Below are 238,901 nucleotides of genomic sequence, written 5' to 3'. Positions count from 1 at the left end.
AGAGCAAATTTGCCAGGAGATTGTAGGCAGTTGCAGGACTAATAAGATTGTTGTGGTAGGGGATTAAATGTTTCCCATATTGACTGGGAATGGTTTAGATAGGGCAGAATTTGTCAAGATTGTTCAGGAAAGTTTCCTCAGGCAAGGCTGCCAACTCTCACGCATTGAGCGTGAGAATCATGCATTTTGCCAAATTCTCACGCTCTCATGCTGATCACAAATTTCTGACCCTCTGAGGTGAGAAATTATGTTATCAATGAAAATCTCAAAACTCATATCAACTGCATGGGGCGCGGGTGTTGGAGAGCCGGGGTGGAGGGATGGATGCAGATGCAGAAGCAGTGGCGGGGGCATATGCGGACGGGCAGCCGAGGCTGGCAAGTGTTTGCCGGGCTGGCGAGTCGCTCACTGCAGCTCCGGCCATGGAGCAGCCTCAGTGCAAGAGTCCCAGGCCGTCGGAGGTGTCGGAAGCATTGCGCCGCTGCCGTGAGAGTCTCAGTGCCGAATTCGCCCAGGTGACCGGCATGGGTCAGGCTGTGGCTCGGTGCATACGGGAGGACAAACAGTGGCTGCTGGAAGTAAGTACCAAGCACTGGGTAGAAACGGTGGAAGATAGTGGCCTTCAAATGGGGGTGGTTGGAGAAAGTATCCTGCCTGCCTGTTAGATTTTCACTTACTGTAACTGCAGGAAAAAAATTCCCGATGTTGGGGGAGTTCAGAACCAGGGGTCACAGTTTAAGAATAAAGGGTAGGCCAGTTAGGACTGAGATGAGGACAAACTTTCTTCACCCAGAGAGTTGTGAATCTGTGGAATTCCCTGCCACAGAAGGCAGTGCAGGCCAATTTACTGGATGCTTTCAAGAGAGATATATTTAGCTCTTGGGGCTAACGAAATCAAGGGATATGGGGAAAACACTGAAAAGAGGTATTGATTTTAGATGAACAGCCATGATCATATTGAATGACAGTGTTGGCTCGAAGGGCCAAATGGCCCATTCCTCCACCTAGTTTCTATGCTTGAGTATATGGCAATAAAACTCGACCACTTGATTTTGAAGCATTCATGCATGGTGGAGGTATAATGTAGTCATGGAGTGATACAGTGTGAAAACAAGCCCTTCGGCGCAACTTGCCCACACCCACCAACATGTCCCAGCTACACTACCTGCTTTTGGTCCATATCCCTCCAAACCTGTCCTATCCATATATCAATCTAACTGTTTCTTAAATGTTGGAATGCCTCAACTATCTCCTCTGGCAGCTTGCTCCATACACCCACCACCCTTTGTGTGGAAAAAGTTACCCCTTAAAAAGTTACCTCTTAAAAATACTTCAAACAAAAAACTTTGAAATCATACTTCTACAATGCACTAAAACATGATTTTAATACATCAAATTTTTTAAAGTCCCTACCGTGGGAGAGGGACACCCCCTCCCACATCCTCCCCCCACTCAGTTGCTCCACTCCCTCGCTGGGTACCCACAAGGCCAGTGATTGCTCAGCTTCCCCACTTTCAAAAACGCTCCGGGGCCCCTGGTTCAGACAGAGAGCACTGCCAGATGTGAGCGGGGAACTGAGGCCAGTTGTCCATGATGGCTGGATCCCAATGCTCAGTGTTTCGGAAATGGCTAATGTTATTGATTTGTAATTAGCCTGAGTCGTAATTAGTTGACAAAACCTTAATTTATTAATCCGGAATATCCAGGGGGATGGGATAAGTGTAACATTAAAATGACATGCAATGTGTCAGGCTGTCTGTCACAACATACAGCTCCGATAACCCATTATTTCCTTCAATTAAATATTGGGAAGGTAGCACTATTGTCATTTGCCACTCAACTATTATGTTTGTTTACCTCATTGACAATTTCTAAACATCTCCCCCCCCCCCCCCCCCACAATTCCTTTGACAGGTTGAATAGAAATGTCCCCAATCTCGTCGTTTTATTAATTGAACATGTAGATGAACATCCTCAAGATGTGTAAACACATGGAAACTGATTCAGATGCGATGTTTAAGAGCTTGTTCAAAGAAGGGGCATATTTTAAAGAAGTGACAGAGATACTTGCAGGGGAATGTGTGAGGAGGTTATTATTTGTCTTTAGTTTTAGCTTGAACCAGGACATCTTAAGATTCAAAGTTTAATATAGTAATTGTGCTGATACTGACTCCAACCAACCACGTAATGAATATCATCCATTCCGGAGGTTTTATTTTTCTGTTGCCATTTAAACTTCACTTGGATTTCAATCATTTAAATGTAAAAGTAATTGCGAATGGGGAGCATTGGAAGAAAAATCTGCCCTCGGTACATATTGACTGTAATATAATAATGTATCCTGTTTATAGGTGCAATCAAAACAAAGATCTTTTTATCATTGTTGCATTATTAATACCACAGAAAATATTATGTACTCTCAAGATCACATTTAATAGAATAATATTGCTTAAATATATAGTTATTGGACTTTGCATTTCGGAAATGTTCCAGCTGAGAGGAAGACAGCATAATACTGAAAATATTGGGGGTGAAAATTACTTCAGGGCAGTTTGTTAGGAAAATTAAGGAAATGGTAATAGATAACTTACACAGCTGAGTGAGTATAATTTTATGGATGAGAAATTGGGTTCAACCAATTGATGACTTCTTTGACAAAGTAACTAGCATGTTAGATAACAAGGAAGCCAATGGATATAGCAAATTCTGTTATACAAAATTTTGTTATACAAAATTTGGTCTGTGAAGTGCCCCATAAAAGATTACCGCATTAGATAAGCACCTGTGGACTTGAACGTCCAGGGGGTCAGATATGGGGCTTTATGTGTGGGCCAGATATATTGTCAGTACAGAGGGGCTAGGAGCAAGGCCAAGTGTGCATCCAGAGTCAAGGTCTGGAATAGTACTAGGTGTGCAGTCAAAGCTGGGACGACCGGGAGTGTTCAGCACTGGGAACCTAAGCAGGTAAACAACTATGATCAGGGTACAATAGGGGGCCAGGTGTAAGGCTGGACTCAGGGTCAGGAATGAGTGAAGGTATGCAACTGGAGTCAGGGTCAGGAGTAGTACCAGGTGTGCAGTGAAACCCTGGGTGGTCAACATGGGCCAAGTGTTTGATTATAATCTGATTTCCATACATAGAAACATAGAAAATAGGTGCAGGAGTAGGCCATTCGGCCCTTCGAGCCTGCACCGCCATTCAATATGATCATGGCTGATCATCCTGCTTTCCTGTGCCTGTACCTGCTTTCCTGTGCCTGTATCCTGTACCTGCCTTCTCTCCATACCCCCTGATCCCTCTTAAATATAGCCAATGAACTGGCCTCAACTACATTCTGTGGCAGAGAATTCCAGAGATTCACCACTCTGTGTAAAAAATGTTTTTCTCATCTCAGTCCTAAAAGATTTCTCCTTTATCCTTAAACTGTGACCTCTTGTTCTGGACTTCCCCTACATCAGGAACAATCTTCCTGCATCTAGCCCGTCCAATCCCTTAAGAATTTTGTAAGTTTCTATAAGATCCCCCCTCAATCTTCTAAATTCTAGCGAGTACAAGCCGAGTCTATCCAGTCTTTCTTCATATGAAAGTCCTGACATCCCAGGAATCAGTCTGGCGAAACTTCTCTGTACTCCCTCTATGGCAAGAATGTCCTTCCTCAGATTAGGAGACCAAAACTGTACGCAATACTCCAAGTGTGGTCTCACCAAGACCCTGTACAACTGCAGTAGAACCTCCCTGCTCCTATACTCAAATCCTTTTGCTATGAATGCTAACATACCATTCGCCTTCTTCACTGCCTGCTGCACCTGCATGCCTACTTTCAATAATGGATGGGATTTATATAGCGCCTTTCTAATACTCGAGGCGCTTAAATGACTGGTGTACCATGACACCCAGGTCTCGTTGTATCTCCCCTTTTCCTAATCGGCCACCATTCGGATAATAGTCTACTTTCCTGTTTTTGCCACCAAAGTGGATAACCTCACATTTATCCACATTATACTGCATCTGCCATGCATTTGCCCACTCACCAAGTCTATCCAAGTCATCTTGCAGCCTCCTAGCATCCTCCTCACAGCTAACACTGCCCCCCAGCTTCGTGTAATCCGCAAACTTGGAGATGTTGCATTCAATTCCCTCGTCCAAATCATTATTCATTGTAAATAGCTGGGGTCCCAGCACTGAGCCTTGCGGTACCCCACTAGTCACTGCCTGCCATTCTGAAAAGGACCCGTTAACTCCTACTCTTTGCTTCCTGTCTACCAGCCAGTTCTCTATCCACATCAATATTGAACCCCCAATACCGTGTTCTTTACGTTTGTATACTAATATCATATGTGGGACCTTGTCGAAAGCCTTCTGAAAGTCCAGATATAACACATCCACTGGTTCTCCCTTATCCACTCTACTAGTTACATCCTCGAAACATTCTATAAGATTCGTCAGACATGATTTACCTTTCATAAATCCATGCTGACTTTGTCCAATGATTTCACCACTTTCCAAATGTGCTGCTATCTCATCTTTAATAACTGATTCTAGCAGTTTCCCCACTACCGATGTTAGACTAACTGGTCTGTAATTCCCTGTTTTCTCTCTCCCTCCCTTTTTTTTAAAGTGGGGTTACATTAGCTATCCTCCAATCCTCAGGAACTACTCCAGAATCTAAAGAGTTTTGAAAAATTATCACTAATGCATCCACTATTTCTAGGGCTACTTCCTTAAGTACTCTGGGATGCAGCCTATCTGGCTGGGGATTTATCGGCCATTAATCTATTCAATTTATCTAACACCACTTCCGACTAACCTGGATTTCACTCAGTTCCTCCATCTCATTTGACTCATAGACATGAATATACTAAGATTATTCATGTGCTGCACCTATTGATCAGAGCCTGGCTCTACTGTGGAATGTAATTAGGAATGTAATTTAGCCTAACCTTATTCAAAGCAAATCCAATTTAAAGCATAAATATTGCATTCAAGTGTAAGTTAAAAGACTCGCTATAGTATGCACCAGATTGCACAATTTCAAGCTGAAAAATGCAAAAGCTCCATCCCAATGGACACCCCCCTCCCACATCGGAAAGTTTCAAGAGAATATTCTGAGGGATAAGATATAAATGTATTTAGATGGACAAGGGCTGATTAGGGATAGTCAGCATGGTTTTGTACGTGGGAAATTGTGTCTCACGATTCTTATGAGTTTTTGAAGATGTAACCTAAAAGGTTGATGAGGGCAGAGCTGTGGACATCCATATGGATTTCTGCAAGGCACTTGACAAGGTTCCGTATGGTAGGCTGCTCTGGAAGGTTAGATCGCATGGGATCCAAGGAGAAATAGCTGACTGGATAGAAAATTGGCTTCCGGAAGGCAGTAGAGGGTGATGGTGTAAGGTTGTTTTTCGGACTGGAGGACTGTGACTAGTGGTGTGCCGTAGGGCTTGGTGCTGAGCCCATTGCTGTTTGTCATCTACATCAATGATTTGGATAAGAACGTGCAAGGCATGATTAGCCAGTTTGCAGTTGACACTAAAGTGGGTGATATTGTAGATAAAGATGGTTGTCAAAAATTGCAACAAGATCTTGATTGGTTGGGCAGATGGGCTGAGGAATGGTTGATGTAATTTAATACCGAGAAGTGCGAAGCATTAAATTTTTGGAAGTCTAACCAGGGCAATACTTACATAGTAAATGGTAGGTCTCTGGGGATTGTTGTATAGCAGAGTGACCTGCTTGGAGTACAAGTACATAGTTTATTGAAAGTGGCATCGCAGGTAGATAGGATGGTCAAGAAGGCTTTCGGCACATTGGCCTTCATCAGTCAGAGCATTGAGTAGAGAAGTTGGGATATTATGTTACAGTTGTAAAAGACATTGGTGAGATCACAATTGGAGTACTGCGTTGAGTTTAGGTCACCCTGTTATAGGAAAGATGGTGTTGAATTGGAAAGGATGCAGAGATTTACGAGGATGTTGCCAAAACTGGAGGACCTGAGCTATAGGCAGAGGTTGAGTAGGCTAGGACTTTATTCCTCAGAGCGCAGGAGGATGAGGGGTAACCTTATAGAGGTGTATAAGATCATGAGAGGAATAGATAAGGTAAATGCAAAGAGTCCAAAGTAGGGGAATTGAGAAACTGAAGTCATAGGTTTAAGGTGAGGGGGGATTTAATAGGAACCTGAGGATTAACTTTTTCACACAAAGGGTGGTGGGTGTATGGAACGAGCTGCCGGAGGAGGTATTCGAGGCAGGTACTATTACAAGTTTAAAAAACGTTTGGACAGGTACGTGGATAGGATAGGTTTAGAGTGATATGGCCCAAACGCAGGTAGGTGGGACTAGTGTAGATGGGGTACGATGGTCAGCGTGGGCAAGTTGGGCCTGTTTCCAAATTGTATGACTCCATGCATCTAGGTCAGATAAATTACCTAGATTAAAGACTTTATGTTTTTGTTTTAAATGTTTGTTTAAATTTTTTTCGAACAGAATAAAAGAATAAAAAGCAAGTGTGAAACAGCATACAAAAAACAAAACAAGAATATTTATAAAGTGTCATAAACAATATCTATAAATAAATGAAATCGTATGTGTCCGAAAAGGAGCAGGAAGAAGCCAAAGCTTATTTATTCCCATCCCTTATTCAACTGCTTGTAATTATCTTATACAAATTTAGCAGCTATATGTACACCATATGTACACCAGCAGCTATATGTACACCAAATGATTTACATTTATACACTAATCAAATATTTACATCCATAAAAAAAGAAAAAAGAAAAGAAAAAACCCTCATATACTATACAGTATCTTAGTCATATATACAACCCATCACCCTATAATCACCCTTCCCAATACAATCAGTATAACAAATATCCCACTCACAATCATCTATCCTCATCCCAATATCCTTTTAAACAAGTGTTTTTGTACATCTTTTTAAACTGAATTATACGTGCTAAGTTTTATCTCCTGTTCCAGACCATTCCACAAATTCACACCACAGATTGCTATGCACATACTTTTAAGAGTTGTTCTGACATTGAGTTTTTTTAAATTACGTTCCCCTCTCAAATTATACCCACCCTGTCTTTCCATATTTCTTGGAAGTAAATTATTTCTTGCTTTGTACATGATTTGCGCAGTCTTTAGAATTGGTTGGTCAAAAGGAACAGGAGGACTGGCTATGTTAAGCATTTTGGGGGATCCAGAAGGTGGTGTTGCGGCCTCACCTATTGATGCTCTTGCAGCCAGTGAGTGGATGAATGCATAGATTGTAGGGTGAATGAGCAGACAGAAAACTGCAGATGCTGGAATCTTGAGCAAAGCACAAAGTGCTGGAGGAACTCAAACGGTCAGGCAGGTAGGTGGAATGGCCAAACGATGCTTGGGGTCAGGATCCTTCTTCAGACATGGTGAATATACCAAACTGACCACTGCTTTATGGTACAAAGGACCATTCAAATTGGGTGAATGAATAGGAATGTAATGGTAATACATTGTTAATTAGGAATATACATACTGTATAGCACAAGTCCTAAAGGCTGTGTACATATGCCAGGGTTAATGACATCTACCATCTGCTATAGGAAGGGATGTTTAGAAGTGGCATAAACACCAGGTTCAGGAACAGATACTTTTCTACAACTATCAAGTTCTTAAACCAATCTTCACAAACCTGCATCTATCTTGACCGCAGAACATTATGGACCACCTCTTGCACTTGTTTTCATTTTAATTTTGGTTTGTATTAATGTTTTGTATTTTGCAGTTTTTTTTTCTTTTTACTGTCTTGTAGAATGTGTAATTTATGTATAATTTATGCTTTTACGAGTTTGTCTGGGTCTATGTACCTGCGATGCTGCAGCAAACAAGATTTTAATTGTACTGCACCTCACTGTACTTGTGCATGCAACAATAAACTTGATTTGATATCATCTGAAAGGAAAAGAGTCAACTTGGAGTGGAAGGGAAAGATCCAGTTTCCATTGTCCTTGCTGTTACAAATAACATAAGGAGGTAGCATGTAAATATACAAGGAATAAAAGGATATGGGCAAATGGAATGTGGGCAAATGGAATTGATATAGATGGGGAAAAAAGGTTGGCATAGTCCTGGTGGGCTCCTTGAGATTACAGGCTGACTGCCACCTCAACCCAGCATTCCCATCTATCCTCAATATGCGTTCACCCACTTGTTTATCAATAAATGATATACCCCTGCCAGAAAAATATTCAATACGCTTTGAAGAAATGCTCAATGACTCAAACCCTAATCTTAGTCTTAATTTGCCAACACCTATTTTCTTAAATAGTGGACCCTACTTCTGGGGTTTTCCACTAGGGGAATAACCTTAGAATATAAAACAGTACAGCACAGGACATGTTGACCCTTCATCCCCTAATGTCCGTGCTGAACATAATACCAATTTAAACTAAACTCCTCTACCTGCATGTGTTCCATATGCCTCCATTCCCTGCATATCCATGTGCCCATCTAAAATCTTCTAAAATGTCACAATCATATCTGCCTCTACCACCTGTGTACAAACAATGCCCCACACATATCCTTTTAACTTTATCCCCTCTCACTTTAAAGCTATGCCCACGACTTTGAAATGTATACCCTGAGAAAAGGCGTTGTCTACCAAAACTAGGCCTCTCATAATGTCAGTTGATAATCCAAAGAATCTTTCCTTGCTTGTGTTTCACCTGATTTCATAAGAAACAAATCATAGTCACTGTCCTTTTATGGTGATTGTCTTGATGATGGAAAAAATATCTGTAGTCTAAACAATGGCTGTAAGGATTGATGTTTTGACCTGATACAGCAATTCCAATGCATGGAAAGGCAAGAGGCTGCAGAGAATGGTGGACTCGGCCTGGTCCTTTACTGGCACGGCCCTCTGCACCATCAAAAACATCCATATGAAATGCCACCTCAAGAAGGCAGCATCTATCATCAAGAATCCCAACTATCCGAGCAATGCCCTCTTCTTGGTGGTACCATCTGGCAGGAGATTCAGAGGCCTTGTTCCACACCGCCTGATTGAGGAGCAGCTACTTTCCGACAATTAGCAGGTTCTTGAATTGACTTGCATAACCGTAATCTTACCACGGCAACCTCTTGCACTGCCATGGACCAGTTTATTGTGTATTTTTGCACTAATATCTTGTTTTTAATGCATGTCTTTCTTTTCACTGCCTTGTATAAATTATACATTAATCACACATAAATTATGTTTTAGTCTGTTGCTGAGTCTGTGTGCCTATGATGCTGCTGCAAGCAAGAATTTCATTGTTTCTGCACCTCACTGGACTTATGCATATGATAATAAACTTGACTTTAGTTTGCATGTCTCAGCAACTGCTTGGCTGGGCTATGGAACAACTCCCCCAATTTATTTGTGAAGAATGGCAGGGCTGAATGCACCCTTGTCATGTCCAGATCCATTATCCAGGTAGATAATAAATGGTCCATCTGATTTTACTGTGTTTTGTCATAGTAGTTTATTTCAATGGAGTGGCTTGCTCAGCCATTTCAAAGAACAGTTAAGAATCATATCTGACTAGAATCACAAATAGGCTATAAAAATAAGGAAAGCAGATTCTTTGAAGGACATAAGTGAAGCAGGGGTTATTACAACAATTTGGTAATTTCATGATCACCAATGGCGATACTACTTTCATTACAGGTGTTTTAATCAATTAATTTTAAATTGCTCAGCTGCTGCAGTCAGATTTGAACATGTTTTGTCTCATCAGTCCAATATCTGAATTACAAGGCCAGCAGCCTAACCATTGTACTATCATTCCCTACAGGAATATGCTGTTGAAATTATAACAAATAAAAGTGCGATCAATGGTCCTGGATGAATATAGGTATTATGGAATAAAAAATGGCTTTCACAGACACATAAATAATAAAAGGAAAATTACAATCAGGATAGAGTCACTAAGGAATAATATGTTAAAATTACAAATGTTACTAAAAAGACTGATATATTTGTAAATAATTACTTTGCCACTACTTTTATCAGGGAATCCACATTGTGAACAGGGTATAATAAAGGATGGAAATATCTATAAGGATATACAAAATTGAAAAAAGTTAATAATTGATAAATTAATCATATTTATAAAGGACAAAACCTCTGATCTGGCTGGATAGTTTGCATGTTAAAAGAGATTAGATTGTGTAACAGGGTAATTGCCCCTCAATTATTTGTCACTCACATAATCCAAGATTACACAGTCACAAATGCTTTTGGATTGGAGGTCAGTGACTCTTTGAGAAAGACCAAGTTCATGTAATGATAGATTAAGTTTAGTTTAATGGTAAAATGAAAATGAAATCCTCAAGAATGTCATAGATATTCATGTAGAGACAAAAAATACAGTAGGATGTAATCAACATGGATTTCAAAAGGGAAGGTTATGCTTGAACCAATTTTACTAAATGATTTAAAGTAACAGTAAAGGGAGCTGTTGGTAGGAAGGTAGATAGATTTCTAGAAAGCCTCTGAAAAGTCACTGCAGGATTAACTCAGTCAAAGTCAGTCAATTTTATTCGTCACAAAATCAAAAAGAAATGGAATGTGAGAACAAGTAAATAAATGTGTAAAAACCACAAAAAATAGAATGCTTGGAATAGATGCTGGAATAGGTTATTTAGCCCTTTGAGGCAGCTTCACTGATCTTATACATGTCTACTTTCTCCTAAAACTCATATCCCTTGATTCTGTATCTAAAATCTAGTCTCTTTAATCCCAATTTGTGTAAAGTTACATCAAATTCATAGGCTTATGTAATGTATCGGGGTCTTGTACTTGGGGAAATTGGCATAGAATTCATCTATAGAACAAACTGAATAAATGCAAAAAAGGAAATAAACCCCGGATTAAGCCAATCAGTCTACTGAAAAATAATGTGTGAGAGTTTAGAGCTGATGATAAAGTAGCACTGGATCACAGCCACACGTACTGTATATGTTCATGTAGCTATCTATTCATACACTTATTGAGCTGCATGTGGCTAAGTAACAGAAGTAAAGGTACCCAGCTGGAAGTGTAAAGGAGGGACAGCAAACCCATGATACACTCACACAAAGTGAGCTATATGTCCACATGCTTAATTATGGGCTACACATCAAATAAACCAGAGAAAAGGTATTAAAGAACAAAAATATGGAAAAGCGCAGCAAATATTCCCTTCTAAACATGGTTAAAAATGAAAGATCAAGATTATAGTACTAAATGGACAATCCATAAGTTTAAAATTTAAATCCCAGCACGTAAAATTTTTAAATTGTATTTGGATTAAGTCCCTTCACAGTTGTGCTGTGAAGAAAAAAATAATGGTAACATAAGGGCCTATTAGTGGCTAGTTATTTCTGTGCTGGACTCTCGGTGACTTCAGTGTTGTGTTATGGGAACGAGGAGCTTTGTGATGTTCAGAATAATTTACGAACAATTTGATTGATCATACGATACAGTGGACACTGATAGCCTTCAAGGAAGTACTCCATCTCTATGTGGCCTTCAACTCCAAATCCATTCTTCACTCCGAATCCTCTTCAGGTTTTACAAGGGCATGGGAGGTAGGAGGGGTTGCAAAATGTAAGCTAGTATTACAATAGTGATTCATAAGTCCATTATTGCAGTAATCAGGAAGAATATACTCAAAAGCTCTTCTAGTGAAGCAGGACTGGTAGAGCTTAGAAACCAATAGAGAGCAATCACTTTGCTGGGAATGTTCCTCAGATATTCTAACATTTAAGCAAAAGACAGAGGAGCTGATTTATAGACAAATCACATAGAGTTACAAGAATAATAGTATTTTAGCATTATGGGATCTCAACTTCCTTAATATTAATGGTGATCACCTTAGTGTAAAATAATTAGAGGAGATGGAATTTTTAATAAGCATCAAGAGAATGTTTTAAGCCAGTGCAGATAGTACTACAGAGAAGGTATTAGTACTGGATCTAATCTTAGTCAATGGAGCTGGTCGATAGGCTATAGTGTCTTTGAGAAAGCACTTTGGATATAGTGACCATTAGTAAGTTTCTAAGCAGTTATGGAAAAAGATAAAGAAAGACCAAAAAATAAGGTATTGAATTGGGAAAATATTGTAAGATAGGATTTGGTGAAGGTAGACGGGAAGCAGTAATTTGCAGATAAGTCTACATCGAATAAGTGGAAGTTATCAAAATGAAATAAAGTTCAATACCGAAGTGTTCCAGTAAGGGTGAAAAGTAAGGGCAGCATCCAAGAACGCTGAAGATCAAGTGAGATTGAAGGTTGAATAAAGAAATAAAAGCATATGACAGATATAGAGAACAGAAAATGGGGCAGCCCGTAAGAGTATGCACAGTATAAGTTGGGTAATTAAACAAAATCAGGGGAGCGGAGTAAGCACAAAATATAATTGGTGGCTAAGATTAAGGTAAATCCCAAGCATTTTACAACTGTATTAAGGGTAAGATGATAACCAAGAGTAAGGCCAATTAGGAATCAAAAGCGCAATATGTGCATGGAGCCAGAGAACTGAATTCGCTTCTATCCATTTAAGGAGAAAGACGTTGTAATTGGACAATTCTAGGGAGAGGGAAAGTGCAATTCTGATATTCTAAATTCTATTCTAAAAGGATGGATTAGCTTTCTTAAGAGACTAAGGTAAATCTGTGACATCCTTGACCCTGGCATTAGGAGCTAGCACACCATCCTGAATTCTCATCAAATCCAGATTTTTATTTCTATTGTCCTATCAAATCTTCTATCGCAATTGCCCTCGGACACTTACTCCTCCCCACTTGGGCACCTGAGCCATGACCTTTGCTCTGGCTGGACTCTGCAGAGATACACTTCGTCCCTTTTTGCAACATAGAGAAATGGTTTCAGTGGGATGCACATTGCGGTTTCCCTACCTATCTCCCTTGCCTACCGGGACAATACCGAGACAAACTTGAGCATGTATAATCATTCGGTCACCTGCAAAATGTGGCAAGATCTGAATACTATAACTGGCTGCAAAGTGAAGTCAGGCAACTTAAGATATTCTACATTCGCATTGAGCAGAAGGCCAATGGGACGATGACATTCGTCCCATCAGACTCCAGTGTGTGCCTCTTCCCAGGGTCAATGTTGCAGAAGTCAGATCATTCTTCCTGTGGGTGAACCCACAAAAAGCAACTGGCCCGGACGGAGTCCCTGCCTGTGTCTTTAGAAGTGCGGGAATAAATTATGGGAGTATTCATGGACATCTTTAATCACTCCTTACTCTGTTCTGAGGTACCCACCTGCTTCAAGAAGACCACTATCATCTGGTGCCAAAGAAAAGGAAGATCTCATGTATCAATGACTACCATCCAGTGGCCTTGACATGCACCATCACTGCATGGTTTAGGAACAGCTCCATTCAAGACCGCAAAAAATTGCAGAGAATTGTGGACACAGCCCAGACCATCACACAAGCCAACCTCCCTTTCATTGACTCCGTCTGCACCTTCATGTCGCCGCGGCAAGGACACCAGCATAATCAAGGATGAGTCTCATCCCGATAACTCCCTTTTCTCCCCTCTCCCATCAGGCAAGAGGTGCAGAGTTATGAAAACACATACCTCCAGATTTAGGTACAGTTTCTTCCCAGCTGTTATCAGGCAACTGGAGCATCTTATCAACAACTAGAGAATGGTCCTGAGCTGCTATCTACCTCACCGGAGACCCTTGGACTATCTTTAATCGGATTTACTGGACTTTATCTTGCACTATTCCCTATATCATGTATCTGTACACTGTGGATGATTCAATTGTAATTGTGTATAGTCTTTCCTCTGACTCGTTAGCACGCAACAAAAAAGTTTTTCACTGTACCCTCAGTACATGTGACACTAAATTACCCTGCCTGATGGGCATTCATCCCTTCTTTGACCATCTTTCCTTAGCTATGCACTGAACACTGCTTATAAGTGTGTTGTCCTTATAACTGTCTCATGGACACACTGCGTCATTGTATGAGAAACTATTGAAGAGACAATGCCTTTACTATCTGGTTTTCAGTGATTTCTTTGAAACATACATCTGAAAAGGCTTGACAGACTGAATGCTGCGATGGCTTGCTCTGGTGGGGGAGTTTAGAATTGAAGGCCAGAGTCTCAGGTTTAGAAGTCAGCCATTAAAGGGAGGATGAGGTGGATGAGGGGGGATCTTATAGAAACTTACAAAATTCTTAAAGGGTTGGACAGGCTAGATGCAGGAAGATTATTCCCGATGTTGGGGAAGTCCAGAACAAGGGGACACAGTTTAAGGAAAAGAGGGAAGTCTTTTAGGACCGAGATGAGAAAATCATTTTTTACACAGAGAGTGGTGAAGCTGCGGAATTCTCTGCCACAGAAGGTAGTTGAGGCCAGTTCATTGCCTGGATTTAAGAGGGAGTTAGATGTGGCCCTTGTGGCCCAGGGGGTATGGAGAGAAGGCAGGTATGGGATATTGATTTGGATGATCAGCCATGATCATATTGAATGGCGGTACAGGCTCGAAGGGCCGAATGGCCTACTCCTGCACCTATTTTCTATGTTTCTAAGAATTTAGTATGTTCAAAGCTGCACCCGGCAGAAACTCGAAAAAAAAAAAGGCCATTTTTTTGTATAAGGTTCTCAACAAAGGTTGACCAGAATACTGCAAGACCAAATTATCAGGCATGTTTCCATGACAAGTGGCAGGTAACATTCTTGCCACAGGCCTTCCAAGTGATGAACTTCTGTGACAAGAATCCCCAACCACCTTCTCTGGACTATCAGCATTGCCATCTTTGCTGAGCTCTGCCATTAAAAGCTTGTGGTGAGGAGTTGGGGTGGAGCCTACCAATAACCAGAAGCTCACTTGAAGCAAGCATATTAACGACGTGGATTCAGGTTTTGATGGTGGATTGCCTTAAATGATTCGCTCACCTCCTCACCCCAACAAGGATTTTTGTAATCTACAAATCTTGAAGCTGAAGTGCTGTCATTCCTTTATCGGTATTTACATTGGAACTAAAAGTTATACTTGGCCTTCACTTGGTATCTCACCTGCGGTACTGTGGAGATCACATTGCAATACCAAATTGGTGCCGTGAAAAGTAAGACATTGAGTCATGCTGTCCTTTGCATATTTAAAAACAACTTCCATTTATAAAAATAAATTCAATAAAGGCATATTGAAAAGTATTTCACACACAAACTGACAGACTTGCTAATCAGTGAAATTAAGAAAGTAAACGCAGTGAAAATCAGTGAGATAAAAGCAATGTAGCCTTTCTAGTGAATATTCTAATACACTCTTGACTTGAGGCCAATAGATACTGCAGGGCATTCAGTGGGATCCAGAATTCAGCTACACATGTATTTTCTTGAACTGATTATAAACCCATTCAAAACAGGGTTTACCTGACATCCCTTTCAAAATACTTCCATACGATTTGAAAATGTTTCTTAATTAAATATATAGTACAGCAGAAACTTTGTACAAATTTTAAAAAATAGGACATTTCTATGTTTAGATTCAAACTAAAAGTGGGTCCTTGTAAGAGCAGTACGGGTTATATGTTAGCTGACATTTACTGTACTGGGTTACAATTACAGAGCAAAAAGTCATAGAGCAAAGGAATCACCAGTAGGTTAAAGATAGCCTTTGAAGACTTCTTGCTGCCAACATGTCTCAGGCAATTAAGGCATACTTTAAAATAACCTACACTAAGTCTGTTATAGTTCTATGTATAACATAATGTGTTCATCTGTTAAATGACAAGACCTTAAACGAGGTGGACAAAGGTCACTTGTTTTAAATCTAAAAGCAAGAAATTTGTTTGAAATCTCGACAATCTTTAAAAGAGAATTCAGATTCTTGATTTCCCTCCAACTATTTCAAAATGTATTAACAATCTTCCCTGATGTCTCAGTCAGTAAATGTATCATGTGGTGCGGTGTGGCGGTGAGCCATATAAAGCAGATTCCATTTCTGATCCCTGTTTTGTGCTGAATCAGCTGGTCCCTCCTGAGGTGCTAGGTACTCAAACTGATCTCATTGCCCCCATACTAGGTAAGGGGGAAAATTTGATCTTGTTGTTAACATACATAAATACGAATCAATGGTAATTCTCAGTCGCCAGATGCATAACTCTAGAGTTAAATAATATGCTGACACTCCATAAAATGTCATCTAGCGCCAGAGACCCAGGTTTGATCCTGACTATGGGTGCTGTCTGTACAGTTTTACGTTATCCCTGTGACCACATGGGTTTTCTCCAGGTGCTCCTGATCCTCCCACGCTCCAAAGACGTACAGGTTTGTAGGTTAATTTGGCTTTGTAAAATAAAGTGGAAATTGTCCCTAGTGTGTAGGATAGTGCTAGTGTAGGGAGATCTCTGGTCAGCGCAGACTCGATGGGTCGAAGGGCCTGTTTCCACGCTGTATCTCTAAACTTAAAATACTGAAAGGGAGCTTGGAATTGAAAGCAGAGGGCCTCTTCAACAACAGGATTGGAACCCCCAATCAGTATCAGAAGGTGAGATTAGAATCAAATTAAGATCAAACATTGTAACAACTGAGTATTGCACAGTGAATTTACTACTTACACATTTAGGCAGAGAGCCTCCTGTTCTTTACGTTCTTTAAATGAAGTGTACTTTCTTCAAATGTGTATGTAGTTCCAGCACATGCTTGACAAAATGCACAGTAATCCAACAGTTAATTCTGTGTAGCTTCTAGAAAAGTAAAGCTGTCATTTAAGTGTCAGTAGAACTGAGATATTTAAAGATGGCCTTTTGTTGATAATCATACCTTGTATTGATTGTGAAAACGGGTTGGTATTGTAGAATTTTGTGTTATTCAGATTCCAAGTGATGGAACGAATGCAACAAAAACTCAAGATCTTGCAGACACGGATAGTTGGCTTTCGGCCAGCAAGTACACACGAGCTAAACGTTTCCACAAGCCATCCATCACCACCTCACATACCAGCTCTTGCAAAAGCGCTTCCATTGTCCAGATCATAATTCCTCTCTCTCAACACATGAACATTCTAAGTTCCCTCTGTTTCCGGCTGGCTACCGCTCCTTCCCGTATAATTGCTTCCTTCACCCATTTTCTGCCACTGCCAACCCTCCTCAACACTTTCTCCTATCCCCGTCACACACCGGCTTCCCAGGCTTTCTCCAACCTACACATAATGTGCCGGCGGGCTCCTCCTCCTCCTCCCCTTTTCCTTCTTTCTTTCCCCACCCCCCATCAGTCTGAAGAAGGGTTTCGGCCCGAAACGTCGCCTATTTCCTTCGCTCCATAGATGCTGCTGCACCCGCTGAGTTTCCCCAGCAATTTTGTGTACCTACACATAATATAATGCTGGCTCCAAACCTGCTGCCTACCATGGAAATAAAAAAGACAAATGAAAGTTAAGTCAAACATTAAAAATAAATACTTAATCACCAGATTAGGAGATGTCGAGGGAAGAATTAGTTTTGAGGTGAAAAACAAATCAAGAGCGAGATTAACAACTAGGGATTAACAGATACAAACATCACAATAAGCAACACCCCAGAGCCATAACACAAATTAAAGAGAAAACATAAAGACAAATGTATCATCAAAATGAAATCAACATTCAAAAGAATCGTAATTCCTTATTATAATAGAGAATCAGATTACTTTACAAATATTATTTTCTATTGAATTTATGTTCTGTTTTTAACTTACTATTGTGCAAAAAATGTGATGAATTATATGAAAGGAAGCCCTTGAAATGCACTCATAACATTCTGATTGGTAGTAATGGAATCCAGCAATGACAGGCCCACCGTGCTTGATGACAGAGCAAAACCACATAGCTGCAGTCACAGAGGAGGTAATTTGTGACTATGGCAAGGATTGATCCAGTGTTTCAAGGCAGTATAAAGGGATTGCATAAGGATGTTCTGGGAGTGATGATGACACCATGAAAGCATTTTAAAAGGAACTGGAGGTTGGGATGAAGGTGGTAGATGAAAAAGACAACAGCAGCTATATGTTTAGGAATGTGCATATGTTGCTCAATATCTAATTATATTATACTATAGTATCACTGATGGTGTAACAATAGCACCCTCTTGTGATCTGAACCTATTATGTCCCCCAGAAAACCTTTGCACTTTTCTAGGGTGAAATAAAACCAGATTAGCCACAAATCATTAAAAGTGTCATCTCACAGGAAACATTACATTTCAGAGTAATATGTAATCAGTTCTCACCTTGATACACATAATTTGGCATGAATAATAAAACTCATTGCTAGAATGTTTAATACTGTACTACCGAATCAGGCTTTTCTTACCGATTTTTAGTCTATAGTAGTTTTTCTTGTTTTGCCAATTTCTGGTTTCAATAGTTAACTGTTTCGGTCTTCTCTGTAGATAGGAGACTCGTCTCTCAGGTTTCTTCCACATTCACTGCAGCTTTTCAAGAAAGATGGCTACATTTCATATCATTGGGAATGTGGAATGAAATAACTTGTGGCTTATTATTTGTGATAATAGGGGCTAAATTAATGTAGCAGGTCTTCAGTGAAACAAAGAAATCGCATCTCAGTTTGTGAGTTGTAAGTTCATAATCTTAAGCATTTAGATTTGATATTCATATTTAATATCTAATACATTAGTAACAAAATGTCCTTGTGTTTTCATCCTGTGGTTTTCAATGCCAACAAACCTTATTTTGAGTCTGAAGAAGGGTCTCGACCCAAAACGCACCTATTCCTTTTCTTCAAAGATGCTGTCTGACCAGCTGAGTTACTCCAGCTTTTTTGTGTCTATCTTTGGTTGAAACCAGCATCTGCAGTTCCTTCCTATACAAACCTTTATTTTCCCCAACAGAAGACATACAAACCTCATATAAATCTCCAATGGTTGGGATTCCTGGAGTCCAAGGTTCACTGTTTCAAAATGACGGAGCACAGAGTAGTGAATCTTCGGAATTCTCAGAGAACTCTAGAGATACACAGCTCGAGAGATTTTTAAGTATTAGTGTAATTGAGTGCTGTAAGATTAGTGCAGGAAAGTGGCATTGAGGTATAAGTTTTTATATCTTGCTGAGTGCAGAACAGATACAGTGGCAGACCGGCCTTCCTCTATTTCTTATGTTCATATGTTATATTCACAAATCCTTACTAAAATCTCAAATAATGATTACAAAAATGCAAAGTGGTCAGAGATTGAAACTTGAGATGCAGCGATGGCTGCCAAGATAATGAATTTTAGCAAGGAAACAGATGGAAGAGTTTATAGTAAGGGTGATTTTTGAGGGAAACAGTGGGCTGTCTGCTGAAGTCAAAGGACATGGGGAGCTGAGGTTCAGAATAAAATCACCCAGAATGCAGAGACTGGGGAATATGTTATGATGGAACCTCTCGGTAATAAAGTAGACCTAGAGCATAATTGGGTTAATATGTTTTAAGACTTTAAAAGATTGCTGTAAGTAATGGATTACTCAAACTGGGGAAGGTGCCAGAGAAATAGAGCGAGTAGGATTTTGTGTAACGCGATCGTTTGGAACGTTGCGTTTGCGGTGAATTTAAACCCCATATCGGCAGGAAAAATACTGCCGGTTCGTATGGGTCCTAAGTCACCTTTTCGCAACGTAAAAAATTGATTAAAGGCATCCTAAGAAGCACGTTTATATGTAAAATAAACGGCTTTCCTTTACCTGTCCCGTACGTGAAATCCGTTCCCGTTGTCGGTGTTGACAGCTTTAGAAGTTGATTTTTAAATTATTCCTGCTATTAAAATATCCAGTGCAGTTTAAAAAAAACGTAATAAAACTGATGTCGGAGCGATTATTCTTCAGCAACTAAACAACCTGACAAAAATCGATTTCAACAGGCTGGGAAAAAATGGCATTTTAAACCCGCCCCCCTCTCAAAGACGCTAAAGTTGCGCACACGGGCAGTGACAGAACTGCAGCACGGCTGAAGGTAAGTTTTGTAACATACCTACATCCTGCTCTTGTAAATAAAATGCTTCCAAGACAGCACAACCACAATGGCGTAAAATGGTAAAAAATGTAAACTCTGATAATCCGGCTCCATCGGGACTTTGGTGGCGTTGGCACATTAAAGAAAAGGTGGCAACCAAGGCCACAGTAAGTTTAAAAGGAGTATGGAGACAGTGCAGGGAATACAGTAACCGGAGCTTTGATGTGCACAAGGGAATGCAGGAATTGGTTTATACTGCCTGAAAGACAATGACATAACAGTTTTTCGTACTGCATACATGAATTACTTTATTTTATTATGCCACATTGAAAACCACATCAGTTTGTTTGTAAAGATTATGAACCAGAATTCTATGACATTATTTTAAGTTAATAATTAAAGATGATGCTGATCTTATCACAAACATATTTTAACTTTATATTCAATATGTTTAATCTCTAAACAACATTATTCAGTATGTCTTTAATGTCTAACATTCATTATATATCTGCTCGCTCCCCCAGTTCTCTTGCCCCATCCCCCCCACCACCACATTAAAAACACAATGCTAAAATGTAACTTGCTTCCTTGGCTACGTGTAATAGTCATAGAAAGGTACTGCATTGAAACAGGCCTCTCAGCCAGAGTCTGTGCCAACCATCAACCATTTTTTAGACTTTTAGACTTTAGAGGTACTGCGTGGAAACAGGCCCTTTGGCCCACCAAGTCTGCGCCGACCAGCAATCTCCCTGTACACAATCCTACACACACTAGGTACAATTTTACAACTTACTTGCCAATTAACGTACAAATCTGTAATCTTTATAATGTGTGAGGAAACCGGTGCACCCGGAGAAAACCTACGCGGTCACAGGGAGAACGTATTCAAATTCTGTACAGACAGAACCCATAGTCAAGATTGAACCCATGTCTCTGGCACTGAGGCAGCAACGCTACTGTTGTGCCACCCATTCATTTACATGAATTCTACATTAACCCCATTTTATTCACCCCACATTCTCCATCAACTTCACCCAGACTCTACCTCTCACCTGCACATTGAGGGAAATTTACCTATCAACCCACGTATCTTTGGAAGGTGGAAGGAAATCAGAGAACTAGAGGATCCACACAGAGACAAGATTGAACTTGGGCCGTTTTATATCAGGCTGCCATGATTACATAGAGTTATATAGCTGGGGAAAAAGGCCCAACTCTTCCTTGCCAACCAAGATGCCTCATCTAAGCTAGTCCATTTGCCTGTGTTTGGCCCATATCTCTCCAAAACCTTTTTTATTCATGACACCTCTAAACCTTTCATATTCATGTACCTGTCCAAATGTTTCTTTTTAAATATGGCACTGCCTCATCCATTTGCACCTTAGAAGAAGGCATGTTGTGTGACATAATGGAATATTAGTTTCAGTTTTGGTATGACAAGTGCTTTGCAAACACGAGATACTGCATCTGGTGGCCTGGACACAATCCCGATAAAATATATTTTAGCAGTAGCAGATGGGCTGGATTGATGGACGGCTGGGAGACCATCTGGTTGCGAGTTATGCTCCAATGTCGCTCTCCAATGCCTATGCTTTTCGGCTACTTAGTTCTAATTCATTTTTGTAGGTCTTGTGCTTCTGTAATTAAGATAGCTCTCACAAACACACATAATGAAAACACTATATCATATGCAGTGATTTCTCATAGCTTCCCTAAAAAAAGTATTTCTTGCACAGCATGATTTCACAAATCAACATCATTAATTCCCCTTCACTTATAAATGGATATTCCATAGAACTAGATTATAAAAAACATTTAGCCAGCAAATAAATTAGATCAATTAAAAATGCATTAAAAGGCACAAAATAGCGACAATTTGACTTGAACACTTTGCATAAAAGAACATTGGCACACAGATGCGTTCTAATGCAGCTCTATAATGCAGCTCTTTTCCTGCACATTGTTTCAGGTCACAATGCTTTCTGTGCAGCTGTAAATCCACTCTAGCCTTTCATCAATGGGCATCACATGTTGACAAACCTACATATAACAGAAATACTAAAATTAATAATCCCATTTTATTCTGTTATGGTGATATAGGGGTGGACACAAAAAATACTGTTAATAATGTCTCCACAATCCTTCCAATGTTAATCTTTCTACGCTCCATTGCATATTGGCTGATCCCAGCCAACATATCATTTAAAACATTGGAATTGCTCTCTTCATTCTATCTGTGTAAGAGAGAGGAAAACTAACCCAGTTATTATATTGATCAATATGCAATAATCAGAGTTTGAAATGTTCAATTAGAGATATTGATGTGAGCAAAGTTTGAAATCACAATGATAAAGGAATTGATATTTATACATATAACACTTTACAGAACCTTGGGTTGGGGATTCTTTGTTGTAAAAGGTAGTTTTAATGGGGCAAGACTACACTAACCACAAAAAAAAATCCTGCTGTGTCTTCTACACTATTAAAAAAAATTAAAAGTATTAATATATAGTGACTGTAAGCCTCTCCTATCAATTGAATGGGTTGCTCAAAACCACTGCAGCTAAAAGGTTTAAATCTTCCCAATTGATAAATAGAAAGCAAAACACTCCTCTGTTTATTGAAGATGAATCGTTACTTTCCAGCGTGATTCACATCACATATTCTCAATTTTGTAACCACCGAGTAAACTGTGAGAGTTAGTGGATGGTCTTATATTAAACTAGTTATCTGAATATAATCATAATTTTGTCATTTGGACACCTAAGATATAGCAATATACCACTTGCCACATAGGCTAGTTTTAGTAACCTGTTTATCACAACAGCTGTGAGTTTGATTGAAATAACACAATTATTAGTTTTCCCAGCCATCTGTACAGCATTTTGTAAATACAAAAACTGACATAGATATTCAGTTAAAATTATATTATGCAATTATCATCACAAATGATTTTGAGAGAAAATTAACTATTTGAATTATGTGATTTATGAATGCATAATGTAGGGCTGGAAAATTAATCCACGTTATATGCATTCTTACTTATGCAAGATCAGAAGTGAAGAATATATCACTTGAAAAGTGGAATACTGTAAAAAGGATAAACAACCCACAGAAATCGAGATACCAAAACAAGATAGGATTACTTCTCCTCAGAATTGAGATAGTTGAGACACAATTATTTAGAAGTACTGATATTGCAAAGAGCATTGCTATGCTAAATAAAGCAACTTTGTTGGGCAGATGGGTTAGTCAGAGTGATGTTAAGGTGAATTTTAAAACAGGCGAAATGGCGACTAACTATCAGTAAGCACATCAATGCCACGTGAATGTAAATGTGCATTTGCCAAAATGTTCCTTCCAAAGGGTTACATTCGATTCCTATACATGCTCTCTCTGTCTATCTCTCGCTATAGCTCCCACCATCTTCATCATCCAGAAACCATTGCCTTTGTTGCCCTACTTTTCCCCTTGTAGGAATGTACGTGAATTTTTGTTTAAAAACACCCATTTTTTCAATTACCCTTGTGTTTGCCAATCTTTGGTTCGAATTTCACTCTGCTTGCAATTATTTTTTCGAGAACTTTATGCAGTTCATTGTGATTTACCATAGCTATTGATATCAAGATCAGTATTTCCTAAATATTCCACAGTAATACTTATTCCACTTGACTCAGCTCAATTCCTAGACCAAAAACCAATCACATTGAACTGATCAAGAATGTTCTTAAGAACACATTTAATAAATTCTTCTTCCTATTTAGTCCTTTAAATGATCACAATTTAGTCTATAAAAGGAGACTTGCAGTCCTCCATTATCACATCTTCACACTCCTTGCTCCTCTCTTTAATTTCCCAACAAATGTACTCTTCCAGTTGTTAACAGCCTATAAAGTATATATAGTATTATAATGGCACGTATTCTTTGTTTGTTCCCACCATGTAGATTTGGCACTTTGTTATTTAGTGTATAATGTAATATTAATATCACAATAAGTGCATGATTAACTGATTCTTTTGAATAAATTACCAGTGTGAGAGACAAAAATTAGATTACTAAAATGACTCAGGATAGTTTGAAATAGTTTGCTTCAAATAAATAATTTTCAAGAGCAATCAATATCATTGCATAGACAATATACCAACAACTTCCATAAATATTGAAATGAAATGATCAATCATCTGTTTGTTTGTCCAGGAAGAATTTGTCAGCACAAAGGTGGGACTATATTGTAGGATCCATACAAAGGAAATATTACATCAAATTGCATGATTATAGACAATAGACAATAGGTGCAGGAGTAGGCCATTCGGCCCTTCGAGCCAGCACCGCCATTCAATGTGATCATGGCTGATCATCCCCAATGTACCCCATTCCTGCCTTCTCCCCATATCACCTGACCGGAATCCGCTATCTTTAAGAGCCCTATCTAGCTCTCTTTTGTAAGTATCCCGAGAACCGGCCTCCACCACCCTCTGAGGCAGAGAATTCCACAGACTCACAACTCTCTGTGAGAAAAAGTGTTTCCTCATCTCCCTTCTAAATGGCTTACCCCTTATTCTTGAACTGTAGCCCCTGGTTCTGGACTCCCCCAACATTGGGAACATGTTTCCTGCCTCTAGCGTGTCCAAACTCTTAACATTCTTATATGTTTCAATAAGATTTCCTCTCATCCTTCTAAACTCCAGAGTGTACAAGCCCAGCCGCTCCATTCTCTCAGCATATGACAGTCCCGCCGCTCCATTCTCTCAGCATATGACAGTCCCGCCATCCTGGGAATTAACCTTGTAAACCTACGCTGCACTCCATCAATAGCAAGAATGTCCTTCCTCAAATTAGGGGACCAAAACTGCACACAATATTTCAGGTGTGGTCTCACTAGGGCTCTGTACAACTGCAGAAGGACCTCTTTGCTCCTATACGCGACTCCTCTTGTTATAAAGGCCAACATGCCATTCGCTTTCTTCACTGCATGCTTACTTTCATAGACTGATGAACAAGAACCCCCTGGTCCCATTGTACTTCCCCTTTTCCCAACTTGACTCCAGTTAGATAGTAATCTGCCTTCCTGTTTTTAATACCAAAGTGGATAACCTCACATTTATCCACATTAAACTTAATCTGCCATGCATCTGTCCACTCCCTCAACCTGTCCAAGTCACCCTGCATTCTCATAGCATCCTCCTCACAGTTCACACTGCCACCAAGTTTTGTGTCATCTGCAAATTTGCTAATGTTACTTTGAATCCTTTCATCCAAATCATTGATGTATATTGTAAATAGCTGCGGTCTCAGCACCGAGCCTTGCGGTACCCCACTAGTCACTGCCTGCCATTCTGAAAGGGACACGTTAATCCCTACTCTTTGTTTCCTGTCTGACAACCAATTTTCTATCTATGTCAGCACTTAACCCCAATACCATGTGCCCTAATTTTGCCCACTAATCTCCTATGTGGGACCTTATCGAATGCTTTCTGAATGTCCAGGTACACTACATCCACTGACTCTCCCGTGTCCATTTTCCTAGTTACATCCTCAAAAAATTCCAGAAGATTAGTCAAGCATGATTTCCCCTTCGTAAATCCATGCTGACTCGGACTGATCCTGTTACTGCTATCCAAATGTGCGGCTATTTCATCTTTTATAATTGACTCCAGCAACTTCCCCACCACCGATGTCAGGCTAACTGGTCTATAATTCCGTTTTCTCTCTCCCGCCTTTCTTAAAAAGTGGGATAACATTAGCTACCCTCCAATCCACCGGAACTGATCCCGAGTCTATAGAACATTGGAAAATTATCACCAATGCATCCACGATTTCTAGAGCCACTTCCTTAAGTACCCTGGGATGCAGACCATCAGGCCCTGGGGATTTATCAGGCGTCAGTCCCATCAGTCTGCCCAACGCCATTTCCTGCCTAATGTGGATTTCCTTCAGTTCCTCCGTCACCCCAGATCCTCTGGCCACTACTATATCAGGAAGATTGTTTGTCCTCCTTAGTGAAGACAGATCCAAAGTACCTGTTCAATTAATATCAGCCTTATCCCTGGTTCTTAACCCTGTAATTTTTAATATCTATATTACTGAAAGTCTGATCTTGACCGCTTTTGGCCCACTGTGCTGCGATTTCCGAGAGAACGCCTCCACCTACGGCCGTCATTTTTGGCCACCTCGCTCAGAGCTCACGCCTGCCTTCCTGGACCGGAGGATTTTTCCCATCGATGAAATTTAAAAATAAAAAATCATCATTCTCTCTGCTGCCCCTGCTGGAGGGAGGGGGAGGGACTATAAAACCAGGAAGTGGTGTGCCTCATTCAGTCTATGCAAGATGGAGGTCACGTCTGTCTGAGCTCTGAATAACACTGAACACAGGTCTACTCAACTGTGAGTGACCTTAATGTGGTTTGAAAATGAAAATATGGTTGGTTTGATGTAAAAAGGCACTGCCTGCAAATGGTTGTTTGTGAGGTTTGGGTTGAAGTAAAAAGGCACTCTCTCTCTCTCCCCTCCTCTCTCGTCCCACCTCTCCCCCCCTCTCTCTCTTGCCCCCCTCTCTCTCTCTCTCCCCTCTTTTTCTCCTCCACCTCCCCTCCCCCACCCTCCCCTAAACCCCCCTCCCCTCCCCTCCACGCCCCCTACCCCCTTCCCTCCACCCTCCCCCCACCACCTCTCAGCACCCCCTCTCTCCCCCTCATCAGCACCCCCCCTCTCTCCCCCCCCTCTCTTCTCCCCTCCCTCTCTCCCGCACCTTTCCCCCCTCACCCACCCTCCCTCTTCTCCTCCCCTCCACCCCCTATCCCTCTTGCCCCTCTCTCTCGGTCTCTGCCTCTCTATCTGTCTCTGCCCCTTCTCTCTCTACCCCCGCCCCCCCTCTCTAGATGTGACTGCAAGTTGGGGGCTATGCGTCAGTAGATAGGGTGCTTATGGGGTTAAAGGAGCAAATTAATAATATTAATATAATATCAAGGGGGGTAATTAGCGTGTGGGGGGGGGGGGGGTAGTTACTGTGTGTGACGGTGCATGCCGCCTCCCTCCCCACAACCGCACGTTGGGGGAACGGACCCAACGGGTCTGCAATTGGTCTAGTTATTTATACAGCTCTCTCTATGTATGGGAAGTATGTTACCTATCTCATTGGTGCCAGGAACAGAGGAATTACAGACAGTTTGATTTGATGGTATGTTACAGAACTACAAACTCTATGAGTACGCTCTGATTCTAATTGTGCACATTCAACTGACCATAGTTGTCCTTGGTGATACTTCCATTGCAAAAGTACGAAGTCCCCGACTACTGACACAGTTCTTACTATTCTCATTATTGATATGAATGATGACTTTGTTTTCAGACTGTAAAAAAAAGTACAAAAGGACTAAGTGTTATCAAAATTGAACAAAATGAAATAAATTAATGGATTTATGATATAAATAGGGAAAATGCTGAAATTTTTTGGCAATTCAAGTTAATGAATTTAGACTTTAGAGATACAGTGTGGAAACAGGCCCTCCGTCTGACAAGCGATCACCCCATACAATAGTTCAATCATACACACCAGGGATATTTTACAATTATACCAAAGCCATTTAAACTACAAACCTGTACGTCTTTGGTGTGCGGGAGAAAACCAACACGGTCACAGGGAGAACGTACAAACTCCGTACAGACAACACCTGTAGTCAAGATCGAACCCGCGTCTCTGGCGCAACAGCTTTACCGTTGTGTCACGGTGTTGCCTCTTAATGATTGACGGCTAATCAGAGGGGGGTGGGGGGGGGGGTGGGATGGGGTAAATTAATCAGTCCAGCTTGCAGGTATTGGAGTCGCCTTGGTAGGGAAGCTTGCAAGAGTTGAAATCTTCTAGCTTTTGAATGGGGAAATTGGCCATGTCCTTGGCGGTAATGGTAATTGTGTGCTTCACAATCTCAATTTGCATGTGTGTCAAAATTTCAGAAATTGAATTTGTTATCCTTCTCTCCAGCGAACTTCAACACCCCCCCCCCCCCCCCCCCTTTCCTCTCCTCCGAGTCCCAATTCAAACTCCCCTGAACCGTGACAATCGTCCTCTTGTTGTACCAATAACATCATTGGTACATCTGTACTCAAGCAGCTTAGCCAAAGCACAGCTAATTATGGAGCATGCCATGCCTTTACTGTATTCAATGCCCACAGCTGTTTTGTGATACTAAGAAGAGTAAATCAGCTTGGCAGCTTTGCAGGTGGGGTCTTCAACCAATAAATTGGGGCATTCGCTACCTACCTAAGCAAGCTGTAAGTAATGGTGCGCTGTGATTTGGAATATAGGAGGACACAGTATTTTACCTTAACCAAACAGGATTTGGGATTGCATTCTTCAAAATAAACATGGACCTAAAAGTTTCTATAATTTCAATTTGAATTAAACACAGTCAAAATGTATAGATGCTATAAATTAACAGAAATGGTTTAAATTATTTAAAAAATATTCATACCTTATTTTCAATAACTGAAGTGATCAGTGTTTCAGTCTTGTAAGTGTAAATCACTAAAGGGTTGTAACCTTTAATAGCTTTTGGTTCACCTTTTCTCATGACAGTTTTGCAAATAACTGAATCGAGGAGACTTCCAGTCGATTCCAGACCGATTGGTGTCAGCTTAAGTTTGCAATCCTCTGCATAGATATCAACAATAAATGGGCAAACCTATACAGACAAAATTACATATTTTAATGAGAAATAAGATATATGACACCAATATACTGAAGTAGATAAACCATTTATATAATGCTTTAATATTAGAAAACATCCAAAGGTCTCTTAACAGAAGCTTAATTATATAAATTGAAACTGACCCACAGGAGGAGATATTAAAAAGGGAGGCCAAAAGCTTGGCTGGATCTAGATTTTAAGAAAGAAGGAGAAAATAAAGTGTTGATGAAGAGAATCACAGAGCAACGACATAATTGGATGAAAGCACAGGCACAAACAGGTGTGGAACTGGAGACAAAACATAATTTGAAGATTGGGTTCATTTGTGGATGAGTTTCTATGAAGGGGGGAAGATGATATTAGTTACAAGCTATGATCATGAAAATATACGTATTGGAAATCTGAATAAACAACTGATAGGACAATTAGACAATATGCTTTTTTAGTTGCAGTTGAGGCTGGAAGCTCAGCATAAATATGCCTGTATTTGTTAGGGGCACTTAGTTGAAAGTGTGAATTAAGAAAAGACATCAGCACATTACCAAACAACAAAATACAAGAAGTACTCAGCAGAACAGGTAGCATCCAAGGGCACAGGGGAAGATTCTCTGGAAAATCGGAGGTTGAGGGGAGACTTGATAGAAGTATATAAAATTATAAGAGGCATAGATAGGGTAGATAGTCAGAACCTTTTTCCCAGTGTGGAAATGTCCCATACTAGAGAGCCGAGTTATACGGTGAGAAGGGGAAACTTTAATAGAGATGTGTAGGGCAAGTGTTTTTTTCCACACAGAGAGGAGTGGGAGCTTGGAACACATTGCTAGGAGAGACAGATACGATAATGGTTTTTTAAGAGATTTTTAGATGGAAGTGCAGGGAATAGAGGGATATGGATCATGGACAGGTAGATGAGATCAGTTTAACTTGGCATCATGGATGGCACAAACATTCCCATTGCCGTACTGTCTTGCTCTATGTTTAACATTTTAGGCCAATAACCCTTCCGCAGTACAAGTACATCATAACCTGAAATACATTTTCTAAAAAAAAGATTTCTTCTTACATAAACCTAGCAACAACTGATTCCAGAATCAGTATATACCTAACGTATTTGAGGTAAAATATATATACCTCAAATGTTCTACATTTATAATTTTCTAGTTGTTAGGAACTTCTGTAATTAATTAAAATGAACATCTATACCTCTTGCATTTCCAATGCTCTATTGTAACCCATTGATTCAAGTGTTACCCAGAGATCTGCTGGATCACCTTCCTGATCATTAGCTTCCATCAAGTTCAATTCCATGAAACCCTGGCGGGTTAGTTGGTTCTTCTTCGTGTCAAAGTTTTCTGTGCAGAATATGTAGGTACGAAGTGAATGAATATTTAATCATACCCTTTGAGGATTTTTAAAGAACATTCATTCCAAACAGCATTAATGCAACAACTTACAGCAATTCAAAAAGGCATTGCCAAAAGTGTCAGGAACATAAGGGCAACTCATACTTTTAACCAAATTTAACCCAGTCACTTGTGTGTAATTTGAAGAGGAGTGGTAGTAATAGTGGAATAATTCATTTTCATTGATAATCATGAAATAAAATGATGAAATAAAATCTACATTAAAAATGCTCTTCGCTTTCCCTGTCCCATGAAAATAAGTGAGTTCGGTATTCTGACTGCGCATGCTCAGGTCATAGGTCACAAGCGAAAAACACTATCGGCAGCCGTGCCACGGCATGCACACAGACCTGCGCCTCATCCGCAGCCAGTACCGAATCCGGGTCTCCTGCGCCGCAATCACTCCGGCGGCCAGAGACGTCGGAAATCAGATGGGAGCGGTGCCCACAGGCCCACAGCCAGCGCTGAGAAGCAGCTCTAAATCCAGCTCAACTCTGCCTTCCTCGCCGGGTTAACCTACCAGCCCTGCCTGGACTTACAGGAACAACGGCACAGGCTTACGGCCAGCGCAGAGAAGCAGCGCTAAATCCAGCTCAACTCTGCCTGTCCCGCCGGGTTAACCTACAGCCCTGCCTGGACTTACGGGAACGACAGCCCAGGCTTACAACCAACGAGGAGAAGCAGTGCTAACTTCACGGTTCCGGGCTGGTGCCCCGTCAGTCCAGGCAGGGCTGTAGGTTAACCCGGCGAGACAAGCAGAGTTGAGCTGGATTTAGTGCTGCTTCTCCGCGCTGGCTGTGAGCCTGGGGGCGCCGCTCCCGTCTGACACCCGACATCTCTGGCCGCCCCCGGACAAGGGGGAGGGGGGGGGGGGCACTCGGGAGGGGACGGGGATGGTCCTGTGGCAGTTCGGCAGCGGTTGCGGGGCCAGAGACCCGTGTTCGGTCCCGGCTGCAGATGAGGCGCTGGTCTGTGTACATGCATGCAAATGATTCCTTGCGTTTTTTGGAATACCAAACTCGCTTATTGTCCTTGCATTTCAATTCTCTCATCAAAACCAATTTATCTTTGTGGTTTCCTCATGAATCTGTGAACCCTTTATGTATGCTTATTATGTAATTATTCTCTGGTCTAAGCAACACCCATTTAGTCACCTTTTTGCTCAGCATGTTCTCATCTGCTTCAAGGAAACCTCAAACATTCCAGTCTCCACAAAATATAATGTAACCGATCTCAATGCCTTTTGCCCAGTAGCTCTAACATAACCATCATGAAGAGCTTTGATATATTAGTAATTGACCACATCTTGCCAGTCTTCTGGGCAATTTAGACTCCTTGGAATTTGCATGCAGGAAAATCAGGTCCACAAAGGATTCCATCTCCCTAGAGTACATTCAGCTCTGAATCACCTTGACAGTAAGAAAACCTCCTGACCGGTGGATCTCAGTCAGTTAAAGTTGGCCATAACATTTCCTCCACGCTGACCTTCAACACTGGTGTTTCTCAGGATTGAGTGCTCATTCCCTTGCTCTATTTCCCATATGCCCACGACTGCATGACCAAGTACAACACCTGCTTTATCTTTAAATTCGCCGATGATACCATTGTTGTCAGCCAGATCACTAACAATTTTGAGATGAAGTACAGGAAAGAAATCAAGAACCTTGCGTCACAGCATCAGAACAACAAGCTAGCCCCTAATGTCAACATGTTGAAAGAGTTGGCATTGACTTAAGGAAGCCAGAGAGTGAACCCGGTCATCATAATTTCAGGTTCCGAGGCATCCACATCACCAACAGCCAAACGTGGTCCCTTCGCATTGATGTGGTGATCAAGAAATTGCATCGTCATATTCACTTTTTTGGGCATCCGAGAAGATTCAGCTTGTCCACAAGTATTCTCTCAACCTTTTCCAGGTGCACGATAGAAGGTATCTTGATGAGTGCACCCCAGCCTGGTATGGCAACTGCTTTACTCTTGGCCACCTGAACCTGCGGAGAGTGGCGAACACATCCCAGTCCAAATCATTACTTCCTTCCATACAGACGATCTTCATGGTGTAATGTATCAGAAGGTTGTAAATAACACCAAGGATGCCTAGCACCCTAGCCATTCCCGTATCTCTCCTCTAGCTTCTGTGAGAAGTGGCAGAAGTTTGAAAGACTGCATGGCCAGACTTAGGAACAATTTCTTACCTACTACTATCAGATTTCTGAACAAATCACCTCTTTTGCATTTACTTTCGGAAGATGCTGCCCCAATCTCTTATTCTCAATGCGACCTCATTCCATTACTGTACCTTAATTTTTTTTTTGCACTACTTGGATTGCACTACAATCTTGCATCATTCTGCTGTTTTGCACTCATTGTATTTATTGTCATGTTTATCCTGACTGTTTTTAATCTATTTTCCCTGAACTTCATATGAAAAAGGAATTTCACTGCACCTTGGTGTATATGACAATAAACTAATCCGATTTGATCCGAATCGGATATGTTTAACCATTATCATGACTATAACAGATTAGTTGGGAATTTAGATTTGGACTCAGAGATACATTGCTCAATTTTACTTGCATGATAAAATTCACTTCAAAATTATGTCCCTCTGGATCTTCTTTTTAACCAAACATACTGTATTTCACATAATCATTGAACTGTACTTATTCTTCTGCATCACTTAATAGCCATTTTATTTTCCACCTAATCTCTACAAGATTGAATTTTGTAACCTATGATTATTGGTTCTGATCAATCTTGTGCATCCATAACTAAACTTTAATTATCTTTTCAAATTAATGCTGGTGATATCACTAATGGCTGCACAATCCAGTTATTTTCATGATTCTACAGATTCTCCATTGAAAGATTTACCTGGTTTAACAGATTAGAGCTCGTAGTTTTGAAGGTTTAATATAGTGCAAATGCAAATATTATTTGTACTGAATCACTTCTCACACTCGGAGACACTGTAATTGAAAAAAGAGTAATCTTTGAAATACTTTGAAACTTTTGTATGCTTGTTTTCTCTGCTACTTCCACAGGCATGAAATTTCGTTCAGACAGTAAGGTCTGAATGACAATAAAGGTATTCAATTCAATTCAATTCAATCAATTCAATTTCTTGCTGATGTTAAGTATTGTGCAATATTCTTCTGAAAATCCAGAGCTCTAATTGTCTCTTGATGCAGTACAAGTTGGAGGGAACATCTATTCTCAAAATCACTTTATTTTACATCAATAGACAAATATGATTAAAACAGAATTCAAGGTTTAGTCAATTTTTGCCAGTTTACATTGATTCAATGGCCAAATGTTTCCCTCTGTGCTATAATGATTCCATAAAACACGATTGGTTAAAATGACAAAATAAATGAATATACTAAGTGCATTTTGCTGCTTCTCATTGACTTCTATGTATAATTTTGAATTCAGGAACTCTTGCTGAAAGTGCTTAGACCACTCAAGGACAAAGGAGGGAATTTATGCGTGAGGACAGAGAAAGAGGGCAAGGTACTAAACAAGTACCTTTCATCAGTATTCACCGAATAGAAGGATTTGAGAATAGCAAAATCAGGGCGGGGTATACTAATATCCTAGGGAATTTTGTTATCAACAACGAGATGTTGGTATCTTACAGAACATTAAAGTGGACGAGGAACCCCCCCCCCCCCCCCACCCCCTCCGGGTCTGATGGATCCATCCCAAATTTTTGAAGAGACAAGAAAACAGATTGCTGTGGTCTTGACAGAGATCTTTCTATCTAATTTAGCCAGAGGCAAGATCCCAGAGGACAAGAAAATAACCAGTGTTGTGCCTCTATTTAAGAAGGACAATATAGATAAACCCGGAAATTATAAACTGATGTGTCTGGTAGGAATATTACTGGAAAATAATATTAGGATAGGATTGACCCTGGAAAATCAAAGAGGCCTATTAGGGATAGTCAGCATGGCTTTGCATGGGGGAAGGTCATGCTTTACAACATTGATTACGTTATTTTGAGGTGACAAAGATGACTGATGTAAGTATGGCAGTGGATGTTGTATTCATATACTTTAGCAAAGATTTTGCCAGTCTCCCAGGGTAAACTAATCCAGAAGATTGGGGCACATGGTGACTTGGCAGATTGGATTGAAAATTGGCCCTTCCATTGAAGACAGAAGGTAGTTATGGAGTGCGTTATTTTGATTAGAGGTCCGTGATCAAAGGTGTTCCACGAGGATCATCTTTGGACGAAAATGTTTGTGTGCCGATTAGAAATTCTGCAGATAACATAAAAAATGAAGTTGTAGCTAGTGAGAAAGGTTGTCGAAGGATTCAGCAGGGTATAGATCAGCTAGAAACATGGGCAGGGAAATGACAGATGGAGTTTAATGCAGACATAGAAGGTATGAGGTGTTGCACGTTTGGAGTTCAAATAAGAAAAGTATACAATAAATGGCAGGACCTAAGGTGCAATGAGGTTCAAAGTGATCTTGTGATGCAATTTCATAGCTCGCTGAAAGCAGCAACATAAGTAGAAAGGGTAGTAAAGGCGGCATACTTGCCATATTCTGTTGGGGTGTTGAGTATAAACATCAATGTCGTCTTGCAGCAGTATAAAATATAGTTCAGCTAGATTTGGAGTACTATATGCAATTCTGGACTCTGCATACAGGAATGATGTGAAGGCATTGGAGAAGCTGCACTAAAGGTTTGCAGGGACATTGCCTGGATTAGAGAGCATTAGAAATAAGGATAGGATAAACAAGCATTAGTAATAAGGTAGGATAAAACACTTTCTCTGGAGGCTGAAAGAAATATGAAAAATTATGGGAGGCAAAGACAGAGAGATAGTTAGAGTCTACAAGAGGCCATTGCTTTAAAACAAGAGGAGAAAGTTTGAAGGAGATTTATGGTAATTTACGGTATACAGACAGTGGTAGGTACCTAGAGCATGTTGCCAGTTAGGTGGTGAAAGCAGATAGGAAAGCAACATTTCAACTGGCACATGAGGAGGCAGGGGATATAGACTGCATGTGGGCAGATGTGCTGGCATCTTGGCCGGCACAAATATCATGGGCCAAAGCGACTATTCCCTTCTATGTTCTATATAAGTGAGCCGTGAGAAAATGCCACACAAAATGGCAAATTTTCTGGGTACATCACTATTCCAATCATTGCAGAAAATTTTGGGCCAATGTAATATCTCTTCATGCCTTTTGATGCTTGTATACAAAAACAGGGATGTAATGCTGAGGCTCTATAAGGCACTGGTAAGGCCGTATTTGGAATATTGTGAGAAATTTTGGGCACCATATGTGTTGACTCTGGAGAGGGTCCAGAGGAGGTTTACGAGAATGATCCCAGGAATGAGTAGGTTAACATATGATGAGCGTTTGTCGGCACTGGACCTGTACTCGATGGAGTTTGAGAAGAATGAGGGGGGAGCTCACTGAAACATACAGAATAGTGAAAGGCTTGGATAGAGTGGATGTTGGGTTCCATCAGTGGGAGAATCTAGGACTAGAGGTTATAGCCTTAGAATTAAAGGACATTGTTTTAGGAAGGAGATAAAGATAAATTTCTTTAGTCAGAGGGTAGTGAATCTGTGGATTTTTTTTTGCCACAAAAGGCCGTAGAGGTCAAGCCAGTGGATATTTTTAAGGCAGAGATAGATTTTTGATTAGAACAGTTGTCAGAGGTTATGGGGAGAAGGCAGAAGAATGGGGTTAGGAGGAAGAGATAGATCAGCCATGATTGAATGGCGGAGTAGATGATGGGCCAAATGGCCTAATTCTACTATCAAATGACCTTTTAATTCTTCCAATTTTCACTGTTTTCTGCATTCACATACATATACAACTATAAACCACATTTTTGGAGCAATATCTATATTACTTAAAGTCTGATCTTGACCACTTCCTGTTGTTCTGTATATTGATTTTAGAAAAATCGCTGCCACTTACGACTGTGATTTTTGGCCATCTTACTCAGAGTCCCGCTCCGCTGCGCAGCACAAGAGGATTTTTCCCATCGATGAAAAATAAAAGAGTTATTAGTGTTTAAAAAATGTTGAGATTCTCTCTCTCCTGAATGCCACACCTCTTCCGGAGGGACTATAAAACCCAGAAGTGTTGAGTGCCTCAGTCAGTCTCTGCAACATGGGGGAGCGAGAGGGTTATGTCTCTCAGTCTGAGCTGTGAATAACTCTAAACACGTCTACTAAACTGTGAGTGGTTTTATTGACCTGTCAGTGCCCTTAATGTGGTTTGAAAATATAGTTTGGAAATGCTAAAGCTGCGTTGCCTTTGGTTTGGAAATGCTAAAGCTGTGTCGCCTTTGGTTTGGAAATGCTAAAGCTGTGTTGCCTTTGGTTTGGAAATGCTAAAGCTGTGTTGCCTATGGTTTGGAAATGCTCAAGCTGTGTTGCCTAATTAAAAGTTGCCTTGCCTAATTAAAGTTGCCTTGCCTAATTAAAAGTTGCCTTGCCTAATTAAAAGTTGCCTTGCCTAATTAAAGTTGCCTTGCCTAATTAAAGTTGCCTTGCATTCTATATAATTAAAAGTCTAATCTTGACCACTTCTTGTTTGCGCTTTATATTGATTTTTGAAAAAACGCTACCACGTACGGCTTTGATTTTTGGTCATCTTACTCAGTCCCCCTCCGCTCACCAGGTGCCGAGGATTTTTCCCATCAATGTAAAATAAAAGTTATTAGTGTTTAAAAAATGTTGAGATTCTCTCTCCTGTCAATCACGCCATGAAGGCCATGCCCCTTCTCGTAGTAGGGGGAAGGACTATAAAACCCAGAAGTGTGGGCATGGCTCAGTCTCTGCAAGATGGAGGAGGGATAGGTCACGACTCGCTGTCTTTAATGGCCTTGCACCCTGCTTGAAATGGTATGAAACTGCACTTGAATTTGGTGGCCTTGCACCCGGCTTGAAATGGAATTTCAAGGAATAGCCATGAGTGAGTGAGCTGCCAGCACACCAGGCTTGAGTGACTGAGCTGCCAGCCCAAGAATCCATTCGGCCTACAATGTCCATGCTAGCCCTCTGGAAACCAGTCCCTTCAGCCCACAACACCTATACTAGAGCTCCAGAAAGCGCACCCCCCCAACCCCACCCCCACCAGCCACCAATATTGGAATTGGTGGAGAGGTGGAATATTGCGTTGGGGGACCAGCCCTCCCGTGTGATGCTTGATGCTGGGAACCAACTTAGTCTAGTTATTTATAAATTTCCTTTATTTTGCCAGAAATGTTTTTGACATTTTTATCGTCATCTACAATATTTTAGGGGGGGGGGGGTAAAGTTAAGTTTAGGTGAGGTACAGGTACAATGAAAAAAATGGAATATAGAAATATGATTACAATTGGTTTCTTCTTCTTAGAAAACATTCCAATGTAAGTGTTCGTACACATCAATCTGGCTCATGAAAACATAATTTCAAACCAGATTTGATAATATGTATTATAATGATTTCATGACATAATGAGTATGAAAGCCCAATATTTCAATTTTCAAATATCTAATTAGAAATATGCTTTTTAAAATAAAGATATTAAAACATGAGGTTAAAAAACATTGCCTGAGAAATAGGAAATTTAAGGTCCAAGGATAGGGAAAACAGAAAGATTCAAACAGAGCAAATTTACAATATAAATAGTAAAATACTAAAGTCATCCAAGAAAAGCTGTGAAAACAAAGTGTACAGTGTTCCTTCCCTCTGAAGAAGGGTATCGACCCGAAACATCACCTATTCCTACGCTCCATGGATGCTGCCTCACCCACTGAGTTTCTCCAGCATTTTTATCTCCCTTCGAGATGTAATAAAGCTCACACGTTGAACTTCACTTCTGAAATTTGGTTCCAGTGACTTCAATGGAAGTAAATCTCAGAAGCAGCGTTCAATAACATTTAGTGCATACTGTACAACAGTGGAGGAATTTCTTCCCCTATATCTTTTTTAGAAATAATTAGCTATTGAAATACAGGTCTTTCCAGAAGAATGATTGAAGACCGTTTAAACTACCTTTCTCATCATAATTATCTTGAGAATATTGATCACTTGATTCCGAGTTTAATGCTGTTTTTTTGATTTGATCTTTGCTTTTCAATTGCTGTCACTGATTTAATCTAGTTAAAAACATTGCTGTTGTTTTCTCCAGTCTCTCTTTTTTTTTTAGAGATACAGCGCAGAAACAAGCCCTTCGGCCCACCGAGTCTGCACCGACCGCCGATCCCCACACATTAACGCTATCCTACACAAACTAGGGACAATTTATACTTAAACCGAGCCAATTTACCTACATACCTGTATGTCTTTGGAATGTGGGAGGAAACCGAAGATCTCGGAGAAGACCCACGCGGTGACAGGGAGAACATAAACTACATATAGACAACATCTGTAGTTGGGATCAAACCCAGATCTCCGGCGTTGCAAGCTCTGTAAGGCAGCAACTCTACTGCTGCACCACCGTGCTGCCCCAAAATACAACAGAGGAGGAATTTTGTCCCCTCTTTTTTTTAGAAATAATTAGCTGTTGAAATACTAGACGGGGCAACATTCATTCAACAATATCTTGCAGCAATACGCTATGATAATTGATTTGTTACTATAAGATACTTGTATATTCACTGTATCCAAGATTTTTTTTAAACGCAAAGTACTTGGCTATCAAATCACTCAGCCAACAGCCACTCGTCAATGTAGGTATAAAAATCTGCCATGATTTGTAGATGGATACTGTGCCACATTAAATCACTTGCCCTACATGCAGGCTATAGCATTTACTTATGAGACAAAATCTCTTTTACCATTTGCTATTCATCATGGATCTGTCTTCAAAATCATTTGTAGACATTTACTTCTTTACAAGGTTGGATTAAACAAAATGATATTCATCAAAACCACCCAGAGCCCTTATTAAATATTCAAAGTAGAAAAATAAGTAATGATTACAAATATTTGCAAACTTTTAGCATCTAACTGGGAGATTACTTTAGTACTCATTCAACAAGGCGAATAGAAAATTAGGAAGACGTACAAGACAATATATTTAAATGTAAAATATGCAGAATGTTTACTATTGTATCCTTAGAAGATTATACATTTCCATGCAGAATTTAAACACGGGTAAAGTAATGGCAAACAATGTTTAGGCCAGTTAATTAGAGTCTGCATCAATACAAAATGAGTAATATGCATGTTTAATATAACTCAAGAATGTCAATCAAATTTTGGCAGGTATGGATCACTTCAAGATTTCTGTACATTGTTCCTTCTTGATGCTCAATTTATAATTATAACTAGAGCCAGGATGTTTAGGCGCTAAAAATCTCTGAAATAGGCATGCAAAAAGGCATAATAAAATTACAAAAAAGGCACGAAAAAGGCATTGATTTAAAAAAGGCATAAAAGGCATTTATTTCCACCACCAAAATATGGTTAAAAATGATAATTATACAGGTATACTACATTAAATTACCAAAGTTGCCTGGTTGCACATAACTACCAGCATTTTTTCAAATTATCTGCTGTTAAACTATGCCGTCTGTCAGACAGAATATGCCACAGTTGTGAAAAACGTCTTTCTACCACAGCTGAGGTCACTGGCACATACCTGAAACAAGCTACAAACTATACATTCATGTCGATATCTTGTGCATTACAACTACCTTTGAGAACTTTAGCTTTATTTTGTATTTCTTCAAGATCTTTGTTAGCTAAAATCACTCTCTCATATTTTCCTTGTCCGTCTTTACCTACATCACCAGGAACTTTAGGTACAAAGTACAGCAAGTGAAGATGTAAACAACTGAGCAATAGTTGAGCTCTTTGACTTCTCCAATACTTCCGATGTCAAGAAATACTCCTTTAATGGTTGACCTGCATCCAGTGTCCCAATGACCACATTGGCAACATATCTCCCTCTTCGATTCAAAGTAACATTAGCAAATTTGAAGATGACACAAAGCTGGGTGGCAGTGTGGACTGTAAGGAAGATCCTATGAGGATGCAGGGTGACTTGGACAGGTTGGGTGAGTAGCAGATGCATGGCAGATGCAGTTTAATGTGGATAAATGTGAGGTTATCCACTTTGGTGGCAAAAAAAGGAAGGCAAATTACTATTAAAGGGTGCAGACTTTCAAATTCCTAGGAGCCCTCATATCCGAGGACCTCTCCTGGTCGGCCAACACCACTGCAACCGTCCAGAGAGCACAACAGAGACTTCAGAGAGTGCTCAGGAGGCACAACACCAAGAAGCTGCTGCTGGTGGCCTTCTACCGACCGGGTGACCATTGAGAGTCTACTGACATATTGCATGTCAGTGTGGTATGCTGGCTGCTCTGCTGCAGGTAAAGTGCTCCAGAGAGTGGTGAAAACAGCAGAGAGAATCACCGGCTGCCCACTGCTCTCTCGGGAGGATATTGCCACGTCACGCTACCTCAGCAGTCCCACTAAAATCATCAAAGACTCCACACACCCCGGTCACCACCTTTTTGAACTGTTGCCCTCTGACAGGCGTTACAGGTCAGCCAAAACACGCACCTCGAGACTCAGAGACAGTTTCTTCCCCAAAGTAATCTTCACACTCAACATGAAAAAACACTGAGTATTATCTGAGTATTATTCATGTTGCACTTTTCCATGCTACTACCCACCTTGAACCTTTACTATCACCATGTACAGTACTGATTACTTACTTATTTTAATACCTAGTTTTTAACATTGTTTTTAAATTGTGTCCTGTGTTTTTATGTTTGTATATTATGCACCAATGGAGTGGCAGCAACAATTTTGTTGTATGCAGTGCTTTACAAAGACAAATAAAGGCATTTCATTTCATTCATTTCATCTGAATGGTGTCATGTTGGGAAATGGGGAAGTACAAAGAGACCTGGGGGTCCTTGTTCATCAGTCACCGAAATTAAGCATGCAATTGCAGCAGGCAGTGAAAAAAGCTAATGGCATGTTGGCCTACATAACAAGAGGAGTTGAGTATAGGAGCAAAGAGGTCTTTCTACAGTTGTACAGGACCCCAGTGAGGCCACATCTGGAGCACATGCGGACAGGACGTAGAAGGACGAGAAGCCGAAGCGAAGAAGTGGAAGCCAAGATGCCGAACGAACATCACGCCGAACAGCCAAGATACCGAATGGACACCACGCCGAAAGGTTACGAACCCAAATGGACACCACGCCGAAAGACTCTATCGCAGCAGCTTGGAGTCACTGCCACCATTTTACAAATGCAAGCTCAAGCTCCTCCCCACCCTCCCGCCCCCCTCCCCAAGGATAACCGACCGGTTAATGTTAAATGTCCACCGAGCTTCACAGCCGTGTATCTCTGGCTTCTTAAATGTTATCTGGCTTCTTAACAGTTGTCTCCACTCCTCCTCCCCCCCCCCCCCCTCCCTCTTTTACAGGACTTACTGTACACTGTGCTTAGCCGTCTTAATTACAGCGCCAACCTTCCTGTTCGTCGCGCTGTGTGTCTGTATCACCTTGGCTTTGCACCGTGTGAATTTGAGACAGCGCTCCCCCCCCCGCTTGCCCTGGCCCCCGCCTTTGCGGGTGTGTGTGTGTCTGCGTCTCTGTGCGTGTGCGTGTGTTCCATTCTGACAGTCGCCGTTTCAGTTGCCGGTTTTTCAGGCAACTGCGGACAACTTGACAGTCGCCGGCCTGAAAAACCGCCTAAGTGGGACAGGCCCATTAGATAGAGCTCTTAAAGATAGCGGAGTCGGGGGATATGGTGAGAAGGCAGGAACGGGGTAATGAATGTGGATGATCGGCCATGATCACAGGAAATGGTGGTGCTGGCTCAAAGGGCCGAATGGCCTACTCCTGCACCTATTGTTTATTGTCTAAACGTTAATAAAACTTTCCAAAGGTGAAGGAAAGACTGGAGGAAAGACTAGGTACTGATAGCTCTTTTATACCTGCTTTAAGAAGGCATTTAAATACACCTGAGCAATTACAAACTCCTGTGAAGCCATGTGTCCCAAACATTATGGTGCCCTGAAATGAGAGGACTATGTATAAACACAGCTGTAATTTCTACATGGTGAAACTAAAATGTATAAAAATACTCTTTAATAAAATCTGACAATGTGCACTTCAACCACATGTGATTTAATTCTATTACAAATCTCAAATTGTGGAGTACAGTGGCAAATAAATAAATGATGGGTCTTTGTCCTAAACATTATGGAGGACACTGTATATCCATTTTTCAGCAATGATATAATAATGATATAATACCGAAAGATCCATTTGTTCTAAAAATATTTGATATGGCCTACACTTTTACTTAACCTGCCTGTAGTTCTCCGGTTCATTCCTTGTTTTTTGGATAAATACATTTTGCAGTTTATTTAAATGCAGCAATATTCAAATGCCATAACTACTACATATAATTAAATTCATCCTTCAAATGCTCATAGATGAATACAGAAAAATAATCTACCTCCCCCAACCCATGTAAAAATGAAGAAATCTCATGTACTGGATCTAATAAATGGGAGATATCTGCTTATTCATTTATATTTCGAAGCCACTGAAAATATGCAGCTCACTTTGGTACACAGCCATTCTTATTGTCTCATTTCATTTTCCTAGTCTACTCGGCCCATCCATATGGTCTTCTTTCAATGTGGCCCTGAAACTACCCCTTATTCAGTACAGACTTCTTGTTTTAACTCTTCATAATGCCTTTTCCATTAAAAAATATTGTGATTCAGTATATAAACATAACACCAATGAAAAACATGCACAAATAAAATGACTCTTATTTAAAACAGAGTACACAGGAATTATTAATCTACAAATGAAACTGTTCACCTCACCTCGGCACATAGCCCAGGCCTCACTGTCACATTTCTCTCCACTGGTTCTCAACTCAAAGAAGTTGTACTCTTCAAAGCTCAAAAGGCCATTGCCATCTAAATCAATGACTTCAAAGATGTCTGACAGAGCAGCCCTGATCAAAGGAAAGTCAAAATTGAGAGTTTGCATCGTCAATATACAGAGAAACACAATAGATTTTACCCTGTAAGTGCCTAATCATATATGGTTTTCTAAGCCTCGTTACCAAATCCCTAAAAGGTAGAAACTGTCAAAATACAGGCACTCCCCGACTTATGTAATAGGCAAATTATATAAACTCAGACATGCAAACAATTCACAATAGGTGGTCCTGTTTCCTGTGTTGTCGCTCCGGGAGGATGGCGAGAGCTTCTCACGCGCTTCATAGATATAAAAGTGTCGCCAAGGTTTGCTGCTCTTCCAGTTTCGGCCACTGACAGTGCAACACTGGGAAGGCAAGCAAGAACAAGAGGGGAGATGGAAGCCAATCCCCAGCTGAGTCTCCGATATCTTCCACAAAGTACACCAGAGAGCCCTTCTTCACCAGCTGTCACACTGTCCAGTTGACGCATCTGTTGTTGCAGCTCGTGTTGTAGGCCCTGGCCGACATCATGCTCTTCAGGCCACCACTGCTGCCGCCTCTTCTTTCCCCCACAGACATCTTGTCGGCGACTCTGGGGGAGAAGGAGGCGGCGGTTGTATTGGGGGACGGGGCGGTAGCTGGTGAGATGGGAGGGAGCCCCACGGTGACTGAGCATGTCCTGTTGGTGGCCTGAAGAAAACGCTGTTGGCCAGGAGCTACAACTTGAGCCGCAACAAACAGCCGCGTCAACTGGCAGCTGGTGAAGAAGATCTTATTGGTGCAGACCAGCATCATTGTCACCTAGTTTTAAGGTGAAAGGTCACATGGTGTTGGAGCAACTCAGCGGGTCAGGCAGCATCTCTGGAGAATATGGATAGGTGATATTTCAGGTCAGAACCTTCCTCAGAATGATTGCCGAGTTACTCCAGCACTTTGTGTCCTTTTGTGTATTAACAAGCATCTGCAGTTCTTTATTCCGACCTAATTTTAAAGTGGTTCTGACTTGCGTAAAAACGGACTTACATCAGGGTTTACAGAATGTAAGTTGGGGAGAGTCTGCGCAATGAATGCAGAAAATACTGAACAAATGTGCACTCGGATAATATACAAGGAAACATTTTTTTCCACTTGACCACTGGATTCTCAGAGGAAGCATACATCTAATTATTGTTTGCAACTGCTCAAAAGATTTACAGCACCAACTGTGCAATAGTAAATATTACCAAAGAATATTACACCATTATCTAATAATTTGAATGTATAGACATAACCAGAGGTAGACAAAAATGCTGGAGAAACTCAGCGGGTGAGGCAGCATCTATGGAGCGAAAGAATAGGTGACGTTTCGGATCGAGACCCTTCGTCAGAACTAGACATCAGTTTATCAGATATTTATATTTGAACTTCTGCCATTCTAAGTAATATAACTTGGCCAATTCAGCATAAGTGCGGTATGCTGACCAAGAAGGGCTAAACCTATTTGTTACCACTTTCTCTTTCATAAACTGAGTGACCTGCTCTGTATATCCAACAGTTTCAATGTTCTTGATTTCTAACACTGGTTATTTTTCTATATTTTGCAAAAGACACAATTATAAAATGACATATTTTAAGGTTCACTTTCATTTAAATTCTCACCTGAATTCCTTGGTGAGCATTAAGTCACCATTTTCCCTGTAGACCAGCTTGGCCTCTCGAATCATTGATTTATTCCTCTTCTTTAATCTGCAGCCAGTAGTGAATGGGATGAGATGATAAACTCCTGAACGAAGCTCTCCCTTCCATCCAAATCTCTGTTGTATGGTATTAAAAGATAAATCAAATACCTTGTTTCATTTTGTTAAACAGCTTTTTTTTATACTACTAAAATTTAGTCCTGGGTGTTAGCACAAAACTTTCTTACTTACATCCAGGGGTTCCCAATGCAAATCTAAACTAGTTGATAGGTTCTTTAAATCTGGTATTAAGCTTCAACATAAAATAATCAAATCTGGTTCCAGTTTTGAATCCAAATCAAGAAAATTGCAAAGTGTAACACTCCTGGACACCTTAATTGGAAAGAGTTGTCGGAATTTTGCATTGGTCAATGTGGGAGAAGGAAAATTGTTCGAACAGCACAAAGTAAGCCACCAAATGCTTAATCTAGGGCTTCATATATAAGGAAATATGAATCTCATTTATTTTCACACAACTAGGTATGTGTGGATCAGTCATTCCTCACTAAAACAATTTTCCCTGACACTTTAGATCTGTCTCACAGCGGCAACCTGGATCTTGCACAGAATATCTACTGCAGGTCATGTTGTAGACAGCATAATTGTGAACAGCAGCAGGTTGTGGCAAACATGAAGTGAGTCTGAAGAAGGGTTTCGGCCCGAAACGTCGCCTATTTCCTTCGCTCCATAGATGCTGCTGCACCCGCTGAGTTTCCCCAGCAATTTTGTGTACCTTCGATATTCCAGCATCTGCAGTTCCCTTTTGAACACATGAAGTGGTACTGAATGGGTTGTCCACACCAAGGGCCATTAACCGCACCCAACAAGGTTACCAACCTGCACATTTTTGGAAACTGGGAAGAAACCAGAGGATCCGGAGGAAACCCATTCAAGTTGCTAACCCAGCAGCATTTTAGTCAAAAAGGTATTGGATTCTAAGCGTTTACTATACTTTAAAAAATGAAAAAATATGAAACTGCAAAGCACAACTACATTGATGGTAAGGAAAATTGTTAAATTTAATATTAACTCCTGAGGGCTGTAGCATGTCCAGATAAAATACGGCATACTGTTCTATGAGCTTACATTGGTCTGCAGTGAAGCAGTGAAGGAAACAGAGGACAGATAGTTGAGAATAGGACAGTCGTTCATATCGGGAACATGCTCCAACAGGTGATGGTGGAATCAGATACAATAACTACATACAAGAGGCAATTAGACAAACACAAACAGGCAGAGCCTAGAAGGAAACAGTTCTCACATAGACAACTAAGATTAGTTAGGTGGGGAAAAAGGTTGGATTAACACAGTGGGCTGAAAGGCCCATTTCAGTCCTATGACAATGACAGAAAATTAAAGTGACAGGAGACTGGATTGAGTAGTGCACAAAGATGTCGCCAAATCAGCATGCATTCCTTTTGGCCCTCTATGGCTTTAGTTAAATAACAATTTCTCTAGGTTTGCCACTTATTTTGGCTTTGGCCTAGAGAGATTTCTGAAATGTTTTCACTTCAGAAAGGCAGTTACTCTCTCACTTGAACATTAAGCTACTTGGTTCTTTTAGGTTAGTTTAGTTTAGAGATACAGCGCAGGATCAGGCTCTTTAGTTCACCGAGTCTGCACCGAACAGCAATCCCCATACACTAGCACTATCCCACACACTCAGGACAATTTTACCGGTCAATTAACCTACAAACCTCCACATTTTTGGAGTGTTGGAGGAAACCGGTGCTCCCGGAGAAAACCCAAGCGGTCACAGGGAGAATGTACAAACTCCGTACAGAGAGCACCCATGGTCAGGATCGAACCCGGGTCTTTGGCACTGTAAGGCAGCAATTCTACCGCTGTGCCTGGTTCTGTGGGCAGATTTTTTTCCAAAGATAAGTTTAATAATTAAAAATAACTTATTTATGTTTTACTAAATAACGGTTACAGGTGAAAGTACAAATTCCAATTCATGCCTCAGCTCGTAAATCCATTGACTGATCCAGGAACCTTACACTTGTGCAATGTATGGTTCATACAAAGATGGATTACATTTGTATTATCCTGCTGGGTGGAAGGGGAGAAATTCAACCAGGGTTGCTATTTCACATGCTTAAGTAGGTGCCCAAGATTTCAAAAGAAGATAAGACTATACTTGGCTTTTCTGGGACACCTCCCAGCCATGACCATATGAAATGCCACTTACCACAATTAGACACTATTGGATACCTAGATAAATAAAACCCAGTAAGAACAAAAATGGTGCAAGGAAAAGGCAAAATGTACCCAGGTGAAGAGCAATTCCCTTGATAACTTTGCTTTTGTGCATTTAATGTTGCTGCCATACACATGTCAAATATATAGAGACCACATGCACACAACAACCCTTTACCTCTCTATGCAACAATTCATTATTCTTTATTTGTTAATAATTCGTACCTCCTTTTCCCGTAATTCTGTGACACACACAACTTCCACAGCTTCAGGATCACCAACGTTCCTCACAACATATAGTGCAGTATCCACATTCATCCAGGGTGATAATTTTTCTGAGCAGTAGGAACAAATGTAGTTACTGAGACTTAAAGGCTGCAACTAAAAAGGTATAGTGTATAAAAAGTATTTTTTCTTCTGCTGAAATTTATATTGGAAGTATGTCATTTTACAGTTACTAAATGAATAAAGATATATTGTGTTGGAGAGAAGTTGTTTAGAATTCAAATAATCAAGGGTTACAGCATGTTGAATAAAACATTTAAAAATCAATGCGGTGTTCAAAATGGTTGGGGAATCATTTAAACATACTTTACATGGGAATTATGAGCCAAAATTAGTCTGCTTCCATTTCACATCATAAATAGTCCTGTCTGAAATTCTGCAACCATACCAGGCTAAATTCATAAAAACCTGATGAAACTACAGAACACACATTTCTCATATTGTGAATGATTGAACTAGATGATTGATGGGCTGCCATTACAATGATTTGTGAGGCTGCACCTGTCAAACAGGAGGGAACTTCCTTAGGATTAGTAAAATATGTATTAAAAACTACATTTTTAAAGGTAACAAAATGTATTGCTCTGCACTATTTTATGCTATTAAATAATACATTCACATTCATTTCATGCATTTTCCAGCTAGAACAGTAAAACGAAAAAAAGATAAAATACATATTAGACAGTGCAACATTATGTAGCTACTAAACTTGCAGTTACAAACTTTTTTAAAATAGTTACAGGTTGATAATTTGATTTCCTCTCAGCTAGATATCAGCACCCTTGTTCTACCTCACTTAAATGATCATTCTTCAAGTATGAGACCAGGACACAAATATTAACAATCGTTTGACTATTTGTGATGCCATAACCCAGTGTGATAATTTGTGTGAAAAGGCATGATTTGTTTGAAATCTAATGTATAAGAAAATCTTACGTAATTTTATAATTTTAAGCATACGGTTCATAATACGGATATTTCTATCTTTGTTCTCACATAAGTATTTCTGGCTTTAGAAGAATGGATATTAATCAGAAACATCAATCAAGCTGATATTTTCCCTCCTTGAAGTCAGAGTGATGTGTTAAAAGAAAGTGGCGATTACCAAGAAGGAAGAAAATGGCTTTTCTAAATTATGAACACAGATGTAACATACGAGGTGAGCTGCACAGACCAAAAGGACTCATCTCATTCTTACATTATGTTCTTTAGAAGGAAGAAACACAACAGGGAGTAAAGGAGATGATAAAAGGTTGATGGTGAAATGAGATGTACATTTCCTTGTTTCTGTTTCAAAATTTACATCTTGTTGCAAATAGGGAAACAGAAACACAGTAACTACACAGTAGCAAGGAAATTACATGTAGTAAAAGTCATTCAGCCTATATGTATTCATCCATCCATAAAAATCAGAGATTTTGCTTCCATTACTCCGAACCATCTTTTTTACTCATTTGAAGCAGTTTCTTTAACTTTGATTCCTTTGATTAAATACAGGGAGAAAATATTGTCCATCTATGAATATTTAGTGTACATGCCAGACCAGGTAATTTTTGATAAAATTTATGATTGCATATAGGAAATATATGAAACATGCAGTAGGTCAGGTCGCATCAACAGAATTTGTAATATTTCTGATCAATGATGTGAGTTCATTAACTCCAAAATTGTAACTCTGCTTCTCTCTCTCTCTCTCTCTCTGAGACACAAGAGACCATAGATGTTGGAATTTGGAGCAACAATCTGCTGGAGAAACTCACCCTTTGTGTTCCTTCTTATCACCTTCTAGCAGCAGCTGTCTCCACCTTCACCTCCCCTCACCTCACTACTTCTGATGCAAACTAGAGAAACAAAATCTCATATTTCACCCGAGTATTCCACAACCCATTGGAATAAACACTGAATTTTCCAATTTTAGGTAACCCTACTGTCCAATTTGTTTCTCCCTCTCCTCTCTCTCTTCCTCACCCAGTACTCCCATTTTTGTCCCCTTTCCCCTAGTTCTCCCCTCCCCCCATCTTTTCTGTCTACCTACATCCATTATTTACCCACCACTGCCTCATAACTCCACCTCGCCCCTCTCTAAACCCAGCCTCTTTATCCATATCAGCTTGTCTTAACACTCCTCCTCTCCTCCTTATATTAGCTATATTCGCTCTTTATTCTGTGTCAGACCTTCCATCCACAGATGCTACTCGACCCGCTGAGTTCCTCCAGCAGATTGTTTGTTGCTCTTGCTCCATTGTGTTGCCAAATCAGCTAAGCATTTCTAACACTCATGATAGTTTGTTTTTACTCGAAATATCATAATCATAAAGATAGCATACTGCACATGATTTCTCTTGTGAATAGTTGAGAAAATAGCTAAACAGAATATTTAATATTTTATGCCTGTTTGCAGTTTCAAGCTGGTGGTTTTTACCTCGTGTCTAAATGCACCCTTATTATTGCAATACTTAAGGGTGTTTTTAGTTATTCCGAGAATACTGCAATGCTATTTTCCTCTTTCAATTTCCATCTGAACTCTCCATTTACTTACATTGATCCAGTCGTTTATCATTTGCTTCCTCTTTGCATTTCCTGATTATCTTACTGCTAATGGCTGGATTTTTGCAGCAACATATAGAATTGACACCATTTTCCTGCATGTGCTAGCTGGTATGAAATTTCCACGTACGAGTATGTGAATATTCAAATCCCAAAAGACTGGCAACTGGACATCACTGATTTCCAGACTTTACCCCTTGCAGCAAGTTTTCAATTGAAGATGATTAAAAAAGTGTGATTTGTTTTCATAGATGAGCAGAAGGCTGGGTAGCTCATTACTGAAGGACCATTTGCAATGAATTGAATTTTGCTCCTTAAGAATCATTGATGAAATAGCCTTTCCATATTTCACTTAAGATGATACAGTTAAAGATATATATCCACTTCTTGGTTCCTGGCTATATAAAATTCCTGGATGATTTTTAATGTTATCCTTTTGTGATTACTGTGCTACAAGTGGGTTCCCTGGGCCATTTACAAATATCTGATCAAGGTACAGTTTACTACTACCCCCCCCCCCCCCCCCCCGACCTCCATTATAAAGGGTTTGCCTGAAAACCCATCTGTATCACGATTTTCCATAACCTTTTTTTATTGAATCCCATGTTGGTAGTGGAGATGCAATCTTCTGGGAAGTTATTCACTCAATAGCAAAGTCTCCGCGGGTGAGCGCTCCGTAGGTAAGGGATTTCTGACTGCATTGTCAGAAGAGAAAGAGTTGTCATTTTAATTAACTAGAAGTTTGACTTGATGAAGTATCATTGTACAAATATCAATGGAAGAGATTGACTTTCCAGTTTCCAAACTGCACCCATTGTGCTTGGCAAACTAATTCAGTACTCTATATATATATTGCATTTACTTATTTTTTCAAATAATTTAGACAGGAGCGAGTTTGTATTCCATATCGCGATTTTTTTGGTAATGATTCTGAAAGTGCATTTCTGATACCTGAACTTCTGTAATCATTGTCTTCTTTTACAAGAAATAGTCATACATTATGACTTTGTTTCTAAACCTCTTACATTGACTGAATATGTCATTACAATATCTTTCCTTATATTACTTACATGTTTTAAATTGTCCTCCTCCTCAAACAAGCCAACTGGGAGGGCAGATTTTTATTGTTAGTTTAAATAAATTGTTTTCAATGTTAAATATATCAACCCACAGTAATTACGTTGTTGCAGAACATTTGATATATTATACCTTCAGTTTGGCTGAGGTTTAATGGTGTGATGGTAAGAAAAATATTAGTTGTTTGCTGCAATTCCAGTCTATACCGATGAGCAACAATTCCACCGTCATCTTCCAGGAAAAAGCATCCTTTTGACCATACATGTTGCCAGTTCTAAAATGAAAGGGCATAAATATGAAGCAGAGACCACTTGAAGAGAAAGCACAATTAGATTTTCTGCTAACGATCATCGATTAACATAGATGTACACTAAATAATCATTTTAATTTGAAAATAATGAAATATATTGAGTGTGTAATCTTTCAATTGTTTAGTTATTAGGATCAGGAATTTGATTCACTTTAAAATCATGCAAATTATAGAAGCATAGAAAAATAGGTGCACGAGTAGGCCATTTGGCCCTTCGAGCAATTCAATATGATCATGGCTGATCAGCTAAAATCAGTAGCCCATTCTTGCTTTTTCCCCATATCTTTTGATTCATGCTTTTTCCCCATATGGCTTGAAAATGCTAAGGAAAGAATTGAGACGTGCTACTGTGAAGATTTGAGCTAATTTCTAAGCAGGTGGAAATGATTATTTAACACCTCATGGATACAACAAATCTATTGCCCTATCATTCAAAACATGTAAACTTGCATGTAATTTACACGTAAAAATTCTTTAAATTAGTTATTAACGCAGGTTGATCTTGAGACATTACATTTTCTGAGGAGATTAACCGATTTCATTTTTAATAAGTATACATGCATATTTTGAAATATCCACTCAAATGTTTATCGAGCAATACTCAACAGCTTCGAGGAAGCCTGACTGAAATTGGGAGATATAGAGATACGAATGCAACGTGCTAGGGCCAATTTTTCAATTGGACAACTGGACTGCATCACAATGTTTCAGTGTCTCCTGCATTTTGTGGAGCCTTTTTAGAAAATTGCCCATATCATGATTTTCCATAACGCAGAGCTGCATCATCTGCATTAAGGGGACATGACTTGAGAATTAAGGGACTGAAGTTTAGGGGTAACATGAGGGGGAACTTCTTTACTCAGAGAGTGGTAGCTGTGTGGAATGAGCTTCCAGTGAAGGTGGTGGAGGCAGGTTCGTTTTTATCATTTAAAAATAAATTGGATAGTTATATGGATGGGAAAGGAATGGAGGGTTATGGTCTGAGCGCAGGTATATGGGACTAGGGGAGATTATGTGTTCGGCACGGACTAGAGGGGTCGAGATGGCCTGTTTCCGTGCTGTAATTGTTATATGGTTATATGGTTATATGTGTTGAGAAATGCGAGTTGAAAAAGAATGTAGTTATTTATTTACCTTTTTTACCCCCTCATAAATTTAGAGAGTGACTTTTATTCTGTGTCTAAGATTTTTTGGGTGGTAAGTTGTGAACACTGTCAGGGTGAATTTATATAACCCGGACGGATGCAATGCAGGGGTTTCCCTGTAAATTTACAAAGCTTTCCACTGGCAATGCACTTCTGATCATGCACCAGATGGCGCTCCAGACCTAGATTTCCACTCAGAAATTCATGTGACTGGAATCAGTAGCCTGCAGATATTTAAACCCAAGGTACACAAAATTGCTGGGGGAACTCAGCGGGTGCAGCAGCATCTATGGAGCGAAGGAAATAGGCGACGTTTCGGGCCGAAACCCTTCTTCAGTCTTCAAGATATTTAAACCCAAGTCTCCAAGTCCTACACAAATGCAACTGAATAAGTAAATCCAAGACATCCTACCCACATTCCAGTGACTAAACTTAGCTTTGCTGGGGATCACTCCCCTCAAATCATATGCAAAATCTGGTGCAAGACTGGAGTCCACATTTATTCAAATTGGGATTTGCAGCCAAATAATTTGGAGGTAAAAGTTATTTGCATTTATACACATATTTATTTATGTTTTAATGAATTTTATTTATTTCAATTAAAAAAAAAATTTCTGAAAACATTTAAATTGCAGTTCTGGTTTTGAGAAGAAGTAAATGTCTGTTAATCAATCCATGGTGTTCCAGGGATGGGTGCTCAGAATTACACTTCTGAAACTTAATTGCCTGAATTTGTTGCCCGGCCCTCAGATGCAGAGTGTTGGTGAAGTCAGCCTACAACTGGAACCAGCCAGCACAGGTGGGCGGAGAACTTGATTTAAGTTACATGAAAAGCAGCACTGCATTCTTTCCACTGAAAAATGTTTTTAATGCAGTGGATAACAGAAGCTGTTCTATGTCCTATAGGTCTCACGAGTTGTTTTTAAAAGTAAACAATGCGCTATCTGGGGTAGTAGTGCAAGCAGATTCAATCGTACCATTCAAAAGAATCTGCAAGGAAAGTTTGATAGAAGGTGCAAGGGGAGGTAGGGGAGTGAGACCAGGTGGATTGCTCTTACCAAGGGATTGATGGACTAAAGATTGCCTTTAATGCTGTAGCCATTCTATAATTTTCTGAACAATGCACTCCTGTGCAGAAAATTATGGAAACAAAAATTAGATGCTCTCTTTTTGGGTATGTGCCTATATTCCCGATTTACCCAGATATTGCAGAAGGATGCTCAGAATCTTTCCACCATTATTCCTCAAAGATTGCAACTGAGATTCACCAGTTACCTTTGATGCCATCTTTTTTTTGAGAAAAGCATTTATTCTTCTACTCCTATCCTTCAAGTAATAGCAAATCTGACAAAAACTCAGCTTAACAGAGGCACAATCCAATCCAACATGTCAAGATCCAAACATATCGGTTTTACAACATACTTCTTTAAACAGAACCCTTCATGGTGATAGTCATTGGTGCAACAAATCTACCAATTTTGTTGTAGATTTTATTCTTACTGTTTGACTTATTAACCACATCCTTCGAACTCTTGCCTTCATATAAATGCATCAAATTGGTGTTCGAACACACAAACCTGTCAGTCAATAGCTGTTCCAGGACAGTAATACTTCTTGATTTTGAATATTTCATCTTAATACTTCTAACAATTAAATTTTTTTTTTTTTTTAATTGGTCTCTTTGGAATTTGTACTCCACCAATGGTGAACAGGTTTCCAGATATACTTCTATTAAAGCTATTAAATGTCAATAGTTGTGAGTAAGTTAACTAATACTGTGGTGAAACAAATACATTCTTAAAACTCTTTTTCTTTCATATCACGTGACATTTTCATGACTGTAATGATACATCCCTGAAACCTTTTCTTTGAAATAAATTTTCAAATCAAATGATAATGTGTATCTATACCTCAGATACCATGTACATGTAATGTGCCAACCAAAGTAGAGAACATTACCAGCTTGCTCAAAGATGGAACACTTTACCGCCCAGGTGAAATATATTCCTACCCAGTATATGAGGACTCACCTTCCAGCAGGGGTCACTGGATAACCAATATGGGCATAGATTCCAGAAGATGTTTTTATTTCTCTAGCCCCAAAACTGCAGAGACCAATTACCTCAGTATTAAATGGAATTGACTCCATGGTCTGCAGGTCTAATTGGCCAAGAACTACATTAGCCCTTGTCCTATTTAGTAACCAAATTAATTTGAGGGAAACCACTTGGAATAACAATCTAACCAAGTCATGGAAACATCTGATTAGTATCAGGATGTTCAAGTCAATATTCTCCCTAGTGATCAAGACATTTTCCGTAATCTCACTTGTGTAAGAATTGCTGCAACAGTGCATCAGCCATGTGATATTCTCCACACAGTTAACAGCAATGAGGTGTGATTGATGAAGTCAGTTCGCCACTTTCATCATAATTTACAAGTAAAATGTAATCTGTTTTAACTCTGCTGAACAGATAATATCTTGTAAGATCGATACATTATGAATGTCTGTTTTATTTTTTAAATTTCAGCATCAGAGACAAAAGATTAAAAACAAGACAGACCTACTGATCACAAAGAGCAGAGTGAGGCAGGGCTGTAACAGATTATGACATCACCATGCCCCAGGCATAATATACAGTTCGGTTAGCAAATGAGTAAAGGGGTGCACAGATTTTAAATGTGGTTGCAGCTGTTTTCTTTAAAAACTTAATTTGGCTATTGTACTAAGATGTTCATTTTTAAAGGAATTTTTCATCCCCAGTGATAAACACCAATTAATGCTGTGTTATTTTAACCAAGCTTTGCTTAACAGAGTTAATGGGAATAGGTTTGCATATACTCAAGAAAGGAATACTTCTTCCTGTGTACCCATAACTATTTGTGTTCTTCCCAAAAATGTTTAACCAGCCAGGTAATAACTCGTATTTCATATGAAATTAAAATGTAATTCTTTAACAAGCTCAACTATATTCTGCAATAAATTTACTACATTCTGCCATATTGTTTAAATAAAACAAGGTTTCAAAATAAAACAACATCAGGGTCTTTCTTGCATCAGATGTCGTTTTTTGGTAGAAGCTATTAATGGGGTAGAATTATCTTCAAAAGAGCCTAAAGGGCATAATTACTTGTAAAGAGAATGTGAAATACGGTCCCATTGAGACCCTGCATTCAGACATTTAATATAGAAAGGCATGACATCTTTTCTGTTTCATCATATATTTATGCTGCCTTTGTGTTTTGGAGTTGAAAGGTATGGGGGGAAAAGGTGTCAAGTGAGATGTGGCTCTGTTATTTCTCTACTCTACAGCATAAAAATCATCAATGTACAATTTTTACAGTAGGTCTCCAGGCTCCCATTCACAACCAGAGCAGTAGCGTTTTCCAATTTTCTCTCCAAGCATTTACAACTGTTATTGTATTGAACGTCGAAACGAAAATATAACCAAAGTTAAGAGATGAAAGGAAGAAAGAAAATGGAAAAAAAATCAACATTAACACTACACAAATATTGACTTTACAAAGTCAATATCATGTTATCTTTACCCCTTAGGAACTAAAATTGAAAGAGCTGCTTCGAGTTTTGTAACAACCAACTAGTATGTGCAAACAGTCAATATTTCTTTTCTGGAATATTTCATTTTGATCATATAGATCAAAAATGAAAAGAAATAGCACAAAATTCTCTGATATGCAAAAAGGAGAGTGAATACAATTAATTTATCTGCAGAATTCCCAACAACTTATAAAATTACTTTCATCTACCCTCATTGTGTGGCCTATGATTTCACTTTTCTATTATATCATACAGTATATCCACTGGTAAATATATAATACTTAATTGCCTGAAACAGATTTATTTTTTCACTTTCATTATGTTTTTTTGGTTTTTAATTTTTGCCCAAAAGGTGTTAAAATATCACGCAGCTTTGTGTATACCAACAGGACCATTATTACAATGTTTCCTGGTGTAATCAGTGAACAGATGAGAATAAATATATTTAATAACTATTCTCACTGTGAAAGAACATAAAAATGTTACACCTTCTTAATGGGTATTAATGTGTGGCAAGCCTTTGCTACTTCACTTCTCTGACCCCTCAATAATACAATACGTACTTTGTCATTCCCTCTGATAATCATCTCAAAATAAAAATTAACTAAATGTATTCTTAAGTTTATAATTGAGCTTTCTACCAGCCAAGACCACCAGGGGCGCCGGGGAGATGGCCAGCCCTGCCGGCAGTCTGTTCGTTTTTTTCACCTTTTTGTTATTTTTAGCGTCTGTTAAAAGTGTGTTTTTATGTTCTTCGGTTTGTTTTATGTGGGGGGGGGGGGGGGTAGTGGGGGGTAGTGGGGGGGGATCGGGGAAAACTTTTTTTCAAGTTCTTACCTTCCCGGAGATGTGATCAATTTTCGGATCACATTCTCCAGGCTCTGCAGCCCACCATCGCTGGAGCTGGGAGCCGCCTCGGACTGTCGTGAGACCCATCGCGGGGCATGGAGTTAACATTGGAGCGGATCCCTTGCCTGGGATCGCCCCCACCGTGGCCTGCGGACTTACCATCAAGGCCGAGTCGGGAGCTCCAACGCCGCAGAAGGTACGTCCAGCCCCGACGCGAGGTACGATAGCCCGGCGCGGGGGAGCTGACATCCCCCGATGCGGGAGCTGATCGCCTCAACGTGGAGGGCCCGAACGCCGCCGGCTACGGGAGTCAAGACCATCCCGTCAACAGAGGGCTCGAGGCCCCCGACTGAGGAAGAACAAAAGGAAGAGACTGAACTTTATTTCGCCTTCCATCACAGTGAGGAATGTGTTGGAGCCACTGTGGTGGATGTTCATGTTAAAATGTGTTTTTGAGTCTGTTGCTTTTAATTGTATGATTGACCTGGCCAGTGAAATTTCTCATATGTTGCAAAACATACTTGGCGAATAAAATCTGATTCTATCTTAATATCCCACGTCTTAGTTACAATTTAGCATTTTTTTCCTTTTTTTTGTCTCATGTCTTTTTGTCATAACTGGTCTTCCTGATTGATAACATCAATGTTGCTAGACAATAGATATCTCACAAGAACACAAGAAAATACCTTTCATAACACCATGTTGACCAAGTATAATTATGTTTCTTAATGGCTTTCTTAAATGGTTAGTACTTTTCTCTTTGTTTATTGACTCTGGCATCTCATCAAAAAAGTTGTTACATTAACTGGCCTATAGTTTCCCGGTTTTTTGAAGAAGGGAGTTACATTGCTGTTTTCAAATCTGCTGGAGCTTCCCTAAAATGCAGCAAGTTTTGAAATTTTTCAACTAATAGATCCACTGTCACCACAGCCACCTCATTTGAAACCTTGGATGCAGGCCATCAGATCAGAGTTATTTTTCTGCCTTTTGCCTGGGGACTTTCTCCAATATTTTAGCCCTTATGATTGGAATTTTTGCAGTGTCCTCCATGGTGTGGCTGATAACAAAATATAGCTTTAACATAGCTGCCATTTCTTTGTTACCTTTTGTTAATTCATTAGCTTGGCTCTCTGGATATTCTACAATTATATTACCACATTCCATCTATTAAATATTTACTTTTTTGATATTACACTCAGATTTTCTCTCAAAACCATTTTAATCTGCTCCCACTAATGTCTGACAATTGGCATTGAGAAAAGAAAAAAAAATTCTGCTGGAAATTTTTGGATAGCTCTCTTTCCTCTCTCCTTAGATAGAACTACAAACATGGCACAGGTCAGGTGCGGAAATTAGGTCTACAAGGCCAGACTAGCTCAGAACCACGTCACATGAAGCAACAGAGTTCCTGTATCTTTCTGCAACTGATTCCTCAATTATTTAAGAACTCTATAATTCATGCACTACCTAGTTTCACTTGGCTTTGTGGCAAATTAATATTTTTGCAATTGACTACTTGACAAAAGATTTTTTTCCATGTTTAGATGTTAAAAGCGCCAAGACTGCAGTACACCAAAATGATCACCAGGATAAATCTTGAGTATATTATGAAGTGAATCAAGATGCTCAGGAGCATTCTCAAATATATAAATTCTTACACATAAATACAGCATTTTTACAATATTTTATCACCTTTGTGATTTTGTTAAATGGAGGTGCTATATTAATTATTTCTGTACTGACACTAACAGTTTCACACCAGCGTACAGCAATTCATGACATTGAAAATTTAGCTGCAGAGAATTAGGATCAGCGACACCACCTGTTAAAGTCAGTCAAAATAGCGTGTTACCACATACTATCTGGACTTAATTTAAAGAATGGACACTTCGGTATGGTACCCAAGGTCAGCCAGCACCATTACATTATGTGGGCTTGATACATTGAGACAAAAAGTAGGGTAATATTATCAAATTAATATCACTTGCTGACTGCCTCAGTACTGCCATTTGTCTTTTTGTTTCAGATTTTCAGCATTTGCAGATTTATTGCTTTTTTTAAAAATTGATACATTTCATTGATCTTATAACCTTTTTTGGAAAGTATTTTCAAAATTCATAGAATATGTACTACAATAAGAAAATAATGCCTATTCGATTTTAATACAAATATTGCATGTTAAAGTTACCAGTAATCAATAATATCACTACAACAGCTTGAGATGTACTGCAAACAATGTCCGAAGGGACATTTTGCTGTTCCTATGCTTCTTTTAATAGAGCCAATGGATCCAAATAACATTTCATTCATTATGTGGCTATTATTTTTAGTATCGACTCACAAATCTGTCGCTAGATAACATTTTTTCACTCAGACTATTTATTTGAAGGATACATCATGCAATGAAACAGCGTCTTCGGATTAAAAACAGTTTCAATGAAATAATGAATAATTTCATTCCATTTATTTCAATACCATTTTATTTGGAGGAATCTTTCCAAAGCTCCATTACTACCTTTACTACTTGGCAAAAGATAACACAAACAACGCTGAATTTTGATTTTGAACTGAACAGACAACCTGAATGTGTATTTCTGCCACCTAAATTTTATTTATGCACAATTACCTGACTTTTTTTTTAAATTCTAACTATATGAAAGGATGTGCTTCATAGATCCAAAATCAGAAACTTTGAAAATTACCTTTATCGCTTTGGGTTCTGACAATTTAAGATTCTTTGTAATGGTAGCTCCCATATTAATGACTGAAGAAACAGAGGTCCTATGACTTCGAGGAGTTGAAGGTTTTGATGAAAATCTGGAATCACCTGGAATAAAATTAGGAATGCAGTGAGAATCTGCATGAATAAAAATTTAATAAAAATGTCAGAATCTTAAACTTGAATATTAACATAATCGCATCATAGATATTTCAGTCTGAAAAAGGGTCACAACCCGAAACGTCACCTATTTCTTCGCTCCATAGATGTTGCCTCACCCGCTGAGTTTCTCCAGCATTTTTGTCTACCATAGATATTTTGGAAGTTACATATTGAATGCATAATTAAGGTACAAACTGCTGTTTCAAAACAGAAAGATTACCTGATTAAGTTTACTTAAAATATTTCCCTGACATGTTATTGAATATTTTCAAGAGATAACAGTAAATTACAATTGAATTTATATTTAATAAATGTGTGTACTGGCTATTGCTGTAATTCCAAAGGTTACACTGTCTAACATAGATTTTTATTGGAATTTGTAATTTAAACTCATTGAAATCTTCAAAATGAAAGTACTGATTTTTTTTTGTAGTATGTAACAGATGATACAAAGAAATATTGTGGCTGTGTTTACCTTTTCTGGGAATTGTTTCAGTCTCTGGATTTTGAGAATATTCCACCAGTGATTTTGTTGAAGGCAAGGATAAACATTCAAGTGAAGTCAAACTTCCAAACTGTTGTTGTTTCATCTTGGCATCAGCATCTAATCTTGCGACTGCGTTCTTCTGACTTTTTTCAATTGTCATCAGAAATAACCTACAAAACTGAAGTGTAACATAGTGTTCCTTGCCAAATCAGTGTAATGAACAAGTTCCAGAAAACTTAAAATGGAAAGTAATATCTACTCCTCCATACCCTTGCAGAAAATAATTACCCTTGTATTTTCTATTAAAATTAAAATGTGCTAGTTGGGATTCACATGACACGTTCAAATTCCACTTGTAAATGCAAATTGCTCGATTTTATAAAAATTGGTCGTTCCAAAGAAGAAAATAATACCAAGATTTAAAAAAACAGGTTGGAGAAAAGGAAAAATAAGTGTAGTGAGCTAAGTTACTGCAATCGTGCATTTTAGAAGTATATAGATAGTCGCACAAAATGAATAAGATTATAGTTTTAATAAACTGGAAGGAGAATGAGAATGTATTATTTCAGTCAATCAGTCAATCAATCAATCAGTTTTATTCGTCACATTGCACATAAAGTGCAAGTGAAATGAATTTGTCAGATGGATATCAATAAGGACTTGAAGGTGTCTATGCTTGTACAAAAGATGTCATTCCCATGTAGGACCAAAAATGGCAGACCATGCCCAAAACGTGCCTTCATAGAAACATAGAAAATAGGTGCAGGAGTAGGCTATTCGGCCCTTCGAGCCTGCACCGCCATTCAATATGATCATGGCTGATCATCCAACTCAGTATCCCGTACCTGCCTTCTCTCCATACGCCCTGATCCCTGTAGCCTCAAGGGCCACATCTAACTCCCTCTTAAATATAGCCAATGAACTGGCCTCAACTACCTTCTGTGGCAGAGAGTTCCAGAGATTCACCACTCTCTGCATCTCTGCACTCGATCCCTTTTAAATAATATACAAAGTTGCAAAGTTATTGCTAAGATGATTCACCCCAATTGCAAAATTTTGATCACTTGGCATTTGAGTTTCAACAAATGTTTTTACAATTTGCAATTCTATGCCACATATAATGCAAAATGTCTGAAGTCACTTGACAAGAGCCATATAAAATGTTATTTGTCAGATGGTGAAAAGTTCAGTGGTGGATTTTAGGGTTAGGGTTCCAGCAGTGATTTTGTTGAAGGCAAGGATAAACATTTAAGGAGTGTCTTAAAGAAGGGAAGAGGGGTAGAGAGGTCAAGAGGTTCTAGCAGTGAATTCCAGAGCTTAGGGCCATGGCAGCTGAAGGCACAGCTGCCAAAGTCAAGTGATTAAATTTGGGGATGAACAAGAGGCCGGAATTAAAGGAGCACAGATAGCTTGAAGGGTTACAAGCCTGGATGAAATTACAGATATAGAGAAGGATGAGACCATTGAGGGATTTGAAAATGAATGAGAATGGTAAAATTGTGGCTTTGTTTAACCAAGAGTTAAAAATGATCAACAAGCAAGGAAGTGAGGTGTAATTAACCCCCGATAAACAGCAATCACTGCAAATAAAATCTGTTTTGGGCTGCTAGATCTAATTAGTGCCACTATTGAACTTCAGTGTCATCTGCTTTTAGTTCATGTTACTTACATAGCTGAATGAAGAGGAATTTAAAAAAAACAGGAACATGGCAGATATTTTAGAATGGGGCTGAATACCAATCTGAACTAATTGGCCAAAATGATGGTCTCTCTGCTATAAGTTCAACTTAGTTTATTGCTACAGTGCTGAGATTTTGATTCCCCCTAATGTGCAGTTAAAAATTACATTGAGAAGTGCAGGCGAGCAGGCCATTTGTTCTCTCTTTTGCACAAGAAAGAGAAAATATAGTCAAGATGTTAAATGGCCTATATTAAAATAGAGCCAAAACCTCCTGGGTTAAATTGATCGATTTGGAAGCCACGTCATCACTAAATTCATTTCAATACAAATGGACATCAGTATTTGAATATAATGCTCCAGATGTTGCAGTTAAAGACAAATGTGATGAGCTTCTTGTCCACACTTTCCAGTGGTGTCTGCAGGGAGACACAAGAGACTGCAGATGTTGGAATTTTGAGCAAAAAAACAAAGTACTGGAATAGCTCAGCTGGAGGGAAATGAACAAAAAATGTTGCGGGCTGGGTCCCTTTCATAAATGGAAGCTGCCTGGCCTGCTGCATATCTGCAAAGGATTTTGGCTCTTTGCTACAAAGTACAGAATGATATTTCTGCATAACCAATCAGAACACAGAATTAATATGATATAAACAGTATGAACTGAGTGTTAGTGAATTCAATACCAAATCATGTCAGAAAGCAAAATAAGAGGGGAAATAGATGATAAGGAGCAACAGAAATGGGCAAGTAAAAATATCTTAATTTTTATAAAATCGGCACCAATAATTAAAACCTGAACAATTGAGATCCTATTGATCATAATCATAAAATCTATGAAAATACATTTGAATGAAATAAAAGTCCCAACTTCTCTGGCATGTTTAATGGGTAACCAAGTACTGCCACCTCGTGACACACAATGTAGTTGAATGATAGATCGACCAGCAAAGTAAGGAATTGGAAGACAGACAACAACTTCCCGATTTCCACTTTTATCTTTATATGTGCAGTCACAGGGAATTATTTCTGCTTTAATAATGGTGAACACAAAGAGCTAAACTATTATTTTAAAATCACAAAACCCAGTTCAATGCTGATGTCTCATTATTTCACAATATAGCTTCAGGTAGTAGTAATTCTTTAATATGCTGCACTGTACATATTACGCTGCACATACAGAATAGTGGATTCCACAGCATCAGTAACTGCACAATTCTAATTCATTTCTGGTCACTATGGAGAAATCATTCAGCTGCCTTTTAGAGACATAGTTAAATGAATCGCCCAAAGCTATTATTTACAGCACTGGTGTCTCTAGAGAAACATCACCTTGATGTGTTTCTTCCTTGACCAGGAGAAATTCCATCATATTTATATTACACCAATCGTGCTGCTATTTTCTATACTAAATTAAAGGGAGGATAATCTTGTACTCTCATTTAGAGGGATAATGTTCTGATTTTGAATTCCTGGCAGGTATCTCTGCTTGCTGGAAAAAAATCAGGAATTCAAATTATTCTTATTATTTTTAATTATTACATTCTAATTATTTTAATATATTCTCTGTATTTGCAAAATGCATATCCTATATTTAATGTCTATATTTCAAGTAATGTCACAAACATTAAAAAAAACTAATATTTAACCATTAGAGCTAGAAATTTCTAATTTGTAGAATATCGGAAAAAATAATCCCGCATGCACTTCAGGTAACAAAAAAACCCATTTACAACCTGTTTACTAATTTTCCACACAAAACACTGAATAAGATTCATGTTCTTCCAGTCGGTGTTCAGCTTGCATTCTTTTTTTAATTTTAGGTTTTGCTGCGAAATGCGCTTTTTTTGTTCATTTGGCAAATTAGAACATTCTTCATTCAGAAAAACCTCAAACAAATGCATTTGTTTTATAAATATTTCTATCATTAATTGCAGGTAAATTGGTAATTATATTAGATAATGCCTGCACATTCAAAGCAATCCATTGATACTTATTTACTAACCTAGGTTTATCTCACTACCTTAAGGTATGAGTCACTTCACTGATGAGGGTGCACAATACTATTCATCAGTGGCATACCTGCATCTCAGAAGCTGCAATCTTCTTACTAACCTAGGTTTATCTCACTACCTTAAGGTATGAGTCACTTCACTGATGAGGGTGCACAATACTATTCATCAGTGGCATACCTGCATCTCAGAAGCTGCAATCTTCAGGCAAAATGCATGGCTGGCGTAATAAAAACATGTTTTCAACAAAGTGTTTTACTGATGTGTAAATAAAAAATGCAACAGTTCCATCGTTTTTTTAATTAGAATGGATGAAAAAAAATCAATTGAAGCTCTAAGTTTCAGTAAACATCTTTTTTGGCAGTCCCCGAGGATCGCAAAGCCTTGCTTCCACCAGTTCTGAGAGCAGAAAATGCCTGTGTTTAATTTATTTTAACATAGAATGGCTGATGCACACTAGTACCATATGGACTCAACAGAGTACGGTCTTGTGCAAATGGTAAGGAGGTCCAAAATGATTCAAGACCAGACTCTATTAACATGGACTTATTAATGAATATATGTGCAAACACATAATTTTTCCCTTTTTTTTTTCTCTTTATTAATCCCGTTCACTGAACTATCTAAATTGTGTCCTCCAACCCTCAGTTTCCCTTCTTCCGTCTCCTAAATACTTTGCTTGTCTTCCCCATCCAACCACAATTGTGATAACATGCTTTGTGGGCTCCTGCAAAATCTCTTTATACAAAATAGAACTACAAAATCCCTCAAACAAAATAAATATTAGTTGGCCAATTGATAATTCATGTCTGTTAAACAATTCAAGAGACATCAGTGGTCCAATGGTACTTTATATTGTCACAGGTACAGTGACACTTTTTTTTGCATACAGTTCAGTAAAAGTATTGCTGTACATATACATATCTTAGGTTCAGTACAAGTGTATAAGGTTAGGGCACTGAGATAGTACAAAGCAGCGCCAGATTGTGGCACCATCTTCAGGTCTCAGTTGATGTAAATGCAGAGTTTTTAACCTGGCCACGTACGACAACTATCCTGGCATTGCAGGGCCAGCCTGGCCAAACATAGCTACGTATCCTCCACTGCTGCTCCACCGCTCCATGCAGCTGTCGCATCTTGTCTGCGTGCTTGGTCTCTTAGAGCTGCATCTGGTCCAGCCGCACCCTAGGCTGCTGTAGACCTTCCTGTGTCCCATTCCTCCACCGTAGAAGTGCACTGCACTGCCACCCACAGCTAGTTCATCTACTGGCCCTTTGTTCCCTGCGTCCGCCACTGCCGCCATTTTGGATCTCTTTACCCTCCTCTCTGGGCTTCGGTGACGAGCAGGGCAGGGCTGGGTGTTTTGCCCCTTGAGGACAGTGGGTGAGCCAGGCCCGTGGCCAGAGGATATGCGCAACACCACAGTCTGCCGTGTGGCACCGTGGTCATATCTGACCTTGTACCTTCGCAGCACATTATTTTTCTATTTGAAGCAATGTGATGTGAGATGGATGAGAGGATACCCATGAATATGGTTGAAAGGTTGACACGGAAGCAAATGTCCAAAAAGGCTGGATAGCAGAGAAATTAGATGAGAATGGAGAAGCTGAATTTAAAGGGAGACATAAGAAAACAAATTGAGGATTTGGTTAATTCAAAGGTTGTAAAATGAAATGTGGAAAGATATAATCACAATAGGCAAATGAAGATGGGTCATTTGAGAGAGAATTTAAAGAGATAAGTATGGTGAAATAATTTCAGAAGCTAGGAGACAATACCAGAGAAGAGGGGGATCAAGGCGTATTTCACATAGACCAGGACACTATAGTCTTGATCAAGAGGATTTTGTTGCTGTGAAGCAACATTGAAATATTCAGCAAATGAGTCCAGCTGCAATAACCTCAATATACTATAGGAGGCAAGATAAATGCAAGAACTACCCTATGTGAAAACTATGTTACATTTCCATACCTCATTATAGTCCAATTTTCCATCATTATTACTATCAGCTTCATCCATAATCATTTTCACTTCTTCACGTGTCATTCTCTCACCTTTCTGCAAATAAAACACCAGCACAATTGATCATGCGGCACCAGGATGTTATGTAAAAAAAAAATCACTGACTTTTCAAAAGTACTTTTCAACTAAAAAGAGATACAACGTAACATTAAATACTGAGAACTCATTGAGTTTTTACAAGATTATCTGGAAAAATTGCAAATCTGCTCCAGTCAAATTGTTATTTTTCCATGAAGGACTCAGGTGTCAGGAAATACAAAATTCACACTCTGGAAGTTAGGAGTACAGAAGGATGTCAAGGGCTACTTTTCCGAAGCAAAATATTAATCAAAATGAATTCAATCACTACGAAAACAAATGTAATTAATCCTATAGAACAAAAGGAGTTTTTTTTTAAATTCCAAGATGGTAGTATGGTGGTACTGGAATCTACGTAAAATAATTTGGCATGTTAAGCCTAATGTTCCTTTCCTGATCTTAAAATCACTGCTCCTTTAATGCAAACAAGTCAGGAAAGTTTCATGAAGGAAAAATTTAGGTACCTTCAAATCAATATATAGTCTTGAACTCGATAAAATAATAAAGCTCATATACTCTTTAATGAGTATAGAAAAGCAGCTTAAAGATTTTACATTGAGCAAATGAACTGCTTCCATGCCTTGCTCAAAGAAAATGAATATTAATTACAATAACATGGCATCTTACAGAACATCCAACAGTAGTTTCTGCTATTTGGTAATTAATATAACAGCCAATGTGCCTACAGCATGGCCCCTTAAATAGCAATGTAATAATGACCCATCATTCAGACATAAATACTGCCAGAACACTGGGAACAAAGTTCTCCTTGCAATAAACCATGGGAAGATTCATCTGAGAGGGAGGACAGAACATATTTTCTGAAATACCATGCTTTATCAGCAATACAATGGGTTGTCAGTTTTAATTCTATGATTAAGTCTCAGCAAGATAGCAATCATTTAGCTCTCACGCAATTTTGACCTAGAATTTTAAATCCACAATCAGTACAATGTGGAGTGGCATCCTGGTGGTTTACACAACTTCCCACTATGCAAACTTCAAGCCCCTGCATTTTAGCATTTATAGTCTTTTGTGTCTCTCTTGTATTTCTCCACCTTCCCTTCCTCTAATATGCTATTAACATGAGAGAGAAAAATGAAAACTTCAAAAAAACTGTATGCAATGTGCAGAAACAGTGCGGAACAGTGCTGACGTAGAGTTGCTGCCTTACAGCACCAGAGACCCGGGTTCAATCCTGTGCTGGCTGTATGGAGTTTGTACGTTCTCCCTGTATCCATGTGGGTTTTCTCTGGGTGCTCTGGTTTCCTCCCGCACTCCAAAATCATACAGGTTTGTCAGTTAATTGACTACTGTAAATTGTAAGTTGTTCTTAGTGTGCACAATAATGCCAATGTATAGGGTGATGTGGGCTTGTTGGGTTAAATGGCCTGCTTCCACAGTGTATCTTTAAAGTCTAATGTCTTAAAGTCTAAAATCAACACATAGTGTGTGTACAGGGATTCAAGTTAGAACCATAATGATTTCAACACCATAATCCCAACCAAACTCAACTCTAAATTTCTAGACTAGTCAGTAGCCCATTCAGCTCCTGGATCCTCTGCTTCCTGATCCATAGACCATAATCAGTGAGGATAGGCAACAAAACATCTTCCACAATAGTTCTCGCCGCAGTGCCCCTTAAGGATGCCTTCTCAGCCTTTTACTCCATTCCATTTACACTCACGACAGCAAGACGAGGGAGTTAGTTATTGACGTCATGAAGTCAATGGTGCTGAAGTGGAGATGGTCAAGATGGTCCAGTATTTTATCTTTTGTTAAACCCGGTCCTAAATTTTTTCTTTTGTTAATCAGAATCAAATACACAGGACAAGATGTTAAGAAGTCCCTTGTGCCAATAGGTGGGGAGCATTTCACGACATTCGTTGATTGTTGAGAGTGGTAGACGCTCAACATCGGTGGGGGGCGGGGGCGGGGGGATACGTATATCTTGGCCTGGGTAACCTTCAGGACAGTTGGGCACAGGACACATCATCAGTAGTGTACCCTTGCATCACTGGGTGTTTCGGCCTTTTAACACTATACACCCTCCACAAGGGCGGCCCGCTGCAGGATGATCAGCCCTATAGTTAATATGAGAGTCCATTGTCTTATTTAACATGCTCCCAGGCCTAAAACAATCTCTGAATTAGAACAAAGGTACACAAAAATGATGGAGAAACTCGGCGGGTGCAGCAACATCTATGGAGCGAAGGAAATAGGCAACGTTTTCGGGCCGAAACCCTTCTTCAGAGCATTAGAACATTTTGGGTTGGGCAACAGGATATGGGCAGAATGTTTTCTATATTCTAGGATGGACTAGTGACTCAGATGGACTTGGACTATTGGCAAATATATTAGCAAAAGTGATATTTCCATGGCTTTGCGATACCTCATTGAAAGAAAAGAATCTGCCAGCAGCCAAAAAGGGCTGATAGACAGAAGTCAAGCATAATGAAAGTGTGCCCCAGATACGTTGGATCAAGTTAACAGCATTACAAATGGCATATGCAGATTTCAACAAATTAGTTTAGTTTAGAAATACAGCATGGAAGCTGACAGTTGATCACCCATTCACACTAACTCCATGTTATTCCACTTTCTCATCCATTTCCTAAACACTAGGGGCAATTTACAGAGTAATTGCCCTGTAATTCCACACATTTTTGGAATGTGGGAGGAAACCGGAACACCTGGAGGAAATCCACGTGGTCACATGGGGAACGAGCAAACTCCACACGAACAGTACCCGTGGTCTTGATTAAACTTTGGTCTTTAAGGTTGTGAGGTAGAAGCAACACCAATTGCACCACTGTGCTGCCCAATGTAAAAGAAAAATGAGGACATGCAAAAGCAAGTGGCTGCTGTTGCCATGTCTGAAGAACAAACTATAATACAAGCAATGTAGACCAAATAAGATTAATTAAGGTACTGAAAGACTGCCAGTCCTTGTGAAATTGTACCACTCCCCGAGAGTTGGCATCTACATGAAAGGAAGAGTGGAACATTAAAAAAAACCTATAACATTTGAGAAAAAGAAAGGAGACCTTCCTTGGTATATTGGACCACGACTGCAGTAATTTTGGTGATTGATACAGAGGTCCCTCATGTGAATGAATGAATGAATAAGTTTATTAGCCTAGTATGGATACATACAAGGAATTTGCCTTGGTGCTCCGCTCGCAAGTAACAACACGACATACAGTAACAATTAGAGAATGACACATAAAACATTAATAATAAAACATTACAGTTTAAACGTGTGGATGAAATAAAATACCAGAGCAAAATTAAGCTACAGACTTTTAGTTATTGAGCAGAACTACTACTCGTGGAAAAAAGCTGTTTTTATGTCTGGTTGACAGTCCGGAGTCGCCTTCCAGAGGGAAGTGATTCAAAGAGTTTGTGGCCAGGGTGAGAGGGGTTAGAGATGATCTTACCTGCTCGCTTCCTGGCCCTTGCAGTGTACAGTTTGTCAATGGGGGGGGGGGGGGGGGGGGGGGGGGGGGAGGGGGGGGTTGCAGCCAACGACTTTCTCAGCTGATCGGACGATTCGCTGCAGCCTCCGGATGTCATGCTTGGTGGCTGAGCGAAACCAGACCATGATGCAGAAGGTGAGGAGACTCTACTATGGCCATGTAGAATTGGACCATCATTGCCTGTGGCAGATTGTGCTTCCTCCGCTGCCGCAGGAAGTGCATCTTCTGTTGGGCCTTTTTGACTGTGAAGTCGATGGTGGCCCCCCTTAGAGATGATGGTTCCAAGGAACTTAAAAGACTCCACAGATGCGACTGTGGTGTTGGTGATGGTGAGTGGGGGGAGGGGAGGGGGAGCTCTCCTAAAGTCCATTATCAATTCCACTATCTTAAGAGCATTGAGCTTTAGGTTGTTACGAAGGCACCAGGACGCCAGTTCTGTCAATACCATCCGCTATTCGAAGCATGTCCACAAATCAACCCAACTATGTCAAAATTATGTGGAATAGTGGGACAAGTACCGAGTTAAAATAATGTTGGAATATCGATATCATACTTTGTGACCTTGCATTCTCACATATTGCACTGGTTCATCGGTTCTTGAAGACATTGCTGAAAAGTTCAATTTCTAACTTGGGTTCATTTTGGCATAAACAATGTTTGTTTTAAACAAAGGAAGAAGAAAATACTTACAGTGGTGAGTACTTTGTAAAGTTCTTCCTGTGTAATGAAGCCATCATTATTTAAATCCATTTTCCTGAAGGCTTTCATCAATTCATTTTTGTCTATGGGTTTCTCTTTTTTCAGGATCTCACAAAAGTCATCAAAATTTAACTTCTTGGTATGCTGAGTCCAGTATTTTCCAAGTGTCCTTTTGGTAGGATTCCTTCCAGCTTGCTGGAGAGCTATAATGTAAGCATATCAGCAAATAATAAAAAAAAAGAAAGATAGAGAGATGGGCAGACTAAATAATCTTTTGCAACCTCAAGTCATCCCAAAGCACCAGAAATCTAATTACGGGAAGTGCTTTTGGGATAATCATTTTTAAGTTAAAAACCTTGCATCCAATTTGCACATAGCAAGCTTCCTCAAAAATCCAATATTAAATGTGGAAAATAGAAAAGAAAATTATATTCTTACCCAAGTGCATAATCTCACTTTCCCCATATTAAATTCTACCTGCCATTTGTCTCTTCGTAATACCTGACAACATTCATCTGTATTGCAGAGCTAAAGTAGTATTTAATTGTTAGAGACGTGGGCCGAGCATCGAAAATGTGTCTAAAATGTAACTTTCGTGACCCATGTCTGGGAACTATTTGAAATTTTGCACAGATTTAGATAATATATAATTGAGAAGGAAGTCATAACTCGTCAGTGCCAAAAGTTGCACATTAATTAATTAAGCTAATTAGAAAATGAGATCGAAAAAGTAAGTGCCATCTAGTGTTCAATGCTCATATTACTCCATGGGGAGCCTTCTTCCTCTTTTTGCGTTTGAGGCAGCAATTCCGTGCTGCTGTCTATTTAAACCATATATTATTATACCATATATATATATATATATATATATATATATACACACACACACACACATATATATATATATATATATATATACACATATATACATACATATATACATATATATACACATATATATATACATATATATATATATATACACATATATATATATACATATATACATATATATATATATACACATATATATATATATATACATATATACTTATGACGTGAATATGACTGTAATTACATATAATTATATATAATTATATTATATACAAATAATATAATGAATATAATTGCGTGTATTTTGAATGAGACTGCCACACAAGTCCGGCTCCTGAACCCGCCTAATTAATGGGCGAGGGCTTTTTCTGTGGGTTCCCCCGTTTACTGAACCTCACTGACTGCCAGTGTGCAGAGTGGGGGTCACGGCAGTAGTGGGACTGGGGCAGTGCCAGGCTGGGGGAAGGCTAAGGTATCTTCCACTGAGAGGAAAATGCCTAACCCCAACTCGCACCCCTTCCAGAGCTGCCCACGGCTGGAGCTGGAGCCACTTTAAGACCGGCTGCGGGCTCCATAAGTGTGGTCACTCAGCGCGTCCACCTCGGCCAGATGGTGATGATGGTGGGGAGCAGCACTGCCCTGCATGCCGCCCGGGCCTCCTTCAGCACCCCCATAGTGCCAGCTCCGTCAGTCCACCCACTCGCTCGCTGCAACACCGGCCGTCCGACAACCCGACTGACCCCTTGCAGCACCCACCGGCGACCTGACCAGCCACTCGCAGTACCCACCGATGGTCCGACAGCCCGACCGACCACTCGCAGCACCCACCGGCGACCCGACAGCCCGATCGACCCTTCACAGCATCCACCAGCCAGCCCGACAGCCTGAACGACCATTCACAGCATCCACCGGCCTACTGACAGCCCGACCGACAGACTGATTGACTGACGGACCGACTGACCGACTGACTTCTGACTGACCGACCCTAATCCTAATCCTAATCCTAACCCTAACTCTACATTTGTTATTTATCATTTTTATTTAACAGTTCACATCATAACTTACAAAGATAAATCAATTGTAAAACAAAATTATCAGCTAGGTTAGCATTACCTTTATTTCTTCGAAACCTTGCTATTGTTTTGATGTAATTAGAAGGCAGCCATGATCCCAGAATGCTCGCTGCCTAGCTGTTAATCCTGGCCAAATTGGAGAGGCTAGGACTTTAAAATGGGGTAAAAGCTTCAGGACTGCTGAGAGATTTGGTCAATTTGGAATTGCTCTCTGCAGAACTGCGGAGTGATGGCAGTGTGTCAAGAGCCTAGATACAAGCTGCAGGAAAAGAATAAGAACATTTGCAGACCCTGTCAATTAGGTGCAAAATGCATATAATGGATTGGATGACTGCAAACCAGACATACACCTTGTAAATAATTGTAAATAATGTTGCAGAGTTCTACTTTGCCGAGTGTTGATTGAATGAGGTATTGAGCCTTGTCTGGGTTTCTTGCAGATCAGGGTAAATGTTGCTAAGTTGGCTTCCTTGAGAAGTCCTGTTTGAATACAATGTATTAGCTGCTGTATTATTTGGTTAGGGAAATGTCTGTTATGTATGGGGTTAATCGATATCTGTAATTGGATTGTTCAGAGACCAACCCCATGTGGTTCGACCCCTCAAGGACCTGGGACCTGTAAAAGTCCGCTGCCACGAGGTCCAGCGTCGATCTTCTGGGAGAGCGCTTGGGACTGCGTGGCCTTCTGGAGTGTCTCTGTTTGAGTGAGGCCTAGAGGGCTTGATCAGGCAGAAACGAGGATCAAACCCGCGGTAATTGTGTTTTGTTAAAATATAGATTAGTTGTTCAAGTGCTTGATTCAGTGATTTTTGACTGAAACTAAACTGGGGGAAGCTTAGAATGAGCAATTCACATAGCTACCATGAAACAAGGTGCACGATTGGTCAATTGCCGTCTGACGCAATGTCAAACGAGCATTGATTGGACAATTACTACTCGGAAAATATTTTTTAAATATGTGCAGGTTTTGTTCTTGACGAGTTTCAGGTGTGATTTCTATAATATTTTTACACAATATGTTAAAAATTCAGGTAGTTACGTGATTTGGGTCACGAACTTAACCAAAAAAGCACCACAGCCCAATAACAAATTAACTCATGTGTACTGTTCTGATGAAAGATCATTGTTGGACACATCCAGTTAAATTTCAACAGGTCTGATTCATCCCAAAATTTCAAAGAATTGCTATTATTACAAATTTTCCACATTCATCTTTGCTCTGGTACTATCAGAAATTCATAATGAAGGCCTTGGCCATTTAGCTTACCAATCATATATTTCACTCACAAACAATCCATGCAATTTCTATATTGGTCAAAGAAATAAAGCAACAACAGTTATCGCCCTTTCATTCATCTAATATCCTTCCCACAAGGCAATGCTGTTTATATATTTTGCCTCTTTGACAGTCAAGCACCAATGTAAAAGCAAAATATATAACCTTAATTAACTAATATTTACCCAGGCAGAGTTGATCTTTGGAAGTGATACTCTCCAAACTGGTACCAAATACAGCCAGGTAAGCTGCTCTACAGTTTCTGTAAAAAGTCTCTTCTTCATTATACTGAGATCTGCTAGCTTCAGATTGTGCTGATTTTCTTGTATTAGGTGTGTTCCGTCCTTGCCAATTAGACATTCTGGAAAATTCACAAAGAATGTTGTAATTTTTTTATTTTCAGTCGGTAAGTGTTAAGTCAAACAAGGAATTGCAGATGCTGGTTTACAAAAAAAAGGTAGTACTGGAGCAACTCAGTGGAGAACATGGATAAATAACAAAAGCTGGAAGAGAGGAGGTGCAGGACAAAGCCTGGGAAATTATAGGTGGATACAAAGGAGGGGGGATTTTGATATGCAGATGGTTGGACAAAGGCCAGAGATGAAAGGGCAAAAGGTGTGACATAAGGAAAGAAGAGTTGCAAATTTTGAAGACAGTGGAAGGAACGTAGGTGGAAGAGAACGGTTACGGTTGTAATAAAATACAGACTAGTGAACCAAGCCAATTGGATATTGTGAAGATACCAGTTTAAATAGGTTAACTAATGATTCAACAAAACGTAACCAGATAGCAGCAGGGATACAATAGCTTTTATTAACAGATAAAGGGGACACGTTTTACCAGTTGCACAAGGACCCTCTGGGAAGGCAAACAAATGTCCATTGACAAACATGATTTAGAGCCTGGATGGATTGCTCACTGTGATTGAACAACTTCACCAAACTTGATGCATGCAGGAGACATGATCTTGGAAATATAAAGACATTGGGATTGTTTTCATCCTTGTCTATTTATTGATAGTTCAGAAATAACAGTTACTTAGCAAGTCTGAAGAAGGGTTTCGGCCCGAAACGTTTCCCTATTTCCTTCGTTCTACAGATGCTACTGCACCCGCTGAGTTTCTCCAGCATTTTTGTGTACCTTCAGTTACTCAGCAAGAACTTAATACGATATTTTGGCGAGTTGTAAATTAACAGATTTGTGTTAAAGGATATGAAGCTCACAATACGGTTTCCCTCGCATGGAACTCTACTTATTATCTGTGAAATACATCTCACTCGTGGCATTTCCACTGCCCCTAATATTTATCCAATGTTCCTCAAAATTTGGAAAGGTCTCTATTTCACTATTGTCGTAATGAAAACCACTCAAAAATCCAAGCCCAAAATAATTCCAAACTTTTGAGCGGGTTAAAAGCGATTTCGCAGGTTTTCATATTCACGTTTCCAAAACGATTAAGATTGTTTTATATAAATCTGCTAAACTTCCTCCTGCTACGCCAGACCGCGACTTGAAACTCCACTCGTAACTTCTGTTGCTCCCGCTTATTTAATAGCTAAACAAAACAGATGGGCTCTAGTATGCTGTTAAACTACCTCTATTTTCATCAAAGCTTAGGGCTATGTGTTTTTTCGTTTATGAACATATATGTTTATGAAAATATAACGTTGACTGGGCGTTGCTGCCCTCTTACCCGACTGCTGGCGGCCTAGGCCCACTCTGCAACCATGGCGACCACGACACCCAGCACAAGCTCACGGTGCCACCGCGGAAAGGGCTCGGCCCCGACAATGGTTCCGCTTATTCTCCACTCTGCTGTAGGTGATCAATCTTTACTACTTCAGTCACAGCAAAACACAAATTATACATTCAATGTATTATTCATCATACTGATATGTAGTTTATACTTGACGATATATTGTCCGATTTAGATTTCGAGCCCGCGACTGTTTTCATGTTTTCGCCTTTTGATCACTCGCGAATACAAATTATATGCATTAGTTCAAACGTTGTTTAAATTTGGGACTACAAATCAATATTCACCTTAAATCCACGATACGAGAGACCCTCCCTTTGAGCGGATGGGAAATAGCTGAGGCGAAGTGCGACCGGAACGCCAACTGTACTGATGTCAAATTATCTCCTCGATAACTTTAAAATGTGAAATGAACGTAGATAACGTGAATTAACACCCGGTTCGCCAAAAGTATGTGGTCTGAAGAAGGGTCTGGACACGTCGCCAGAGATGCTGCCTGTCCCGCTGAGTTACTCCAGCTTTTTGTGTCTATCTTCGCCAAAAGTATGGACAGTTGTTGTGCGCTGACTCTAAACAGTGCTGTTTTCCCCCCGGGCTCACAAAAGTGCAACACGAAGCGGCAAATCCAAGGATGGAGCAGAAACGCCAGTGAGTAGAGGGGGCAAGAGTGAGGGAGTGTGGAGGGAAGAGGGTGCGAGGGGACAGGGAGGGGACAAGCATGCAGGGGAGGAGAGGGTTGGCAGGCAGGGAGGGCATGCCGAGAAGAAGGGGAAGAGAGGGCATGTGCAGGGATGGAGGGAGGGTATGGGAGAAATAATGCGAACTTCTGAATTCACTGGGATGGAACCCTCTCCAAGACAGACGTGAAGCTCACCGTTTGACCTGTTTTCACAAAATGTTAAATGGTCAGCTCGACATAGATTACAAAATTTACCAAACCAATTAGGAGCAGACGAGGGCATTCGATCCAATTTGAGATTCCAGCTACCAAGACAGATGTATACAGCAATTCGTTCTTCTTCTGCACAATTAAAGCTTGGAATAATCTTCACCCTACCATAGTTACCCAACCAGATGCAACTAAATTTAAGGTAGCTCTTTCTTCCCAAAAACCCTTTCTGGCTTAAGTCCTCCCTCCACCACCTCCAGTTTAAATTCAATTTGGAATATTTTGGAGGACTAAGAAACCAAGAACCAAGAGGGGAGGGGTGGGGTATGTAGGGAACGAGGGGGAAGGCTGTGTGCAGAGGAGAGATCTGAAGGGGAGGAGGGAGTGTGCTGGAGGGGAAGAGAGGTGATATTCACGGAAGGGGGGAGAAGTGGGTGTGCAGGGAATGAAGGGGTTATGTAGGGAGAGATGGGGTGTGTGCTGATATGGTGGGGATCACTGTAGAGGGGAGGGCGTATGTAAGGAAGGAGGTCGGAGGGGAGGGGGTATGTTAGGAGGGGAGGAGAATGATGTGTGTGTGCCGGGGAGTAGTGGAGTTACAGAGGAGGAGGGCAGGTGTGGAAGAGGAGATGGTATGTAGGGGAGGAAGGGATGGGAGGGAGTTCGGGGAGGGAGATTTAGTTTAGTTTATATAGTTTAGATATACACCACGGAAACAGGTACTTCCGCCCACCGAGTCCACACCAACCAATGATCCCTGCACATTAACAATATCCTACACTAAGGACAATGTTTACATATATACCAAGCTAAGTCCAAACCTGTTCAAGAAGGAACTGCAGATGCTGGAAAATCAAAGGTACACAAAAATGCTGGAGAAACTCAGCGGGTGCAGCAGCATCTATGGAGCGAAGGAAACAGGTAAACGTTACCTATTTCCTTCGCTCCATAGATGCTGCTGCACCCGCTGAGTTTCTCCAGCATTTTTGTGTACCTAAGTACAAACCTGTATGTCTTTCGAGTGCGGGAGGAAACCAAAGTTCTTGGAGAAAATCCACGCGGTCATGGGGAAATCTCCATTGCTATTTCCCCGCCCATTTCTGCATCTGATCTATATCCCGCTGTATCTTCTGACAGCCTTCCTCATCTTTAAATGTACCGATTTATGTGTTGCCAGCAAACTTACCGCTAGAAGTAGATTGATAGTGACATGTAAAGATGCTTGAGTCTCATTCTTGGGTGAGCTGTGGCCTTCATCAATAATTTTCTCATTCTCAGTGTTTTCCCAACTCTCTCCCAACAATATTGAACATTCTTTGCTCACAGAGCTCCAGCACAGTAACCTACATTCCTCAAATTAGTCTCTCATTCATGTGTGTCAATTCCTCTAGCTTTGACCATTCTTATTTGTAATATTGTAATGCTAAACCTATAAGCACCATTCACTTGCCTGCCTTTTTCTATCTCTTACCTGCCACTAACATACATGGCTTCAGCCAAATGATTTGGAATTCAGCTGTCTTCCCAACTCCATTTAACGGATAATGCACTGCTTAAAACCCACCTCACTGATCAGGCTATTTAAGCTAGCCTTTGTCTAGATTTGACTTTACCTTGCAATATTGTGGATTATCTAGGAAAGTCAATCTTTGTTAAAGGTGTCAACGGAAACATGAACACACACAGGAGAATAAATTAAGAGCAAGAGTAAGCCACTCGGTCCCTCAAGCCTTCTCTGCCACTTAATAAGATCAAATCTAATCTAATTGTAGTATTGATTCTGCATTTCCAAAGACCTGCAATAAACAATCCAAGGAAAAAAATTGTTTTGTTATTGCAATAATGTTGCTGATGTGAAGTGAAACAGGGTCATTAAATGACGAGGCCAGATTTGATGCCAATGGATCAATGAGAGGTCAATTAATTAATTTTAAACATAAGAAAAAATCTTAAATGAATCAGCTGGAATTGATTGTTCATCAGAGTCCTAATAGATCACTTAACCAATAATTTAACTCAATTATTCATGTGTCAAACCAGCCTCATCGTTCTGCACGTGGAAGTATTCATTTACTGTTAATTATTAATTTTTGCGAGGAACCAAAGTTGATTTGCAATGGTGTTCCTTGAGCTACCGAGAAGGGGACATTAGTCAGCGTGCTTGCTTTGTATACATTAATGAACATTCGAAGAAAACAGGTGATTTATCTACAAACCCCAGCGCTCAGATGGAGTGTTGATACATTGTTTGGTTTTGTGCATGAACTATATTTATTTGGGGAAAGTTTCAGAATATTTTAATGTTTTCTCAGTGGATATTGGATGAATTTACTCAAGATGTAAAGTGTGGAATGGATTTTAAAAGGTATCCAAGAAAAAGCACCCAATGCAGCAGAATCTTTAGAAAGTGGAAAATGGGAAGTGAAATTAGTATCTGTTGCTTAGTGGGGGGTTGTTAATCCTTTTTTTAAATGTTTCAGAGTTAAACGATCACTCCAATTAGAAAAAGCGGTAAGTGTTACAGAAGTGAAGGTCTGAAAATAATTGTATTATTGAAACAAAAATGAATGCTGTGTCTAAAGGATATTTTATTTTCTATTTCTGTAGGAAGTAGAGGTAACACCACGTAAGAAGAAATCCAAAGTCTCCAAGGAGAAATTTTCTCCAGTTACTGGAACACAATGTCTTAGCCCTTTTACTCCCAAGGACGATCATTTTAGGGCAAACTCCGGTACACTAATAACAATGTATTTTTTAATTTATTTTGCTTTATGTATTATCTAGTGACGGTGACAAGTTTACTGTTTACTCAATTTTGCAACTTTCTATTAGGTACAATTGGGGTAGTTTTGCAGTTTCATTTCTATACAAACAAAATTGCTTTACAAATATAGCAGCAAAATATTTTGTCCATGATCATTTCAGAAATATTCATGGTGGGAAATGCTCAAAGTTACAGTAACTTAATGGTATCAATAAATGTAAGGAATGTTGCAAGAGTAAGTGCTGTCAAAAGCAAGCTCATTTGGGAAGTTATGTTGTATAAGACGTCGGTGAGGACGCATTTAGAGTATTATGTTCAGTTCTGGGCACGACGTTATAGGAAATATGTTGTCAAGTTTGTACGGGTGCAGAGAAAATTCACAAGGATATTGCCAACACTCGTGGGTCTGAGCTATAGGGAGAGGTTGAGCAGGCTGGGACTCTATTCCTTGGAGCGCAGGGGGATGAGGGGTGACTTTATAGAGGTGTATAAAATTATGAGAGGAATAGATCGGGTAGACACACAGTCTCTTGCCCAGAGTAGGAGAATCAAGAACTAGAGGGCATAGGTTTAAGGTGAAGGGGGAAAGATTTTATAGGAATCTTGAGAGGTAACTTTTTCACAGAAAGGGTGGTGGGTGTATGGAACAAGCTGCCGGAGGAGGTAGTTGAGCCAGGGACTATTGCAACATTTAAGAAGCAATTCGACAGGTACATCGATAGGACAGGTTTAGAGGGATATGGACCAAATGCAGGCAAGTGGGACTGGAGTAGATAGGACATGTTGGTCGATGTGGGCAAGTTGGTCCGAAGGGCCTCTTTCCACACAATATTACTCTGAAACATGATCAAGTGTATCCTTGGACACTGTAGGAAGCTGAGAAAGAAATTACAAGACACTTAGCAAAGTGAGTTGCGAGAAGATTTAAAAGGGACCTGAATGGCAAATGTTTCACAAAGGAGGATGGTGCTTGTATGGAACAAGCAGAGAAAGTGGTACAATTATGACAATTAAGACACTGTAACGGGGACATGGATAAGAAAATTTGAAAGCATATGGACCAGGTGCAGGCAAATGAGACTAGCTACGTTAAGCAACTTGGCTGGCATGGATGTTGGGCCAAAAGGTCTGTTTGTGTGCTGTGCCGATTATAATTTTTAAGTGTTTAACAAAGAGTTTCTTAACAGGATTGTTTGTTTACCCAATCTTCCTATCGCAGTGTATGTGTCAATCAAACAGGAAGAACATTTAAGAGATATTTCAAATTAAAATTAAATGTTGCCTTTCTCTGTTATCTTTCAGAGTTAAATGCAGAAAAGAGAATGGTGACCACAAGAGGGCAGCTGAATTCAGACCAAATAGAGTGAGTCATGGAATTGCCAGGAAGCATTGCGTTTCATGGAACAGAGGCGATGCTTAACAATCCAACACTGAAAAATAATTAATATACTACTTAAATATACTTTTAAAATGACACGTATTAATAATTTGTGGTATTCATAGCATAAAAGAATACGCTGATGAGGATAGCCAAAATGTGAGTGAAAGTGATCATTACGTAAATGTAGATGTGCACGATTTCAAATATGCTATTTATAAAAATTACAAAGAATTCAACTTTTTAAGGAAATTATGTCAGGTTATAACTAGACTCGAGTACGTTTTCTATCCTTCCCTATATCTTAATATACAATACAATACAATTTATTTGTCATTTGAACCCCATTGAGGTTCAAACGAAATGTTGTTTCTGCAGTCATACACACAAGAAAGAACCAAGACACAACACAATTTACACAAACATCCATCACAGCGCATCTCTTCCTCGCTGTGATGGAAGGCAAAGACTTATCTCTCCCCTGCACTTCACATTCCCCTCCCGATGTCAGAGTCAAAGTCAAAGCCCCCGGCGGGCGATGGCAATTGTCCCGCGGCCATTAAAGCCACGCCGGGTGATGCAAGGCCCTGCTCCGGGTCTTGTTGTTGGAGCCCCCGGCAGGCGCTAGCAAAGTCCCGCAGCCATTCCAAGCCGCGCCGGGCAGTGATGTAAGGCCCCGCTACAGGTACTCTTCAACCCCACAACTCGGGCGGGTGAAGTCGCCGTTGCGGAAGCCCCGAAAAGTGGTCTCCCAGCAGGGACCCGCGGGCTCCCGGTGTTCCTGTCTGCCAGACCTGCGGTTGGAGCCTCCGAATCCCCGGGGTCGGGTCGCAGCAGCGCACCACCACCGCTCCACCCGCTCCGGACTCGGCCAGCTCCGCGATGGTGAGTAGGTCCGCAGGCTCCGCGACTGGAGCCCCAGGTCGTTCCTGCTGGAGGCCGCTCCACGTTGCAGCCCCAACGACAACGGAGACCCGACAGAGAAAAGGTCGGGTTCTCCATGCAGGGGATAGATTTTTAAAGTTTCCCCCACCCCCCGCCCCTCACACACATACCCACACACATACACAAAAAAAAAATTAATAAAAACTACATTCAAACGAGACAAAAAATAATAAAAAGACAGACGGACTGCAGAGGCCGCTGCGACGTGAGTCGCGCTGCCCACCGATATATTCTTCCTTTTCAAAAATCATCCTTTTTTTCACATGAAATATAAATATAAAATATAAATATACTCAAGTTGCTTTGAATGAAGTTTTATACATGTTCTAATTGGAATCCTTTTATTTCAAATAGATTAGATATATTAAGGTCAAAGGTGGAAAAGTCTGTCTTGGTTATCCAGTCTATCAGAGAGAAGCTGAGTGCTTTGAAGGTCAGTGTGGATTACGTGATTAAAAATAATGGTATTTCAGAATAGCTAGTTCAAAATGCTGCCTTATTTCACCAAATGTTTCTTCCCAATTGATCTTAGAGTGGCAATGATAATCATTCACGACCAAGTTAGATTTTCTGCAAAACACAGTTTCTTAGACTAAATGTTACTACCCCGTTTCCTATTTACTAAATTTCCAATTTTTTTCATAGAGTAGAGGTGATGCAATCTATGTGTTCACAACATGGCATCTATTAGCCAATTACTTATACAAGACTCAATTCAAGTACCACTACTTTTATCTTTTAGAGAGCCTCATGTATCTGTCTGACATTAAGTTTATCAAAGTCTTATTCAAATGCTGATTTTTTTTTTTGAACAATAAACACTATGCGATCTCAATTTCTAGCCCAGTTCTTGCAGAACTACACAATCCATCTATTATGTACATGCAAATATCTTTGGACTGATTCTTAGTTCAACTTTGACGAGCAATCTATTATCTTTATAGGAGTTATTCAGTAAAACAACAGAAGCTAAGAATAATTGTGTGATTTCTGAAATGGATCTTTTGCTGAATTTGAAAATGCTTATCGTTGCTAGAAGTATGTAGTTTAATTCCCAAGTCAAATTTCTGCCTCCTGAGAGTTTGGTTTTAGGAGGTAAACATCCTTACCTTCTGGATATAACAGTTGCTGTCTTATATGCTACATTGGGATGGCACAGTGGCGAGTGGTAGTGTTGCTGCCTTAAAGCCCTGTCCCACTGTACGAGTTCATTCAAAGAGTTCTCCCGAGTTTGCCCTGATTCAAACTCGGAGATTTACGGTAATGGCCGCTCGTCGGTACTCGGGGCTCTCGTGGACATTTTTCAACATGTTGAAAAATCTTCACGAGTCTTCCCGAATTTACCTGCCGTTAGCGAGTCTTTTCGAGTACCTGCCGTTAGCGTTACGAGCCGCTAAGAGACGTCCCTGAGCTCCAACGTACCCACTACGTTCATTCTCCGTGCTTACCACGAGTTTGATTTTGTTTTTAACCTTGGGAGAGCTCTTGAATGAACTCGCATCGTGGGACAGGGCCATTACAGCGCCGCAGACCCGGGTTCAATCCTGACCTAGGGTGCTGTCTGTATGGAGTTTGTATGTTCTCCCCGAGACCTGCGGACATACAGGTTTGTAGGTTAATTGGCTTAGTATAATTTTAAATTGTCCTTAGTGTGTGTAGGATTGTGTTAGTGTGCAGGAATCACCGGTCGGTGTGGACTCGGTGGGCCAAAGGGCCTGTTTCCACACTGTAATTCTAAACTAAACTAAAAATGGCCTGACAGGGGCTAAGAACCTGCTAACTTCTTACAGAATTGGTCATTCTTTCTGTCCAAGATCGAATTGGTGAAATTTGGCATCTGACTATGCCTTATTCTGCACCTCAACAATGAAAATCTAGATCAACCATTGTGTGCCATATAAATAAAGTCAGAACATTGCACTTCCTTATGGTCTGAGGTCAGTATATACATAGACCTGGCCAGAAGAGTCTGCAGAAGAGCGACAAATCTCTATGCCAACCAGTGTAGATTATAAACCAAGCAAGAACAATAATAGGCATCATTATACGAGATATTATTTTCTTTAAAAAATTCCACGTTATTTATAGGTTTTGTTGGTTATATAACAAGCGTATCACTTGCTATTATTTCAGGCCTTGGAGAGCAATAAAGAGCTTGGATATTTCATTGGTGCCTGGAACAATTCAGGGGACCTGGCCACTGAGCTCCAAAGAAACAGAGAACTCAGTAAGTATCGGAATTTTCTTTTCAAAATTTCAAAATCCTATGTTAATTGTCGGAAAGCTTGTGCAACTTGCATCCGACTTGCTGATAAATGTCTAATTCCTGAGAGTAAGAATGATTTATTGTTCAAATGAATTGGGAAGGTATAGTTAAAAAGTCAAGTGGGCTTTTTGTGCATAAGTTGCATTATATGCAAGGTGATGCATTTCATGTCTCAATGTTTTTTGATTATTTTTGAAAAATAAGTTGCTTATTACACAAGGTGTTGTAATAGTGGTAAATATGAGCATAATTTCATGCAGTGGGCACAGGATTGACCCGTCTTACACCTAATGTTATAATCTTGATTTCAGTAACATTAGTGGTTAAAGTTCAAACCAGAATGCAAGGTGTTATAGTGGAAGTAAAGGAGGGGAGGTATCCTCAGTACTATTTTCATAAAGAGTGTGAACAATTGATTAGAGTAACATTCATCGGACTTGAGCATATGATATGGTGCTGATCCATAAATTAGAGTGGTATGGATGGAAAGTATAAAAACATGCATTTCCCCAAATGGCTCAACGAAATCTACATTTGTTCCAAATGTTTGGGCACTCCCCAACTTATGTTCTGTGAACCCTTGCATAAGTTGTATTTTACATGTTGGAATCACCATCCTCTGTCTGAAGAATATCTCGATCCAAAATATGACCAGTCCATGTTCACCCAAGATGCTGCCTGGTCTGCTGAGTTACTCCCGCACTTTGTTCCTTCACTGAGAGTATTAACTGTCTCAGCCGTTGCAGTTGTGCAAAACGTTGTTGAGGCCACATTTAGAGCGTTGTCTTCAGTTTTGGGCACCATGTTATAGGAAAGATGTTGTCAAGCTGGAAAAGGTGCAGAGAAGGTTTACGAGGATGTGGCCAGACTTGAAGGCCTGAACTATAGAGAGAGGTTGAGCAGGCTAGGACTCTATTCCTTGGAGCACAGGAGGGTCAGGGGTGATCTTATCGAGGTGTACAAAATCATGAGAGGAATAGATTGGGTAGACGCACAGAGTCTCTTGCCCAGAGCAGGGGAATCAAGAACCAGAGGACATGAGTTTGTGATTGGGGAAAGATTTAAAAGGAACCTGAGGGGTAACATTTTCATGCAAAGGGTGACGGGTGTTTGGATGAGCTGGTGGAGGAGGTAGTTGGGGCAGGTACTAATGCATCATTAAATAAACATTTAGACAGGTACATTGATAGGGCAGGTTTGGAGGGATATGAGCCAAATGCAGGCATATGGGACTAGTGTAAATGGGCTATGTGGCTGGTATGGACAAGTTGGGCCGAAGGGCCTGTTTGCATGCTGTATGACTCCAAGACTCTGAGCTGTGCCTGGAGCACTTTCTGCGGCGTTGCCTTCTGGGTAAGCACTGCTGCCATTGCTGGCTTGTTTTCGATGCAAACTTGAATAATCGTACAGTGTTGTGAAAATGTATGCATTCAGTCCCAAGATTGCACTTGGGACTGAGTACAGAATTGTTTGTGTAGTGCAAGTTCACGCAAGTCGACTATTATATAAGTCAGGGAATGTCTGTATTGATCTTGGAGTGCAGCATGGTTAAACCTCTATACGTTTGGAAATTCTTTATTAAGGAAAACAAATCAGCTACATCTGATCTTGTGATCTGAAAAGACTATCCATAAAAGTGAAGATGAAATTGGGATCAGTACCATTGGGCGTCCATAGATTGGTTTCCTGCACTTGCCATAGTTGAAACATCTGGAGATCCTTTGGGCATTTGAAGCATGATTTCACAGACAGCAAAAAAATCATCCATGTAATCAGTGCTGCTTTCATGGGAAAATTAGAATTTCCTGTCCAAATTATAATTGTGCATTATTGTTTTTGTTGCAGTGGCACAAGTTGAAAGAAACAGCAAAACTGGTAAAGTTCAGGAGAACTGAAGGTGTTACTCTTTGAATATATTTTCACTGGTCATTCATGGCTACATAACTGTTCTTAGTCATGTACTATTAGTCTTTTCTTCAAGTGTAATTTGTTCAAATGTTTATAATAATATGAATTTCAACTATACTGGCTCCAAAGATATAATCCTTAAAGAACTTTGATTAATAACTAAATGAAACTATGGATTAAATATTAACTAAATGTGCAACTAAATGTTGTCAGTTATGGGACAACATTTGCTACATCTTGTTTAATTAGCATTCAGATTTATTCCAAAAAAAAAGTCAGAAAACATTGGAAATACGCAGAGAATCAGGCATCTGTGGAGAGAGAAACAGTTCAAAATTGACAAGGGGTTTTTCAACCTGAAATTGTAAATGCTTCTCATTCCACGGATGTGGCCAGACCCATGTGAATCGTTTTTTTTCCTAATGATCTTGCATACATTGTTTGCTGTTAATGCAATTATTATGGTTCACTTCCGTGTTATAAGATAAAGCTGTTTTACTCTGAGGTGAGCTACAACCAAGTATCTCTGCCCTTGATAATATGCAGCTGTACTTCTCAGTGGTATTTATTCCACAGGCATCAATAATAGGATTGCTTAATTTTATTTCCTCTCCACAAGTCCAATAATTGCAGCAGTTTGTTATTACCTGGCTGATCAGGCGTCTTATTATTTTAACATAGTTTACCATAACTATATTAATCCACAAATGCAAGTGTTTACTATAATTATATATTTTTTGGGGGCACAGAACAAGACCATTTGGCTCATACCAATGCAGGCCAAACATGAACTCTAGGTTAATCTATAGCCATGCCCATGTCATCATGGCTTTTTATGTTCATTCATGCATCAAATATAAGTGTGGAGAGGTTAGTTAGGCCATAGCTAGAACATCATGCACAACTCTGTTTATCGAGTTGCAGGAAAACTGCGATAGCACTAAAGAAGGTGCAGCAAAAATGTATGCATTCATTGCCAGGGCTAGAGAGGGTTTCTGCTTCCATCACCTCTTTGGCTATGAGTTCCAGTCTCCCCAAATTCATTGAGTGATATAATTTTTCTCAACTCCCTACCAATTCTTAATCAATTGCTTCTCAGTTCCTGAGTTACTGAATCCTCTGATGCTTGGAAATGCATTGTTCAGTTCATCTTATCTAGGTTCTTCAATGTTATGCTTCTTTATTAATCTCCCATTCACACTCCTTTGTTCCAAACCAAACAACCTCAGTCTCTCATTACTATAATTTTCTACTGCTGGCAAAATCTGAGTAAGTTTCATGTACACCCACTCTTGTGCTATATTTGCTTATCATTTACATTCTCCCTCAGTCAAAGTCTGAATTTTCACCTTATGAAGTATGCAGTGTGTTCATTAGCATTTTACGCATTTTCTTCATCTATACTTGGACTGCCAAAAGGATCTAATCTTTCCTTTTCAAACCTCTCTTTTCATGTATGTATAGAACATATCAATGTTTTCCTTGACATTTATCTACCAATATTACTTTCATATACCTCTATGCTTTTGTAACTTTGATTTCACCTCTGGATTTTCTATAAATCAAATGTTCTGTAGTGCTGTGTTCGTTGTCTACCTTATTTTGCATTACCCCATCCCTCACCATCCAGGAGGATCTAGAACTATAAACTCCCTTTATAATTATTACGTTTGTTCTGAGTACCAACTACTTTCTGCTTGATTTCCGACTGGCCTGACAATTACTTACTTCAAGCAGCTTTCAGTATATTTTTGCCATATCAGTCTAGTAAAATTGGCTCAGACCAACTTAGACATTTTACTGCTGATCTATCTTTGTCCTTTTCCATAATTCTACTAAATGTAATTGAATTGTTATCACTGCTACTCACTGCTATGTTTTTCACGCCCAGATTCAGTCCTTTTTTTTCATTTTTGTTCTTTAGTTCAAATTATGACCCCATTTTGCTGATAATTGCCCTTCTTTTTGCTTCGGAAGACATGAGCAAAAATAGGATTTCGACCCTGAATCCTTTGTACATTCACGATTTAAAAAGGTCAACTAGTTTATTGTTCGTCAGGGATGCTGCCTGACCCGCTGAGTTACTCCAGTACTTTCTGGTTTATTTTAGTTTATTGGTAAAATTGCTTCTTTTGTTTGGTAGAGCCATATGGATTTAAATCTTGTATAGGAAAGAACTGCAGATGCTGGTTTGAATCAAAGGTAGATACAAAATGCTGGAGTAACTCAGCGGGTCAGGCAGCATCTCTGGAGAGAAGGAATGGGTGATGTTTCGGGTCGAGACCCTTCTTGATGCAACATTTGTCAGATTAAAAAAACGATTTCAGATATTAACAGTTGTCTGTTGTAACCGAGTGGCTGAGAGTAAGTCATTATTTCCATAGCTTCTTATGATATTAATGTCATAATTTGTTTGCCTGATAGCATCCAAAAAATTGTTTGGAGTTCAATACTGAGAAATTTGAGTTTTCTTTGAATTTTTCAGGCAGCTTCAGTATTCTATTGATCACAGTATATACAGTAGCACTTCATAAACAGTGCTTATTTGTTGACGGTACACAAAATTGCTGGGGAAACTCAGCGGGTGCAGCAGCATCTATGGAGCGAAGGAAATAGGCGACGTTTCGGGCCGAAACCCTTCTTCAGACTGATGGGGGGTGGGGGGGGGGAGAAGGAAGGAAAAGGGGGGGAGGAGGAGGAGCCCGAGGGCGGGCGGATGGGAGGGTGGGAGGAGACAGCTAGAGGGTTAAGGAAGGGGAGGAGACAGCAAGGGCTAGCAAAATTGGGAGAATTCAATGTTAATGCCATCCGGACGCAAGGTCCCCAGACGGAATATGAGGTGCTGTTCCTCCAATTTCCGCTGTTGCTCACTCTGGCAATGGAGGAGACCCAGGACAGAGAGGTCGGATTGGGAATGGGAGGGGGAGTTGAAGTGCTGAGCCACTGGGAGTTCAGGTAGGTTATTGCGGACTGAGCGGAGGTGTTCGGCGAAACGATCGCCCAACCTACGCTTAGTCTCCCCGATGTAAATCAGCTGACATCTAGAGCAGCGGATGCAGTAGATGAGGTTGGAGGAGATACAGGTGAACCTTTGTCGCACCTGGAACGACTGCTTGGGTCCTTGAATGGAGTCGAGGGGGGAGGTGAAGGGACAGGTGTTGCATTTCTTGCGGTTGCAACGGAAAGTGCCCGGGGAGGGGGTGGTGCGGGAGGGAAGGGAAGAATTGACGAGGGAGTTGCGGAGGGAGCGGTCTTTGCGGAAGGCAGACATGGGGGGAGATGGGAAGATGTGGCGAGTGGTGGGGTCACGTTGGAGATGGCGGAGGATTATGTGTTGTATTTGCCGGCTGGTGGGGTGAAAGGTGAGGACCAGAGGGACTCTGCCCTTGTTGCGAGTGCGGGGATGGGGAGAGAGAGCAGTGTTACGGGGTATGGATGAGACCCTGGTGTGAGCCTCATCTATGGTGGCGGAGGGGAATCCCCGTTCCCTGAAGAACGAGGACAATTTTGTTATTTGTTGACCATTAGTGATGGACAAAACTAAGTTGGTTTGATTTACTGCATCATGAAACTTAGTTTTGTCTCACTTGGATTGAAGAATGCCAACTTACATTTTCAAACCTTTTTCCAACATTGCAGAATTACATAAACTGCAATTATAATGGGCATTTATAATTTGTCTTTGGTTAATTTTTGAGAGACACAATACTAGGAGAATCTTCTGTTCTTGCAATAACCTAGAGAGCAACTAATATCCTGTTAAAACACCAGAACAGGAACACCCAGTTTTAATTTTAAGATCCACAGAAATACAACACTTTGCGTTGCACTGAAATAGCAGCCTAGATTTATGAAAGTGTAAAATCTGTTCAATCTATCAAATCCAACCTTTCCATGGACCATTTAATCTCCTAACAACTTGGTGTTAGTGTCCCAAAGGCTATCAAGTGGTTCTCAAAGTATTTCTTCGTCACTTCATAACTCAACCCGGATATGCTACTTTCTAAGCTACTTTATCAATGGAACTATGAGATCTTACATTCGAACAGCTTCACTGGGAGAGAAATATTTTGTTACAAGATCCATCAAAATAAAATTACAAATCTTTTACATATTTTACTCCTGGTAAGTTATCAATGGAAAGCTGCCTTTAAGAAAGCAACTAACTATAGTTGAAATGATTTGTTCAACATCTTGTCATGCATCTTTTTTCTTTTTTTTTAAGTTAACTACTATAGTGTAATTGAATCTCTCACTGAGCAGCTTACTATTTCTGTGCGATGCATTAATTACATATGGCTACATTGCATATAATAAACATTAGGACTTAATGCTTTATCTCTAGGGGCTATCATTGAATTTGGTGCAATATTTTATGTACTTCAATTTGTTAAATATGGATTTTTTTTTTGCAGTAGTGAATGCACTTTTTGAATTTAGTATCTATAAACCAACCTTTATTCACTTTCCATCATAACCATTTTACTCAATTCAATTTCCAAGACATTCACAGGGCCATGCACAATTTGTGGTATTAATAAAATACAATAGTAGGATGCTTTGCTACTATTTTAACTGAAATGAACAAGACAAACCTTTAACTGGCAATGTCTAATTCCATGAATGAATAATTTAAAGATAATATTCCTAACTTTGTTCAGGATTCAAGTAATCCAAACATGCCAAATATGTGAAGATTTCTACTTGCCTTGTAAGAAATCAGTTTTTTAAGTAAAATTAGGGGGGAAATCATTCAAAGTAAATTTGAAACTAAAGTATGAAACAGCGCTGACAAAAGAACTGGATATGTTGTACGCATACATAAGGTATAAGCATTAGAAAAATCTTGCCCATTTTCCCCCTCTACTCGAGGATATCCAAACAAAATAATTGAAACAAATCTGGCTAAATCCCCGAAAAAATGAACTTGACATAAATTAGTTTGTTTAATTGATCCTATCATTATTTCTTTTTTTCACATTTTTACTTGCTGCAATCCATTAATTTAAATTTGAAAATAATTGTGAATATAGAATTATAATTTTTTTTGATAAGCAAGGGGGTCAAAGATTAGTGGGAAAAATTAGAGCATATGGTATTGGGGGTAGGATATGGACATGGATGGAGAATTGGTTGGCAGACAGGAAACAAAGAGTAGGAATAAACGGGTCCCTGTCAGAATGGCAGGCAAGGCTCGGTGCTGGGGCCGTAACTATTTACAATATATATTAGTGATTTAGATGATGGGATCAAAAGTAACACTATCAAATTTGCAGATGACACAAAGCTGGGTGGCAGTGTGAACTCCGAAGAGGATGCTGGGAGGTTGCAGGCTGACTTGGACAGGTTGAGTGAGTGGGCAGATGTATGGCAGATGCAGTATAATGCAGATAAATGTGAGGTTTTTCACTTTGGCAGCAAGAACAAGGAGGCAGATTATTATCAAATTGTGTCAGATTAGGAAAAAGGGAACTGCAACGAGACCTGGGTGTCCTTGTACACCAGTCACTGAAAGTAAACATGCCGGTGCAGCAGGCAGTGAAGAAAGCTAATGGCATGTTGGCCTTCATAACGAGAGGATTGGAGTATAGGAGTAAAGAGGTCCTTCTGCAGTTGTACAGGACTCTGATAAGACCACATCTAGAGTATTGTTTGCAATTTTGATCTCCTAATTTGAGGAAGGACATCCTTGCTATTGAGGGAATGCAGGGTAGGTTCACGAGGTTAATCCCCTGAATGGCGAGACTCATTTGACGAAAGATTGGAAAGACTGGGCTTGTATTCACTGGAATTTAGAAGGATGAAAGGATATCTTATAGAAACATATAAAATTATAGAAGGACTAGACAAGCTAGATGCAGGAAAATTGTTCCCAATGTTTGGGGAAGTCCAGAACCCGGGGCCACAGTCTAAGAATAAAGGGGAGGCCACTTAAAACTGAGATGAGAAAAAACATTTTCACCCAGAGAGTTGTGAATTTGTGGAATTCTCTCCCACAGATGGCAGTGGAGACCAATTCACTAGATGAATGTTAAAGAGAGTTCGATAGAGCTTTTGGGGTTAGCGGAATCAAGGGGAGAAGGCAGGCACGGGTTACTGATTGTGGATGATCAGCCATGATCACAATGAATGGCGGTGCTGGCTCGAAGGGCCGAATGGCTTCCGCCTGCACCTATTTTCTATGTTTGCTACATGGCACTGGCAAAATTACAGTTCATTATTACCTCAGCTTTCATAGAAATCCTGTAGAATACAGCTATTGGGGAAATTAAAACCTCCCTTCAATTGGTATGTAGTGGGACTTGGAAAGCTTCCCCATCTAAGTGACCCAATTTAATCTATGGGGAAACCTCCTAACACATAAAAATCAGCCCAGCTACATGATGGACAAATTTAAACAAAATACAACTTGCATTTATATATTGGTTGCTTAGAAATTTAATTTTGAACTGAGACTTTCTGTAAAAAATTAACAATACTTGGGGAACACACAAGGAAACCTCCTGCATCTTAACTCTCAGTCTTTTCTCTCAGTAGCATTACCAAAATGTATATGGAGGGTGGTGCAATGATTAGTAGAGAGGTAATAATGAACCAAGGCCAAGCTTAAAGAGGTGACAGGGACCAGTAAGCAGTATCTGATGCTGAGTTTGACTAGTTGCATTCCGCAAACATCAGGATAGAGATGTACGTACAAGGCTTCTCTTTAATCTGTGCTGTTAATTGATCTTAGTCAGTGGAGCATTACATTACATAGATAGATAGCATACCATGATTAGTACTTTCAAGTTAGTGCAAGGAATTAAAAACACAACCAAAGCTTCTACTCCTAATTGCTACCCAATGAGGTGCTGTAAAGCACACTTGAGGACAGGTGAACACAGCATTTAGTTGTGTTGGTATTGGGTAGGATTAAATATTAACTAACTATAGCTAAACTGCAGTTTCTAATAATAATGTATGATGTTATCATGCTTCTGTAGTTGCAAATCATCCTTAATTGGGTAAGCTAGAGTTTTCAATGTACTCTGTCCTGTTACAATGCTGTGAATGTAACTTGGCAAAACCTGCTGGGATATTTCATCAAAGAAAGGCTCTAAGGGATGTCTAATGACACATTAGATCTGCACTGGCTGTTCAAGACATACCTGCCAGCATTTGGCAGATTGTTAATTGCTATGATACCTTTGAATTAAGGAGATTCTGGGCTGGGAAGAACAGTACTGCGACAGAAAGAGGGGAAGGCAGCAGCTTCCATCCATATCGAAGCGGAAATGATGCAAGAGACTGTGGGATCTAGGCCATGTGTCAACACTCCAACAATGGCACACATTCACAGTGTTGCCGTAGGGCAGCCTCTCAGCACCAAGCCATGGAACAATTAATTGCCGCAAGATCATAAATTGAATTGTATTGTTGTATTGTATTGTATCAGCAACAGAGAGCAGGGATTCAAACTGAGCAGTTTTGTGCCCCATATCCGAGGAAGGATGTGCTGGCATTGGAGAGGGTCAAGAGGGGGTTTACGAGAATGATCCTGGGGAATATTGGGTGAAGCTATGATGAGCGTCTGTACTCGTTGTTGGAAGTTTGGAAGGATGTGAGGGGGTCCTCATTGAAACTTACTGAATATTGAAAGGCCTGGATTGAGTGTATGTGGAGATGATGTTTCCACTGGTGAGAGAATCCCGGATCAGAGGGCACAGCCTCAGAATAAAAGGACGGACCTTTGGAAAGGAGATAAAGGAGTGGTTTTAGTTAGAGGGTGGCGAATCTGTGGAGTTCATTGCCACAGACAGCTGAGGAGGCCAAGTCATTAGGTATTTTTAAAGCAGACATTGACAATTCTTGATTAGTTAGGGTGTCAAAGGTTATGGTGAGAAGGCAGGAGAATGGGGTTGAGAGGGAAAGGTAGATCAGCCACGATTGAAAGGCGGAGTAAGCTCGATGAACCAAATGGACTAATTCTGCTCCTATAACTTATGAATATAAGAACATCAGGTACCCTGTACACCAACGAGCAGGGCAGTGTTTGTGCTAGTTCCTCTTGCAGCAACATTCAAAGTAAGCAGGAGTCTTTCTTCAAGACCAGACAATAGAAACTTGTAAGTGGTGGACTTGAGGACTAGGAACCCTGGAAGAAATCAATGCTCTGCAGGATAGTACTAACCAGGTGCCAGTAGTCATGCCAGTCTACATTTAAAACACTCCAAGTGATAATCGATCCATAACAAGCTATGGTTGCATTTCCTATCACATTTCAAAAGATAGCTAATATTCAGACATGCAAATATTCCTTTTGATAAATTATGAGGGGGGAACCTAACACCTGTGCATAATGTTAGAAAAAAATCAATACAGTGAAGAAAGGTGGGAGAATAATTGTGGAAAATGTAAATATTATACCATACCCACTAACTAAATGTTCAAACCAGCCAGAGCACAGTCAGACCCATTGTGTTAAAAGTTATCATTCAGACATGAAAGTACACATATTAATACATAGGAATGGATATAAGGAGGCTTTGTGTAGATTAAGTGAATTGTGTGAATATTTCCCAACCTACAAGCCAAAATGCAGCTAAAGTGAATTCTGGATAATGCCCAAGTTCTCAGTATTTAATGGTTTGAAAATGCTCCTTTGTGCAATTTCATACCATCAATAAACATTTTTGTTTGCCTATTATAGACCAGCCTTCAGCACAGTGTTGTTTCTTTTCACCCCAAGTAATAAGAAAGAGTGTTTATGATGCTAGAATAATACAACCATTGAGTGAGGCAGGCAATGTGTGTTGTTCTTTAAGTAAAGGTTATTTTTCTCAAGTACATGTTTTACAGCTTGGACCATGTGATGACAATGTGACTCCTCATCTGAGAGGCAGCACAGACCAGTCATAGTCCAATTCAGATCAACCACTATGCTTCAATATTTAAAAGGATGACCATAACTGAAATACTGAGAAAATGTACCACAATACTTAAATCATCATACTGATTCAGTGAATAGCTTGTTTGCACAGTGAAGGGATTATGTGATTGAATCACAAGAGCATAATGGCAGTGTTTGTACAGCAGTTCATAATTTCAGAAGAGCTGTAATGCAAACAGACATTAAAAAATAATGCTTTTTTTAAATCCTTTTACTGGAAATGTAAGCATTTACTACATGTAAAGAACAATTTCCCACAAAAAGATTACTTCAATGCTGATATGGATTTTAAAAAACTTATGCGTATACATTTTCTGAGAATTTATACTTTATTTCCTCTTGTTTCCCTTCTCTGAAATCCATCCCAATTATCTATTTCCTTTATCTTAAGCAGAATTTCATAACTAGTACTTTGCCAAATGATGTTTCTGCATGGCGATGTCTAGGAGGTGACTGGTGGCATTTTATAAGATTAATGAAGTTATTGAAGCTGAGGTCAATCATATACAGCATCGTGGTTCCCAACATGGAATTTGGGATGTGATTAAGGAGCAGAAACTCTGACAGCTCCATCACCCAAACAATGGCTGGTGACATCTATTGTGTTGTCCCAACCATGATACTGGCTAAGAATTGAGATCAACTAACTAATTTTAGGTCAAAGATTCAATTTTAAATTTTACTAGTCTGTATAGTTGATTGCATTCATCCACACAACTTTAATGTGAGTTTTTTGCCTCCTTCAAACCATTAAGAAAGATCATAGGTCTTATCTCCTGTCTACTGATTTTTAACAATACATGTTAAGTAGTACAGACTCTTGAATGTTTGGGTCAAAAAATATTATCCCACCTCACTTTGAGCTACCAATTCTATTACAAAGCAAATATATTTAATTTACACATCACTATCAAATAACTTATCAAATCTAATTATCTTGGCACATTCATGAAGAATAGCCACATGGATGTGCAACAACTGAACAAGCATTGGTCTAAATATCAGCTTGAGTTAAGTCTCTGGCTGTAATTGACTGTTAAACTTTATGGGCTAAATGTTCCTTCTCATTGAGTTGTGATAGTGCCAGGACTGAACTTTCATAGCTCCTAGTGATGCTATTATGAATCCATCAAGATTTCCTCGATTAAATCTTTTAAACAATTTGGAAACCTTCCTAATAGTTTCTTCATTCCCTTCTAATTGGTAGATAACCTCTGGATGTGAATCATGTCCAATGAAGTCACAGCAAAAGAAGAGAGAGAAATGTTGACCTACATTTTTCCAGCTCCAGCCTCAGGAAAGAAGGCTCCAAAGTTTAGACAGTCAAAGGTCAAGGTATTATTTTTGTGAGAGAGGAAGCTGAAAACTCCTTTGACACACAGAATAGAAAACCGGGTCCATAACACAGGGACTATGGCAGGATGACTTTCCCTTATTCATTTGTTGGCAATGAACTTTGCTGACAAGGGCAAAATTGTCCATCACCAGTTGGGCCTTGGTAGGAATGTGGTGAGCATATTCCAGTACTGTTGCAGTCCAACAGCTGAAACTACTCCTGTAATATTGCTGGATAATGAACTGCAGTATGTAGAGCCAGCAATAATAAACAAACAGCAATCGAGATGCAAGTTATGAGTGTGTAAAACTTGAATAGGGACTAGGGCTTTGTTCCCATGTACCTGCTGCTGTTGCCCGAGGTAGAACCGGTTGGGTGGTTTGGATGTGTCGTTGAAGACATCAGAATCCTGCACACGTCAAATGAATGTCAGAAATTTTAATGACTTCAACTCAATCACAAATTCCAACATTCGTCATATTCTATTTTTGCGTATTGCATAAAAATTAGCAACATTCATCTCCCAAGATTCCGTATCATATTCCTGGGATATTATTTCTTATCCTCTCTCATTATATTTAAATGTCACTTAACTTCCTTCCTGCAGATGAAAATAACGTGGAAATTTCAAAAATAGAACTGTCAATAGTAAGTCAGTCTAGCGATATAGAATACAATTACCCAACATAGCTTGAAAATAATTTGTATTATGAATCTACAGTTTGCCACAGTCATTTTAACTGGCATACTTGATGCTATGGGAAAGTAGGCAGCACAGTGGCACAGCTTGTGCAGCATAGTGGTGCAGCTGGTAGAGCTGCTGCCTCACAGTGCCAGAGAGCCAGGTTTGATCCTGACCTTGGGTGCTGTGTATGTGGGGTATGCACATTCTCCCTGTGACTGCGTGGATTTCCTCCTGCTGTTTGGGTTTCTTCCCACATCCCAAAGACGTGCAGATTTGTAAGTTAATTGGCCTCTGTAAATTGCCTGTGTATCGAATGGGATAACATAGAAGTCGTGTGAACGGGTGATCAATGGTCAGGTTGGACGCGGTGGACTGAAAGGCCTGTTTCCATGCTGTATCTCTTAACTAAGCTAAACTCTATGTTCTGCACAACCCTTAAGAAAATGTAGCCTTAATGCATGACATGTTGACAGTTTATGAATGAGTGCATTGACATTATTTCATGAAGCAATAGATATTTGCAGAATACCATTCTGTATGACTGTTTCTTTAAAACAAATGTATTATTCTGGATTTGCTGCACATTCTTATCAACCTCTTCCATTTCAAAACAAATGCATACTGGAGTTTTTAGGGAGAGGGGTCACGTTACTGGCGCAATGATCTGTGGAAAAACCTAGCACAACCGACAATTCTGTCGCCCCCAAGACCGAGTCCAACAACCTTTGACGCCAAGAATTTTCAGATTAACTGTTTAAATTAATCAAACATCAATTTAAACTCATCACTGAGTGGAATGTTTTTGTTACTGCCTCTATCGGTGAGGAATTACTATTTTTGTGTTAGATTTTGCTAGTAGTAACTCAATGTGCAAGGCAGGAAATTAAGTTTATTACGCCAAGTTTTAATGCTGAGGGCTAGCTTTGATGGTTTGGATGTGTAAGCTTGGTGAAAAGTTAAGAGCAGGAATAAAGTGGCAAAACACTTGAATTATCTGGTTAAGACTTGAGTTTGAAGTTGATGGGTTGGGTATCGATTAAGGTGGTTAATTTAAGAACAGGAACATCTAATCTATTGACAAAATATGGCCAGTGGCATCTGTTGGATTTCGCCCATTGAAGGACCTCTGAAATTTTAGTGAGCAGGAAACTTAACGTACATGGCGTATATGGTAAAACCAGCTCTTCCTCACCCCATCACCCATCATTACAGAGGTCAGAGCAGAACCGAGTTGGGACAAGAATCTCACGATGCTCAGGTGGAGATGGGGGCTATGGTTTGCAAACTGAGCAAATGAATGGAAGGACTGAGGATGGTGACAGTAAGAGATATAGCTGGTTAGAATGGAGGAGGAAAAATACAAGCAACTGTGTGGAGTTGCCCAGGTAAAATGGAGGCACAACTAATGTCAAAACAGAACTCAGTGCTGTAAAGGATATGCATCTGTCCTCCTACAGAACTTGCATACACAATATAATTTAGCTGTATACCATTTGAGGTCACTATGCAAGCTCTGCATTCCCCCTGCACAAATGCCTTACATACACAAAAGTTCCATCAACAATTTCATCCCCCCACCCCAGTCTATGTTCCAACCGTAAAATAGCTCAAAAAGCCCAAATGTTTGGACATTGCTGTCAGAAGGAACACGTAACATAGTTAGACAGGGATGGGAGTTGGTTGTGATGGAGTAAGGAGGTTATTGACTTCAGGAAGCATGGTGGAATACAAGCCACAATCAGCATCAGTGGTGCCGGAGTGAAAATGGTTGGAAGCTTCAAATTCCTTGGTGTTAATATCACCACGATCTGTTGTGGATCAATCACATTGATGTGATACCCAAGAAGGCACACCAATACCTCTACTTCTTGAGGAGACTGAGGGAATTTGGCATGTCGCCAATGAATCATATACTTCTACAGATACACCAAAGAAAGCATACTGTTAGGTTGCATCGCAGCTCGTTTTGGGAATAGCTGTGCTCAAATTGCCGAGAGTTGGAGATGTAGCCCAGTTGATCACACTGACCAGGCCTCCCACCATTGATTCCATGTACACTTCACGCTGCCTCAGGCAAGCAGCCAAATTAATCAAAGGTTTGCCCCACCACTAGGCTCAAGGACAGTTTCTTCCCTGCTGTTATCAAGCTTCTAAATGGTTCTTCCACAGGCTGGGTTACTCCCCGATTCACCTGTACCCCGTTGTTGACATTGGACTTTGTCTGTGGAACTGATGCGGTACAATGCTGAGTACTATATTCTATCCTCTGAACACATTCTATGTAAATTATGGGCAAAAGAGTAAGTTGGGAGAGAACATGATCAACAAGGTTGTCTATGTGTGGAGTCACAGGAGAGGGGCAAGGTGTTAAATGAATATTTTTCATCTATATTCACCTTGGAGAAAGTCATGGACAAAGACATATCCCTACTATACTCCCTATACACTCACGACTTTACAGACAAATTTGGCTCAAACTCCATCTACAAGTTTGCACATGACACCACTGTTGGTGGCTGGATCATGGACAGTGACAAGACAGAGTACAGGAAGGAGATAGAGAACCTAGTAACGGTGTTAGGATCATAACCTCTCGCTCAGTGTTGGCATGATGAAGGAGCTAGTTATCGACTTGGGGAGCATGGAGCACATGCTGCAATCAGGATCAATGGGACCAAAATGGAAATGGTTGAGCACTTCAAGTTTCTTGCCGTTAATATTACCACTGTAATACTGTTCACTGTACCTCAGTACAGGTGACAATAATTAACTTAAACCTAAACATGGATGCCAGGGAACTCTCGGAGGTTAACACTGATGTCTTAAAGAGATTCCTCATTACAGAACAGGAGGCACCAGTGTTTTTTTCTTTTGAAGATATAGCATGGACACAGGCCGTTCAGCCCACGGAGTCCACGCTGACCGTAAATCACCCATTCCCGCTAGTTCTACGTTATCCCACTTTTGTATGCTCTCCTTACTCACTAGGGGCAATTTACAGAGGCCAACTAACCTACAAACCCAACGTCTTTGGGGTGAGAGAGGAAACCAGAGCACCCTGAGGACACCGACATGGTCACAGGGAGAACATGTAAACTCCATACAGACAGCACCCAAGATCAGGATCAAAATGGTGCTATGAGGCTGCAGCTCTACCAGCTGCGCCACTGTGCTGTATCAAGGTAGATATATCCCCGGGACCTAATCAAGTGCATCCTACAACTTTGTAGGAAGCTAGGGAAGAAATTACAGAGCTATATTAAAGAGATATATGAACTGCTGGAAGACTGGTGGGTGGCCTACGTTGTTCCTGCAGAAAGGCTACATGTATAACCTGGGAACTATAGACCGGTGAGCCTAACATTAATGGTGGATAAGTTATTGGCGGGGATTCTGAGAGACAGGATTTGCATGAATTTCAAAAGCATCATCTAATTAGGGATAGTCAGCATGGCTGCATGGGTGGAAAATCATCTCACAATTTAAATGAGTTGGGATGGTGGACAACGAAGAAGGTTATCCATGATTACAATGGAAACTGGATCAAATGGGCCAATGGGCTGAGATATGGCTGATGGAGTTTAATTCAGACCTACATGTCCTCAGAATATTAGCAGACCAGATCAATTTTTAGAACAGATGTGGGTGAATTACATACACTAAATCTATTTACCAGCACAATATATGCAACAATAAATGACAAATATTTATGTCAAGAGGCAAAAAAAAAAAAATGCATTTACTGGAAATCTGAAATAAAAACAGAAAATGCTGGAAAATACTGAAGGGTTTCTTTTGGCCTCGGGTGCTTCTTAGCAAACATTTATTTTTATGTGGATGAAGTAAACATTGTAATCCAAAGCAAGAATAATTAGAACAGGAGACAAAAGAGACTGCAGATGCTGGAATCAGGAGCAAGAAACCACCTGCGGGAGGCTCAGTAAATTGAGCAGCAACTATGGGTGATGAGAAATAGTCGACATTTTGGGTCAAACTCCTGCCCCAGTCCTGCTGCAGAGATTTGCCCCGAAACATCAATTAATAATTAAAGCAGGATACTTCATTAATTCATCAAGCATCATTTCTTTCATTTCTCTTTCGACTCGTGAACTGTTCCAAGTTAAGAACAGAGCAAGTTCACAAGTTATAGTAGAAATTATGTCATTCGGCCCATCGGGTCCATTCTGCCATTCAATCATGGCTGAGCTCCGCATCCTAATTCCCATTTTCCTGCCTTCTCCCCATAATCCTTGACACCCGTTCTAATCAAGAATTTGTCTATCTCTGCCTTAAAAATATTAATTGACTTGGCCTCCATAACCCTCTGTGGCAATGAGTTCCACAGATTTAAGGGCCTGTCCCACTGACGCGACTTTACAGCGACTGTCTTCGACCTTCAAGCTCGCGGGCACTCGCCTGGAAAACCTCGAGCTGGATCGACCGTCAGCGATGAAACCGCGAGCTGGATCGACCGACCACACACACACACACACGCACACATCGCAAAGGCGGGGGGCAGGGAAGCGCTGTCTGAAATTCACACCCACGATGAACAGGAAAGTAAAAGACGGCTTCACAGTGTACGGTAAGTCCTTTAGAAAGCGCGGGGGGGGGGGGGAGAGAGAGAAGGGGCGGAGAAAGGGGGGGGGGGGGGAGACACTTTTAAGAAGCCAGACAACTTATAATAAAATTTAGTGGGCATTTAAATTTCGGTCGGTTTTCCTTGGTCCTGAAAGTTCCTCCTCACCTCCTTTCTAAAAGAGCGCTCTTTAATTCTGACCTTAAGAACCCTGCCATAACTTGGGGAGATCCTAGATTCTTCCCTCTATGCTAACCTCCAACATAACAATTATTGTTGCATTTCAGAACTTAAGTTTATCCTAACCTACAAATATACAATTTTTATACATTATTTCTCAATCCTACATTTCAAGATACTTCATACCGCTCTCCTGCATTTGGCTTCATTTCCTCAGCACTTTGACATTATGGAATACTTTACCTCCAGAAGGTATTGCTTCTTCTTGCAATCAACGGGCTTTTAAAACCTGGAGTTATTTTTTTTTAAAGCTTAATACTCTCCCCTCCCCCCTCCTCCACAACAGATGGATCTTCCAACCAAGTGTCTCAATGAAATAGAGAGAAAAAATGGGTATTTAGGATCTGACATATCTGCTGCTATGAAAAGTTAATTTTTTCTTGTTTTTTTTGTCAGAGTATCTCAAAGGAACAATAGTTTATGAGGTTAATATAAATTATTTGTCAAGACATTACAGATATCTAAGTGCTCTTCTATGTGCTGATGACAACAAAATTGGAAAGAAAGCCAGTCCTTTTCCTGACGCAGAAGGATATTGATTATTTGTGTGTGGTGAGAGATTTGGAAAATTCAATTAAAGGATTTGAGCAAAGGTTTCATAAATTTTTTTCCTCCTACAGTATTGTTGTGATTTAATCAATAATTTATTTTTCTATAGATTTTTTCTGAACATGAAAATAAATAACATTTAAACAATTCTACTTACTGCAGAAACAAATGTAACAATCTCTGAAGAGCTTGATCAGGTGTTGTTACTGAGTTGCCCATACGTTTGCTGGCTGTAACTCACTTAATTATGAATTTTATTGGTATTTTGTCCAAGGAGATCTTATTTACTGTGACTTGGGAGAGAAAAAAAGAAGAGCTCAGCATTAGGATGAAATTGATAGGCAAGGTACAATTATAAATAAACCTCGTGGCTGGAGTTGGAGGTGTTTGCCTTTACACTGCTTTGAACATGATTCAGAGAAATCTGTTTAATTCTCTTTTGATTCTTAACTATTCGGGGACACTTTATGAGTTGTATTCTGGTTCCAGCTGTTTGCAAAAGGGACAATAGTTCAACCTTTTGCTTGGCATTTGATTTGATATTTACAACTGAAAGAATCAAACCTGAGAATATACTGGCGTGGCAGGGAGTTCTCAGTTTTGCAAACTAGAAACTAAAAATACAATGTCCAATAATAATTAATTAAGCACTGTGAATAAGGAAACGTATAAATCATGACTTTATCCACTCCAGAAATAACATTTGTAAATTTATCACTACAGGTCCTCCCCTGGTTACAACAGGATTCCATTCCTGAATACTGTTCGTAACCCGAACAGTTTGCAAGTCAGAGAAATGTGGTTGCCCGGCAGTATATTTAAATAAAAAACATATGCCAATCAAGGGCAACGTGCAGTTGAACCAGGGTATTAACTCAAACATTCTGACATTTCCACAAACTGAGTTCCCACACAGCAGAAAATGTCTGCAGATGGCGGCAAATCGAATCCACCAGTCTTCCAAACACTCGTTCATATGCACGACCTGTCCATAAGTTGCACGCTCATAATCTGGGGAGGAGCAGTATTCATAAACACTTAAATGCGTTTTTTGTTTTTTTTTAATCAATTTAATCCCTTCTCTTCTAATCTATTACTTCTGCATCTGCCAGCTACTCTCCCATCTGCTGACAGCAATGAATATAGGAATTTATAAAATTAAACAAAAGATCATTTAACTTTAAAGTCCCATTCAAATATTTTCTACAGATCCTCCATCCTTCTCTCTGATTTGTTGCTTCTTGAACCTTTCATTTTATCCACCACAAAACCTTCCACAAATACGCGACCTTTTAAATGGCGTTCTGACTTCTTAATTTCGCAATTTTTAATCTGTGCCTTTGACAAATCTTAAAATGAATTATTTTTCTTGCAATGTTAAGAAATCTCTTGATAATCAATACATATTTCACATAATTGACATCATCCAGTATTCCATATTCCTTGCTTTTTCTATATAAATTCATGATTGGTGTGTTCCGACGTTCAACTTTGACTCAATGTCATTATAGAAAGCCCTCATTTGATCCTCCTGGTTTCAGGGGTGGAGCTATTAGATTTACTATTGAAACTATTAGATTGCTATTGACGGGTAACAACTGGTTGCTAGTAGCTCTGTGGGAGAGTCTTGAATCTGTCAAAACATTGCCCTGCCCAGTTCTGAATAGTGCAATCTCAACAGCTGATTTTTCCACAGCCTTTGCCAAAACAGTGTCACTTATCAAATCATCTTTACATATGTTTTAAAAAGGGAGATAAATTAAATGTGCAAGATTTGTAACAAAATAAAACCGCTAGATACACATCATCTCAATGCCTCACTCATCGCAAGATACTATAGTCAAGGCAGAAAAACTAATACTTGGGTGAAATATTAGTTAGTGGGCAAAGAGATACCCGACTCCAGTCTTAGCCAAATGTCATCAGGAGACAAGAAAGAAATCAAAGAAAGCACAAATTGCTGTTATTTTAATCTCCCATCTAACAATAACTGGACACAATATAAAAAGCAGGACTAATTAGGCATGACCTGATAAAACAGACATGTGTGTATTTTAATTATCAGCATCTTAATTTTATAATTTCTATTCCCAGGGGGCCGTCCCTTAGGAGTCTAGTGTGAATATGAAAGGGCAGATCATTGCAGCTGCCCACTCATATAAATATATGACAGAAATGTCACTAAGCAAATCAATCTGTCCACTAAAATGCCTGCAGGGAACTGCTCCCACAGGTGCACACCAAGATTCAGTTTCTAGCACCTAATTTAAATGTCGTTTACCCTGACACACAGCACTCTCTCAGCAACCCCCTCTCATGCTAAAGAAAATCAAGGAATGTTTGTTGACTCTGTTAACTCGGTTATGTGTACCATATTATTAAAAATCTAAAAATACTAATATGTTATGCCAGCATAATATTGCAAGAACAAGCTTATAATGTTGCTACCGGTTTTGGCTAACCAAAAGAAACCTTAGATCATTGGGGGGGAAATATTGGGACAGTTGAATAAATAGATCCAAACACAGATCCATTTCCTCTGATCCAACCAAGGCCAACCCTAAGTTGTCCAACCCTTTCCATGTCCTCACAGCCTGGCTCAAAGGCTCCCGTAACACCACAGCCGCTCTTCGTGTCCTACCTTCATCGTTCCCCTTCTCCTCTTTCCCTTTTGGCTCCATGTCTGTTTTTGCCAATGTTTGTTTCTTGGCTCCACGATCTGGCTCTTGAGTTGGAGATAACGAACAAGGGTCCAGTAAATGATCACTGCCTGTTTTATTTGGGAGAAGAGTTTAAGGACAAGCTGATAGAAATCAGCAGTATTGCTAAGCAATGTTTTCAAATATTGAACAACCTTCCTCTTCCATCCTTCAAACCCAAGATGCATCATTTCTCTAAACTGCATGCCTGGCGGAAGTTCCTAATCAAGTCAGTATTTGTTAAGATCAAGACGGCACTTTCATGAGAGTCACTTTACCATCATGAGAGTCAGAACATGTGTGTAAGGCTAAGAATACCATTACTTCATCAGACCTGTCTTGAGTATTTCTGACCCCCAAGGCTAAAGAAACTGGGGCAATTGAAAATTTGAAGATAAATCAACAGTATTTTATTAGTCAAGGTTACTGATGGAAAAAGAGAAAAAACAGATACTGTAAATGGGTAAATTACAGTTTAATCATGATTGGAGAAAACACTGGAACTTAATTGTGGGATGAATGCCCCACAGTTCAGTACCCGTTGCAGACTTCTTTCTGAAAGACCATTTCATAGTCCAAATACCCATCTCTGACCAAAATCATGGACCCAATTTGATCGTTTTAAAACATTTTGAAAAATCGTTTTTTTTCTATAAATAAAATACAAATTGAGCAACCATTTCTGAGCTTTTGTTATATTATTTATTATGATTATATATTCTGTTGTGCTGCAGCAAGTAAGAATTTCATTGTTCTATCTGGGACATATGACAATAAAACACTCTTGACTCTTGAAAGGTAGACACAGTGGTAAAAATGCAGAAGGGAATGACGGAAGGGGGAGCACAAGAGGAGCAAGGGAAAAAATCCAGCTTCGGAAGAGTTTAAAAAAGGGAATTTTAATTATTGATTGTGATCAGTGACATGGATCAACAATATGCATTAGAACTGCAGAAGAAATCAGCTCTAATATTATTTGAGATAAAATTTAGTTTTATACTGGAAGGAAAATCTCGGATGGAAATTAAACGCATTCCAGCATATGTCAATGTTTTAAAAATAGTAGAAATATTTTAACACTTTTTACTCTTTTTAAGTTTGATGTAAAATTGAACCAGCAGCAAAAACACTGATGGGAAGGTGTAATGTGAGCTGAATACACCGTTTCAGTAGCCTCCCCCGAGGCAAGAATTTGTTTCTAATATCACGTATTTTTACTTGCACCCACTATCCTATTTTTCTCCCCTCCGTCACTTGCAACATAGTGACGACAATCATCATAGTCAATGAATGGTTAATGCGGGAGATTTCTGTCCATTCAACAGCTGGTGCTTCTAAGATCTATTTTCCAGTTGTGCACCAGGTAGATCATATAACTCTCACTTTCTCACCCCGTGAAGCAAATTTTTAAAAAATAGAGAAGGGACGAGGGGCACAGGGTGGGGGTGAAAAACTATTCCAAACATAAAACCAATATTTTTATACTGCAGTAATAACCAAGAATGGACAGTCTGCATCAATTTGACAGAATGAGCCACTGACATGAGAGATCACTGCTATTTCTTTTGAGCATTCTTGAGCTCTTGGCAGCCGTGACCCTTACCAAGCACATGATTAAACAGAGATTTTCATTGCATTGCCCTCGAGGTGTCCCATTCAATGTTCTGGGTCGGTCATTCGCTCAGAATGTCATGAATGTCATTTTCCAGTGCAGCTGGAGGGAGAAAAGAATCTTGCCCACCTCATGCTTATGCTGCTTTCCAAATTCCAAAACCCATTAAAACACAAATAAACCCAGAAGAGATGAGAAAGCAGGTGGGAATGTATGGCCTGCAGTAGGTCATGACATCTTAATTTTGTTAAATATTTGCTAATAGCTTTGCTGCTTTCACTGTTAGAAATGAATACAGAATCTAATGCTCTGTTCACAGTATATATTATAACAAGCATTAGATTCAAGGTAATTGAAGTCTGGTATATTTTATATATAATACAAAATTGACATTTTAGTCATTTATAAATGTATAAAACATAAAATCTGACAATAACAAATAAAGTTCTACTCCAACTTGTGTGGAATTTTTTTTGAAATAAAAATAAAAATTAATTTTAAACCAGTAAGTTCATCAGTTAGTGTAACCAACTTTTGCACAACTCTCACATCTCACCTTTGCAACACTTTTCCTTTGTGCTACAGCAAAGAATAAATAACCTCGTCATATCAATATTAAGTCATCCTAATCAAGTATAGAACAACACTGATCAGGTACAGAACAAAATTTGTCTCTAGTCAGGGTGAGGTCCCGGAGGACTTAACAGTGACCAATTGTGGATCTTTTGTTTAATAAAGGAATTAATGAGAATCCTTGAAATTACAGGCTGGTAAGCCTCACATTATTAGTAGGGATGCTATTGGAGAGAATTCTGTGGGATAGGGTTTACTCCATTTGGAAGGGAAAAAATGATAATTAGGGAGAGTTACATGGTTTTGTCCACAACAGGTCACATTTTCTGAACATTCATTAATTTTTTGAGGAGGTAACGAAGGTGATTGATGCAGTAGGTTACTGGATGTTGTCTGCATGGATTTTAGTAGGACATTTGATAAAGTTCCTATGGTAGGCTGATCCAGATGATTCATACGCTATGGATCCATGATGATATGGTCACCTAAACTCAGAACTGGCTGATCCATTAAAGTCAGAAGGTAATGCCAGAAGGACATTATTCTGGCTGGAAATTTGTGATCTGGAAATCTATTATCTATCTTATATATTACTAAAAGTCTGATCTTGACCACTTCCTCCTATTCTGTATATTGATTTTAGAAAAAAAACGCTGCCACTTACGGCTATGATTTTTGGCCATCTTACTCAGAGTCCCCCTCCGCTGAGCAGGACAAGGGGATCTTTCGCATCGATGAAAAATAAGAGAGTTATTAGTGTTTTAAAAATGTTGAGATTCTCTCTCCTGAAGGCCATGCCCCTTCCAGAGGGAGTATAAAACCCAGAAGTGTTGAGTGCCTCAGTCAGTCTCTGCAAGATGGGGGAGCGAGAGGGTCACGTCTCTCAGTCTGTGCTGTGAATAACACTGAACACATGTCTACTAAACTGTGAGTGATTTTACTGACCTGTCAGTGCCCTTAATGTGGTTTGAAAATGTAGTTTGGAAATGCTAAAGCTGTGTTGCCTTTGGTTTGGAAATGCTAAAGCTATGTTGCCTTTGGTTTGGAAATGCTAAAGCTGTGTTGCCTTTGGTTTGGAAATGCTAAAGCTGTCTTGCACAAGTGTAAAAGTGACATCAGTACATTAACCATCGGAAAAATCATATGCAAATTTGATCCTTGCCTCGACGGATTTTCAAATTGTTGCACCTTTAAAATAAAAGTTCATTTGATAGGAGTAGCAAACGTAACTGATTTTTCACCTATTTAAAAATCATAGATCCCGAGGTCATATGAAGCATTCAAATTGTTAGCCTGGCTGAGATCAACTAGAACCACATTCCTTAACTGAGCCTCATTATTCATTGTGCATTCTTCAATGTATACTGATCCATTGTGGCAGATACAGAATATGTACTTAATAAAAATGATTTCTGCAATTAGGATTAGAGTAATATTTATTGACTGTAATATACAGTAGAACAGATTGCTGGTTTGCAGTGGAATCAAACAAATTGTGATTTACTTCACTTTCCATAGTTGCCTCTGGACCACAGGCTCCCACAGGTGCAGAATGTTGAAGTACATCAGGAACATCAAGAAGTGAATGCAGGAAAACAGAGACACCAAGACAGGGAACAAGTGTGGCAGTTTTGATGGAGGATTCAGTGCAACACTTATTAAACTAAGAGTAGCCATGGCAATCACTGATACCCGGAACTGTAAGAATAAAAAAAAGTTTATCTATGTTATATATTAGGTAACATTTTTCAGTCCATTTGTCTTTGGCTATAAAACACAAATATTGTAACATATTTAAGCATACTAAACTATAAACATAACTTATAAATTCTTCCATCTTCCTGTAACCCAAGCCCCACCTATATAGTTTAGTTTTTAGTTCGGAGATACAGCGTGGAAACAGGCCCTTTGGCCCACTGTGTCCATGCCGAACAGTGATCACCCCATACACTAGTTCCATCCTACACACTTGGGACAATTTACAAAAGCCAATTAACCTACAAACCTGCACGTCTTTGGAGCGTGGGAGGAAACCAGAGCACCTGGAGATAACCCACACTGTCACAGGAAGAATGTGCAATGTCCATACAGAGAGCAACCATAATCAGGATCAAACCCAGTCTCTGGTGCTGTAAGGATACTGCTGCACCACTTTGATAGAGGATCCCATGATGTCAAAATTATAAAACAAACAGCTCAGCTTTCTCCCATTTTCAGGCCTTTAAAATTTAAGTTTTAAATTTAAGTAAGGATTATTCTTGATAATCCTTACTATCTAAGGATTGTCAATTGATGTTCTCTTCTTTACTACATATTTTCAATCTTGGTAATGCACTCCACCAAATTACTTGCTTCCTTCATCTATATTCCTTGTTGCATGAGAAAATATAACAAATAAAATCAGCTCTCCAGTTTCAATCTGTTCTTTGATTAGAGCTCTTCAATAGCATGTCAAAAGGTTGTGATCTCATGTTGCACTCCACCATCTTAATAATCATGACCAGGGATTCCCAACCTTTTTCATCCCGTTTACCCGTGGCAAATTTAATAGCACATAACAATGTTATTTCACATTTATGAACAACTAATGATGAACAGATACCGGTATACCAGAACCAAACACAGTCAGTTAATGAGAAAAAATATGTACAAATCCAGAATCAACAGATTTACCCCCTGGGTAGGTGAAATTTACCACCTGGGGGTAAATTTATCCCAGTTTGGGAACCCTTGATCTAGGCTCATATTCCAGTGTTTTCATAAGCTGGACTATCAGAGGAGCTGTTTCATATAAGATATTATACAGCTTAGCCCGTTTGCTCCGTCAGTAAGAAATTCCATGGCATTATTTCAGAAAGCAGATGTCGTGAGCATATGTTGAATAGGCCAGTAAGAAGAATTAAGCTGAATCCAGAAATTAAATGTTTGCATTCATTTGTCAGCTGGTGTCAACATTTGTGCAATTCACCATTAAATATGACATGGATTGTATATGTAACTCATTCTTCTTGTTCACTGCCACTTCCCATTTAGAAAAGTACTGCTGTGATTGTTTCCATTTCTTGCACTTGCCTTGTGGCTACTTTAGTAATAATTAACAGTCTGAAGTGGATTGTAACCCAGATTCTAACACTGATGGGCTGTGGTAAACATCCATTATACTCATGCTTTACAACATTAAAAAGAAATATAAACCAATTTTATAATGAACCATTCTTTCAAAAGTGCCAAGTTACTTACTGCAGATTTAGCAACACGTGGCAATTGTGGGATGTACGTACTCCACCTCTGGAGCTGCAGATCCTCCACAGACACTTTTTCAAATGCTGATAACAACTTTGTTGTGACGAGAAGGAAGGCCAAAGATGTGCAGATGTAAGGAAGGAGTAGCCCATCCTTTAACAACAGAGGTAACATGCTGCAAGAACACAAAGAATGCCAGAGCAGGAGACTTTATTCCAACTTGGTAGAACGATAAATGTAAAACTAATTAAATTAAACCTGTTTAAATTAAATCTTGGATATAATACCGGCAATTGAAGATTAACAACATTGACAATCAGCATGTATTAGGTGGACACATTGTGATGACAATAGGATGGATTGATCAATAAATTCAGTGGCCACATTGCAAGGGTTGATGAATAAATTATTGTTCGGCTTGCTGGCATTTCCACAAAACAATGTCTGGTTCCCAAAGCAGAAAAAATAAATGTATTTAACGACAATTACTAGAACCAGAGTCCCAAGTTTTTGATCAATGTTTAAAAGGATAATAATGTGAATGTTGGTTACAAAAATTATACAAGGAACAAAAAAGATTTACAGCGCTTTTGTTCCGGAATCGTGAGTTAGCTCTCAGTTTAAAAGGGAAGGCAATGAAACATTGAGAGGTAAAACCAACGCAGAATGTGTTACACAACTTCCATATGATGATTAGTCATGCAAAATCATTGACCTTACCTAAAAGTTGACACCAGCAAAAACCAAGTTGCCATGAAGGGGAGTTCATGTAGAATCAGTAGTACAGGTCTGCAAACCAGCAAAATAAATGTTGAATAAACAAAACTTGCACAGAATTGAACTGAAAATATGAGCACGGGAACACACAGTTGTATATGGTGTGGAACTGCCCAACCAAATGTGATCAGAGGTTCAATCCCAGTCTGCGTTCCTTTCACTGGCCTCAGTCAACACTGTTGTAGGATATTACCAACAGTCTGAAAACATTCTGCAATGGCGGGTGGGCAACCTGCACATTTTCACATGAACCCTTGATGATTGTATTGGTTGATCAATTCACCAGGCACTGGGATTGTTGACAAAAAATATCATGATCTATTTGACCACCTGACAAATAATCTGACATCCTATATCAGATGACCAACACACATAATTATTTTCAAGGACAAGAAAATATGAAGAATGGACATCTAGAAGTCACAGAGAAGCTGCATCAGTATTGAACCAAATATATAACAGTCGCAGCCCATGTTCTTGGGAAAGGAAATGATTTGTTGCTTCCTTCTCATTATGCTCCTTTGGCTCACCTTTGGCCCACCAGCTGATAAGATCATAAGTGATAAGAGCAGAATTAGGCCATTTGGCCCATCAGTGGTGTCAACAGAAGTATAAACCAAGAAGGTTCAATGTCTCAGAAAAGGAGAGAGGAAATTCTAACAAAAATGCAATACTTTAAAAATAAGAAACTGAGTCAGGAAGGCAAGTCTGTAACCAAGGCAAGTCTAAAATATTACCATCAAATGTCCTTTGGACACAAAGCAATTCTTAACTGTAAAGGCATGCAAAAGCTTACTATCAGTCTTAATGTAGGATTAAGATAGAGCAGAAGACTGTGTGTTTAACAAAGTCATGGACAGATATGTTAACTGCAGGAAAAAACCCATAAGCAGATTAGTCAGTAACTGAGGAATAATTATTTAATCGCTAGTTATTTTTGCCCAGTTTAGCAATAGACATTTTATTCATGAATGCTCTGTTCAATTCAGCCGCTTCATTTAGTCTTGCATAACATATCCTGTCCAATTCCTTTATATTTATGTAACAGATTCAATTCAATTTAAAAATTAAATCTATTCCATACTGCTTTCCTGAAGGGCTAATTCATAGTGGAACATGGTTCCCTAAATGCTGCCACTTGCCTGTGTTCCAATCCAATGTGTATACTTCATGTACAAGTCATGTACAAGTCAGATAGTCAGATGCCAGTATGATCATCAGGAGTAGGGGCCCTGCTTCACTTTCCCTAACCCAAGGGCATGGATGTAATGAATAACATTCTATCACTGCCTTGGTGGTTAATAATTCAATAAAAATCTGGAACCTTCCCAATCTGCATGGTCCAATACTCTGCTACATAATGGTTTTTAGGACAGATCGATGAATTTGTAGACATTTACCCAATCTTTGCCACAAATCCATCATGATCTTAAAGTAGCAGTTTGGTTAAATTGGTAACAAGTGAGTCAGCAATATGAGCACAAATCTGATTGATTATGGAATTTATAATTTTTAGTCTTGGAATTTTTTTCAATGCAGAAATTATTTAAAACTAGTATCCTAATCATGGCAATATTAAAAAAAATAAAATGTCTTACACTAGTCGACATGTTTTAAAATACATTCAACATACATTAGTGGATAGAGAGTAAAATGCAATCTTAATTTGTAAATTCTGTTCCTTGCTAATGTAAATTGAATGTATTGTAATAGGTTTCTGTGTAAGTAGACTGTGCACAATGTTTATTGTTCTGTCTTCAGCCATATGCTCATAGTTCAAGTGCCTAATTCTTAAAGCATTGATTGCTATGATCGCCACAAAATTGGATTGGATTCACATTGACCATAGATCAGTGTGTCAGGTACAAGGAAAATGTCTTCCATTTTCAAGTAAAGCTTCTCTCGCAAGATAAAAGGAGGCTTTGGTATAAGCTAAACAAATAACATTTTTTAATTTGAAGTTTGATAATGTAGCTAACTAAATTGAAGACAAATACTTTATTCAGAAGGTCAAGTGCCAAGGGGTGTTAGAAATTAATATGATGGGCTAAAAAGTTAAGCAAAATAGTGTCAATAGATCTATACAAAAATTGCTTGGACGGATCTTTGAACCAGATAATACATGAACCTTATTTCTGAAGGAGTAGGGACTGGGGAATAAAATGGGTAGAGGTTGGTACAACCAAAGAGGAATAATTTGACTGCGTTTGATGTATCCTAACAATTTCCTCGTCTTTTTCGTAAATAACCTAATTGTCTATATTACTGCAAACATTGTAATCACTCAAAGAATGGGGAAAAAAATAGATTGAGCTTACTTACCTAAAAATGTACATTTGTTTTAAGCTAAAATATCGCAACGCCTAGCATAAAAGGAGCAGTGCTTGTAATGTAGTACTGGGAACCAGCTACGAAACATGTCGGCTTCACTATCTACTCATCAATTTTTGGACGCCACCATAGCATAACTGATAGAATTGTTACTTCATATCTCCAGCAACCTAGGTTAAATACTGACTTCCAATGCTGTCTGTCTAGAGTTTGCACGTTCTCCCTGTGACTGCACAAATTTTATCCGAGTGCTTTGGTTTCCTCCCACATTCCAAAGATGTGTGGTCAGTCTGCTAATGGTCTGCTGTACACTGCCTCTCATGTGTAGGCAAAGCGTGGAATGTGGTGGGAGTTACTGGGAGCGTGGGGAGAATAAAATGGGATTAGTATGGGATTAGTGGAAGTGGGTGCTTGATGATCAGCACAAACTTTGTGGATCAAAGGATCCATTTCTGTGCTGTCTAACTTCCAGTTTACTTAAAAGCATCAACACCAGTTGAGTTATAGTTCTCCATCCCATTAATCTTTCATTATGTGTGAGCATACATTATATTTGGACTACCCAGCTACATCATTACACCATGCGAGTTATTGCAAACATATCCTTTCTAGCAAGATGAACTGCCTAACGAGGGGCAGAGATTCACTTGATCTGTATTTTTCCCCACTTTCTAACCTGTGAAAGGGCTGATCTTGCCAGCATCAACCAGCACATTAAAATCAAGATAATTTGGGAGAACCCCGATCTATTTTATCCCATTAATACATCAGGCTGAATATTTAACTATTCCAAAAACCTGGTCATTCACAATAGGTAGCAAGAGAATATATGGGATCTAACTTTTCTTTAATTAGGTATTTGTAGAATCTAACCTTTCTTTAATTAAATATTTCAAAACAATTTGAAAAGTTGTGAAAGTCACTTTTAATCTGCTGTTACTTCTCATAATTGCAATATATAGAATATTAAGTGCCGCATAACTCAATTAATATAAAATGTTCTCTTTGCAAGTCAGCTGACTGTTTTCAAAGTCTGATTTCATTAAATATAATACCACAACTACTTTGAACAGTAAACAGAAGCACATGACAATCTGAAGATTTGAACTCACAGTATTGCTTCGACAGCATAAGGGATTCGAGGAACTTAAGGAGGCTTTCTTAATGGGTCAGTATTAAAATAGAAGTCATTCACACATTTCTCCTTTGTTACTGGAAACAAATACTGTGCACCTATCTATGATTGTGTATGCATTTATAATCACAGGATTAGAACATGTAAAATGAGAGTTAACTATTGAACTGGGAAACAAATGTTCTGATGAAGGAACATTGCCTTGAAAGGTCAACTCTTACACTCTTCACATATCTTACCAAGCAATCCAGTGTAATGACAAATAAAATGGAGACAATACTTTGAAAAATAAAAATTATAACAATGCATCAAGGTCAAAAGTACTAAAAATGTCTGAAGAGATAATGGGACAATGCAGAGCAAGGTCACAGATTCAATCCCACATCCATGTTTTCAATAGTCTGATGTGAAATAGCCAATCCAATGTTAAATAGACCATGCTTGACAAAAGGAAGGTTATTTAAAGAAAAGTTTTCTCACTCCATTGAACCCAGGAAAGGGAGAGAATGGATGAAATCATTCAGTGGATGCCCACGATAAGGCAGAGGACCACTCATTGTGTGGGTGACAAAAATGCTGGAGAAACTCAGCGGGTGAGGCAGCATCTATGGAGCGAAGGAATAGGTGACGCTTTGGGTTAAGACCCTTCTTCAGACTGATGTGGGGGTGGGGGGGGGGGGGGGCAGGAAGAAGAGTGGAAGAGGCGGAGACAGTAGGCTGTGGGGGAGCTGGGAAGGGGAGGGGAAGGAGGGAGAAAGCTGACAAGGACTACCTGAAATTGGAGAAGTCAATGATCATGCCGCTGGGGTGTAAATAACTCAAGCAAAATATTCATCGTGTGGTTTATCAGTTTATCTCAGAGGATATTAAAATTACAGATTTCCAAAACTTACATCGCTGCCAGAAGTATAGACTTTTCATGAACTTGGAATGAAAACAGGAAGAATGCCAAGGAACAATTTATCTATAAATTGCAAAAGTGAAAAGAAAATGTTGCATTAGTTTGTGCCACTTACATTTTGCAAGAGATTATCAATGTGTTATTCTAATTCTAACGCCTCTCTCTTCCACAGAATCATAAAAGGGTGCAGTTTTACAAATGCCAGCAACCCGCAAACTTGAGTGTGGTCATTGGTCCATTACTCAGTTGTGAGTTCATCCTTGGGAATGAGTCAAGGTAGGAAGATGTGATCCAGGGCTTTTCCTGTGTGTTTTCACATACAAATTTCTTGATTTTAGATATACAAGTGGGACAATTGCCGAATGGAATCCAAAAACTTTCAACATTATTTAAATGTGATTTTTTTTTTTAAACTTAATAATTGGTAGGTAGAATAACAATGCTACCTCACAAAGGTAACTTGAATGATTTTATGAATGGGGTCATCAATAAAGTCCCAGCACAGTACAATATTTATAAAGATGACAGTATCACAATGAACACCCAAGACAGGTGTTCATTGGTGAAAGGGAAGAGGGATGTAAATAACTCCCAGAAATATTGAAAATGCAATTCAAGGTAATCAGCCAGTATTAATTCATTTATATGTTATAACAATTATGAATTGAGTCTGTCTGATTTTTCTTAAAAGAACACAGTGCTGGAGTAACTCAGACAGCATTTCTGGTCAACATAGACAGGTGACGTTTCGGACTGAAGGGTCCTGACTCCAAAAAAATCGCCTGTCGCCATGTTCTCCAAATATGCTGCCTGATCATCTGTCACTCCAGCACTTTGTGTCTATCGTTGGTGTAAACCAGCATCTGCTGTTCCTTCCCACACAAAGGTTTCAAAATCTTGCTTCTACACGCAGTTCTCAAATTATTGATTGTTTGGTTGGCCAAAGAGTATTGACCAAAGTTGCACAAAACAGTCCATCCCAACATCCATATGACCCGTAGTAATTTAGTCCACACACTGCTTGAATGTGTTTAGATTGTTGGCTAAAACTGAAACGTATGATTAAGTTAAAATAATTACACATTGCAAACCTAAATCTGTGTATCCAATCCACCAAAAGCTGTCAGAATTGTTGAGTTGTAATGATTCACGGACTTCATGGAGCATTTTTGAGTTAATTACTGCTGCGTTTTTTAATCTTACTAGTGGAGAGTCAATTTGTGAATTCTTTGTCGCACTAACTCTTAGAGAAAATAATTATTTTAATATTAAGTTATAAGCAAACGGTTGAATTTATACTTGCGCTTTCAAGGTTATTCTCCCACCTATTTTTCCCCTCCTTTCCTGCCGGCACCAACCCGCATTTGAGATCTGCAGCAGCTGCCTGCCATCTGGAATTTCATCCAAGCCATCAATCTTGACTTAACAACGAGTGCTGGTGGACTAGCTATCCAGCAGGCAGTCAGCAAGAATCGGTCGACAACAGTGAAGAGTGAGAGCACTCGATTTTTGCTCTTCAGAGACAGGGGTGATGCCAATTATAGAAGGAGAATTACATTGGGTTGTGCCCTTCATCATTTATCAGGCCAATGAAGAGGGCAGTTAGCATGATGTGTAGGAAGGAACTACAGATGCTGGCTTCTTGATCAGTACGGGTGTCAGAGTTATGGAGAGAAGGCAGGGCAATGGGATTAAGAGGGAGAGATAGATCACCCACGATTGAATGGCGGAGTAGACCAGATGGGCCAAATAGCCTAATTTTACTCCTATCACTTATGATCTTATGAAACCGAAGATAGACACGAAATATTGGAGTAACTCAGCGGGACAGGCAGCATCTCTGGAGAAGGAATGAGTGACATTTCGGGTTGAAACCTTTCTTCAGATCCAAAACCTCACCTGTTCCTTCTCTCCAGAGATGCGCTGCCTGTCCCGCTGAGTTACTCCAGCATTTTGTGTCTAACTACAGTTAGCATGATGTTTTCCAATGCAATGTTTGGCCTATTCTGAGCTATCATGGAGGGACCTTAGGACATCCACCTTTACTTTCTCTGTTTATACTACATTACATTCCCTGAATAAATCCCAGGCTGCAGAAGATCAAAATAAAAAGGTGAAGATTAAAATTATCTCTTTGCATCAACATTAATCTTATCATTTACTATCAAAGGACAAAACACCTTTATTAATTATTTTCCTTTCATTAATCTATATAATGCATATGTAAGTGAACTGCACAATGTTGGTCACACAGAGCAGGTAAACTATAGCTTAGAGGTAGACAATCCATTGTGATGTGAATATGCTAGTGCAGTAGGAAGGGGGAAATCAAGCATACCACAACTTCAATGTTCAAGCATATCGCCTCTGTTCCTTTTCACTGTTCAGTGATCTTTGCCAGAAGGGAAACAAATATAAACAACAAGATCTTGGACAGTGTGCTGACACTAAGTTAGATGCCATTCCCCAGGTGACCAATGCCCACACTTCAAACCAATTGACTATTCTTCATGCAAAGTGAAAAAGTGAGGATTTAATTCTCTGGATGTTAACTACAACTATCGACAAACAGACTCCACAAAAATAAAGTTCAAAACCACACTTCTTGTTCAGTAAGAAAGGCCATTTTGACTCTAGCCACGAGCAGCCCGTTTAAATGGGGCAATAGGGCACATAATTAAAGAACAATCTTGATTTGTGCATCCCAGTTCCCTGTCGGCCTGTATTGCCAAAGGAAAATTAATGCCAGAAAATTGCATGCAATAAATATCAATCAATTTCAAATTAAAAAATAAGACTTACCAGTGAAAATTTAAATCCCTTTATTGTGGGATAAATTGTCAACTTCACGCACGTGGGTAAAATTGTCAAAAGTGTTGCAGCAAAACTGACAAACATAAACAATTGTTAAACTGACAGATAATTAAATAATTTCATGTCAAATGCAAAGAAGAGACTCACTTTTAAAATGAATATAAACATTTTTCTCAAGATAGGAAATCTGCATGTAGAGAATCATTGATCACAGACAAAGACTTAGTATTATAGAATCAGAGAGTCATACAGTATGGACACAGGCCCTTTGGCCCAACCTGATGTTAAACAATAACCTAAGAATACTGGAGAAACTCAGCGGGTGACTCTTGGTACATCCCTATGTCCTACACTTAATCCAAATATTTAGAGAAAATGCATTATTTTTAATTGAATATTAAATTGAAGTGGATAGATATTCCAAGTTGCTTTCATCAGGTGGGAAGGCATTATTAAAGAACCCAGTTCTTTACCCAGTTTTCTTAGGTGTTTAAGAAAGAACTGCAAGTGCCGGATAAATTGAAGAAATCGAGACAAAAATGCTGGAGAAACTCAGCGGGTGAGGCAGCATCTATGGAGAGAAGGAATGGGCAACGTTTCGGGTCGAGACCCTTCTTCAGACTGACAAATACATACAACAATTATTCTTAACTTCATCTCCAGAATACTACCACATACAACATCACTACAACAATTTTCCAACCCAGCTGTCTCAGAGTGAGATTGCTAGATAGTTGTAATTTTAAATTGTGGGAAATTATATCCATGGACACATGCCTAGCAAAAAACAAATTGAAAATCAAAAAGCTAGAGCTCCTGGAAATCGAGCACAAGAATAGAAAATGCTGATACAGTCAAGTCAGGCAGTGGGAAATCAAACAGAATTTTAGTTTCAGGTCATAGGAACCAGGAGGGTGAAGAAACAACTTTTAAGCGCTATCGATAGGATGGTAGAACACTTAGTACACAAACTCATCAGTTATAGCAGTTATGGATAAATGTTGGATTAAAAATGTCCAAGTGGAAATAAACCAGAAACAAAAATCTTGAGCTTTGAACATTTGATGTGGTATGTTTTTTATGCATGTTGGGGATATCAAAACTTCAGTGTGTCATAGAGTCGTACAGCATAGAAATAAACCCTTCAGCCCAACTTGCCCACACTGACCAACATGTTCCCTCTACACTGGTCCCACCTGCCTGAGTTTGGCCCATATCCCTCTAAACCTGTCCTATCCATGTACTTGTCTAAATGTTTTTTAAATGTTGCGATAGTACCAGCCTCAACTACCTCCTCCGGTAGCTTGTTTCACACACCCACCACCCTTTGAGTGAAAATGTTACCCCTCATGTTCCTATTAAATCGTTTCCCCCTCACCTTAAACCTATCTCCTCTGGTTCTCGATTCCCCTACTCTGGGCAAAAGACCCTGTGCATCTACCCAATTTATTCCTCTCATGATTTTGTATGTCTCATGATTGTGCGTTTTTAAATTCAATTCCGTTTCCTACACATTTCCTCCACAAGGTGTTGACTTCAGCTGGGATGGATTTCAAAAACTGTTGTCACTGTCATGACAGTACCATTCTTCAGATGTGACCAGATAGGAAAATGTTAGAATACTGTTCCGCTACAAACTCAGTCAGAATCATAAACGGATTGTTCAAAATTTTGTTTTAAGAGTCTAATAAGTGGTTTCAGGACCTGGTGAGGGATGAGTAAAAATACGAAGTTGGTATATCCCTTTTATTTCTCTTTTTTACTTTTAATATATCTTCTGTTCTCTTTTTCTCTTTTTCTTTATCTTTGGCTTGCTTCTTAACTCTTTTTCGAGTTCTTCGTCTCTAAGGGTCTCTCTTGATCACTCTTTCACGCACTTACTATCCTATCTAACTCTCTTTACTTTTCTTCTTTTTAAAGTTTAAAATATGAGTGGTACAAGAAATGTATTATGTTATTTTTGGCTTATATCATTGTAATGTACACTAGAATAGAAGAATAGAAATAATTTTATTGCCACACAACCAAGGTCGGTGGTATTTGGGTTGCCAGCAGCGGTACAATAATAAAGAACACAACCACATTAAAATTTTACACAAACATCCACCACAGCACTACTTCTAATAAATAAAAATAAAAAATAAATAAAAGTCTAATAAGTATGAAACTCCATTTGGTCCTTTCTTCACCAAGTACCATCCATTTGGGCAAAACGGTTGGCATGGATGTGTTGGGCTGAAGGGCCTGTTCCTGTGCTGTACAACTCCATGGCACCAAATTCGTATTGAATGTGTTATTTTATCCTCAAATGTTTTGACTCTACTGTTTTCATATCGTTGGCCAGGTGACCTAAATACCTCAATTGATGCCCATTCTCAAAGCCCCAGATTGCTATAGGCCAGTTTCAACTGAATACATAAAATTAACTGATCTCAATGGTGTCATAAGTAGCCATACAGTGGAAGAAAAATAAGCCATCTTCCAATTAAAAATAAACAGAGCTTTTAAAATTAAATATATATTATTTGCAATTACTTTAAAAATACCAACTCATAATTTGTTGAGGTAACAACTGTGAAATGTTTAAACAACACATAATTGTTCAACGGGAACAAAAAGACTACCTGAGCCAAATCTGTGTCTGTTGTGACAGTATCTCCTTCACCTTCAGGATTACAGATAAACTGCACCACACATTTCCAACTTTATCCTATTTAGAAACACATATAACCATTTATTAGACACAAAGTCTTGCAGATCATCAATTTAGATCAATCAAAAACAGGGTTGGTTTTACATTTTTAAACTAAGCATTAGTCAAATTTACCAGATGCAATGAGAACCATTTATTCAATGAGTTCCTCACTCTATCAATATCCCAAGATGAAATGTGGGACCCCATGATCCATGCAGATTGTGATTAGTGCATGAACTTGCAAGGCAATTAGATCAAGGGCAGAGGAACAAGAATATCTAGATTGCTTGCTAGCAGTTGGTACAGATTCAACAGACTGAATGGCCTCCTACCACATTTTAGCTATTCTGTGAATTTTTGTATCCTTTAACAAGAAATACTCATTAGAAATGGCTACTGAGATCAGGGCTTCTGACAAGTACTAAAGATATTCCAGGGGATTTGAAAACAAGGTTCAAAAGTGTACATTCAGAAGAATAACACTGGAAAGCATGAAATGAGTAAAGACGACAAATCCATCAATCATGTAATACGTGGAGTGGAAGCTTGGAGTTTATTGCTCCCTTCAAATTGAGGGAAGCAAACATTCTGTAAACTTATCAATTTTCCTATTCTCCACTTGCAATACACTTTTCCCACTATTCCCCTGCCCAAAGAACCACTGTAGTAAGTTATTGATTCCTAGATATTTATCTGGATCCTGTATGAAGGAGTTATTTTACTCTGCCTCAAGAGCATTTGTTAAATCTTTTCCACATGATGGAAAAGTATTGATAAACAAATTATTGGATCAAATTCAGTGTACCAAAGAAAACTTGTAAATTATAAGTGTTTTCTTACCCAGCAAAGTGAGAACAAATGCAGAACATTCAACAGAATTATTATTTGAAAATAAATTTGAATAAATTTCAGTCGAATCAAATTGAGATTGACAAAAAACACTACTAGTATTTAACAAGATGAACAAATGTTACACAAAAAATATATTTCCTATACAGTTCAGATCTCTGTGGTCAATGTTACCTATGCAATTAGGCAAAACTAAAATTGTTGCAATATACTAAATACATCCTTATTCAATATCTTTTAGAGATTTTAGAATTTCTTCCTGGAGAGGTCTTGTTTGTAATTACATTAACTCAGATTAAATTAGCAATGTCCCTGGCTTTTGAAGTTCTGTTGCTTTAATTTTTCTGAATATTTATGGAAGTTCAGTACCCCTGCTGTGCAAACTGAAGACCCGTGCTTATATTTTTTCCTTTAACGTCTTAGTCACTCAGCACAATTCTGCAACACGACACTGTATCATGTGGTGTGACCTTACCGATATATTAAGAGACAAACTAGGGAAACAGCTAACAACCCAAAAATAGGTCATAAATTAGGCAGTGGATTCTGCACGACCAAGAAATGTACGACACCACACTCTGCAACTTCACCGTCCACCTCAAGTTACCTCTTCTCTATCTGTTACTATTTCCCTGGACATGGGCAAATTTAGGATTTCTACTGGTGCACACAAACACAAAAGCAGAACCTCTTGATAGCTGATTGCCTTTTTTAGCGGAGTCATGGAGTATAGTGCCCAGAGTAGGTGAATCGAGGAACAGAGCACATAGGTTTAAGGTGAAGGGGAAAATACTTAATAGGAATCTAAGGGGTAACTTTATCACACAAAGGGCTGTGGGTGTATGGAACAAGCAGCCATGACATTCTCTAAATTTCTAGCTGAACCTATGCCAGGTTAAGTCTTGCACAGGAACCACAACTCCATTCATATCAATGGGGGAACCAGCTGCAAGGAAACAAGTATTAAATCTTTTTTTTGTTAAATCTAGTTATTTAAATTTCATTATATTGTTTTGTATTTTAAATAGTTTCAAGTACTAGAAAACTGAAAAATTCTAAAATTTGGAATGTTTCTAAATATCAGAGACATTTACAAACATTCAAGGTTGTGACAGTTGACTAAGAGAGGGAATGTGACTTATCCAGCAGCCTAGTTTATTTCAGCATTATGATTGATCCAACCATATGCTGGCATATACACCTCATATGCACTCAGAGATCTTTGCCAATAAGTAGTAGGGTGGTTTGGACAAGAAGACTGCTGAGAAATAGGCTGAAAGTTAAGTGAAATATTAGTTGCCAAGTAATGTCAAACCCAAAGAACCTCACCATTGTCAGAGTCACAGTGATACAGCATGGAAACAGGCCTTTTGCCCTCACCAGCCAACATGTCCCAGCTGCATAGTCCCACCTGCCTGTGTTTGGTCCATATCCCTCCAAACCTGTCCTACCCATGTACCTGTCTAACTGCTTCTTACTCGTTGAGATAGTCCCAGCATCACCTACCTCCTCTGGCTGCTTGTTCCATACACCCACAACCCTTTGTGTGAAAAAGTTACCCCTCAGATTCCTGTTAAGTATTTTCCCCACCTTAAACCTATGTGCTCTGGTCCCCGATTCACCTACTCTGGGCAAGAGACTTTGTTCATTTTCCCGATCTATTCCTCTCATGATTTTATACACAAAAATTGCCACAAAATATTGGAACATTATATCCATGTCCTATATTTTAGTCTCAACTGCACCCTGCCATACAACTGAAATTATGCAATGGTCTAGGGTGCAGCCATCTTCAGGTAGGCTGTTGAAATGAATAGTGGTCACACTTGCTCCTCATCAATGAATTGGCACAGCAAAATAGTCCACCTGCATGTACAGCAACAATCAACAACGCTGGTGCACCGAATCTGTAAATCCGACTCAGGTTTTCAAAATTCATCTTTAAGTTCGTACCACTAGAGCAACAATACTTCAATTGCTAATACTGGACAAAAGTGTAAATTATGCAAGTGCCAATAAAGTTACCAACTTACATTTTCTAGTGTGAAAGTCATCGCTAAACTATACAATAGCACAGACTAGTGGTCGTTCACAGAATGTGTGTTGGAATATCAAATTGGGACATAAAAAGTCAAGTCATTTAAAAAAAATCAAAAAACAAAAAAGGCAAAGCCTAAACCTTATACCAGTCTGGCAATGACATCATAGGAAAATAAGAAATATCACTTGTCGAGGATCATTAATTAGTTGACAGCAAGCTTTGAATTTTTGAAAACGTGTTAATTTTTGAGGAATTGGAAAAAATGAGAGGTTTAAAGGTTTTTGCAGCATTGAAACTTAAAGAAAGTATAAATTACAGTTTACTGTGCAACAATTTTCATTTCAACATGGTGTGGAATATTGGGAGGAATAAGAGCAGGTGACATTTTTGGAATTTAGGGAAATTGTTCAAGAAATAGTAGTATCAACAAAATATAATGATTATGTGATGGGGGAAACAGTTTGAAAATTGGAAGTGAGAAGACTTTGTGATTATAAGTATAAATCAAAGGAAACAAACATAGTCATACTCTGTGGAAATAGTCATTGCCCACCAATTCTGCACCAGTTGTCAAACAACCCTTAACATTAAACCTTTGCTCAAGGGCATTTTATTTGTTGTCCCCTCATTCGCATCACCTCTCACCTGATTCTACCATTCACCTACACAAAAGGGACAATTCACAGCAGCCAATTACTATATCAATTCAAATGTCTCTGATTTTCTACGACGTGTGGGAGGAAAACAGCACCAGAAAGAAACCCATATGATCACAGGGAGAACATGCAGAGTTTTTGAAGTAAAAGTTGATGAGGTCAGAGCTATATTCGTTGAAAATATAGACCTCACTAAGGCATTTAATAAGGTTCTGCATAGTTGGCTTCTATGGTAGGTTAGATCACATGGGATCCAGGGAGAGCCAGCCGACTGGATAGAAAATAGGCTTCATGGAAAGAAGTAGAGTGGTGATGGTGGAAAGTTGTTTTTCGTACTGGATGCCTGTGACTAGTGTGTGACTCAGGGATTGGTGTGGGGTCCATTGCTGTTAGTCAAACCAGGATAGGAATTTCACAGTGAACAGGAGGGCTCTCGGGAATGTTGTACAGCAGTGGGATCTGGGAGTACATGTGCACAAGTCATTGAAGGTGACATAACAGGATCATAGGATGGTCAAGAAGCCATCCAGTGCACTGACCTTCATCGGTCCGGGTAGTGAGTATAGAAGTTGGGATGTTATGTTATAGTGGTACAATACATTGGTGAGGATTGGAGTACTGATTTACAGGGCTCGAGGCCTGAGTTATAGGGAGAGTTTGCACAGGCTAGAACTTTATTCCTTGGAGTGGAGGAGGATAAGGGGTGATCATCAGAGGTGTATTAATTAATGATGGAAATAGACAGGGTAGATGCACGGTCTTTTACCCAGAGTAGGGGAGTCCAGAACCCCCAGAGATCATAGGATTATGGTGAGAGAGGAAAGATTTAATAGTCCTGAGGGGCAACTGGTTCACACCTGGTGGGTATGGATCGAGCTGCTGGGGGAGGGGGATGGGGGGGTGGGTAGTTGAGGCAGTTACTATAACAACATTTAAAAGACATTTGGACAGGTACATGGATAAGAATGATTTAGAGAGATATTAACCCAACAAAGTATCAGCAGATTACTGCTGATGGGGCATCTTGGTCGGCATGGGCTGACGGGCCTGTTGGGCTGAAGGGCCTGATGCCATGCTGTATGACTATGAATCTGCTAGCTGCACTACTGTGCCTCTCCTAGTTTGGATCTTGAACATGAAATCTATCATAAATAATTTTTCCGCTACACGTGGAAAATAGCCCAAAGACCAAAATGTTCTTGTCCCACAGTGGTAGATTTCCAATTTTGCTATGCATATATTTTGTCATTTGGAGCAGTTTATTAAGGGTTTTTCAGGTTTATACTGTAGCTATTATGCAGTTGGTTTTCACGATCCACAGTAAAGTCCAGCAGTTTTCTCTGAAATACGCAGAGATTGCATCATCAACATCTGGCAAAACACAAATCAAATAACTGCCAAGTAATTCTGACCAAGTTCCGAGACTAAAGGGCTGAAAGGAAGGAGAAAAAAAACCAAGAGATGTGTGTCTGTACAGATTGCAAGGAGCTTTATAGACAAGGTTTATTGGATTCTGCAATCTAGTCAGCTGGTGCTGTACTGGCCAAGAACTGATATTTCAAAAGTTAACAGCGCTATCCCCTCCAATCGTTCCATTGACTATGAAGTGTCCTTGAATTTTAAGTAGTGTTAATATCTGTTGCAAAATTCTTTCCAAATCAATACAATAAATACATTACTGAACATTTATCTAACATTCATGGATTATTTCTCCACACATCATGCTACATTTTTCCTAAATATCAAGGATTTATCCTTCATTCACATGATATGGAAATCCCTACAACTCCCCCGAGGTCAATTGTACTTCACTTCATTAGATGAATGTTCTGCTATGTAGACTGACCACTAAGCACACAGTCTGTCAGTCCTGCACATTCCTTCTCGCTAACATTTGGAGCACGGCAAAATCTGGAGGTGCCGCCCTGCTGGCTAGTCAACCACATAGCTGGGGCTTGGAGTCACAGTTAAGTCAAGGTGGACATCAGCAGTCTGATGGTTTCTTTTGAGATTAATCAGTAGATTCAATACCACATTTGTCTACTCCACATTACTAACATCAGCTTGTTGTATTCCAGTTCTACCGCCCTAATTAACTATATGTTAATTTGAACTATCACTGGATCAATAATCCAAGACTATGTATTATTAGCCTATTAACATGAACCTTTAGTGACAGTGGCCAATGAACTTCAGAGTAATTATATGCAAAGCACTTTTGAAGATCAACAAGAGATGTGATAAAAAAAGATTTGCAGTGGCACAACAACATATCTTTCTTCCAGAGCACTGAAATGTAATTCTTGCTTGAATCTGCACACTTCTCCAAAGCCTGCTACATGACAGTTGAAACTTAAACACAACTGAAGTCCATTAAAATAGATTCCTGCAAATACTTAGCAAATGGTATCTGATTAAACCAAGAGCAGAAGAAAGCTGTAACAAGTTATAAGATATTTTACTACTGAGCAAAGCAATTGAACATATACTAACCATTACAATAGATTTGCTTAATTACCATTTTTATTGCATACTGCCACAAGTTGGTGTGTGAAGAAATAACAAAGCTACCACTTGTGGAATAAATACTTTCCCCCCCCCCCCACATAGTTCTAGACCAGGCAGACATGAAAGCTGCAGGTTTCATTCTTGATCTGTGCTGAATTACAAAAGGCAACTGCAGAGATTTGTTTGTGCATCCAGAAAGGGAAACGTTGCTTCCAATTGTTTTGATGGACATTTGGGATGAAGAAAAGAGAATGCCTTCTTCCTATGTTTTTCAGTGAATCAAGTGCAAAGTACTTGTATATCCTAGAGAATGGCCATTGATTCAGTATCACAAGTAGAGTGGTGATTTTTAGTGTCTGGATGGGGCCAGCGATGCCACAAATACATGGAACCCCCAACAGCTGCACCACTTCCACTCGAACATGCAAACAACATCAGAATCAAAATAAATTAACAACTACTAAGACTTTAACACAGGTTTCATGTTCCATAGTTATTTCATTCATTCTGTTGAATTAAAAAGCATTTGTAAAAGAGAACTTGACCAAGTTGTGGTCAAGTGCTCTATCACTGATTTGTTTGCTGTCAAGTCCAGCAAAGTTATTGCTCACAGCACACCAAACACCAAAATGGCAGAATAATGTGTGGCACTAACATTCACAGGCCTGACTGAGTCAACAGAATCTGTGGTGTTTACGATACAAGTGCACGCCAATTTCAAGGGTTACGTTTGAGCCAAATTGGTTCTATAAATGGGCTATCTGTGGAAGGCTATGATATCAGTATCAAGAATGCAATATCTGATACCTCTATTCAAGACAGGAAATAGAAACGGCAGAGACAGTTGTCAGTGTCACAACTGGAGGGGACATAACTTCACAGGCAAGCTGGCCACGCCTCAGACTGATGGAATAATTTCCCTCATACATGGCACAGATAGAATATCAGCCCCGAATTTGATGAGGACACAGAGAAAGGTTAGAAGGTTAACGCTTGACGCATTCTACAAACAAACTGAGCAGATATCAATTTTATGGCTGAACGTGTAATTTACACATCAGCATATTTTTAAACAGCAATTGGAGATGCCTAACTTGTCTAACTTGCTAACGCTAACAATTTCTCAAGTTCGCCCTCACCCATGTCCAAATAAGTATTTGACGTAAGACTTTTACACCGTTGCTGAGCTAATATTATCATTGAAATGTTAATCATGGAGATTTTACGATGAACTTGTTGTCAGGTGGGGATAGTGTGCTTTGCACCTTAGGTTTAGTTGGATAATTGGGCTCATAAGCATGGTTCATTTTGTTGACCTGGTAAAAGATCTTTTTTCAACATTCCCAGTGCTTCTGCAACATGAGGAAAAATACCAAATTGGCATTATTTCCGAGTTACATTATGGCTTGAAATTACACGTGCCGCTACAATCTCCAAGTGCTGTAAATGGTAAACATCTATAATAAATCATATAGTTACCAATAATCTGCTGAACGCACCTCAAACAAACCTCTATCCACTGGGAAAATCCTTCGAATCACCTGCAGACACTGTTGGAAACTGGTGAGGAAGGGTAGCCAGCAACAAGCAAATGAAATCAACACCACAAGGGTATTTTTGAGCAATTGTTTTAACCTACAACAGAAGAGAAAAAAAATGGTTTCTGGTATAATTAAAGTTTATTTCCATCTCTTGGGCACTAATATCCACAATGAGAAAAAAAAACCCCATAATACATCTTCTCCCCAGATTGAATTGAAGTGCACAGCATAGGTTTCATATCATTTATATCTGTAAAAGAATGTCACAGTGGCTTCACTTTGTCTGTATTGCGCCAGCCCACAACATTACCCACACCCCTCTCTAAAAAAAACTTTCCTACCTATGCTCCAACACTCTTTGTACACTTATGTTCTATAATGACTATGACAGGGTTTGACAATCATGTTTACATATTGGCTGAAATATTTGCTTATCAGCAGCCTTATCTTTCCTTATCCCTGCAACACCTAGCCCAATTATATGAAAGCATAGGTTAATTATTAAACATTAATAATTTAGCAATTAATAATAATTAAGCAATTACAGTATCCTATGACAACTTAAATAATGACAAATCAAATTAAAAACAATCAATATCTTATTTCATTCTTGTGCTTTATTAGTAATATCAACATGTTTACCTTTGCCTAATTTCCTATAAACTGAGTTGCTCCGCAATTTCTGAGGGTTATTAGTCAAATACACAAGTATATGTCCTGTGTCGCACTAAGCCAAATCAGATAAGAAGGACAAATTTCCATCCTGACATTGGTGAACCAAATGTGGTTATATAACGATCTGAAGCTACATCATCATCATTACTGATTGCAGCTCCTTATTCTTTACCTATTTAATTAATTAAATTTAAATTCTACAGCTGCCCATGTTGGAATTGAAACTCAAGATCATTAGTTCAGATCGATGGATTGGTCACCCAATAACAAAACTGCTACGCTATCGTTCACCATTCATGGTGTTTAGATGCAACATGAAACATAGCAACTGAATGCATTAATGAAACTTTAAGTTGCTTTGGACAATTTTTCCACAAATACTTCTCAAAATTTATAACTCAATGACTTTAATGATAACATCTAACCAATCAGAAAGCTGTAGATTTAAAACTACTTCTGGACTTCAGCACAATCTAAGCTTACGGTCCAGTGCAGAACTAAGGGGTGCTGAGTTGTTATAGGTGCTGTCTTTTTGAATAAGGCCCATCTCAGATGCCGAATGCCATGAACGATATTCATTCTTCAACCAAACGAAAAGAATAAGTTCTTTATCTCAGTTACTTGTGGAAGCTTGTATTTTATTTCTTGCAATGTGGCTTGAAACTTGCAACATCTGACAAAACCTACTCGGTTAATATTTTGTGTAAACTGGCCGTTAGGCTTCCCCACTATGACAACATTTTTAAAGTATTTTGTGGCTATGAATTACTTCTGGAGATCACAGTCGTGACAGGATTTACATAAGACAATTACAATTAATCACTATATAACGCTCTTATTTTCACCCCAACACTTCAGAATACATTGACTCAAGATGGGTTGTAGTTCTGAACAATATCATCAGCTTTCCAATATCTTGTACATGGTCATTGTACATATCCATGGTTTCAGAATGAGTGACAATAAGCTTTTCAACTTTGTGTTATATCAGGCAAGTCCATTTCTGTTCTTGTGCTGTTCACCCCTCCCTACTCCCTTCATCCCTGGAGTAATTTAACTCTATTCTGTGTTCAGTCAAGTTACAGAATTTATATCACTGTTTCATCAGAGATAATAACACACAGATCTGAGACTGTCCAATCTACAGCCTATTCCACAAACTGTGTTAGTCACAATTAAAATAGTTTTTGGCCGGCATTATACAACTCTAATCAAGACACCACAAAATTACTCTTATTGTCCACTGAAGGTTGTAAAGACATATTTGAAGAATAACTAATATTCTAAAAAGAAGGCTTGCCTTTGTATTTAAGCTATTTACAGAACAATGGCAAAATAGAAACATTTGCAAAACTTACTTGATCCATTTGACACAGCACAAACTAAAATACCACTCCTTTTCAGTTACTCACCCTCCATTTCTCAAGTTTCTTAAATAGCTTCCAAGGAGATAACAGAAGAAAGGCGGCGCATGGTAAAGCTCCATTTGCTTATAATTAAGGGCCATGCAAAATGCTACTGACCCTAAGAAGACCCGGTCATTCAAAAGGCCCAGCACCCCCCACAGGGTGAGGCCCAGGCTGATGCAGTTGTATGTGTTGTCATGATAAGGATTACACACAAGTATTGACGAAGACCAAATATGGAATCAAACCAAAGTCCCCAGCTTTCACAATAGAAAAGTTTCCAGAAGAATATCATTCAACATTTTCAGAATTCATTATATAAATAGGACTTAGATAAAGTGTGCGGACAGATTAACTGAATAATAGCCTGAAAACCAACCAAATAAAAACAATTAGGTTACAATCATGAGGTGGTATTTTGCATCAGTTTTATTACTATTGTAGTGTTGTCAGGCAGTATATTTTTGATCCATTAGGTCATGGAGTCAGAATCATCGAGCACACCAACCACGCTGACCATGAAGCACCCACCATACCACTTCCATTCTGCCTTTCACATTCCGATTAACTGCTGTTTCCCTGATTCTATTTTCACCCACCTGCAAAAGGAGCAATTTACAGTAGCCAATTAACTTACCATTTAGCATGTCTTTGGCACATTGGAGAAACCAGAACACTTGGAGGGAGCCTGTGCAGAAACAGGAACAACATGCAAGCTCCACAAAGATTGCACCCGGTTTCTGAAGCCATGAGGCTGGTGTAGGACTGTTGCCTTCCCAGGGTGAAAATGGCAAGAAAACTAATCTGTCCTCAACCATCACACATATTTCCTTAGAAGTCCATGATGAGCAATTGGTAGCTACTGATAGGAGTAGAATTAGGCCAGTTGGTCCATCAAGTCTACTCCGCCATTCAATCATGGCTGATCTATCTCTCCCTCCTAATCCCCATTCTCCTGCCTTCTCCCCATAACCTCTGACACCCATACTAATCAAGAATCTATCCATATCTGCCTTAAATATATCTGCTGACTTTGCCTCCACAGCCTTCTGTGGCAAAGAATTCCAAAGATTCACCACCCTCTGACTAAAGAAATTCCTCATCTCCTTCCTAAAAGAAAATCTTTTAATTCTGATGCTATAACCTCTAGTCCTAGACTCTCCCACTAGTGGAAACATCCTCTCCACATCCACTCGATCCAAGCTCTAGATTACCAATTTCAACCCATAAACTCAGTAAAGGCGAGGAACTGACCCTGAGATCAGCTGACCCCATATGGCCTAGTGCCACATCATGTTGGACAACTGCCAATGAAACACAGGGAAGCTGTTCGTGTTACCGCATTTCTTTTTAAATGTAGCTTCTATCAGTAAGGATATTGAAAGTGGCCATGGTCAATAAGAATGAGTCCAGGATACAATAAGGCACACAGCAAAAACGATACCTGTAAAAAAGGAAAAGTACAGCTTATAGGTTTGAAATTTCTTTCACATATTAAGTTAGCATCAAGTGTGTATTTAGATTCAGTGGCACAGAATCATGGCTCAGGATAAGCAATTGATTTCCCCACGCAAGCAATTTTCTCTCCATTTCTTCTTATTATATGAAAACGTTCAGCAAACATTTTATTAGACTCTGCAGTGCATCACCCAAGAAGTCATGTTGCACATGGCATCATTAGTTTGAAACCACAGAAAATGGTTGAGTTTAATCTACATTTACCAGTGAAGATATGACCAATTCCAAAAGGGCCACTGATATTGATCATGAGTTGGGAACATTGACTAATTTTAGCCCTCGGCCTAAATGCAGATGCAAAGGCTTTTTTTGGGTCAAAATTGACTTGCTATATGGTTTAATTTGCTTCATGTTGGTTTAATTTGCTTCATGTTACATTAAGGCACCAAATCATACAGGTATCTCGCATCTCAGTGCTCATTCTTCCCCAGTTAAGTCTAATAACAGGTGTAATTGTTAATTAGCCATGGCAGCCACCTTAGTCAAGACTGCACCTGATGAGGTTTTCTGACCACAGGGTGCTTGGCAATGGAGCCCAGTCTAAACCTCAAGATATAAACAGATATTACTACTGCGGTGCTCATCTGAAATCGATTAGCAATTAAACTGAAGGAACCATTCAGTCCCTCAAGTCTATCCTATTATTCATCTGTAATGTATCTGTTTATCTACATTGTCTAATTGCAAATTCAGACACAAATTTGAAGTTTGATTTGTTTGGCTCTGTATCATCTTGCATGATGCAGTTAAACTAAAGAGGGTGCTAGACAAAACCATGTGATAAACCCAATGTATCTTCTACTCAACAGTGCAAGTGGCCATGAACGCAATAGCTCAGCAAACAGAAGCTGCCACCTAATTGGACGTGGAGTACATTTCTCCATGCAAAATGCAACAAAAAAAAGTAACATTACAATTTTTTTTGCAAGAACTTTGCACTGTACTTCATTGAGAACACAATAGGCAATGACGCAGATATTGTGGAAAGCTCCATGTTCCACTCGTGGAATGTGTAAACGGATCTCAACAGAACTTGTACCTACGGCATTAACTCTGCCCTTGGGTAGAGGAAGGGGTGAGAGTCACGGGGTCAAATCGAGCAGGGCACCTGCAAATAAATATTTAACGTTTGTTGGCAAAGGAGAAGGTTAACAGCAACACCAGGACAAAATTAGACTCAACCATTATGCGCTCCACGGTCAAACATGCTGCTGTTTATTTGCGTTGGAAAAAGTGACTCTTGTTTAAGGTAGTGCAGATCATCGAGGATTAGAGAGAGCCTTCAGGAGAAAGTGGTGAAATGAAATATTCAAAGATTTAAAAAAACATTTGCGTTCTATATTTTGGTAAGGAATATCATAAGCTTGCCAGGGATTTGTGCCCCATGACATGGTACGAAGCGGTATTGTGTGATTTTAGACACACAACGCAGATGCTAATTTAGGAACACTTACTCACTGCGCACGGCGAAGAGCGTGAGGCAGTCAATGCACAATCGCAGCTGTTACCTTTATATGAACAACTCTGATAATTAAATGGAATGAACAGTAAATAAATGTCATTACTGCTCCCTCAGCTGTTGATTGCCTTGGTTGTCTCCACCTCCAACACCCCCCCCCCCCCCCCCCCCCCCCCTTCCTTCCCCACCCCCAACCAGCTTCTCCTGCATGCTTCTCAGGAAACGATTTCAAAAATTGTTTACCAGCCAAGCAGATCTTGTTTCATGGCATATCTAGTTTGCTTGTTATCTTGAAGCACCCACCATAGATGAAGGAAGCCTTCACCTTGACTTTTATCAGCATTTAGAGCATGTTAATGATTTGGTTATGTTGTTTCAGTACACAAAAATACCAGTAAATCTAATGATGATTCTGTAATGTGACAGAATTTAAAACCTCAAGGCAGTTTCAAATGATATTATCTTCAAGTCAAGCAAGCCAGTGTTGCCAAGAATGATCTACACTTGTTCCGCGGCCACGTTCCAGAGGATTTAGCTGGAACTCTCCACCCATGTCCAAATCAGTCACCTTCACCAAAATGTTAAACCTTATTAAATAATTTGGTTGGTTCAAAACTGCATGGTAATCAATCCGTAAAAATGATACCGTTTGTTTTCCCACACACTCTCCTTCACCGAACAACGCGTTTCCTCCCTCCTCTAAGACTAACCACTGTTTTTTTTTAATATATGCTTCCATTAGTGTCCTTGGACCATGTAGGTATTCATCACTTGAGCCTACATAGTGTCAACATGCTATTTCCCTGACAGGAAGCTGGCTCATCACTCTGGAGTGCTAACCTCCCTTCACCCAACACATGTCCATAAATGCATAAATATACACACACACAGATAGAGATTGGGAATGAGAGCTTCTCTCTTGGCAAACCGGTCTTCGCCGTCAACCGGTAGAAACAAGGAACTGCAGGAGCAGTCAGAGATGTTCCACTCAAAGACATTGTGGACAATATAATCTTCTCCAATAGTCACCGAATGTGGGACGAGGATTCAATTTTATTCTCAGTATCCTCTTGTGACCTCTTCCTTATTTATTTACTGTGCATCTACCACTCTCTTTAGATGTATTTGGGAACATTGTGCATTGAGAAAGGAGCAACAAAGCACTAAGTTGAATGCACTACAACATTTCACAGACTTTTATTTAAATGCATGTCAAACACACTGCTGCATATTTTGATACTTCAGTCCGTTGTGCACTGAATTTACTGATGCAAGTTCTGAATAAGGGTCCTGACCTAAAGCCTAACCTACTGATGTTGTCCAGGGATGCTGCCTGACTGCTGAGTTCCTCCAGCATTTTGTCTTTCCTTCACTATCAACTTACAGCGCACAGAATGTTGATTCCCACCAGCATATATCTGCAGCCAACCAACCCCATCCCCGCACACAGTTAAAACCAAATACTTGAAGCGGAGATTTATCATCTTAGTTCAATCTAGGCTTGTTGAACTTGGAAAAAGCCTCGATTCAGCAGTGCACTTAATTCAATTACCCCATTACACTATCAATATCTTGAATTAGCGATGATTTTAATGGACTGAAGTATCAAAGTATACAGTAGTGAGTTTGACAAGGGTTTTAATAAAAGCCTGTGTGAAATGTTGTAGTGCATTCAACTTAGTGCGTTGTTGCTCCTTTCAGAAAGCACAACGTTCCCAAATACATCACAAGAGAACTGTTGTTGCACGATAAATAAATAAGGGAGAGGTCACAGGAGGATACTGAGGATAACATTGAATCCTCCTCCCAAATCAAAATGACTATTGGAGAATATAATATTATACATTGAGTGGAACATCTCACTGTGTACTTTGGTTAGATTTGCTCCCATAGATTTTATGGGTATAATCTTTTTATCCATGAGACTGACAAAAGTGAAAGTGAATAACAGTGAAGTTGAGAGCCATCTTGGACAACAGGCTAAATGGTTAAGAAATATGTAGAGGAATAAAGGAGAGTGAATTAAATTAATGGTAAGTATTAAGGAAATAAAGAGAGATGAAAGAAAAATCTAATTAAGGATTTTTTTTAATGAAAAGAAAAAAAAGTAAAGAAAATATCAAGTTTTAATTGAAGTCTCCATAATTCACAGTTAGAAGGAACAAAGGCTCTGTAATTTAATTGTTCACTTTCTGGACAAGCAAAGTTGTCTGGCTGTCATTAATGGTTATGATGTTATTAAAGGGTACTTACACTGTTAATTACTAGATTAACTTTCTGTGGTGAGTTTAATAGCTACTTAATGTGCAAATGTAGCAATTTGAAATTCACATGGTAGGTAAAGGCAAGATGCTTCTTATGTGAAGCTAACAGCAGTGTGGTGGAAATTGTCCAGCGGAATGTGGCTATTTGCAATTCAAAGGATCTCTCTTATTCACATGACCATCTAAAACACAAGCGACAGACCATACACAAGCGCGTTCTACCATTTGATAAGACCGTGGTTGGTCCTGATCCATCAAGGTTCCTCCCAGATCCTCATCTCTTTTCATTCTCTTAGTTTCCAAAAATCTACCAGAGTATTCAATATACTCCACAACTATCTGAAGTTGAGAATCCAGAAGTCTCATGATCCTAAGTTAAAAAAACTCATTTTAGACATGCCCAATTGGGCAACGAAAGTTGCTGGACAATTTTTACATTAATAGCCTGGTGCATCGTTCATTTTCTCTTATGTTGTTTTCACAATATAGCCCCTTGCTTTCACAAAGACAGGAAAGAGTGCCACTATGTTTCGAGTTTGCAATTGCCAGAGTAACATGGAGTATAGTGCCTACCTTTGTGGCCCATGGACCTTCGTAGAGATGCACGTAGTAAAGGATCGCTGGAACATACACAGTGATGTCTGCAACAACCACTGAACAAAATAGACAACATGTCAGTACTGTATACAAGAATCTTTAAGAATAAAAGCATCAAGACCCAAATGTGTGTGGCACAGTGATGCAACCAGTAGAACTGCTGCCTCACAGTGCCAGAGACCAGGGTTCGATCCTTAACCCAGGTGCTGTGTGTATGTGGAGTTTGCAGGCACACCCTGTGACCCCGTGTGTTTTCTACTGGAGCTCCAATTTTGTTCCACATCCCAAAGACATGCGAGTTTGTAGGTTAACTGGCCTCTGTCAATGTTCCTAGTGTGTACGGACTGTGTGAAAGTGGGATAACATAGCACTAGCGTGAATGGGTGGGCCAAAGGGCTCAGTGGTCGGCGTGGACTCAGCGGGCCAAAGGGCTTGTTTCAATGCTGTATCACTAAACTAAATTAAAATAGGGCAACCCCATCCCACAAACACAACCTTTGATGATATTCTTCAAATACTGAACCCACATCTTGTCTGCTTTAGCAAGTTTCCGTAGTAATTTGCTCAATATCTTAACACCATTCCAAAGGTGCTAGTCATTATATTGTACCTCCTAAAACGGGCACGGAATTCATCATGTTTGCTGTACACAACCAATGTAAGCACAACAACATACTTTTCACCACTGGGAGAGGTTTGTCCAATTAATAATACCTGGGATCAATGATCAGGAAGCAGTAATCATTTTGATGCTTTCCCTTTCCTCCTCCAAATATTCCAGCACATTCCCAGCACATCACCCTGATCAAAACCATCCAACCCTGCACAGGCAATCGGTCCCACTGAGTATATTTTGCCTTGGATGGAGTGCGGATTCATAAACTGTCAACCCAGTTCTCTTCTGGGCTCCATTTGTTTGCCTTTGCTGCATCTTCCATGAACTTCTTTAAAAAAATCTAATTTTCATTTGTGAATTATATCATTAACTCAACATTCAAAACCACATGACAAATTTTTTTTCCTTATTTTCACCTCTATTTATGTTAAAATACTTTCTGATTTAATTCCTGTACGATCACAAACTTGGTCTACCAAATAGACAGGGAACTCAGCCCATTTCCTTGTGTATGAAAATTCGCATTTGCTTTTACCTCCTAATTCCTGGGCATGTAATAGTGAATGTGAAAATGGTTTAGCAGGCCGTAGCAACCTAATGTAGAAATGTAGAAACAAAGAACTGCAGATGCTGGTTTATACCAAAGATAGATACAAATTGCTGGAGTAACTCAGTGGGTCAGGCAGCATCTCTGGAGAAAAACGATGAAGTGTCCTGACCTAAAATATCCTTTTTCTCCAGAGACACAGCTTGGCCCGCATTTGGAGTTACTCCAGCATTTTGTGTCTATATTTCACAGTGACGTAATATTCAGTAAGGTGACCTTGAGGAGTGACATAGCAGCACTATGGGTCAAGCTGCTGCATACGTCATTTCATTCACTCCTGGTGCTTTAACATCTCAGGTTAAACACTTACATGTGAGAGTGCGTGCAAGGCGTGCAGGCGAGGAGGGGAGAGTTCATTTTGATCTTGATAGTCAAATCCTTGTGATGCAGAAATTCAGAACTAACTGGAATAATAACTGGCTCTCTCAGGTCACAAGGAGAAATGGAAAAAATCTGTGTTGGTGCAGTAAGTGATATTTATTGCAGTATATCCAATATGCCATGTTTCCTTTAGATTTCTGAGGCTGTTTTATTTTTTTTGTTCTACTATGGGTTGAGTCAAATATTTCATATCATGGGGGCCGTTTATCTCATAACAGCTCAATATATTCAATCCATGCTGTGTCCTCCATCTCTCCACAAATGCAAAATATCTTATCAATGTTCAAGGAACTGTCTTTTGCTTCCTTCTATTGATGCACACTATGGCTTAAAGTGTTGAACTCTGGATCTATATCGTATTGTAGTGGTTCACTTATTGTGGATGGGATTCATTGCGTCCAAAACTCAGGCCAAAGCAACTTGGGGAAAGCTAGAGGTTCCCTGCTTAATGCACTGGTTGGAAACCAGTAATACGAGTCATTTGCACTCTCGTGCAGGAAGGAATTATCACCTCACTCACAGGCATCCTTAGATATTTCAGATTGAACTTTAATCGACTAGTTAAACTTTTCACTTGTGGAACAGGGAGAAAAATAACATTTGTCTTCCAGCCCGTTAGTCCACATGACCTGTGGAATTCTCAAGGTCACCAAGTGAACAGGTGTAAATAACTGCTGACATAGTCCACAGGGCTGAGTGTACGACTGCAGAATGCTCAGCCTCAGGCCATTCCCAGGAACAAAGTTAGATTTATTTTTCCTCCAGTCTTCAAAGAAATCTGCACAAGATTCAACATCACATACATTGATCCACAACCATCATAAATGTATATCTTCCAAAAAAGTTATATTGTTTATTCCTTATTATAATGAAGATATGTTTGTGTGATTTTCCCCATGTATCTAATGTTAATGTCTCAGTGTTTGTCATTCCTACCCACATGTTCAAACCATAAGCTGCCTTAGTAATGCTGCCACAGGTGCTGTACAAATTTCTGCATATTGGATACTCCATTTCTGGCATCAACAATCTGAGTATCCACCTTCTTCACTGCCCTCACTGTAAAGATGCTGATTATGGGCGTTTCAGTAAAGCACCTGGTCAATGATACCCCATAGAAGATGGTGGAGCTCTCAACAAGAGTGGTGTTGACAATCAGGATTTATGGCTCATGGACACAAAATACTGGAGTAACTCAGCGGGACAGGGAGCATCGCTGGAGAGAAGGAAAAGTTGATGTTTCCAGTCGAGACCCAAGGGTCTCGATCTGAAACGTCACCCAGTCCACCCGTGCCGGCGACTGTGGGTGCTCAGGAGGCCCCGACCACAGGTGAACATTTGGGAAGATCGGCGGGGAGGCTGGCTGGACTATGGTACCTTCCTCAACTTTGGTGCCACTGTGGGGTTATGTTGTGGACTTCTGTGTTTGTACTTTTTAAAAAAAAATGTTGTATTTATTATTTATTTTAATGTTACTTGACTGTAAGGAAAATCCATTTCGTTGTCTCTTATGAGATAATTACAATAAATTGAATCCAATCCAATGAATAATACTTGACAGCCCGCCTGAATACTCTAAAGTCACACGGCATTGAAACAGGCCATTCAGCCCACCACATCAGCACCGACCAGAAAGTACCCATCTATGCTAATTCCATTTTTTATGCACTCACATCCCCATCAACCACCTGCCACTTTACAATATGGACAATAGACAAAACCAATTAACTTACCAATCAGGATGTCTTTGGCACATTGGAGGAAATCAGTGCCATGGGGAAACCCATGTGGTTTCAAGGAAAATGGACAAACACTCCACAGACAGCACCCAGGGACGAGACCAAACCAGATGTCTTAAACTGGGAGGCAACACTAATCACTGAACTGTTGTGCCACTTCCCCTCCCCCTCCCCACCCCCTCTTATATTACTGAATTAACATGGAGCTTTGAAAATGGAAATCAATGGAATACATTATCAAAACAGATCCGTCTGATTTTATGTTGGAAGAACATCACTGATGAAGCAACCTGGAGGGGTAAAAATGTTTCATTCAGGTATTCCTAAGTATCATAACCTAGCTTCAGCCATTTATGTATTGCTCTTCTTTCTTTCCATCCACCCCCCACCCCACCCCACTGCCCCAACAAGATTTGAAGTTATCTCTGAAATTTTTAATTACCTGTTGCTCTCATGAAGAGTTTGTGCTTGTCGCTCTCATACCCCTGGGATGTAAAAAGAGCAATCCACTCAGGATCTATTAATTCAGCTCTAGGTTAAAATAAAAAAATGGTCATTCTACATTTTAAATAATGTGCACCCTGAGGAAAAACATCCAAATATTCATATTTTCTTTTTGCCCACCTGTTTTCCTCTTCTGCACAAAAAGAAATAACTCTCGATATGAAGGCATACAATGATTTAACCAATTGCACAACCTATAAATAGGAGTCTAAATGGATCGACCTCTGAGCTCCAACCGTGGGACTTTAACATCATGGAGCTCGCGGTCTCTAGTCAGAGACCGACATCGGGAACTCCAAGGCACGGGAGTTCCGACCGCCCCGACCCGGGAGATTTGTACGCCCCGACGCGAGGGTTTCAATCTCCCCGACGCGGGAGCTTCGACCGCCGGCTGCAGGAGCTTCGATCGTCCCGACAGATGGTTCGACTGCCCAGACCGCGGGAGAATAAAGAGGAAGAAGATTGGACTTTATCGCCTCCCATCACAGTGAGGAATGTGGGGAATCCACTGTGGTGGATGTTCATGTTAACTTTTATGTAGTTGTGAGTCTTGCTGCTTTTTTTTCGTATGGCTGTATGGTAATTCTCATATCACTGTACCTTAATTGGTACAAGTGACAATAAAAGGCCTTTGAAACCTTTGAATGGAAGAGCCTGAACTGCCCTCAACCATTGAAGAATTCAATCAAGCTGCTTGCTCTCTGAGATTCATGACTAATTAATAATGCGCAAGATGTATGTAAAATTCCACTCGAGTTTTGCGTGAAAAATTAAAGTACATAAGACTGGTAGCATCATACTGGCATCAATTGAAAATTGGTTGACAGAGAGGAAACGGAGCAGTGGCAGTAAACATGCTGTTTGGGGTGACTGGTAACAAGAAGTGGAGTACTGCAGGAATCAGTGATTGTGCCCAGCTCTGGGTCTTACTACATTTTTTATTCTCAGTTGTGAAGTGGCCAATTTAAAGTACACATGTAAGTTTGGTCTCCCCATCTCAGACATCAGATACTTGCCACAGAGACAGAACAACAAAGCAACGGTTCACTAGACTAATTTCGGGGATGGTGAGGCAATCATATCAGCATTGGATCAAGTATAGAACAACAAAAAGGGATTTCATTGGAACATACATAATTCTGCCTGAGCCCGACAGAATGGATGTACAAGGATGATTCCAATGACTCAGGGGACTAAAACAAGGGGTCATAGATTAAGGGTGCAGGGAAAGGTACTTAGGACTGCAATGAAGATAAATTTATTTAAGGATGGTGGACCTGTATAATTCTCAATAACAAAAGACTCGTGGAAGTCAAGTCACTGGATCTATTCGAGAAGGAGGTGGATAGATTTCTAGACATCTTGTGGGGTACAGGAGGTAGGCAGGGATATGGCATTGGGGGATTAGCCATGATTGTATTGAACAATAGAGCAGGCTCAAGAGGTCGGGTGGTCTTCTTCCATTCTTGCTTTTCTGTTAGAGCTGCTACTTTAAGTGGGTTGAACAATCCCAGAACCCCATGGACAAGCCCTTCACCACAACATATCATTTGTAGTATACAGTGGGGCTCATTTTTAATGCCATTAATGACTATTTTTCATCTACAAATTTGGAGAATAGCATTAACATCAAAGCTTGCATATAATGTGAACAAGGCCATGAATGAACCTAATCTCTACCAAGTTGATGCTTTTGCACTGAAACATGAAAGGAGCAGGAAGAGGTCAGTCACTGATCAAGAGCTCAAAACTTCACTTATTTGGCATTAAAGATTTCCGATGAATAATTTAAAATACCAAATTGTCCTACCATTAACAGAATGAACTTACACATATGCACAAAGCAAACTGTGGTAAGCAGTAAAAGGTGGATAATCAAGACCCCAGTACTCAAGATTATTGTTGCTTGTATTGAAATACCTGAAGAGAGAAACAAATCAATGTTAAAGTCAATATATTCAGTAATAGCCGATACTCGGATTGCTTATAAAGCATATATTTCAGCAAGTTAATTTATTAAATTACAATATTTTAAATGCACTGTCAGAGGATATGTAGGTAATGCCACAGAATCACAATTCTCTCAGATTAAGTAACAGGTTTCTTTCTCAGCAGGGCACCTCTAATGGTACAGCAAGTAAGATCGTGCTGTAGTCCAGTGGAGAGAAAGTCAGAGATCACACACATGCACAATTGCCAATAGCTCCTTCTGGTAAGTGGGATTATGATTATGATGCTTTCCAAAGGTATAATAGCCTCTCAACATCCCCCATCTGAGCTTGTATACAAATAAATTAATTGGAATATGAAAACGTTTCAGAAGTAACATAATTGTTGGGGTAGTCTGGAAGAGAGAAAGGGTTGGGGGAGGAGGGGGAAAAACATTTTTATTTCTTCATTATATCATATATTCTAGAGAAAACCCTCAATTACGATTTTAACATGTTAGTTAATTGCATTGAGGTTACAAACCATTCATCGATGGGTAAATTGAATGTTATCTCCTGCCAGTGTCTCTGTGCTTCATAATCGCCGTACATTGGTGGTTTACCAGCACCTGATGATGGAAAAACAATGTAGAGATAACATCAAAAGGTGTTCTTGGCCAAATCTACTTCTGAACTGTTTTGCATTCATGTGCGAAGTGAAAAACGCAGAAAAGGAAGTAAATTAAATTAATTGAAGTAAATTAATGATTTTTCCCAAAATAGTTAGTGTAATTTCAGTAGAGAGGAGAAAACACTGGCCAAGTTTCTTTAATTAACATGGTATTAAGTGAGTAGACTAGGTTCTTCAACAGTATACATTCTCCTATTGTGTCAAATGACACATGTAAAAAATTGATGATGTCAACATGCTTTTTGTTTCAGGACAAAGAACCAACAATGTTAAAAAATGGGAAAATGTGCGATCAAACCCCAGCGACAACTTACAGAACAGTTTAGAGAGATGACTAATAATGTGGTCTTGGTTCATAAATAACGAGAAGCCAAATAAATAAAGAAGCATCAAACTGCTAATATGATGAATTTCAAAACAATGGACCATGGGAGATTCAGTGAGAAAGGTGGCAGTGGTAGTGGAAGAACACTGTGTTTTAAAAACAAAGATGCTGGTCTATAAACATTTAAAAAGTATACGGATAGATATGCTAATGTCAAGCAGCAGTGTCGCAGTAAAGCAACATTCAGCAGTTGGAGGATCAGAAAGCAGAGAAAAGGCAAGCTAACGGCAACTTCACAATTTGAAAATTGCTTGTGGAACATTTTAGGAAGTATTGGGAAAGATGTACGAGCTATATTTACAGAACCATGGCAAACAAGCAATTTTAGTGAATTTTTAATACTCCAACCGATTATTGTCATAGGCAATAGCACAGATACAGTGCGGTACAGTGAAAATCTTGCTTGCAGCAGCATTGTGGGCAGACTCAAGACAACATACAAAACTAATTATACAAGATTATAAAATTATAAAAGACTGTGCAAAAACAAGCTATTGGAGTAATATAGAGTTCGAAAAACATGTCCGTGATAAGTACATGAGATAGTCCATAGTGTTCCATTGTTGAGGCAGAATTAGAGTTGTGCAGGTTGGTTCAAGAAGTTGATGGTTGTAGGTAAATAGCTATTCCTGAACTTTGTGGCATTGGATGGTAAGGTTCTATACCTCCCGCTCAATGCTATCGGCGAGAATATAGTGGAGATCCTAGATGTTTTTGTTGGTGGGGAGGGCCATGCATGTGATGGACTGGGCTGAGTCCACCACTCCCTGCAGAGTCTTGCATCCCTGTGTGTTGGAATTTCTCTGCCAGGCCATGATGCAACCAGTCAGAATACCTTCTGTAGTGCAACTGTAAAGATTTGTTAAAGTATTTTGTGACATGAAGTATTGATTAAAACATTTTTTTTTAATCTGTGCGTTGCATTTACAGATCTGCTAAAGTACTGCAAGTAATGATTTAATTGTTCTGCTGTCAGTACATATGACATTTAAATACCATTGATTCTCTTGCTGAATCTCTTTAAACTACTAAAAAAGTAGAGGAGCTGCCACATCTTCGTAATTCCAGCTATGGCTAGTCCCAGGATGGGTCATCTGAGATGTTAACACCAGGAATTTGAAGCTGCTAACTCTCTCCACTCTCGGCCACCAAGGAAAACTGCTGCAAGGTCTGACCACCCTTTTCTGAAGTCAACAATGAAGAAGGGTCTCGACCCTAAACATCACCCATTCCTTCTCTCCAGAGATGCCGCCTGTCCCGCTGAGATACTCCAGCATTTTGTGTCTATCTTCAATTCGTTTTTTTGGTTTTGTTGATGTTGCACGACAGATTGCTGATGTGGCACCATTCAACCAGCTGCTCTATCTCCCTGTGGAAACAAGGAGCTTCCGTCTGAAGAAGGAACCCGACCCAAAATGCCACCCATTCCTTCACACCAGAGATGCTGCCTTTCCCGCTGAGTTAGTCCAGCAATTTGTGACTATCTTCGTTGTAAACCAGCATCTGCAGTTGCTTCCTACACATTTGTTACCAATGCGCGTTGATTGAGGTCAACTGTTGAGAAAGTCAAGGATCCATTTTCAAAGGGAGGTGTAGAGACCTCGTTCTTGGACCTTGCTGATAAGTTTGAAGGGGACGATTGTGTTAAACACTGAGTTGCAATCAATAAACATCAGTTTGATGTAAATGATCTTCATGTCCATGGCAACCAGCGTAGAGTGGAGAGCCACTGAAAATAGGATCTGGACCTGTACATCCAGGTGATTCCTAGGTAGGAGTTGATTTCCATCACACCCAACCTCTTGTTGCACTTAATTTCAGTGAATGCAAATACTACCAGATTCTAGTCATTGAGGCAGTTTTGAACACCAGACCACAGCAGCAAAAGGTTGAAGAAGTCCTTGAATACTCTAACAAGCTGGTCTGCACAGGTCTTTAGCACTTGGCCAGGTAAACTGTCTGGGCTGGAGGCTTTGCATGGCTTCACCCTCTTGAAGGATGCTCAGAAGGCAGATTCTGAAATAGAAATCTGATGCAGGGTCTCGACCTGAAACATCCACAATCCAAAAAGTAAAGACCGTTGTTCACCTTCCCAGCCCATGCACTACCACCATCATCCTCCTCCTCCTCCCATCCCTCTGGCAGAACAACAGAGTCAGTCAGGACTCTCTCAGCACTTACCTGAGTATGAGTTCAGAGACACTGCCCAGCGCACTGTGAAGCTGACCATGAGCACCAGGGCAACCATACTCCATATCTCCATGTTAAAACGAGCAGCTCCTCTCCCCTCCCCCTCTCCCTCACCCTCACCCTCTGCCCCTCTCCCTCTCCCTCTCCCTCACCCTCCCCCCTCTCCCTCACCCTCTCCCCTCACCCTCACCCTCACCCTCCCCCTCTCCCCTCTCCTCTCCCCTCTCCTCTCTCCTCTCCCCTCCCTCTCCCTCTCCCTCTCCCTCTCCCTCACCCTCACCCTCTGCCCAGCGGCCGCTCTGCTTCCCTCTCCTCTCTTATCCTCTCTTCTCTCACTCCGCTCTGCCCAGCAGCCGCTTCCTTCTCTTCCTCCTTCTGCCCCTCTCTCCTCCCCTCCTTGATCTCTCCCTCTCTCCTCTCCTTCTCCTTCTCTCTCTCTCTTCTCTCTCTTCTCTCTCCCTCCTCTCTCCTCTCTCCTCTCTCCTCTCTCCTCTCTCCTCTCTCCTCTCTCCTCTCTCCTCTCTCCTCTCTCCTCTCTCTTCTCTCTTCTCTCTCTTCTCTCTCCCTCTCTCCCTCTCTTCTCTCTCCTCTCTTCTCTGCCCAGCACTTCCTGAAGCCCGCGCATGCGCTCCGAGCCGCTTTGCTGGCGGCCGGCGCCAGGCAATGACGTAGGGCTGAGCTCTGAGTCCCAGGGAGATGGTGCTCTGTCTGTCTGTCTGTCTGCAATGAGTCGTTTATGTCAGCCTTATCTGATTTAAATTCTGTAGAAGACACCTCGTGTCACTTTCAAATATAACATTAAATGGTTTAAATTATCATCGGATAACTGCAATCCTTGCATTTTATAAAACGTTGTTAAGCTGCAATTGACAGCTGTAACTATTTCAGAAGCTGCTTCAATCCCAACTGCAAGAAACTGCATTTTAAATATCGCATTAGAGTTTTATTTCACATTGACGCATTTAGTAAAATTCGTGGTTATATTAGAATGGATAAATAAGAAAGATATTTAAATTCTCATTAGGTTCGTGGCATGATTTTATAAATGTGTTGTGTTATAATTGTTTGTCGCCCTTTGCACTTAAAGGCGTGTGAATGACTACCAATACTGATGAAGAACAGACGAAGAAAAACTGGGAGAGAAGCTATAAAAATAGACGGTGGAGTGAACCACGCCGATTATACAACTGCATGTGTTTCTTACATTAAACCAGACATTTATTAATAAGTGGGCAATGAGATCAGGTAGTTCAGGAAAACAGGATTTACCTACACTCATAAAAGTTCACAACCATAACTCCAATCGAATGGTGGGGAAAAGACGCAATTCTGCAACAATCGTTTATAACAATGAGTTGAGTTCTATCGCCAGATTGTTTTTAAACTTTCTGCAAGGCTTCCTTGTATTGCTGCCAAAATTAATATTATTTTAACCTCATTTGTCATCATACGTTATAATGGAACCGGTTGAGGCAATTAGTTTTATCTAATTAGATGTCTCATACATAACCTCGAATATATTTAAGTTGAACTGGATATTGACAAGATTTGAGAATGATATTTAATTGAATTTCCTAGCTTTAATACAAAAGTAGAACAATTTAATTGGATCCGTTTTCATTTATTCTGATGAGACTATCGTTGCTGATTACTTTTCGTCTTTTCCATCTTATGATAATTCCTCGCGTACAGAATTGTTCTAGCGCACAATATAGCTCGTTTGTAAGTTTTAGTGAATTATTAAAATTATTTTTAAAATCATTTCATGAAAATGTTCAAGGGTTTTGCTTCCGTGAGTGTGCTGACCTAAAGTCCAACGCCGACGACGTCTAGGTTTTGTTTGTTTAGAAGTTGAAGTGAAATGGAACTGTTCTTTCTATTAGCATGAATTTCATTGAATATTAACGTCAGCTTCTGACAGCTCAAATTATTCTTTATATTTCAATGTCGTCAGCTGCACTATATCGACTGACGTATTTATCAAGGCCCATACATTAAAAATTGTTGTTAATATCCAGCAATCATAGATGCCATGTACAACGCGCACAGATCGTGTGTACTTGTTTGTGTGTAAAATAGATACATCGTGATCATTCATTTGAAATTCGCTCGGTGAAATAAGTTAATTCGGACATGTTTTAATAATAATAATAATAATAATAATAATAATAATTACATTTAATTTCGGACTCAAGGTCCAGACAAGGGACAACATTACATAAAAATGCATTGCATTACATATTCAAAAACATCATAAAGTACATATAAAATCTTAGTATATCACTTATAAAAGCATCATAAATTATATATTTAAAAAAACCCCACAATACATGAATTAAAATCCAGAATAAAAATAATGACCAATGTCCTACAAGACAACGATACCAGTGTCTCCACAACTGGGATTCGTAGCGTGTAGTGCTAAACCTTATGTTTGACAAGGGCACAATAATTACATTTTTAGAGTCATTTATCCTGCAGATGAATTTATACATGTGATTTCTTAGGATAGCTTCTAAAGTACTGACTCCTGCAGCCACAAACATGTTACTAGCACTAAACCATCTAGGTTTCCTTAGCAGTGTTCTCATGGCATCATTATATGACACCTTTAGTCTCTGCAAACTTGTCTTTCCATAGTCCAACACTATCAAATCTATCAGATAAATCACTCCCAATTGCATATGTTTCACTGACAACATTTTAAAATACACCCTTTTATCCCATTGCCGCCAAATAATTGTAAATAGTACTCTCGAAATGCATTTAGAAGCGGGAGAGATATTCCTCGCACTTGGTGGACATGTGTCTAAGAACGCAACAGCCATAAGTAGCACACCTTGACTCAAGGGTTGAACGGCGTGAATTATCCTGTTGGTTATTCACAACTGAACTCAATGGTATTTGAAATACAGAAACTGGGGTCAAAATTTTTAATTAAATTGCCTTTCTGGGCATAGGTACGAGCTAACGAGAAAAGTGCAGGTAAAAGTGATGGTGAAATAACCCCAAATAATGATTTATTTAGGTTAACAAAGAGAGTTGGTTCTATTTGAAGTCTCTTCTTGACTATGTGTGGTCGCTGATTTATCTGCTAAAGATAGCGCTTAACTTTTTACGTTGATATATTTTAAACACCGGTGCCAGTGGATGGGATTTGGGAATGGATTTTGCTCAGTTATCGCTTTATTTACGAGCTCGCCGTGCAGTAGATGTGGCCAGCCACTGACTGCAGGATCGCCTACTCTTCCAATCCCACCACCCAGCAAAGGGTCGGCGGATTTTTGAAACAAAATCATACTGATTTCCTCACATTGAAACCTCCTGGTCATAGAGCCCGCTGAGTAAAGGTTTCATTCACGTGTTAAATGCAGAAGTAGTTGGGACCCGGGCAAAGGAGGCCACAGCCTTTCTCAAGACTCACTCCGAAAATAACCTCCCGAACATACCTACTAAATTAGATGTTGCTTCTGTTTACAATCACGGGCAACTCTTCAGAAAATTCGAAAAACAATTCTAACACATCCAAATGCGCACATTTACGATTTGCCTGCATATTTGGATGGCACGAGTTAAACTTTTATTTGCTCTTCTGTTGAAAGTACCTCTCGGACAGTTGTTAACATTTCAGACATTTCAAGCACATTCCGTAAGTGCCATCTAGTGCTCCGTTGTGGTAACACACACCCCCGTCCAAATCAAATCCCGAGCTTCCAAATGGAACGAGATTTGGTTAAGCTGCAATAATTATTATGATGTTGCTCACATCATTATCAACACTGCTCTGAGATCTAAACTCTGACTAAAACGAAATTTGTTGATTACCAATACTCGTGTCGTGGCTGATCTGAGCCTCAACTTGTCCTTTCTCCTTCGGGGTTCAATAACATTAAGCATTTGCTCCAGATGAGAGATTCTATCATTTAAAAACAAAATCATTTTGAGCAGGTGGGTTGGAGACGGGTAAAAACCCATCTGCCCAGCGTTTATGCAGAAGACTGCGAAGTTCATATTCACGTCGTTTCGTTGCGCGAAAACCCATGACAAATAAATCACTTGAACATCATAGTTGACCGGAAGGTGACTCAAAAGTTACAACTGGAGAGAAATTCGAATGGGCATAAGTTGGAGGCAACAAAGGGTCAGTGTTGGAATGAGCGCTGTCATTTCGGAATGGTTATATCAGCAGGTTTCTGAGACGGACAGTGATTTTAGGAGTCGCTTTCTACTTTCCCAGGGGTATCAGTCAAATATAGAACCAATGCTCATGTTTCACGAACCATCCGCCATTTGCTTGATTTGTGTAAACTCAACTCATAAGTAGGGTCGCAAATGCCTAACATCTTGTTACGTTTATAGAAACAAGAGGCACAACATTTTTAGATCAGTTTCAATTTCCTTGTAAAAGGATTACTTGCGCAGATTCAGTTTAGGGACAGGATCTGCTGTTATTATGTTGCCCTTCAAATAAAGTTGGAGGCGGACATTTCTGCCCGTGTCAAATGGTTATCAAATATATGTATGTCCCTGGTGTTCAGACCACACCCCGGCGAGCGGGGCGGCTCGCTTCATTTGGTGTTTTTATACGCACGTACAAATGTTAGCTCACTGTAAAATAATATTGACGGTTACAGAAAGAAATCGAGCCTTGGCCCGGACGCAAATGTTGTTCAACTTGGACGGGGTCACATATCTAGCAACTCTCTTTAAGCACGGAGTGTGAAGTAAATATGGACATTCAATACCAGAAGCGACACTTAAGCCGCGACACATCGACAAACAACCGAGGGAGAAGAGAAGCGCCAGCGTTCTCAACGCAATCTCGTCGCCCGCGATCACTTACAAAATAAAACGAATACTATCTGCTTCGACTTATTTGCCCCTCCGCTTTGGTTTAAAACAGAGACTTGACAGAATTGTCCCAGAACCCCAGCTTTCTTTTTTTCGCTCCCCATACACAGAATGTAGGGTCAGTGCAGTGCGTTGTATTTGACTGAATTCATATTACACAAGTTGGAAGAACTACATCTCCAGCTTTCACAGTATTATGTTCCATTCTAGAGAGGGTCTAGCTTCCGAACTGGGACAATTCCAATGGTATTTAAATTACAATTGAATAATATTTATTGAACATTCGTTCAAACACAATACCTCTCAGCTGAATATAAAACATGTCTGCAAGTGGGAGGAACAGAGAAATTATAAGATTGCCAACGGAGCAACATATCTCCAGAACCCTTAGATCTTCTCTTCATAGTACCTTTATTCCCCTTTAATTGCCTATTTTCTTTTTATACAAAATCCCACAATGTACTTTTATATTTAAATCCCATTCATATTATTTGCATTGCTTCATGAAACTTGCAAGCACCCGATTATTGGTGCGCCTTTGTGCCTCATTTGAACTTGTGTGTTATTATTCCAGTGATAATGTAGGAGTTACGGGGAAATTGTGCAAAGAAATATACACGGTAACTCCAGGTAGATCGTCAAACCTGGTTGCTTTACAGAAAACTAAATCTGCTCGAACAACACCTCTACAACCAATTTTAAGTAATAGACGCTAATATTTTGCTATACTATCAATAGTGCAATCTATGGCGATTCCACATTAAAATAAAGATTAGCACTTATAATCGGAATTACGTTTATTTAGATATAAAATATATATTTTATGATAACGCGCCTTGCTTAGAATTTTTTCTAAGCACGGCCTTTTAAAATGGTAAAAATTCTCCCAGGTCAAACGATTTCGCGACATGACTAAAATGGAAAAAGAACGAGATTTCAGTCGAGCCGTGCTTATTTTGCCTTTGCGAACCTCTCTTCCATTAAGTTGTACAGTAGATGCTGTCAGCTCAAATTTCACCCCTCATATCTACAGCAAAGTGCCTTCTGATTAATTGGCTTTTACTTTTATTTTTAAAGGCAATGACCTCAATGTCGTCGCTCCAAAGATTTTTTTTTTAATTGATAAGAACAAGCTGAGCTGCCATGTTGCTTATCTTTAGCAGGTTACAACCATGGCAATGAATTTGACCCGGCATTGTGTGTGTCTTCCCGCGCACAGCACATTTACCACAGAAATACACTTTGCAATTATCAGCCAATAGCATATTTTTCTAGAGAAATGAATAAAAACATGAATGTTTGCAATTTGTAAAATTTATTTATAAAGTTTAATTCCATTGTACAACACGACGGCGGCGCTACATAGAATACATATATTTCATTCTTATAAAGGGCTTTAAGCTTTTTGTAGTCGTATACAATATTGACAGTTTTCTCCTGTTGGATTAATTCTTTAGAATGATTCAGTCTTCCGTAATATCTGTACATGTTCATCAATAAACTACTGGCAATGAACCTTTCAAAAAGACATTAAGTGTGAAAGCCCAAAGCTCTATACTACAACTGTGAAATAGTCTAATTAAAAAATAAAACTCAATGACTATGAACCGATAGGTTCTTTATACAAATATTTACAAACGTATTTACCTGTACAGAAAGCATTCCTTTTTTTTATATATAGATAAGATTATAGTCTATCATTTGCAGTCAAGTTCAGTGCAACTCACTACCACAGGAGCAGAAAAAGGGTCTGGTGAGTGAGCGTTTGGAAGCGGGGAAGGTATTAAGATGGCCATTTGGTCACTGCGGCGGCCGAAGCTGCTGACTGTAAGAATTGTCCGGAGATGATATTCGTGGGGACGCTGATGATAGGGGTGATTGCGGCCGTGGTTCGCGCTAAAGAAAAGGGCTGAGGGCTGATCAACGCCGACTGAGTGGTCACGGGCGGCCGGAGGAAAGTTTGTGAGCTGCCCGACGTGCTTGTCACCCCGATGATATTCTCGATGCTGAACGAAGGTCTGATGGAGGGCTCCGTTTTGACGATGGACGCCGAGCTCAGGCTGCTGAGTTGGAGCTGGAGGCTGGGGCTGAGCTGAGAATTGAAGGCTTTCCTGTTGAGTTCGCTGGACGGGATGAGCGGGACGACCGGGGGTAACATTGGACCCACAGGAGGGATGTAGGGATATTGCAGAGCTGCGGGATGAGTGTAGGAGGCGGGATGTAGAGCATAGGGACGCCCGTAAGGGCCGCTCAGACTATATGCTCCAAAACTCTGCATCATGAGCGCAGTCTGTTCTCTCAGATGGTCCGCCGGCTGCCTCTTGAACCTTTTCCGCCGACGGAGAAAGCTCCCGTTGTCAAACATATCTTCTGACTGTGGGTCCAGCGTCCAGTAGTTCCCTTTACCGGGATTGCCAGGTTCCCTGGGTATCTTCACAAAGCAGTCATTCAGTGACAAGTTGTGGCGGATAGAGTTTTGCCAGGCGGGGAATTTCTCCCTGTAGTAAGGGAAACGGTTGCTGATGAACTCACAGATTCCACTAAGGGTTAACTTTTTCTGGGGACTTTGCAGGATAGACATGGTGATGAGAGCAATGTACGAATAAGGTGGCTTCACCAGGCTGTTCTTGGGTTTTGAAACGTTGTTGCCGCTGGTAGAGCCACTTTCCTGAGTTTCCGATTTGGCTAATTCTCCCTCCGTGGAAGGCTGGCAGGGAGCGGAAGGGCTTTCCGCGATTTCCTTCGCCCCGATCTCCTCCACCTCTTCCCCCTGGTCGTGGGTGGCGTGGGTCTCCGAGTCGCTGTCCTTTCCCATGCCCTCGTCTCCTTCTCCTACCACATCAATATCGACATCCTCTGCCGTGAGCACCGTGTGCCCTGACATGTCGTTCGCACTGCCGCTGCCTGACAGGGTCATCGCGCTCCCCTTTCACAAATCACCAAAAAAAAGGTAAGAGCTTGGCTTCTTTTCTGATGAAACTTATTTCCTCTCTCTCCCTCTCTCTCTCTCACACTCTCTCTCTCTCTCACTCACTCTCTCTCTCTCTCTCTCTCTCTCTATTTCTCCCTCCCTCTCACTCTCTCTCTCTCTCTCCAGCCTGTCGTCTCTCTCACATACACACTGTCTCAGCTGGCAGTCCCTTGCAGATCAGATGACAACGCTTTTTTAATGCAGGTCAAGGGGCTGTCAATAACACTCACATTTAACTTTTTGACAGCCTATTTCAATTTGCCCATTGCAACGTTTTAACTTTTCCTATAATTCCTGGCAATGTTTTTAAAACGTTTGCAGGCACGCAGCTCTTTAGCTTTTTATGCCTCCTTTATATATATATAAAGACTGGTGATTGTCTCAGTTAAAGATATACTCTCAGGATTGTCACGTGAGGGGCTAACGTCAGACTTCCCTCTGTTAAGCCATGCAAAACTCGAGTTATTTCATGTAATCGTCAACATAGATCCGGCCTCGACAACAGTAGCACCACTCATTCCTACAAGCACCATTTCACCAGGGTGATCAAAGCATTCTTTATCAATAAACTTGCTGGCGGAATGGAGCAAGACGAGACCTCAAATTATTCACTTGGGGCTTTTATTTTGCAATTTCACTTTTTTTTGGAGGGGGGGAGCAAATGTAGAACGATGCCATCCATGCAGGATATTTTGTTCATTTACTGATTTTGCTTTATTTCAGGACATTTTCCAGTCCCTATCAAAACAGTAATATGTTAATTAGATATTAAACTTAATATAACTATATTAATGAACGTGACGCTATTTATTTAGTTTAGAAATGTTTATGCGGACTGGCGTGTCACAGGCTTTATTTATAAATACAGTGATCGGTTTATATATTTTTTACATTGACTTACAGTCAGGCATCAGCGTCTGAACGACATTTTTTGTAAGAAAGACGCACATACAGCAAAATGGTTATTGATTAATCTATTAGGTTTAGAGAAGAGGGGACGAAAAGGGCAGGGATGGGGAGGAGGTGGCAGCTATTGGGGGAGACAGCGGTAACAATGGAGATGCCTCAAATAAAGAAAATTGGACCAGGATGTGCAGAGGTGTTAACGAGCTAATCATCCCGTTTGTTAGCATATGAAAAACGAGGAAATGGGAGAGTGTGGGTGAATGTGAACAAGCTATTCACAACACTGAAGGTAAGGGTTTGTCTCAATACAGTTCTCAGGAAAGAAGATTTTTAAACTACAGAGTGGGCACTATACTTTCCCAAATAAGTTTGACAGGAACTGACACGGTCCTTTGAACAAAAGCCTAATTTCAGCGCAATAATCCCTTCCCAAAAGCAATGCCTTCGTGCAGGACTAAAGTTATGTGTGTAAATACGAGCTTTATTTTGTTGTTTGTTTTAGTGTTAGGTTATTTTCGAATTGATTTGTCCTCCCAATTCCTCCTACTCAAATCAGAATATCTTTAAGTGACAAAAGAATCAATTATTCTTTCCACCCTCCTATTAAGACTAACAAAACCATGTGAATGGGTTTACGACATGTTTTCGATGGGAGGAATGAATAACCATTTAAACTTGACAGGGCTTCCCTGTGACACAAAATGATATTATAAATCGTAAGCGTTTCCCCCACAGAGCGAGCTAAGCTCTGTACAGTCAACAATAGATTTCCACTTCCCATTTTTTTTGTGCTTGGTTGCTATTTTGCGTTATTATTTTATTTTTCTCAAAATTGATTTTAAACTATTAATATTATCGGGCAGGTCTATAAGCAAAAAAAAAAACGACAATATTTCGTAGAGGCATCCGGCTGTACATTTTGTTGAAATTAGATACTATTTACTTCAATTAGCAAACTTCAATTGAGATATATAGCTTTGTGTTTTTCTTTTAACAAGTGCGGAATCCAAGCGAATGAAGATATGTTAAGCAATCATCCTGGACAAGATGAAAAAAATGAATCAAGCCTGGAGGGGAGGGGGTGGGGGGAACTGTGCGGTTGTAAATTGGTTATAAATGAGTGTTTGTTAGTTGTTGTTTTCATTTGTGTAAATACGGCAGAACATCTCAGTTTACAAAGCACTTAGTTTTCATACTTGTTTACTTCTTCCTGGGCCAGCTGCCGCTATCATCTTTTTTTTTTTAAACGCTTTCTTTGATTCTATCAAACGCTAAGCAAAATCAAATTTGGGATGAAACGGATCAGAAATGCACAGCTATATATACACACTTTAACAAGTTTTCGTTTTTATTCGTTACAATTACGTCATCGACGTCCAGTATATCATATTTGAATAAAACAGCATGCATTTTGCGGCTGAAAGTGATGGGATTTTAATTATTGAATCAAAATACTGATTTTAGTGTAATGTGGGAGCAGGAGAGGTTACTGTAACCAAGGGTTTCATAATCGCTCTTCATTTAAATAGCCTGCCTTGTAGGCTAGCTAACCTTATTGGTAGTCAAAATTGCCCACACAAAGTCTCTCTCTTTTTCCCCATTCTCTTCCTATGTGTCCCTCTTCCTGTTTGAAACTGGGTTCGAAAAGTTCCATATTTCAAGATTGGAGTTTCTTTGTTTGGCTTCAAGAGGAATTAAAATGTGCCCAGAGCCTGGAATGTAGCAGCTAAATAAGATCAATGATTTCATTTTTGAGCAATATTTGATTTAAAAAAAAAACTATTATATGCGACCATCTGGGCTGTTGCTTTCAATTGCGATCAGCTTCGTGGTCGGAAGAGCATCGTTAAGAGAAGCATCAAATGCCGTCTTTGTTCCACAAGCATCATCCTATTTATTCCCGATGATCTTCTTAACTCTCAGAGGAGTTTGGCAGAGAATTAAAAAACCAACTACTGAACGCATGTCCCTTTGATGCCTATTTCTTAAACACAATAAAAGTCAAATTAATTAAATCATACCATTAATTATGACCCTTAGCGTGAAAAGGATTGTTTCCCCTCGATTAAGGATGTATTGTGTTAATCCCCGTGTTGATTCAGAGAACTCTGTTCGACAATCATTTCTATAGAAAGGCTTTCAGGATCAATTTAGCAAATCTTAATCAGGTATATTTAGGACGAAATAATGATCTGGATATCACCGCCACTGTAAAGAAACAAACGAGATGTTCACGTTTGCTCAGGTCATCTTGAAAGAAGCACACGGCCCTCAGAAGGTACCAAGCGAACTGGCTGTCATTTCTCAAACTATTCGGCTAAACCAATAAACTTTAAAAGTCAACTGTTTTTTTTAAACGTAAAAACGTCATCACTGCACAGAAAATTATAATTAAAAAAGCGACGCGTTGCTTTCTCGCTACCGGACTTGTATCTCGTACCGTAAATAATCTAATTTAATGTGGTGCTGCTAATGAGAAAGAGCAAATCTCTAAGCAGCGCTGGGTATCACAGACGCGTTGAAAATAATAACAGGATCCTCAGCGAATCTTCCTAATAGGAACCGGCACCTAACCCATCCAAGACAGTTTACTGTGATGGAGAAGGAAAGAGAAGGAAGGAACGAAGGGGCGAAAAGAAAAAGCTACAAATGTAAAATGAATGAAAAGACTAGCGTGGGGAGGGGGGAGAGGAGGGGGGAGAGGAGGGGGGGGGTGGGGAGAATAGAAAAAAATAAGATGCATTTATATGGAATTAAGGAGGGAGCGAAAATGTAAAGGGGATTTTTTATGCGATACAGTTATTGTTTGATCTTGACCCCCCCTCCCGTTTTAAATTAGGTTTAAATGCACTTGTTAGTGTTTACTAATTTCTCAGTTAAATATAGCTGAGATTTGGATCCATCAGACGCGGTCATTCAGATGTCATTCGGACTCCACAACCCTAAGGCTGTGGCTTCGCGAAATACACTTGCCAGAATCCAGTCGCCTTCAACACAACAGAGGAAGGGTATCAAATACATCCTATTTCTACTCCTTAAACCCTATTAGCCTCTCCGATGAATTATGTAAAATCACGCCACACTCGGATTATTAAAGGAGAAATCCCATTATGATGTGCACTGCATGGAGGGAAAATTAGCTGAGGGGGAAATATCCCATCAGCTTCTAACGTGTGGGCTGACTCTAAACTTCGGCAACACCACACCGACCAACAGTGAAGAATAAGAAATATATTTTGCATCCACATAAAATAGCGACCCCAGATTTATTATGGAAACGTTAACGGTAATACCATTGACCATACAAAGATGTGAGAAACAGCAGATTCTTACCTGTGGCATATACTCTTCCCAATCCTTGTACATCTAGCAACATTAATACATTTACTAGCCGTCTAACTGAAATCAGTAACAGCATCAAACCTTTTTACCCATTATGTACCGTGTCTGTTAAAATAATTCCCACGCCATTAAGAATACCTTCACCGATACTTCTCGACTCTATTAAGAGAGAGATGGGACATCTCCGCGACGGCTGATTTAATTGCTTTTAAAAAATATTTTCATTTTTGAAATATCAATTTCCAGCTAACGCAAGACGTTAACGCTGCGATTTCACATGTTTGGAATACAGTCGTCCAAACAAGGTGGTCGTGACATCCGAAAACAACCTCCTCAGTAATCGCTCGGCTCCTTTCACAGTTATTTTAGCATTCTTTAAACGTATTCCAATCATCAATTAGCTACAATAATGTGGGGAAATTGAGAAAAAAAACTAAAATCTTTATTTCTATGATGTAAGTTACTCAGTGAAAGAGACGCTAAAGGAGAGGGGGCGCAAACTCGGGTGGGATAATGGACAGGATGAAAGTAGGATAACTCCAATTTGTACAAATCAAACAGCGTTTAATAAAAAGGCAACTCGTTTAATTAAAGGTTCAAAGAAATCGGATACAGCATTTGGACAGCATTTAGAATGCGAATAAAATTCGTGATGAATTAATGGCATTGTTGGCGCGCTCTTAATTACACTTATTATGTTAATTATTTTACATTAGCATGAAGTTATCAGCATGTCAGGTTTAATCAGAATGCATCGTTCTGCAGAAACTGTTCTTTCATTCCGCGGTGCGAGATTCTGCATCATGCCGGTTCATTGTTCGAAGGCATAAAAAAAATGACTTTTTATTGAAAGAAATGTTTAATCTGGTTTTGTACGGTCAAGTCACGTGCACCCTGCAGGCTCAAGCTCCTAAAAGGGCCGGATTCGCCATTATCACCCCCTTTAGGAAGCTACTCCATCAACGTGTAACTCTGTCAAACAACATGAAGTTGCTCGTTTTTATCTGTTGATATTTTTTTGCAAATACGACGCGTGCAGCCCTGCTTTCAAATCCAGGGAGAAGTGGTGGGAACAAAAGAGATATTCACTGGCACTGTCAGTGTGTTCTCAAGGTCCGCTTACAAAGCGTCAAGGCAGATTTTAATATCCAGCCTCGGCTCCTACTGAATCCAACAGCATTTCACGTGCAATTAAGAGGGGGAAAAGATTGACCAGGCAAAATCAACATTTCTCCTTCACCCCCCCCCCCCCCTAAAAAATTCTAAATGCCATCCCTCCAGTTACTGGCATATTCACCCAATTGTGTACAAAAGCAGCTACGCGCGCCGTTCTAAACCACACTGAAATATGAGCCCAGCGCCTTCTCTCTGCATTATCGGCGTCCATAAAAAGAAGTCATAAATAATTTTAAATAGCAATGCATATTATAATCAATCTAAACCTTATGGCCTTCTGTTTTCAATTGTGCAATAGTTTCACGCATATTCCTAATGTGTCATCATTTTTTTTTTTTGCATTTGTTTCTCAGCTGCCTCTGAATGAACTCCAAAGGTCCCGAAGAGAGATTGGTGAAGGTGACAAGATCACCAGGAAAGGGTCACCCACTGACAACGGTCCCAAGCAGTATTAACCGAGGAGTCTGGAATTTGAACAGATGAATTCCAGCCCAGAAAGCACGGTTCGCATGGTACAGTTTGCCTTCTGAGACTAAAACAAACACAGCCATTCGCTAATAGGAGTTGTGGTTTATATTTACGTCTTGGTTTATTCCGTTGCGTTCGAGTCCAAATTCAAGCGTTGTTCAAATAATTTACTGCCCTCTGGGCTGCTCCTAAAATGTAGTCCTATCAATTATCTTGCTCGATAATATTTTTACAAATAAATACATGTAGCGGTGTAATTAAGCGTTCTTTGAAAATTGTTACTGTTTGGACAATTCACGCTATTTCTGCAATCATTTAAAAAAATAAAGACAACCTTCGAACACCCTTTAATTATAACAACAAAAAGGAAATGACATTTGTTTTAAGCATGATGTGCATATTCAACTTTCATCCGTTATCTGTATTCTGTGTTACTTCAACTTGAAATAAATAGCTCAGCGAATTCAGAACAATTTCCTCTCAAAATGCTGCATTTCTCTTTTGGATTTAGATGTTGGAAATCTGAAATTAAAAAAAGCAAATTATGGAAGTATTTAGCAGGTCGGACAACATCTGCAGAAATACAAATCCTTTTCACCTGAGGGGAAAAAAATAATAAGTTTGTCTGAAGCTTACATGTAAAGTTTTGACACAGGTTGGATGGAGTAAGTAACTATACTCTGGGTCCTATCAAGTTTAAACTCAATTGGTATGAAATAATACGAGACAGCAAATGGTTTAACATCTCAGCGTTGTATTTACAAATCGATGTGTCTTCTCCTTGTGTTGTGTTGCTATTTATATATTTTTTCTAAATGTTTTAATTCCAATTGAAGGTAAGCCACGCGCAAAGAGAAAACAAAACTGACGGAAACTTCTGTTTTCTGACTCTCCAATTATTACATTCTCGAGTCGCCGAAGAAATGAAGAACGATCGCTTCGATCCTTTGTCTCGGGGACAACACAATATCGAACTAGCCTTGAGGCAGTACCTGGCTTTAATTGCTTAACTGGTGTGATTTCGAAGTGACGAGGAGAAACACTGCTTCCCTGCGCCGCTATCTACCGAGGTAAAGCAGAGGACTGCGCAGAATGGCTGGACTGCTGATCTGATCACCCTGCTGACGGTGAAATGTTTAACCTTTTAATGACACAAAATGGGTGACTTTCTTACCAGCACTTTTATATCCGTGAGATTATTTAGCAGTGACATCGACAATATTAAAAATGCAAGTTTATTTATGTGTTTAAGGACTTGTATGTTTGACCCAGTCGACCATCCCTTTTCAAACACGCTGCACAGTACACAACATCCGTCCAAGAACAATCACCTGTATTATATTTCAACAGCCTATTGCGTTGACACGTTCAACAGGTGCATCCTATTTTCTGTTTGAGCCCTATATATATATATCCAAATGTTGCAACACGTGAGGGGAAACACTTTAATATTGTACAAATAATATCAGACCGGTATGGACAGCATGTAAGTATATAATTACACAGAGGAAGGTGACAGGGACGTCGGGATTACCGAAGCAACCTACATTCAATGCCGCTGAGTTTCTCCAGCATTTTTGTCTACATTCAATGCCAACTATTTTCTGGAACACTCAAATTAAATAGCGGGTTGACCCGTGCAATTGTGCAGCATTTTTTTTACCTTCGAGAATTGTTCCGCCACCTTGAACATCAAAACCACTGTGTTTTGTCGCTGTTGCAAAACTACAGGTGAACTGCGTTACGCGTTGATCCGGCATTTACCTTGAAGTCGCTTAAAGTAAATGTGTAATACCGTCCTCTGTGTCAATATATAGAAAAGGCTGTCCATATAAAATAAGTGTGACCAACGTACTCTTTGAGCGATGAGTTAAATACTTTAATGAAAGGTTTGTGTTTAGTTGATGTTATTCCCGCCTCTGGACAGAGGACGGACACTCACACCTATGTTCAACGTTAAATCTACTTGGATATATCAGCGGGGCTAAACTTACTGGATAGCTGGTTAAAATTATTTGCCTCTTTTGGTAATTAATTTGATTTGGTAATTAATTTGGATGTTATAGGTTCTTTGGGACTTTCAAGAAGCCCCCACTGCTCTGACCATTAATGGAAGAATTTCCCGTTGGTCAACGCCATGTTACCATGTAGCAGTCCCGAGCCCATCAGGATGCAGCCGGCCCACGCACACACCTTCTAACCCACATATAAGCAAATTATCATGTCATCTGTCCTTTGCATTTTGTGGCATATTGCTTGATGCATATTACAAACGAGATCACACGTCAAGCTTCTCATTACATGGCAGTTGGAACATCATAATAAGGTGCTACGTAACGCCAAGCACATTTTCGATGCCGGTTTAGTACACCGATATAAATACCATTATCACACAATTTAAGGTCAAGATTTTGTGGTCAGCAACAAAAGACTGGTGCATATACTACTGACCTCACATGATCAAGTAGGCGTTGTCACAAGGGTTCCCAATTTACCAACTTGAATAGCAATCTATAGAAAACCTGATGCATTCAGAATCAGTGTTTTCAGGAGTCTAGACACAACGTGCTGGAGTAACTCAGCGGGTCGGGCAGCATCTCTGGAGGAAAGGGATGGGTGATGTTTCGTGGATAGTTTCAGGGACCCTTCTTTGGACATCTTGTCAGGAGTCTAAGTAGCTAAACAGGTTGAACAATTCTCACAGAAAGCAAAGCAGGAGGTTAAACATGTATCTTTAAACATGGGATTGAGAAGTAGTTCTAATGTTAGTTCCAGAACTGCGGTTACGTGGCAATTATATCCAGCACACTGTCAAAATCTCAGATGAACCGCATTAATGTCTTCCGTGGATTTACTTTAGGGGTACTATTAGAAAAATAAAGTTCACATCAGATCACGGGTTCAATGTTGATTTACTTCTGTAAAGACTAAACAGAGAAGCTGGTGAAAGAGCAATTATCATTGACAGCAACTTCTGGATACTTAGTCTACCAATTGGATCAATTAGCACCCCATTTCGTGGGCGGTTAATAACAGCAAAATACATTATGGCCCTAAATATAGCATGAAAGTGGCCATGAAGATAGACAAAATAAGCTGTAATAACTCGGCGGGTCAGACAGCATCTCTGGAGAAAAGGAATAGGTGACGTTTCGGGTCGAGACCCTTCTACCGACACGAACTGTCACCTAATCATTTTCTCCAGTGATGCTGTCTGACCCACTGAGTTACTCCAGCTTTTTGTGTCTATCTTCAGTTTAAACCAGCTCTACACATGAAAGTGACAATTTTGAGGTAAGATGCTACCCACTGGGAACTGGACCAGCCTCTCACCTTATTTCATTGGATCAACACTTAATGACCATGAATGCAGATAGCCACTGACAGCACTCGGGTATTTTAAGTGTTCTCCTTAATATCCTGGGCATTTTATGGAAAGGAAATGGCTCTGTTCCTTCAATTTCCAGATTAGTGTTGATCATTATGGATATGACGGGTTTGGAGGGATATGGACCAAACGCAGGCAGGTGGGACTAGCGTAGCTGGGACATGTTGGCCAATGTGGGCAAGTTGGGCTGAAGGGCCTGTTTCCACACTGTATCACTCTATGACTCTATTACAAACACTTGCCAACAGTCAATCCCATATACAATGCTAGACATTCTCAGTAGCTTCCCCGGATCCTAAGGGACAAGAGCACTCTCTGCCTCCTCGGCTCATCATCCCAATGTGCTCTCCAGCTGTACCAACTGAATACAGATACATGGATCATCAAATAGTAAAGACAGTGACGGAGAGCATCAAAGCACCCATAAAAATGAGATTAGTAAACATCAATCTCAAGAAGGGTCCTGACCCGAAACATCATTAGTCCATTTCCCTGAGCCTGCTGAGCTCCTCTGGCAGTTTGACTTTTACTCAAGGTTCCAACACCTGCAGATTTGAGTGACTCCAAAGATGAGATTCTGTTGCATGGCACCATTCTGGAGAGATAGTACAAAGCAAGCAAGCATGGTAACATTTTCATATTTCTTTGGTCCACCTCTCACTTACTGGCCACTGTCCCATCCCTTCCCTCCCCTCGTTTCCCAACCATCTTCTCTCTCCACTGTAAGTTCTAATGTAGCATCTTTATCCAATTGGTAACAATCCCCCCCCCCCCCCCCCCCCCCCCCCCAACTGTTTACTTTTTTGCTCAAAATTCCAGCAGCTGTAGTCAGGGGTCTCTATGAAAACAGTATAGAAACATAGAATATAGGTGCAGGAGTAGGCCATTCGGCCCTTCGAGCCTGCACCGCCATTCAATATGATCATGGCTGATCATCCAACTCAGTATCCCGTACCTGCCTTCTCTCCTGATCCCTTTAGCCACAAGGGCCACATCTAACTCCCTCTTAAATATAGCCAATGAACTGGCCTCAACTACCCTCTGTGGCAGAGAATTCCACAGATTCACCTCTCTCTGTGTGAAAAATGTTTTCCTCATCTCGGTCCTAAAAGATTTCCCCCTTATCCTTAAACTGTGACCTCTTGTTCTGGACTTCCTTCCCCAACATCGGGAACAATCTTCCTGCATCTAGCCTGTCCAATCCCTTAAGAATTTTGTAAGTTTCTATAAGATCCCCCCTCAATCTTCTAAATTCTAGCGAGTACAAGCCGAGTCTATCCAGTCTTTCTTCATATGAAAGTCCTGACATCCCAGGAATCAGCCTGGTGAACCTTCTCTGTACTCCCTCAATGGCAAGAATGTCTTTCCTCAGATTAGCAGACCAAAATTGTACGCAATACTCCAGGTGTGGTCTCACCAAGACCCTGTACAACTGCAGTAGAACCTCCCTGCTCCTATACTCAAATCCTTTTGATATGAATGCTAACATGCCATTTGCTTGATTATATAACAATCAAGCAAAATGCTGGCAAGAACAAGTGCCAGAGGAAGAGGGGGAAGAAGACCCAGAACCCAAGAACCATAAGATTGATCCTATAGGATAGTAGGAACAGTAGGATGAAGAGGTAGAAGTCTACCCAGGGATAGTTTCGCTCAGCATCTACAACCTTTTCTTGCAGATGAGAAGAGGAACCAAGCGCTGTCCTCATGGGATACAAAGAAGTTGATAAAGATATTTGTCATAATAGGTTTGCAAAAGGATCATCCATAAACAAATCAAGTAAACCTCTTTACAGTGCAATGATCAACAACAACATCATACACTAATTGTCAGATAAGGGAGCTTAGGACATATTGCTGCTTTTCAGATTCAACTGCAATGACTATGAGACAAGAATAAACCATAAATTAATATTTTTCATCTGATTTTATTGAGGAAAAGATCAAGGAAGCTAAGGAATTGATGCACATGAATTGTGATGCCTGAGATAACATATGAATTCCAAACTGGTGGTTGGTGGTTTTAAAACACATCAATGCCTAACCAAGTGTACCCTCCGACCTTGCGGAAAGCTTGGGAAGAAATTGTGGAGGTTTAACAGAAATACTTGCATCACCTATAGTCACAGGTGATAGGTGAAGTACTGGAAGACTGGAGGGTAAATAAAATTGAACATATATATAGGAAGGGCAGCAAAGACAAGCCAGCAACCTACAGGCTGGAGAGCCTGATGGCAGTGGTGGGAAAGTTGTTGGAAGGTTTTCTGAGGGACAGGATCCACTAGTATTTGTAAAGACAAAGAATATTTAGGGATAGTCAGCATGGCTTTGTGCGTGGGAAATCGCGTTTCACAAATCTGATCATTTTTTGAGGAGGTCACCAAGAGGATTGATGAGAGCAGGGCAGTTGACGTTGTCTATATAGACTTTAGTACGGCCTTGGTCAAGTTACTGCATGTAAGCTGCTCTGGAAGGTTAGATCATAAGGAATCCAAGATGAGCTTGCCAAATAGATTCAAAATTGACTTAGAGGAAGAAGTCAGAGTAGTTGTGGTTTGGTTATCTGACTGGAGACCTGTGACTAGGATGTGCAGCAGGGCACAGTGCTAGGTCCACTGTTGTTTGTTATCTACATAATGGATATAGTTAATGTGACATTATAGTTAACACTGTTAGTAAATGTGCAGGTGATGCTACAATTGGTGGTATAGTGGACAGTGAGGAAGGATTTGTAAGTTTACAACAGAATTTAAATCAGTCGGGAAGATGGGCCAAGGAAAGGGAAAATGAATTTAACTCTGACAAGTGTGAGGTGTTGCACTTTGGTACATCAAACCAGGGCAAGACTTACACAGTAAATGGTACAATTTTGAAGAGTATTGTGAACAGATAGATGTAGGTGTAGAGGTATACTGTGGGAAAGGAACACAGTGGAGTGGGTAAATTGAAATTTGAAAATATACAGGCGACCCAAGTGGAATATGAGGTGCTGGTCTTCTAGTTCATGCTTGGCCTCACCATGGCAGTGGAGAATGCTGAACATAGACAGATCATCAGAGGAATTAAAAGCAGAGTTGAAATGAGTTCAAGATGGTCATCGCAGGCAGGATACAGATGCTTTGCAAAACCAAGCTTGGTCATGCCGATATTCAGGAAAACTTACAGGTCCTCTTTTGAAGCTTGCTATAAGCAATCCTGGTGCTGCTATGGGTTAATTTTGTGATATTTATGGCAAGGAAGCTTAATTTTTATTAATGCTAAATAGAGGTTTAACAGGTGAAACTCAACTTCTTGGTGCATACACAGACACAAAGTAAAAAAATCAATCAATGATAATCTCTTCATCATAAAACTACATTCTAGGCCTTTGATGTTCATTAATTTAATAAATGTTACATTTAATAATCTTCAAAGAATGTTTCAACTATATAAGTATTAAACAATACCATGGCAGGTACTAGGTTTACTGAAACACACCTACTGTTCATATCAGAACTAATATTATTTCTAATGAGTCATTGGTATCAGAATGGTGTTGAGTTCAATCCGTATTGGATTAGATAAATTTCATCAGAGATGGCTTTAGCATCCTTGCAGTATGGTACAAAAATGACATTCCCTGTAGGCCTCACTGGGCTCCCTGTCCTCCAGATGTTTATACTGCAATTGCCAGGTCTCATACATTTCCAGCATTCTATTGGAGTCTGAGTTTGTCTCTGACTTCCTTAAAAACTCCATCACCAATACCATCTACTTCTGCCATATTCTCTTTGGCCCACACTAGGGAACCTTTGATAAAACCTTAAACCTTCCCTTCTTTAACTCTGGACATTACTTGTTCAATGGTCACCTGGCTAGAACTCACCTTGTACCCAACATAACTTTACACTAATCCAACAACCTGCTGTTCATGTCCTTACTCATATAATGTCCTGTTCACTCGGTCGGAGTTTGGTCGGTGGGGGCGCTGTGAGTCGGCTGCCCTGCCAGCAGCATGTCCGTTATTTCGACTTTTTTTTTTTTTTTGGTTTGTCTAAGTGTTTGTTTTAGGTGTTTCTCAGTGTGTCTTGTGTGTGGGGGGGGGGGGAGAAAGGGGGAAACCGTTCTTCAGTCACCCTCGACGGAGAGGCGACTTTTTCCATGTCACTTCTCTGCCTCCCCTCTTGCAGCCTATCAGCTTGGATTGGAGAGGCCTTTCCTGGAGACGGGCCCGGAGCATCAGCAGCAGGCGCACCGTGGACTTTTTCCATTGTGGAGCAGGCGAACCCTTGCTGGGGGTTACCAGAGAGGAGTGCTCCAATCGCTGGCCCGCAGACCACGACATCCTGAAGCCGCGGTCTGCGGAGCTTCCAACCGTGGGCGCGTCGTGGACTTTCCATCGCGGAGTCTGGAATCCCGGAGAAGAGCTCCGACTGCCGGCCTGCGGCCTATAACATCCTGAAGCCGCGGTCTCCGATAGGAAGTGCCGATTCCGGACCTCCAAGCCACGGAGTGTATTTGACCGTCCCGACGTCGGAGTTTGGATCATCTTGACGAGAGGGCCTGTACATCGGGTCGTCCATAGTGGCGACTACGGAGGGTTCATGGCACCGACCATGGGTGAACAAGGGAGGAGGACTAGCTGAACTTTGAGCCCTCCACCACAGTGAAGAATGCTGTGGTGGATGTTTGTGTCAAATCTTATTGTGTATTGTGTGTTCTTTTTAAGTGTATCGCTGCTGGCAAATTCATTTCACTGCACCTTTGGTGGCATGTGACGAATAAAATTGACTTTGACATACTCAATATTGACTCCGGATTAAGAGGAAACATCCCTTTTAAATTTCTCACCCTTGTTTTCAAATCCACCTATAATCTCGCCTCTCCTCATCTCCGTAGCCTTCATCAGCCCTCCAACCCTTTGAGGTTCTCCATTTCTCCAACTCTGCACCATTACATTTCTCTGAATATTAACGCTCCACCACTGGTCATCATGCCTTCAGCGGCCACAGCCTCAGACATACAATTCATGTTAAGCTTCACTATCTGTGTCAATTAACTTTTAATGTGCCCCATAAAATATACCTCTGACACCATTTTTGGTTACTTTTCCCAATAACTCCTTATGTACTTGTTTCATGGCATTATTGTGCCACTCTTTGTGATACTTTATTACCTCAAATGTGCTACAGAAATTAAAGATGTTGTTATGTTATCAGCTGAAACTGAAAATATTTATTTTCCATCAACATTTTCCCCATAATCGCATAAACCATCAAATTAATGGTCTGTGGCCTTAATCTCTGCAAAGTCTACTGATAGTAAGAAATAATGGAAAGATGGAGGCCCCTCTCTGTTCCGCATAAACACAAAGACAATATTCACATTACCAGCAATTTTCAGTGCATACTTCACTTAAACATTGCCTGCGGGCTTCAATGATTATTATAATGCAGTTTTTGTCTTTGGTGTGATTGCATCCTGATTCAAGAACTTCATTCAAAGAATGCGTAAAGAGGTAGTAGTCTGAAAGACCTTATTGTATAAAGGGTCAATTGAAGGAGGCAATCGTCTCTGGTTCTTGGATTTAGTTGACTGAGAACAAACTATAAAGAAATTATAATGTAAGAGTGGAGTAGTTGACTGTTTGTGACATCAAGCTGCACATCCTTCGTTGTAAGAAGTGGGGATGTTTACTGATACAACGTTCAATATCATTTGTAATTCCTCAGCAAATAAACAGCCTACATGCATGCAGGAAGACCCATACTACATTGAGGCATGAGCTGCTAATGTGCAAGATATGTTCATAAAAGTGCTAGCAATGACCATCTGAAACAGGTGAGAGTCCAATCACTTGTTCAGACAATCTTGAATGTCACCTACCTTGACATGCAATGCATACTATTGCTGAGTTTTGCATCAATAACCTGGTGTCTGCATTGGAGTGAAACACAATTGGACCAGTCACATAAACACCATGGCTACAAGAGCAGATCAGAGGTTGGCTATCCTGAGGCAAGTGGCACACCTACTGTCATTCCAAAGCCTTTCCATCATCTACAAAGCATCTACAAATAAGGAGTGTGTTGGAATACTCTGCAATTGACTGAATGATTTCAGCTCCAACAACATTCCAGATCCTCGACACCATTCAGGGCATTCAGCGTGTACCCCAGACTGCACCCCAAATTCTCTCCCCAAATGCACTGTGTACCAGCAGCAATAATCACTGTTCTTGCTCCTTAAACTACTTTGAAAGTGTCTCCCAAAGCTGCAATCTTTACCTTCCAAGAAGTACAAGGGCTTTAGATACAGAGGAGCACCATCACATCAATGTCCCAACTTGACTTGACAAATTGTCTCCATTGACTTACAGCTGCAGAGTCTAAATCCTTAAACTCCCTTAGTAACGGCACTTTAGAAACATAGAAACATAGAAAATAGGTGCAGGAGGAAGCCATTCGGCCCTTCGAGCCAGCACCGCCATTCATTGTGATCATGGTTCATCATCCCCTATCAATAACCCGTGCCTTCCTTCTCCCCATATCCCTTGACTTCACGAGCCCCTAGAGCTCTATCTAACTCTCGCTTAAATCCATCCAGTGATTTGGCCTCCACTGCCCTCTGTGGCAGGGAATTCCACAAATTCACAACTCTCTGGGTGAAAAAGTTTTTTCTAACCTCAGTCTTAAATGAACTCCCCTTTATTCTAAGACTGTGGCCCCTGGTTCTGGATTCACCCAACATTGGGAACATTTTTCCTGCATCTAGCTTGTCCAGTCCTTTTATAATTTTATATGTTTCTATAAGATTCCCCCTCATCCTTCTAAACTCCAGTGAATACAAGCCTAGTCTTTTCAATCTTTCCTCATATGACAGTCCCGCCATCCCAGGGATCAATCTCGTGAACCTACGCTGCACTGCCTCAATCACAAGGATGTCCTTCCTCAAATTAGGAGACCAAAACTGTACACAATACTCCAGATGTGGTCTCACCAGAGCCCTATACAACTGCAGAAGAACCTCTTTACTCCTATACTGAAATACTGAAGATACTTTAGAAGTATCTTCACCAGAATAACTGCAACAGTTCAATTATTTAATTCACCATCATCTTTTGAAGACAACTAGGTGTGAGCAAATCAATTCTCCCACTGCCACTGACAACTTGTTCCTTAAAAAAAAAATTTAAATAAGAAAAGTAATATTACTTAGCAGTACTGTAAAAAAAACCCAAATCAAATTGAGTGGGACTTCTAATGGGTGATATATGATAAGGCCAGTCAACCTGAAGCATTGTGAGTGACTATTACAGTGCCGTCAACATTGTGGAGCTGCAACATTGGGTAAGGTAGACATGTGAAATGTATTAATCTGGAAATTACTTTGAGAAATCCACATTGTCTTCTTTTCAAATTTTCTCACTGCTATTTTGCTTGCAGTGTTATCCAGTTAGTTTTAAATGGGTTAATAACTCTAATAAATTTGACAAAAAAAATTGTCTGGCAAACATATGCATCATAATATCATTCATTTTAATTTCTCCTTTATTATGACAAGAATGAGACCTATAGCATTAACTTTCTTGATGTATCTTTTGGGAAGAAATATTGGGAAATCATGGATGAGTTCTCCATGGCTTTCTGTCCATTAACTTTATTGGTTGTAAATTGTGGGAAATGTGAAAACCAGTGGATGTGATGTACTTAGATTTCCAGAAAGCCTCTGATAATGTCCCACTGAGAAGGCTAGTGTGTAAAATTACAGCTTATGGCATCTTAGGTAATGCATAGACGTGGATTGAAAATTGGTTGTCATGAAACACAGTCTTTTTAGGGGTGGCTCCGGGTAACTTGTGGGGTGACTACACACATCAGAGCCTGGAGCTCAGCTATTTATAAAACATATCCATGATTTTGATGAGAGAATAAAATGTAATAGGTTGAACATTGGTGATGACAGCAAACTGAGTAGGATCGTTCATTGCGAGGAGAATACAAAGAGTTTTCAAGGCAATGAGACAATAAACAATAAGCAATAGGTGCAGGAGTAGGCCATTCAGCCATTCGAGCCAGCACCGTCATTCAATGTGATCATGGCTGATCATCCACAATCAGTACCCTGTTCCTGCCTTCTCCCTATATCCCCTGACTCTGCTATCTTTAAGAGCTCTATTTAACTCTCTCTTGAAAGCATCCAGAGAACCGGCCTCCACCGCCTTCTGAGGCAGAGAATTCCACAGACTCACAACTCACTGTGTGAAAGTTTTTCCTCCTCTCCATTCTAAATGGCTTACCCCTTATTCTTAAACTGTGGCCCCTGGTTCTGGACTTCCCCAACATCGCGAACATGTTTCCTGCCTCTAGCCTGTCCAAACCCTTAATAATCTTATATGTTTCAATAAGAGCCCTCTCATCCTTCTAAATTCCAGAGTATCCAAGCCCAGCCATTCTATCAACATATGGCAGTCCCGCCATCCTGGGAATTAACCTGGTGAACCTACGCTGCATTCCCTCAATAGCAAGAATGTCCTTCCTCAAATTTGTAGACCAAAACTACACACAGTACTCCAGGTGTGGTCTCACTAGGGCCCTGTACAACGGCAGAAGGACCTCTTTGCTCCTATACACAACTCCTCTTGTTATGTAGGCCAACATGCCATTCACTTTCTTCACTGCATGCTTACTTTCAATGACTGATGAACAAGGACCCCCCAGATCCCATTGTACTTCCCATTTTCCCAACATGACACCATTTAGATAAAAATCTGTCTTCCTGTTTTTGCCACTAAAGTGGATAACCTCACATTTATCCACATTAAACTGCATCTGCCCACTCACCCAACCTGTCTAAGTTAGCCTGCATCCTCAGCATCCTCTTCACAGTTCACACTGCCACCCAGCTTTGTGTTATCTGCAAATTTGCTAATGTTACTTTTAATCACTTAATCTAGATCATTAATGTATATTGTAAATAGCTGTGATTCTATAATAGATTTTATTTATTACTACAATCCAGCCTTTAATTTCTTGCCCAAATTGTTTCCAAATACATCCAATGGATTCCAATTGTATCCATGGTTCATTTCCCCTGTTTATTGATTGTTACTTTTAATCACTTCATCTAGATCATTAATGTATATTGTAAATAGCTGTGATTCCAGCACCGAGCCTTGCGGTACCCCACTAGTCACTTAGATAGATTGGGAGGCAAAAAGTAAGCTAATGCAGTGTAACGTGGATGAACATGAAGATATGAAGGATAGAAAGGCAGCATTAATTCTAATTAATATACTTCTATACCCCATAACTCTGCTCTCACTCCCCATCCCCCCACTCATAACAAGGGCAGAGTCCCCCTTGTCCTCACCTTCCACCCTACCAGCCATCACATACAACAGATAATCCTCCAACATTTTCGGCACCTCCAACGGGATCCCACCACTGTCCACATCTGTCCATCTCCTCCCCTGTCGGCTTTCTGCCAAGACCGCTCCCTCCGTAACTCCCTGGCCAATTCTTCCCTTCCCACCAAACCACCACTTTCCCCGGGCACTTTCCCTTGCAACCGCAGGAAATGCTACACTTGTTGTTTTACCTCCCCCCTTGACTCCATCTACGGACCCAAGCAGTCTTTCCAGATGCCGCAGAGGTTCACGTGCACCTCCTCCAACCTCATCTATTGCATCTGCTGCTCTAGGTGTCAGCTGCTCTACATCGGTGAGACCAAGCGTAGGCTTGGCGATCGCTTCGCCCAACACCTCAACTCAGTTCGCAATAACCAACCTGATCTCCCGGTGGCTCAGCACTTCAACTCCCCCTCCCATTCCGAATCCGACCTTTCTGTCCTGGGCCTCCTCCATGGCCAGAGTGAGTCCCACCGTAAATTGGAGGAGCAGCACCTCGTATTTCGCTTGGGTAGCTTACACCTAAGCGGTATGAACATTGACTTCTCCAATTTCAGCAGTCCTTGCTTTCTCCCTCTTGCCCCTCCCCTTCCCAGCTCTCCCACAGCCCACTGTCTTCACCTCTTCCCCCCCACCCCCCCCCCATCCCCTCATCAGTCTGAAGAAGGGTCTCGACCCGAAACGGCACCCATTCCTTCGCTCCATAGATGCTGCCTCACCTGCTGAGTTTCTCTTGCATTTTTGTCTACCTTTGATTGTTCCAGCATCTGCAGTTCCTTCTTAAACATTAATTCTAAATATGTTAGAATGGAAAGTGTGTGTTCTTAAACAACCATCACTAAAAGCAAATGTGCACGAGCAGCAGGCAACTAAAAAGGCACATGATATGTTGACTTTTGTAGCATGGACATGTGGGGACAGAAGCAAACATGGTCTGCTGCAGTTATACAGGGTGTTGGTGAGGTACCCGTGGAATATTCTGTGCTATTTCAGTTTCCTTACTTAAGAAAGAATATACAATACAATACAATACAATTTATTTGTTGTCATTTGAACCCAGAGGTTCAAACGAAATTTGGTTTCTGCAGTCATACAAACAAGAAGAAGAACCAAGATACAACACAATTTACACAAACATCCATCACAGTGAATCTCCTCCTCACTGTGATGGAAGGCAAAGTCTTATCTCTCCCCTGCACTCCTCGTTCTCCTCCCGATGTCAGAGTCAAAGCCCCCGGCGGGCGATGGTAAATAAGTCCCGCGGCAATTATAAAGCTGCGCCAGGCGATGATGTAATGCCCCGCTCCAGGTCATCCTCAACCCCGCAACTCGGGCGGGAGAAGTCGCCGTTGCGGAAGCCCCGAAAAGCGGTCTCCCAGCAGGGACCCGCGGGCTCCCGGTGTTGCCATAGAGCGAGTGTAACAAAGAATCGGGCTGATTCCCAGGGTAGTACCACTGCCATATGAGGATAAATTAGTTTGTATGAACAGATTTTAGAATAATGAAAAGGGATCTAAATGAAACGTACAAAATTCTAGAAGACTGACTGGAGGGAGGATGATTCCCCTGGTCGTTGTGTCCAGAACAGCAGGAAACAGTTTCAGGTCAGTCTCAGACAAATCTCATACACCAAGAGAGTTGGGATGATGATGAGGAAAAATCTCTTCATTCACAGGATGATGCACTTGTAGAATTCTCTACCACTAAAATTGCTGAGCATATTTAAGTTTCAGTCGCAGTTTAGTTTAATGTCACGTGTACCGAGGTACAGTGAAAAGCTTTTGCTGCGTGCTAACCAGTCAGTGGAAAGACAACACATGATCAATACAGGAATAAAAAGGGGATTTAAGAAGGGAATAAGTATTATATTTAATTTGAAAGACATCAAAGGGTATGGAGAGCGGCAATATCATTTTGAGAAAGAAAATCTCATCACCGGAGCAGCTTTCATAGACCTCACCGCTGCCTACGACACTGTCCAGCACCGCACCATGATCAGGAAACTTTTTGACATGACTGGTGACCTCGACCTGTGCCAAGTCATCAAAAGCCTTCTCAACAACAGGCGCTTCTTCGTTCAACTAAACGACAAGAAGAGCAAATGGAAAGCCCAAAAGAATGGCCTACCACAAGGCAGTGTACTGGCCCCCCTCCTCTTCAACATCTACACCAACGACCAACCACTTCCCCCACAATGCAGCCGCTTCATCTATGCTGATGACCTCTGCATCACCACCCAACAGGAGAACTTCCAGAAGATCGAGTCTGTCCTGGAAAGCGCCCTCCAAGAGATGACAACCTACTACAATAACAACCACCTTAAACCCAACCCATCAAAAACCCAACTATGCAGCTTCCATCTTAAAAATCGAGATGCAGGAAAACAACTGAGCGTCTCATGGGATGGCCACAAACTCTCCAACCACTTCCACCCCGTGTACCTCGGAGTCACACTCGACAGGACACTCTCTTTCAAAACCCACCTTCAGAACACCAAAACCAAGGTCAACACTCGCAACAACATCCTGCGCAAACTGGTAAACTCAAAGTGGGGCGCTGATCCACCAACCATCCGTGCAACTGCCCTAGCCCTGTGCTTCTCAACAGCTGAATACGCGTGCTCAAGCTGGAGCCGCTCCCACCACACCAAACTGGTTGACACAGCCCTCAACGACACCTGCCGCATTATCACGGGATGCATAAAGACAACGCCAGTCCCGTGCCTCTACGCCCTAGCTGGTATTGGCCCCTCCCCATATCGGACGATCCATCGTCGCCCAAGACGAGCGGAGAGCACAGCAGATCGATACCAGGCACCCCCTGCACGGACACACAGCACCTCCACCCCGACTGAAATCCAGAGCCAGTTTCTTGCAGACAGTCCCACCTCTCCAGACAACCAAAGAAACAGCAAGGACCAACATCTGGAAAGATGAATGGAACCAGCTCAACACACGAACCCACGACTGGATGGAGAGAGGAATCACTCCGACTGAATGCCTCGCCAGCGGGCACGACCTCCCATGGCCAACCTGGAAGACCCTCAACAGATTACGAGTGGAGCAGGGGAGGTGCAAAGCACTCATGAAAGCATGGAACTACCAGGCAGAAGACACATGCAGCTGTGGAGCAGTACAGACAATGTCCCACCTACTGGAGTGTGATGACGCCCCCCAGTGCAGCCCCCAGGACCTGGCTGAACCGACCCGACCAGCTGTGACCTGCGCCAGATACTGGCAGAACGACATCTGAGATTGCAACGGACTCGAAGAAGAAGAAGAAAGATGATCCACCATGATTTGTTTTTAATAGGTTGAAAGAGTCAAATTACTCCTGCTTTTATTTCTTATGTTTGTCCATGTTTCCCAATGTATGATCTGAACAATTAAAGATTGGGATTGAATTTTTGGAAAGTCATCACTCTGAGCCCACCATTTTATACCTTTTTGGATTAAACTACATGCTCAGGTTGCAGTAAAACAGAATAGATGAGAGCTGGTAACTTTTACTTTAAAAGGTAACATATTTTGTTATTTTGATTTGATATAGAGCTGAGGCAAGAATGATTCCCAGAATGAGTGGGTTGGGTTAGCATATGATGAGTGATTGACAGCACTGGGCCTTTACTCGCTGGAGTTTAGAAGGTTGAGGGGAGACCTCACTGAAACTTATAGAATAATGAAAGGCATAAATAGAGTGGATGTGGAAAGGATATTTCCACTGGTGGGAGAGTCTAGGACCAGTGGTCATAGCCTCAGAATTAAAGTGGAACTCATTGCCACAGAGGGCTGTGGAGGCCAAGTCAGTGGATATTTTTAAGGCAGAGAAAGGCAAATTCTTGATTAGAACGGGTGTCAAGGGTTATGGGGAGAAGGCAGGAAAATGGGATTAGGAGACAGAGGTCAGACATGAATGGCAGAGTGGACTCGATGGGCCGAATGGCCCAATTCTACTCCTATAACTTGTGAACGAGGTATGTGTCTTAAAATTAAGTACAATTCCACGTGTTTAAATTGGATACAAATCTATGTTGCTCACACCGATCATAAATGTTGCTCTTAGCACTCACTCCAGATTAACAGAGTATAGCAGGCAGATATTGTAAGGGTTGTTAAATTATTTTGAATACAGTAGCCTCTGTCGTGCAGTGTATTTATTCGTCTGTATAATAGCTCATTGAAGAATATTATTATATAGAAAGTAATTTGGGCTTCCTTAGAGACACGATAAGATACAAAATAAATGGAAGTCTTTGTGTAGGTCAGAGAAAAGCTGCAAATCCAGGTTGAAAAATATGTAAGGGACATAGATTCCATATGAATGCATCCTGGAATTAATTATTTGGCTGATGGAGTTGAAAGGGATGCATCATGAAGGAAAATACTTAAGAATAATTCCAGGTTGGTTCAGGAAGTAACAATACCTTTAAGTGTAGAATTAAAAACAAAGTATTAAGTTTTCTCATTGAATTACTTGTCTACATTGAGAAAATTGATCTAAGCCAAGTGACAACAGAGGTGCTGGTGAATTGGAGGGAACATTTTCGCCAGTATATAGTTCCTGATCAATATCCAGTGATTGCTAATAGGAAACAAATGTGTGTGGATGCTGGAAAAGACCCACAATAAATTTCCTGCGATTCCGCTTTGATTGAAAACCAGTCAACGTCAGGGTTTAAACATGAATGCCTAACTAGATAAGGTACTTGATTCTCAAATCCTGGGAGAATCGTACTCTACTTTGAGTCGGTGCCATAAGCAAAGAGGGAAATATTAAAAAAAACAAATATTTTTTCTATATTTTCACGTTAAAAAAAAAAATTTCTGCACAGAATGACGATGTGTGTTTTATCCACGTTAAACTACACAAGCTAATTTAGATAATGATGATAATAATAATAATAATCTTGGCCTAACTTTGCAGCCTGTGTTTGAAGAATTCAACATCAGCAGCATCTGCAAGAATTGACATTGTCATTCCCAAGGTTGCATGAAATTACTTTTTAATTGCAGGTTATAATGGACCATTTTTTCCTGTAGTTATAATTTATTGGTTTTTTTCCCAGAGTTTAAGATAATGTAGTTGGTGACCTGAAGAGAATATGCAGATCAACACTGACAGCCACTATTTTATACCCATTGTTTTTTCCTTGGCCATTTCCACCCACCTCTTTTGATGGCATTATGGTCGATTTTAATCTATGCAGCCAAGTGCTATGCCGTACCCAGGGTAGAACACAGTAAGAAAACTCAGGCAGGATAGCTCGCAATTTGATAGCAGAAACCACTGGACCTTACTTCCAGTGACAGTGTCAGCAGGCTATGTGGCATTGGGGGAAATTAATGCCGTAGGGTCCTGTCTGAACTTGACATTCATAAATCCATATGTTTTTAGTAGGGTCCAGATTATCCCCCCTTGACTGAGTTTTGAAACTATAGCACCCTCATAGGCTTTGCAGCTCAGGGTAACTAGTTTGGGAATAGGACTGGGGCTCACTTTTTCACTTGGCTCAGTTCATCAATAAGCAGGGGAAATGAACCATGGATAAAACTTGTGCTGATGTATTTGGAAACAATTTGGGCAAGAAATTTAAGGCTGGATCGTAGTAACATAGAAACATAGAAACAATAAATAATTTAAGGCTGGATTGTAGTGTTAACATTTACTTCAGGAATGTTATTGTTAAAATTGAATGAATTCTGGAGAGGATGTGTCCACTACTGACAGAGTCACAGCCTCAGAATAAAAGGACATAACTTTAGAAAGGAGAGGAGGAAGTAGGTCTTTAGCTAGAGCATGAAGTATCTGTGGAAGTCGTCATTGAGTATTTTTATAGCAGAGATTTACAGGTTCTTGATTAGTAAGGGTGTCAGGGGTTACGGGGAGAAGGCAGGAGAATGGGGATGAGGGGGGAAAGAAAGATCAGAGTAGACTCGATGGGCCAAATGGTGTAATTCTGCTCCCATGACTTTATGAATTTATGAATTACTTTTGCACCTAAACAATGCAATCTAATATGAGGAAAGTGAGGATGTTGTCAGATGTTGGGGACAGTAGAATATTATTCTTGACTGGAGTGCTATCTCGTCATTGAATAACTGAAGATTTATCAGTCAAGGAGTCAAAGGCAACAGATGGCTATTTGGGTGGGGGCATTGAAGTGCTTCAAAATGCTGGGTACCATTCTCTGGAGTCATTCAGATTCCTCAAGAGCAAAAGGGAGAAAATTAAAATTAGTAGGTGGTGGTGGGCGGGGGTGGGGGGGGCGGGGTGAAAATAGCATTGACATTATGTTTGTGGAACCAATAAAGGTCATCAGGGGTCAAAAATCAACTATCTTTATTCAAGCCTTATTTGTCAGCTCGGTTTGCTAGATTGAGAGGCTATCCACTGGCCTTCTTCAACAACACCTCACAACTGCTACTGCTGAGTAGGGCACAGGCGGTAAATGCAAAGGTAAACACCATCACCAGCAGTTATCCACCCAGGTCACACACTATTTTGATTTTAGACTTTAGAGATACAGTGTGGGAACAGGCCCTTTGGCCCACCAGGTCTGTGCCGATCAGCAATCACTGTGTACACCAACACTATCTTACACACTAGGGTCAATTTACAATTTTTACCAAAGCCAATTAACCTATAAACCTGTACATCTTCGAAACCGAAGCACCTGGAGAAAACCCATACGGTCACAGGGAGAAAGTGCAAACTCAGAGAGCACCCATAGTCAGGATCGAACCCGGGTCTCTGGCGCTGTAAGGCAGCAGCATTACTGGTATGCTACATCATCAATACTTTAGTCAATCTTTTTCATCCCAACATTGCACCTCCACCAAGTTTCTCATTAGAGTGATGTTAATGTACAGGTCAAGAAAGAAGCTGTTCAATCTATATTATCTCCTTTTCTGAACAAAGGATACTCCAACTCTAGTTAGCAAGCTCCAATAGGCAGACAATATTTGTAAATGTGGTAGATCCCCATGGCATCATTAACTTATTCACTGAATTATATGAGAGAGAATAGATCTGACACAAAACAGCCACAAAACAGAGATCGTCTACCAACCTGTCCCATTTGAACAACAATGCTCCCCACTCCGCAGAAATGTCCCAAGCCAAAACATCATCTGTCTATTCCCTTCACAGATGCTGCTGGACCTGTTGCGATCCCCCAGCACTTATAGTACAATTTTTTCTCAAGATTCCAGCATCTGCAATTTCTTGTGTCAACAGTAGAGTTAATATTATTCATAAAATTATACTACATGAAGCAGTAAGAACTTCAAAGGAAAGAAATCCCTTTGCTCTTGTGAAGACTATTCATGGAGAGCTGTCTGGAGAGCTACGATTCTGCGAGCTTCCTAAAACAGGTGTTTGTGAATTTCAAGCTTCAAACATTCAACACATTCAGGTATCCAAAAAATTGACACTAGATAACATTGAATCCATTTTGCTTTATGTTACCTACGATGAATTGCAACGGCTGGCATTTCCATTAGCAACTGGAAATCCTGACTAACTGACACTTAATTACTATATATCTTGCAGCTGACATGCCATTTATTGGTTCTATAGCGCACTAATCTCCTAAATGATCTTGGTTACCTGCTATTCCTCTTGCCTCTATCCATAAGGACTTTGTCCAGTTTGCATGGTATTGCACATTTGCCCTCTTCAAATATCTTTTCAACGTTTGGTGTGCCGTTTTGTAACTTTACATTCATTGTGCTACCCAGCGTTTGGTCAGGTCATTCATTGCTGCCCCTTTCTTTCACAAATTAACTTATTTGTCTCCTTTTCTGTCCAGTGGAGGTTAAATGTCTGGTGAAAACATCAGATGGTAAAAGTGTTAGTTTAGTCTCCGAAGCTTTTGGCCAATGCTGATTACTGCCATGTAGTATGACCTTTACAACAAGGGGTGGTTGAGCATTTCTCTAACTGATACTCCATTTAATAAATGCCTTTGCTGCTTTTCCAATCCTATCTTCTAACATGAGTCCAACATGAGCATTGCAGTATATTATACTTTCAGCCTGATGAAAAATCTCTATACTGTTTTCTTTTTGAGTTTATGTTAGCATTAACTCGTGTTTTATTGTGAGGGACCTTTATTCTCTTCTCAACTGATTTTGTTCAAAAGATTTACTAGTCTTTGCGTTTCATCTTTTCTGTCCACATCATCTGTGAACTGAAGTGTTTTCTGTCCCCTCTGTCTGGGCCCTGCAGTCGTCCACCGCTCTGTTTGTGTTCAGATTTATCGGCAAAATATAAACAAGAGTAGCATGACAATGTTAGCCATGCATTCGTTTGTACTTTGGACCAGTCCATTGTTCTACATGTCATTTTAACATCACATTTCACTTAATCATTGTTCCCGAACTATACTTAAACAGTGAGGAAAATCAGAATAGGTTGAATATAACATTATTTTGAATGTTAAAGCTCCTTTCAAATTATTTAGCCTATCGAATAAGCTGTCGTCTTGTTTATTCAAAACTTTCTCCATGATGCCATGTTGCACAAAGGTCCTATTATTGCAGTCTTTCATTGCTAAATCCATCCTGTTATTCAGACATTCTCTTGTGTACAGCATCACTAATCCTATTAATACTAAAAAGTATTTCCTGAGTGATAATAAATATTTTGTCAGCGCTCAGTTCCTTCCATTTTTTAGTTTGCTTATCGCTTCCATTACCTCTTCAAGTCCTAATAATTATTTCACCTTAATTTTTGTTATTGTTTTTGTGATTTGGGTTATTAATTTTTTTTTTTAAATTTCTACTTAAACTCAGAACTTAATGAAAACATCTCTTCCATTGTTCTATCTTAGTGGGATACCTGTTTATTTTTAGGTGTGATGCATGTTAATTTGTACCCTGCTTCTTGGAGCTTCATGTTCCCATTATTGTTTTTGATGTTAATTCCAACATTTGATTTGATGTTTTCATCTAACTTTCTCTATCCATATGCCATTTTGCTTTTCCTTCTGGATATTGGATTTCTTCATCTTCATCCTGCACCTGTCAGCCTCCTCCCAGATATCTTTGTACCTCAAACTAAATACCCTAGCTGTCAGCCCTGGTCAATAGTTAGCCCCTTGTGAGACCCATGAAGAGTCCAATCATGAGGTGCAGGAGCTTCAAATGACAACAATGTGAAATTGAGCAGGTCATCGACATGCTGAAGATGCATTTCTGGTATCTAGCCAGGTTTGGAGACACCCTTGAATAGCACCAGTAATGGCCTTTGGTATGATTGTGCAAAATGCACTTGTTTTGTAACCAAGCCACATATAGATGAACATTCCTTCCACAGGAGGAAACATCATTACAAATGCCCTCAAAGATCCAACCATTCTTATTTCTAACTTATAATATATAGCAAGGTTATATTATGCAATTGGCCTGCCTGCCTGCCTGCCTGCTTCCAGTTCCAACAAGGGGCTGTTTATCCAAAAATACACGGACATGGAGTGATGAGGTACCTACAAGGCGGGTTGTGTGAAGAGCGATATGTTGGAGTAGGCTTAAGAGGGTAGGTTGTATGGATATGCTGGGATAAAATTGACTGACTGGAATGTGGGTGAATGTTTGACTCAACTCACTTTACCTGATGTAATTGGATCATTACACCATTTTTGAAAAGTAATTCACAATCATGATACCTTGCCCCAGCTATGGCAGTATTGTTTTTATTTAGAGATACAGTGTGGAAGCAGGCCCTTCAGCCAATTGAGTCTGCAGCGACAAGTGATCCCTGTACACTAGTTCTATCCTACACACTAGGGCCATTTTTTAATAGAGCCAATAAACATACAAACCAGCACGTCTTTGGAATGTGGGAGGAAACGCAGAGCACTCTGAGAAAACCCACGCGGTCACAGGGACAACTTACAATCTCCGTACAGACAGCTCCCATGATCAGGATCAAAGCCGTGTTCTGGCACTGTGAGGCAGCAACTCTACTGCTGCACCATTGTGCCCCCCCCCCCCCTTTTTTTCCTATTGTAGTGTAGGAATCTTGCTTTCTGCAATGAGTCTGTGTCTGATTCAGTGGATAAGACTTAGTTAGAGTATTATTGACTAGTCTGTGGAGGGACCCTCACAACTGAGACGCTATCTAGTTCCCAGATGTTTGGGAGGAGGATTGAGGTGGAACGACTTGGCCCTGTCCAAATCAATGGCAGGTGATGCTTGCAGCTCCATCCTTATTTTAGTTATGGCGATAATGACATAACCGAAAGGTGTAGGAAGGAACTGCAGAAGCTGGTTTACACCGAAGATAGACACAAAATGCTGGAGTAACTCAGCGGGACAGGCGGCATCTCTGGAGAGAAGGAATAGGTGACGTTTCGGGTCAAGACCTTATTCAGACTGATAGGCTTGTTCGGTCACTTCAGAGAGCATTTAGAAATCAACCACATTGTTGCAAGTTTCGACACACATGCAGGCTGGACCGGTGAGCTGGATGTGTTTCTACCAATGATATTGTGATGAACATTACTGATGTATAGTTTTGATTAAACTCCATATTTACTGAGCTTAAATCTTATGGTGGGATTTGAACTTGGGTCTGGGGGTTATTAGTTCAGACTTCCAGAGTACTTGTCCAGTTTCTGTATAGCTACCATGCTGGCACAGTGCAAAGCCAACTGGATATTCAACCTTCAAGATGGGAATGTCCATTAGAAACTAATGTAAAGTTTAGTCTTTTCTTTCAACAGATTCCCAATTGGAGGCATTGTTTCCGGATTACTAGTCCCTTATCTTTTGACCTCTGTAACATATTCCCACTATTCTACAAAGTGTCATAATTCCATAAATATCTGCTCCTTGAATCAAATCCTACACCTTTTAAATATGAATAAATATTATAAAAACTGTTAATAACCATGGCTAATATATAAATGTGAAATGTATTAGACTTCACATAGCATTGCCATGACATTTCCACCACAATTATTCAATTCCATGGTAATTGCTGGCAAAATTAAGAATATTATAATTCCTTGAAACGTCCAATTTATTATCCCATTACCTTTTCACCGTGATAACAGTTCTATCATTTTATGAATTGATCTGTGGGCGAGTTTGCTTTTTAAGTGACACAGCCAAATAAATAATCAATAAGCTGCTTCATGTAAACTGACCAGGAAAATAATTTTTTTGTCAAAGCAAGTTGAAATGCCTGCCTCTGAAATTAATTTTCTTTGGAGGAGCAATTTTCTTTTGGAAATACAAACTAATCAAAGAAAATCAATAATAATTTCTGTCTGGAAATGTATTCTCTACAGAATGAACATTGAGAGATTTAATGATTTTTTCTGTTCTGAACTAGTGGAGTTGTTAATTTTCAAACCCACTGTGGGTTCCACAGAAACATTTTTTTAATTTTTTGTAATTATTAATCTTTCTTAAAATAAGTGTTATCTCACTGCATGTTCTGCCTCTGCAGGCTGTATATTGCACTGATAGTCCTTCAGTCTCTCCCAAGTTGCCATTTTCCAAAAGGTTTGCGGAGATAATGAGCAATGACAGTGTATTTAAGCATGAAGAGTAACATTGCTGAACCTGATGAAGCTCTCATCGAACATCAGTCCACCTGCTTTTCCCTGAAAGGTTCAGCACATGGAGATGAGAATGAGGAACCCTTTCCTTCCTAGCCTCATGCAATCTAAGGCCAGTTGATGCACTACAACTGCAGGTGAATTTAAAATCAAGTAATCCCGGCCAGCTATTGAACCTGAGACCTTATATGCCCCTGTCCCACTTAGGAAACCTGAACGGAAACCTCTGGAGACTTTGCGCCCCACCCAAGGTTTCCGTGCGGTTCCCGGAGGTTGCAGGTGGTGGCCGGAGGTTGCAGGTAGTGGAAGCAGGTAGGGAGACTGACAAAAACCTCCGGGAACCGCAAGGAAACCTTGGGTGAGGCACAAAGTCTCCAGAGGTTTCCATTCAGGTTTCCTAAGTGGGACAGGGGCATTATACTGGTTGGATGGCTGAGATGCACAATAGGTGATAAACACATAACAGAGTTTGTGAGAGAGCTACTGCTATGATTTTTTTTTTACAGAGAATAGTTTAAAGAACTTTGAATTAATTATCTCAAAATCATTTTATGTTATTTCCCAGGTTAGTGTTTTAATAATCAGAAAATTAATTTATGTCATAGGATTGCCACAACTTTATGAAATGTTCACTATAAAGAAAACATGTTCGAATCAATCAAAAATACCAAATGATCTTTTACATTTTACACAGAGCTATTCCACATTGTTCCATATGTCTTTCACCTTTTTAAGCTAAATACATAGGCTTGGGTTATATTACTATTAACATTGTAATTTTTTGATTGTATTTGATTCCTTCACTGTAGATGGCTCACTCCCCATAAAATTATTAGATTGGATCAATTTTACCAATTCCCCTTACATTATCGAACATTTTGGTGTTGGCGTGGAAGGGTTTGCTCACAGCATCACATTGCACTAGGAGGTTATTTGCACAGCTTGAAAGCATCAATTGCACTTTGGAGGTTCTGAGATCCTATTGCTTTCCTTCTTGCGAGAGGACCATGATTGCTTCGAATAGAGACAGCAATTGTTATGGTACCCACTTTAGGAAAATCTTTCTGCTTGCAGAGAACAGCAGCTTGTAAAAGTTCATTTTACCATAGAGCAGTGGTTCTTAACCTGGGGGTCGTGACCCCCATGGGGGGGTCGTTTGAGGCTTTACCAGGGGACATGAAGGGGTCATAAATAACATATCCATTTGCTGAGCACATTTTTAGGAACCCAACAAAGGTACATACTACAGTACTTGGTGTGCGTATGTGCGTACTTATGCCAAAAAGGTTAAGAACTACTGCCATAGAGGGTATTTTACTGTATCTCAATACATGTTAATACTAAATACTAATACTAATACTAAACCAAACCAATCCAAACAAATGTAAAGGAACATAAATGAAGTCTGAAGAAGGGTCCTGACCTGAAATGCCACCTGTCCATGTTCTCCAGAGATGCTGCCTGACCCACTGAGTTACAGCAGCATTTTGTGCTTTTCTTTAGGAACAGCAATGTCTGATTCATATATTTGCAGTCTTCTGGACCTGGGAGCTTTGCTTTACCTGTGATTGTCAAACTCTCTCCCTCAATATTTGCTCATAATTAGCATGTTGCAAGGATTCTCCTGGAGACATTCTCAGGATCACACAGCCAGCAGGACAAAAAGACATAAAGCATAAAGCAAGTGTTTTGTGTTCTTCCTTGCTAAGCCTCGCAATTGTATGAATGTCAACTGCGACAACCTCAGTCAGAACAAGTGGATTGTTAGATTTGTCACTATGCCTGGCTTCAGACAAATGCAGGAAGAATAATCTGAATTTACAACAAGCAAGGCAACTGAGATCACCCTGGAGTGTTTGTCAACCACAAAAGTTTCCATTCCATTAATCCCTCAGATGCTCTCTCTCATCTTAAACCACTGCTCTCTTATTTTTGATACACCCAACCATGGGAAAAATATTCTGGTTATCTACCTTGTCTGCGCCTCTCATAATTTTATACACTTCTATCAAGTCACACCTCAACCTCCTTTGCTCCAGGAAAAACAGACTCAGTCTGTCCAATCACTCCTCACAACTAAAGTTTTCCAATCCAGGCAACATCCTGGATAATCTCCTCTACACTCTTTCCAGCACAATATCATCCTTCTTTATAGAAGAGATATCACTTAAAACATAGGTGAAAGATACTCCAGAAACCCAATAATGTCTATAAGCTACAGAATACAACAAATGAAGAGAAAACATTGGATTAATATTTCAATCTTCATGACCTCAGGATTCACTAAGTACTTTTCAGCCAATTTTGTACTATTAAAACTTTTAATTACCCCAAATCATCCATTCATTCTCTCCAGAGATGTTGCCTGTCCCACTGAGTTACTCCAGCATTTTGTGTCTACCTTCGATTTAAACCGGCATCTGCAGTTCTTTCCCCCACAAACATTAGAGGGCCCAGCAGTAATGCCTGTGATACACCACTGGATCAGAAGCTCCAATCAGAAAAATAACCCTCCATTACCACCCTCTCACTCCTTACACCAAACCAATTTTGTATCCATCTGGCTAGCTCACCTTAATCCAATGTGATCTCACCTCTGGACCACTCTACACATTGGGACCTTGTCAAAGACCTTGCTAAAATACATATATACAATGTCTACTGCCCTACTTTCATCAGTCTTCTTGGTCACTCCTTCAAAAACTCAATTGAGCTGCCTGTCCTGCCCATCCCTGAGTCATGTTTCTGTAGTCACCATAATATAATTTTAGGTGTAGGGAGGAACGTTTAAACCAAAGATAGACACAAAAAGCTGGAGTGACTCAGCGGGACATGCAGCATCTCTGGAGAGAAGGAATAGGTGATGTTTTGGGTCGAGACCCTTCTTCATTTTAGGTGTTGGTTTAGAAATAACATTTATACTTTCTTACAAGTAGTGGTGGAAATTTAAAAAAAAGGAGGACACAGATAAGACAAATGGGGGTACGATATCATGCTCGGAACTGAAACGTGACTTAAGGATGAGCTGGCGTTGAGCTCAAAATTCCTTCTTACAAAGGTTTCAGAGAAAATTGGAATACAAATGGGGCGGGTGTAGCAATGTTGGATAAGGAAATTTTAATCAAAAGAACAGACTAAAAACATCAACGATTAGAGCCTCGAAGATTGTAATGAAGACAAAATAAATAATCTTATTGCTGGATGTGTCACATAGGCCCCCAAATAATTAGAGGGTGATAATAGTGCAAATATTGATGCAAGCTTCTAAGAAATGCAAAATAAATGAGTCAGTAATGGTAATTAATTTCAACTACCCTAACAGTAAGTATAGTTACAGAGCAAAGGCTACCCAATAGGTCTAGACATCCTGCAATGCACTTCAGAGAATGTTTTAGAAAGAACTGCAGATGCTGGAAAAATCGAAGGTAGACAAAATTGCTGGAGAAACTCAGCGGGTGAGGCAGCATCTATGGAGCGAAGGAATAGGTGGCCTTTCGGGTCAAGACCTTTCTTCTGAAGAAACGTCATCTATTCCTTCGCTCCGTAGATGCTGCCTCACCCGCTGAGTTTCTCCAGCAATTTTGTCTACCTCAGAGAATGTTTTAATCATTGCCTAACAAACCCACCAAGAAAACGTGAACGTGCGTGGGAAAATGTTGTTTTGTTGTTGTTAGACTTGCTGTTTTCTTTTGACATAATGCTTTGTTGAATCTCTTGTCCCTCTGTGTTGAGGGGAAAATTCAACCAGATCATGTGTTGCGGAACGGGTTTGAGGACATTTGCACCAAGGACAGAACTGATGAAGGAGATCCTTGAAATGGTCCTTTGATGAACACTGATGCCTCTCTCTCTGTCACTTCCACATCGCCATCTATTGATATACCACTCACCCTCCTTCTAGAATGTAATGACTCTTCCTCGTAGCAACTTTAACAAATACTACCGATCAACATTGCAATGGTATTTCAAGAGATTGTAAATTAGCAAGAGGAGCGATAGGCTGGATTCATTTTGAGAAGGTATAATAAACAGGTTAAGATGTTGGGAAGTGTATAATTTCTCTTGTTTCCTTCCTGTCACGTTCCACATAATATCCAGATATCGAAACAGAGAGTGGTGAATCTGTGGAGTTCTCTGCCGCAGAAGGTAGTTGAGGCCAGTTCATTGGCTATATTTAAGAGGGAGTTAGATGTGGCCCTTGTGGCTAAAGGGATCAGGGGGTATGGAGAGAAGGCAGGTACAAGATACTGAGTTGGATGATCAGCCATGATCATATTGAATGGCAGTGCAGGCTCGAAGGGCCGAATGGCCTACTCCTGCACCTATTTTCTATGCCTATGTTTCTAAAGGAATAATTTCTGATAAAAGAGCATTGTTTGAAATGCTAATTCTGTTCTCCTCTCCTCAGATGCTGCCTGAACAGTCATGTATTTCCAGTATTATATTTTATTTCTATTGGTAGAATCAGTAGCTCTGTAAATCAGTTATCTTTCTCTCAAAGCCCCAAAGCTGTTTGCCTTTGTCACTGACTAACATGGCCCTCAAATGAATGCCATTTCAGTTTTAGTTTTCCACTTGTTTTGTGAGTTGGCAAGTATAAAATATAGATATTGGTGCAGCGGTAGAGTTGCTGCCTTACAGAGTTTACAGCGCAGGAGACTTGGGTTCGATCCCGACTACGGGTGCTGCCTGTACGGAATGTAAATTGTTCCTAGTGTGTGTAGGATAGTGTTAGTGTGCGGGGATCGCTGGTCGGTACTGACTCAGTAGGCTGAAGGGCCTGTTTCCGCGTTGCATCTCTGAACTAAACTAAAAAGATATCTGCTGAGCACATGATCTTTACGAACATGTAGGTCATACCTTGCCACAATAATCATTCCGCTACAACATTTTCTGTTTCCGTACAAAGAGCATTCTTTCTCATCTTTCAACTTAGGGGTCACACTGCCATCCTGACAGATAAATAACATCTTCATCACAAAGCAAGTTTCAAGAGGGTTAAAGAAGGAACTGCAGATGCTGGAAAATCGAAGGTACACAAAAAAGCTGGAGAAACTCAGCGGGTGCAGCAGCATCTATGGAGCGAAGGAAAAAGGCAACGTTTCGGGCCGAAACGTTGCCTTTTTCCTTCGCTCCATAGATGCTGCTGCACCCGCTGAGTTTCTCCACCTTTTTTGTGTACTTTCAAGAGGGTTAGTTGCTTCTATTGTATCATGGAGGAATGCCATTCCAGAAGTTTCCTTAAAGAATGCCAACAAAATCCCACAAGGTCACCATTTTATTGTAAACGTCATCTCTAATTTCACCTTCTGAATGTACAGTACATCACTTTGAATCATTTCCCTGCTAAATACTGAGGTCAACATAATTTTCCTGCTATTTTACTCATGTTGGCTGTGATTTTACATTGTCTACCATTTCGGGCTCTATTCCCATCCAGTCTTTCTCTTGTTAAATAAATTTATGTGCATATAGAACATTCCACCAAGTTGATTAATGTTTCTTGATTATTTAATTTCTTAATTCCGTTTTGCTATTGAAATAGTTTTTTTTTTACATCTGCCTTTGTCCTTCGCACTGAGCCTCTTTGTTTTTTTCATGGGAATGCTGCGGGATGACGTGACGGAAGGAGTTTTGAGGCCGAAGCCTTATTTTACTTGAGTTCATAAACCAAGCCAAAAAAAAAACTTCTGAAGTAAACACTGCACCTTGTCTTATGTTTATGCAATAGAATGACGGGTAAATTTGCCAAAACTGACAGACAAAAAAAATATCAAAACTTGCAAACAATGCCATGTTTTCAAGCTCTAGCCGTTCTCTTATTACAGTTAACTCTCTTTTTACGTCGACCTCAGCCAGAAAAAGCTAGACACAGCCATTACTCTGTTTTTTATGTAAACTACAACCTACGTTAAAATTGCACCCACTTCATTCCAACTCTGCTCTTTCTGAAATGTCAGTCACTAACCTTGACCTCAGCCATGGCAAGACTGCCCTGCAAAAACAATAACTGCAATAAATGTCAGTGTCCGTTGCCTGCTTGTTTGGAAGGTATTTTGTGAACATGTCTGATCTCTCTGAAGAAGGCAATTCTTGGCAAGGCATGATCTGAATCAATTGTCATCATTACATCAGTGGTGAAACAACTGTAGTCACAAAAGAGCATGGGAAAACTATTCTGCGGGGATAGTTTTTTTTTGGATGTCAAGCCCCCTGAAATTCAGCAAATCAGTCAAAAATATAAACTGACAAAGTGCAGTCCAGTTTATAATTCAAATTTAAGATCATTCTGCTCCGATCACAGTGTCACAGTCTGTCTAAAGACCTGCTTTGAGGAAAGTTAATCAGAGGGGATTGAGATAATAGTAAGGGCATTCAGACAAATGGACCCACTTTCCTTCAATTGACTTTTTTATTATTATGTTTACAGCCAATGGAGAAAGTATTTACTGTTACTTGGAATGAATACTATTAAATTGTTCACTTTTGTTTTCATCCCCTTATTATAACAAGGCAGCCAATTTATTTTGGACTGCTGCATAATGTCAAACGTCTTTCAGTGTAACAAGCTGCACTTTCCATCACCATTGATCAGAGACCTGGAACTTCTACAGTGCTAGGGTGAATTATTTGACCACTTCCATGTTATCTAAGAGTCATCAATGGCATTAAATGGCAGGAATGAGGTCGCCATCATAAATTCCAATGGCATTGGTACAGAAACATTGTCTACATGTCCAGTTCTTCCCGTACATGTCCTGGGCCTTGTACGTAGATGCACCCCAAAGACGTTTGTAGATTGAATGTCCTCTGTAAATTGCTCCTCGTATGTTGAGAGGGGATGTGAAAATGAGATTACACAGAACTAGTGTGAACGGCAGATCAATGGTCGGCATAGACTCCAAACGGTTGCTAAAGGGCCTTTCCATGCTGTATCTTTCAATTCAATTAAATTCAAATAAATTCAAGAAGGCATGTCATCCTTAGAGGTTTAAAGAGATTTGGCATGTCTCTGAATAACAAGTGTTTATAGATGCACTGTAGAAAGTATCCTGACTGCTTGTACATTGATCTGGCATGGGAACATTTGCACAGACATTTTACATGTTATTTGTAAAATTAGTTTTTGTGTGTTTGCCTGGGTCTTTAAGCCTGTGATGCTGCTGTAGGCAAGATTTTACCTGTACCTCACCATACTCGTGCATATGACAATACACTTGATTACAAACACTATTATTGTTTGTTTGTTTGCCTGTTTTTATGTGTGCATATGTATTATACTGTTTATTATATTGGTCACAGAGTACTCTGTTTACATATTCTGTTGTGCTGCTGCAAGTAAGAATTTCATTGTTCTGTCTGGGACATATGGCAATAAAACACTCCTGACTCTTGGAGCTTGAACATGCAAAGGGCAGGAATAAGACAATAGGTCAGGCTGCATCTTTGGGAAGATTAGCAGAGTTAACATTTTGGGCTGAATATGTGAGATTAGTGTGTGTTAACAGGTAGTTTAATCATGCACTTTGCACCAGTAGTCACCAGATAGCAACCAGAAGCACAAACCTAGCTGGAACTTTCTTCTTCTTCCACATTCCACATTTGCACTGTGGACAGCTTTTACACCCCCATAATCAGCCAGGGTGACATCAATTGTTTCAGCTATCAAGCCTAAGATGTTTTTTGTCTTTTCTGTGAAGCTGTTGTCCTTCAGCACCACAACAGAGTGTTAGCCTTTTGTCCAGTCTCAGTAGTGGACGTGAGCTAAATTAACTAAGTCAACAATAAATGGCACCTAGAATGGTTGGTATCGTCTGGATCCCAGGATAAAAAACTCATGGATGACAAACACTTGGTTAACCTGGACAGCGATTAATCAGCATTGGGAGCTTGGGGGCTATCAGAGGTGAATCCAATCTTCTCTTCATTTTTACTGAGCACAAATGTGCTTCCTGGAGAAAATCACAAGATTGTGATTGCCGTCAGTAGTCTGATGGTTCTTCCATTCTACAGCCCAATAGTAAAGAGGATGCATTGCCACACGTGCTGAGCACTGTTAACTCAGCACAGAGCTAGGGCTGAACCTGGGCTTATTTTTGATGGTCCAGTAACGTGAACACTGGGGTGCCCAGGTGTTATCATACACAAATCAGCACACAGGCCCCTTTTAAGCCTCACACACACAGACGTGTGGTCAGGATTGAACCCAGATCTCCAGGCTTGTGACACAGCCATGCTAACTGCTGCAACAACAAACGACATAAAACTGATTTTTTTTTAACTCTTACTGTAGGCACAAATATGAGCCCATTTTGGAGCAGCTAACTTTGGGAGTGGCTCTGTCTGAGCTGAAGCATTGTGACTGAGTGATGAGGCTTGGGATAAAGAAGCTTCGGCGAGGAGGTTGGGCAGTGGGCGAAGGTAAGAAAAAGTAAAGTCTTTTTTAAGGGGCTGTCCCACTGCGGCGACCTAATCTGCGAGTTTAGAAGAGTTTGCCCTCGACGCAAACTCGCAGCATGGTTGACACATGGTCCTAGGAGGTCCTATGAGGTTACTGGAACTCTGCTTCATGCTCGAGCGAAGTTCCCGAATACTCATGGCCTCAGCTAGGTTGCAGAAAAATGTTCAACATGTTGATAATTGCTCCGCGAATAAAATGGTCGGCATGGTTCTTTTTAACTCGTAATGCAGTGGAGTGGGGTCGCTATTTAGTTATAGGCAGTCGAGGGCAGCCGTAGACAATCTCCTTCGTTGACCGGGCATTTTAATTGGTTAATTGGAGTCTTCAGGACCAAGGAAAACCGACCGGTAGGAAAAATGCCCGCTAAACTTTATTATACTTCTTAAAAGTGTCTCCACTCCTTCTCCCCCCTTTCTCTCCCCCTGTCTCCCCCGCTCTCCTCTTCTCTACCCCCCCCCCCACAACCCCCCCCAACCCCCCCCCCCCAACCCCCACCCCCCCCCAACCCCCCCCCCCCGCGCTTTCTAAAGGACTTACCATAAACTGTGCCAGCCGTCTTTTACCTTCCTCTTCATCGCGGGTGTGAATTTCAGACAGCGCTCCCCCGCTTTCCCTGGTGTTTGAGTAGTTGGGATGGCAGCTAGGACAGTAGTATGTTCCTCCTGCAGGATATGAGTGATCAGGGAATCTTCCCGTGTCCTTTCTGAATATAGCGTAGGAATTGTGTTCAGCTACAGCTCCTGACTGACTGCATGAAGGAATTGGTGCTGGAACTGGACACACTTAGGACCATCCAGGACCCTGAGACCATCATAGATAGGAGTTTAAGCGAAGTGCCGAAGCAGAGTTGCCGTTTGACCACCAGGGAAGGTAAATGGAGTTGGCTGAGAATGATGGAATCCCCTGTGACCATTCCCCTGGACAACAAGTACAGGCCCCCCACTGAGTTTCCAGCAACTGATGGTCCGGCACATCCTTTAATCCGGACAAAATTACGAGAGCGCACTTGAAATTCCCACGACCACCAGACTAGTTCACTGGGTGGCTACAGATGGCATTGTGTGCAGCACACCTTCTTAAATTATGTGTGCCTCCGTCCTGAAAGAGTTAACCATTTACAATTGCAGTTGTTGGTTGTGATGCCTTGGTTTTGTGAAATTCTTAGTGCAACACCGTAGGCACACAGATGTACGCCACTGGCAATCGGAAAAATAATAATTTATACCTGTGCTAATGTATTTCATTAATCATTTAATTCACATCTATTTATTTATTTATTTATTTTTAAATTTAAGTTTATTGCAGTTTATCGCAGTGCTATAGAGTCATGGGATGGATATAATTAGTTGGTCGGATGTGTATTGTTGAATTATTATTACATGGCCTCTGTTGGCCCAGTAAAACGGACAATCCCGCAAGGCTCTGGAACCAAGGGTGGTGGAAAATCGGTGGTGTACCTGTACATCATTTTGGATGCTTTTTGGGGAAGATGACCATTCGGGAGAATGCAGCAGCAGGTCTGTGGCAGCATGTCTGGCTATGAGACACAGCACGAAAGGGTGAAGTCAGTCAGGGTATATGAAGGAGCAGCTTATAGTGTCCTATCCTATAACAGGGTTATAGTGACAGGAGGTTCCACAGTTAACGGGACAGACAGGCCATTCTGTGGCCACATAGTAAACACATGCTAGTGAGGGTAGGAATAAGAGGATAGGAGAAAAGGATGAGTCACTGAAAAGCTGGTGCAGCGGTAGGAATTCAGATTTTTGGACCATCGGGATCTCTTCTGGGGCAGAAGTGAACTTTGCAAGAACTGAATGTGTAGGAAAGAACTGCAGATGCTGGTTTAAATCGAAGGTAGACACAAAATGCTGGAGTAACTCTGGAGAGAAGGAATAGTGACGTTTTAGTCTGAAGAAGAGTCTCGACCTGAAATATCATCCATTCCTTCTCTCGAGATACTGCCTGTCCCACTGAGTTACTCCAGCATTTTGTGTCCACCTTTGCAAGAACTGAGCTAGTTGCACCTGAACTAGAGCAGGGCAATGTCCAGTTGGGCAGGTTTGCTAGTGGTACTAGAAGGGTTTAAACTAGATTGGCAGAAAGGTGGGATCCAGCGCAGTAGTAATGCAGATGAGAGGCTGGTAGCTGATACAAATTCAACACACGATAGACATGAGTATGGTAGGGAGTGTGGAAAAATTGTTCCTTTCAATGCATGAGATTTGACAAGCAAGGCAGATGAATGCAGGGCATGGATTGAGATATTAAAGCCAGTACAGAAACATGGCTAAGGAAGGGACGGGAGTGGCAATGTAATGTTCCATTGTAGAAGTGCCGCAGACAGGGTAGAGGTGGAAGAAAGAGGGGATGTGTCGCTGCATTTCTGACTATAGGTGGACATGGGATGGGGACTGGACATTGTGCCTTCCCTCATAATGGGAACCATTGTGCGGGGATGTTTTTATGTTTAAATTCTTTATTGCTGTTATGTCTGTATTCTTTCTTTATGTGCTGCATTGGCAAGAAGCATTTCACTACACCTAGGACCAATAAAATAACCTTTGTAGCTTTGAACCTTTGATTAAGGAGAGCATCGTGCAGTAGCTTGAGATGAAATTACTGTGGGATCATCTAGTGAGGCTTAATGGGTGGAGTTGAGAAATAAGGGGATGATCATCTTGAATGAAAAGGGAAATTGAGGCTTTGTTCAAGAGTAGGAAGGAGGCATTGGATAGGTATAGGCAGCAGGGATCAAGGGTTTCCCTGGAGGACTTTCGGGTACTAAGGAGCAAACTGAAAAAAAGGAAAGCAGAAGGGCAATAAGGGGCCAGGAGATAGCTCCGGCACATAGCATTAAGGATAATCCCAAGAGATTTTATAAGCACATAAAGGGAAAAAGGATAACCAGAGAGAGAGTGGGACCCCCTCAGGAATCAAAGTGGTCAACTCTGTGTGGAGCTACAGGGAATGGGCAAGGTCCTCAATGAAAGTTTCTCCTCTGTTTTTACTGTGGAGAAATAAAGGAGGACTGAGGAACTTGGGGCAGTCAGTATTACGGTCGAAGAGGTGCTGAAGGTCCTAACGCATATGAAGGTAGATAAATCACCTGGACCGGATCAGATTTATCCAAGGACACTGTAGGAAACTAGAGAGGAGATTGCGGGAGTCTTAGTTGAAATTTATGAGTTGTCATTAAATACAGGCGAGGTGCCGGAAGAGTTCTGAAGCTTGACAAAGGGGAACTTCAGTCACAATTCCACCATTTGTGGAAGAGGAGGACGTGGCAGGACATCTTAATCAAGACCTTCTTCAAGAAAATAAATAAAACCATTTCTGTTATCTACACAGGAGACTCCATGCTAATTATCACAGGGAATGTCGTCACCTGCTCCCAGTGGCTGAGAAGCTGCTCCCTGAATCGTAGTATGGATTCTATTTGTTTAGAGGAACAACGGACATGGCCTTTACCAGAATTCAACTGAAATGCAAAGAGCAGTATCAATCACCACCAAATATTATTATTTTCTCAGCAAAATCTTTCAACCCATTCAAACATATTCAGTTCGTACAGGGATTGGTGAATAGGTGTGGATATGATGTTTCCCCTAGCTAGGTATTTTAGCACTGGTTGCTACAGTCTGAAAATAATGTGCTGGCTCTTTAGTACGTAAATGAAGATGCACAGAAAATATATTCACCCGGGTAGTAGTGAATGGCAGAGCTGAATATAGAAACATAGAAAAATAGGTGCAGGAGTAGGCCATTCGGTCCTTTGAGCCAGCACCACCATTCAATATGATCACAGCTGATCTTCTAAAATCAGTACCCCATTTCTGCTTTTTCCCCATAATCCCTTGATTCTAAATTGTTGATAGATTTTAAGCAAATCAAAAGAATATTGACCTAGTGCATTGCAGCAAAGTGCGAGAGAAGATCAGCCATATTCTTATTGAACACTGAAGCAGGCATGAGGGGCCAAATCACCTACTGTGCTTTCTTTCCTTATCTTCACATGTTATGTTCAATTGAGAGGGAGAATCTGTTTCAAATTTCACAGCCTGCAGAAATTCATCTTTGTTTTACATTTGCTACATGATTCCATGCAGGCTGTGATTTTAACCAATTGATTCACCACAGACTCAGCGCAGGCATCATTAACCCAACACTTATCTCACTCATCCTCACCTCCAACAAGCATCTTGCTGGAGTGGAACTAATCTACAGGACAAATTGGAAACTGCTTTGCCTCCACTTCAGAAGCAAGGTCACCCCAAATTCAGTCACCTGCCTGCAGTTAGCAGGTGATGCCTGTGTTTACACGTTTTGGAGGGTGAGCTTAAATCATTCCTGATGTATTCACAAAAACGTATATAAAAAAGGCTATCATGCTTAACATTTCAAAAAATGTCATTTTACCAATTGCTGCACGACACATCACCACCCCCTAACAATATAATCTTGAATGGGACCCCGGAAAATATACAATGTATCCCATATCTCAGGAACCACCTCTCAACAGAGGCATGTGTTGGTCAGATTTACCTTCACTGCACAAACATGAACTGTAGACAACTGTGGAGGAGAGTTTTTTTAAGATCTAGCTTATTCAACCTTTCCTCATAAGACAACCCGGTCATTTTGGCTATTTGTCAAGGAAACCTTCCCTGGATTACTTTCAGTTTATTAATATCCTACATTAAATAAGGACATCAATTCTCTACACGGTATATGTGGTCTCACCAATTTGACAATTAAAGTATAACCATCTGAATTTTTATACAATTCCCTACCAATAAAAAATTAACAGACTTGTTGCTTTCCTAATGGTTCCTGTACCTGTATTGCATATTTTTGCAAATTAGTACGTGGTACGCATAGTTTTCTTTGCATCACAGAACTCAGCAATCCCTCACCATTTAGAAAATATGTTTTTTTCCTTTTCCTGACAAAAATGAACAACATCATATTTTTTCACATTATGCTCCATAGTTCAATCTTTCCCAGTTTATTCAATATATTTATATCCCATTGTATCCTCTTCACAAGTTACATCTCCTCCTCACTGACCAGCACAAGAGTGCTCCTCAAGGTTGTGTGCTTAGCCCCCTACTCTTCTCTCTTTACTTTCATGGCCATGAGCCGCTCTACAAATCCATCTACAAATTTGCTGACGACATCACTGTTGTTGGTCGGCTCTTGGGTGATGAAGAGCCAATGTACAGGAGAGAGATACAACACCAGGTTGAGTGATGTCACAACAACAACTTTTTTCTCAATGTCAACAAAAGGCTTTGGTTTATGTTTATTACTGTGACATGTACTGAAGTACAGTTTGGCAGGCTAACCAAACAGATCAGATATACAATACATAGAAACAATCAGTTCAAACTCAAGTACAATAAATAGAGCAAAGGGGGAAGATGCAGAGTGCAGAATATAGTTCTCAGCAGTGTAGTGCATCAGTTCCTCAGACAAAGCCCAATGTCCTCATTGGGAAGAGGTGAATTGAGCAATGCCCCAGCTTATGGAAGGATTGAAAGATATAGCGTGGAAACAGGTCCTTCAGCCCACCAAGTTCATGCTGACCATTGATCACCCATTCACACAAGTTCATCCTACTTTTTGCAAATCCATTCCCGACACACCAGGGCCAATTTACAGAAGCCAATTACCCTGCAAACCTGCACATCTTTTTTCTATTGACAGTTTTTAAATAATTTATGTATTAGTTAATGTTTCTGTGTGTTGTCTCAGCCTGCCTGTCTGTGGTGCTGATGCAAGCAAGCTTTTCATTGTAGCTGTACCTCTCCGTACTTGAGCTTATGACAATAAACTCGACTCGACTTGACTACTTTCGTACCAATTTAGCTTAATTAGCAAGCTTAACAACCAGGTAAATCACACCAGAGATGAGTACAATCAAACCTTGTTCAAGTACAACAGGTAGTGCAAAAAGGGAAAGGAAACAGTGTGTAGTTTATAATGTTACAGCCAAAGAGAAAGTACAGATGAAAGATTTGCAAGGGCCACATCGAGATAGATTGGGAGATCATGTCTGCTACCTTAGCTTATATGAGTTCCATACGCAGATAACAGAGTGGAAAAAGCTGTTCTGGAATCTTGTGGTTTGTGCTTTCAAGCTTTTGTATATTCTGCCCAACTGTAGAAGGGAGAAGGAATGAGTGGAGTATAACTGGTCTTTGATTATGTTGGCTGCTTTCTTCAGGCAACATTAAATGGAGATGGAGTCAATGGGGGGTGGGAGGCCAGTTTGTGTGATGGGCTGGGCTACATCCACACCCCTCTGCAATTTCTTGTGGTCTTGGACAAGTAAGTTGTAATGCACTCCACTATATATAGTACATATCTATAGTACATCTGTACGAATTAGTAAGGTTCATTGGAGATATGCTGAATTTCATTAGTCTTCTGAGGTGTCGATGGCATATTATCAATGATATTTGACCAGGACAAATTGTTGATGATATTTATGCCAAGGAACGAAGCACACCACTATCTCCGCCTCACCGTCAATGATGCAGACTGGGGCATGTACTCATGAAGGCAATGACTAGTTCCTACTTTGTGCTGACACAGAGGGAGAAGTTGTTACCTTGGCACCATGATATTAAGCTCTCTATCTCCTTCCTGTACTCCATCTTCATCTATGTACATTTGGTGCCTTCATCCAAGTTATTGATATAATTTGTAAAATGTTGAGGCCTGTCATCATTCCCTGTGGCACACAACTTGTTACATCTTGTTAACAACTCAAAGATCTATTCATGCCAACTGTTTCCTGTGAATCAACTGATTTTCTATTCACATTAATTTATTACTTCCATTAGTTATTATTTTCTGTGATAACTTCCGATGTTGTATCTCATCAAATGCCTCCTTTGTCCACTGCAAAATCTCTAACAAGTTGGTCAAACATGGTTTTCACTTGCAATTCCATGTTTTGCCAGATTATCTTGAACTTTTCTTAAGAGCCCCGTCATAACATCTTTAAAGTTCACTTCTCAAACTTTCCTCATTGAATGATGTTAGGGGTTTTGAATAAAGAAGTTAAATTTGCTTTTTTCCGCTTCCAAACTGAACCAATTTTGGAACATTAAAACAGTGCGTTAACTATCTAACATCACCTCTTCAAAGACCTCAGATGAAATCCAGCAGGAATTGGAGATTTCGCAGCTCCAACAATTTGCGCAGTCCAACCACGTTGATTATTGTAATCATCCTTCATTTCTCCTTCCCTTCCAACTTATAGCTATTTCTGGAACATCACTTACATTCTCAACAGTACAGATGGATGCAAAGTGACCATTTAATTAATTTATCATCCTCCTACTTTCCCATGATTAATTCCCAGACTTGCCTTGTTTAGGACCAATGCTTTATTTGTAAGCTCTTATTTTAGAACCACCAATAGTCTTATCATCTGTTTTTATATTTATGGCACAGTATTCACTGTGAGAGAGCCTGCCAATTTTAGACTGTCCACTTTTCCCACACTGCAGCCTCAGGTTCCAGACTGACATATATCATAGGCTCAGTATCTATCAAGGTATTGAAAGATCATTGTAGGACTGGAGGTGATAGGGATGGATTTGGCCAAGGATGTGTATGAAAACAAAGGCGCAAATTTTAAAATATAGCAATGTTTAGCCAGGAGCCAAGACAGATCAACAAGCACATGGGGTGATAAGTGAATGCGAATGGGTGTAAATCAAGATTCAGGCAGCAAAATGTTGGAATTTTGTCAAATTAAAAACAAGTATGATGAAAGAACCCAAATAGGTGTATAATAGAATTGCCCAGATTTGGAGTCATTGAATGTTGATGATAATGGATAAACAAGTCCTTTGGCCAAAATCATCCATGTTGACCAATATCTGAGCTAGTACCGTTTGCCTGTGTTTGGTCCATATGCTTCTAAACCTTTTCTCTCCCTGTACCTGTTCAAATGCCTGTTAAACATTGTAATTGTATGTTTTTACATGTTTATCTTTGTATGTTTTTACATACTTGGCTAATAAATTAATTACAATTACAATTGTACCTGCCTCTTCAGCTTCCTCTGGCAACGCATTCTAAATGCTCACCACCCTCTGTGTGAAAAAGTAGTAAAGGGATAGATGACCCCATTCTTCTTTCTACCAAACTCAATATTAACTTTGGTGACACTATTTACTGAGATCTATTCCAACTATTTATTCATTTTTTGGGATATTGGTTTCATTAACAAGACAGTACTATCCTGTTGCAGATAATCATTATTGGGCACTCTTATGGTGAGAGTATCCATACTGCTAACAAGCAAGCATGGACTGCGTCATTTACTGAGGAGTTACAATTGAACATTGTTAAATCATTCACAAACTTTCCCACATCAGACCTTCTGATGGGAGGAAACTTCATGATGAAGCAATTGAAGATGGTTGGCCCTAGAACATTGCTCTAAGGAATTCCTGCAGAATTATTTTGGAACCCAAATAAATTACCTCCAACAGCGATGTTCATTTTTGAGATGGTGGCACCTTCCGAGTAGATTGAATGGTCAGTCATTAGTTGGCTTATGATTTGTCTATACCTTTTGTGGGCAAAGCATATCTGGGTAATTTTTGGGCACTTTGTTGGGTAGATGCCAAAGCTGGAATTGTACTGGAACAACTTGTGGAGAGGACTGGTTAGTTCTGAAGTGCGATCTTCGGTTCTGTGGTCGGTATGTTATCTATCACATAAGGCCATAAGACACAAGAGCAGAATTAGGATTTTCAGTCCATCAAGTCTACTCCGCCATTCAATCATGGCTGATCTATTTTTCCCACTCAAGCCCATTCTCCTGTCTTCTCCCCATCACCATTGATGCCCTTCCTAATCAAGAACCTATCAATGTCCACCTTAAAAAAAAAACAATGTCTTGACCGCCACAGCCGCCTGTGGCAATGAATTCCACAAATTCACCACCCTCTGGCTAAAGAAATTCCTCCTCGTCTCCATTCTGAGATTTGTAGCTCTGGAAATGCATATTGACCAAGAAGGGTAGATGACAGCTTTCCTCCCATGAAGGACATTATGGTTGCATATTGATAGAAGGGTTAATCACAATGAAAATACAAGAACATTTGCAAGGAGAAAAAAAATGCCTTTCAGTACAGATATACAGCATGTACTGAATGATCTAACATGTGATAATGGCCCTTATTCCTAAATGCATTACATACTCAATGTGTAAAATCTGTCTGTGCAGGCATTTTGCGTTTAATAGTTCCTTGCTGTAATATGTTTTAAATACAAATTTACCTCAAACAATGTGACCCTAGATTCACTCTCGAAATGCAGACATGAGTAAACTATGTTAATATAAAAATGACTATTAAGTTAGATGGAATAGGAAACTCAGGTCATAATATTGGCGAATTACTTTACCACTTCAGTGAATCTTTTTGAGCTCACAGCAAACGATTTCACAGTTTTTGTCAGAAATGAGAGGATATTGGGCTCACATGAGCGCTTTAACCACATTTAATTTTATCATCTCTGAGACCAAACAATTTAGCCCTTTCCATTTTCTTTGGTTTTTTGACTTTATGTTGAAAGTGATTCAGAGGAAAGGGCTCATGGTGTGAACACAGATCACAGTTTGGCTTATTTGCATTGGAAATGCCTCCCTGAGGTATTGTGCTGTGAAAAAACGAGTGAAAATACAGGTTAATAAACCTCTATTTCTGGCAAAGGCAACTGTCATTCATTTTTTTGTCCCATTATGCATTGCTTGTCAAATAAGCATTGAAGCTGACCCTTGAACTCAATCTGCACATGCTTATTGAGGCATAAATACCTATCATATCACAGTAAATTAAATCCAAATTTTAAAAAGCCTTCTATTTCACAATCTGTCAGACTTTATGTTATGTTTTATTCTTAGACTACTTTTAAGCATCCTGCTAAATTTCTCTCAGTATGGCTTCTAATTAACAGGAATCATTTATTTAGATGAGGCACCCTTTTATTAATACCCCTGATTAGTTAGCTCTCATCATATGGCATTGCACCCTGCCATAGGGACCCCAAAATCAAAATACTTTGTCCCTTGTCACTCCTGTGGAGATCAAAATTGCCATTCACTTCTGTTAGTAATGCTGCTGGCTGCTAAATTGTCCATTTCCACCATTAAACCCAGCATATAATGATTTTACTCATTTCTGCAAATAATTTCTTTTTGGCAAAATATTGAAAAGCTATGCACCCTGAAGCCTTTTAGAACCATATTAATTCACTCCAAACAGAATTGCACCCTCAAATAAAATTAAACAGCTTTAAAGTTACGATTATTATTGAAGTACGTTTCATAACTTTTTTCAAAAGCAGATCATTTCCAAAGGTATCCATTGCCCCAATGAGTAAATGGATTTCAATGTTGACTTTGCCAACATTCATCCAGCAGCTAACATTACTGAGAACAGGTTAACTAATCATTTACCTTGATAGTGACCTTGCTGGACACAACATGGCTGCCATATTCCCCTTCCCATCACTTCTAAAGTGAATGGGAATGATTTTTTTCCCCATCTTTGAACCAGATTTAATCTTTAGTATATGCTCTTAATGATTTTCAACATGACTAAGTGTCTCCCCTCATTGTTATGAGGCGTCTTTCTGATGAATTTCAGTTATAGGGTACTGAGCGTTCACAGTAATCAGACACTACATAGCAACATAAAATTGTTGCAGGAGTAGGCCATTCGGCCCTGTGAGCCAATATGATCGTGGCTGATCATCCAAATCAGTACCCCTTTCCTGCTTTCTCCCTATATCCTTCGATTCCATTAGCCCTTCTAGCGGCAGATTTTTATATCGTTCAAGAGATTAGTCCCTCTAGCCGCTAAATGGACAGCATGGTTCAGGGGAATGTCTCTGTACAGATGCAAGCTCACCATCAGAGACCTTTAGAGCTTCTTCCCAGATAAGTCTTCAAAAACACAGTCTTTTGATTAGTAAATTCTATATTGTTGATGAAAAACATTAAGATACATCCAAACTTCTTCCGACTCGTTACTATAATCTTCATCGAACTCCAGCTTATCGCATTAAACATTAGAAAACTCCTCGTGTCTCCGTTACACTTTGCATGGTCGAAGGGTAAACCTTCTCCATGCTCGTTCCAAACTAAACTAAAAACTAAGCTTCTGTGCAAGATACACAGCCCAAAACACGCCCAAAAATATGTCATAAATCCCACCCACAATATAACGGGCAGTCTAAAATTTAAAGGCTCATGCCATCATCAATGACATGCAAAACAAGCCAAATGGCCATTGCATACCGGCTCCTAATTGTTCCGAGTATATAACGAGGCAATTACTGATAAATATCAAAATAGTAGTCATGTAGAACATATATCAAAAAGCAAAATATCAGGGAATAGAACCCCGTGGCTCCTCGTCGGGAAATTGAACCTCGGTCTCCCGCGTGACAGGTGGGGATACTAATCACTATACTAACGAGGAAAAATAGCATGCACTATATATCCGCAATCAGAATTCTTCATCGACTCTTCCATCTTCACTTTCGCCTTCTAGAAGCAAGCATAACTAGGTTATTAATCTTATTAAAACACTGGTTTTAGTTCAAAGTCGTACCGTGTGCACCAAACCCTTAAAATCAGGCAGGGTACCCAGTGTATAGTCCAAAACATAACAGTCCAAAGCTTTGATAGCTTGAAACGTCTTCCTCCATGTCCGATCAACTCATGAATGTGTTGTAACAGTAATGTTGAAGTGTGAAAATTCTTCAAAAAAAGTAACAGGATCTTTAGCAATAACGTTCACCGTTAGGTTTGGTTTAGTTTCCGGATCATTAGCAGAGGTTTCAAATCCCAGCTCGAGCTTTGGCCATTCTCTGTCTGGCTTACAGAGATATATTAGTTCATTGAGCCATCTCTTATCGTCTAAAAGGCGGTTCACTGTCAGTTCTCTGGAAACTTCATCCGCAGGATTTTCTTTTGTGTTAACATATTTCAGTTGTACAACATTAGTAACCCCCAATGCGCTCTCCATTGGCAAATCGTCTTTGTCCAAATCCAACTCTCTGGTTTCTTTGGCTCTATCATCTAGTGGAATACTTTCACAATTGTCGCTGATCCACTTGTAAAGTGTGAATCCTCCCTTATTGCAAAGGGAAATCAGATCTTCTACTGGTACAATTGCCTCCTGCTCAGTAGACATGGATTTTAAGCAATCATCCTTGTAGAAATTATTCTTCAAAGAGATTCTTATTTCATGAGATTTAGTATTCTCATCAAACTTGCGTTTCAAAGTCTGGGTACGTCGCTCTGCCATACGACGATTATTCAGCAAACTAACACTTTCTTGTTTGAAAGGTAAGTCCACACAATAGTGTCCATCAGTTTTCACTGAGTAGTTCATAATATCCATGAACTTCAACTCCATCTCTTCAGATTCCTTGCTAGTACTTTCATTGAAGTCATGTTGGTATTGCTTTATCACCAGCCTTTCTAATTTATCAGTAGATATTCGATTACCAGCAATGGTAGGATAGTTCTTCTGATTATCGTTTTCATGATTCCTTTTCAAGGAGCCATAGATAACCCATCCAAGTCGGGTTTTCGTAGCATATGGTTCATCACCTTGGCTCCTAACAATCTGTACAGGTACCAATGCCTTCAAAACATTTGTTCCGATAAGTAGACCAACACTAGAATTTATTTCAGATATCTTGACATCCTTCAGGTAAGGCCATTGTTTCAAGTCTTCACATCTTGGTATATTTTGACGACCAACAGGCATGGTTCCATGTGTAAACACCTCAGATATTGGTATAAAATTATCTTCGCCCAAACTGGATATCTTCATACTCGTAATGTAATGACTCCTGCTCTCTTTATCTTTAGTCATGGTACGTAATCAAATCTTAGTCTTTTCTCCTGTGATGTTCAGCCTTCTCGTCAGGTTTTCTGTACAAAAGGTAGTCAAACTTCTGTGATCCAGAAGAGCATATGTTTGCAACACTGATTCGTCTTGCTGTTCCTTACCTATACTAGTAAGACAGAAAAATTACAAGCTTCAACCCTGGTCCCAATATGAGCAGTTACTTGAGGCGAGACTAGTGATAGCATCACTAGTAGTTGGCTTCTTCTTCTGTTCTGTTTGCTCCGGTTCTTCTTCTTCTATTTGCTCTGATAACTCAACATCCGTTTGTTCCAGTTCTTCCTCTTCTTCACAATGCTTTGGTAGCTCTTCTTCAGTGTGAAGTGCTTCAGGATGATATTGCCTGCACTTATAACAAATTATAGGACTCTTACAGTCTCTCACCATATGTCCTTTTTTCAAACATCCAAAACAGATTCCCTTCTCTATCAAGAAATCCATCTTTTCATATTCATTCATCTTGAATCTTCGACACCATCTTATGGTGTGACCAACTTCATCACATAACAAACAAAATACAAAGACACATTTCCCTTCATTCTATCTGTCTTTTCCACAGGTCTGGTTGTGATAGCAAAGCTACTTCTCATAGGTTCTGATATTTCTTCAGTTTTGGTAAAGGTAGAACCTTTGTTAGTTAATCGGTTTGTAATCTTCAATAGTACCATAGTTTGGTTGTAACATAATAATAATAATAATAAATTTTATTTTCGGGCGCCTTTTCAAAGTCTCAAGGACACCTTACAGAAATTAACAGAAGAGAAAAAAACATATAGTCGGAGAAAAATAAATAATAAGGACATCACCATTACACAAATTAAAGACAGAAATCGTTCCAAAGACAAAAAATCAAAAAACACAATGTGAAGAGAGAGCAGCGGCAGCTAAAGCGCGCCAGCGTCCACTCTCCCTTCCGACAGCCATCTTGGACACAGACTAACATATTAACTTACACACAAAAAAAACACACAATGTCCAGTCCCCATCCCCAGTTCACCCAAAGTCAGGCCTATTGAGGCCATCGCTATTGCCTCTACGGAGGCCCGATGTTCCTGGCCGTTCTGGCTGGGTGGTGTTGCCCCGGCGTCGGGAGAGTCCTCACAGTGACTGGGCCACCTGGAACGGCCGCTTCCTAGCTGGGGACCGCTACAGTCGACGCCGCCCGCTCCGCTCCGCAGACCCGCAGCCCGGAGGTGTTGATCTCGGCGGTCACAGCTCATCGGAGCTCCAGCGCGTCGATCCAGCACGGCGACCCAGGCAAGGCATCGCCCGCTCCGCTCCGCGATAGCGCTCCAGCGCTGTGCCGCCACCGAAGCCGAGGTGCTGGGCGGTCCCCTCCAGGAAACGGCGCTCCACGCCCGCTGGTAGGCCACGAGAACGGGTCGACGGGACTGCCTGGAGAAAAAGCTGCCTCACCGACCAGGTAGGGACCTAGAAGTATAATTACCCCCTTCCCCCCACATTAAGAAGTCCATTTCTCCAACAGACGAAGAACAAGACTTACTAAAAACTTTAAAAAAATGAAATTAAACGGACGGCTGCTGGTTAGCAGCCGTTCCCCAAGATGGCTCCTCCTCCATATGACATGTACCGTACTTCCCTGTCCAAGAATTTCTCCAGGTCTGGTAGCCTGACTACTTGGTTCCTCTTATCCATTAGTCCGCCTGCTTCGTCTCTCCACTTTTCTCTGTCTTCTGGGTAACTTGCCATTGATGATTCTAGTATTACTTGGAAGATTCATTTCCTCCATGTGGCCGAGATTTCTCATCGAGCTGCAACAATCTCTCAGAAATATTGCATAATCACTCAATGCTTCCCCATTCTCCGGCTTGATTTCTTTCCAAGCATGGGCCTTCTCCATGTATGCGTTAGCAATTCTCTGTTCATTCCCAAAATGTTCTTCAAGTAATCTTCTCGCCTTTTTATGGCCATGTCTGCCTGGCTCCTTTTGACAACTTTCTACAAGTGCCTTAACACTTCCACGTGTACTTCACCAGGAATCGTAAGCGCACCTTTTCATTCGTAACTTTTGTTTCTAATACTTCTTCTAATGCCCCTACGAATGCTTCATACTGCAAAGGATCTCCACCATACGTAGGAATTTCTGCTGGTGGTAGAATGAGAGAGGTAGAATTTGTTGAGCTATGATCTCGTTGAATTCAGTTTGCCTAGTCAACAGTGCCAATAACCCATCCTGACAACTTTGGCTTGGCTCCATCTGTTGATAAACAGACCTTTGTGACTATCATTGGAACTATCTAATGATAGTTAACATTAAATATCAATGTCCTTTCACCCTGAACAATGGGCAGTTGGCCGTGGGAATCTCACTTAGAGCAGGACAGGGTGTCCTTGCCCCCACCACCCCAACGCCATGACCTCCCATTTTGTTCTCAATCTCTTAATGCGGGAATCAGCAGCCGGGGCAGTGGTTATTGTCATTACCCGGCTGCGCTGGACAAGGCCATCTGAGGCCACTGCGCCTTCTGGGACCGTTGTGTTCCATGTGGTGAGGGAGGTCCCACTGGGCTCTCAGTGATGGGGCTCCAGGATTCTGACCGCATGGGCGAAAACTCTTACTCGTTAATAGCGGACAATTGGCAATAACGGACACCATTCCCTTCCCCCCATGGTCCGTTGTAACGAGGGTCATCTGTACTGGGGGGGGGGGGGTCATGGTTATTGGCTTCAATGTGCAGGAACGGATGGATATTTGATTGCTACCTAGTGGCGTTGCTGGAAAGGACGCATGCTGGAAAGCTGGAATGGATACCCTCCATCCAAGCAATAAGCCTTCCAAAGTGAAGTTTCCGGGGCTCTCAGTATGAGTTAGCATCTTTATATGTTAGAAATCTGAAGGGACAAAATTATTTCTAAACAGCAGTCTTTATTCAAAAACTTACAGGCATCATTTAATGGAGACACAGGAGACTGCAGATGCTGGAATCTTGAGAAAAAGACAAAGTGCTGGAGGAACTCAGTGGGCCAGGCAGCATCTATCAAGGGAAATGGGCAGAAGAAATGTCGTCAGACATCATTTCATCAACAGTGTTGAACACCTATGCAAGTTAAAATGACAGACACCTTCAATATGTCAGAGCTTCACCTCTCCTCTCACTTCCATGTGCACTGATAGGTCTCCATGTGAAAATGACATCCTTTCAAGATATCTGTCACCAACAAACCATTTTCTTTCCCTTTTCGACTCCCACATAAGTTCTTTGCCCAGTACTTTTCTTTTACATATGCCTTCTGGCTAAACACTAATGAAATTTCTTTGCTTAATTTGATTCTGCTGATTCTTACAGTTATGACCTTCCTTTCCCAGGAGATGCATGATTGAACATTCCTTTACCTTATGGATGGGAGAAAACATTGGCTAGAAACTGGACAGATCATTTCCATAATTACAGAATTCAGTGTAATGACCTTATAGAACAATAAAACGTTCCCAACCTATTTCCATTTCAGGGACTGACATTCAAAAAAATTTCCATTTTATAATACGCAAGGAATCACAAGAAAACAAATTCACTTTCTCGTTCTTTGAAGAGGATACTATCCTATTATCCCGAGGTTAATTTTCTGAATAATAAAGGTTACAATTTAATATTTAGCATTTCTTTGTCTTTAATAGCTGGATTATTTACGATCTCAATGATTAGTTGACTGATTTAAGACAATCAGTTATAATGGTAGGTTTGAAGAGTGGGATCTAAGATGAGGTTTGGAATAATTAAAAAGATCACACAGTCCTTGCTTGAATGTAATTATTCCGTTATTTTATTGCATTCAAGAAATTGCTGAGGACAGTCGGGACTGAAGTGAGTTTGCCGGAATGTGAATGCTCCGTTAGGTTGCTTCTCCTTTCTGTAAAAATGGACGGAACTTTATTTTAAAAGGTCGTAAACAAAATAGAGGATTAAAATCAATTCCATTAAGCTCCCCTGAAGGCTATCTGCTATAATACAGGGGTCCACAGAGAAGAAGCATTCAATTACCAGCATGTTTCAGACTCTCAGGCTGATCACGCACTAGGTACCGCAAATGGCCTCAACGACCCCGGGTTACAGGTCAATAAAAACATCCTGGGTTCAATTCCTGGTCTTTATCCAGAAATTCCGACTGAAATATGTGCGCATGTGTGTGACAGTCAGACGAGGACAGGATAAGTGTCATTTCAGGATAATCTGCTGATACCCATTTTTTTGGGGGGGGGCTCAGTGATAAGGAATGGCCACTTGAGTCAGGTGACTGCCAGAGCATGGAACATGACTCCAACTAAATTAGACTCAAAAAGCTGGAGTAACTCAGCGGGTCAGTCAGCATCTCTGGAGAAAAGGAATAGGTGATGTTTCGGTTCGAGACCATTCTATTCCTTTTTGTGTCTATCTTCAGTTTAAACCAGCATCTGCAGTTCCTTCCTACAGATGACTCCAGCTGAAAGGCTGTCTTCTGACTAAGAGGGTAGGGAGGAGATCTGTGTTAAAATTAATTCCTAAAGCCAGTTAGAACTACCACAAAATATGCAATTGTTTGATCAAAAGTAACGGAAAAACTATAGCAGCAGGAAATATAATCAAACAATGGAACAACTTCATTCTATCCATATCTAAGAGAAATGGAGGCTTTATTTTTCTGGGAGGTTAATCATTAAATACATTCATTATTTTATCTATTACGTGTTGTCGGTTGTACTGCGCATTTTGTTTGTTTGCCTTACATTTATAATTGATAAATGTATTAAAAAATATAATTGAAAGAGTTACTGAAGACGTTATAGATACAGCATAGAACAGGCCCTTCGGAGGGGAAAGGTTTTATAGAAGGGTAACTTTTTCACACAATAGCTAGTGGGTATATGGAACTTGCTGCCAGAGGAACTAGTTCAGGCAGGTACAATAACAACATTTAAATGACATTTGGACGGGTACATTGACAGGAAAGGTTTAGAGGGCTATGGGCAAATGGAAATAGCTTGGCTGGGGCATGTTGGCCAGCTGGATGAGTTTGAATGAAGGGCCTGATTCTGTGCTGTATGACTCAATGCCAGAGAGTTGTTCAATTTCACTCCCTTCCCCTGCCCTGCCCGCCCCCAGCTAACACGGGATGGAAGGCTAGTTGACTTCAAGTTTAATGTTTAAATTTACATCATCACCAACCCAAAGTTACCTGCCGATGGGTATACGATCTACCCCAGCCCCCCTTTATTATGCTGCTTCTCCCTCTACATACACTGGTTGGCCAGTTGACTACTTCCAGGATTTTCAATTCTTGTGTCTGGATTTGACATATTATCTAAATCTTCTACGAAAATCATTCAGGACAGCATATGATCTGATAAATGAACTTGCCTGACTTTTTTTTCACATGCAGTACAAGGTGATGCAAGAACACGAAGATCTGCCTCTGACCTATACAATGATATATTCACCAAAGTAAAAGGTTGCTATGACACAATAAATAGAAGAATGATACTGGGAATCATGATGTTCCAATGATTAATATGGGCTCCAATGTAACTCGGCAGTGAATTAAAAACTTGTACCTATCACTGGGTGTGAATGGTGATGGAATAACAGATAGTATATTGATGGTGAGGGTATAAATGATGCACAAGAGTGAATTTCAATATGAAATTCAATTAAGGAGTTCAAGTAGTTTATATTTAGAATAATATACTATAAATTACAAACTATGCATACAGGACACCTTTGCTCACATTTCTATGTCCTTATAATTTTTTACATTTTCCACTTCTATCTGTAAGCTCCAAATTCTGATAATTCGTTGCGTGACAAGGTGTTCCCTGAAATCAATCTTTAATTTTTCTTTTCCTATTTTGTAAATTGTTCCCTGCTTTCAGTTGAGATGTTAAAACAATGCTCCATAAACTTTCTCAGGTGAAGGTAATGTTATCTCATTTGGTTATCCTGTATATGCATTCTTATATCCTGTATTCCTATTCTTGATTAAGGAGGGCTTCATAGGTTATGGCGGAATGGCCTCGATGGGCTGAATGACCTAATTCTACTCCTTATGTCTTATGGTCTTAGGGTCTTACATACTTTAATATTCTTTTGCACTACTCTAATTCTGCACTGCAATCTTGCACCATTCTGCTGTTTTGCACTCACCATATGTATTGATTATTGAATTTATCATTACTGTATATTGTGATATATTCCCCAAAACATATTATACCACTTAATATTCCCCAAAACATATTATATCACTGAGCTTGTAATGCATAAATCAACAGCTGGATTTTCTAGACTACAACAGGGACCATATCTTCAAAGTACTTTCCTGGCCTTAAAGTGCTGAAAGGGAAACATTATATAACTCCATATTCCTTTTTCCTATTTATTCTTTACTTGCGCGGATTAATTTTTCTAAGCTTCCTCCTACCACATATACTTTATAAAAGATCCTTCTCAATCATATTTCACTCAAGGCTTAATGACTCACAGCTCTGAAACTCAGCTTCACTTTCCTTCTGTGAATCCTTTCCAGATGCCTTAGATGCTGTGATTCAACCACACATCTTAGTGCTTGGATCACTTTGTTAATTGTTCCTTTGCAATTACTGGCCAGAATCACTAGAGAATCCATCAAAGCCAGATTACTTTCACACTCCCCCCTATGCAGATCAGTGCTACTGATTAAACCAGGAAAAGTGTTAAGGTGTGCCATTTGATCTTTACCCTAATATAATTTGAAATGAGCAGGGAGATGCTGCCTGCAGCCAGTCTAGTTATCGGGGATTGCAGATGACATGAAGGTCTTGTTTTTAATATATTTTGAGTGAAAGAAGGAAAGAAGGGAAATTTAATAAGAAATTATTGAAAGGCTTTTGCAGAAATAGCAAAGAAAATTCAAAGTTTAGTCGCAGATTAAGATGAAGGATAGACATCAAATATATTAATGCAACAAAACCTACCATTATGTTAAAATATTGAGATTTGTTTTGCTTTTGCGCAATGCTTCATTCAATTAAGTTACTTTTTGCCCACAAAAATATGAGTTGGGTTTCCTCTGGGTGCTCCTATTTCCACCCACACTCCAAAGGTTTGTAAATTTGTAGGTTAATTGGCTACGGTAAAATTGTAAATTGTCCCTAGTGTGTGTAGGATGGTGTTAGTGTGCAGGGATCACTGGTCAGTGTGGACTCGGTGGGCCGAATGGCCTGTTTCCGTCCTGTATCTCTAAACTAAATGAAACTAAAGCTAAATCGAGCAATAGACTCAAGCAAGCAAAACTATTTCAACCCTAAACTATGTTGAAGTTCCTGATCTAAAATGTGGCTCTCTTAAATGATTTGAACAAAGCAGAGCTGAAGAAGTAAATATGAACCAGTGTTCGCTCCCTCACGACTGATTATGCATGAATTCATCTCAAATGCGATTCAAAATCTTGCAGATGCTGGAAATCTGAAATAAAAGCTGAATATGCTGGAAATATGCAGCCGTTCAGGCTGCATTTATGGTAAGAGAAACACAGTTAACGTTTCAGAATGAAGACCATTTGTCAGAACCACCAGTGACACTAACAGAGACACCCTCTCCACCCCCACTCACCTTTTCCACACTCCTTGCAGATTTATTAATTTTTTTCCTCTCCTTTTCAATTGTGACGAAGGGTCTTTGACCTGAAGCAGTAACATTGTTTCTCTTCCCACAGATGTGGCCTGACCTGCTGAACATTTCCAGCATTTTATGTTTTTATCCTCTAACATGTTTCTGGACATCAGGTTAGGAGACAACTATACGAAGCCATGATGCTCCTACGATCAACCAGCTTGCTCACATGTTGCCTCAGCTCTCTTTTGGTGAATGGCCTCCTTGATGAGATTCCGTGACTGCTAGCAACCATGAAGCAACCATACAGGCAAAGGATGAGGAGAAGATTTGGAAAGGAAATATGGTCTGAAAATTAACTTTGGGGGCAAAATACAAACCAGCAGAAATTTAAGTAAATATGGAAAAAAAACAACGACCATTTATTCTAAACATAATGATGACAAATTGTTTTTCCCCGTAAGATTTTCAGTAAAATGGCAAGACAAGCAACACCAAATCATTAATTTTCTGTCTCCAAGTTTCCTGTGATAAATAGATTTCCATATGACCTGCAGAAGTTTATACAATTCATTAAAGGTCTTGTCCATAGAAGAAAATGAATAAAATTACAAATGTGCTCCCGTCCATGGCCAGAGAACCCATCCGAGAGTTATTTATATATCAACATTTTAGAATTCAAATACAAAGAATTTAGAGATTTGGAGGTAAAGAGAAAGCCACATTCTTTTCTCAATCAGCAATGGAACAAGGGGTAGATTCGTTAGAATATTCTAAATTCAATATTAATACATTCTTTATAAAAATAGGCTATGATTACAGAATGACAGGAAAACATTTAATTCAATAATAACTTGAGAAGAGACCAAGAATGTGCACAGAAAACAGTCTGTCTTAGCAATTAGGAAGCATTTGGTTCCAGTCAGATGATAAAAAGAATACTAACATTATTGAGAACAGCTAATTCATTTTTGGGAGTTACTGCAAAATGTTTACATATTTAATGGTTTCATGTGTCAAGCTTCTGTAAAGAAATGTATTGTATGACAGGTAATTCTCATTCACATGTGCTACTATATTACCTTTAACCCTTTGATTACTGGACAAATTTGAAATGATTAGAACATATTGAATCTCATTCCACTCCAGCACTTTACCCAAGGAATATCTCTCCTTTCTCCCATCACCAACAATATTTAAATACACAGATTAAATCATTTATTTCATGGTTATTTTTGATGTATTGTTTGCTGTATTTCTTCAGTGTAATAATGATGTACATATTGTTTGTAATATATTCAAATTTATGTTTATTTCATCATTATGAGGGTGAATGGACAGTAAAGATGTGTTGGTTATTCAACTCCCAGTTAGTATGCATGGTATTCACTTGAAAGATTTTAAGAGCATTGTGCATGCATCTGCCAGTCTATATTTACGTCTAAGGGCATAACCTTTCGTGGATGTGTATGTAAGCCTGTTCATGTATATTTCTGTGTATATACCTGAAAGCCTCAGTAAAACCAGGTAACCAGTTATTATAAAGTATATGATTAGCAGTTGTGGTCCATAGAGTGGAGTACCATGAAAGTATACCATTGTAATTAAATATTAAGGTTCTTCTTGTTGTGTTGAACCAAAAACTGTAAAATAAAAAAGGTCGCTGTGACGATACAGACTTGAATGAATTAGTAATTGGGGGAATATCTAATTAACATCTGTAGTTATATCGTGATTAACCTAAGGAAGATGCAGCACATTTCCGTACGTTAATTTAAACCATTTGCCCTTCCAGGCTCAGTAACCTTTCTAAGTCATGGCTGTTAATGATGTGATCTGGATTTGTCATTTAAACTAGAGAAACTTAACTATTGATAAATACAACTTACAGTGTAGATCACATAATGAGTTGATCGCTGCTGGTAATGACAGACATTGAACATTTTGCTAGTGGTCTCCTCTTCTTGTGCTCGTTCCACAGCACCTTTCTTACCCGCAACTTGTGGGAATTAAATAAATGAGGAATATGTCAAGTTAGTCAACTTCTGTTCGTTTCTTCCCACATGTACTGCTGACTTTGTCCACTCTTCTGAGAGCACAAGTGCCAATAAAAAGTGAAACTATTTCTAGTCTTTGATCTTTAACACTCAGTAAGTATGAATAGGCAGAGGCCTTCTCACATCTAGATCCCATAAAACATTCTCATGATGTGCTTCACCTCACGCAATCGTCTGTAGTTTACAGAAAATGTACAGAATATTTCTGTGTGTCAAAATAGCTGCACTTGAGAATTTTGAGATTGTTTTAATCACTAATGAAACCTTTAATGAAATAGTGCACCTTCTGTCGATGGGACGCTGTTTAATTGAACCATTCGCTATGCTGGATCTACCACAGATCAGAGTCCTTGTGAAGTCCGTGGGGAATTTTGTATGGATAGGAGGACTTATGTGGAGAGATTGGAAAGCCTCGGTTATTTTCCATGGACCTGATAGAGGTGTATAAAATTGTAAAAATAGAAAGGGTAGATAGAATCTCTTTCTTTTGGTAGGAGTATATCAAATAAGAGGGCATCGGTTAAGGTAAGAGGAGAGTGGGTGATATCTGAAATGAGCTACTAGAGAAAATGGTGGAATCAGATACAATCACTATGTTTAATGGGTGGGAGATTGCAACCTTCAAGGGCCTGTCCGACTTTCCCGAGTTATTCACGAATTCTCCCGAGTTTTCAAACTCGCAGAATGTTCGTAACGAGTCCCTAGGAGTCCGTGGATATATCGTAGCGGCTCGTTATGCCAGGCGTAGGTACTCGGGGCATCAGGTAAGTCGGGACGTTTTTTCCAGCCTGATGAAAAATGTCCACGAGTAAAAAAATGTTCCCGAGTACCTACGGCTGACATAACGAGCCGCTACGATATATCCACAGACTCCTACGGCCTCGTTACGGACATTCTGCCAGTTTGAAAACTCGGGAGAATTTGTGAATAACTCAGGAGAATTTGTGAATAACTCGGGAAAGTGGGACAGGCCCTTCACGTGGTCCACCCTGTTTCAACGAATGCAATCAACCTGGCGTGCGCAAACAGAAGATCAAAGAGAACAAGTCGTCTTACAACTTTAGGCTGTGCACACCACGGGCAAGAAGAAGACGACTATGTTTAAGATGCATGTGGACTGGTACTTGATTAGGTATGGCGTAGAAACACAGACAAAATGAGGGCAAATGGACAGTGCAGATGGAGTAAATTTTGAACCTTTGAATTTGAACCTTTGAACCTTTGCAAATGTGTAGAAGGGCAAAAGGATTGGCATAGATGTGGTGGGCTGAAGGGCCCACTTCTTTGCACTCAACTTTATATGAGGTAGTGATACTGGAGGTTTACCCGTAGAATTGAAATTCTGTGTAGAAAGTAAAGAAGAATACTGGAGGAAGGAAACACTTCAGTTGATACATCAACTTCTAATTTTGCACATCTTTAGATGTTTTATTTTGACCCGTCCGGAATTGCTGAGGGTTAGTGCATTGATGTAAAGATTTGAGAGAGCTCTGTAATGGTTCTATTAACTCCCGGTTTCGAGACTTTTCAATGCTGCTATGTTGATAAAGCCAGAGGGAGAGCCTCACACATACACCCACAGAGATTGCTCTGATCTGTTGCAAATCCTGTTAAAATCTAATTACTTAGGAGAAGCAGCAAGGGAATATTTAATGAGCTCCAACAATTTTGTGAAAGAAGTTTTGTTTCGAGCTTAAGGCAAGCTGGTCGACTGTGCTTTGATTGTGAGTCCATTGAACTACACGATGTGAAGTTAGCATTCGTCCTTTTGCATTGTGTGTCTCTATTCAGGTTCAAAGTTGTAATCACATAATCACCCATTCTTCTGATTTGTGTTAACTACCTCATTACTCATTCCTGAGGAACTTAAACAAATAAAGCACTAGAATTTTATTATTTCAATTTTGTAACTGATAGCAAAGGAAAATATGGTGCACCATTTTTATTAGGGCGGTACGATGGCGCAGTGGTAGAGTCGCTGCCTTGCAGCCCCAGGTTCGATACTGACTAGGGGTGCTGTCTGTACGGAGTTTGCACGTTCTTCTGGTGACCACGTGGGTTTTCTCCAGGATCTACAGTTTCCTCCCACACTCGAAAGACATATAGGTTTGTTGGCTAATTGGCTTGGTAAAATTATAAATTGTCCCGAGTATGTGTAGGATTGTGTTAGTGCGTGAGGATCACTGGTAGTGTGGACGCGGTGGGCCGAAGGGCTTGTTTCCACGCTGTATCTCTACACTAAATTAAACGAAGCTAATGTAATAAACAGCAAATATACTTGCCAATCCAAACCTCCCATCATACTTCCTTTAGACTAACTTTAGACTAACAATGATCCCTTGTTTTCCTCAATCTTTCCTCACTCCTCACTCTTATCCAGTCCAGGTTACTCATTCTCCGCTCACCTAAACTCATTCCCTTCGACAGCTTGCTATCCTTCCCAATCTGTCATTGCACAATCAGTCTCTTCATGTAATGTCCTCTTCTTCTGCAAAACTGCAGTTAATATATCATCTCAATTAAAATGCACACCCGGTCCTGCTATCCCTGAAAATGATAATGCACATGCATGGGTAATGCATAGTAACCTTGCTCTCCAAAGTCCCTCAATGTGTTGCTCTCTCCCAAATCTCTATCCATCTTTCAAGTTTAATTCTTTCCAATCAATTTTCTTTTCCAGTTAAGAGTACTGATTAGCCCTAATAATAATAATAATAATAATATCTTTTATTGTCATTGCACATCAGTGCAATGATATTTAGTATGCAGCTTCCAACCGATGTAAAAGAAAAGTAAAATAAATAAATAAGCTGTGCGACATGACCATCCGAGGGAGACAGTCCAGGGGGGATGGGGGGCACTCAGCAGGGCCGGTTCAGAGCCGCTATAGCTCTGGGAATAAAGCTGTTTCTGAGTCTGGAGGATCGGGCGTAGAAGGCCTTGTAACGTCTGCCGGAGGGAAGTAGTTCGAACAGTCCATTACAAGGGTGTGAGGAGTCTTTATGGATGCTGACGGCCTTCCTGAGGCACCGTGTGTGGTAGATGCCCTCCAATATTACTCCAGTACGTACTTATCTGAAAATCAATATTACTCCAGTACGTACTTCTCTGAAAATGGCATCACAGGATAGCTTATGGATAGCATACAGGCCTTCATCTGTAGGAGCATTGATTATAGAAAATGGGATGCTGTTGTGCACGACGTTGGTGAGACTGCACTTGCAGTATTGTGTTCAACTTTGGTCACCCTGCAAGAGGAAAGATGCCATTAAGATGGAAAGAGTGTAGAAAATATTTAAGAGGATGTTGAAGGACTCCAGGGACTGACTTATAGGGAGAGGTTGAGCAGGCTGTTGATTGATTAATTGGAGTGCAGGAGACTGAGGGACGATCTTTTCGAGGTGCATAAAACCATGAGGGGCATAGAGATGGTAAATGTACACACCGCTTTTCAAGGTTTGGGGAATCAAGAACTAGAGGGCATAGATTTAAGGTCAGATGGGGATAGATTTAATAGGAACCTGAAGGGCACCATTTTCACACAGGTGGGTATATGGAGGAACTGCCAGAGGAAGTGTTTGAGGCAGGTACTGTAATTACATTGAAAAAAACCTTTGGACAGGTATATGATTAGAAAAGGTTCATAGGAATATGAGTCAAAGTGGGCAAATGGACTAGATTAGAAGGTTTCCATGCTGTTTGACTCTAATAACATTCTCTGTGATTGGGGCCGTTGCCTCATTCCCTCACATATTCATCTCAACCTCCTGGCAGTCTTTGCCCACAGAATTATCAACTAGTTCCCCCTCTCATTGTTCTTATTTGCTTTTTTTACGACACCTATATAATATAGCCGGAGCCTTAGAAGATCTCAAATGCTTGTCTCACCTATCCTACAACTACATTCTGCATCTTGCTAATGTCATCCACACATGTGGAGTCAGTTTTCACTTACATATTGAAAAAATATGGAACCAGCAAAATGTATCCACTATCTTAGAATGCCACCGTTAACTCTGTACAGTCGGGCTACTTGTCCAGTTGTGAGATTGTCCAGTACCAGAGTTTAATTTCCTTCTGCTAAAGACTGTAAAGAGCAAAACTACCGTCTTTGTCACTCATTACAAATACTCATATCCAACAATGCTCCCCTCCCTGATCTGTTATTGATCGAACCAGAGTGCTCACAATTTCATTATCTAAACCATTTCGGAACCTTAGGCTTTTTTTGTGCACTTTTTTTTGCACAAATTGTTTATTTTTAAAATTTACTGTATGTAACTTTTAAAAATATTTGCTAATTATTTTATCTCCCGAGTACCGTGTTTGCAAGCCTGCTGTGTTACATCAAGTAAAGATTTCATTGTACCATTTCGGTACATATGAAAATGAAAACACTATTGACTCTTGAAATCTCCATCACAATGCTTCCAACCCCTCGTAGGTCACAGTTCCAGTCACAGTAGGTCACAGTCCCTAGTGTAAAGCTGAGGTCCCAGCCCTGAGAGCCTCTCTGCTCTCTGCTGCTCTTAATGGTAGATACAGCAGCAGATTGGGCAGAAGGTGCACCTCGCTTCTCTGCCTTTTGGCTAAGATCAAATGTAGTAACTGTTCTTATCAGTCGAGGATGAAGATCGAGGATCTAGGACTGATCTAAATTGGAGGTCACGTTGGTGACCAGGAATCCGTCAGTTGCTGGCTTAGAGGTGGATCCATGCTGGTTGGGTAACCAACCTAACACCTCATCCAGACAGAATGGAGCCAGCAAATGGAGCGGGAGGACAGGGTATCCACAATACCCTATGAGTGAGCATGAAGGACCTCAGCGAGGGGACTCCCATCTCATGTGACCTGTTCGTCAGGAAGGTCTTACTGGAGGCCTGCAAATTTGAGGCCGAGGACACCAGGACTTCCCAGGACCGTCTCCAGGATTTATCGGGTAACGTATACTTCGATGTCACTTTCAACTATCCAACGGGATGGCAGAAGCTGCTGCAAGACTTCCGGGAGAAGAGGAACGAAGCTCCGTTGTCGCTGCTGAAGCTGCAGCCGCTCTTCACCCTCCCCACCCAGAATGAAGGGATGATCACGGTGCACATGTTTATCCCGCATGTGCCCATCGTGGATGTCCTCACCTTCCTAGCTCGTTATGTCGAGGGAGCAGGGAACTGTGTGGATGTGAAGGACTTGTTCGGGATCTGGACGAGCAAGCGGCAAGGTCATCAACTCGGTGAAAGACGCTCTTTGGTCTGCCCGAGCTTCGTTGACCTCCCAGCAGAGCAAGTTGTCCGCCGGGGAATGTTGCCGACTGGCCCGCTGCAGATTGCAGGAGTACGTGCTGAGAGACGCACTGAAGCTCAGTACAGCCAACGCCAAGACTCTGTGAGACACCCTGAGGGAGTTCCGGGACCGCTGGGCTCCGCAGGGTGTTGAATGTATCCTCAATAAGGATTGTATCATAGGTGTATAGTAGTTTATTACATGTTTGTATTGTATTATGGTGGTGGGTTCTGGCTTGTTTTATTGTAGTGTAATATTATTTTTTAATAATTGAATAAATTTATATTAAAAAAAAAAAAAAAAGAAAAAAAAAAAGACTCTGTGAGGGAGGACCACAGTCTAGGGTTCTTCTGCTGTTGGACATGGGGGGACAGGGTGTGGTGGAGACACCCCTCAAAATTAGGGAAGGGTTTCCATGCTAGTGGGCCACATGAGTGGCAAGGGTGAGGGGTAAATTTGTGTATGGATGGATCGGATGGAGTTTTGTTATGAGGTTGATTGAGGTAAAGGTTCTTTGAAAGTGATGGTCCAGTCCTGCCCCATCTGTGGATAGTCAATGGTACTCACGTTGGCCTCAACACTCTCCGATAAAGTATATTTTAGATATTTAAAAACAGGTGCACCTCACCTCCACATTTTATCATGCACATTTGAGCAGATTTCCTGAAGTGTGAATGCCCAATAACTAATAGTTTTCTTCAGAACTACCTGTTATTATCAGCGCGATTCAGTCCATTAGCCCAGAGTAATAAAAATGTTTATCTTGGTTAAGGTGATGATGAATTGTTGCATTTTGCAGCTGAACAGTGTGATTGAAAATGTAGATATTTGTGAACTTATTGAAACGATAAGTGTTTAATTAGCCATGGTGGTTGGAAAAGTAACAGTACATAAGAGTTATCTATCCCAGAAAAATGCTGTAGGGGTTGCTGATCAGAGGTTTCTAAAACCTCATTGTAAAGGGGTGGAGGCAAACGCATTTACATTGGAGTAATGATAAAATACAAATCTGCGAGGGGGACTTTATACTAACATCTCAGAGCTAAACCTGGAGGGAGGTAGAGTTATGTAACCGAGAGATGAGGATTGGAAAGGGACACAATATTCAGTAGCACGATCTTCAGCAAAGGCCATCCATCGCCCAGATACCCAAAGTCCCACACTGGCGGACAAGTCAATTTGGAAGGAAACACTGAAGAGATCTTTGAGTGTAACTCAGTCCTTGAAGCGAGCACCCATGATCCCATCTACAACAGTCTATTCAGTCCAGCCTGCCACATTTCTAATTGATAAGAAGTCGGAATAGTCACACACTAACTTAAAAATAATACCTTGGGTACAGACGGTATTCAGCTGTGGGCCTAAAAAATCAGTGTGGAAGATCTTTGGTCACATATCCATTCCTGTGGATTTCAGAGGTGTCGTAACCATGAACAGCTTCAAAAAAGATTATCAAAACTACAGTGGAATCTTCCTGCTCTCAGCAATATGGGATATTATTACCAAGGTCCTCCTCAGCTGCCTCCTTCCACAGCTGCTCGTCAATGCACAACTGGAAAGTAGTCTTAGACAAGAGAATGATATTCATCAGTTGGCAAATTGGGCAGGGAAACGGCAAACAGAATTTATTCCCGATAAGTTGAGGTAAGTTTTTGGGACATTACTAAGGATAAGATAAATACTATGAATGGTAGTGCCTGAGTGAGTACTGAACAAGAAAGGGATCACAATGTACATCTAAAGAACCCTGAAAGTGGCACCAGTGGATAAGGTGATGATGAAGAAGGCAAATTGGATGTTTGCCTTCATTATTTATTTAGCGAATGCAAAGTCCTTTAGCCAAGCAGTTGCCTCTTGATCTGCTGTATGAAGGGTGACAAGTCCTCCTTTGAGTCTTTGTTGAGGGCATGCTTCAATGATGTGTTGCATTGTTTGCTGCTCTCCCCAAGCACACCGTGGGGTTGGGCTGCTGCCCCATTTGTGAAGGCTGGCCAAGCAGCGGCCATGTCCAGTCCTGAATCTATTCAGCGTCGTCCACTGCTTCCTTGGGAGATTGGTGCCAGGGACCGGTAGGGTGGGGTCTGACACCAGATGTTTATTTGGGACGTCCTTGGACTCCCATTCCTTTTTCCAAGCTGATTGGATGGTGAAATCAGCTGATGGTGGGTTCTTCCAAATTGGTCGTCTATAGTGAAGCCTCTCGTCGATGATGAAAATCTACATGGTTTCAATGTTCTCCTGTAGGTTGATTGAGGTAAAGGTTCTTTGAAAGTGATGGTCCAGTCCTGCCCCATCTGTGGATAGTCAATGGTACTCACGTTGGCCTCAACACTCTCCTGGGAACCACAAAACCAGTGTGCAAACAAATTATTCTTGATGCTGAGTCTATGATAATTATTATGATAGTTCATCCATCAACATTTATTGGAAGACTAAGCCTGCAACACATTAAGCCAAGTCAAGTCAAGTCGAGTTTATTGTCAAAGACACAAGTATGGTAAGGTACTGGTACAATGGAACATCTTGCCAGCAGTAGCATCACAGGCACATGGACTCCGACAAACACAAAAAAACTAATTATATATAAATCACAGAAAAAAATTGCTGAAAGAAAGAAGAATGTGCATAAAACAAGACGTTAGTGCAAAAATATAAAGATAAATGAAAAGGCACCCATGATAGTGCAAGAGATGGACTGATTGATGGTGGTGTTCAGTGGTTGAGGTGGAATTAGGGTTGTGCAGGATAGTTGTGGGAAAGTAGCTGTTACTCAACCTAGTGTTGTGGGACTTCAGGCTTCTGTACCACCTGCCCGATGATAGTAGTGAGAAGGGGGCTCGGCACGAATGGTGGAATACCTTGATGATTTCTTGAGGCAGTGTCTTACGTAGATATTTTCTATGGAGGAGAGAGCTGTGCCCATGATGGACTGGGCTATGATCACCACTCTCTGCAGCCTCTTGAGTTTCTGTTCATTAGAATTATCAAACCATGCCATGATGCACCTTTTCAGGATACATCCTTTAGTACATCTATAAAGGTTTTGTGGAATATTTAGAGAAATACCAAATCGCCTTAAACGTCATGGAAGTAGAGGTGCCATGTGCCTTCTTCATGGATGAAAGTTGTCAGTTCCCTTCATTTCAATGTTTTAAGTGGCACTGCCTCGGAAACCTACTACTTTATATGCCGTCTCAAAAACTGATGCCTTCTTTTTCATGACTAATCGCAACAAGTATTCCTGCAGTTAATACTTTCTGCCAAGGTTTTCATTGGTGTGGTATACATATTCAACAAAAGCTGCTTTACTGGTATATATGACATGTTTATATATCAGAAGTTTTATAGATGAGGTAATATTGGATTGGCCATTCAATTTTCTTCATTTGTGTTTTCAACACGTTGAAGTGAAAATAGATGACCTACTTCACACTATGAATAAAATATAGTTATCCCTGATCTGCTTTACTGGTGTATTTTTCCTTGCCACTTGTAGATATGTCCTTTTATTTGTCTTCCCTGCCTCAACCAGAATGCTCTTTTAATTTTGAGATGACATAGTGGCACAGCAGGTTGTGGTGATGCCTCACAGCTCTCGTGGTGATGCCTCACAGCTCTCGTGGTTCGGTTTTGATACTTAAATCTGCTGGATCTGTATTGAATTTGCACATTCAACCTCCGACTGTGTAGATATCCACTGGGAATTCAATTTTCCTCCTGTATCCCAAAGACATGTTGATGGGTAGTTTAGTTGGTTACTGTAATATAAGTGGGTAGAAGGAGAATCAGGCAAGTGCTGGTGTAAGAGAGAAGTAAGTTGGGGAAAGGGAAATAAAGAAGGTTATGGGTTTATTGGGTTTGCTCTGAGAGCCTGCATGCGTTGATTTCATGGGCTGATTTCTGTGTTGTAAGAAAACATCGAATGAGGACTCCCCAATTCAGGAAGTGCATAACTAATAGGCAGACTGGGATACAGGAGATTTGGATCCTGACTTCATATCATCACTGTCAAAGTTAGACAAAAATGCTGGAGAAACTCAGCGGGTGAGGCAGCATCTATGGAGCGAAGGAATAGGTGACGTTTCGGGTCGGGACCCTTCTTCAGACTGATGTGGGGGTGGGGGGAGGGCGGGAAGAAGAAAGGAATAGTAGTGAGAAATCACTGTCAAAGCCCTCAATGTTTTCAGAATTGCACCTACTGCCCCACACACACTGCCATAGGAGTGGCACCAGCTGAGACTGGTATTCACACCAAGCAACTGCTCCTTCGATGGTGTTTGCAAAAGACAGTTACTTAAAATGTCTGTTGATTAATATAAACATGTAATACTGAACATCCATAATATCTCAGAACCCCTTCACAGTGATTGCTTAAAATGATTCATCAAATGAGCCCGAGTTGTGCATGACTGCACCTTAGAAATCTGACTTGAAAACCTTAATAGCAATAAGGGGGAATCAAACGCATGCTGCTCCTCCCGCTCAGCATTGTAGAAGGCACTGACATTGTTACAGACTGCATTGCACATCTCCACAGGGCAGATTGATCCAGAAGCTGTTTGATTGATCCATCTAAAGGGGTGGCACGGTGGCGCAGCAGTAGAGTTGCTGCCTTACAGCGCTTGCAGCGCCGGAGACCCAGGTTCGATCCCGACTACGGGTGCTGTCTGTACGGAGGTTGTACGTTCTCCCCGTGACCTGCATGTGTTTTCTCCAAGATCTTTGGTTTCCTCCCACACTCCAAAGACGTACAGGCATTGTCCTTAGTGTGTGTAGGATAGTATTAATAATGTGCGGGGATCGCTGGTCAGTGCGGCGCAGACCCGGTGGGCCGAAGGGCCTGTTTCCGCGCTGTATCACTAAGCTAAACTAAACTGTTATGTATCAAGCAGTATAAGAGAGCAAAATGAGCTCCACTGTAAACTATCTGGTCGCGAAAATAAGAGACTGTAAAATCCCATTAGATTGAGGAAGGGCCTCAGCGTGCTGGACTTACGGCCCTGTCCCACTGTACGAGCTAATTCAAGAGTTCTCCCGAGTTTCCCCTGATACGAACTCGGAGAATTATGGTAATAGCCGCTCGTAGGTACTCGGGGCTCTCATGGACATCTTTCAACATGTTGAAAAATCTTCATGAGTCTTCACGAGCTTACCGTGTTTCCCGAGTATCTGCCGTTAGCGTTACGAGCCCCTAAGAGACGTCCCAAGCTCCGACGTACCCGCTACGTTCATTCTACTTGCTTACCACAAGTTTGATTTTTTTTTTAAACTCGGGAGAGCTCTTGAATTACCTCGTACAGTGGGACAGGCCCTGTAGTGGGCCCAGTATTTGATGGTCCTTGTTAACATTGACCCTTTACATTATTTCAACACCAGTGATTGGAGTCTATCCATGGTACTTAACAATTTCACTGGACCTCTGCTCCAGTGTGCATATTGTGCTGGTGTTGCTTCAAGAAAAGGTGATTAACTTGATCATTGACTGAATGAGACTCCTACACAAATATGCTTAATCGTTTGCTACATATTGATGTTGCATGCACTATTATGCGTTCCTAATCAATGAGACGAGTTGATATAGTAATAAGTAAATCATATAATTCAAGATAATGATTAAGCTAATGGTAAACCTTCCCACTTCCAAAAATTTCCAAAATGAAACAAATTCTATAAACTGATCCAGTTAGCCATTCTGAGACAAAAACCAAAAGTGCTGGAAATACTCAGATTAGGCAACAATGGAGAAAGAGACAGAACTAACATTTCAGGTCAAGGACCCTACATCAAAAATTTAACTGTACAGTGTACACGTGGCAATAAAGCACCATTGAAATATAAAAGTGAGAAAACAAGTGTGCATTATAGAGTGTGAATTTTAACGTTGGTTCAGACAGTTGCAGTCTGTAGAGGATCTCAACACTATTCCTATTCCCATGCTGTCTGACTTGCTGAGTTACTCCAGCTTTTTGTATCTATCATCGGTTTGAACCAGCATCTGCAGTTCCTGCCTGCACAGTATGAATTCCTTTCTGAAGTAAGTTCTGATTTAAGAATTTCCTAAGGCTTGCAATTATATTCTTGATATCATTAATTTGGATCAGCACATAATCTTTGCATCAAACATCAACAAATTGCTATTTTCAATTATATTAATGTTATGCTACTTTATATTTGTTCCATGCCACTTTATGCTTTACGTTATGGAATTCCTCAACCGTTCAAGAAGGGTCCCGACCTGAAATGTCACCTGGCCAGGTCCTCCAGCGATGCTGCCTGACCCATAGAGTAACCCAACATTTTGTGTCTTTTTTCAACGAGTTATGCAGGATAGAGTCTACTCCCGAAGAAAGACACAAAAAGCTGGAGTAACAGCGGGACAGGCAGCATCTCTAGAGAGAAGGGATGGGTGACGTTTCGGATCGAGACCCTTCTTTAGACCAGCTTGAAGAAGGGTCTCGACCCGAAACATGACCCATTCTTTCTCTCCAGAGATGCTGCCTGTCCCGTTGAGTTACTCCAGCTTTTTGTGTCTATTTTTGGTTAAAACCAGCAAAAGACACCAATGAAATGTAACACAAGTTGTAAGAGCTGGAAATACTTAGCAGGCCAAGCAGCATTATTGGAGAGGGAAATAGAGTTAATATTTCAGACTAATTAGATCTGAAAAAGAGTCTCGACCCGAAACTTCACCTATTCCTTTTCTCCAGTGATGCTGTTTGTCCCACTGAGTTACTCCAGCATTTTGTGTCTATCTTCGGTTTAAACCAGTATCTGCTGTTCCTTCCTACGCACAAGATCTGTTCACTGTTTGAGAAGCATTATTAAAAATGCTTTGTGGGTGGTTGTCATTTTTCAATACTGCTATAAAAAATAACATTGCAAAGAAAGATGCATTTCCACATTGCTTGTGGAAAGTGATTTGAATAATTTTAACCATGGTATTATTTAAGCACATGAGCCAATCTCGGTTTACCTAAAATAAAAGGAGGAAATACCAACCAAGGTTCCTACTCCGAAACACAGCTGCAGGGAATACATGAGCTGCACATGAGCTTATATGTTGGACAAAGACAGATAAGGGTTTGGCTGTGGCATCCTTTGTGGTGGGATAATCTATCAACAATTAAAATCCATGACTCCATTGATGAGATATTATAGAGAGATGTGCCTTTGAATCTGTACTCCAATAGCAGTCACGTGCTGGAAAGTACACTTTGGCAGTGGAATTAAATGGCCTTTCTGGCTTTGACTCCTTGTTTTTCATCCTTCTAGGTAGTCAGCTCTTATAATATAAATGTAAGTATTAAGCAATAATGTCAAAGATATTTTTCTCACCTCAGCATCCTGAGAAGAGAATGGAAAGAATAAACAATGAGAAAGAAACAAGACTCTTTGGTACTTTGAAAAAGCAACGCACAACAATGGTCATGTTACTCTATTTACGTGACATGATTAATATATGGCTCAATGGTTCTTTATTATCACATGCACCACAAGAGAATGAAGGGTGATTTTATAGAGGTGTACAAAACCATGATAGGAATAGATCGGTTAAATGTACAGAGTCTCTTGCCCCGAGCAGGGCAATCGAGAACCGGAGGACATAGTTTGACTGGTTCACTGCCAAGTTTTGGTTTACACTATTGGCCATGACCCAAGTATACTCGGGGGTGGCACTGAACAGGTTAATAGGAACCTGAGGGGTAACTTTTTTATGGCGGGTTTATGGAACAAGCTGCCGGAGTGGGGAGTTGAGGCAGGCACTATCGCAACGTTTAAGAACCATTTTGACGTGTACATGGATAGGACAGGTTTAGAGGGATGTGGGCCAAACCCAGGCAGGTGGGACAAGTGTAGATGGGACACATTGGTTGTCATGGGCAAGTTGGGCTGAATAGCCTGTTTCCATGCTGTATGACTCTATCACTATATGTACCGAGGTACAGTTAATTTTTTATTTTGCACATAGTTCAGTAAATTACTACTATACATAAGCACTATTCAGATCAAGTACAAAGTGCATGAAACTAGCCCACTGAGCCCATATAAAGAGTCGCCACTTTTGACACAATTTTCAAAACCCAATCTGCAGCAAGTTGCTTCCATCCGAATCGTCGAGTGAACTATTGTCCCTCTCCTCACCCTGCTACCATTCACCCTTTGTGTCCTGAGGGTGCCTCCCGTAACCGACATTGAGGGCACAGAAGGTAAGACCCCAGTTTCTCTTACCGAGCCCTGGTCCTTGCGACCACCACCATCACCGACTCCCTCCACCCTCCTCTCCGGCTCTTGGAGAGAATAGGGTACGGGCTCAGCCGTTCCCTCTTCGGGCTTCCCTCTCCAGGCGGGTTTCCCGGTTCCTTGGCGGGTGAGCCAGGCCTGCCACGCGGCCCGACGGTATTTGTGCCGGGTGACCCAACGGTCCTTGAAATGAATGTTAATTTTAATTTTCTCTCTACCTCAAAAGCTGTCCTTGGTAAAGTCATTGGAAGAAAGCACTTCATTTTATTTCTTACTCCTCACTTGCTGTTTCTTAACTTGGCGTTTCTTAACAACAGCTCCATATATTCCACTTGGGTAGCAACAACTCAACGATATGCACAATGAATTCTCCAATTTCAATACCCTCTATTCCCCTTCTCTTTTGTTCCCTTCCGAGTCACATCCTCCCTTCCCCCCACCCCCCATATATGCACTTATCTCTCCTACCACCCCGGTCATGCTATTCATTTTTGCGCCTCCTAATGCTCCTATCCGATCCCTACCAAATCTGCCCCCCTCTCCCCTTTTTATCTTCCCTCTTTCCCCTCCACTCCTTCCACCCTCCTCTTTTTCAATCCTCCTCTTTAGTGTAGTTTATTTTAGTTTATTGTCACAGTGAAAAGCTTTTTTGTTGCGTGCTGTTCAGGCAGCGGAAAGACTATATATGATTACAATCAATCCTTCGACAGTGTACAGACACAGGTTAAAGGGAATAACATTTAGTGCAAGATAAAGTCCAATAAAGTCAGATTAAAAAGGTAATCTAGGGGGTCTCCAATGAGGTAGATAGTAGGTCAGGACTGCTCTCTAGTTGGTGATAAAATGGTTCAGTCTCAAACTTGGTTTTCTTTCCTTATCTGACACATCTTTGTCTCCTTTTCACCTTGAGCCTTTGTCACTTACTCTATGCATCTCTCCCCCCCACCCTCATCACACCAGCATCCACCTATCACTTACATAGAAACATAGAAACATAGAAGATAGGTGCAGGAGGAGGCCATTCGGCCCTTTGAGCCAGCACCGCCATTCATTGCGGTCATGGCTGATCGTCCCCAATCAATAACCCGTGCCTGCCTTCTCCCCATATCCCTTGACTCCACTAGCCCCTAGAGCTCTATCTAACTCTCTCTTAAATCCATCCAGTGATTTGGCCTCCACTGCCCTCTGTGGCAGGGAATTCCATAAATTCACAACTCTCTGGGTGAAAAAGTTTTTTCTCACCTCAGTCTCAAATAGTCTCCCCTTTATTCTTAGACTGTGGCCCCTGGTTCTGGACTCGCCCAACATTGGGAACATCTTTCCTGCATCTAGCTTGTGCAATCCTTTTATAATTTTATATGTTTCTGTAAGATCCCCTCTCATCCTTCTAAACTCCAGTGAATACAAGCCTAGTCTTTTCAATCTTTCCTCATATGACAGTCCCGCCATCAATCTCGTGAACCTAGGCTACACTGCCTCAATCACAAGGATGTCCTTCCTTCAATTAGGAGACCAAAACTGGACACAATACTCCAGATGTGGTCTTACCAGAGCCCAATACAACTGCAGAAGAACCTCTCTACTCCTATACTGAAATCCTCTTGTTATGAAGGCCAACATTCCATTAGCTTTCTTCACTGCCTGCTGTACCTGTACGCCAGCTTTCAGTGACCGGTGTACAAGGACACCCAGGTCTCGCTGTACCTCCCCCTTACCTAACCTAACCCCATTGAGATAATAATCTGCCCCCTTGTTTTTGCCGTCAAAGTGGATCACCTCACATTTATCTATATTATACTGCATCTGCCATGCATCTGCCCACTCACTCAACCTGTCCAGGTCACCCTGCAACCTCCTAACATCCTCTTCACAGTTCACACTGCCACCCAGCTTTGTGTCATCCACAAACGTACTAGTTTTGCTCCTAATTCCCTCTTCCAAATCATTAATATATATGGTAAAGTTGCGGCCCCAACACCGAGCCCTGCGGCACTCCACTCGCCAAGCTTTGCCTCCCTTTTCCAGATTTCTCCCCTCTTCTACATCAGTTTGAGGAAGGTAACCAACCTGAGAGGTCTTCAGTCCATCTCCCACCTCAGAAGCTGCCTGCCCTGCTGAGTCCCTCCAACACTTTGTTTTTGTCTCATAAATGAAACTGGGGATAGTCGTTTACATTTCATTCCAGCAAAGGAAATAAAATTCTCATAATGATTATCTGACTATAATTGCAGATAATGAAATGAGAGAGAAAACATGAAGTAATTTGCAAAGCTACTTGCCACACAAAAGGAAGTGCTTAAATTGAGATGGAAATCTATGAAAGAGAACATCTAGAGTGGTAACAAATGGAAAATAGTTTAAAATAGAAACTGTGAACAAGGTGGTGAATTCTATTAGCATATTCGTCTTTCACAGCTGCAAAGTATTCTAATTCAGGCTAGACTGATGGTTTGAAACTCCTGTCATTGCTGGTTGCCGATGTTGCAGGGGGGACAAGTTTTGGATAGTTTGCAATTGATTTCAATCCACTAACAGTTTGCTTAGAGCCATAGAGTCATAGAGTGCAGCATGGCCCTTCGGTCCTACTTATCCATGCCGACCAAGACATTGCCAAATGCTACCAACTGAACTACTGGAGCAAGTTGCCTCGTCTAAGCTAGTCCCCACCTGCCCACGTTTGGCCCATATCCTTCTAAACCTTTCCTATCTATATATCCGTCTAAGTGTCTTATAAATGTTGTTATGGTACCTACCTCAACTACCTCCTCTGGCAGCTCGTTCCATATATCCACCACCCTCTGAGTGAAAAAGTTGCCCCTCAGGTTCCTATTAAATCTTGATCCTCTTACCTTTAACCTATATTGCTCTACCTGGGTAAATGTTTCTTCCTATAGCATGGTGACCAAACGTGAACACAGTACTCCAAATGCGGCCTCACGACGTCTTGTACAACTGTAACAAAGGTGAGCTGCCAGACCTGATGAACAACTAGTAATCTCTGATGAAAGTACATTTGTGGATGTCAGCTGTGGACAGGTCTGGGTTTGCATGTATTGCAGACCAATTCATGAGGTTTAGACAACATTCAGACATAGGCGATACATAGCAAATAACATGCAATGTATATGTGCCATTTAATTAAAATCTGTAAGTGATTCCAGTGACCTCTCATTGATATTCATATTACTATTGATCATATTACTACTGCAGTAGTACAACGCCAATAACATTCAAGGAACTCAGCACAATTGAGGTCAAGGCCTCCCCAGTTCCCAGGTTACTTGTGCATACCCATCACCATTCTCCTGTAACTTGCCCCATCCTAATCTTCATTTGGATTTACTGCAACACGAGTTTACCAAGTGAGCACCCTTACCATCCTTGACCTCAGTCCAGGCTGCAAGCTACTCTTGCCCAATGTCTGGACAAGATGCTATTTAACATTTGTCCTATCTCTAAATCTCTGTGACCAGGTGCTCTGGTTTCCTCCCACATCCCAAAGACGTGAGGGTTTGTAGGTTAATCGGCCTCTGTTCATTGCCATGAGTGTGCCTGGAGTGGGGTAACATAGAACTTGTGTGAAAGGGTTGATGGTCAGTGTGGACTCGGTGGGCTGAAGGGCCGAATAATGAAATAGAGTGTATTAATGTTAGAAACGTGCGTTGTTTGATAGGAATTGTCAATTGGCAAGTTGTAAGAGTGTGTCTGGCTCCAGTAGTTCAGTTGGTAGCATTTGGCAATGTCTTCACTGACATTAACTTGCTGCATTTCACTTGGGTACTTGAGGCAATATTCCTGGTTTTCACCACAGAAATATTAACAATCTTTTGGATACATATCTAGAGGTTGTCCTGGTATTCACAGGATATTATTATATCCCTTTGTTCTGCTGTAACTATGACTTCTAGAGTAGCATTCAAAGGTCTTGCAACCTATTGTCTGCTGTGTTTCCCAAGTACACCGTTAGCAGCACCTGCCCCAGCCACAATGGACCTCTCCTTTAAGAGGTACAGGGTAGCTTTAAACAGTGCTAGTTAGCCTTAACTAGTACAAGCCATTCACAATTCTGATTCCCTGCTGATTTCTTCAGACAATCAACACCATTGTTAGCGCTGGCTGGATACTGAAGTCATTAAGAGAGCAGGTACACAAAATTGCTGGAGGAACTCAGCGGGTGCAGCAGCATCTATGGAGCGAAGGAAATAGGCGACGTTTCGGGCCGAAACCCTTCTCATTAAGAGAGCAGACAGCATGAAGTTGGTGTACTATCTATAATGCAGTCAATAGCCAGAAACACAGTCTTGTGTCTGTCCTTGGGATGATCAGATTTATCCCCATCACGTTTTACTATACCTTCCCAAAGTCCACCTCACCTGAAGTCCACCTCACTTGAAAACATGAGTAAACATTAGGAATAAATGAAGGAATAGAGCATTGGTATTTTATTCATTGAGAACAAATTTTCAATTACCAAAAAAAAAAATCATATTGTTATTTTAAAAATTCTAAAATGTTCTTATTTGAATGAGTAAAAGAAACAGGAATGTTCAACAAGTACCTCGGAGTCAAAGGGAAAACGGGAAAAAAAAATCCTAAAACAAACCAGAAGCTGAGCAAATTAAGTCTCGCTGTAAGTGAGGACTGTGAAAATGTAAAAGGATTAACATATGTGGTAATGAGGTAATTAAATCCTGAGTTCTTTCATTGTAATGATTTTACAACACATCTTTAGTGTTACTGCTTCTAGATTCTTCCTGTAAATATTTTCTTAATTGCTAAAGAGACAATATGTGCCCTACTGTTCCTTTCATAACATTAGATTAAAATGAAGGCCAGTGTAAGGCTCCTAGAGACTACCAAGAATTTGAAATAAAACAGACACACCATTAGGAGAAACAATGGGATGGTCTGCCAGATAAATTATTAACTACCCACCCGACTAACCTCCCAAAAAACCCGACAGGGACAAAAGATCTGTGTCTAGTTTGATGGACTGAAGCAATACTATCACAAAACCCGACCAAAGTCAACATATCATAAAGTTCTTTGTTCTTGTAAAATGGTCTTTAATTTTTAACATAAACTTTCTACTTGGTATGCATAGGCTCAGGTAAGATTAAGGGACATGTATATAGTATGGTTTAATAGATTATCAGCTGGGTTTTGGAAAAAAAATGTCAAGATCTGTTTCTCTGATGGAGTAGTGTTTGATGTAAATTTAATTTGAAGTGATGTATGAAATGGCTTCGGGTGGTAGTGTGTGTTCCCTTCTGCTCACGGGAGAACTGAGGGGAGCAGCTGGACTAGGTCCCTCTCTCTGTACCCAACAGCAGATCCTAAGTAGGATTAATGAGGCGATCTGTTCACCAGTGATCACAAGGCAGTACGGTGAGTTTACTAGCAACAATGTGAACAGGAGGTACCGGTTTGCTTTTGGGTGCCAATTGTCAGAAACAACTTGCAGACTGGAAGAGGTCAGCAGTCTGCTTTTTAGCAGCAACAATTTTTTTTTAGCTTCTATTAGCCTCTGTGTTTAACTGAGCATTGAATGAATGCAAGGCTAATTCAGAATTCCCCCGTCATCATCATGATTTCCACTAAATGTGTATAATAAATGACTTGAAGATGAGCTGAGGCTGAATGAATAGTGAATGGCATTCATCAGCTGAGCGGATAGTCCAGATCCAATTATATGTATTCATTAAGTGATAATGATATCACGGTCTTTAACAAGAAGGAAAGATCGTAATTGAATAATAACAGTTGTACAATCCCAATGGAACTCGCTCTTCATCCCAGCACAGTGACCCTGGGGGACGGTACTGGATTGATGGAATTCTATTTCCTTTTGATAGATTTATTATGAAGGCTGAGTGGACTCACTGCTCCAGTTTGTCACTCACAGTAATCAGCCTCACAAGGCCCAGAGCATTGGAGTCTTTTGTACCCAGTTGACACCGACAAGGTTAGGAGGGAGGATGACAGAACACCCAAAGCCCCCACGGAACACAAATAGAAGATATATATTATGCACAAAACAGTGAATGGGGAGGGAAAAAAAAGAAGAAAGGGCCAGCTGAGCTCTATACAGGCACTGAATTTTAATCTATTAGAACACCACACATTTATTTCAGATGGGTATTTATCAAAGTGAAAAGATAAAGCTAGGCTTTCACTTTAGCGAATTTACAGAGTACTATGTTTAAACCAGCATCCGCAGTTCCTTCTTACACACTCTGTTTACATATCTGTTGTGGCGCTGCAAGTAAGAATGTCATTATTCCGTTTCGGAACAAATGACAATAAAACACTATCATTAACACTATCGACAATAAAACACTATTGACTCCTGACTCTTGACTTGAGGTGAAAGAAATAGAAAATATTTTAAAACCATGAAACAGTAATGCCACTTCAGTCACAAATAACCAGGGTCCTGCAAACAGTAAGAGTATTATTCTGTATGTTGGTATGAAGCAATCATTTATACATTTCTCTATGTTTTCCTTCCTCTTTACACCTTCAATCTTAAGAGATATGCTCTCTGTTTATTAAGATGCTGCATGTTCCCAGGGTGCTTTGATCAAGCAGCCACTGTTTATTCCTAGAACACAGGATAATCAGGTTTTGTGCACGGGTGCAGGCATGAGAAGATGAGAATATTTCGGGCCACAGTAAAACACGACAGGCCCCTTTATAATATTCATGCACAGGTATACCTACCAGCAGGAGACAATTTGAAAGGCTATTGCAAAATAGTTCAGGGAACTGAACTTTTTATTTAGTTTAGTTTACAGATATAGTGCAGAAACATCGGCCCACCGAGTCTGCGCCGACCAGCGACCCCCACACACTAACACTATCGTACACACACTGGGGACAATTTACAATTTTACTGAAGCCAATTAACCTACAAACCTGTACGCCTTTGGAGGAAACTGGAGCACCCGGAGTAAATCCACGCAGGTCATGGGGAAAATGTACAAATCCGTACAGACAGCACCCGTGGTCAGGATCGAACCCGATATTCTGGCGCTTGCAGCAACTCTACCGCTGCGCCACCATGACACCGCAACTGATGGGATTGCTCTGCTCCAAGTCAGCTTGGACTTGACTGATCACAACATTTCTCAGTGAAACAAAAACAAGGAAAATTGATATTGTTTAATACCTTTCATCTCACAGACAAGGGACACCAAAGGCAATTATAGTGCCCTAGATGCTATGGAGACTGCAGATGCTGGAAATAGAGCAAAAAAACAAACTGTTGGAGGAACTGGCAGCGTCTGTGGAGGGAAATGGACAGACGACATTTCAGGCAGGGACTCTTCTTCAGGAGAGACGATAACTGGTGGAAAAAGATGAGGACAAAGAGTGGGAACAAGAATAATAATAATAATGGATGGGATTTATATAAGAATAGTACATAGTCTCCAGGGATCCTACCTGACCCACTGAATTGCTCCAGTATTTTGTGTCTATCTTAGGTAAATATTCTACTTGATTTCAACAATGCAAAATGGTCACCTGCAAAATGACCAATCTTTTCAATTTACCACTATTCTGGTCAATTATAGGTAATTTAAAGGTACGATATAAAGCACTTTTACAGTAGTTTGAGGGGAGGTGGTAGGGTGAGGGGGAGGGGTGAGGGGGAGGGGTGAGGGGGAGGGTGAGGGGGAGGGGGAGGGGAGGGGAGGTGGGGGGGGGGGGGGGGGCAGTGAAACCCAAATAGTAATATATCAGATGAGAAAGCTGAAGCAAATATAGAGTTAGAACAAGCCTTGAGTAGGCAGGCCAGGCAGGGTAGGCCAGGGAACCTGAAAGCTCCAACAGGGTGAACTGCATTTACTTTAATCCTCACAAGTAAGGCAGTGGAACTCAGAGCAGAGACCGGCACATGAGATAGCGAAAGCATATCCAATGGAACCATGGTTAAGGTAAAGGAAGCTCAATGTTCTGTGGTACTGATGCTTCCAGCATCACAAAGGTGGAGGTATGCCATCACAGCAGTATTTAAAGATAACCCAGGAGAGAACATATAGTGAGGCCATATAGGTAGAACTTAGATATAAAAAAGACGTGATAACTTTGATTCATAAGTCCATAAGTGATAGGCGCAGAATTAGGCCATTCGGCCGATCAATTCTAATCCGCCATTTAATCATAGCTGATCTAACTTTGCCTCTCAATGCCAATCCCCTGCCTTCTCCCCATAACACCTGACACTCGTACTAATCAAGAATCTATCAATCTCCACCTTGAAAATATCCATTGACTTGGCCTCCACAGCCTTCTTTGGCAATGAATTCCACTTTGGTGAGATTAGACTATCCCCCCCCCCCCCCTACTAATAGTCAACAGGAATTGGAGGAGCATATATGCAGGGAAATCACTGATAAGTGTAGGAATAGGGAAGCTGCAATTGTAGGTGATTTAAACCTCTCTGGTATTCATCAGGACTGTGTTAGTGCTAAGGGATTAGATGCAGCAGAATTACTTAAGTGTGTCTACACGAGTTTTCTAAAGTAATAAGCAGATGGCACTACCAGACAAGGGGCTGCACTTAACCTCCTCTTAAGAAAAGAGACTGGGCAAGTGGTTGATGTGTACGTCAATGGAGCAATGACCACAACTCTATTGGTTTCAAGATAATTAATGAAAAAGATAGGGCTGGTCAAGTTGAAGTCGTAATTGGGGGAAGGGAAATTTCAATGGCACCAGTGAGGAACTCTCAAAAGTTGATTGGGAAAGGCTCTTTGCAGGTCAGTGGTCGACTGGAAGTGGGATACGTTAAAAATGAGAAATTAGTTCAGGGCCAGTATGTTCCTGTTAGAGTGAAGGGTAATGTTGGCAGGATTAGGGACCTTGGGTAACATGGAACATTGAGGATCTGATCTGGACCAAGGAGACATATGTCAAACGTAGGCATCTGGAATCAAGTGAGTGCAAGGGATGTAGGAGTATATTTAAGAAGGAGATTATGAGGGGAAACAGGGTCAATGAGACTTCCCTAGCAAATAAAATAAAGAAGAATCCTAAAAGAGTCGATAGGTATATTAGAAGTAAAATGGCAACCAAGGAAAGAATAAGTGCCTTTAACGATCAGTGTGGTTGTCTATGTGTCGGGCCACAGGAGATGGGCAAGATCTTAAATAATAAAATAATAATAATAATAATAATAATAAATACTTTATTGATCCCCTCAGGGAAATTCAGATGTCCAGAAGCCCCAACCAACAAACCCACACATTCAAAACAAATGCAGACAGAAAATACATAAAATACCATGTGGACACTGCCTGAGGGCAATAAATACTTAAATGGAATCCCATTGAAACCTATCGGTTACTGAAAGGTCTCGGTAGAGTTGACGTGGGAAAGATGTTTCCAGTCTAGGACCAGAGAGCACAGCCTCAGAATGAAAGAATGTACCTTCAAAATATAGATGAGGAGGAATTTATTTAGGCAGAGGGTGTTAAATCTGTGGAATTCTTTGCCACACAAGGCTGTGGAGGCTTAGACATTGGGTATTTTCAAGGCAGAGGTCAATAGATTCTTGATTAGGAAGGGTATCAAATATTATGGGGAGAAGGCAGGAGAATGGGATTGTGAGGGAAAAATAGATCAGCCATGACTGAATGGCGGAGCAGACTGGATGGGCTGAATGACCTAATTCTACTCTTATGTCATATGGTCTTATGGTATCATGAGTTCCATGGAGGGAACAATGATAACCTGGAGCATCTTGAAGTTATGAAGGAGGAATTGAAATGCGTAAAAGTGGATGAATCCCTGGGGCATGACCAGGTATATCATAAGATGTTATGGAAAGCAAGGGTTGGGTATATGTGATGGACTGAGCTTGGAACATGACTCTCTGTAGTTTGTTGTGTGCTGGAGCATATACAACCTGATAGCATTCATTTCATGGTACATCTGTAGATATTGGTAAGAGTCATTGGGGACATACTGAAGCCATCAGAGGATGTAGAGGCATTGGAGTGCTTGCCTGGCCCTTTGGTCATCATGGACTGTCTCCATTTCAGCACCACCGATGAAGACTGGGGAACGTATGGGAGCCATCATGGCAAATCAAAATGTGGCTACTGAGCATTGGTACTGGGTAATAATATGTGTGTGAATTCAGTACATAAACTCATCGTTCATATGATGATTGCCATGCAGTTAGTTACAAAAAATATGAGAGAGCATATCATATTTTGTGTAACAGCAGAGCATACAAAAGTTTAAAAGCATGTACCACTAGATTGAAGGACAGCTTCTTCCCTGCTGTTATCAGACTCTTCAACAAACCTCTGGAGTATCCCCGGCAGGTGGGGCCAAACTCTCCAGTAGGCCCAACTCACCCAAGTTCCGCAGTCTCCAAACTCGGCCCGAATACACCGGCGTCGTTGGGACCTGTGTTGCCGAGAATGAGCAGTGACCCATGAGCAACCACCAAAATCGAGGGGACAATCGACGAGCGAGGAGGGCCGGCTGTGAGCAGGGAGGGCCGTGGGAAAATGAGGATGGCTGTCGGCGAGCGATGGGACTGACAGAGAGCCTCTGGTATGCAAGGAGGGCCGTTGGAGAGTGAGGAGCACTTTCGGCGGTTGGGAGGGTGGGGGGGGGGGGGGGGGGGGGGGGGGGGTGGCGGTCTGAGAACGACACTGGCTTGGGAAGGCAGAGGTGCTGCTGCCCCATGTGGTGGCAGGCAGTAGATCGGACTCTTCGGTGAACTTTTATAATTTCGTCAGCGCCAAATGTGCCGACAATTGAGTCCTGTGTAGGAAGGAACTGCAGGTGCTGGTTTCAACCGAAGATAGACACAAAAAGCTGGAGTAACTCAGCAGGGTAGGCAGCATCTCTGGAGAAAAGGAATGGGTGACATTTTGGGTCTCGACCCGAAACGTCACTCATTCCTTCTCTCCAGACAATTGTGTACAGCCGAGGTGAGGCCTGCTATATGATTTTACCGGGTTAAGTGTGAAACAAAGCATTTCACTGTACCTAGGTACATGTGACAATAAAGTATCATTGAATCATTGAATCACATGTTAAAGTCGTATTCCCAATCTTTCAATCTACCTCGTTGTAGGCCTTACACTTTTTTCTTATCTTGCACTTTTTCTGTAGCTGTGATGCTATATTGCGTACTCTTGAGCTCCTCTTTGCGTACCTGTTGTACTCATGCGTTGTGTGATCTGCCTGGATTCACATGTCAAACAAGGTTTTTCACAGTACCTTGGAACACATGACAATAATAACTCATGACAATAACAAAGCAACAGTGAATGGGGCCAGCACTACCAACTATTGCAGGAAGAAGGAATCGTGACTGCCGCCAAGAAATCCATTCAGCCTGCCGCTGGTATGTTAAAGGAGCGGAATTTCTTTCAATTCCTAAGTGGAGCAGTCAAAATATCACTGCCACAAAGTGATGCGCATGCAGTCAATGACACTCAGCTCAGCGGGAAAACTTGTAATACTAAAAAACCAGAT

General features: G+C 40.3%; 4 protein-coding genes, 3 long non-coding RNA genes and 1 pseudogene across 11 annotated transcripts; 4 read left to right on the top strand and 4 right to left on the bottom strand.

The window, feature by feature from the left end:
* Nucleotides 1-20,815: 20,815 nt before the first annotated feature.
* Nucleotides 20,816-75,043, bottom strand: efcab7 (EF-hand calcium binding domain 7). Of its 4 annotated transcripts, none has more exons than XM_033028274.1 (14): nucleotides 74,720-75,043; nucleotides 73,389-73,571; nucleotides 70,012-70,223; nucleotides 65,714-65,800; nucleotides 60,044-60,254; nucleotides 59,390-59,514; nucleotides 50,957-51,098; nucleotides 47,141-47,250; nucleotides 44,640-44,794; nucleotides 42,901-43,034; nucleotides 29,867-30,015; nucleotides 28,448-28,657; nucleotides 27,221-27,328; nucleotides 20,816-22,018 (listed from the first exon to the last, which is right to left on the bottom strand). In XM_033028274.1, exons 2-14 carry the CDS (start codon nucleotides 73,561-73,563, stop codon nucleotides 21,944-21,946), a joined length of 1,893 nt encoding a protein of 630 aa, XP_032884165.1. In that variant the 5' UTR covers nucleotides 73,564-73,571; nucleotides 74,720-75,043; the 3' UTR covers nucleotides 20,816-21,943. The 4 variants fall into 4 exon arrangements, with proteins under 4 accessions (XP_032884165.1, XP_032884167.1, XP_032884166.1 ...); XM_033028276.1 differs by having other exon boundaries at nucleotides 73,389-73,564; nucleotides 74,799-75,043; XM_033028275.1 differs by having other exon boundaries at nucleotides 73,389-73,564; nucleotides 74,897-75,043.
* Nucleotides 75,044-75,473: 430 nt separating this feature from the next.
* On the top strand, nucleotides 75,474-108,019 carry LOC116977643 (centromere protein R-like). Of its 2 annotated transcripts, XM_033028283.1 has the most exons (8): nucleotides 75,474-75,607; nucleotides 78,329-78,359; nucleotides 78,456-78,579; nucleotides 79,915-79,975; nucleotides 81,290-81,368; nucleotides 83,069-83,162; nucleotides 85,047-85,098; nucleotides 107,830-108,019. In XM_033028283.1, exons 1-7 carry the CDS (start codon nucleotides 75,591-75,593, stop codon nucleotides 85,094-85,096), a joined length of 456 nt encoding a protein of 151 aa, XP_032884174.1. In that variant the 5' UTR covers nucleotides 75,474-75,590; the 3' UTR covers nucleotides 85,097-85,098; nucleotides 107,830-108,019. The 2 variants fall into 2 exon arrangements, with proteins under 2 accessions (XP_032884174.1, XP_032884175.1); XM_033028284.1 differs by lacking the exon at nucleotides 85,047-85,098.
* Nucleotides 107,730-145,080, bottom strand: alg6 (ALG6 alpha-1,3-glucosyltransferase). Its single transcript, XM_033028280.1, has 15 exons — nucleotides 145,029-145,080; nucleotides 144,754-144,849; nucleotides 142,041-142,125; nucleotides 141,399-141,488; nucleotides 139,507-139,595; nucleotides 135,698-135,777; nucleotides 131,263-131,327; nucleotides 129,890-130,072; nucleotides 127,761-127,896; nucleotides 120,137-120,222; nucleotides 117,501-117,585; nucleotides 114,691-114,761; nucleotides 110,275-110,343; nucleotides 109,552-109,729; nucleotides 107,730-108,009 (listed from the first exon to the last, which is right to left on the bottom strand). Exons 2-15 carry the CDS (start codon nucleotides 144,833-144,835, stop codon nucleotides 107,812-107,814), a joined length of 1,497 nt encoding a protein of 498 aa, XP_032884171.1. The 5' UTR covers nucleotides 144,836-144,849; nucleotides 145,029-145,080; the 3' UTR covers nucleotides 107,730-107,811.
* A 328-nt stretch (nucleotides 145,081-145,408) lies between these two features.
* On the top strand, nucleotides 145,409-149,626 carry LOC116977645. Its single transcript, XR_004413266.1, has 2 exons — nucleotides 145,409-145,472; nucleotides 149,397-149,626. It is a non-coding gene; the product is annotated as an uncharacterized LOC116977645 (long non-coding RNA).
* Nucleotides 149,627-150,911: 1,285 nt separating this feature from the next.
* Nucleotides 150,912-152,958, bottom strand: foxd3 (forkhead box D3). The gene has a single exon (XM_033028281.1). The coding sequence runs from the start codon at nucleotides 152,528-152,530 to the stop codon at nucleotides 151,397-151,399; it is 1,134 nt and encodes a 377-aa protein (XP_032884172.1). The 5' UTR covers nucleotides 152,531-152,958; the 3' UTR covers nucleotides 150,912-151,396.
* A 689-nt stretch (nucleotides 152,959-153,647) lies between these two features.
* Nucleotides 153,648-158,949, top strand: LOC116977644. The gene is made up of 2 exons (XR_004413265.1): nucleotides 153,648-153,779; nucleotides 158,362-158,949. It is a non-coding gene; the product is annotated as an uncharacterized LOC116977644 (long non-coding RNA).
* On the bottom strand, nucleotides 158,808-159,582 carry LOC116977646. The gene is made up of 2 exons (XR_004413267.1): nucleotides 159,469-159,582; nucleotides 158,808-158,998 (listed from the first exon to the last, which is right to left on the bottom strand). It is a non-coding gene; the product is annotated as an uncharacterized LOC116977646 (long non-coding RNA).
* A 58,862-nt stretch (nucleotides 159,583-218,444) lies between these two features.
* On the top strand, nucleotides 218,445-218,614 carry LOC116978178 (annotated as a pseudogene).
* Nucleotides 218,615-238,901: the final 20,287 nt, after the last annotated feature.

This window comes from Amblyraja radiata, chromosome 10, assembly GCF_010909765.2.
Source record: "Amblyraja radiata isolate CabotCenter1 chromosome 10, sAmbRad1.1.pri, whole genome shotgun sequence".
Lineage (NCBI taxonomy): Eukaryota > Metazoa > Chordata > Chondrichthyes > Rajiformes > Rajidae > Amblyraja > Amblyraja radiata.
The sequence above is the reverse complement of the archived record's forward strand: the minus strand, read 5'-3'. Positions and strand labels throughout refer to the sequence as shown.

What these genes read in the sequence shown, in the direction of transcription:
- efcab7 (XM_033028274.1), bottom strand. Translation starts at nt 73,563, where the DNA reads ATGTCTAATTGGCAAGGACGGAACACACCTAATACAAGAAAATCAGCA. An exon ending in TTTACAAAGTACTCACCACT is followed by an intron (nt 65,801 to 70,011) that starts GTAAGTATTTTC and finishes TTTTATTTGCAG; the next exon opens with AAAGGTGAGAGAATGACACG. An exon ending in CAGAACCCAAAGCGATAAAG is followed by an intron (nt 51,099 to 59,389) that starts GTAATTTTCAAA and finishes CTTTCATTTTAG; the next exon opens with AACTGGCAACATGTATGGTC.
- LOC116977643 (XM_033028283.1), top strand. An exon ending in CACTCCAATTAGAAAAAGCG is followed by an intron (nt 78,360 to 78,455) that starts GTAAGTGTTACA and finishes CTATTTCTGTAG; the next exon opens with GAAGTAGAGGTAACACCACG. An exon ending in AGAAGCTGAGTGCTTTGAAG is followed by an intron (nt 81,369 to 83,068) that starts GTCAGTGTGGAT and finishes CTATTATTTCAG; the next exon opens with GCCTTGGAGAGCAATAAAGA.
- alg6 (XM_033028280.1), bottom strand. Translation starts at nt 144,835, where the DNA reads ATGGAGATATGGAGTATGGTTGCCCTGGTGCTCATGGTCAGCTTCACA. An exon ending in ATTGACCATGGCCACTTTCA is followed by an intron (nt 130,073 to 131,262) that starts ATATCCTTACTG and finishes TCATGACAACAC; the next exon opens with ATACAACTGCATCAGCCTGG. An exon ending in TTGCTGGTGTCAACTTTTAG is followed by an intron (nt 109,730 to 110,274) that starts GTAAGGTCAATG and finishes GTGTTCTTGCAG; the next exon opens with CATGTTACCTCTGTTGTTAA.
- foxd3 (XM_033028281.1), bottom strand. Translation starts at nt 152,530, where the DNA reads ATGACCCTGTCAGGCAGCGGCAGTGCGAACGACATGTCAGGGCACACG.